The 246,596-nt window shown below is 41.9% G+C and overlaps 7 protein-coding genes, 1 long non-coding RNA gene and 1 other non-coding gene across 25 annotated transcripts in view; 4 read left to right on the top strand and 5 right to left on the bottom strand.

Annotated features, from left to right (window-relative positions):
• The first annotated feature begins 15,778 nt into the window (after positions 1-15,778).
• On the top strand, positions 15,779-31,404 carry pelo (pelota mRNA surveillance and ribosome rescue factor). Its single transcript, XM_029713397.1, has 13 exons — positions 15,779-16,002; positions 24,765-24,857; positions 25,460-25,610; positions 25,825-25,915; positions 26,413-26,576; positions 27,255-27,315; positions 27,502-27,663; positions 27,917-27,963; positions 28,079-28,152; positions 28,462-28,533; positions 29,334-29,408; positions 29,552-29,583; positions 30,846-31,404. Exons 1-13 carry the CDS (start codon positions 15,962-15,964, stop codon positions 30,938-30,940), a joined length of 1,158 nt encoding a protein of 385 aa, XP_029569257.1. The 5' UTR covers positions 15,779-15,961; the 3' UTR covers positions 30,941-31,404.
• On the top strand, positions 17,521-17,651 carry LOC115163520 (small Cajal body-specific RNA 14). The gene has a single exon (XR_003869759.1).
• A 54-nt stretch (positions 31,405-31,458) lies between the features above and the next one.
• Positions 31,459-35,048, bottom strand: LOC115162260 (progestin and adipoQ receptor family member 4). The gene is made up of 3 exons (XM_029713410.1): positions 34,679-35,048; positions 32,669-32,887; positions 31,459-32,535 (listed from the first exon to the last, which is right to left on the bottom strand). Exons 1-3 carry the CDS (start codon positions 34,842-34,844, stop codon positions 32,099-32,101), a joined length of 822 nt encoding a protein of 273 aa, XP_029569270.1. The 5' UTR covers positions 34,845-35,048; the 3' UTR covers positions 31,459-32,098.
• A 485-nt stretch (positions 35,049-35,533) lies between these two features.
• Positions 35,534-135,535, bottom strand: cmn (calymmin). Of its 6 annotated transcripts, XM_029713350.1 has the most exons (52): positions 135,300-135,535; positions 121,863-122,021; positions 111,176-111,223; positions 105,706-105,756; positions 103,848-103,898; positions 103,667-103,720; positions 103,521-103,571; positions 103,346-103,396; positions 103,195-103,245; positions 102,978-103,031; positions 102,807-102,860; positions 102,106-102,156; positions 101,930-101,998; positions 101,783-101,836; positions 101,572-101,673; positions 101,441-101,479; positions 98,060-98,113; positions 95,881-95,931; positions 95,734-95,784; positions 95,241-95,282; positions 95,074-95,115; positions 92,302-92,346; positions 92,092-92,199; positions 91,796-91,852; positions 90,468-91,277; positions 82,107-82,427; positions 80,361-80,426; positions 78,771-78,821; positions 77,751-77,804; positions 77,583-77,648; positions 77,414-77,452; positions 76,057-76,140; positions 70,810-70,839; positions 70,654-70,701; positions 70,483-70,533; positions 70,313-70,381; positions 68,836-68,904; positions 68,466-68,522; positions 60,627-60,686; positions 60,456-60,527; positions 60,082-60,129; positions 57,280-57,351; positions 56,393-56,467; positions 56,026-56,100; positions 55,694-55,771; positions 55,443-55,511; positions 55,196-55,255; positions 52,998-53,069; positions 52,763-52,801; positions 45,305-45,595; positions 36,202-36,261; positions 35,534-36,080 (listed from the first exon to the last, which is right to left on the bottom strand). In XM_029713350.1, the coding sequence occupies exons 3-51, from the start codon at positions 111,198-111,200 to the stop codon at positions 36,203-36,205; spliced, it is 4,092 nt and encodes a 1,363-aa protein (XP_029569210.1). In that variant the 5' UTR covers positions 111,201-111,223; positions 121,863-122,021; positions 135,300-135,535; the 3' UTR covers positions 35,534-36,080; position 36,202. The 6 variants fall into 6 exon arrangements, with proteins under 6 accessions (XP_029569210.1, XP_029569200.1, XP_029569218.1 ...); XM_029713340.1 differs by lacking the exons at positions 121,863-122,021; positions 135,300-135,535 and adding an exon at positions 115,589-115,735 and having other exon boundaries at positions 36,188-36,261; XM_029713358.1 differs by lacking the exons at positions 82,107-82,427; positions 121,863-122,021; positions 135,300-135,535 and adding an exon at positions 115,589-115,735.
• A 13,103-nt stretch (positions 135,536-148,638) lies between these two features.
• On the bottom strand, positions 148,639-173,354 carry patl2 (PAT1 homolog 2). 2 transcript variants are annotated; one of them, XM_029713288.1, is made up of 19 exons: positions 173,134-173,354; positions 172,747-172,903; positions 171,993-172,261; positions 171,752-171,817; positions 171,614-171,667; positions 171,306-171,461; positions 171,051-171,122; positions 170,753-170,895; positions 170,462-170,536; positions 168,449-168,572; positions 168,090-168,207; positions 167,857-167,954; positions 167,707-167,760; positions 154,458-154,594; positions 150,840-150,996; positions 150,438-150,584; positions 150,213-150,310; positions 149,916-150,056; positions 148,639-149,785 (listed from the first exon to the last, which is right to left on the bottom strand). In XM_029713288.1, the coding sequence occupies exons 1-19, from the start codon at positions 173,152-173,154 to the stop codon at positions 149,752-149,754; spliced, it is 2,121 nt and encodes a 706-aa protein (XP_029569148.1). In that variant the 5' UTR covers positions 173,155-173,354; the 3' UTR covers positions 148,639-149,751. The 2 variants fall into 2 exon arrangements, with proteins under 2 accessions (XP_029569148.1, XP_029569156.1); XM_029713296.1 differs by lacking the exon at positions 171,051-171,122.
• Positions 173,355-173,435: 81 nt separating this feature from the next.
• LOC115162217 (transforming growth factor beta-1-induced transcript 1 protein) lies at positions 173,436-198,260 on the bottom strand. Of its 3 annotated transcripts, XM_029713307.1 has the most exons (13): positions 197,968-198,260; positions 195,435-195,485; positions 194,904-195,061; positions 194,404-194,468; positions 182,726-182,865; positions 182,429-182,528; positions 178,592-178,676; positions 177,790-177,882; positions 177,031-177,213; positions 176,521-176,694; positions 176,164-176,245; positions 174,888-175,036; positions 173,436-174,695 (listed from the first exon to the last, which is right to left on the bottom strand). In XM_029713307.1, the coding sequence occupies exons 1-13, from the start codon at positions 197,978-197,980 to the stop codon at positions 174,429-174,431; spliced, it is 1,560 nt and encodes a 519-aa protein (XP_029569167.1). In that variant the 5' UTR covers positions 197,981-198,260; the 3' UTR covers positions 173,436-174,428. The 3 variants fall into 3 exon arrangements, with proteins under 3 accessions (XP_029569167.1, XP_029569187.1, XP_029569177.1); XM_029713327.1 differs by lacking the exon at positions 177,790-177,882 and having other exon boundaries at positions 197,968-198,259; XM_029713317.1 differs by lacking the exon at positions 195,435-195,485 and having other exon boundaries at positions 197,968-198,259.
• A 979-nt stretch (positions 198,261-199,239) lies between these two features.
• On the bottom strand, positions 199,240-218,767 carry LOC115162182 (elongin-B). Of its 8 annotated transcripts, none has more exons than XR_003869495.1 (8): positions 218,601-218,760; positions 217,091-217,226; positions 213,463-213,496; positions 213,134-213,236; positions 212,932-213,038; positions 212,637-212,678; positions 212,460-212,554; positions 211,074-211,712 (listed from the first exon to the last, which is right to left on the bottom strand). XR_003869495.1 is itself a non-coding variant. In XM_029713242.1 (4 exons), the coding sequence occupies exons 1-4, from the start codon at positions 218,601-218,603 to the stop codon at positions 201,412-201,414; spliced, it is 360 nt and encodes a 119-aa protein (XP_029569102.1). In that variant the 5' UTR covers positions 218,604-218,762; the 3' UTR covers positions 199,240-201,411. The 8 variants fall into 8 exon arrangements, 1 of the variants encoding a protein (XP_029569102.1); XR_003869493.1 differs by having other exon boundaries at positions 213,330-213,496; positions 218,601-218,758; XR_003869490.1 differs by having other exon boundaries at positions 213,134-213,496; positions 218,601-218,758.
• LOC115162200 (uncharacterized) lies at positions 217,176-228,702 on the top strand. The gene is made up of 3 exons (XR_003869498.1): positions 217,176-217,241; positions 228,217-228,305; positions 228,485-228,702. It is a non-coding gene; the product is annotated as an uncharacterized LOC115162200 (long non-coding RNA).
• A 17,812-nt stretch (positions 228,703-246,514) lies between these two features.
• The window catches only part of pkmyt1 (protein kinase, membrane associated tyrosine/threonine 1), a 12,134-nt gene continuing 12,052 nt past the window's right edge, over positions 246,515-246,596 (top strand). Inside the window, exon 1 of one of the 2 annotated variants that reach the window (XM_029713228.1) lies at positions 246,515-246,596. This exon is cut by the window's right edge and continues 208 nt beyond it. The gene's annotated coding sequence lies outside the window, so the exon portion shown is untranslated. The other variant, XM_029713220.1, reaches the window with a different exon arrangement.

The raw sequence follows: 246,596 nt of genomic DNA, 5'->3' as shown, positions 1-246,596 counted from the left end.
GCTAAACCATAGATATGCTATTCAATTACTAGAAGGGAAATGTAAAAAACCCTCAAACTTCCAGAATGTGGTGAAAATTGATTGGTCAGGGAGAAATCCAAACCAGTCTAATTGGAATGAATGGCACTAGAGGCGTAATCTGTCAGGAATCCCGCTTCCTGAGTCTGTTTTCTGCCTGAGCTGACTGTTTTTTTTGATTGGAGTCTGCTGTTTGAGGTTCCTGAACGCACCCTGTCTGGTTGCCAGGCAACGAAGTTAGGCGGGAGAACTATTGATTGACCGCACCTGCATCTCATCAACCATCTGCACACCTGGTCCTGATCATCACCTTTTCATAAGCTCTGAGCTGACATCCATTCCCTGCCGGATCGTTAGCAACGAACAGTATGTTGTGCCAGCGTATCAGCCTCATGTTTCCTGAGTTTGTTGTGTTATTCTGTACTTGTTGCCGGTTACTCACAATTAAAAGAAGAAAATCCATCCAGGACAATAAATAGTTCAATCATCCAAAACCCTGACAACAGTCATTCTCCCGGAACATTCAACTCCCTTGCCTGGCCGTCGGTGGATTCAGTGACTTCATTGGATCAACTCATTCACTCTCATCAACTCGCTGCCGTTCCGTCTCCTGGATTATTCAATTTACACATCAAGACTACCAATAAATACTCACCTTCATTTTACTCACCTTGTTCTGCACTGCTTCTGGGTTCTGTTTTAGAGAATCGTGACATAATCCTGATTTTACTTATGCAGGAAAATAAAAGTAAGACATTTGATATATCACAAATTGTATAATACCTAAAATATTGTCATAGAATTATAAATACCATACAGGTTTTATACACATTTCATGTAATATATATGTAATCAGATCTCATTTTTTTGTTTTCTTGGAAAGCTGTGAGTGCTATTATGACACAATATCGGAACTTGTTGCATTTACAACTTGTCTAAGTCCTATCATCAACTGATTTCAGTCAGTCTATGGCTGTGGATTGACTGCATTGTTTGAATGGAATGTAGACATATTGGCAGTTCATTTTAAAACATTTATGGAATCATTCCTCTAAAACTGGCTAGTTAGCTAGCAAACATACAGTGCAGATAAATTCTTCAAAATCATTATTTTACACTATCTTATCACAGCACTGGCAAACCATGGACCTGACCAAAATGGCTGTACTTTATCACATAAGGTTCATGCCCTTTCTAGTATTCTAATTCCTAATTCTATGAGCTAAACTCATGTGCTGAATCACGTCATTGAGTCTAACGGTCATCTCGAGCCAAACTGCGCATGTGCAGGCTGTCAATTCAAAGGCACCTTAGATATAAAGTTGTTTTGATGAAAATGTAATGAATGAAAAAGTATGTGGACACCTGCTCATCAAACATCTCATTCCAAAATCATGGGCATTAATATGGAGTTGGTCCCCCTTTGCTGCTATAACAGCCTCCACTTTTCTGGGAAGGTTTTCCACTAGATGTTGGAACATTGCTGCGGGGACTTGCTTCCATTCAGCCACTAGAGCATTATTGAGTGTCATGCTGAAACAGGAAAGGGCCTTCCCAAACTGTTGCCACAAAGTTAGAAGCACAGAATTGTCTAGAATATAATTGTATGATGTAGCTTTAAGATTTCCTTTCACTGGAACAAAGGGGCCTAGTTCGAACCATGAAAATAAGCCCCAAACCATTATTCCTCCTGCTCCAAACTTTACAGTAGGACTATGCATTCGGGTAGGTAGCATTCTCCTGGCATCCGCCAAACCCAGATTTGTCTGTTGGACTGCCAGATGGTGAAGCGTGATTCATCACTCCAGCGAACGCGTTTCCACTGCTCCGTAGTCCAATGGCGGTGAGCTTTACACCACTCCAGTCGACGCTTGGCATTGCGCATAGTGATCTTAGACTTGTGTGCGGCTGCTTGGCCATGGAAACCCATTTCATGAAGCTCCAGACGAACAGTTCTTGTGCTGACGTTGCTTCCAGAGGCAGTTTGGAACTCGGTAGTGAGTGTTGCAACTGAGGACAGATGTCATTTCACGATGACATGGCTCTATACATAACTGAGTGACGCATTAAATCTGTTTTTGGTTTGGGTACCGTGAAGAAATCCACAGTGGCGTGTCTGGTGGGGTATGTATGTCTGTTTGAGGTGTATGCAAATAGATTAGTGGTTTGGCATTTTCAACACAGAAATGTTTCTTAAAAAGACTAGAAGAGAAGTAATCAATTTCTCCTCAACTCTCAACCATGAAAGACTCATGCATGTTGTTAATGTTCGTTTTGTGTGTGCACTTAAGGGTAAGGCGTGCTGCTTTGTTTTGAGCCAGCTACAGCTTTGCTAGGTCTTTCTTTGCTGCACCTGGCCATACTACCGGACAGTAATGAAGATGGGACAAGAACAAAGCCTGAACAACTAGTACAGTTAATCTTTGTGTCAAAAACGCAGAATATCTTTTTATAACAGACATACCTCTCGCCATCTTCACCACAACTTTGTCAATATGACTTAACCATGATAACTGACCATCCAATGTTACTCCTAGGAGTTCAGCTTCTTCAACTTGATAAATGGTCACACCCTTTATGCACAACTCGTGTTTAGGTTGAGGTCTAAGAGAATGCTTTGAACCAAATAGAATGCTTAGATGTATTTAAGACCAGTTTATTGTTAACCACCCATTCTGACATTGACTGTAACTCCTTGCTAAGAGTCTCAGTGAGCTCACTGGCTGTAGGTGCTGATGTATAGTGTGCAATCATCAACATATATAGTCATTTTAGCTTCTTGTAAGACAAGTGGCAAATCATTTGTAAAAATTGAGAAGAGTAACGGCCCAAGGAAAATGCTCGGAGGGATATCGCACTGTAAATATCTGATGTTACAGAAGCTTCCATTGAAAAATACTCACAGAGTTCGATTGGATAAGTAACTTCCCAACAATCTGATGGCAGGTGATGTAAAGACATAACAAGTGAGTTGTAGTGAGCTTGTTCAACATTGCAGCCGACAGTGCAGGTAACTGCCGACTGACTGATCTACAAAGAATCTTGCATCATAAATACAGTGGCTTGCGAAAGTATTCACCCCCCCTTGGAATTTTTAATATTTGGTTGCCTTACAACCTGGAATTAAAATAGATTTTTTGCGGGGGTTGTATCATTTGATTTACACAACATGCCTAACACTTTGAAGATGCAAAAAAAAAATTCTTGTGAAACAAACAAGAAATAAGACATATAACAGAAAACTTGAGTGTGCATAACTATTCAGCCCCACAAAAGTCAATACTTTGTGGAGCAACCTTTTGCAGAAATTACAGCTGCAAGTCTCTTCGGGTACGTCTCTATAAGCTTGGCACATCTAGCCACTGGGATTTTTGCCCATTCTTCAAGGCAAAACGGCTCCAGCTCCTTGAAATTGGATGGGTTCCGCTGGTGTACAGCAAACTTTGTCATACCACAGACTCTCAATTGGATTGAGGTCTGGTCTTTGACTAGGCCATTCCAAGACATTTTAATGTTTCCCCTTAAACCACTCAAGTGTTGCTTTAGCAGTATGCTTAGGGTCATTGTCCTGCTGGAAGGGGGATGTGTCAGAAAACATAAATCGATTTAAGCAAGGTAATTAAAAAAATGGTCTTTAGTTTGGGTTATTTTCCTAAGCTATTCTTAAATACGGGTTGTCTCATCAATTATTCCATGCCTACAGTGGGGGAAAAAAGTGTTTGATCCCCTGCTGATTTTGTACGTTTGCCCACTGTGTAACAACCGTCGTTAGGAATGGAACAAGGCGCAGCGGGAATGTGGATACTCATGTTTATTGATGAGAAACAAGTAGAGCATCCACATGAAAACCAACAAAACAATACTCACGACGGCAACAGTGTGACAGGCTAAACAAGCAGTGATCACAAACAACTATCCACAACCCCAAAGAAAAACACACACTCATATATAGGACTCCCAATCAAAGGCAACTCAACACACCTGCCTTCAATTGGGAGTCCAATCACCCACACAACATTTAAAAAACACAAACCACCAGCCACATCCTGACCACAACTGATACAATACCTCCCTCTGCTGGTCAGGACGTGACAGTACCCCCCCTCAAGGTGCAGACCCCGGAATGCACCTAAAAAAAGGAAAACACAAAAAAAACTATCCCCAACAAAACCAATAAACAATAACCCCTAAACAATAAGGGAGGGAAGGGAGGGTGGCTGCCGTCACCGACGGCACTGTGCTACACCCTCCCTCCCCAACCCACCTATCCTGGAGGTGGCTCAGGTGCAGGACGTGGACCTCGCTCCACCTTCGGCGTCGCCCACTTCGGTGGCGCCGATAGCTGCGCCGGGCAGACGGGCCACTCGGGCTGACCCTGGCAGACGGACCACTCTGGCTGGGCCGGAAGACATGCGGGCCACTCTGGCTGGGTCGGAAGACACGCGGGCCACTCGGGCTGGGCCGGAGGACAGGCGGGCCACTCGGGCTGGACCGGAGGACAGGCGGGCCACTTGGGCTGGACCGGAGGACAGGCGGGCCACTCGGGCCACTCGGGCTGGGCCGGAGGACAGGCGGGCCACTCGGGCTGGGCCGGAGGACAGGCGGGCCACTCGGGCTGGGCCGGAGGACAGGCGGGCCACTCGGGCTGGGCCGGAGGACAGGCGGGCCACTCGGGCTGGGCCGGAGGACAGGCGGGCCACTCGGGCTGGGCCGGAGGACAGGCGGGCCACTCGGGCTGGGCCGGAGGACAGGCGGGCCACTCTGGCAGCTCCGGGCAGTTGGGCCACTCTAACTGATCCTGGCAGTCGGGCCGCTCTGGCAGCTCCGGGCAGTCGGGCCGCTCTGGCGGCTCCGGGCAGTCGGGCCGCTCTGGCGGCTCCGGGCAGTCGGGCGGCTGTGGCGGCTCCTGACTAGCGGGCGGCTCTGGCGGCTCCTGACTAGCGGGCGGCTGTGGCGGCTCCTGACTGGCGGGCGGCTCTGGCGGCTCCTGACTGGCGGGCGGCTCTGGCGACTCATGACTGGCGGGCTGCTCTGGCGACTCATGACTGGCGGGCAGCTCTGGCGACTCATCACTGGCGGGCAGCTCTGGCGACTCATGACTGGCGGGCAGCTCTGGCGACTCATGACTGGCGGGCAGCTCTGGCGACTCATGACTGGCGGGCAGCTCTGGCGACTCATGACTGGCGGGCAGCTCTGGCGACTCATGACTGGCGGGCAGCTCTGGCGACTCATGACTGGCGGGCAGCTCTGGCGACTCATGACTGGCGGGCAGCTCTGGCGACTCATGACTGGCGGGCAGCTCTGGCGACTCTTGACTGGCGGACAGCTCTGGCGACTCTTGACTGGCGGCCAGCTCTGGCGACTCTTGACTGGCGAGGCTGACGCACTAGATGCCTGATGCGTGGGGCTGGTACTGGACGTGCCAGCCTGGAGACACGCACCTCCATGCTAGTGCATATAGCGGGAAACACCGGACCTTCGAGGCGCACTGGCGGCCTTGAGCGCAGGGTTGGCATCACCCCTTCCGGCTTGATGCTCACCTCACCCTGGCACATGCGGGGCGCTGGTACAGGGCGGACTGGCCTGTGCGTCCGTATAGGCAGGATGGTGCGTACCTCAGCGTAACATGGCGCCCTCCACCTCATACGCCCCTCCCTGTAATCACGGGTAGCTGGCTTATGGCTCTTCCTTGGCCTGGCCAAGCTACCCGTGTGCCCCCCCAAAAAACTTTATTGGGGGTGCCTCTCGGGTTTCCTACCCAACCGTGTTCCAGCATAACGTTCCCGTTGGTTCCTCTGTCCAGCTGCCTCCACTCTCCTGAGTGCCTCCACCTGTTCCCATGGGAGGCAATCCCTTCCGGCCAGGATTTCCTCCCAGGTGTAGCATCCCTTGCCGTCCAGGACGTCCTCCCATGTCCATTCATCCACCCTGTTCTCCTGTGGCTTCCTCCTCTTCCGGAGGACCAAGGCGCAGCGGGAATGTGGATACTCATGTTTATTGCTGAGAAACAAGTAGATCATCCACACTCCTATATAGGACTCCCAATCAAAGGCAACTCAACACACCTGCCTTCAATTAGGAGTCCAATCACCCACACAACATTTAACAAACACAAACCACCTGCCACATCCTGACCACAACTGATACAATACCTCCCTCTGCTGGTCAGGACGTGACACACTGACAAAGAAAGGATCAGTCTATATTTTTAATGGTAGGTTTATTTGAACAGTGAGAGACAGAATAACAACAAAAATATCCAGAAAAACGCATGTCAGAAATGTTATAAATTGATTTGCATTTTAATTTTTAAAGATTTCTGGCTCTCAGGTGCCTTTTATACAGGTAACGAGCTGAGATTAGGAGCACACTCTTAACGGGAGTGCTCCTAACCACAGCGAAATCGTCCCACCTATGTAACAGCCAGTGGAATCCTGTGGCGCGTTATTCAAATACCTTAGAAATGCTATTACTTCAATTTCTCAAACATATGACTATTTTACACCATTTTAAAGACAAGACTCTCGTTAATCTAACCACACTGTCCGATTTCAAAAAGGCTTTACAACGAAAGCAAAACATTAGATTATGTCAGCAGAGTACACAGCCAGAAATAATCAGACACCCATTTTTCAAGCTAGCATATAATGTCACAAAAACCCAGAAGACAGCTAAATGCAGCACTAACCTTTGATGATCTTCATCAGATGACACACCTAGGACATTATGTTATACAATACATGCATGTTTTGTTCAATCAAGTTCATATTTATATCAAAAACCAGCTTTTTACATTAGCATGTGACGTTCAGAACTAGCATACCCCCCGCAAACTTCCGGTGAATTTACTAAAAATTTACTAAATTACTCACGATTAACGTTCACAAAAAGCATAACAATTATTTTAAGAATTATAGATACAGAACTCCTCTATGCACTCGATATGTCCGATTTTAAAATAGCTTTTCGGTGAAAGCACATTTTGCAATATTCTAAGTAGTATGCCCAGCATCACAGGGCTAGCTATTTAGACACCCAGCAAGTTTAGCACTCACCAAAGTCAGATTTACTATAAGAAAAATGTTATTACCTTTGGTGTTCTTCGTCAGAATGCACTCCCAGGACTTCTACTTCAATAACAAATGTTGGTTTGGTCCCAAATAATGCATAGTTATATCGAAACAGCGGCATTTTGTTAGTGCGTTCAAGACACTATCCGAAAGGGTAAAGAACGGTGACGAGCACGACGCATTTCGTGACAAAACATTTCTAAATATTCCATTACCGTACTTCGAAGCATGTCAACCGCTGTTTAAAATACATTTTTATGCCATTTTTCTCGTAAAAAAGCGATAATATTCCGACCGGGAATCTGCGTTTAGGTAAAAAGACGAAAGAAAATAAAGCATGGGGTCGACTCGTGCACACGCCTAAGCCCATTGTCCTCTGATCGGCCACTTGCCAAAAGCGCAAATGTGTTTCAGCCTGGGGCTGGAATGACATCATTCAGCTTTTTCCCGCCTTCTGAGAGCCTATGGGAGCCGTAGGAAGTGTCACGTTACAGCAAAGATCCTCAGTCTTCAATAAACAGAGGCAAGAAGCTCAAGGAATGGTCAGACAGGCCACTTCCTGTAAGGAATCTTCTCAGGTTTTTGCCTGCCATATGAGTTCTGTTATACTCACAGACACCATTCAAACAGTTTTAGAAACTTTAGGGTGTTTTCTATCCAAAGCCAATAATTATATGCATATTCTAGTTTCTGGGCAGTAGTAATAACCAGATTAAATCGGGTATGTTTTTTATCCGGCCGTGTAAATACTGCCCCCTACCCCCAACAGGTTAAGAAGCCATAAGAGATAATAGTTTTTTATAACTTTGCACAGCGAGTAGTCACCGTCCCTGAGTGAGGTCAGAAAGCGTGTCAGCCGGCCAGAACCGCCCCTTTCCTGCAAACTGTATAAATGATGTGTTAAGACATGAACATACCAGACCAGAAAGGCGTGAAGCTGCAGCTGCACGTTTAAAGTGGTTTGAACTTTGAATCTCAACACGAGGTGAAGACGATAAACCCCCCACCCCCCGGACAATCACTGGTACAGCTGATTAACTGTCCTAAGTAAAGTATCTTCAAAAGCAAATTTATGTTGGACCATCCTGTTAATCTGCTCAAACCATCGATACGGCTGGCTAGCCTATCTTTAAAGAAGCCTCTTCAAAAGTGGATGGAAGGAAAGCCAACTCTGTAGTTCTGTTCAGGACCACACGACATGTCACCGGATACCGGACAACTACAGAGGACAACAGTAGAAGATTTGTCGGAACCATTTCGGACAATCAGAGCCTTAGAAGTGTGCCGCAAAAAAAGGCCCAACTCCCTTTCCAAGGCTACCTTCTTCACCGAGAGAGATCCCCGGCGAACCCAGGCATTTCACGTAAATACATTAATGATTTCTTACTCAAAGCGGGCGGCAGTTTGTGTGCAAATATATGGCTACTGTAGGTGAGAGTAGTTTCTGAATGTACCAATGTTAAGTGTCTCTGTCCCTCTCTCACTCCCTCTCCATCTCTTCTTTAACAAGCAGCCATATTGTTGTCATTCCGCTAGGGACCTGTTTTCAGAGTATTAAGTCCCCAGTCAATAACCAGTGCAAAGTGTGTATGTTTATCCTGTGTTCCCATTTAATTAGCTAGTAAATAAATAATTAAATCAATTTGTGTAGTACTGAATCTTAAGTAAGGCTCTGGTTTTTGCAGAATGGTGATATGATACGAGGTTATGATTAATAAATTGGCTGTTTATACACGTGATAGTTAAAGACCTTTTAGAGTTTATTTCGGGAGATGGTAACTCTTTAAAGAACAGCTCTCGTGGTGCCCCAGATCCTAATGAGTTAATTGTTACATGAATAATTTGATCTGGTAACAATTAAACATAGTTAATTAGATAAATAGCAGTCTTCAAATGAATGTTAAAGTCACAACACAACACTTTGAAAGGTGGTGATCAACGATGGTCACCGACTGGGGGCAAGAGGAGGAGGGATTTCGGTGGGAGGGTTCAGTCAGATAAGAACGAGGAAGATGGATCCAGCATGGCCGGACGGAATGGAGACGCTATCAAGGTACAACAAGAGGACGAGAAGGATGATGGTTTCCAGGGTGGAGGAATATGGAAGGTGGATAGACAAACTTGAATCTGATGGCGCATTGAGCAAAAATTGTGAAAAAGAGTAGGAGACAGGGATAAAGGAAAATTAAACAAAAAGGGCTAAAATGAGCATAGGTTTTTGGTACTATTCACTAATATTTATGCTTTTTTGGGAGATCCGTTTGAAGTATTGAGGATGGTAAAGGATGAATTAGGAAAGATGAAGTCAGTCAGAGTGACCAGAAGTCAGGATCGAGGGAATGATGAACGGAGCAAAGTACAGAGAGATCCTTGATGAAAACCTGCTCCAGACAACGACCCTAAGAACACAGCCAAGACAACGCAGGAGTGGCATCGAGACAAGGCTCTGGATGTTCTTGAGTGGCCGAGCCAGAGCCCGGACATGAACCTGATCGAACATCTCTGGAAAGACCTGAAAATAGCTGTGCAGCGATGCTCCCTATACAACCTTACAGAGCTTGAGAGGATCTGCAGAGAAGAATGGGAGAAAATCGCCAAATACACGTATGCCAAGCTTGTAGCATCATACTGAAGAAGACTCGAGGCTGTAATCGCTGCCAAAGGCACTTCAACAAAGTACAGAGTAAAGCTTCTGAATACTTATGTAAATGTCATATTTCAGTTTTTTGTTTTTAATACATTTGCAAAAAATTCTAAAAACCTGTTTTTGCTTTGTCATTATTGTGTGTAGACTGATAAAAAAAAAACTAAACTAAATAATCAAGTGTAGAAAGAAATGTGGAAAAGTCAAGGGGTGTGAATACTTTCCTGAATGGACTGTGTATACAAAAGTATGTGGACACCCCTTCAAATTAGTGGATTTGGCTATTTCAGCCACACCCGTTGCTGACAGGTGTATAAAATCGAGCACACAGCCATGCAATCTACAAAGAAAAATAATGGCAGTAGAATTGCCCGCACTCAAACAAGGTTCAGAATGTCCACTGACTACCCTTGTATATTGCACACCCTTTAGTTTGTCCATTTTTACCTCACACGTTTTTACATGAATTTTGTCAACTTTTGTTGAATTTCAATAGCTCCTTGGTGATGAGACCTACTGGATTCAAACAAGGTTCAGAATGTCCAATGACTACCCTTCAATATTACTCACACTTTAGTTTGTCCATTTTCATCTCACATGATTTTTCATACATTTTGTAAACATTCTAATTTCAATAACTCCTTGGTCATGTGACCTACTGGACTCAAACAAGGTTCAGAATGTCCACTGACAACCCTTATATATTGCACACCCTTTAGCTTGTCCATTTTCATCTCACATGATTTTACATACATTTTTCAAAATGTACTGACCTCAAACTACTTTCAGAATGTCCACGGACTGGCGGAGAAGGGTGCCGCGAGGCATCAAGTGTGGTAACGCGACCAATCCCGAGGAAGCTGGCGGGAGCCCCGAGGAGAGTTCTCTTTTCTTTGTGAAGGGCAGGGCGCCCTGGAATGGGTTCGCCCTGAGAGAGGGGCCCAAGCCCTGGAATGCGTTGCGGTTTCGGCGGCGTCCGGTGAGCTCTGCCTGGCCCTTGAAAATCCGGGGGAGAGGGTGTAAATCTCACACTGGACCGTAACCATATCTGCAGCAGGTCTCCAAGGTGAACAGCCTATGGCATGTTATAACAATGTGGGTAAGTGAAGTTGGAAAAAAAGATTAATAACTTTGGGATAAGGATTGGCTCAAATGGCTGGGTTGGTCGGGCTGGGGTGCGAAACGGGGCTGGGCTCGAGCCGTGGCTGGGGGAGCAGTTGCTCTTTCGCCCTCATCTCGCCGCCATTGGAAATTTGATGTGCGGCCCATCTCGCGGTCTCTCGTGCGAGGTCTCGCAAGGGGCTATGTGTGAAGGTTCGCCAGGGTGGTGTCCGAAGGGGAACTGGTGGGGGGTTGGTCCGGCGGTTGGCGGCGGCAACTCTGGACGCGCGCCGGGCCCTTCTCTGGGATCTCCCCAGCTACAGCGCTCGCCGGACCCACACATTGTAGGTGGGGAGGTCTCCTCTACGCTCACTAGACTTGAGGCGGAGACTAAACCCATTGGCCCCGCAGTGATAGGGCATTGCATGGATCTGGCTCATGCCCTACGAAGTGGGGAGAGGTATCTCCAGCTTGTCTTGGGAGGGAGGCCTACGTCTGATGTGGGTAGTACCATCCACACCCATTGATTTGCTGTGGAACCATAAAACGGACAGAAGAAGCCTAGGTTCCCACTGGGCACAGATCACTGAATGTCAACTTGATAAAATTTAAAGGAGCGTACCCACCTTTTGCGGTCACACTCAAATCACCCATGGGGTGATGGTGACCCCTTCCTGTCAAAGTGAGGAATATCGATGAAGCGCTGGTAAAGGTGGTTCCTATGGCTCTGTCCCGGAGGGCTGACTGGGCAAGCAAATGATTGAAAGGGGATGATTATTTTCTGTTGCTTCTTCCGACACCCGGTCGATGGTGCTGCTAGATACTGCGAAGGGTATTTGTTTCTCAAGCCTATAAGTATTGCGCTGGTACTTGATGTCGATTGGGTGTAAAAACCCAGTTGAAGTCCGCTGAAAGTTAGTAGCGGTAACTGATGTCCAGTTTGTAAGACAGAAAAGCCTCTGATGATACCACGGGTGGCTGAGACCCCCTCATGTCAAAGTGAGGAAATTCGATGAAGCGGGGGTAAACGGCGGGACATAAGTAAGAGTCTCTTGAGGTAGCCAAATGCCTCGTTATCTAATCAGTGATGCGCATGAATGGATGAACGAGATTCCCACTGTCTCTACCTACTATCTTGCGAAACCACAGCCAAGGGAACGGGCTTGGCGGAATCAGCGGGGAAAGAAGACCCTGTTGAGCTTGACTCTAGTCTGGCACTGTGAAGAGACATGAGAGGTGTAGAATAAGTGGGAGACCCTGGCCGCCGGGGGAAATACCACTACTCTTATCGTTTTTTCACTTACCCGGGGAGGCGAGCCCTGGGCGCTCCGGGGACAGTGGCAGGTGGGGAGTTTGACTGGGGCGGTACACCTGTCAAACGGTAATGCAGGTGTCCTAAGGCGAGCTTAGGGAGGACACACTTCCCGTGGAGCAGAAGGGCAAAAGCTCACTTGATCTTGATTTTCAGTATGAATACAGACCATGAAAGCATGGCCTCACGATTGTGAGGGAAATTTTCTGTTAAATCCTACTAATGCTTCCGTACTAAAATATCCTTCTTTAAGCCTAGGCATTGGGCTTGAGAGTTTCTTTAACTAACTTATATTAGCTAAGTAACAAAGATAATTAAGATGTCTTATCTGCAGAATATGCTTATGCGATTGAACTGTTGAAACTCTTGTTATTAGAATGTCTTCTTTTGGACTCTGGTGTTGGCAGCTGCACTTCCTCCCTCAAATGGGCCTCAGTCACCTTGGGTCCAGAGGAGAGAAGTCAGGCTCTCCAACATGTCCCTGTTGATATGCAGAATATCAGCGGGATTATGGCAAAGGAGGTCAGAAGGTAACATTGTTTCCATATATGAACTGTGTGTCTTTATTGCAAACCATGTGAAGGGATGGCGTGAGTAATGGGGAACCAATCACTTGTCTCCACAGTGTCTGTGTGTCAGTCACCTCCTCCTAGGGGGAGAAAGTTTCCACCTTGAACTAGGGGAGAGATCAAAGTAACAACAAATGTCCTAAGTTCTTAGTACTGAACAAAACACGCAGAAGGGCCAGAGGCCAGACACAGAGTGTGAGAGAGCCCAGGCAGGTGGGTAGAAGGCATAAGACATTGACATTGGGCTCTGGATAGGTAGGGGGCTAGGTGGTGGTCGCCCATCTGCCCGGGCCCATCCTCTGGTGGAACTTGTGAGTCAGGTTGGGACTCGCTGTGGAAGTCAAAAGGTTACCAGGTGCACGAGGAGGCCTCCCCCAAGGCAAGGGGCACTTGGAGTCCGAGCAAGGGCGGCCGGACTCGGGGGCTGGGGGCAGCACTCAGGCCATGGAGGTTGGAGTGGGGACTTAGTTTGTGAGCAGAAAAAAACGGGCGGGTCAGCAGGAGCACAGAACCTGTTTCGGGTTACCAGGTACACAGAGCCGGTTTCGGATTACCAGGTGTACAGAACCTGTTTCGGGTTACCAGGTGCACATGGTTCCTGACAGCAGGACTATAGACATTTTAGTAATGGAGAGGTGTGTTGACCGGGTAGGGAAAGTAGGTGTGGAGGCCTGGAAGTCTGTAGTTCCAGGGCATAAGCTATACACTCTCAGGCCCAGGGAGAGGGCAGGCAGGTGGGCAGGGATTGTAGGCCTAGAGTCCAGGAGTCATAGGTCACCAGGTCAATGGGGTCACTGTCCTTCAGGGGGCAGAGCAGACATATTCATGTAAAATCGTGTGATGGAAATGGACCAAAAAAAATGGTGTGCAATGTGTAGGCCCACTGAGTGTACATTCTGAACCTTGTTTGAAGTCATTAGGTCACATGACCAAAGAGCTATTGAAATTCGAATGTAAAAAAAGTTTGTACTTTTACGCTCCCTAACTAATTAAACTAGGAATACAAAATGCTGCTTACATTTCCACATTTATTAGCTTTGCAAAGTGAATTATTGTCCAAATCTTGAAAATAAGACCTGTGCAATGTTGTGCGCAATATTTCCAACATCATGACACTTATTTGGAGTCTGTGGCTCAAGTGGTTTGAAAGCTATTGAGGTTTGAAAGCGCGAATATCCAACCTGAAACTGTCTTCATCTCGGCGTCAACATGACATTGCCGGGGATTTATATTGGAGAAGCATTTTGCCTAGCTTTATACTGTACTGTCTTTGGGTACATATAAACTGTGTGGTTAAACTGCAGTAACGAAGCAAAACTGTTTAAACCGAGCAGTTGAAACCGTGTTTCTATACCGGAAGCCTTGCCCCTTTATGACGTAATGTACAGGCCACCACCGATGTGAAACAGGCAAGAATAACTAAGCACTTCCGGGTCACGAATGCGCACCAGCACTGACGTTTGTGTTTGAGCCCAGCGCAATCCTTCAGAATAAGAGTCCCGTCCTGTATACTTATTAAATGAATAAGTAGGGCGGAAATTATGAAAAATGTGCACAATTAGAGATATATTTTACACTAGATACTATACAAAGAATATTTAAAAGTATTTCTATAATAAATATTTGTATTTATTTTAAGCTTAAATGGTCAACAAGGTTGTTTGTGCACTCCTATCATTTATAACAGCTGTACATTATTGCCTATACATTGTGTTGCAGTAATAGGGGTGTCCATTCTACTTAGGAGCACATTTACTATCCAAATCCACTGAGGGCCCTCACCTGTACGCTGTCTCGTCGTTGTTGGTAATCAGGCCTACCACTGTTGTGTCGTTTGCAAACTTGATGATTGAGTTGGAGGCGTGCGTGGGTAAACAGGGAGTGCAGGAGGGAGCTGAGCACGCACCCTTGTGGGGCCCCTGTGTTGAGGATCAGCGTAGTGGAGGTGTTGATGCCTACCTTCACCACCTGTAGGCAGCCCGTCAGAAAGTCCAGGACCCAGTTGCACAGGGCGGGGTTCAGACCCAGGGCCCCAAGCTTGATGATGAGCTTAGAGGGTACTATGATGTTTATGTTCGTGTTGTGGAGTAACTACAATGTTGTTGATCCATCCGCAGTTATCTCATATAACAGCTATTAAACCCTATAACTGTTTTAAAATCACCATTGGCCTCATGGTGAAATCCCTGAGTGGTTTCCTTCCTCTGGCAACTGAGTTAGGAAGGGCCTCTTTGTAGTGACTAGGTGAATTGATACATCATCCAAAGTGTAATGATTAACTGCACCATGCTCAAAGGGATTATTCAATGTCTGTTGTTTTTTACTCATCTACCAATGGTCTTTGTAATTGAATCTGTGCTTGATATTCTCTGCTCGACTGAGGACCTTACAGATAATTGTATGTGTGTAGTCATTCAAAAATCATGTTAAACACTATTATTGCACAAAGAGGGAGTCCAGGCAACTTATTATGTGACTTGTTAAGCACCTTTTAACTCCTGAACATATTTAGGCTTGCCATAACAGAAGGGTTGAATACTTATTGACTCAAGACATTTCAGCTTTTCATTTTTAATTAATTTAAAAAAAAGTCTATAAACATAATTCCACTTTGACATTATGGGGTATTGTGTTTAGATCAGTGACACAAAACCTCAATTTAATCCATTTTAAATTCAAGCTGTGATATAACAAAATGTGGAAAAAGTCAAGGGTGTGAATACTTTCTGAAGGCACGGTAAATAGTGATCGAACACTGGTCACAATGTTTACATACTGTTTTACCCACTTCGTATGTAGTCTGTATTCTAAGCTAGTCCTATATAACTACTTCTGTATGCACATTTTCTCTTAATATACTGTCCATACTGTCTATACACACCATTGTATATACATATATATATTTATATTCCGGACTGCTCTTTCTGATATTTCTTTGTTTTTTTAATTTATGTGTATCGTTTTGTATTGTTAGGTATTACTGCACGAATTTCGAAAGAACCAAAAAATCTACCGTCTTCACTGTGGGACTTTTATTTTGAACGGAAGTTTCCGCCTTATTCTTGCTAGGTATAACTTATTCTTGCTGGCGGAACGGAGGTCAGGCCACCAACCCTAATCTCTTGAGTGGTTCATTCTAAAGAAATAGACTCTTGAGAGGGAGTAAATATGACACTAGCTAAATGTAATAATAGCGCCTTCATATGCTAACAAATAGTACTGTTGTTTATAACAAAGCTATTACACCATGAAGTTGCTTCATAAAGATATCGAAAAAGACAATGCCGGGTAAGTAAACGTCAGCAGGCTAGCTAGCTGGCAAGCTAACGTACAATAACGCTAGCGCAAGTCTGTCGCTTTATTTTGTTGCTAGCTTGCACAAGTGTCCGACGTAGCAGTACATACATCTGGTGCAGTGCAACTATTCACAGTCACCACCAGTTTATTGTATGCATCTCGATACATCATTAAACAAGAACAATGTTGTACCCATGTGTTGTTGAATTTGACATGGAAATGGCCGTCCTGGTTTATCAGCTGCTGAGCACAACATATGGGCAGTTGTCCATACTCATAGTCATGCATACTAGCTAGCTTAGCTAGAATATCATCATAGGAATACCATTGCATTATAATATTGTTGTGCTGAGTGCTCTATACCAGGGGTTTTCAAACTTTTGTTGTTCAGGGACCCCCGCGCAGGCAAACCGGCGACCCTGGGCACCCATATTAGGCTGGACACTTTTTTCTGATAACTAGTTCATTGCATCCGTTGTGGAGCCCAGTATCATAATATTACCGTATGTCCCAGCTGCTTGCCGTAGTTTTGAAGTAATCACGAAAAAACTGGCTTTATTAGTTCAATTGAGCAACGTGGCACTAATTCGCCTTCTGAACGTTCTATTCCCAGTTTATTGTTCTATGTTACAATGCCTGCTTCGCTATTGATGGCAACGAGACCTGCCCACGTTTCTGGTAGTTAGAATGGAAACGACAACCAAAAAATAGTCATGGAACTCTGAGGTCGTCCCATTGTTTACTATAGGGAAATATAGGCATGTCTGTCTATTTTGCCAAAAATCTCGCAATGTTTATACTTTGATTTTTTTTCAAATTTGACACTATTTTAAACAGGATAATCTCCTCTTTCTAATTGTGTAAGGCTGGACATCGTACTCCGTTGTCATCAAACGCTAGCCCCGAAATACCTTTTGCCCTTGGAATGCTGAGTTCCCCCCATTGTTTTCCTATGGAGAGGCATGCTGGTATATTTCGCCATCTCGCAAGGTGTATATTTAGATTCTTTTCAAGTCGGACACCATTGTTAATCAAGATAATCTTCTCTTTCTAATCACACAAGGTTGGGCAGCGTACTCTCCTGTCATCGGTCGCCAGACCAGAAATAGTCAAAAGTTGCCATTTCCCCCCCTACATGTTATGCAGACATAAGCACACTTGGCACCATCGATGTTTACTTTCTACACTAGTAGTTATTTTTAAGTTTCGTCCTAAGAACATATTGTAGTGGTAAAATAAGAAAGGATACATTTTTTGGTGCCATTTAGGCATCTCTCCAGTCAAAACAGGCTCTGTGAACGTTAGATTCCATTCATTAGCTATGGGCTCACGCTAGTGTTCCAGTTTAGCCAACGTTCTTTTGCCATTTTTCAGCCTATTGTCCAGACTACCCATATGTTAGCAAAAATATATACAATCCCGTCATGTTTTATCATAAGGTGAATGTCAAGTAGAAGTCATCAACATTTTCAAATAAATAGATTTGGTAGAGAGTTTATTTTTTATCTTGTGGTTGATCAGTGTAATCTGCAGTACTGAATAAGTGTGCTGTTGTCCATGACCCCACAGAGAATGATACTGGTGCTCACCGACAGGACCTAACAAGTTATTGGGATCCCTGTGCGATGGTTCCATACAAACTATGTTTTCAGATTTGTATTTATTTTAGCTAAATAATCTCTCTCACAAAACACATCGTTTCCCACGGGGGACCAGTACGGAAAAAATTGAAATGTATGTATTCACTACTGTAAGTCGCTCTGGATAAGAGTGTCTGCTAAATGACTGGGCCACAGTTCATTGTAAGGGGAAGTGTAAACCCTTACATAGTCTTTTAACCAGAAATGTAAAGGTTTCTTGGCATACAGAAAATGTTACTGTTGGAAATCACATTTTCTGCAGTACACATTTTTTTGTTTTGAAGCTAATTTTCTTGAATTCTGTGCATTTTGCCATGGCTAATGCTGTGTTCCTCTGCGCAAACATTACAAAATCAATGAGCATGTGCCTTGAATGCCTGGTTTTTGGAATTTTCAATTCTCCTTGACATTTACATTTAACCTCTCTTGGGGAGGTGGGACGCTTCCCACCCACGGTTCACACTATTCAACAGCCAGTGAAAAATCAGAGCGCCAAATTCAAAGTTCTCAAACATACGACTATTTTACACCATTTTAAAGATACACGTCTCCTTAATGTAACCACATTGTCCGATTTCAAAAAGGCTTTACGGCGAAAGCATAAAGTTAAATTATGTTAGGACCGTTCCAACACAAGAAAAACCACACAGCCATTTTCCTAGCAAGGACAGGTGTCACAGAAAACCAGCTAAAATTATGCACTAACCTTTGACGATCTTCATCAGATGACACTCCTAGGACATCATGTTACACAATACATGCATTTTTTGGTCGATCAAGTTGATATTTATATCCAAAAACAGCATTTTACATTGGCGCGTGATGTTCAGAAAATATTTTGCCTCCAATACTGCCGGTGAATCAGCGCTACAATTTACAAATATACTCATCATAAACGTTAATAAAATATTAAACTGTTATTCAAAGAATTATAGATGAACATCTCCTTTATGCAACCGCTGTGACAGATTTTAAAAAAGCTTCACGGGGAAAGCACACTTTGCAATTATCTGAGTACTGCGCTCAGAAAAAGACATCAAGCAATACAGATACCCGCCATTTTGGAGTCATCTAAAATCCTAAATAGCATTAGAAATATTCACTTACCTTTGATGATCTTCATCAGAAGGCACTTCCAGGAATCCCAGGTCCACAATAAATGTTGTTTTCGATAAAGTCCATAATTTATGTCCAAATACCTCCTTGTTGTTTGCGCGTTCAGTAAGCTACTCCAAGTGTAGGAAGCGCGGCCAAAATGTCACGATGAAAAGTAAAAAAAAAGTTATATTTATGTTCGTTCAAACATGTCAAACGTTGTATAGCATCAATCTTTAGGGCCTTTTTAACTTAGAACTTCAATAATATTCCAACTGGACGATTCCAATGTCTTGAAAAACGTTTTGGAACACAGCTACCCCTCACGTGAATGCGCGCCAATGAACTCATGTGCTTTCCTGAGTCAACAAATTCCAACTTCCTTTGTTCGCTCTCTGTTCACCATAGACGCCTCAAACAACTTTCTAAAGACTGTTGACATCTAGTGGAAGCCTTAGGAAGTGCAAAATGAACCCTAAGTCACTGTGTGTTAGATAGGCAATGACTTGAAAAGACTACAAGAACCAGATTTCCCACTTCCTGGTTGGATTTTTCTCAGGTTTTTGCCTGCCATATGAGTTCTGTTATACTCACAGACATCATTCAAACAGTTTTAGAAACTTCAGAGTGTTTTCTATCCAAATCTACTAATAATATGCATATTCTAGTTCCTGGGCCCGAGTAGTAGGCCGTTTAATTTGGGTACGTTTTTCATCCGGCCGTGAAAATACTGCCCCCTACCCAAGAGAGGTTAAGGCCTTTTAGCAGATGCTCTTATCCAGAGCAACTTACAGTTAATTCTTCTTGCGTTCTTCTTAAAATAGCTAGGTGAGACAATCACTTATCACGGTTGTTGTAAGTACGCTATTATATACAATGCATTCGGGATTTATTCAGACCCCTTCACTTTTTTCTCTCATCAACCTATACACAATACCCCATAATGATGAAGCGAAAACAGGTTTTTAGAATTTTTTGCAAATATAGAAAATAAAAACGGAAATACCTTACTTATGTAAGTATTCAGACCGATTGCTATGAGACTCGAAATTGAGCTCAGGTGCATCCTGTTTCCTTTGATCATCCTTGAGATGTTTCTACAACTTGATTGTTTCTACTTTCCGAATTGTTTCTGTGGTAAATTCAATTGATTTGGAAAGGCACACACCTGTCTATATAAGGTCCCACAGTTAATAGTGCATTTCAGAGCAAAAACCAAGTCATGAGGTCGAAGGAATTGTCCATAGAGCTCCGAGACAGGATTGTGTCGAGGCACAGATCTGGGGAAGGGTACAAAAAAATTCTGCAGCATTGAAGGTCCACAAGAACATAGTGGCCTCCATCGTTCATAAATTTAAGGTATTTGGAACCACCAAGACTCTTCCTAGAGCTGGCCGCCCAGCCAAACTGAGAAATTGGGGGAGAAGAGCCTTGCTCAGGGAGGTGACCAAGAACCCGATGGTCACTCTGACAGAGCTCCAGAGTTTCTCTGTGGAGATGGGAGAACCTTCCTGCAGCACTCCACCAATCATGGCTTTATGGCAGAGTGGCCAGATGGAAACACTCTTCAGTAAAAGGCACATGACAGCCTTCTTGGAGTTTGCCAAAACACACCTAAAGGACTCTCAGACCACGAGAAACAAGATTCTCTGGTCTGATGAAACCAAGTTTGAACTCTTTGGCTTGATTACCAAGTTTCACGTCTGGAGGAAACCAAGCATCGCTCTTCACTTGGCCAATACCATCCCTACTGTGAAGCATGGTGGTGGCAGTATCATGCTGTGGGGATGTTTTTCAGCAGCAGGGACTGGGAGTCTAGTCAGGATTGAGGGAAAGATGAACTGAGCAAAGTACAGAGAGATCCTAGATGAAACCCTGCTCCAGTGCAGGAGTGGCTTTGGGACAAGTCTCTGAATGTCCTTGAGTGGCCCAGTCAGAGCCCGGACCTGAACCCGATCAAACATCTCTGGAGAGACCTACAATAGCTGTGCACCGACTCTCCCCATCCAACCTGACAGAGCTTAGGAGGACCTGGAGAGAAGAATGACAGAAACCCCCCAAATACAGGTGTGTAACGCTTGTAGCATCATACCCAAGAAGACTCGAAGCTGTAATCGCTGCCAAAGGTGCTTCAACAAAGTACTAAGTAAAGAGTCCGAATACTTACGTAAATGTGATGTTTTTGTTTTAAATGTGAAGAAAAAGAAACTGTTTTTGCTTTGTCGTTATGGGGTATTGTGTGTAGATTGATGAGGGGGAAAAAACAATTGAATCAATTTTAGAATAAGGCTGTAACGTAACAAAATGTGGAAAAACTGAAGGGGTCTGAATACTTTCCGAATACACTGTATACAGAAGTATGTGGCACCCCTTCAAATTAGTGGATTTCATTATTTCAGCCACACCCGTTGCTGACAGGTGTATAAAATCGAGCACACAGCCATGCAATCTCCATAAACAAACATTGTCAGTAGAATGGCCAAACTGAAGAGCTCAGTGGCTTTCAATGTGGCACCGTCATAGGATGCCACCTTTCCAAAAAGTCATTTCGTCACATTTATGCACTGGTAGAGCTGCCCTGGTCAACTGTAAGTGCTGTTTTTGTGAAGTGGAAACGTCTAGGAGCAACAATGGCTCAGCTGCGAAGTGGTAGGCCACACAAGCTCGCAGAACGGGACCGCCGAGTGCTGAAGCACGTGGCACCTAAAAATCATCTGTCCTCTTGTTGCAACACTTGGTACTGAGTTCCAAACTGCCTCTGTAAGCAACTTCAGCACAGGAACTGTTCGTCGGGCGCTTCATGAAATGCGTTTCCATGGCTGAGCAGCCACACACAAGCCTAAGATCACCATGTGCAATGCCAAGCGTCGGCTGGAATGGTGTAGAGCTTACCGCCATTGGACTCTGGGGGCAGTGGAAACGCGTTCTCTGGAATGATGAATCACGCTTCACCATCTGGCAGTCTGACGGACAAATCTGGGTTTGGTGGATGCCAGGAGAACGCTACCTGCCCGACAGCAATGTGCCAACTGTAAAGTTGGGTGGTGGAGAAATAATGGTCTGGGGCTGTTTTTTATTGTTTGTGCTTGGCCTGTTAGTTCCAGTGAAGAGAGATCTTAACACTACAGCATACAATGACATTCTAGACGAATCCGTGCTTCCAACTTTGTGGCAACAGTTTGGGGAATGCCCTTTCCTGTTTCAGCATGACAATGCCCCCGTGCACAAAGCAAGGTCCATACAGAAATGGTTTGTTGAGATCGGTGTTGGAGAACTTGACTGGCCTGCACAGAGCCCTGACGTCAACCCCATTGAACACCTTTGGGATGAATTGGAATGCCGACTGCGAGCCAGGCCTAATCACTCAACATCAGTGCCCAACCTCACTAATGCTCTTGTGGCTGAATGGAAGCAAGTCCCCGCAGCAATGTTCCAACATCTAGTGAAAAGTCTTCCCAGAAGAATGGAGGCTATTATAGCAGCAAAGGGGGGCAACTCATTATTAATGCCCATGATTTTGGAATGAGATGTTCGATGAACAGGTGTCCATATACTTTTCGTCATGTAGTGTACATTTTCTGTCAAAGTTATGATTTTATCAACAAAGTCAGTGCTAGTAGGAAAATACAAGTTGTATCATTTTTTTTAGCTTGTATTTGATTGTTAGTTCTCAACGATGGTATTATTGAGAAAAATATATATATAGTTCAGTATCTTTTCTGCATGCTTTCTATCTGGTTTTAGTTGTTTAACTTGACGCACACAGTTTTTCCATCCTGAAAATAACCACTTAGACGGCCCACCTAAGAATTTTCCACATAGAAAAGCCCTGTAATAAGCTCCAATGACTGTCATTTATTTATCTACTTCCTCAGAGTCAGGTGAACAGGAACAGGTAGCATGTTAACTGTTCCTGTAGACTTCGCCATTGTTCTAATGCTAGTTAGAATTGTCTCATGAAACTACCTCAAATTTCCTTCATACTGGACGCAGAGACATAAAAATGGTATCCACGGTGGTATTCTGTTGCAGCTAGTGATATTCATTAAATAATTATTTTTCACATAAAAAAATTAACTTGATGTCTTCACTATTATTCTACAATGTAGAAAATAGTAAAAATAAAGAAACCCTGGAATGAGTAGGTTTGTCCAAATCTTGACTGGCAATATATATATATATATACATTTTTTTTTAAATGTGAAAAATAATTATTTATTGAATGTCACTAGCTGCAACAGAATGCCACCCTGGATACCATTATTATGTCTCTGCGTCCAGTATGAAGGAAATTAGAAGTAGTTACCATTGGAATAAAATACTATTCCAATGGTACAAGATCTTTATTAAGCATTAAATTATGAAATAACACATATGGAATCATGTAGTAACCAAAAAAGTGTTAAACACATTAATCAAATTAGCCACCCTTTGCCTTGATGAAAGCTTTGCACACTCTTGGCATTCTCTCAACCAGCTTCATGAGGTAGACATGAAGCTTTTGACTGGTACTTGATGACAGCTTTGCACACTTGGCATTCTCTCAACCAGCTTCATGAGGAATGCTTTTCCAACAGTCTTCAAGGAGTTCCGACATATGCTGAGCACAGATCTGGCTGCTTTTCCTTCACTCTGCGGTCCAACTCATCCCAAACCATCTCAATTGGGTTGAGGTTGGGTGATTGTGGAGGCCAGGTCATCTGATGCAGCACTCCATCACTCCTTGGTCAAATTGCCCTTGCACAGCCCTGAGGTGTGTTTTGGGTCATTGTCCTGTTGAAAAATAAATTATAGTCCCACTGAGCGCAAACCAGATGGGATGGTGTATAGCTGCAGAATGCTATGGTAGCCATGCTGGTTAAGTGTGCCTTCATTTCTAAATAAATCACAGATCGTGTCACCAGCAAAGCACCATCACGTCTCCTCCTCCATGCTTCACGGTGGGAACCACACACACAGAGATCATCCGTTCACCTACTCAGCGTTTCACAAAGACACGGCGGTTGGAACCAAAAACCTCAAATTTGGCCTCATCAGACCAAAGGACAGATTTCCACCGGTCTAATGTCCATTGCTCATGTTTCTTGGCCCAATCAAGTCGCTTCTTCTTAATTGTGTCCAATCTGAGTTGCATTTAACTCTAATGAACTTATCCTCTGCAGCAGAGGTAACTCTGGGTTTTCCTTTCCTGTTGCGGTCCTTATGAGACCCAGTTTTATCATAGCGCTTGATGGTTTTTGTGACTGTAACTTGAAGAAAATGTCAAAGTTCTTGACATTTTCCTGTTTGACTGACCTTCATGTCTTAAAGTAATGATGGACTGTCGTTTCTCTTTGCTTATTTGAGCTGTTCTTGTTATAATAGGGACTTGGTCTTCTACCAAATAGGGCTATTTTCTGTATACCACTCTTACCTTCTCACAACACAACTTATTGGCTCAAACACATTAAGAAGGAAAGAAATTCCAGAAATGAACTTTTAACAAGGCATACCTGTTAATTGAAATTGCATTCCAGGTACTACCTTATGAAACTGCTTGAGAGAATGCCAAGAGTGTGCAAAACTGTCAAGGCAAAAAGGGTGGCTACTTTGAAGAATCTCAAGTATAACATATATTTTGGTTAGTTTAACACTTTGTTTGGGTTACTACATGATTCCGTATGTGTTATTTCATAGTTTTGATGTCTTCACTATTATTCTACAATGTAGAAAATAGTAAAAATAAAGAAAAACCCTTGAATGAGTAGGTATGTCCAAACTTTTGACTGGTACACCCCCTGCAGTACCTTGGGGGCAGCGGAACCCTGTTTGAAAACCCCTGCTCAATACATTTCCATCCTCGTTGCTACACAGAAACAGTTATTCTTGTCTTGATCAAATTGAATGACTAACCTTCCAACATTGACTTGAACCACTAATAGCAATTCCCATTACTGCTGATTTTGATTACTTTCAGTCTCACACAACCTGAACCGAGCTCTGTTATCAAGGTTGTGTGTGTGTGTGTTTCTCTCCCAGTCAGGTGACACTGATGCCGGAAGAGGCAGAGGACATGTGGCACACCTACAACTTGCTGCAGATCGGTGATAGTCTTATGGCCTCCACTATTAGGTAACTTGCTATTGTGACGGATTTCATTGTGCTTGCTTAACAGCATAACTTCCTTCCACTCGAGCCTGCACTGGTACTCAATCTCGGATCCTCTGTCTTGCAAACTCACTTGACTGCCCACTTGACAACATCATAGCCAACTGCGCTATAGAAAAGTTAGCGATTTGATCGTGTGGGTGGAAACATTTCAAGCTATGGAGTGAGGTTACAAATCTAACTCTGTTACACTATCACTATGGTACATAATCCTAATCTGGTCCCAGATGTATTTGTTCTGTGTAGCCAAATATGGTTGTTGTCATGTTTTGCACAAACAGATCTGGTACCAGGTTAATATAATCCTGCTGCGAACCATGATCGTACTACAGTTCTACCATCAGTGAGTGGTTGCCATTTGAGTGTTTCAGGAAGTCTTTGAAATCCGTGTGACATAGTATATTGCCATATTGACTATTTTATGGTAATTAAAAAAGAATTAACTTTTCTCACTTGAGCTGTAATGCTCTACCTCACTTTCTCTTTCACTCACACACACACACACACACCTTTACTAAAAAGCGCGGCCTTAGTGACCCATGATGCCTTTCTCCCTGATTCCTCAGAAAGGTGCAGACTGAGTCTTCCACGGGCAGCGTGGGGAGCTCGAGAGTGCGCACCACCCTGTGTGTGTGTGTGGATACTATTGACTTTGACTCACAGGCCTGCCAGCTGAGGGTGAAGGGAACCAACATCCAGGAGAATCAATATGTGAAGGTCCGAGATTAACAACGTTGAGGGCAAAAACAACGCACTTCCACTTTAGCCTGTAACTGTTTTTATGTCAGTTTGGCGTTGTCACATTACCAGTAGACAAATCATGATGCTAGGAAAGCTAATGCTAATGGTCTAAGTTGCGTGGAGTTTCCAATTTTATATTTTGTTGTTTTGTAGTAGCAAGTGAAGGAATTGCTTTTTCCTCTGTCCTTAGATGGGGGCTTACCACACCATTGAGTTGGAGTTAAACAGGAAGTTCACACTTGCCAAAAAGATCTGGGATAGTGTCGTCCTCGAAAGGATCGGTGAGTGTGTACTTGTAACCTGTGAGGTGATGGTGCTCCTCAAAGGCTTAAATCCCTGTTTTGTTGTTTTGTATGTAATCTGTCAATCAAAATCATTGAATTTCAAGGTATTCCACTCACTAAGTCTTTCATATGGTTTTCTGAGACCTGTTTTGTTTTGACATGGTTCCCACGGGTCGAGAAATGTCAGGAATATCATGGAATTTTCAAATACGCATTCCGGACAGGAAAAGTCAGGGAATTTAGTCAATACATTGATGCAATTATGGAAAATCAGGGAACGTTTCATATGGATCACAGTTTATACATTAAATAATCAAAAACATGTACATTGCATTGCCTAATGTGTGTGAAAGTTGTCACATGGAAATTCTTATCTGTAGACATGGAAAGTAATGGGAAAGTAAATGGATTTACCACAGAGTGGGAACCCTGTTTTGAGTACCTTGGCCTGTATGCAACCTGAACTCTTATTCTATTTCCTGTGGCCCTCTCAGAGCAGGCGTGTGACCCCACCCAGAAGGCAGACGTAGCGGCCGTGGTGATGCAGGAGGGTCTGGCCAACCTGGTGCTGGTGACCCCTGCTATGACCCTACTAAGGGCCAAGGTGGAGGTGACCATTCCTCGCAAGAGGAGAGGCAGCTGCACCCAGCACGAGAAGGTCAGTATAGGCTTCATGACCCCATCATTAAAGGGGCTTACAGACAGGGAGCTGCCAAAGTTGGCACGGGCGGCACACTGCAAATCTAACTCTGTTACACTATCACTATGCTACATAATCCTAGTCTGGTCCCAGATCTATTTGTGCTGTGTATCCAACTATGGTTGTTGTCATATTTGGAACAAACAGAACAATGTTCATATGCCATACTACAGTTCTACCATCAGTGGGTGGTTGCCATTTGAGTGTTTCCGGAAGTATTTGAAATCCGTGTGACATGGTATATTGCCATATTGACTATTCTATGGTAATACAAAAGTAATTAGCCTTGGTGATGCATGAGAGTCTGGCCAACCTGGTGCTGGTGACCCCCGCTATGACCCTACTAAGGGCCATGGTGGGGGTAACCATCCCTCGCAAGAGGAGAGGCAGCTGCACCCAGCACGAGAAGATGAAAGTGTTTAACTGGAGCGGCAGAGAAGAATGTACCTCGCGTGCCCTTGGCGGCAGCTGCCGTCCCTCCCTGTTCCGCTCTCGCCAGGGTGGGAGGCAAACCTGCCCCCAGCTTTACATAGAAACTAATAGAGGCGGCTGTATTTAATTTTCCTGAGTGTAAGCGTCTTAACGATCAGTATGTGCAAGGGTTTGGTTTCCTAATGGGTTCTTTCCCTCTCTCAGGCCCTGGATAGGTTCTATGAGGCAGTGATGCAGGGGATCCTCAGACATATCAACTTTGACGGTGGGTCCGCTAGTATATCCCCCTTCATGGTGAAACTCCCTACTGAACACAACTCAGGGCTGATTAAGCAGGCATCATCTGGCCTGTGAAATGGGGCAGATTTAGATCACGTGACGGTCGCTACACCTCACCTTTTACCTAATATCGCCTCTTTCTCACTCCGGTCCCCTGTCTTTAATGTGTCAGTGGTGAAGTGTATACTGGTGGCCAGTCCAGGGTTTGTGAAGGACCAGTTCATGGCCTACCTCTTCAGGGAGGCAGTCCGACAAGACTCCAAGATTCTGCTGGAGAATAGGCCCAAGTTCATGTTAGTCCACTCCTCCTCGGGACACAAATACTCCCTAAAAGGTAGGGAACATGTTTTGATAACGTTACAATGTATTATTACAATGCATTATTAATGTGGTTGTAATGCATTGTAAGAATTGCCATAAGGATCTGTAACCCCTTATATCTTATTATCGTGTGTATAAAATGTAATAATACATATACTTGTCAGCTTTAAGTAATGTGTTACTAATGTTTATTTTATTTCAGAATGTTTTGATATTAATTCCTTTTCTGTGGGGCGATGCTTACTGGGTTGTTTTTTTTCCTGTAGAGATTCTATGCGATCCAGCTGTCACGGCTAGATTGTCTGATACCAAGGTGAGTGTCCCATTTCGTCTATTAATCCTACTAATAGTCTATTAATCCAGCTGCGTGGTCCTTTCAATAGAGACACTGCAATTTATTCATGCTTTGTCTTCTCTGTGACTCACAGGCAGCAGGGGAGGTGAAAGCCCTGGAGGACTTCTACAAGATGCTACAACATGAGCCCGACAGAGCCTTCTATGGGTGAGAGAGAGAGACCGTGGCCGTGTTCATTAGGGCATACATCCAATTTTATTTTATTTTTTACCGTTTGTCGACAGAAAACAAAAATGTACGTTGTTGGACACATCTAGATAGTCCCTCCTTGTTTTGGTTTCTTTTCTTTCTTTGACGCTAAAATCTGAATTAGGCTAATAAGAACACGTTTTCCGTTGCAAAATGTTTCGCTACGGTGTCCCCTACTGAACCCCACCAATGACTGACTATGACATTGAGAGTCCTCATGTTCCACCACTACTAAACACTGACCTTTCTATTCACTTGATGTTGCAGGTTGGCTCACGTGGAGAAAGCTTCCGAAGCACTGGCTATTGACATCTTGTTGATTAGCGATAAGCTCTTCAGGTATGTAGTTTTATGGAATTATATCTGGATTTCTGTGGGGGGAAACATTGTGTTTTGTGTGTGTTTTATATAAATATTTGAGAAAGTGAGGATAGAGACGTACACATACAATGCATGTGTATCTGTCATGTGTGAATTGTGCTCCTATGTGTTTATAACCTAACTTGAATGCCACAACCAAAGTTCCCTCCAGAAAAAAAGAAAGTTATTCTATTCTCAAGATAAGTAGACTTACACTGAGTGTACAACACATTAGGACACCTTCCTAATATTGAATTAACCCCAGAACAGCCTCAATTCGTTGGGGAATGACTTCTACAAGGATGCTGGCCCATGTTGACGCCAATGCTTCCAACAGTTGTATCAAGTTGACTGGATGTCCTTTCAGTGGTGGACCATTCTTGATAGACACGGGAAACTGTTGAGCGTGAAAAACCCAGCAGCATTTCAGTTCTTGACCCACTCAAACCGGTGGGCCTGCACCTACTGCCATAACCTGTTCAAAGGCACTTAGATCTTTTGTCTTGTCCATTCACCCTCTGAATAGCACACATACACAATACATGTCTCAACTGTCTCAAAGCTTTAAAATGCTTCTTTTAACCTGTCTCCTCCCCTTCATCTACACAAATTGAAGTGGATTTAACAAGTGACATCAGTAAGGGATCATAGCTTCCACCTGGATTCACCTGGTCGGTCTATGTCATGGAAAGAGCAGGTGGCAAGAAGATGAGCTGTGAGGGGGTATCGTCGCTTATCTGTGCATGTTCTTCATTTCATTTGGATGTCTCTGTCCACAGGCACCAGGATGTGACCACACGGAGTAGATACGTACGGCTGGTGGACAACGTGAGAGACAATGGTGGAACCGTGAGGTAGGGATAGGCAGGGAAGAGAAATGCTGATTATGACGAGTAAAAAAATATGATAGGCTACTGTAGACAAGTTATACTGTAATTATGATGATTGTTTCTTATAGTGATCATGTCCTCGATCCTCTTTTTATTTTCTTCCACAGAATATTTTCAAGCCTTCATGTATCTGGAGAACGTAAGTTTTGTTCCTTCCATATTCAGTGACATGCCAATTTCACAGATGCGTTATTGGTAGTATACCATGGGTGTTTCTCAATGCATACGACCGTGCTCCGAGCATGCAAATTGGAGCACGGTAGGGTCGGAGTGCGAGTCCAAATGAAAGTATGTGAAACGGAGCACAGAGGGCACTTCTCATATGTGTACTCCGTTTGTACATGCATTGACGTAAACGTCAACGGAAAGTATTTTGTACGCAACTGCGTACAAAATGATGCAACATTATTTGAGCTGAAGCGTAAGAAAAAACACTCCGACTTCAGAATGAAATGTTGCCTATTCACATTTCATATGTTGCCTGACTACAATATTTGATCTTGATACGTTAATAAATACATGCTATGTTAATTTTGGCATGTTTACCTGCCTACGTACCGTAGATCGCATGCCCATAATAAGTCAATAGGGCTAGCTACTAGTACTATTAGCTAGCCAGGTAGCCACGAAGAATTTTTGCTAGCTACCCACAAACAATTGACATCTATCTTGCATAATATTAGTTTTAGGTAATTTTTGCCTGTTAAACTATTTGATTAGCTACATTATTACGATTCACATATAGCTAGCTGAGAGTTATGAAGTAAAACGGTTGCTTTGTGTATATCTTGTTTCGTCTCTATTGCCATTGTTGTCCTGGCTGGAAGACGGTTCAGTGAATGGATAAGTCCATAGTAAGTCAATAGGGCTAGCTAGCTAGCCACGAAGAATTGGTAGCTACCCACGAAAAATCTACATCTACCTTGCAGAACTTTTTTTCCCTGTTTAACTAGCTGGCTAGCTAGATTATTACGATTCACATATCTAGCTGAAAATGATGAAGTTTGCTTTGTATATATCTTGTTTTGTCTATTGTTGCCATTGGCAGGGCTAGAAGAAGGTTCAGGGAATGGGGAGGTGAAGCGTAAGGTAACAGTAGGGGGAGTGCGTGTGCTTCTCAAATGTGTTGTTTTATGCATTCCTCACAAGAACGTACTCACAAGAACGTACTCACAAGAACGTACTCAAGAGAACGTAGTCGGAGCATGAGAGTGTGGAGATACGGTAGTAAGCATATTGAGAAACACCCCATGTTTCTTCTCACCATAGGGGATTTCACTGATAGGGTTACTGAGTAGCATTGCATCATTGAGTGTGTGACATTTATTATATGTCAACCAAATATTGTATCATTTGCTTAAACAATTGAGCAGTCTCCTCCTCTGTCTCTCCCTTGTACAGAGTTGACCCAGCTCAGTGGAGTGGCGGCCATCTTGCGTTTCCCCATCGCTGATCTATCGGAGCCTGAGGATGACAGCAGCTCTGATGAAGAATAAATGACACACTGCAACAGAGAAATTAGACCTGGGGGTACTCTTAGTCTGCAGAACTGAGAGGAACACAGTGCAAAGTTGCAAGAAGAAATAGTGCATAAAGTGCAAAACCTGTCCATTATTGCTTTATCATCATACTCACAGAATTTGACATGCTGGTGCTTTTGGGTTTAAGGTGCAGTACAAGTAGAAGTGGTACCAATGCTAAGCCTGAAAGATAAACTCTGGTTTACATTAATGCTATGGTTAAGCCTGTAATTTGTTTGGTGCCAAGTCTGAATAAAACACAAATAATAATAAATACACAGAAAATGCAAACCTGATTGATCTGGATATAAAATGCTAGTACAGTGTATTAATATTGATAAAACATGTATAATTCATTTCTAATGAGAGTTTTGCATCTACATTTTTCTTTTTGAGTGTGTATATAAATCTCTTTCTTGCAGTAAAACCGCCAAAGCTTACGTTTTCTTGTCCTGCCATGTTCTTTTCATAGTAACTTTTGTACTTTTTGATGCCTCAGTAACAGTTGTTTCTGACAAGAAAATTATCATGATCAAACACTGAAAGGGAGTATAACGAAACAGGAGATAGAAATATATATTTATTTAATTTATTGCAATCCTTTTCATTGAAAATATTTATGTTGGTCACTGGAGGCAAAGGCCTACTGCATTTTAACTGCTACAGAATCATGTAGATGTGCGTCCATCTCATTGCAAAGTAATAACACTGAAATTTGGGTTCAAAAGCTATACAACAATTCCCTGATGTCCATCATTAATAGCACCAATCGATTTTTACCCCTACATTCTTCTGCTGTACAGGGGTGAATATTTCAAAATGGACAGTGAATCAATCGTAATCCTTAACAGTAATTTCAGCAGCTAGTCCTAAAGTGCATTTTAAAACTTTAATTTCACTCTCTCATCACCCATAGAAATTTAATTACGAAACGGTTCAAAGCCCCCCCCTGTGCACTTATCGGTAAGTACATTCAATATGGCCGCCAGTCTACCCATCACCGAACATAGACTTGAATGGGGCTGTCCATTCTGTTCATTCTATTTTTATGGTCACTCCTACCTACCCCTCCTTAAACCCTACGCCCCAGCCCTATTGTTTCCTGGCCTTGACTTGTCCATCCTTCTCTGTCCCTCACTCCAACACCGGACACTGGAACGTCTTAATCCAGACTAAATCCTCCAGCATCCCCCAGTGCATGTAGATAATGGAGCAGATCACCAGCACGTGCATTATCTGGTGGCTGTTGCACCAGTAGTCGAAGAGGCCTGGGCTAAAACGCTCGGGCACCCGGCTAAGGTTCACCAGGCCACCCATGATAGCCAGCATGTCCATGGTGAAGAAGAGGCGCAGCGAAGCTGGGCTGCCTACGCCGTCGCCCAGCCAACGGAACAGGAAGAGGAACACACGGAAGAGGGCCTGCCAGATGAAAGCGCGAAGGCGCCCATAGTTGCTACGCGCTGTGGTGGCACAGAGGATGCCCCAGGCTGAGATTAGGCTGTAGGTCAGGAGGGCCAGGATGCAAGTGACAGGGTAGCACATCAGGGTGATATAGATGATGGGCAGGCATCCTGGTTGACAGAAACAGGAGTCAATGAAGATGAATGTGTGAGTGACTGTGATGAGAATAGGAAGGAAGGATACGTTTTCAAACATATTTCAAACAGGACCTGAGAAACTGATCTGGAATCTGACTTTACCTACCCAAGGTGTTGACCAGGCAGACTCCGACCATGTCAAGGGAAAGGAGTGTGTCGTAGATGGGCTCCCCGCCCTCATGGTTCATGAAGGTGTGGTAAAGCACTGAGCCCACGGTGGGGGACAGGCAGGCAAGGTAGTGGAACACACACATCCACGTTTGCTCCACCTCAGACCAGGGGATGTTAAGTGGCAGCAGCACAAGGAAACAGAAGAATGGGATTCCTGGATGGATGGAGGGAGATGTCTCAGTATTGATAGACTTTTGATGTCTAGACTCTTATTTTGCCATGCTTTGCCAATTAGTGGTTCAAGCAGCAAAGCTGCAAGAAACCTTATTGTATTTGTTGGGGTTCATTATTATTATTATTATTCCGTAAGGGCAAATTCACACAAATTCAAATTCCTGTGAGATGGTAAGGCCTACAAGGTTGAGTCTTTGCAAAAAGGTAAAGGGCAACATCCTGTCAAGCAGTGCCATGTAAATTGGCCACATGGTGGTGCTATAACAAGCAATTGAAGATGCAAACGTTGAAAGGTCACGCCCTTCACCCCATGAGACCTAGCGAGAATCTCAATACTCATTGTGTCCTCTCTCCTTCTCTAAACCCACTGAATGAGAAAGCCAGAGGTCCTGTTTTGAGGAGGTGAGGAGAGAGGACGTGAGGAGTATGCAACTGAGATTCTCCCCTAGAGTCATAAAATGTTGTACATACGTCCCTCTCCTCACAAGAAATTATTTGCCTCTAGGACCCATAAGGTCCGCCATGATGGATGGCCCCGCCATTTTCAATTTTGTGAAAAACACTTAAAACGCTACTCCTCTCGCAACAAATGACCGATTTGCACTAAACCTAAAACATGGCATCTATGGACCAAAATATTTTTTAGGAGGAGTACCAAGATGGAGGCGCAGTGGATTCAACACAGTCTAGGCCAGGTGTATTGGTACCAGTACATGCAGGAGAGTACACCAGATAAAGGCTTAATCTGTATCCGTGAAATGGCCCTCATAGTATAATGGCCCTGCAGTTTGTTTTCTCCAACACCATTGTATTTCTCTGAAGTCTCTCTCACAGGTGTATTGCAGCCTGCTGAGCAACTCTCCTATGCTAATCCCCTCCTGAGTTAGAGTTAGTGTTAATGTGCTTAGCTATAGAGGATATCCAAGGAGGAGTCACATCATAGAGGATGCCACACTTAGTTCAAGGGTGCACAGCCGCACGTGCTTAAACTACTACTGTTATGCACATTATGCATTGCATAGCATTATGCACATCTTAGTTGCAGGGTTTCTGACAGAGTGGAAAATAATCATACAAACAAAATGTATCCTAAATGTATGATAATAATTCCTCTTTTTTTGGTGCATCTTTCAAGTTTCATGCATAGCCTATTGAGAGTTGTTGCCAAAGATAGAAAAGTGGTTTGAATATTTTTTACCACTTTAATGGGTCAATCATACAACTCCAAGGCCAATTACTAGTGCAATATATCCAGGACAAGGACAGATTACCAGTAATCCCCCATATCCTTGTCTCTTTACACATACTTGTCAAGTTCCGGTATGCTTGTAAATGGCCCATAAGTGAGAGTAGCCCAAAGTGGCCTCTTTTTCAAACTTGCAGCTGTTAACAGTTGAATTCCTTGTGTAGTAAGACATCTACTAGCCTACAAAGACTAAATACTCACTTAGACTATACATTAAATACATAATACACATGAGATGAGACAATTTAGTAAAAAAACAGGAGAACCATAGATAACACTTTATAATATTGAATTATTAATCGTGAATACACTTTGTGAATAGTATAAATAATACATAAATTTGTATTTCAAACATTTTTTGTAAACATGCAAATGTATAAGCGTTACAATAATCAGTTATATATGCATCATCATTTAGATTTATATAAACGCATTTATAATGAGACATTTATGAGTTATTCTGAAGTGTAAATTATCAATAAACTATGCCAGTTGATATTTCAATGGTAGGGTCCGTATACTTACCATGGGTATAAATGTTACCAAATTCATTGTGCAAGTAGAACAAGCTTCTGATGCACCCCTGAAAGGTTGAAATTGGCCGGTAGCCCGTCAGGATCAAGTCATTGAATTGAAGATGAGGAGGGGTTTTCTCCAAATTCAGTAGTCGTGGTCCATGTAAGCAAGCCATGGTGGCTTTCTCCAGCCAATGTCCCCCTGAGTTCACAGGACATCAGTTGATAGTGCAATATACATATATCCTGAAAGAGTCTCCAGTAAGTACTTTAGGCACATACATTGTCAAGTCAAGCAGGATAGTTGGCAGGATAATGTCGGCACGAGTCTCATCCTTGGAACAGGTACTGAACTTCTTAGCAAGCGACCTGTAGAGCTCACAGAGTGGCATGCTTTCTGTGTGACCAATCAGCAATCACTGTTATTCATAGGGTTAAATCTGGTGTAATCCTCACTGGAAAGCTGTGTGCGGTGTGCTCTGCTCACTATTTCAATGTCATATACCTGTTGCCACCAAGCCTCTACTCAACATTCTCCTCAATTTGTCTGTTTGTTGTGGAGTTTGTAGGCAGTATGCACAGTATATTCCAATGCTCTTGCTCTACAGTACTGTCATTTCAGCCTACAAAAACTAATCTAATCTAGGGACTGCACCACAATGAATATGAGGAATAGTTGGGATAAAGATGCTTTAAAGAAGCTATGGTAAATGTAGCACAGGCCATTTCAAGATGGGTAACCTACAGTACTGCTCAAACACACTACCACCTATTACACCAACAAGATATTGTTTGAAAGCAATGACATCACATCTTGAAAGATAAAAAATAAATACATGCATAAAATAAACTTTTGCCACACTGATGGTATTTCCAGTCTGTTTTTATTCCATCAAAACTGTCCAAAAATGTACAGGTGTTTGCCACAGGTAGTAAAAAAAAAAACTTTCCCATACAAAATGCATTTGTTTGAGTTTGAGTTTATAAAACTATGCAGACAAAAACTGGACTGATTCAATCAACACATTAAATATTTGTAGCACACAAACTCTCAAAACATGATTCACCGTATCCAGTAAGTGTAGTAAGACAGGTGGTTACGAAATGAAATAAGACAGACATGATCAAGATAAACTTGTAGAAAATATAAACTACAAAGAAGGTATGACCTAACAAGACTTAATAAATGTGTGTTTTCTTAGTTCTAGTGATATTACAGACATGGCATGAAAACTATAAAAAAAAATATGGCAGGCAGGACTGGTTTAGCATGGACAGGGAGATATGAATAATTATACAAAAACTAAGGATCATTTAAAAAGGGAATTAAAACAAATATAAAAACAACAACAGCTATGTAAAAAATCTAGTGAAGTTAAATGCTGTAAATGGCCACCGTCGCCCTGGTCAACCTAGCAGGAGAAAGACAAGAGGGAGAGAAAGTGGTCAACACAATTCATATTCATACTGCCCAATATTTAAAATCTATAGGATCATCTATAGGACAAGTTTAGTCTACCTTTAATGTTTTACCTTAGTATCCACTATTCCCAAAGAATCCTGTTAATTCATATTTGTTCTCCTTTGCACCTCCTGAAAATAAAAGGAAAAAATATAGAAAAAATAAGACCATTTTGTATCAATTTATCTCTTATCTGCCCAAGATAACCACTGAAAGACACAGACGTTTGTTTGCTTGATTACATAATAACACTGCTCTTTAAATATATCCAGAGAGGCAATGCAGACAGTGTCCCCCACAAAAGCTGGCATGGCAATGCCCACACTTCAACAGAATCTTTCAATAACTTAAATTCCTTGGTTGAACGTGTGCATGGCTGCAGGAAGATGTTTTGGGTTAGGGGTCCTGTCGATGGGGGTAATAAAGTCATGTAAGGAGTAATAAAGTAAGGAGTAATGAAGGCCAGTTCAAATTTTGTGGACATTCATTTTTAATAATAAAAAATATATATATTTATCGGGGGGTGCTGCAGTCAGCACGCCTACTTCCCGCGGCTATGCATGCGTGATCATGCATTTTAAGTTCTTCTACTAAAAATACCAATAGGAACTGAGACATGCATGTCAGACAAACAGGATAAAATTACTTATAAACTCAGCGAAAAAAGAAACATCCTCTCACTGCCAACGTGTAAATATTTGTATGAACATAACAAGATACAACAACTGAGACAAACTGAACAAGTTCCACAGACATGTGACTAACAGAAATGGAATAATGTGTCCCTGAACAAAGGGTGGGTCAAAATCAAAAGTAACGGTCAGTATCTGGTGTGGCCACCAGCTGCATTAAGTACTGCAGTGCATCTCCTCCTCATGGACTGCACCAGATTTGCCAGTTCTTGCTGTGAGATGTTACCCCACATTTCCACCAAGGCACCTGCAAGTTCCTGGACATTTCTAGGGGGAAATGGCCCTAGCCCTCACCCTCCAATCCAACAGGTCCCAGACGTGCTCAATAGGATTGAGATCCGGGCTCTTCGCTGGCCATGGCAGAACACTGACATTCCTGTCTTGCAGGAAATCACGCACAGAACGAGCAGTATGGCTGGTAGTATTGTCATGCTGGAGGGTCATGTCAGGATGAGCCTGCAGGAAGGGTACCACATGAGGGAGGAGAATGTCTTCCCTGTAACGCACAGCGTTGAGATTGCCTGCAATGACAACAAGCTCAGTCCGATGATGCTGTGACACACCGCCCCAGACCATGACGGACCCTCCACCTCCAAATCAATCTCGCTCCAGAGTACAGGCCTCGGTGTAACGGTCATTCCTTCGACGATAAACGTGAATCTGACCATTGTCAGAGAAGAGCACTTTTTGCCAGTCCTGTCTGGTCCAGCGACGGTGGGTTTGTGCCCATTGGCAACATTGTTCCCAGTGATGTCTGGTGAGGACCTGCCTTACAACAGGCGGACAAGCCCTCAGTCCAGCCTCTCTCAGCCTATTGCGGACAGTCTGAGCACTGATGGAGGGATTGGGCGTTCCTGGTGTAACTCGGGCAGTTGTTGTTGCCGTCCTGTACCTGTCCCGCAGGTGTGATGTTCGGATGTACCGATCATGTGCAGGTGCTGTTACATGTGGTCTGCCACTGCGAGGACGATCAGCTGTCCGTCCTGTCTCCCTGTAGCGCTGTCTTAGGTGTCTCACAGTACGGACATTGCAATTTATTGCCCTGGCCACATCTGCAGTCCTCATGCCTCCTTGCAGCATGCCTAAGGCACATTCACGCAGATGAGCAGGGACCCTGGGCATCTTTCTTTTGGTGTTTTTCAGAGTCAGTAGAAAGGCCTCTTTAGTGTCCTAAGTTTTCATAACTGTGACCTTAATTGCCTACTGTCTGTAAGCTGTTAGTGTCTTAACGACCGTTCCACAGGTGCATGTTCATTAATTGTTTATGGTTCATTGAAGAAGCATGGGAAACAGTTTTAAACCCTTTACAATGAAGATTTGTGAAATTATTTTTCTTTTTTCTTTTTTCTTTTTTTTTCTTTTTTTGCTGAGTTTACTTACAATGATGACAACAGTTCTATATTGGAATCCTGTATGATATGATGAATTTTATTATACTGTAGGAAGCAAGCTTATGTCCTATAAAGGCAGGTACTCTATGAGTTTATACTGCACAATTTGACAGAATCCACTCAATGGTTACAATAATGGGGCCCTCTATAACTTGTCCATTGAAAGTGCCATAAGTTTGCTTTATATTTGTCATTTCACGTACACTACCTGTCAAAAGTTTTACAACGCCTACTCATTCAAGGGTTTTTCTTTATTTTTACTATTTTCTACATTGCAGAACAATTGTCAAGACATCAAAACTATGAAATAACACATATGAAATAGATGTTATATTTGAGATTCTTCAAATAGCCACCCTTTGCCTTGATGACATCTTTGCACACTCTTGGCATTCGCTCAACCAGCTTCATGAGGTAGTCACTTGGAATGCATTTCAATTAACAGGTGTGCCTTGTTAAAAGTTAATATTTACTTTTCAGCCAATCATTGTGTTGTGACAAGATAGGGGTGGTATACAGAAGATAGCCCTATTTGGTAAAAGACCAAGTCCATAATATGGCAAGAACAGCTCAAATAAGCAAAGAGAAATGACAGTCCATCATTACTTTAAGACATGAAGGTCAGTCAATACAGAACATTAAGAACTTTGAAAGTTTCTTCAAGTGCAGTTGCAAAAACCATCAAGCACTATGATGAAACTGGCTCTCATGAGGACCGCCACAGGAATGGAAGACCCAGAGTTACCTCTGCTGCAGAGGATAAGTTCGTTAGAGTTAGCAGCGTCAGAAATTACAGCCCAAATAAATGCTTCACAGAGTTCAAGTAACAGACACATCAACATCAACTGTTCAGAGGAGACTGTGAGGCAGGCTTTCATGGTCGAATTGCTGCAAAGAAACCACTACTAAAAGGACATCAATAAGAGGAAGAATTGGTTGGGCCAAGAAACACGAGCAATGAACATTAGACCGGTGGGAATTTGTCCTTTGGTCTGGAGTCCAAATTGGAGATTTTTGGTTCCAACCACCGTGTCTTTGCGAGACGCGGTGTGGGTGAACGGATGATCTCCGCATGTGTATTTCCCACCGTAAAGTATGGAGGAGGAGGTGTTATGGTGTGGGGGTGCTTTGCTGGTGACACTGTCTGTGATTTATTTAGAATTCAAGGCATTCTGCCGTGATATGCCATCCCATCTGGTTTGGGCATAGTGGGACTATCATTTGCACTGAGATGCAGTGCCTTAACCACTGCGCCACTCAGGAGCCCTACTAAGGAGTGTGATGGAGTGCTGCATCAGATGACCTGGCCTCCACAATCCCCCGACCTCAACCATCAGGACTGCGATTACTTACCACAGACTAGCAGAACCCTTTTTCTTATTTCACGACTCTGACGAGCCCGAGGCGAAGGATATACGGCTCCCTCGGGAACAGGCCCCGACCCAAGTGATCTGCGTAAAGAGGAGGCGGAGAAAGAGAGGCCGGAGGGCGGGCTGCCTTCTGAGGAGTCAGAGGCGATCGAATAAACCCCCACTCCCCTCAATTCTGCTAGCAAACATGCAATCATTGGACAATAAAATGGACGCGTTATTGGGAAGATTAAACTACCCACGGGACATTAAAAACTGTAACATCTTACGCTTCACGGAGTCGTGGCTGAACGACGACAATATCAACATACAGCTGGCTGGTTATACGATGTATTGGCAGGATAGAACAGTGGCATCTGGTAAGACAAGGGGCGGCGGTCTATGTATTTTTGTAAACAACAGCTGGTGCATGATATCTAAGGAAGTCTTGAGCTATTGCTCGCCTGAGGTAGAGTTTCTCATGATAAGCTGCAGACCACATTACCTACCGAGAGAGTTTTCATCTATATTCTTTGTAGCTGTTTACATACCACCACAGTCAGAGGCTGGCACTAAGATAGCATTGAATGAGCTGTGTTCCGCCATAAGCAAACAAGAAAACGCTCACCCAGAGGCGGCGCTCCTAGTAGCCGGGGACTTTAATGCAGGGAAACTTAAATCAGTTTTACCAAATTTCTATCAGCGTGTTAAATGTGCAACCAGAAGGAAAAGAACTCTGGACCACTTATACTCCACACACAGAGATGCATACAAAGCTCTCCCTCACCCTCCATTTGGCAAATCTGACCATAATTCCATCCTCCTGATTCCTGCTTACGAGGAAAAATTAAAGCAGGAAGCACCAGTACTAGATCAATAAAAAAAAGTGGTCAGATAAAGCCGATGCTAAGCTACAAGACTGTTTTGCTAGCACAGGCTGGAATATGTTCCGGGATTCCTCCAATGGCATTGAGGAGTACACCACATCTGTCATTGGCTTCATCAATAAGTGCATCGATGACGTCGTCCCCACAGTGACCGTACGAACATGCCCCAACCAGAAGCCATGGATTACAGGCAGCATCCACACTGAGCTAAAGGCTAGAGCTGCCTCTTTCAAGGAGCGGGACTCTAACCCGGAAGCTTATAAGAAATCCTGCTATGCCCTCCGACGAACCATCAAACAGGCAAAGCGTCAATACAGGACTAAGATCGAGTCGTACTACACCGGCTCTGACGCATGTCGGATATGGCAGGGCCTGCAAAGCATTACAGACTACAAAGGGAAGCACAGCCGAGAGCTGCCCAGTGACACAAGCCTACCAGACGAGCTAAACTGCTTCTATGCTCTCCTCGAGGCAAATAACACTGAAACAGACATGAGAGCACCAGCTGTACTGGAAGACTGTGTGATCACACTCACCGCAGCCGATGTGAGTAAGACCTTCAGACAGGTCAACATTCACAAGGTCGCAGGGCCAGACGGATTACCAGGACGTGTACTGCGAACATGCGTTGACCAATTAGCAAGTGTCTTCACTGACATTTTCAACCTCTCCCTGTCCGAGTCAGTAATACCAACATGTTTTATGCAGACCACCATAGTGCCTGTGCCCACCATAGTGCCTGTGCCCAAGAACACTAAGCTAACTTGCCTAAATGACTACCGACCCATAGCACTCACGTCTGTAGCCATGAAGTGCTTTGAAAGGCTGGTCATGGCTCACAACACCATCAACACCATCACCCCAGAAACCCTAGACCCACTCCAATTTGCATACCACCCCAACAGATCCACAGATGATGCAGTCTCCATTGCACTCCACACTGTCCTTTCCCACCTGGACAAAAGGAACACCTATGTGAGAATGCTATTCATTGACTACAGCTCAGCGTTCAACACCATAGACACTAAGGACCCTGGGACTAAACACCTCCCTCTGCAACTGGATCCTGGACTTCCTGACGGGCCGCCCCCAGGTGGTAAGGGTAGGTAACAACACATCCGCCACGCTGATCCTCAACACAAGGACCCCTCAGGGGTGTGTGCTCAGCCCCCTCCTGTACTCCTTGTTCACCCATGAATGTATGGTCAAGCACGACTCCAACAGTATCATTAAATTTGCTGATGACACATCAGTGGTAGGCCTGATCACCGACAACAACGTGATCAAGACAAACGAGATGATTGTGGACTACAGGAAAAAGAGGACCGAGCACACCCCCATTCTCATCGACGGGGCTGTAGTGGAGCAGGTTGAGAGCTTCAAGTTCCTTGGTGTCCATATCACCAACACACTAACATGGTCCAAGCACACCAAGACAGTCGTGAAGCGGGCACGACAAAACCTATTCCCCCTCAGGAGACTGAAAAGATTTGGCATGGGTCCTCAGATCCTCAAAAGGTTCTACAGCTGCACCGTCGAGAGCATCCCGACTGGTTGCATCACTGCCTGGTATAGCAATTGCTCGGCCTCCTACCAAAGGCACTACATAGCCACCCTAGTTAGAGACTGTTCTCCCTGCTACCCCACGGCAAGCGGTACCGGAGCACCAAGACTAGGTACAAGAGGCTTCCAAACAGCTTCTACCCCCAACCCATAAGACTCCTAAACATCTAGTCAAATGAATATCCAGACTATTCGCATTGCCCCCCCCCTCCCCACCACTGCCACTCTCTGTTGTCATCTATGCATAGTCACTTTAATTAACTCTACCTACCGTAATTTCCAGACTATAAGCCGCAACTTTTTTCCCAGGCTTTGAACGTCGCGGCTTAAACAATGACGCGGCTAATATATGGATTTTTCCCGCTTTCAATTTTTTTCTCCCAAAAAAACACATTCTGTGACATGCTCAGTTTTTTGGCGGCATGAAGCTTTCATTAGACCAATGAAATTGCCGAACGGGTTAAGGTCAAACAACTATTTTTGTTTACTGTTTAGATTAAATCGAGTGCTCTCAAACTTCCCATCATTCTTATTACGGTAGTCATTTTGTCACCCTGATTCCTGGGGGCACAACAAAGTATTTGCAGCCACTCGACATCAGTGTAAATCGTGCATTTAAGGTGGTGCTCCGTGTTCAGCGGGAGGCTTGGATGACAAGTGGGGAGAAATCCTTCACTAAAACGGGCCGCATGCGAAGAGCAACTTATGGTCAAGTCTGCCAGTGGGTCCTGACAGCGTGGAGCATTGTCAAAAAATCCACTATCATCAACGGGTTTCGAAAGGCTGGACTGCTGCATGTTGAAGAGGGCTCAGCGGGGGATTTGCCTCCGGATGAAAGTGACGAGAGCGACAATGAAAACGATCCAATATCGGATGAAGCAATTCTGAGGCTATTCAACTCCGACTCCGAAGGAGATGGTTTCAGTGCACAGGAGAAGGAAGATGGTGACCAATTACTTTCTTGGTAGGCTACTGTTTACTGCAAATGTTTTATTTTTTGTTACAAGCCGTGTTTCGTTAAAGCCTATTTATTTTTGTTACAAGCCGTGTTTCGTTAAAGCCTATTTATTTTTGTTACAAGCCGTGTTTCGTTAAAGCCTATTTATTTTTGTTACAAGCCGTGCTTCGTTAAAGCCTGTGTAAAGTTCCTTTGTTGCAATGTACCGGTAGGCACCTGCGGCTTATAGACATGTGCGGCTTATTTATGTTCAAAATAATATATATATTTTTTTAATTCAGTGGGTGCGGCTTATATTCAGGTGTGCTTAATAGTCCGGAAATTACGGTACATGTACATACTACCTCAACTAACCGGTGCCCCTGCACATTGACTCTGTACCGGCACCCCCCTGTATATATCAATATTTTTACTGCTGCTCTTTAATTACTTGTTACTTTTATCCCTTATTCTTATCCATATTTTTTTAAACTGCACTAGGGGCTTGTAATTAAGCATTTCACTGTAAGGTCTACACCTGTTGTATTCGGCGCATGTGACTAATACGATTTGATATTGAGATGGTTTGGGATGAGTCGGACCACAGAGTGAAGGAAAAGCAGCCAACAAGTGCTCAGCATATGTGGGAACTCCTTCAAGACTGTTAGAAAAGCATTCCAGATGAAGCTGGTTGAAAGAATGCCAAGAGTGCAAAGCTGTCATCAAGGAAAAGGGTGGCTATTTGAAGAATCTCAAATATATTTTGATTTGTTTAACACTTATTTGGTTACTACATGATTCCCTATGTGTTATTTCATAGTTTTGATGTCTTCACTATCTACAATGTAGAAAATAGTAAAAATAAAGAAAAACCCTTGAATGAGTAGGTGTTCTAAAACTTTTGACCGGTAGTGTATATATTTTGTAAAGATTTGATTTGATATTTTATAAACAATAGACAACATACACATACAAATGACTACATCATACAAACATCACACCTGCCCAGACACACTAGCCCCCATCCCTATCACTTTCTGCCACATGGCCTCAAACTGCACAATTTTGTTTCTCTCCGTCGCCCACATTCTTTCAATTTTGAGATAATAAAACATTTGACCTTTCCATTGCGTGAACGACAGAGGATGTGCTGATTTCCAGTTTGAGTAGAATAAAAAAAATAATAATAATAATTGTTGAGAAGATTATTGTCCAACTCATTGGGTATCTCACTGAACCCTCATTTGTCGTCTTAAAATATACACAGATGAATTAAAAGCACATTTACATTTCAATACCTCTGAAATCATTAGTAGTTTACACTTCAGACATGACTCTATTGTACTGTAGAATTTGGGAATTGTCTCTTGTATAATACATTTTAAACATTAATTTATACTGGATTAAGCATACATTTTCATTAACTGTAATCCGGTTAGTTATGTTCCAACATTCCATCCATCTTGTGCCAATATCAACAACAACAAAAATATCTTGGTTCCAATAGTTTATATTTTTTTCTAAGAGATTGTCAGTTGTAAGGTGTGGTATAGATTGCCTATAATATGAATATCCTTTTCTGACTCAAATAAGACTCCCTCAAGATTGCTCTGATGTCCAGATTTCAAATCTACATTTTGTGACATAAAATATGTATTTGAAAATATCTACATTGGTCGACCCAAAATTGCTTTTTAAAGCTGTCATGGAAATAAATGTATTTCCTATTACCAAGTCATTTATGATTTCTATGCTTTTAGTTTTCCATGTGGGCCAATTTATCAATGAATTCTGAAAAGCTATCCAAGGATTGTTCCATAAGGTTGTATTTGTTATTTCTAAAGTTTGGCTGGCTACTTAAATCAGGATATATTGTATAAAAAAGGTAAAAACAAGTGAGTTTAGGGGTAGCAAAGCAAAGCACAAAGCAATAGCAATAGGTATGTGAAGCCAGCAGGTGTGCAAAGCTGTTCTATCTTAAATGCTACTCTACTTTCCAGGATCCAATCTCTCCAAATAGGAGATTTATCACTATCCACTCCTATCAATACAGTCTATTGTCTATTTGACTTCTGACTGGTTACCATAATCCCTTAGTCAAAATACAATCAAGCTCATGGTGTCTTGCTCGAGGTGGTGATGTGAACTCAACTTTGCTCCACTCTCCTTACTCCATTGGCACTAGGTCATGTTCAATAGGCATTTAACGGGAAAAAAACGGACTGAAACAGGGAGGGACTCTACCGGGACTTGTCCGATAAAGAAACTCTCATTTCCATTATCAATTGCCAACCGTTTTAAAGCGTTTTTGCATTGCGTGCCCTAATGAACATAAGCCTGGTCTGCACTTTTTACCTCGCCATGATTTGCCCTGCGGGTGAATGTGCAGCTTGAGGTGCTGCTGAATGTGTATCTGTTGCGGTGGCTGAAGCAACGCAGTGTCAGGCCCGTGTGGCGGGGCTTTCATTTGGGTGCTGGGCGCAGATGCAAGGGAGAGGCTGGCAGTGCCCACAGGCTTGGGTGGGGCCTCTGAAACAGCTGCGGCAGGGGCTTCGGGGGGGAAGAAGGACACTACGGGCACAAATGAGGGGATGGGGGGATAGGAGATGGAGGGCCAAGGAGTGGGAGCTGGGGGGAAGGAGACGACTGAGGAAAGAGGATGAAGGGATTTTATAGAAGAGAGAAGGAGTGGATGGCATGGCAGGTTGAAAGAGGGATGAAAGAAGGGGAGAAGAAGGGGAGGGTTTGTAAAGCACACAGAGATGCAACAGCTCAAAAGCACAATCAGATTAATACAAAGACAACAAGACAGAACAAACCAAAGCCAGACTGACATTGAACAAAATATGAAACACATGGAGATATGCTATATATACTAAAGTATGTGGACACCCCTTCAAATTAGTGGATTCGGCTATTTCAGCCACACCCGTTGCTGACAGGTGTATAAAATCGAGCACATAGCCATTCAATCTCCATAGACAAACATTGGCAGTAGAATGGTCTTACTTTAGAGTTCAGTGACTTTCAACGTGGCATTGTCATAGGATGCCACCTTTCCAACAAGTCAGTGCCCTGCTAGAGCTGCCCCGGTCAACTGTAAGTGCTGTTATTGTAAAGTGGAAATGTCTAGGAGCAACAATGGGTCAGCCGCGAAGTGATAGGCCACACAAGCTCACAGAATGGGACCGCCGGATGCTGAAGCGTGTAGCGCGTACAAAGTCTGTCCTCAATTTCAACACTTACTACCAAGTTCCAAACTGCCTCTGGAAGCATCGTCAGGACACAAACTGTAAAGTTTGGTGGAGGAGCAATAATGGTCTGGGGCTGTTTTTCATAGTTCGGGCTAGGCCCCTTTGTTCCAGTAAAGGGAAATCTTAACCCTACAGCATACAATGTCATTCTAGACGATTCTGTACTTCCAAATTTGTGGCAACAGTTTAGGGAAGGCCCTTTCCTGTTCAGCAAGACAATGCCCCAATGCACAAAGCGAGGTCCATACAGAAATGGTTTGTCGAGATAGGTGTGGAAGAACTTGACTGGCCTGCACAGAGCCCTGACCTCAACCCCATCGAACACCTTTGGGATGAATTGAAATGCTGACTGCGAGCCAGGCCTAATCGCCCAACATCAGTGCCTGACCTCACTAATGCTCTTGTGGCTAAATGGAAGTAAGTCCCTGCAGCAATGTTCCAACATCTAGTGCAGTGGTTCCCAAACTTTTTATAGTCCTGTACCCCTTCAAACATTCAACCTCCAGATGCGTACCCCATCTAGCACCAGGGTCAGCGCACTCTCAAATGTTTTTTGCCATCATTGTAAGCCTGCCACACACAAACTATACGATACATTTATTAAACATAAGAATGAGTGTGAGTTTGTCACAACCCGGCTCGTGGGAAGTGACAAAGAGCTCTTATAGGACCAGGGCACAAATAATAATATAATAATAATCAATAATTTTGCTCTTTATTTAACCATCTTACATATGAAACCTTATTTGTTAATCGAAAATTGTGAATAACTCACCACAGGTTAATGAGAAGGGTGTGCTTGAAAGGATGCTCATAACTCTGCAATGTTGATTTGTATTGGAGAGAGTCTCGGTCTTAAATCATTTTCCACACGCAGTCTGTGCCTGTATTTAGTTTTCATGCTAGTGAGGGCCGAGAATCCACTCTCACATAGGTACGTGGTTGCAAAGGGCATCAGTGTCTTAACAGCGCGATTTGCCAAGGCAGGATACTCTGAGCGCAGCCCAATCCAGAAATCTGTCAGTGGCTTCTGATTAAATTCAATTTTCACAGAACCGCTTGTTGCAATTTCGATGAGGCTCTCTTGTTCAGATATCAGTAAGTGGACTGGAGGCAGGACATGAAAGGGATAACGAATCCAGTTTGTGTCATCCATTTCAGGAAGGTACCTGCGTAATTGCGCACCCAACTCATTCAGGTGCTTCGCTATATCACATTTGACATTGTCCGTAAACTTAAGTTCATTTGCACACAAAAAAATCATACAGTGATGGAAAGACCTGGGTGTTGTCCTTGTTAATGTAGACAGAGAAGAGCTCCAACTTCTTAATCAAAGCCTCAATTTTGGCCCGCACATTGAATATAGTTGCGGAGAGTCCCTGTAATCCTAGATTCAGATCATTCAGGCGAGATAAAACATCACCTAGATACAGTGCCTTGCAAAAGAAACTTGGCGTTTTTCCTATTTTGTTGCATTACAACCTGTAATTTAAACTGATTTCTATTTGGATTTCATGTCATGGACATACACAAAATAGTCCAAATTGGTGTAGTGAAAAAAATAACTTCAAAAATAAAAAACAGAAAAGTGGTGTGTGCATATGTTTTCACCCCCTATGCTATGAAGCCCCTAAATAAGATCTGGTGCAAACAAGTACCTTCAGAAGTCACATAATTACTTCAATAAAGTCCACCTGTGTGCAATCTAAGTGTCACATGATCTGTCACATGACCTCAGTATATATACACCTGTTCTGAAAGGCCCCAGAGTCTGCAACACCACTAAGCAAGAGGTACCACCAAGCATGAAGACTAAGGAGCTCTCCAAACAGGTCAGAAACAAAGTTGTGGAGAAGTACAGATCAGGGTTGGGTTATAAAAAAATATCAGAAACTTTAAACATCCCATGGAGCACCGTTGAATCCATTATTAAAAAATTGAAAGAATATGGCACCACAACAAACCTGCCAAGAGAGGGCCACCCACCAAAACTCACGGATCAGGCCAGGAAGCATTAATCAGAGAGGCAGCACAGAGACCAAAGATGACCCTGAAGGAGCTGCAAAGCTCCACAGCAGAGATTGTAGTTTCTGTCCATAGAACCACTAAGCCGTACACTCCACAGAGCTTGACTTTACAGAAGTGGCCAGAAAAAAGCCATTGCTTAAAGACAAAAATAAGCAAACGCATTTGGTGTTCGCCTGAAGGCATGTGTGATACTCCCCAAACATATGGAAGAAGGTACTCTGGTCAGATGAGACAAAAATTTGGCTTTTTGGCCATCAAGGAAAACGCTAATCCTGGCGAAAACCCAACACCTCTCATCACTCCGAGAACACCAACCCCACAGTGAAGCATGGTGGTGGCAGCATCATGCGGTGGGGATGTTTTTCCTCGGCAGGGACTGGGAAACTGGTCAGAATTGAAGGAATGATAGATGGCGCTAAATACAGGGAAATTCTTGAGGGAAACCTGTTTCAGTCTTCCAGAGATTTGGGACTGGGACAGAGGGTCACCTTCCAGCAGGACAATGACCCTAAGCATACTGCTAAAGCATCACTCGAGTGGTTTAAGGGGAAACATTTAAATAGCTTGGAATGGCCTAGTCAAAGCCCAGACCTCAATCCAACTGAGAATCTGTGGTATGACTTAAAGATTTCTGTACACCAGCGGAACCCATCCAACTTGAAGGAGAAGAAGCAGTTTTGCCTTGAATAATGGGCAAAAATCCCAGTGACGAGATGTGCCAAGCTTATTGTCACGCCCTGACCTTAGAGAGCCGTTTTATTTCTCTATTTGGTTAGGTCAGGGTGTGATGTGGGGTGGGCATTCTATGTTGTTTATTTCTTTGTTTTTGGACAAGTATGGTTCCTAATCAGAGGCAGCCCTTTTCCCACCTGTGATTGTGGGATCTTGTTTTTGTGTAGCTGCCTGTGAGCAGCCCAGAATGTCACATTTCGTTTTTCTCCTGTTTTGTTGTTTGGTGAGTTTCATCTTCATTAAAAAATGTGGAATTCCATGCACGCTGCGCCTTGGTTTATTTATGATCGGGAGTTTGAAGATAGTGAACGTGACACTTATAGAGACATACCCCAAGAGACTTGCAGCTGTAATTGCTGCAAAAGGTGGCTCTACAAAGTATTGACTTTGGGGGGGTGAATAGTTATGCACGCTCAAAGTTTTCAATTCTTTTGTCTTATTTCTTGTTTGTTTCACAAGAAAAAATATTTAGCATCTTCAAAGTGGTAGGCCTGTTGTGCAAATGAAATGATACAACCCCCCCCCCCAAAAAAAATCAATTAATTCCAGGTTGTAAGGCAACAAAAAAGGAAAAATGCCAAGGGGGGTGAATACTTTCGCAAGCCACTGTAGGCCAGCCGTGTGAGAAACTCGTCATCAAGTGAAAAGACAAGTGAAAATTATGGTCAGTAAAGAAAACTATAAGCTAGTCTCTCAATTAAAAAAAAAGTATCAATACTTTGCCCCTTGATAACCAGCACACTTCTGTATGTTGTAAAAGCTTTACATGGTCGCTGCCCATTTCATTGCATAGTGCAGCAAATACACATTGAGTTCAGGTGCCTTGCTTTACAAAGTTAACCATTTTCACTGTAGTGTTCAAAACGTCTTGCAAGCTGTCAGGCATTCCCTTGGCAGTAAGAGCCTCTCGTGGATGCTGCAGTGTACCCAAGTGGTGTCGGAAGCAACTGCCTTGCACGCGCGTTACAACTCCACTATGTCTAACTGTCATGGCTTTTGTGCCATCAGTACAGATACCAACACATCTTGACCACCATTTGTCCATTTGATGTCACAAAGCTGTCCAGTACTTTATAAATATCCTCTCCTGTTATCCTCTCCTGTTATCCGGTTCCAGTGGTTTGCAGAAGAGGATGTCTTCCTTAATTGACCCCCCATAAACGTAACGGACATATACCAGGAGCTGTGCCAGGCCGGCCCCGTCTGTTGACTCATCCAGCTGTAACGCATAGAATTCACTGGCGTGTATACGAAGCAGTAATTGTTTCAAAACATCTCCTGCCATGTCACTGATGTGTCGTGAAACAGTGTTGTTTGATGAAGAGATTGTCTGTATAGTTTTTTGGGCCTTTTCCCCCAGCATTGTCCCATCCATATCCGCGGCAGCAGGAAGAATTAAGTCCTCCACAATAGTATGGGGCTTGCCTGTCCTAGCCACTCGGTAGCTCACCATATAAGACACTTCTAGCCCCTTCTTATTAATGTATCTGTTGCTTTTATACATGTCTTACTGCTCAGAAGTCACCTTAATTCTCGCTCAAAAAACTCATGTGGCATATCTTTCAAATTTGAATTTTTTGTTTCTATAAATGTCTGGCAAGAGTGAAGGTTTAATCGAGTTGTGAGATAATACTTTTGCACATATAACACACTGTGGCTGAGGATAGGCACTACTCCCCATATAAGTGAACCCCAAATCAATGTAGTTCTCATCACATTTGCAACGTCCCTGTCTGTTGTTCGGTGCTTTCCCGGGTAAGGGGGCAGTAGCTCTTCAGCTGCATCAGATTCACAACTGTTAGTGTCCATGCTAGCTTGGCTAACAACAAATGTAGAATTACTGATGCTAGCATTGGACATGCTCGTGGAAGCCTTCCCAGAAGAGTGGAAGGTGTTATAGCAGCAAAGGGGGGACCGATTCCATATTAATGCCCATGATTTTGGAATGAGATGTTGACGAGCAGGAGTCCACATACTTTTGGTCATATAGTGTACAAGAACTCGGACGAAGACACAAAATAAATGTATGGGATATGTCAAACAAAACATTGTTGCTATTGCAGATACCTAATACTGGGTTTGGGACTACTGATGTAAATATACTGCTCAAAAAAATAAAGGGAACACTTAAACAACACAATGTAACTCAAAGTCAATCACACTTCTGTGAACTCAAACTGTCCATTCAGGAAGCAACACTGATTGACAATAAATTTCACATGCTCTTGTGCAAATGGAATAGACAACAGGTGGAAATTATAGGCAATTAGCAAGACACCCCCAATAAAGGAGTGGTTCTGCAGGTGGTAACCACAGACCACTTCTCAGTTCCTATGCTTCCTGGCTGATGTTTTGGTCACTTTTGAATGCTGGCGGTGCTTTCACTCTAGTGGTAGCATGAGACGGAGTCTACAACCCACACAAGTGGCTCAGGTAGTGCAGCTCATCCAGGATGGCACATCAATGCGAGCTGTAGCAAGAAGGTTTGCTGTGTCTGTCAGCGTAGTGTCCAGAGCATGGAGGCGCTACCAGGAGACAGGCCAGTACATCAGGAGATGTGGAGGAGGCCGTAGGAGGGCAACAACCCAGCAGCAAGACCGCTACCTCCGCCTTTGTGCAAGGAGGAGCAGGAGGAGCACTGCCAGAGCCCTGCAAAATGACCTCCAGCAGGCCACAAATGTGCATGTGTCTGCTCAAACGGTCAGAAACAGACTCCATGAGGGTGGTATGAGGGCCCGACGTCCACAGGTGGGGGTTGTGCTTACAGCCCAACACCGTGCAGGACGTTTGGCATTTGCCAGAGAACACCAAGATTGGCAAATTCACCACTGGCGCCCTGTGCTCTTCACAGATGAAAGCAGGTTCACACTGAGCACATGTGACAGACGTGACAGTCTGGAGACGCCGTGGAGAACATTCTGCTGCCTGCAACATCCTCCAGCATGACCGGCTTGGCGGTGGGTCAGTCATGATGTGGGGTGACATTTCTTTGGGGGGCCGCACAGCCCTCCATGTGCTCGCCAGAGGTAGCCTGACTGCCATTAGGTACCGAGATGAGATCCTCAGACCCCTTGTGAGACCATATGCTGGTGCGGTTGGCCCTGGGTTCCTCCTAATGCAAGACAATGCTAGACCTCATGTGGCTGGAGTGTGTCAGCAGTTCCTGCAAGAGGAAAGCATTGATGCTATGGACTGGCCTGCCCGTTCCCCAGACCTGAATCCAATTGAGCACATCTGGGACATCATGTCTCGCTCCATCCACCAACGCCACGTTGCACCACAGACTGTCCAGGAGTTGGCGGATGCTTTAGTCCAGGTCTGGGAGGAGATCCCTCAGGAGACCATCCGCCACCTCATCAGGAGCATGCCCAGGCGTTGTAGGGAGGTCATACAGGCATGTGGAGGCCACACACACTACTGAGCCTCATTTTGACTTGTTTTAAGGACATTACATCAAAGTTGGATCAGCCTGTAGTGTGGTTTTCCACTTTAATTTTGAATGTGACTCCAAATCCAGACCTCCATGGGTTGATAAATTGGATTTCCATTGATTATTTTTGTGTGATTTTGTTGTCAGCACATTCAACTATGTAAAGAAAAAAGTATTTAATAAGATTATTTCATTCATTCAGATCTAGGATGTGTTATTTTATTGTTCCCTTTATTTTTTTGAGCAGTGTATAATTATGTTTCTGTAATGTATGAGCATAGACAAATGAAAGTTGAGATTATTGCAGTTGTATTACTATTTTACATGATTTGCAAGTGTAGTAACTAGACAACTGGGTGCTTTTATTACCTTCTGGCTGAACTTGTCCATTTATATAACCCCCATTGCCTGAAATGTAAAGAGTACATTGGGATTAAGTAAATACATTGGGAGACAGAAAACAAATAATATAAATTCACTTTGATGCATGTCCAGACAAACACAGAAAACAAACAAACAATATAAATTAATTTCGGTGCATGTCCAGACAGACACAGAAACAAACAATATAAATGAAGTCAATGTATGTCCAGACAATTCATACCATATTTGTCAGTAGATTTTCCCTCTTCTTCAAGTCTAGTAGGTTGTGCTGGTGCTATTTCTCCTATTCTCTCTGAGAAGGGGAGATTCAATCAAATCAAACTTTATTTGTCACATGCGCAGAATTCAACAAGTGTAGACCTTACCGTGAAACGCTTACTTACAAGCCCTTAACCAATAGCGCAATTCAACAAGAGTTAAGAAAAAATATATTTTTAAATCATAAAAAGTAACACAATAACATAACGAGGCTTTATATAAGGGGTACTGGTACCGAGTCAGTGTGCGGGGGTACAGGTTAGTTGAGGTAATTTGTACATGTAGGTAGGGGTGAAGTGACTATGTATAGATAATAAACAGCGAGTAGCAGCAGTGTACAAAACAAATGGAGGGGGTGGGGAGGTGTCAATGTAATAGTCCGGTGGCCATTTGATTAATTGTTCAGCAGGCTTGGGGGTAGAAGCTGTTAAGGAGCCTTTTGGTCCTAGACTTGGCGCTTCGGTACCGCTTGCCGTGTGGTAGCAGGGAGAACAGTCTATGACTAGGGTGGCTCTATAGTGTCTTCGGTCGGAGGTCGAGCAGTTGCCATACCAGGCAGTGATGCATCCGGTCAGGATGCTCTCAATGGTTCAGCTGTAAAACTTTGAGGATCTGGGGACCCATGCCAAAAATCTTTTCAGTCTCCTGAGGGGGAAAAGGTTTTGTTGTGCACTCTTCACAGCTGTCTTGGTGTGTTTGGACCATGATAGTTCGTTGGTGATGTGAACACCAAGGAACTTGAAACTCTCGACCCGCTCCACTAGAGCCCCGTTGATGTTAATGGGGGCCTGTTCGGTCCGCCTTTTCCTGTAGTCCACGATCAGCTCCTTTGTCTTGATCACGTTTAGGGAGAGGTTGTTGTCCTGGCACCACACTGCCAGTTCTCTGACCTCTTCCCTAAAGGCTGTCTCATCGTTGTCGGTGATCAGGCCTACCACTGTTGTGTCGTCACCAAACTTAATGATGGTGTTGGAGTCGTGCTTGACCATACAGTCATGGGTGAACAAGGAGTACAGGAGGGGCCTAAGTACACACCCCTGAGGGGCCCCAGTGTTGAGGATCAGCGTGTTGTTGTCTACCCTTACCACCTGGGGGCAGCCCGTCAGGAAGTCCAGGATCCAGTTGCAGAGGGAGGTGTTTTAGTTCCAGGGTCCTTAGCTTAGTGATGAGCTTCGTGGGCACTATGGTGTTGAATGCTGAGCTGTAGTCAATGAACAGCATTCTCACATAGGTGTTCCTTTTGTCCAGGTGGGAAAGGGCAGTGTGGAATGCGATTGCATCATCTGTGGATCTGTTGGGAAGGTATGTGAATTGGAGTGGGTCTAGGGTATCCGGGAGGATGCTGTTGATGTGTGCCATTACCACCCTTTCAAAGCACTTCATGGCTACCGACGTGAGTGCTACGGGGCGGTAATCATTTAGGCAGGTTACCTTCGCTTCCTTGGGCACAGGGACTATGGTGGTCTGCTTAAAACATGTAGGTATTACAGACTCAGTCAGGGAGAGGTTGAAAATGTCAGTGAAGACACTTGCCAGTTAGTCCAGGCATGCTTTGAGTACACGTCCTGGTAATCCATCTGGCCCTGCGGCTTTGTGAATGTTGACCTGTTTAAAGGTCTTGCTCACATCAGCTACCGAGAGTGTCATCACACAGTCATCCAGAACAGCTGGTGCTCTCGTGCATGCTTCAGTGTTGCTTGCCTCAAAGCGAGCCTAAAAAGGTATTTAGCTCGTCTGGTAGGCTCGCGTCACTGGGCAGCTCGCGTCTGGGATTCCCTTTGTAGTCCGTAATAGTTTTCAAGCCCTGCCACATCCAACGAGTGTCAGCGCCGGTGTAGTAGGATTCAATCTTAATCCTGTATTGACGCTTTGCTTGTTTGATGGTTCATCTGAGGGCATAGCGAGATTTCTTATAAGCGCCCGGATTAGTGTCCCGCTCCTTGAAAGCGGCAGATCTACTGGGAGATGCATGAGGTATGTTAGGCTGGTCCAACATTTTTTTGTGCTGTAGGCCTATAGCAAACTCCTATATTGTTGTCATTGCCAAACATGTCAATGAGTGACAGTTGACAAGACAGCACAAACAGATCTGGGACCAGGCTACTGTAGCTTTGAGCAAAAACAAATGTCTACCATTCACCACTAGACTCATATCGTTACCGTATGACTTTCCGACAGCCTCTGATTCGAGGGGCAAAGGCTCATAAGGCATAGGATTTTCTAATGACAGAGAAAAGAGAGGAGATAAGATTAAAAGGGGGTTCGGACAATGTAGCACTTATTGATTAATTTCATAGTTCAAGAGGCAGGATGGATGGATGTCAAATAATTTCAACCAAATGGTCACCCTTTCATTGAGCCTATACACAATTTGAAAAGTGTGGCTTTAAAGAAGAGATGTAACTACCGTATTGTCCGGTGGATTTGCCATCAGTGACTGATCCAAGGGTCTGTGGCTCGTATGGTCCAAGGTTACCTGTGGAGAAAAGCCAGGACAGATGAGGACTAGAGTACTGGTCAAATATTTGATACACAAAGAAAGTGCAGCTCTTTGCAAGAGGAGTATACAGAGAGTAACTTTAAGATGGGTAGGAAGAGATGACAGAATGAACAATAATGAAAAAACAATAGCAAGGTGAAATACAACAAAAATCTCACCATATTTCCCAGCCGATTTCTGCCCTTCACCACCAAGGCCAAGAGGTTCTGGTGCATAGGAGTCTGGTGCACCGCCCCCTAACATGCCAACCACAGAGAAAATAGACATGTCAGGCGGCAGAAAGACGGAAGGTGCAAGGAGTGTATTCACTAGGAACAAAATGGAACAAAATGGAACCAAACAGAAGCAAACAAAACGAAAAGGGACCTACATGAATTTATCAAATAGAAACTCTTGTTTTCGTTGCAAAACATTTTCCGTTGCAAAACGTGCAAAATGTTTTGCTAAGTTTTTGAAACAATTAATACACCCCAGATTTGCTGAGTCTCACCATATTTGCCTGCAGATTTTCCAACATCTGGACCGAGCCCAAGAGAGTGAGGCTCGTATGGCAACCCACCCTGTCCTGTAAAAAAACCACAGCAAAGTATGTTTGAGTGGGCATACACTATTAGCATACCTCTTGCAGTATGCATAGAAAAACATACGGCTCCTAATGAAGTCCGCGGAACCATACAAACACTAACACAGTATGTATGTAAACAAACTTCTATATTTGATCTTTAAACTTGACGCACAACAGTAATAGCAGACCACATGGTACATAAACACTAGTGCAATGCATACATTCATAAAGAAATGTATATGTAAAGAAAGCAGAGAAAGAACATGAAGTAAAAGCCAAAAGACAGCCATACCATATTTTCCATTCGATTTACCGGAATCGGGGCCAAGTCCAAGAGGCTGAGGCTCGTATGGCACCTCTCCATAGCCTGCATGAATAGGAGGGAGGAAGGGAGAGAAAGAGGGAGGGGGGAAGGCGGAGAGGTACTGAAATGAGGGAACCACGTAGCAAAATTTGGAAAAAGTCAAGGGCTCTGAATACCTTCCGAATGCACCGTAGTCAACAACAAAAAAGAGTATGGCAGCATAGGCCTATGAATGACAGATCCTAATTTCTAATTTACACATCTCGCTGTCTTCACTGTTCCCATCTTGAATAATTCATGCATCTCTGGATGACAACAGATCCACTGGCCTCTCTCTCTCTTCGCCTCTCCTCTTTCTATTCCTAATAGCTCTTGTAGGCCTACGAGTAGCCTAGCTCAATGCAAGTCCCAGGAATAGTAATATAGTTTTGGTCACTTATTTTGAGCAATTTTTTTTTTACTAATATTGAAGGTGAGAAGCAGTTTGCTCTTACTTGCTGAGCATAAAATAGGGCACGGCGTTGGCAATGAACTGGTAAGAAGAGCGTTGGTCTGGTTTGATGTGGTTGGATGGTGGTGATAAATAGCCTCAAATTGCTGCACTGATGCATTGCAAACAGAGGACAGACATTCATAAAATCATTCAGAAAATTCCTGCTGTAGACACTGGTGTGGGTGATGTGTTCTTCTAGCAATATATTGATGATAATATAATGCATTTTGAGAAAATGTAATTTTATTTAACTGTAAATAAAAAATGTTGGGGGGGGCACGGAAGTCAATTTAGGGAGGCATTGCCCCCCAATAGCGCCGGCACTAGGTAAAGAATCGGGACGCAACCTTACTGACAAAGGAGAAGTGAAAGAGGCATTTACCATACTTGCCAGCTGATTTCCCAGGATCACCCCCTAGGCCAAGACGTTGCCCATCATAGGGTGCACCATATCCTAGGGTGAGACAGAGATTACATTGCATTACACCATTGGAGGAAATGACCTGTAACTAGCATCAATCAACGGCATTTTGTAGATCCAAGTTGCCTGAAATGAATTATTTGTTGCATCCATTTCACGTTATTAAAGGCCCAGTGCAGTCAAAAACACCATGAAGTTGGAATAATACAGCTCTTTTAGTGTAAGAGCTGTTTGAAAAGACCGGCTGAAATTTCAGCCTCTTTTGTTGGGATGGCGTTTTGGCCTGCCTGGTGACATCACCAGGAGGTAAATTAGTTCATAGACCAATAAGAAAGAGTTCCAAACCTATGCCAATAACAGCAAATGTTCAGTTTTCCCCTCCCCACACTTAGGGAGTGAACATATTATATAATAAGGGTTACATGGAGAAAATCAGACCTCTCTGAAATGAAAATGGATGGCCCTCCCTTCAGCAAAATATTTTTGACCTAAACCCTCCCTGATCGCTTGAAAGAAAAACAGAGTGAACATCCCCTATACCTAAAATAATAATAAAAACTAAGTGGATAGCAGACACCATGTCTACTGTTAACCCTCACTTTTTGGGCAGACCAGAGCCTTAGATATGCAGTTTTAGAAACTGTTTTTCGACCTGTAAGCATTACATGGCAACGCTTGAATGTTGATAGCGCATAGGGCTGCAGGGCCAGAAGGTTGTGGGTACGCAGACCACCATGGACAAGAGTAGGGGTGGAAACATCTCCTTTATAATTAAAGCATTGCATGAATCTATCATTGTATTTCCAGGTCTGAGAAAAAAGTTGCCTTTTATATAAATGGCATGCAATTCTATGTAATTTTACATATTAGCAGAACCTTTTTTAATAGCACACAAATTACTGAAATTACAGGCTAAGAATGGACAGAGAGATAGGCCTTTCAGCACCATGAGCTGTCCATTTCCAATTGATTGTGTGGCGGCTGCTGCTTCAAGTGTCAGCACCACAATGTACGTTTCTTGAATCTGGCTTATTGTGACGTCAATAACTCTGATAAAACACTAGTGTACAAAACATTCGGAACACCTTCCTAATATTGAGTTGCACCTCTTTTCCCTCAGAACAGCCTCAATTATTCGGGGCATGGACTCTAACAAGGTGTCAAAAGCGATCCATGTTGACTCCAATGCTTCCCACAGTTGTATCAAGTTGGCTGGATGTTCTTTGGGTGGTGGACCATTCTTGATATGCACGGGAAATTGTTGAGTGTGAAAAACCCAGCAGCATTTCAGTTTTTGACACAAACCGGTGCGCCTGGCACCTCCTACCACAGCCCGTTCAAAGGCACTTAAATATTTGTGTCTTTCCCATTCACCCTCTAAATGGCACACATACACAATCCATGTCTCAACTGTCTCAAGGCTTCAAAATCCTTCTTTAACCTGTCTCCTCCCTTCATCTACACTGAAGTGGATTTAAAAGGTGTCATCAATAAGGGATAATGACTTTCACCTGGATTCGCATGGTCAGTCTATATCATGGAAAGAGTTCCTAATGTTTTGTACACTCAGTTTGATATAAAAAGCTATTATAGTAGTAGCAAGCTATCAAAGTTGATCTCCGGTCTTTCTGTGCCATGCAGCGGTCTAAGGCACTGCATCTCAGTGCAAGAGGCGTCACTACAGTCCCTGGTTCGAATCCAGGCTGTATCACTTCCGGCCATGATTGGGGGTCCCATAGGGCGATGCACAATTGGCCCAGCGTCGTCCGGGTTTGGCCAGGGTAGGCAGTCATTGTAAATAATAATTTATTCTTAACTGACTTGCCTAGTTAAATAAAGGTTAAATAAAAAATAAAAAAAATCTTTGCGACCTCCTCAAACTGAAAAGAACAAAGACTATAAGTTAGTCCGCGCGCAAGATTATTTGGACTAGGCCTAATAAATAAATCAAAATTGGAAGAAGCCTTTGACTCTCTTCCTGAACTGCCACAGTAGGCCTACACGTCACACCATTGGTTAGGCAGCACACAAAAAAGTTTTGGATCAGCAAGAGCAGAGCAGGCCGGGGCTCAGGGTTGGAATATCCATTGCAGTGTGTAATGCTGCCTAGTTTTATTTAGACCACCCCAGCAGATATCTTAGAAAGATAACTTTGCTCTGTGCTTCTCCGAGCACGCACTTCCTAGCCTATATGCTATGGATCCTTATTGAGACCACATTAAATAGCCTATAGACACACTTGAGAATCAGAGATGTAGGGCGGCATTGGGCACACATCGATATATATCCTAATAAGCAACTAATTCTAAAACAGAGAAATATTGAAATGTCATCAATTACAAATGACAGGACCCTAACCTGGACTACATTTTGAAAAAAACTCTAAACCCTCCCTTTGACTGAAATTAAAAAAGCATGACCCTCCCCTATTTTCCTTCAGGTACCAATTCTGTAAATTTCGATCATCCATCCCTTAGCAAAATTCTTTAAGAAATTGCTCTTTGCTAAGAAGCTATTTTTGTTTCTTGTTGACCACTTTAACAGAAAAACAATCACAGTAAGGGGCTTAATTGTTACACATAAATTATTTGATATTGAGATATAAACTGCTGCATTGGAACCTTAAGGAATTACCTTTTTTTATTTTATTTACTAGGCCTATAGCATGCATGAAAACATCCATTATTATAATTTTTCATCAGATATTGCATAGGTCTGTCTGTATTATAGAGGTCCTTTTCAGATAGAAATTAGGTAGCTCACCATATTTCCCAGGTGCAGGATCCCCTCCCATTCCAGTGCCTAGCCCGCCTGAAACAGAATTAAATAATTTGTTTAGGGTGCGGTTTCCTTAACACAGATGAAGCCTAGTCCTGGATTAAAAACCTATTAAAAAAAACTAGGCCTACTTGTTTAACAGATTGACCCCCTGCCCCCTTACAGACAGAAGAGAAGTGGACACCTCTTGGAGCCTGGTTCCTCTCTAGGTTTCTTCCTAGGTTCCAGCCTTCTAGGGAGGCTGGAACCTCTGCATTGCTTGATCTTTGGGGTTTTAGGCTGGTTATCTTTAAAGCAATTTGTAACAACTCCTGATGTAAAAAAGGGCTTCATTAAATACATTTGATTGATAAATTTACCGTATTTTCCAGAGGATTTGGAGTCAGCACCCAATCCGAGAGTCCGAGATCCATAGGGTAGGCCACCATTTCCTGTTTGTGTAAGCAGTGCAATGAATATATTAGAAAATAATAGTGATATAATTCAGATTTACAGATTCTCATTGATATAGAGAAATGTGTGGCACTCACCGTATTTACCAACTGACTTGCCAACATCAGGTCCAGGTGCGTTGGAGATTCCACCTTTTCCTGAGCGCGATTGAGACAAAGTTCAGAGAGAACAAAATGCAAACCCATAGAATACAGACATACTGGCACATACAGTACATGCATAAATACATACAGTAGATAGAGAAAAAAAAACATACTATACATACACTGAGTATACCAAACATTAGGAACACTTTCCTAATATTAGGTTGCAGAACAGCCTCAAGTTGATCGGGGCATGGACTCTACAAGGTGTTGAAAGCTCTCCACAAGGTGTTGAAAGCTCTCCACAGGGATGCTGGTCCATGTTGACTCCAATGCTTCCAAAAGTTGTGTCAAGGTGGCTGGATGTCCTTTGGGTGGTAGACCATTATTGATACGCATGGGAAACTTGAGTGTGAAAAACCCAGCAGTGTTTTGACACAAACCGGTGCACCTGGCACCTACTACCATACCCCGTTCAAAGGCACTTGAATATTTGGTCTTGCCCATTCACCATTTGAATGGCACAAGTACACAATCCATGTCGCAATTGTCTCAAGGCTTAGAAATCCTTCTTTAACCTGTCTCCTCCCCTTCATCTACACTGACTGAAGTGGATTTAACAAGTGACATAAATAAGGGATCATAGCTTTCACCTGGATTCACCTGGTCAGTATATGTCATGGAAAGAGCAGGTGTTCTTAATGTTTTGTATACTCAGTGTAAAGATGCAGAATATAGCATAGTCGCAGTGCATTTTCTTGTACGTGAAGAAAATATCTGTAAAAAAAAACAGACAAAGGAAATATCTAATAATTAACAGACAGTCGAAGTAGGAAGTTTACATACACTTAGGTTGGAGTCATTAAAACTCATTTTTCAACCACTCCACAAATTTCATGTTAACAAACTATAGTTTTGGCAAGTCGGTTAGGACATCTACTTTGTGCATGACACAAGTAATTTTTCCAACAATTGTTTGCAGACAGATTATTTCACAATTCCAGTGGGTCATAAGTTTACATACACCAAGTTCACTGTGCCTTTAAACAGCTTGGAAAATTCAGAAAATGATGTCATGGCTGTAGAAGCTTCTGATAGGCTAATTGACATAATTTGAGTCAATTGGAGTTGTACCTGTGGATGTATTTCAAGGCCTACCTTCAAATTTAGTGCCTCTCTGCTTGACATCACGGGGGAATCAAAAGAAATCAGCCAAGACCTCAGAAAAACAATTGTAGACCTCCACAAGTCTGGTTCATCCTTGGGAGCATTTTCCAAACGCCTGAAGGTACCACGTTCATCTGTACAAACAATAGTATGCAAGTATAAACACCATGGGACCACGGAGCCGCCATACCGCTCAGGAAGGAGACGCGTTCTGTGTCCTAGAGATGAACGTATTTTGGTGTCAATAGTGCAAATCAATCCCAGAACAACAGCAAAAGACCGTGTGAAGATGCTGCAGGAAACAGGTCCAAAAGTATCTATATCCACAGTAAAACGAGTCCTATATCGACATAACCTGAAAGGCCGCTCAGCAAGGAAGAAGCCACTGCTCCAAAACCGCCATAAAAAAGCCAGACTACGGTTTGCAACTGCACATGTGGACAAAGATCGTACTTTTTGGAGAAATGTCCTCTGGTCTGATGAAACAAAAATAGAACTGTTTGGCAATGATGAACATCGTTATGTTTGGAGGAAAAAGGGGGAGGCTTGCAAGTCAGAGAACACCATCCCAACCGTGAAGCACAGGGGTGGCAGCATCATGTTGTGGGGGTGCTTTGCGGCAGGAGGGACTGGAGCACTTCACAAAATAGATGGCATCATGAGGCAGGAAAATTATGTGGATATACTGAAGCAACATCTCAAGACATCAGTCAGGAAGTTAAAGCTTAGTCGCAAATGGGTCTTCCAAATGGACAATGACCCCAAGCGTACTTCCACAGTTGTGGCAAAATGGCTTAAGGACAACAAAGTCAAGGTATTGGAGTGGCCATTACAAAGCCCTGACCTCAATCCTATAGAACATTTGTGGACAGAACTGAAAAAGCGTGTGCGAGCAAGGAGGCCTACAAACAGTTACACCAACTCTGTCAGGAGGAATGGGACAAAATTCACCCAGCTTGTTGTGGGAAGCTTGTGGAAGGCTACCCGAAACATTTGACCCAAGTGAAACAATGTTAAAGGCAATGCTACCAAATACTAATTGAGTGTATGTAAACTTCAGACCCACTGGGAATGTGATGAAAGAAATAAAACCTGAAATAAATCACTCTCTCTACTATTATTCTGACATTTGACATTCTTAAAATAAAGTGGTGATTCTAACTGACATAAGACAGGGAATTTGTACTAGGATTAAATGTCAGGAATTGTGAAAAACTGGAGTTTAAATGTATTTGGCTAAGGTGTATGAAAACTTCCGACTTCAATTGTACATACTGGCACATACACTAAATGCATACGTGCATGATTACATAAATACATTGAGATAAATACATACATACCTGTAATCAACAGACATGCATACAACACATTATATAAACACATGCATTTACAATGTTAACATAAAAAGGTACACAGACATACAGGTAACTGCCAAAACGAAGGAAACACAAACACAAAGTGTTTTAATAGGGCGATGGGCCACCACGAGCCAGAACAGCTTCAATGTGCCTTGCTATAGATTCAATTTATTTTTTTTTATACAAAAAATATTTCACCTTTATTTAACTAGGCAAGTCAATAAAGAACAAATTCTTATTTACAATGACGGCCTACCGGAGAACCGTGGGTTAACTAGTTCAGGTTGCAGAATGACCGATTTTTGGTGGAATTCGACACCATTCTTCCAAGTGAAATTCCATAATTTGGTGTTTTGTTGATGGTGATGGAAAACGCTCTCAGGCGCCGCTCTAGAATCTCCAATAAGTGTTCAATTGGGTTGGGATCTGGTGACGGAGACGGCCATGGCATATGGTTTACATAATTTCCATGCTCATCAAACCATTCAGTTACCACTTGTACCCCTGTGGACAGGGGAATTGTCATCCTATAGAGGCAAAGCCATGGTAGCCAAAATAATGGCCTGCCCAGCATTTATATACATGACCCTATGAATGATGGGATGTTAATTTCTTAATTAACTCTGGAACCACACCTGTGTGGAAGCACCTGCTTTCAATATACTTTGTATCTCTAATTTACTCCATAATATCTGGCTGCACAGTCTGAAGTTTGCAAAAGAGCACCTGGATGTTCCATAGCGCTACTGTCAAAATATTCTGTGGACAGATGAAACTATATTTGAGTTGTTTGGAAGGAACACACAACAATATGTGTGGAGAAAAAAAAATGCCCAGCACACTAACATCATAACCTCATCCCAACTGTAAAGTATGGTGGAGGGAGCCTCATGGTTTGGGGCTGCTTTGCTGCCTCAGGAACTGGACAGCTTGCTATCATCGATGTAAAAATGTATTCCCAAGTTTATTAAGACATTTTGCAGGAGAATGTAAGGCTATCTGTCCTCCAACTGAAGTTCAGAAGTTGGGTGATGCAACAGGACAACGACCCAAAACACATGTCCATTAAGAAAATGGCTGTAAAAACTGTTCAATCCCCATGGATTGATGAGGAAATTAAAAATGTTATGTTTGAGAGGGATGAGGCATCAGGAATGGCAAATAAGTCTGGCTGCCAACCGATTGGTAAAAGTAGTGTAAATTGAGAAATCATGTGACTAAACTGAATAAAGAGAGGAAGAAACTAGGCTATGAAACAAAGGTAAATTATAGAAAAAGTGATAGAAAAAATCTTTGGAGCACCTTAAATGAAATGTTTTGGGAAAAGGCAAACTCAGCTCCATCATTCACTGAATCAGATGGATCATTCATCAAAGCCTACTGATATTGGCAACTACTGTAATCATTTTTTCATTGGCAAGATTAGCAAACTTAGCCATGACATGCCAGCAACAAACGCTGACACTACATATCCAAGTATAAATGATCAAATTATGAAAGACAAGCATTGTAATTTTGAATTCCGTAAAGTTAGTGTGGAAGAAGGGATTAATTTTTTGTCTATCAACAATGACAAACCACCCGGGTCTGACAACTTGGATGGAAAATTACTGAGGATAATAGAGGACGACATTGCCACTCCTATTTGCCATATCTTCAATCTAAGCCTATTAGAAAGTGTGTGCTCTCAGGCCTGGAGGGAAACAAAGTCATTCCACTAAGAATAGTAAAGCCCCCTTTACTGGCTCAAATAGCAGACCAATCAGCCTGTTACCAACACTTAGTAGACTTTGGGAAAAAATTATGTTTGTCCAGATGCAATGCTATTTTACTGTAAACAAATTGATAGACTTTCAGCACACTTATGTAGAGAAGGACATTCAAGCACGGCACAAAAAAAAGTCAGCGTAATTTGAAATGGGGCATTAATTAATGTTCACATTTATAACATACATGTGCATTTCATCATTAAGACATTTAGGAAATAATGTCTGGAGGGTGAAAATCCCCAAACATTCCCTTTTGTATTATTTATATCACCTCCCATGTCTGATATCTTAAAACTTTCTCTGTGACATAAAATCTAGAGGTAGAAATGTCTTTGGTCATTAAAATGTACTGTGACTGTCATTTCTCCTGATTGAATTTATGTTCGCTAATTCTCTGCTTGAGAGAACGAGAGGTTTACCTACATAACACAGCCCACATCGACATTTAATCATGTAGATGTAACGGGTGGTGGAGCACATAATAATGTCATTTATTTGGAACCTTTTTCCTGTATGTGGGTGGCAGAAATATTCACACTTCATGATATTGTTGCACTGTGCGCAACCTCTGCATTTATAGCTACCATTCCGAAGAGGGCGTAAACGCTTATTTTGTGGCTGGCAGTTGACATGGACCAATTTATCGCGTAAATTGAGACCTGTCCTATATACAATAAGTGGTGGATTCTTAAATTCAGCTGGCAAAGCTGGGTCTGATGATAAAACACGCCAGTGTTTCTTGTCGGCATCTCCCACATTGCGCAAATTCAACGTATATGTATGTGGTGGTGAACATTACAGTGTTCTTTAGCTTTAGTGCGTCTTTTTTTGTAGCATTTCATCTCGTGTTTTCCCCAATGCCAAATCAAGAGCTTCATCCACACATTGTGGAGTAGCCTCTTCTTAGAAACCTATTGCGCATCTCCGCTGCTTTTTCTAGATTGTGCCATATATGCCACTCCACATAGGACTATCTGGAAAAACTGTCTTCTTGGAAGTCCTCTTTTTAATTTCTCAGAGTGGAAGCTGTCCCCCTGTAATATACTATCTCAGTCTTTCTTTTCTATACAGAGTTGTAAACAAGGTTCCATTTGATTTCTCAATCCACATAGAAGTAATGAGTATCACATTCAATAGTGCATTTTAGATTGTGGTCAATGTCATTGAGTAATGCCATAAAGTCTGACAACTCTTCTCCCATTCCTCCCCATGTGGAAAAATAATGTTGTCAATATATCAATACCACTTCAGGACTTCATTCAAAATTGATGTTCGTTTTCATTGTTAACAAAACGTTCTTCAAATAGACCCACATAAAGGTTAGCATAGCTCGGAACGAATGTGGAGCCCATCGATGTTCCATTCGTTTGGAGGTAGCATTCATCATCAAACCTGACATAGTTATACGTCAAAACATATTCAGCCAGCTCTAGAATAAAGTTTGTTGGTGGGTATTTGTTAGTATCCCGGTCTCTCAAATAGTGAGCACAAAAGCTCTGACGAAGTCCTTGAGGCCGATACGTAAAGCTTATTAAAGAGCAGCGAGTGGGTTTCCTATTTTTTCTTAATTGAAATACAGTAAAAACGAAACGAAGTGCAGCTAGTTTGTAGTCTTTCCAGCTTGAGTTTGAAGTGAATGTGCTAACTGTTTGTTGGCTAGCTCTTCTGAACAACAGTGTCCTGACGAGTGAGCACATTTTCTAGGTCAGTGTCTTATTAGCTCATTGTTATGGACGTATCCAAAGAAATGTCTCTAGAAACCAGCTTAAACAAATGCAAATGCAGCTACTTTGGTGTGATTCTGAAAGCACTTTTTGACGTGACTGTAAGTTAGCCGTAGTTGGCTAGCTAGCAAGAAAGGTTTATAAGAACGTTGTCAGCCAGTATGGCAGTGGAACGTTTAGAACAAATTACTGGGTTGCCTCCATAGATACAGAACAAAAAGACTGAATGACTGGGTCCCATCTCTAGCAACCAAACCAATAGAACAAACTACCAGCCGGTTTGGGTAGCAACCCTAGATTAGTGTTGGGACTGTATCTGGTGGAAGGATCAAATAGTATGAATAAATGAATCGAAATAACGTTAATGAAAATATCAATCATTATTTGAATGTGTTGGTAACCCGTTGTATAAAAGTGATAATACCCTCGAAGCCGGTGTTTTGAGGATATATTGGCATGGTTTGCTGCTAACAACACCCATGCCAATATATCCTCCAAACACTGGCTTCTCGGGTATTATCACTTAAATGGAAGCCCCTCCAACATAATCCAGGTAGTTTCAGGAATTCCCCGGGGCAGCTGTCTAGGCCCCTTACTTTTTTCAATTGTTACTAATGACATGCCACTGGCTTTGAGTGAAGCCAGTGTGTATGTATGCAAATGATTCAACACTATACATGTCAGCGACTACAGTGAGTGAAATCACTGCAGCACTTAATAAAGAGCTGCAGTCAGTTTCAGAATGGGTGGCAAGGAATAAGTTAGTCCTAAATATTTCAAAAACTAAAAGCATTCTATTTGGGACAAATCATTCACTAAACCCTAAACCTCAACTAAATCTTGTAATAAATAATGTGAAAATTGAGTGGACGTGACTAAACTTCTTGGAGTAACCCTGGATTGTCATGGTCAAAACATGTTGTCATGGTCAAAACATGTTGATACAACAGTAGCTAAGATGGGGAGAAGTCTGTCCATAATAAAGCGCTACTCTGCCTTCTTAACAACACTATCAACAAGGCAGGTCCTACAGGCCTAGTTTTGTCACACCTGGACTACTGTACAGTCGTGTGGTCAGGTGCCACAAAGAGGGACCTCAGAAAATTGCATTTGGCTCAGAACAGTGCAGCACGGCTGGCCCTTGGATGTACACAGAGCTGACAATAATATGCATGCCAATCTCTCCGGGCTCAAAGTCGAGGAGAGATTGACTTGATCATTACTTGTTTTTGTAAGAAGTGTTGAAATGGTGAATGCACTGAGGTGTCTGTTTAAACTACAAGACATACCACCAAGACATACCACCAAAGGTCTCTTCACAATCCCCAAGTCAAAAACAGACTATGGGAGGTGCCCAGTAGTAGACCAAAGAGTGAAAATCATTTTATAACATTTTTGACATTTGCGTTTTTCTGGATTTTTTTGTTGTTATTCTGTCTCTCACTGTTCAAATAAACCTACTATTAAAATTATAAACTGATCATTTCTTTGTAAGTGGGCAAACATACAAAATCAGCAGGGGATCAAATACTTTTCCCCCCCACTGTACACATGGATTTTGTATTGTAGATACTTGTATGTGATGGTAGAGTAGTGGCATGAGTGAACACACTTAATGTGTTGTGAAAAGTGTTATGAAATGTAATGTAATATTTAAAATGCTATATAACTGCCTTATGTTGATGGAGCCCAGGAAGAATAGCTGCTGCCTTGAAAGCAGCTAATGGGGATCCTTAATAAATAAAATTACTCAAGTGTTTACATTATTTTGGCTGTTACCCGTAGATGCAGCAGGCATACATATACCATACTTGCCTGCACCATCAGTCCCCAACCCGAGGGGTTGACCACCAAATGGCAACCCCCCAATGCCTGAGTCAGAGCAAGATAACGTATTAGGACAAGAAGCAAGAGTGGGCATAAAAGCAAGAGTTGGCTAGTAGACTGTTGAAAACTACTGTTCATTGTGAGTCACTGCTGTGATGTTAATGTGAAGCCAAAGACAAATTTCCACATTATGTGGACAATTACGAATTTCTAAAGCTTGATGAGAAAAAGGTCCACAAAGCGAGGCAGCATCAGTTATACACTTATCTTCCTGTTTCTCATTATTTTCCTGTAAATATGTATCGTTGGAGAAATGCAACCCTGAGCCTAAATCTTGTAACTCAAGTAACTCACTCACCATATTTGGTCTGAGATGTTGCCTCTGGGCCCATTCCGAGGGGCTGACCACCATATGGCCCACCCAATCCTGTGATCGACAGAGCAAAAGGGCAAACTCCATTTAAATTTTACACATAAACTCAGCAAAAAAAGAAACGTCCTCGCACTGTCAACTGCGTTTATTTTCAGCAAACTTAACATGTGTAAATATTTGTATGAACATAACAAGATACAACAACTGAGACATAAACTGAACAAGTTCCACAGACATGTGTCTAACAGAAATGGAATAACGTGTCCCTGAACAAAGGGGAGGTCAAAATCAAAAGTTACAGACAGTATCTGGTGTGGCCACCAGCTGCATTAAGGACTGCAGTGCATCTCCTCCTCATGGATTGCACCATATTTGCCATTTCTTGATGTGAGATGTTACCCCAAACTTCCACCAAGGTACCTGCAAGTTCCCAGACATTTCTGGGCGGAATGGCCCTAGCCCTCACCCTCCGATCCAACAGGTCCCAGGCGTGCTCAATGGGATTGAGATCCGGTAGAACACTGACATTCCTGTCTTGCAGGAAATCACACACAGAACGAGCATTGTCATGCTGGAGGGTCATGTCAGGATGAGCCTGCAGGAAGGGTACCACATGAGGGAGGAGGATGTCTTCCCTGTAATGCACAGCGTTGCGATTGCCTGCAATGACAACAAGCTCAGTCCGGTGATGCTGTGACACACCACCCCAACTCTATCCCGCTCCAGAGTACAGGCCTCAGTGTAACGCTCATTCCTTCGACGATAAACTCAAATCCGACCATCACCCCTGGTGAGACAAAACCGCGACTCGTCAGTGAAGAGCACTTTTTGCCAGTCCTGTCTGGTCCAGCGACGGTGGATTTGTGCCCATAGGCGACATTGTTACCGGTGATGTCTGGTGAGGGCAGTTGTTGCCATCCTGTACCTGTCCCACAGGTGTGATGTTCGGATGTCCGATCCTGTGCAGGTGTTGTTACACGTGGTCTGCCACTGCGAGGACGACCAGCTGTCGGTCCGGTCTCCCTGTAGCTCTGTCTTAGGCGGCTCACAGTACGGACATTGCAATTTATTGCCCTGGCCACATCTGCAGTCCTCATGCCTCCTTGCAGCATGCCTAAGGCACGTTCACACAGATGAGCAGGGACCCTGGGCATCTTTCTTTTAGTGTTTTTCAAAGTCAGTAGAAAGGCCTCTTTAGTGTCCTAAGTTTTCATAACTGTGACCTTAATTGCCTACCGTCTGTAAGCTGTGTGTCTTAAAGACCGTTCCACAGGAGCATGTTCATTAATTGTTTAAAAGCATGGAAAACAGTGTTTAAACCCTTTATAATGAAGATCTGTGAAGTTATTTTGATTTTTACGAATTATCTTTGAAAGACAGGGTCCTGAAAAAGGGACGTTTACATATTATCTAGAAAAGGTACATTTCCTGAAGAAAATGTGTTTGTGTACAACCAACTCACCACCATACATTCCACCTGATTTTCCATCAGGACGTAGGCCAGCGGGTTGAGGTTCAAACTGACTTGTTCCTGTCAAGGAGGAGAGATGCATTTCAGCTACTGTGTATATGAGTGTACACCCACACTGTACATGAGATAAGCACTGTGTGTAGATATGAGTGTAATCTTACCATCCAGTCCAGCAGGAATGATTGGTGCTCCGCCATAAGGTCCGGAACCACCTGTAAAAGAAAATGAGGGGAATGCAGGCAATTCTGATTTTGTTTTTATAGTATTCTTCTGATCCATTCAGTGTTGTCATGCACTCATTTGTTCTTAAAATTTGAGGGGGCCCTTCTCACCATATTTGCCACCATTTGCAGGCTCTCCAAGTCCTGCACCAACCCCACCTGCATTAGGATGTATGGATTCATTCATTGGCATGGATTGATTGCTTGACATGGTGGGAGGCTAGGACTGATGTTGTATTTGTCTAGGACATATAGTAGCCTACATACCTGATTTTCCCTCCATACCAGCAGGCACACCTTGATAGAAAGATGAAACGTTTGACATTCACTGTTATTTTGAAAACTAGGGCACTCACTCTTGGACTCAACGTACTGGTTTTTAGTCAAATCAAAATGTTCTACTGTAAAAAAAAAAAAATATGAATGAATTGTCAAATCCAGTACTATAATCATTCGTAATTTTTCTCTGAATATCTAAAGGAACACAGGTCATTTTACACATTATAGTTAAATCTAGCACATACAGTGCCTTCGGAAAGAATTCAGATCCCTTGACTATTTTTCTAAAATGATTCTAAAATGATTTAAAAAAAGAATTACACCTCATCAATCGACATAAAATACCCGTAATGACAAAGCAAAAATAGGTAAAACCAGTTGTCGGTGACAAAAAATACACCATCAATCTAGACACAATACCCCATAATGACAAAGCAAAAACAGGTTTTACCTGTTATAAATACACCTCAATCTGTTAAATACACCTCATTCCTGTTATAAATACACCTCAATCTTTTATAAATACACCTCAATCTACACACAATACCTCATAATGACAAAGCAAAAACAGGTTTTACCTTTGCTTTGTCATTATGGGGTATTGTGTGTAGATTGATGAGGTGTATTTTAAAATAATCATTTTAGAATAAGGAATACTTTCCGAGGACAAAAGTTAACACCCGTTTTTGCTTTCTCATTATGGGGTATTGCAAAAATTTAAACAGGAAGCACCAGCGACTCAGTCAATAAAAAAGTGGTCAGATGAAGCAGATGCTAAACAACAGGACTGTTTTTCTAGCACAGACTGGAATATGTTCAAAGATTCTTCCGATGGCATTGAGAAGGACACCAAATAAGTCACTGGCTTCATCAATAATTGCATCGATGACGTCGTCCCCACAGTGACTGTACGTACATACCCCAACCAGAAGCCATGGATTACAGGCAACCACACTGAGATAAATGGTACGGCTTCCGCTTTCAAGGAGTGGGACTCTAACCCGGAGGCTTATAAGAAATCCTGCTATGCCCTCCGACGAACCATCAAACAGGCAAAGTGTCAATACAGGACTAAGATTGAATCGTACGACACCGGCTCCGACGCTCGTCGGATGTGGCAGGGCTTGCTAACTATTACAGACTACAGCGGGAAGAGCTGCCCTGTGACACGAGCCTATCAGGACCACCCCCAGGTGATAATGGTAGGTAACAACACATCCGCCACGCTGATCCTCAACACGGGGGCCCCTCAGGGGTGCGTGCTCAGTCCCCTACTGTACTCCCTGTTCACTCATGACTGCATGTCCAGGCAAGACTCCAACACCATCATTAAGTTTGCCGATAACACAACAGTGGTAGGCCTGATCACCGACAACAACGAGACAGCCTATAGGGAGGAGGTCAGAAGAGACCTGACCGTGTGGTGCAAGGACAACAACCTCTCCCTCAACGTGATCAAGACAAAGGAGATGATTGCGAACTACAGGTAAAGGAGGACCAAGCACGCCCCCATTCTCATCGACGGGGCTGTAGTGGAGCAGGTTGAGAGCTTCAAGTTCCTTGGCGTCCACATCACCAACAAACGAACATGGTTCAAGCACACCAAGACAGTCGTGAAGAGGGCACGACAAAACCTATTCTCCCTCAGGAGAATGAAGAGATTTGGCATGGGTCCTCAGATCCTCAAAAGGTTCTACAGCTGCACCATCGAGAGCACCCTGACGGGTTGCGTCACTAGCTGGTATGGCAACGGCTCGGCCTCTGACCGCAAGACGCTACAGGGGGTAGTGTGTACAGCCCAGTACATCACCAGGGCCAAGCTTCCTGCCATCCAGGACCTCTATACCAGGCGGTGTCAGAGGAAGGACCTAAAATTGTCAAAGACTCCAGCCACCCTAGTCATAGACTGTTCTATCTGCTACTGGAGCACCAAGTCTAGGTTGAAGAGGCTTCTAAACAGCTTCTACCCCCAAGCCATAAGACTCCTAAACATCTAATCAAATGGCTACCCAGACTATTTGCATTTCCTGCCCCCACCCCCACTGCTGCTACTTTCTGTTATTATCTATGCATAGTCACTTTAATAACTCTACCTACATGTACATATTACCTCGACTAACCGGTGCCCCCACACATTCACTCTGTACCGGTACCCTCTGTATATAGCCCCGCTATTGTTATTCTACTGCTGCTCTTTAATTATTTCTTACTTTTTTTTTAGGTATTTTCTTAAAACTGCATTGTTGGTTAAGGGCTTGTAAGCAAGCATTTGACTGTACCTGTTGTATTCGGCGCATGTGACAAATACATTTTTTATTTTATGAAGGAAAATAACTCTTTCATCAATTTTAGAATGAGGCTGTAACCTAACAAAATGTGGAAAAAGTAAATGGGTCTGAATACTTTCCGAAGGCACTGTATGTGCTGGATTTAACTATAATGTGTAATGATCTGTGATCCTTTAGATATTCACAGAAAATTGTGGCTTGATTATAGTACCTGATTTGACATTCTTTTTTGAAATATTTTTTTATAACATTTTGATTTGACAAAAAACAGTATACAGAGTCCAAGAATGATCATCCTTGACTAGTCTCACAGTCCCTGCCGCTGAAAAACAATCCCAAAGCGTGATGCTGCCACCACCATGCTTCACCGTAAGGATGGTGCCAGGTTTCCTATAGACGTGATGCTTGGCATTCAGGCCAAAGACTTCAATCTTGGTTTCATCAGACCAGAGACTCCTGCTTCTCATGGTCTGAGAGTCTTTAGGTGCTTTTTGACAAACTCCAAGCGGGCTGTCATGTGCCTTCTACTGAGGAGTGGCTCCGTCTGGCCACTACCATAAAGGCCTGATTGGTGAAGTGCCGCAGATATGGTTGTCTTTCTGGAAGGTTCTCTTATCTCCACAGAGGAACCCTGAAGCTCTGTCAGAGTGACCATCGGGTACTTGGTCACCTCCCTGACCAAGGCCCTTTTCCCCCGAATTGCTCAATTTGGCCGGGGCGGCCAGCTCTAGGAAGAGTCTTGGTGGTTCCAAACTTCTTCCATTTAAGAATGATGGAGACCACTGTGTTCTTGGGGACCTTCAATGCTCCAGACATTTTGGTACCCTTTCTCAGATCTATGCCTCAACACAATCCTGTCTCGGAGCTCTATGGACAATTCCTCCGACCTCATGGCTTGGTTTTTGCTCTGACATGCACTGTCAACTGTGGGACCTTACATAGACAGGTGTGTGCCTTTCAAAAGCATGTCCAATCAATTCAATTTACCACAGGTGGACTCCAATCAAGTTGTAGAAACATCTCAAGGATGATCAACGGATGCACCTGAGTCTCATAGCAGGGTCTGAATACTTATGTAAATAAGTTAACTGTTTTTTGTTTTTAATACATTTGCAAAAAAAAATTAAAACCTGTTTTAATTTTGTCATTATGGGGTATTGTGTGTAGATTGATGAGGATTTTTTTTTATTTAATCCATTTTAGAATAAGGTTGTAACGTAACAATGTGGAAAAAGGGAACGGGTCTGAATACTTTGCGAATGTGCTGTGTCATGACTATCATTAATGCAATGACTTATTAAATTAATTAACTGTTTGTGATTAAATTAATCAATCATGGGCACCACAATTTTTTTAATAAGTTACCGTTTCCCGAATTAACTCAAGAATATTAGAATATATCGTTATCATATTAGTCATGCATGAATTATTATTACCTCATATCAGTTTCATTCTGAACGTCGTAATATTCTATTAATCTGCATAAACCCTAGTCTACATGACTCAGGCCTAATCATTTATTTACTAACTACCAAATAATCACACAGAATTACATAAACACACACACACACACACACACACACACACACACACACACACACACACACACACACACACACACACACACACACACACACACACACGATAGATTATACATTGATTACTAACAATGAAAAGTCCCTAGTGGACTAACTCGATATGACGGCAGGTTACATATTGAAAGGGGTGGGGAAAGAAATAGCAGGAGAAGGAGAGACAAAGTTATTCAACTATCGTACATACAGTTGAATAATACGCTCATCGTAAATATGGATATTTAGCACCCTAACAACCGCTAATTCGGATTTAGAAATGCAATGTAAATATTTACGCTTGTATGTCTTTGTTGTCTCTCTGTTGAAATTGCCCGATTCGTCTGACGAATAGTTTGACAGAAGGTCTCTGGTTGTGTAAGTCTCTGGTGGTCCACCAGAGATCACTATGTCCTTAGTAGTTGTAGTAGTAGCTTTCTTTGTTCTGGAAGTGTCCGTTAGACTGGATACATCAGACGTTCCATTGATCGTTTGTAAAGATCTTCCTCGTGCATTTGGTTAAAGTTCTAGACTACTTTACATGCAAAGCTGCAGGCAGTGCATGTCTAGTCTTCTTCTCTATTTAGTTTCAGAGGGTTTTGTATTTTTAGACCATTTGTCACGTATTCAGCTCGCGCTGCACATATACTGGTCTAGTAGTTTTAAACTATTTGTCAGCCGTATAGCCACCGCTCCACGCTGTCTGGTCGAGTAGAGTCTAACCATTCGTGATGTCCGGCTTACACTGTCCGCCTGCTTGGTCTAATGTAAAATTTTGTCACGAGTCCTTTTAAAGCGCTCTGGTCAAAGGGGGCGTTCCATCACGGCGGCATAATGTCTGTTCTCACGTGGGCGTGGTTAATGACTGGATAAAACTTGATATGAAATACAATTTCTCATTTAGAAGGTTAAAATCACATTGCTATCTTTTCACAACTAGTTTCATATTTAATCATATAAGTTTTACAACATTTAGATGTAACTCTGACATATACATTGTGAAATCTCTTAAAGTTTTGGGGCAGAGTCTCTCTCTACACACAAATGTGTGGGATTTTTGACTTCTCCATATTGCAGTGCCCAAGAGAGGAAGTTGACAACCAGTCGTTAAAGTCCTAGAACCCCCCTATCTCCCCCCCCTCTGGTGGGAGAGAGGGGGGGCTCTCTACGATTCTCACCCAGGAGGTAAAGTCATGACAACTGTGATATTGAAAAATTCTTCTACACGTGGCCGTGTCGCATAGAAACGATTAGTTCAAGGGGTCTGAATACTTTCCAAATGCATTGTATGGTAAGAAAAAAAAGTTACCACATGAGGGCAAGACCGGTGTCCCTTCAATGTCCAAACATGCAGTAGCCTGCAATGCTAAACTTACCAATTGCAGGTGCACCGTAGCCATTTCCATTTGCAGCTGCGCCATATCCATAACCACCTCCAGGGTAGACACCTTGACCATAACCTACAATAGTAAAACACATTTTTAAATAGAACCATATGAGAACTTGTATGAAATGTTCTGTTGAAGTAATGACATTGTCCAAAAATATAGGTTTGGAACATCCGTAATGTCACAACATTTTGGAGAACGTTCCCAGAATATAGTCAGATGTTTTTAAATAGAACCTTTGGGAACCTCTAGGAAACATTACGTTGAAGTACTGAAATTCCTATAAAAGAATGACATTTCTTAAAGTTCTCTGAACAATTGGATAAAATTAAAGTATTCAGCTCCTTGAGACAATACATGCTTGAAACACCTTTGGCAGCGAGGAGTGGGACAACATTATACAGGCCACAATCAACATCCTGATCAACTCTGTGAAGGAGACGTGTTGCGCTGCATGAAGCAAATGGTGGTCACACCAGATACTGACTGGTTTTCTGATCCACACCCCTACCTTTTTGTTGCAATTTATCTGTGACCAACAGATGAATATCTTTGTTCCCAGTCATGTGAAATCCATAGATTAGGGCCTAATGAATTTATTTCAGTTGACTGATTTCTTTATATGAACTGTAACTCAGTAAAATCTTTGAAATTGTTGCATGTTATATTTTTGTTCAGCATAATTTAGGCTTGCCTAAACAAAGGTTCTGAATGCTTATGCAACAACTATACTTTAGTTATCACATTTTTATTAATCAAACTTTTTTTCTTCCTCTTTGACATGAGTATTTTGAGTTCATTGTTGACAACAAATGACAAATCAATTTTAACACAATAAAGTGTGAAGAAATACAAGGTGTATGAATACTTTTGCAAGGCACTGTGTAGTTGATCACTCACAAGCAGAGTTTCCTTTTGAAAGAAATATATGCTTCAAAAGTGTATTTAGAATTAATATACTAAATTACAATTAAAGCGTTTGAATTTTTAGTACAGTTTTAATGAGTGTGTTTAAGTTTAATGATAGGGAACATATAGTATACTTTAAGACTGAAAAACAATGAATTTGAAGTACACTTTTAATAAGTGTATTGAAGGTTGATAATAGTATATTCATAGTATATGAAAAAACAGAAAAAACAGAATTTAAAGTAAACTTTTGTGTGTTGAAGTGTAATTATATTATATTTATAGTATACGTAAGATATACTAGAAGTACATCTCATATTTAAAGTATATTATTTTAATGTTTTGTATATTTAAGTATACTTGTAATATAATACAATTAATTGTTTTTCGCTTGGGCATGATCTCTTAGAATGTTGTGTGCTAGCTGGGTACTCACCACTATGTTGTTTGGGTTTCCCTGCAAAAGGATTTTCACCTGCACAAAGAAAATCCATTGAGGAATTTATATTAGGACATTTAGTAGCCTATATTGAACATGTTTTCTTCAGTACAAAAATGGAAATGGTTCACACTCACAATCATTCTACAGTGAGTATTGATATTACCTGCTCCAGGTCCATATCCATAGCCGGCAGCAACAGGGTTATAGCTCCCTGCAACAGCACCATTACCTATGGATCACAAGACAACATTTACTACACACTTTAGAAAAAACACTGCCAGGTGTTAGAAAGGTTGCAAGGCTCATAACTTATTTAAAACAAGGCGTTTACCTGGTTTGGGTGCATTAGCTCCCCCTCCATTTGGATATACTCCAGCTCCATATCCTACAACAAATATATCACAGTCTGAATATCTTTTACCTAATATCTGAAAAAGCAGAACTTAGTTACTGAGTGCAATAGAAAATGGTGCTTGAACCATGGACAAACACTTACATTAAATTGAGCAAAATCGGAGACGCATATGGAGCTAAATTGTGGCCAATGACACTAGTAAAATGCATTTATTCAGTCAGGGCACACAGATTTACTTGAAATGAAGCCTCTAAAAAGACAATCCGTAAAGGCATTTCCAAAACAGAGCCAATGAGTGCATTGCACACAGTCAATAAATGGGTTAGAAACAAATACATCACACACACACACACACACACACACACACACACACACACACACACACACACACACACACACACACGTTTAAAACATGCAAATTGACAACACCAACACCCCATCAAAAAATATGAAACCTGGTGCCATCATAAAATAGTAAAAGACAGACAAGAACGTATGATGAAAACTGTAATTTAAAATATAAAAGAGAACTCCTGCACACTTTATTACCTTTGCACATGTCAACATTTAGGTATGTGACCAAAGACTGAAACATCAACAATAAATCATTTTGATAATTAATTCAACACTGGGGGTTTTATTCCAAGAACCACATATGACTTCTTCAAAACAGTAGCAATTTACCATTTGGTTTAGCAACATGGCCATTGGGGACACCAACTCTATTTAGTACACCAGCTCCTGCACCGTAACCTAATGACCATTAACCAAAATCTTAGTGTGTGGAAGACCTCATTAATGGCATGCACAAGAATGTATGATGAAAACTAAACTTAATATAAAAAGTCAACTCCCACAAACCATTAAAATCGACAAAGACAACAGCTCAAAAAAAATATGAACCTTCATCCTAATTGCACTGGAAAACCTGATGCCACCATGAAATGACAAACGTTTTGTTTAGGCTTAAAAGCACACAAGACAGAGTAGATTTACCATTGGGGTTTGCTCCACGTCCGTTTGGTGCACCGGCTCCGACACCGTAACCTATTCACCATTAACAGAAATCCAAGTGTGTAGAAGATCTCATTGATAGCATGCACAATAATGTAAAATTTTTTACAAAACCCCCCACTAAAAACACTTATAAAAGACAACTCCTGCACACGATTATCTCTGCCAAAGTTCTTCTATAATGAATTCAGCATTGGGTATTATATTGCCGGCACCACATACAGTGCACTCGGAAAGTATTCAGACCCCTTGACCTTTTCCACATTGTGTTACGTTACAGCCTTATTCTAAAATGGATGACATTTTCCCCCCTCATCAATCTACACACAATACCCAATAATGACAAAGCAAAAACAGGTTTTTAGAAATTTTTGCAAATGTACAAAAATTATTATATGAAATATCACATTTACATAAGTATTCAGACCCTTCACTCAGTACTTTATTGAAGCATCTTTGGCAGCGATTACAGCCTTGAGTCTTCTTGGGTATGACGCTTCAAGCTTGGCAAACCTGTATTTGGGGAGTTTCTCCCATTCTTCTCCGCAGATCCTCTCAAGCTCTGTCAGGTTGGATGGGGAGCGTTGTCCGGGCTCTGTTTCCTCCAGACGTGATGCTTGGCATTCAGGTCAAAGAGTTCAATCTTGGTTTCGTCAGACCAGAGCATCTTGTTTCTCATGGTCTGAGAGTCCTTTAGGTGCCTTTTGGCAACTCCAAGCCGGCTGTCATGTGCCTTTTACGGAGGAGGGGCTTCCCCCTGGCCACTCTACCATAAAGGCCTGATTGGTGGAGTGCTGCAGAGATGGTTGTCATTCTGGAAGATTCTCCTATTTCCACAGAGGAACTCTGGATCTCTGTCAGACTGACCATCGGGTTCACCTCCCTGACCAATGCCCTTTTCCCCCCGATTGCTCAGTTTGGCCGGACAGCTAGCTCTAGGATAGTCTTGGTGGTTCCAAACTTCTTCCATTTAAGAATGATGGAGGACACTGTGTTCTTGGGGACCTTCAATGCTGCAGACATTTTTTATTACCCTTCCCCAGATCTGTGCCTCAACACACCTGTCTCGGGCTCTACAGACAATTCCTTCGACCTCATGTCTTGGTTTTTGCTCTGACAACTGTGGGACCTTATATAGATAGGTGTGTGCCTTTCCAAATCATGTCCAAGCAATTAAATTTACCACAGGTGAACACCAATCAAGTTGTAGAAGAATCAAGGATGATCAATGGAAACAGGATGCACCTGAGTTCAATTTCGAGTCTCATCGCAAAGGGTCTGAATACTTCTGTAGATAAGGTATTGCTGTTTTTGCAAACATTTCTAAAAACCTGTTTTCACCTTGTCATTGTAGGGTATTGTGTGTAGATTGATGAGGAAAACTATTTAATCAATTTTAGAATAAGGCTGTAATGTAACAACATTTGGAAAAAGGGAAGGGGTTTGAATACTTTCCGAATGCACTGTATAAGAGTGACTGTTATGTTGTGGGCCTACGTGGTAACGTTCATCTTTAAATAATCTATAATAAATAGCTACTATTACTGCTTCGATTAACCAGTAACAATTTACCATTGGGTTTTGCGCCATAGCCATTGGGGGCACCACCTCCATTTACACCAGTTCCTCCTCCGTAACCTAATCATCATACACAGAAAGCTGAGTGTGTTGAAGACCTCATTCATGGCATGCACAATAATGTATGATATTAGGCTCTAGGGCAAATTTACCATTGGGTTTAGCACCCAAGCCAATGGGGACACCAGCCCCTGGACCATAACCTTAAATAACATGTGAAGTGAAATCAGGTACGAGTTAACTGTTCTACAAATGGGTAACTCCTATACATGTCGTATATTATTATCATTGTGTTCAAGTTAGGTTTAGCACTATAAATGAACAATTCCTCCACCAGCACAGGTCAACAAAGTAGGACACATCGTAGGTTCTCAACGTGAACAATCTAGGGAAGAGGGGTCACAAGCAGCATGAGTCAAAGGTCATGCACTCAGAGTGAGACTCAACATTCACCGTACAATAACAAAGACATTCCAACAGTTGTTACCATGTCAGATCAAACAACAATATCCATGCAAAAACATGAACTGCACAAATAGACAAAAACAGAAAACAGCATGTACTTTAAACCATTTAGGTTGAGGTGATCATGGCACATTGTTTAACAAATGCCATTCAGATCGCCTGTGAATAACACATACTACTCTTGGTTTACTGGGTATTCTCACCCATTGTCCATTTGGCACTCCTGATGGTCCAAAGTCTAGAATATCCATGTCAGAAAAATGCAATATAAATAGAATGCCATGTATTCAAGTTAACAAATGAATAAAATGACAAAACCTAACTATAATTATACTAATAGCACAATTAAATTGCGGTGCTGGGGTAGCAAACTATTTCTACATTAGTTATACTTGTATTTATCTATGGGTGTAATGGTACTGTATATTTTACTTGATATTACTAGTAACTGATGTTTACCAGGTTTGGCTGGTTTAGCTCCCTGCCCATTGCCATTGGGGTTCCCAGCTCCTTCACCATCTACTAGGGGTCACAACGGTATCAATAAAACAAGACTGGCAAGGCCGACCTCAACATATATCCCTCAACTTACTCGCAGAGAAATATTAGGCTACACCACAGATTTATCAAGACAAATAACCGCCAGTAATCATACTTAAAACGTTGATTGAAACTGATCTCAAACTAGGGAAACACAAAGAGATGTCTTGTAACAACCAATGACTACATAGACAGACAGACCACAGGCTTCATACTCAACATCAAACAAATACTTGAACCTACAATCTCTATGGTATCATTTAGATTATTCATGTCCAGTAACATTGGATGCAGCAGTGCACCAGTGGAAGTTGCAAGAGACCAACACATGAGAAGTGCAATAAGAAAAAACATATGACATTAATAAACCTACATTTTCTTAAAGTATTTGGCGACAAGCCAACACCACAAGAAAGCATGCAACAAAAACATACAATTAATATGACAACCAACACACTAAAACAATTCAAAATAAATAATGTGACACACTCAAACAGACCTGACAGGGGCATAAATGATACCATATGGATGCCAGCAACATGTGATGAACTATGAACTTGTTGACAAGACAAACAGAAGACTTGACATGTACATACACATGCACTACACATTACACAGGTGCGGGGCAGGTGTAGACATATGCAAGGACCAGTGATTATGTGACAAACATACACTGTGTTTATATGACAGCACTTACACATCCAAAGACACAAACAATATCAAGTTTTAGTTTACCAGGTGGACTCCCAACTTTAGATTCCAGCACCTCATGTTCCACTGCTGATTTTTCAGGTACAACTGCAGGCTCACTTTTATTGCTCACTTCTTCCGGTGCCACCCCTGGTGCACTTTTAGTCAGGGTTTCTCCAGGGACAATGGGACCAGTGTTTTTAGCTGCCATCGTTTCAGGTACCAACGCAGGCACAACCTTTGTAACCATGGGTCCAGTACTTTTAGGCACCTGAGGTTCAGGGTCTACGCCCCAATCACCTTTCCCAGGAGGTGTGCCCGACCCACCATTTTTTTTCTCAGGGACCTCACTTCCAGTGACATAACCTAAGGGCCACAAGGTCATCACCACTTACAGCCACTGGTCATTTTAGTTTGAAATTGTAAACAGATATAATGTCAACGGTCATCTGGTTTTAGTTATTTGCCTAAAATTAAACATTCCCAGTGAAGTTCCCACATAAGGCTCTTCTTTTTAGAACATCAACATTTTGGTGGACACAAAAAACTATGACAGTCCCCTAGTGAACAACAACCATGGTATGCAAAAAAATTGCACATTGTAAACACTGAAAACACACAGGGTGGAAACCCAACATGAAATCCGCACCCCTATCTTGAAACTTTGTACAAATTTCTCATTGACATCATTTCAATGTATGATCTATGCAAAAGTCTGACTTGGTTGCATGGATCTCAAGTTAGGATTCAGCCCAAAATGTGTAAATACAGGCACTGTCAAAGCTTTCATTGTCTAAACTTAAGCAAACACCACCAACTAAAGCAGACAATGTTAAACACGGTAATAAAACATGTCAACAGATTTAGACATACATTTTGTTTTGTTACAGCCTGAATTTAAAATATATTAAATTGATATTTGTTTGTCAATGGCCTACACACAATACCCAATAATATCAAAGTGGGATTACATTTTTCAAAATATTAAATTATAAAAAATGAGAAACTGAAATGTCTTGAGTCAGTAAGTATTCAACCCCTTTGTTATGGCAAGCCTACATTAATTCAGGAGTAAAAATGTGCTTAGTAAGTCACATAATAAGTTGCATGGATTCACACTGTGCGCTATAATACTGTTTAACATCATTTTTGAATGACTACCTCATCTCTGGACCCCACACATACAATTATTATTATTATTATTATTATTTAGCTTTTTCCATCTGTGTAATATTGCAAAAATCAGGAACCTTGTCCAAAAATGATACAGAAAAATGTATCCTTGCTTTTGTCACTTCTAGATTAGACTATTGCAATGCTCTACTTTCCAGCTACCCGGATAAAGCACTAAATAAACTTCAGTTAGTGTCACGCCCTGACCTTAGAGACGTTTATTTTCCTCTAGTTTGGTTAGGTCAGGGTGTGATGTGGGGTGGGCAATCTAGTTTTTCTATTTCTTTGTTTTGGCTGAGTGTGGTTTCCAATCAGAGGCAGCTGTCCATCATTGTCTCTGATTGGGAACCATACTTAGGCAGCCCTTTTTTCCTCCTTGAGTTGTGGGATCTTGTTTTTGCACAGCTCTGTAAAGCCTGCAGAACGTGAAGTTCGTTTTTTCTTTGTTTATTATTTTGTATAGTGTTCTGAGTATTATAATACATATCATGAGCACTCAACACGCTGCACTTTGGTCTACTCCTTACGACGATCGTCACAGTTAGTGCTAAACACGGCTGCTAAAATCTTGACTGGAACCAAAACATTTGATCACATTACTCCAGTGCTAGCCTCTCTACACTGGCTTCCTGTTAAGTCTAGGGCTGTTTTCAAGGTTCTACTGCCAACCTACAAAGCATTACATGGGCTTGCTCCTACCTATCTTTCCGATTTGGTCCTGCCGTACATACCTACACATACACTGCGGTCACAAGACGCAGGCCTCCTTACTGTCCCTAGAATTTCTAAGCAAACAGCTGGAGGCAGGGCTTTCTCCTACAGAGCTCCATTTTTATGGAATGGTTTGCCTATCCATGTGAGAGACGCAGACTTGGTCTCGACCTTTAAGTCTTTATTGAAGACTCATCTCTTCAGTAGGTCATATGACTGAATGTAGTCTGGCCCAGGAGTGTGAAGGTGAACGGAAAGGCACTGGAGCAACGAACTGCCCTTGCTGTCTCTGCCTGGCAGGTTCCCCTCTCTCCACTGGGATTCTCTGCCTCAAACCTTATTACAGGGGATGAGTCACTGGCTTACTGGTGCTCTTCCATGTAATTCCCTAGGAGGGGTGCGTCACATGAGTGGGTTGAGTCACTGACGTGATCTTCCTGTCCAGGTTGGCGCCCCCCCTTGGGTGGGGGAGATCTTCGTGGGCTATACTCGGCCTTGTCTCAGGATGGTAAGTTGGTCGTTGAAGATATCCCTCTAGTGGTGTGGGGGCTGTGCTTTGGCAAAGTGGGTGGGGTTATATCCTGCCTGTTTGGCCCTGTCCGGGGGTATCGTTGGACGGGGCCACAGTGTCTCCCAACCTCTCCTGTCTCAGCCTCCAGTATTTATGCTGCAATAGTTTGTGTCGGGGGGCTAGGGTCAGTCTGTTATATCTGGAGTATTTCTCCTGTCTTATCTGGTGTCCTGTGTGAATTTAAGTATGCTCTGTCTAATTCTCTCTCGCTTTCTCTCTCTCTTTCTCTCAGGACCTAAGCCCTAGGACCATGCCTCAGGACTACCTGTCCTGATGACTCCTTGCTGTACCCAGTCCACCTGGTCGTGCTGCTGCTCCAGTTATAACTGTTCTGTCTGCGGCTATGGAACCCTGACCTGTTCACCGAACGTGCTACCTTGTCCTATACCTGCTGTTTTCAACTCTCTAAAGACAGCAGGTGCGGTAGAGATACTCTGAATGATCGGCTATGAAAAGCCAACTGACATTTACTGCTGAGGTGCTGACCTGTAGCACCCTCGACAACCACTGTGATTATTATTATTATTATTATTATTATTATTATTATCTGACCCTGCTGGTCATCTATGAACATTTGAACATCTTGGCCATGTTCTGTTATAATCTCCACCCAGCACAGCCAGAAGAGGACTGGCCACCCCTCATAGCCTGGTTCCTCTCTAGGTTTCGGCCTTTCTAGGGAGTTTTTCCTAGCCACCGTGCTTCTACACCAGCATTGCTTGCTGTTGGGGTTTTAGGCTGGGTTTCTGTACAGCACTTTGTGACATCAGCTAATGTAAGAAGGGCTTTATCAATACATTTTATTGATTGATTGATTGATTTTCTATAAAGGTCCCTCAGTGGAGCAGTGAATTTTAAACAGATTAAACTACAAAGAGCAGGGAGGTTTTCCAATGCCTCGCAAAGGGCGGCACCTATTGTTAGATGGTAAAAAATACGACATTGAATATCCCTTTGGGCATGGTGAAGTTATTAATTACACTTTGGATGGTGTATCAATGCACCCAGTCACTCAGTTGCCGGAGAGGAAGGAAACCGCTCTGGGATTTCACCATGAGGCCAATGGTGACTTTAAAACAGTTACAGAGTTGAATGGCTTTGATAAGAGAAAACTGAGGATGGAACAACAACATTGTAGTAACTCCACAATACTAACCTAATTGACAGAGGGAAAAGAAGGATGCCTATACAGAAAGAAAAATCCATTCCAAAACATGCATCCTGTTTGCAACAAGGCACTAAAGTAATACTGCAAAAAATGTGGCAAAGCAATACACTTTTTGTCCTGAATAAAAAGTATTATGTTTGGGGAAAATCCAATACAAGACATTACTGAGGACCACTCTTCATAATTTCAAGCATAGTGGTGGCTACATTTTTATGGGTATGCTTGTAATCGTTAAGGACTGAGCAGTTTCAGGATAAAAAATAAGCTGAATGAAGCTAAGCACAGGCAAAATCCTAGAGGAAAACCAGGTTGTCTGCTTTCCACCAGACGCTGGGAGATGAATTCACCTTTCAGCAGGTCAATAACCTAAAACACAAGGCCAAATCTACACTGGAATTGCTTATCAAGAAGACAGTGAATGTTCCTGAGTGGCCGAATTACAGTCTGACTTACATCTGCTTGAAAATCTATAGCAAGACTTAAATGGCTGTCTAGCAATCATCAACAACCAACTTGACAGAGCTTGAAGAATAAAAAAAATAAAAATAAGGTGCAAATGTTGTACAAATATTGTGCAAAGCTCTTAAAGACATACCCATAAAAACTCACAGCTCTAATCACTGCCAAAGCTTTTTCTAACATGTATTGACTCAGGGGCATGAATACTTATGTAAATGAGATATTTTCAATAAATGTGCAAACATTTCTAAAACCATGTTTTCATTATGGTGTAGTTAATTCAGGCTGTAACACAACAAAATGTGGAATAAGTCAAGGGGTATGAATACTTTCTGAAGCCACTGTAATGAATACTTTCTGAAGCCATGGGGGGGGAAAAAAACATTTGAAATGACATTTCATAGGAAAAACAGCTGATCCTAGAATAAGAAAGATGAATAGAGTAATCCATTGAACGATACTTAAATAACTCAATAGACTGACATTGAGTGCCAATTTCTAGACTAGCAAATTAGAAACAAGTGATGCAGATTGACCATACATGTAGTATAACATAGCACATGTTAGAATGCATTAAAACATGAGTACCATAGTAGTAGACTATATTCCGATCATGGGAAAAGGGGTGTAAAAAACTTCAGACTAGAGTGCTTGACTGTGGTCGGGGTACCTGTCCACAGGATATTGCTGACCAGTCAGTGCTTTCTAAAAAGAGAAGGATCATAGATATCCAGTCCCTAGTACAGAAAATGATCACTGGCTAGACCTTTGCTGATAGAAAATTATATTTGGGAATCTACAATGTGTCAGCTTTTGCACCCATATATGATGCTACTTACAGTATACCAGATTTGAGTGGTGAAGCTACTCACTACCTATGGAAATAACCAGTAACGTGATGGATTATCCTCCCATGAACAGCCGTTATGGTTTGGGATGTTCAATCCAAGGGAGATAATTTTTCAACCAACCTTAACTTGGCGATACTTCCTTAATTCTCAACTTGGAAGGCACATTTGTGCTTTCGAAAAGATGGTGGCATACATTATACAGTGGGGTCCGAAATGATTGAAACTCTTGATAAAGATTAGCAAAAATGACTGTATAAAATAACAAATTAAAAAACTGAGCTATATTGTATACTAATACAATTGCTCAGAGAAAAGGTAGAAGTAAAAATGATTGACACCCCTGTTCTCAATAGCTCACCTGCGAGGATAACGGCATGGAGCCTTTTTCTAGAATGTTTTATGACTTGGAAAACACATTAGGGGGGGATCTTAGGCCATTCCTCCATACAGAATCCTTCCATATCCTTGATATATTTCATCTGCGCTTATGGACTGCCCTCTTCATTTCAAACCACAGGCTTTCAATGGGTTTTAAGTCCGGAGACCGAGATGGCCATTGCAAAATGTTGATTTTATGGCCAATTAACCATTTATTTGTGGATTTTGATGTGTGCTTGGGGTTGTCTTGCTGGAAGAGCCACTTGGAAGCAAAATAGCCCCACAACATCAAAGATCCACCACCATGCTTGGATTGGAACAGGGGCTTTGGTCAGATGACATGAAAATAGAGCTCTTTGGTCACGCACACCAGTGGTGGGTTTGGCGTCTAAATTAGAATGCATGAGCAGAAAATAACCACATAATGGTTCTTCCTTTAAAAGTTGCGGCATACTGCAGCACAGCTTGCGGGGTGCCGCAAAATTCTATGGCATGTTATTTAAGTGTCAGCCATTGTTGCCAGAATGACGAAATTTACCACAATCTGTCACCATCTACCACAAACGGTAACGGCATCAGCTCAAAACTATTAAAGGAAGAACCACTACTGTACCTACTGTAAAATATGGTGGTGGATCTTTGATGTTATGGGGCTATTTTGCTTCCACTGATCCTGGGGCCCTTGTTAAGGTCAATGGCATCATGAACTTTACCCAGTACCAGGATATTTTTGCCAAAAACCTGGTTGCCTCTGCCAGGAGACTGAAACTTGGCTGCAAGTGGATCTTCCAGCAAGACAACAACCCCAAGCACACATCAAAATCAACAAAGAAGTGGTTAATTGGCCACAAAATCTAAATTTTGCAATGGCCATCTCAGTCTCCGGACTTGAAACCCATTGAAAACCTGTGGTTTGAATTGAAGAGTGTAGTTCATAAGCGCAGACGAAGGATATCAAGGATCTGGAAGGATTCTGTATGGAGGAATGGTCTAAGATCCCTCCCAATGTGTTCTCCAAACCATAAAACATTTTAGAAAAAGTCTGTGTCGTTATCCTCGCAAGGTGTGGTATTGAAAGTTATTGAAAACAGGGGTGTCAATTTTGACCCCTATATTTTGTATGAGTACACAATGAGCAATTGTATGAGTATACAATAATAGTTTCCCTATTTTTTTTGCCTACAATATAGCTCAGTATTTGAATTATTTTAGAGTAATTTTTGCAAATTTTTATCAAGGGTGTCAATAATTGCAAACCCCACTGTCCATTGTTGGATTACTTCATAGCACAAACATTTATTTCATTTAAAACCTGTTGGGGATACCCCTTCCCGTTCGGATCCCGTTAACGGGATTTCTTGACAAGATACAACGCGCGAAATTCAAAACAGAATAAATCGAATAATTTAAATTTCTCAAACAATAAACTATCTTACACCCTTTGAAAGATAAACATCTCCTTAATCTAACCACGTTGTCCGATTTCAAAAAGGCTTTACGGCGAAAGCATAAAGTTAGATTATGTTAGGACAGTACATTGAAAATAGCTGTGTGTAATGTTTTGTCAATGCAAAGACAGGCGTCACCAAAAGCAGAAAACCAGCTAAAATGATGCACTAACCTTTGACAATCTTCATCAGATGACACTCCTAGGACATTATGTTAGACAATACATGCATTTTTTGTTCTATCAAGTTCATATTTATATCCAAAAACAGCATTTTGCAGTGGCGGTGAAATTCAGAAAATATTTTCCTTCAAATGCTGCCGGTGAATCAGCGTTACAATTTACAAAATTACTATTCGAAAACATTGGTAAATTATAATATTGTCATTCAAAGAATAATAGATTAACATCTCGTGAATGCAACCGCATTGCCAGATTTCAAAATAACTTTACTGGGAAATCACACTTTGCAATAAACGAGGTGCTATGCTCAGAAAAATAGGCTAGGCGATACAGGTTAGCGCCATCGTGGAACCATCTAAAATCAAATATACTATTGTAAATATTCACTTACTTTTGATTATCTTCATCAGAAGGCACTTCCAGGAATCCCAGGTCCACAACAAATGTAGTTTTGTTCGAAAAAGTTTATCATTTATGTCCCAATAGCTCCTTCTTGTTAGCGCGTTCTGTAGGCTACTCAAAATGTACCGAAGCCCGCGGGACTTGTCGCCACAAAAGAGCAAAAAAAAATGTATTTACGTTCGTTCAAACATGTCAAACGTTGTATAGCATAAGTCTTTAGGGCCTTTTTCAATCAGAACTTCAATAATATTCTAGGCGGACGATTGCATTGTCTTATAAAACGTTTCGGAAAGAAAGGGTCCCCACACGCATGCGCGTCATAGTAGACATGGCCATCCGCCTGTGACCTAGTTTACAGCCTTCTCGTTCGGTCAGTTTTTACAGGAGAACACTCAAACCACTTTGTAAAGACTGTTGACATCTAGTGGAAGCCTTGGGAAGTGAAAAATGAATCCTAACTCACTGTGTGTTTCAATGGCAAAGGTTTGAAGTGATTCCACACATCAGAATTCCACTTCCTGTTAGGATTTGTCTCAGTGTTTTGACTGCCATATGAGTTATGTTATACTCACAGACACCATTCAAACAGTTTTAGAAACTTTAGAGTGTTTTCTATCCAAATCTACTAATTATATGCATATTCTCGGGCAAGAGTAGTAAACAGTTTAAATCGGGTACGGTTTTTATCCGGCCGTGCAAATACTGCCCCTATCCCCAACAGGTTTTAACAGAGCATATCCTAAATTCCTAAATACACCTGCAACTAGCCATGGGAATTCAGAAGACAACGGTTCCTTCCAAGTCGAGAAGGAAGAATCGGCAAGTAAAGGTTGGTTTAAAAATATTCTTCCATTGATTGAACATCCCAAACCATTATCCTGTTTGTGTGAGGATATTCCATTTCAATACAGGTTATTTCCATAGCTAGCTACTCACATGCTTTAAGAAAATCTGATGCTTTTACACCCCTTGGCCAGTGTGATACAAATTCTAACTACACATGAAGCATGCAATTAACATGGCACACCACCTCATGGACATACAGAGAATAGTAGAGTTTTACCCATGTTTGGTATTTTGGGACGCTTTCCTTGAGGCACGGCTGATGCCACTGGCTTTGGACTTTTTGCCTGTGATGCTGGCACTGGTGCTAGTTTAGGGTACATCTTTCCTTGTGGAACCACAGGTGCTGGCATAAGGTACGGCTTCCATTGTGAAACGACAGGTGCTGGCTCTGGGTACGGCTTCCATTGTGAAACGACAGGTGCTGGCTCAGGGTACGGCTTCCCTTGTGGAATTGGCGCTGGCTTTGGACTCTTTGCCTGTGGTACTACAGCTGCTGGCTTTGGGGCTGGCTTCGGGTATGTCTTCCCATGTGGAACTGGTGCTGCCTCCGGTGCTTTGTTAGGGCACGGCTTTCCTTGTGGAATGACAGGTGCAAGCTTTGGTGCTGGCTTAGCGTATGTCTTCCCTTGTGGAACCATTGCTGGCTCTAGTGCGGGCTTAGAGTATGTCTTCCCTTGTGGAACCATTGCTGGCTCTAGTGCGGGCTTAGCGTATGTCTTCCCTTGTGGAAGCATTGCTGGCTCTAGTGCGGGCTTAGAGTATGTCTTTCCTTGTGGAACCGGTACTGGCTTAGGGAAAAGCTTCCCTTGTGGAACTGGTGCTGGCTTAGGGTATGTCTTCCCTTGTGGAACGATTAGAGCTACACCCTTTGTTGGCTCAGGTACTACAAGTCCTGGCTCGGGTGCTGGTGCAAGGCTTAGTGCTTCAGGAGTAAGAACTTCACCTTTGGGGCCCTTTCCATTCGGTGCACCAACACCTTTAGTACCCTGACCATTTGACATGCTGTATCCATTTGGCATGCCATAACCTGGGAACCAAAACACAGTAACTTTGTACCAACTAAAAAGATAACTAAATCAGTGAAAAAGTGCAACAGTGAAACATGCAGTATGACAGTATCTTGACACAATAATTTAGGAGATAAAACAAACAGGGGACGTCTTACCGATTAACACAAACCACGATAGACATATAGCACATGCATAAGTAGAACAGGAAGACATGCTTGAAATCTGAAACGCAATACTGCTCAATTATTGCTTATAAAATGAAACACATGCACCATAATACCTTAGTACAGTTACTCTGAGACAAACTGTACAGTACAGACCGATTGACACAAATTACAACATGCAAGAAGAACATGAAAACATGCTTTAAACACCATACTACTAGTTTCACCCACATTAGATTAGAAGACACATATTGTAAGACATGCTGAGACAAACCACATACAAGATAAACTCAACCATACAGAACAAAATGGACTCAAACTGGTTAAGACGGAAAAGCTGAGGCCACAATCAGACAACATGGAGCATTTACCAGTATTGACTACTTTAGCCAAATGTCCATTGGGTACACCAGCAGGAACACCATACCCTAGGAACCACAAGAGTTAAAAATACTGACTCACAAATCCAGTGTGCATTACAATATACATTGCTTATGACTAACATAATAACCAACAAGATCAAAGTGGCAATTGACAAAACATTGGAAAATGACAAACATCGGATAGAGTGAGCAAATGTTTTATTTTAAATAATACAAATGTTCAAACATACAGTGCGCAGTTCTTAACATTTACACAATCTCAGTTTTTAATAGTGAATGCTTACCACCATTTGGTGCTTTAGCTCCTCCATTTGACACTTTAGTTCCTCCAATGGGTGCACCTGCTCCGACACCTTTAGTATTTTGAGGTTGAGGTGATCCATTTCCATAACCTACAACATTTACCAGTAACATATCAATTTGCTACAGCACAATGAAGAAGATACATGTATTACCTGGGATGGAATCTAAACAAACTTCCAGGGTAGACTTACCATTAGCTCCTTGTCCATTGGACACACCAGCTCCAGCACCATAACCTGGAAATAACAACAAAACAATTACGATTTAGACCTACTGAAAATTCCTAAATCGACCTAGTGCAAATTCACCATAATAGTTATAATGTAGACACTTCCTATTCAACAGATCAGATAGTGCCTTCAGAAAGTATTCACACCCATTTACTTTTTACACATTTTGTGTTACAACCTGAATTTTAAATAGATTACATTTAGATTTTTGTCACTGGCCTATACACAATACCCCCTAAAATTAAAGCGGAATTTGGTTTTTTGAATTCTTTACAAATTAATTCAAATTAAAAGCTGAAAAGTGTGCAACCCAACAACTTACATGGACTGTGTGCAATAATAGTGTTTAACATGATTTTTTAATGACTACCTCATCTCTGTACCCCACACATACAGATAATTGTAAGGTTCCTCAGTCGAGCAGTGAGTTTCAAACACAGATTCAACCATAAACACGAGGTATGTTTTCCAATACCTCACAAAGGGTAACTATTGGTAGATGGATAATTTTTTGTTTTTTAAAAAAATGATGAGGTCAATGGTGACTTTAAAACGGTTGCAGAGTTTAATGGCTGTGATAGGAGAAAACTGAGGATGGATCAACAACATTGTAGTTACTCCACAATATTAACCTAATTGACAGAGTGAAGAGAAGGAAGACTGTACAGATACAAATATTCTAAAACATGCATCCTGTTTGCAACAAAGCACTAAAGAAATACTGCAAAAAATGTGGCAAAGCAATTCACTTTTTGTCCTGAATACAAAGTGTTACGTTTGGGGAAAATCCAATTACAACACATTATGGAGTACCACTCTCCATATTTTCAAGCATAGTGGTGGCTGCATCACGTTATGGCTATGCTTGTAATCATTAAGGACTGGGCAGTTTCAGGATAAAAAAGAAGCAGAATGGAGTTAAGTACAGGCAAAATCCTAGAGGAAAACCTGGTTCAGTCTGTTTTCCACCAGACACTGGGAGATGAATTCACCCTTCAGCAGGACAATAACCTAAAACACAAGGCCAAATCTACACTGGAGTTGCTTACCAAGAAGACCGTGAATGTTCACGAATGGCCAAGTTACAGTTTTGACATAAATCTACATGTCGAGACCTGAAAATGGTTGTCTAGCAATGATAAACAACCAATTTCACAGAGCTGGAATATTATTTTAAATAATTGTTGCACAATCTGGGTTTGGAAAACTCTGAGACTTAACCAGAAAGACTCACAGCCGTAATCGCTGCTAAAGGTGCTTCTACAAAGTATTGATTCAGGGGTGTGAATACTTAGGTAAATTAGATATTTCTGTATTTCCTTTTTTAAAAATTTTTTTTTTAAAAATGGGGTATTATGTGTAGAAAAAATAAATATTGGATACACTTTTCAGGACTTTCAAACACTTTAGCAGGAATTTACCATTAGGTTTAGCTCCATATCTATTGGGTACACCAGCTGAGATCAAATATAGCATTAATATGTCAACAGTTTAGAGGCGACTCCGGGATGCTGGCCTTCTAGGCAGAGTTCCTCTGTCCAATGTCTGTGTTATTTTGCCCATCTTAATCTTTTCTTTTTATTAGCCAGTCTGAGATATGGCTCAAGGCCAGCATCCCGGAGTCGCCTCTTCACTGTTGATGTTGAGACTGGTGTTTTGCGGGTACTATTTAATGAAGCTGCCAGTTGAGGACTTGTGAGCCGTCTGTTTGTCAAACTAGACTCTCTAATGTACTTTTCCTCTTGCTCAGTTGTGCACCGGGCACTCCCACTCTTTCTATTCTGGTTAGAGCCAGTTTGCGCTGTTCTGTGAAGGGAGTAGTACACAGCGTTGTACAAGATCTTCAGTTTCTTGGCAATTTCTCGCATGGAATAGCCTTCATTTCTCAGAACAAGAACAGACTGACGAGTTTCAGAAGAAAGTTCTTTGTTTCTGGTCATTTTGAGCCTGTAATCGAACCCAAAAATGCTGATGCTCCAGATACTCAACTAGTCTGAAGGCGGACAGTTTTATTGCTTCTTTAAATCAGAACAACAGTTTTCAGCTGTGCTAACATAATCGCAAAAGGGTTTTCTAATGATCAATTAGCCTTTTAAAATGACAAACTTGGATTAGCTAACACAATGTGCCATTGGAACACAGGAGTGATGGTTGCTGATAATGGGGCTCTGTTCGCATATGTAGATATTCCATAAAGAAAATAGTTTTTAAAATCAGCCGTTTCCAGCTACAATAGTCATTTACAACATTAACAATGTCTACACTATTTCTGATCAATTTGATGTTATTTTAATGGACACTTTTTTTCTTGTCTTTCAAAAACAAGGGCATTTCTAAGTAACCCCAAACTTTTGAACGGAAGTGTATATCATAATATATAATACAATTTTATAATATATGCCATTTAGCAGACACTATTATCCAAAGCGACTTACAGTAATGTGTGCATATATTTTCTTATGGGTGGCTCAAGATTGTTCCATCTAAAACTCTGAAATATCTTTACAATAACCAAAAATATCATATTTTCAGCAGTATGAAGCAGATGTACAAAACAAAGTAAAAAAAACAAAAAACAGAACTTACAGAAAGGGAAGCATAGAAGTATCACTCATAAAAAAGATCTACCACTTATCAGACTTGCATTAAAGGAGAATGACAGGTCTATAACTCGCATTTCTATCTGAAATCAGTCGGGTCGTACACGGGTTGGGACGTGTTGTTGATATTTACCTGGTTTGGGTGCCTTTGCCCCACCATTGGGATATCCATACCCTAGGCATCAGAAACAGACAAATGCTTATGTTCTTAGACGGTCATTACAACTGGTTTGATATCAAATGACCATAACTATAGAACAAAAAAGGAATGAATACAACTGAGTAACATTGCAGTCTTACCACTGGGTCTGGGACCATATCCATTGGGTACACCACCATAACCTGAAGTTATCCCCACAGGAAGAATCAATTCAAAACTTTTTACTTAAAGATGATTGTGACAGATTTCAAACAAAATTGGGTCCTTGAATGACATGGTTCAACAACAACAATCATAAGATTTAGGAAACTCCGCAAACAGAATTCTAGGGGGGACTTACTATTGGGTTTGGATATTTGTATTAAATATTGGAATAATCTAATATTAGCATGAAACAATCAAGGTCTTTAAACACTTTTTTGTAATTGCCTTTTATGGTGTCTGATGGAGTATATTTACAATGTTGTTAATATTTTTTTTATTTATTGGGATTGTCCCGTCTTTCAAGAATCCCTGGACTACATGCAGTTATAAAAACCAGTTCTCATGGTGAACAGTCTCAACAGAAATTTCACTTGGCAATGGCATCTTTAATAGCTGTGATTGTAGCACAAGTGTAGGGGTTTACATTACCATTGGGTTTAGCTCCTTGTCCATTGGGTACACCAGCTCCAGCACTATAACCTAGAAACCACACAAATGTTAACTCAAACCAAATGGTAGTTGTGTCACGTAACCTCTGAAAACATAATACTGATATATGCTAAAACACTGACTTACCATTGGGTTTGGCACCTTGTCCATTTGGCACATCAGCTCCAGCACCATATCCTATAAATAACACAGTTGTCACAAAAACAACTAGAAAATGACATTTCCTAAAGAAAATGTGTGTGCTTGCATTGTTGTGAAATAGTAGTAGTGGTAGTGACTGCAGTAGTAATGTTAGTAGTAGCAATGGTAGTAATAGGGCTGTTATAGGCCTATGGGTTAGTTGTGTGGTGAGCTGTAGTGTGGAGTCACTATAGTGAGTTAGTATAGTAGGCTAGAGGGAGTACTATGGGTGTGTTCGTAAATTCACTCTGGAGTGCCAGAGTGTGCTCAGAGTGCGCTCTGGGCATTCATAAATTCAGAGCGTTGTCAGATTGTCCGTTTGTAAATTCAGAGCGTTTAGAGCGCACACTGGACACTCTGGCCGAGGAGTAGGATTGATTCGAGCGTTGTGACCTCACAACGGCAGTCAAGCAGCCAAGCTAACTGGCTAACGTTGGCTAGCTTGCAAGCTACTTCCAGACACAAATTAGAGAACACTTCACTCTGACCATTTTACTTGCCCTAGCAGAGCTGGTTGGGCTGTTTTCATGTTATCCAGCGCGTTGGTGACTAACTGTGCTGCTGGCAACAATTTAATGACAATTTTTTGCCACCATTTACTGACACCGGCCATATTCAGCGGGTGTTGAGCATTCGTAAATTAATCAGTCATTCTGCACTCTGGCACACTCAGGTGAGAGCGCTCTGAAATCGGAATAGATAGCCAGAGTGAATTTACAAACGCACCCTATAGCATCATAAGCCTTGAAATGTGTTTTTCAACATTTTGAAAGTTCTGTAGCAGTGATCTCAGTTTAGAATGTCGAAGCCTGCATTCTGCCATTGAAGTGGGAATACAACAAGCTTTATAGATGATAAAATTATGAATGGAAGCAAAAAGATGTGTTAAAGCAATCTAAGTTGGGTCAGTCTGCATATTTCAACGTCGGTTCGGTGTTTGTAGCTTAAATGGATCAAGAGCAGTGGCGAATTCAAAATGTGCTTTTCTGTAGACTATGGACGCAAATTTAAAATGGTGCAATTTTAAAATAGTTCTAGTACAAAAAGTACAAATAGTATCAACAATCTTTTGACAAGCAGTTGAGTCAGTCAGCACGTCAGCTTTGGTTTGGTGTTTGTAGCATAAATGGTTCAAGAAAGGTGTCGGATCCAATTTGACCATTGAAGTCTACGGAGCATTTATTGAAAATATATAATGGTTAGGGTTAAAAGTACAAATAGTATCAACAATATATTTTACAAGCAATCTAAGTTCAGTCAATCTGTACACGTCAACGTTTGGTGTTTTGTTACTTTAACGGTTCAAGAGCAGTGAGGAAAAGCAAAATGTACCAATCATAGCTTACGGAGCTTTTATGTAAATGTAGAATGTTAGTGCAAAAAGTATAAATATATTCAAAAAGCTTTTTAAAACCAATGTTAGTTGAGTTAGTCTACACATTTCAATGTTAGTGTGGTGTTTGTAGAATAAACGGTTGAGCAGTGGCGAATCCAAATACTTCCCATTAAAGCCTTTAGACCTTTTATGCAAATGTAAAATTGTTATAGTTCAAATTATAAATAGTAACAAAAAGCTGTATATAAGCAATCTATGTTTAGTCAGTCTGCACATTTCAACATTGGTTTGATGTTGATAGCTTAAACAGTTCAATCAGAGATGTCTCCATTTTTGTATTTTCTTTTTTACCATTCAAGTCTATGGCCATTGAAATGCATTGGGATTTATGCAAATATGGTTGTAGTGTGAAAAGTATCATAAGTATCAAGAAGTTTATTTCTAGCAACCTGAAGACAATCAGCTTGTACATTTTGTAGTTGTTTTGGTATTAGTAGCTTTGATGGTTTTGGTTCTATAGGTGGCAGCGGAAGGCGACTAATAAATGTCAGATTTCAGCTGTTGTTCTTGCTTTCAGCAAGCACACCTAATTATAATATACTGCTAATTCAACATGAATTATCTAGAATGAACTGAAACAGAGCCAAGGTGGTTTACCATTGGCTTAGCACCATTTCCATTGTACACAGCAGCACCATGTTTCCCTTACTGAACCTCCAAGCATAAGATAATCCTAAAATACTTGGTAAAACACAAAATTAGCTTATAAAGAAAAAAAGGGAGATTTACCTTTGTTTTTTTTAGCACCATTTCCATTTGGCACAGCTGCAGGAGCACCATAACCTAGAGATCAGACAGATTCAAACCAACGCACATGGTTGTACCACTTAGGCCAGGGGTTCTCAAAGTGCCCTCAGAACAGCCCACAGAGATGCTGGCCCATGTTGACTCCAATGCGTCCCACAGTTGTGTCAAGTTGGCTGGATGTCCTTTGGGTGGTGGACCATTTTTTATACACACGGGAAACTGTTGAGCGTGAAAACCCAGCAGCGTTGCAGTTCTTGACGCCTGGCACCTACTACCACACCCCGTTCAAAAGCACTTAAATCTTTGGTCTTGCCCATTCACCCTCTGAATGGCATACACATATAATCCATGTCTCAAGGCTTAAAAATCTTTAAACCTGTCTCCTCCCCTTCATCTACACTGATTGAAGTGGATTTAACAAGTGACATCAATAAGGGATCATAGCTTTCACCTGGTCAGTCTATGTCATGGAAAGAGCAGGTGTCCGTAATGTTTTGTACACTCAGTGTATATTTTTTACATGTAATGTTTTTAATGAATATTACTAAGAACAGATTAAACACATTTTGGCACAGGGGTTCTTGGAATACATTTAGAGGGTATAATACAATGTAATATTATTAATCTACAATTTGTGTTCTTAACCTGGGGCAACATGGGTCTGGGAGGCTCACAGGGATATTGGCATCCATAGTACTCCACCAATTATAACTTTTTTAACTCAACGCTTCTTGTATTCACCAATATATATATATATATATATATATATATATATATATATATATATATATATATATATATATATATATATATATATATATAATTATTATAAAACATTTTTTTTACATAAATGCACTGTAATTTAAGCTTTAAAAAGGCAAAGTTCTCTCTCTGCCTCATGTCACAATTGAATTGCGGGATGTAACTTTCAAAATACAGAAATTATCCCTGTATGATGCATAGTTTTGATGTCTCCACTATTATTCTAAAATGTAGAAAATAGTAAAAATTAAAAAAAACCCTGGAATGAGCAGGTGTGTCCAAACTTGACTGGAACTGTATGTATATACTGTATTTTAGTCAAGGCCATCCTATTAAAATATTGCTGCACATTTACTATTCTAACCATGTATTCTTCATATATAGTACATATTCTATCCACATTCTGTCCATAATGTCTATACATCCCATATATCTAAAAGTATGTGGACACCCATTTAAATTACTGGATTCGGCTACTTCAGCCACACCCGATGATAACAGATGTATAAAATCAAGCACAGCCATGCAATCTCCATAGACAAACATTGGCAATAGAATGGCCTTACTGAAGAGCTCAGTGACTTTTCATGTGGCACCATCCCTATGGTGAAGCATGGTGGTGGCAGCATGGTGGAGGCTAGTCAGGATCGAGGGAAAGATGAACGTAGCAAAGTACAGAGATCATTGATGAAAACCTGCTCCAGAGTGCTCAGCACCTCAGACTGGAGTGAAGGTTCACCTTCGAACAGGAAAACGACCCTAAGCACACAGCCAAGACAACGCAGGAGTGGCTTCTGCGAATGTCCTTGAGTGGCCAAGCCAGAGCCCAGACTTGAACCCGATCAAACATCTCTGGAGAGACCTGAAAATAGCTGTGCAGGGACGCTCCCGATCCTACCTGACAGAGCTTGAGAGGATCTGCAGAGACGAATGGGAGAAACTTCCCAAATACAGGTGTGCCATGCTTATACCATCATACCCAAGAAGAGTCGAGGCAGTAATCGCCGCCAAAGGTGCTTCAACAAAGTACTGAGTAAAGGGTCTGAATACTTACGTAAATGTGTTATGTTTTTTACACACATTTTACAAAAAAAAGTCTAAAAACATGTTTATGCTTTGTCTATATGGGGTATTGTGTGTAGATTGATGAGGGGGAAAAAAGTATTTAAACCATTTTTGAATAAGGCTGTAACGTAACAAAATGTGGAAAAAGTAAAGCGGTCTGAATACTTTCCAAATGCACTATATATATATATATATATATATATATATAGTAACAGTCAAAAGTTTGGACACACCTACTCATTCAAGTTTTTTTTTTATTTTTGTTACTATTTCCTACATTGTAGAATAATAGTGAAGACACCAAAACTATGAAATAATGTAATAACCAAAAAAGTGTTAAACAAATCAAAATATATTTTATATATTTCAGATTCCTCAAAGTAGCCACCCTTTGCAGCTTTGCACACTCTTGGCATTCTCTCAACCAGTCGGGAGCTTCATGAAATGGGTTTCCATGGCCAAGCAGCCGCAAACAAGCCTAAGATCACCATGTGCAATGCCAAGGGTCGGCTGGAGTGGTGTAAAGCTCGCCGCCATTGGACTTTGGAGCAGTCGAAATGCGATCCAACGGACAAATCTGGGTTTGGCGGATTCCAGGAGAATGCTACCTAGTGCCAACTATAAAGTTTGGTGGAGGAGGAACAATGGTTCGGGCTGTTTTTCATGGTTCTGGCTAGTCCCCTTAGTTCCAGTGAAGGGAAATATTAACGCTACAGCATACAATGGCATTCTAGACTATTCTGTGCTTCCAACTTTTGTGGCAACAGTTTGGGAAAGACCCTTTCCTGTTTCAGCAAGACAATGCCGCCGTGCACAAAGCGAGGTCCATACAGAAATGGTTTGTTGAGATCGATAAGGAAGAACATGACTGGCCTGCACAGAGCCCTGAACTCAACCCCATCAAACACCTTTGGGATGAATTGGAACACCGACTACGAGCCAGACGTAATCGCCCAACTTCAGTGCCTGACCTCACTAATGCTCTTTTGGCTGAATGGAAGCAAGTCCCCGCAGCTATGTTCCAACATCTAGTGGAAATCCTTCCCAGAAGAGTGGAGGCTGTTATAGCAGCAAAGGGGGGACCAACGCCATATTAATGTCCATGATTTTGGAATAAGATGTTCGACGAGCAGGTGTCCACATACTTTTGGTCATGTAATGTATTTAACTTACCTTAGAAGGGTTTCATTTGCAGGCTGACTAGCATCTATTTTGTTGCAATGTCCCATAAATGTAATGCCCAAATCAAGTTTAAGTATGTACAATACATGTGTCACAGAGACATAATTCAAATGAAAGGCTACAGCTAATCTTTTTTCCTTTTACCATGATTGACAAATTATTATTTTGATTCCCATGATTCGATTTACTGCGATTGATCCAAACCCAAACTTCCACACTACGGCGAAGTGAGAAATGTGAAGTGCGGCATCCTTCAAACAGTACACAATTATGTGTATAGCCTTACTGAATATCTTAAAACATTCAAACTTGGTAAAACACAACATGTGCATATAAAGAAAAAGGGAGATTTACCATTGGGTTTAACACCTTGTCCATTGGGACCACCATAACCTACAGAGAGAATCACAAATGGTGTAAATAAACGAAACACTTTTCATATCAACAGCTGAGGAAGACTTCTTCAAACACAATGCTAAGCTTACCCTGCGTGGGTCTTTTTTGGCCTCCTCCATTAGAGTATCCAGCCGAGAGGCCACCACCCAGGCCAAGACCAGCCCTGGCATAGGCACCATTTGGCCTGTAGCCTGGTTAGACAATGGACAAGGGTCAAAAGTATACAAGGATATACTATAATATTCAAAATGATTAGGAAAAAAATGTAAATTGCTCAGATAGAGTTTTGCATTGACTCACCATTCATTGGCTGTGCGCCATATCCATTACCACCATACCCATTACTGCCATACACTAGAAACACAAATTACAACATTAATAGTTAAAACAAGCATCTATAAAAAGTGAATTCATATACCCATACACAATTTTCTGTTTCTCACTTACCCCCCCTCCTGTTTGCAGCTAGTTGAGGTACCCCCTGACCATTTCGAGTCCCCATTCCAAGAGAAGCACCTGATACCAAAACAAGAACAAAGGAGCAAATATGCGGTCATTGTGATAAATGATAGATTATTATGCTATAAAGAAATGGTGGGTGGTTAGAGAACACAGTACTTTACCTGCACCAAAAGGTGGTCGGCCGTATCCTTTCATGGGTCCTTTCATGCCAGCTGTGAAACACATACAATACACAAAACAACATGATGTGACCCAACTCAAACTCCTCCACCATTAAACACACACAGAAATGCAGAAGTTATCTTGGAAAAGATGAGGAAAGCTACTTAATCATGTAACAAAACTAGCATCCAGTGCTAGTGTAAACGTATTCATTTAGTCATGCTGAATGAATATTGGCAATGTATAGGCGGGTTGACAACGTCACGAAAACGATGCACTCGCTTCGATGGGGCAAAAGGCCGTGTGTTGCTGTGATTCCGATGGCCAGATAGTTAGCAACATTGACAAGAAACTGCCATGTAGGGGAATCGTAAGTGGCTCGTTTCATATAGTTTAACGTTGTTCTTGATACGATGTCTTGTTTTGAGGTGTTTCGACTCATTTCATGTCAATGCTAATATTACTTAAATTCGCTAGCTAACCAACAACTAACAATGTATTTGAGAGACATTGTGCAAATGTATTTATGCTTTCCATAAACATTGGGGACAAAATATAGTTGACCTGTTGTCAACAATCTAAGCCAACCCAGTCTGTTTTTCTGCAAGTTTCGGTTTTGTTGCTAAACAACCAACCCATCTATATGCCAATTTTAGTTGTACAGACTCTGAAGTACAACACATAAGTACAACACACACACCATTTGGATTTGGCGCACCACGTCCATTGGGTGCACCAGCCGCAGCTCCTTGACCTAGAGGTTTCAGGTAAATGACACCAAATAGCTTATTTTTTATAAATTGATATTTAAACAATATTATAAAATTCTATTCATATTTAAGCACACTTTACAAAATTAATTTAGGCGTACCATTGCGCTTAGCTCCTTGTCCGTTGGGCACAGCAGCTGGAGCAGCACCGTAACCTATAAATAAATTATTAAACGTAACAGAACCTGAAACAATCGTTCACAGACGGTTTGGGAACAAGTAATCATTTGTCATTGTGAACAGTCTCAATGAAAATTTACTTGGCAAAGGCATCATTATGAGCTATGATTGTGGCACCAATATAAGAGTTTACGATACCATTGGGTTTAACTCCTTGTCCATTGCCATTAGGCACACCGGCACCATAACCTAGAAATAAAACAGTTGTCACAACAAAACAATTATCATATACTGCAAATTCACCATGAATGATCTATATATGGACAGAAACAAAGCCAAGGAGGTTTACCATTGGCCTTAGCACCATTTCCATTAGGCACAGCTGCAGGAGCACCATAACCTAGAGATAAGACAGATGTTAATTCAAATAAACCAAATGGTACTTGTGCCACTTACTGAACCTCTGAATACCAATATAATTACTAAAACACTAAATTGATACTCAAAGAAAAAAAATGATTTACCTTTTGATTTTTGACCATTTCCATTGGGTACAGCAGCTGGAGCACTATAGCCTGCAACAGGGACGTCAGTGTTACAGAAAAGCATGATTGTACCAGATAAACAAATAAATCCGATATGACATAGTACAGATAAGTGGGTAATTTACCATTGGGTTTAGCACCATTTCCATTGGACACAGCTGCAGGAGCACCATAATAACCTAGCGATAAAACAGATTAAAACCAATGGTCAAAGTTGTATCACTTACTGAATCCCTGAAAAAGTACTAATGCAGACTACTTGCTTTAACACAAATAATTGGCATGAAAGAAAAAAGGGAGATTAACCATTGAGTTTAGCACCATTTCCATTGGACACAGCTGCAGGAGCACCGTAACCTATATAAATCATACAAACATTGCATGTAGATTAAATCGCTGCACTCCACAGGTGTAAACCCTCCATATGTAATTTAGCTATTGAATAAACTCAACTCTCATGGAGCAACGTGTCACACCCCACCAACCCTGCTGTACATACAGTGGGGGAAAAAAGTATTTAGTCAGCCACCAATTGTGCAAGTTCTCCCACTTAAAAAGATGAGAGAGGCCTGTAATTTTCATCATAGGTACACTTCAACTATGACAGACAAAATGAGAAGAAAAAAAATCCAGAAAATCACATTGTAGGATTTTTAATGAATTTATTTGCAAATTATGGTAGAAAATAAGTATTTGGTCAATAACAAAAGTTTATCTCAATACTTTGTTATATACCCTTTGTTGGCAATGACACAGGTCAAATGTTTTCTGTAAGTCTTCACAAGGTTTTCACACACTGTTGCTGGTATTTTGGCCCATTCCTCCATGCAGATCTCCTCTAGAGCAGTGATGTTTTGGGGCTGTCGCTGGGCAACACAGACTTTCAACTCCCTGCAAAGATTTTCTATGGGGTTGAGATCTGCAGACTGGCTAGGCCACTCCAGGACCTTGAAATGCTTCTTACAAAGCCACTCCTTCGTTGCCCGGGCGGTGTGTTTGGGATCATTGTCATGCTGAAAGACCCAGCCACGTTTCATCTTCAATGCCCTTGCTGATGGAAGGAGGTTTTCACTCAAAATCTTACGATACATGGCCCCATTCATTCTTTCCTTTACACGGATCAGTCGTCCTGGTCCCTTTGCAGAAAAACAGCCTCAAAGCATGATGTTTCCACCCCCATGCTTCACAGTAGGTATGGTGTTCTTTGGATGCAACTCAGCATTCTTTGTCCTCCAAACACGACGAGTTGAGTTTTTACCAAAAAGTTATATTTTGGTTTCATCTGAACATATGACATTCTCCCAATCCTCTTCTGGATCATCCAAATGTTCTCTAGCAAACTTCAGACGGGCCTGGACATGTACTGGCTTAAGCAGGGGGACACGTCTGGAACTGCAGGATTTGAGTCCCTGGCGGCGTAGTGTGTTACTGATGGTAGGCTTTGTTACTTTGGTCCCAGCTCTCTGCAGGTCATTCACTAGGTCCCCCCGTGGGGTTCTGGGATTTTTGCTCACCGTTCTTGTGATCATTTTTACCCCACGGGGTGAGATCTTGCGTGGAGCCCCAGATCGAGGGACTTCTTCAAACCAGGCTGCTTACCTATTGCAGATTCAGTCTTCCCAGCCTGGTGCAGGTCTACAATTTTGTTTCTGGTGTCCTTTGACAGCTCTTTGGTCTTGGCCATAGTGGAGTTTGTAGTGTGACTGTTTGAGGTTGTGGACAGGTGTCTTTTATACTGATAACAAGTTCAAACCGGTGCCATTAATACAGGTAACGAGTGGAGGACAGAGGAGCCTCTTAAAGAAGAAGTTACAGGTCTGTGAGAGCCAGAAATCTTGCTTGTTTGTAGGTGACCAAATACTTATTTTCCACCATCATTTGCAAATAAATTCATAAAAAATCCTACAATGTGATTTTCTGGATTTTATTTCCAAATTTTGTCTGTCATAGTTGACGTGTACTTATGATGAAAATTACAGGCCTCTCTCATCTTTTTAAGTGGGAGAACTTGCACAATTGGTGGCTCACTAAATACTTTTTTGCCCCACTGTACACTGATGAGAGGTCATCAATTCAACACCAACCAAAACATGTTTTCCCGACTGTAGTATTGTGCAAGAAACATAATGTAAATAGAGAAACACAGTGCAAAGTGAGTATTTACCATTGGGTTTGGCAGTGTTTCCATTGGGCACCCCAGCTCCAGCACTGTAACCTAAAGAACACCCAGGTGTTACCAACATATACTGTGTAACATATGAAAATTACGAACACACAAAATGTTAGCATTGGCATTACAGGTATAAAAGTTATATATCGCGTTATGGTTCGTTCCACCAAATGAGTATTTTTGGGGTAGTGTAACCTAAAAAAAGGTTTTATTTCACCTAATTTTGACATTATCATAAAGATCACATGTACAACTTAATAAAAAACATGTGGTCCCATTTCAAGAGGTTAAATAAAAACATGACTATTGTAACAGGGTTGACCGTAACAGGGTTGACTGTAACAGGGTTGACTGTAACTGTCACGGTTGTCGTCGGTGAATGAGGACCAAAATGCAGCAGGTACGTGTATGCTCATTTTGACTTTTATTTAACTATCAAAAGAACACTCCAAAAGAACAAAACACGAAAACGAACGAACGAACAACAAAACAGTCTGGCAAAGCCTAGGGCTGAACACAGAACAATCACCCACAAATCACAACCACAAACACACCCTCATATATGAGACTCTCAATCAAAGGCAGATAGACAACACCTGCCTTCAACTGAGAGTCCCAACCCCAATTCACCAGACATAGAAACAGACATACTAGACTCCACATAGAAATACCTAAACATAAACCAACACCCGGAATTACTAAAACCAACACCCTTAAATCAAATACACCACCCTGAACCACATAAAACAAATACCCTCTGTCACGCCCTGACCAAACTACAAAACAATTATCCTTATATACTGGCCAGGACGTGACAGTACCCCCCCCTTAAAGGTGCTACCCCAGAAGCACCTTAACAAAAAAAAAAAAATACCCCCAAACAATACCCAAAAGAAAAATTCCCCCTTACTAAAGTGAGGGAAGGGAGGGTGGCTGCCGTCAACGACGGCACTGTGCTACACCCCCCCTCCCCAACCCACCTATATTGGAGGCGGCTCAGGTTCTGGCCGTTCCAGGCAGTCTGGGCAGTCTGGCAGTTCGGGGCAGTCTGGTAGCTCGGGGCAGTCTGGCAGCTCGGGGCAGTCTGGGCAGTCTGGCAACTCGGGGCAGTCTGGGCAGTCTGGCAACTCGGGGCAGTCTGGGCAGTCTGGCAACTCGGGGCAGTCTGGGCAGTCTGGCAACTCGGGGCAGTCTGGGCAGTCTGGGCAGTCTGGCCACTCCGGCAGTTCAGGGCAGTCTGGACACTCCGGCAGTTCAGGGCAGTCTGGCCACTCCGGCAGTTCAGGGCAGTCTGGCCACTCCGGCAGTTCAGGGCAGTCTGGCCACTCCGGCAGTTCAGCGCAGTCTGGCCACTCCGGCAGTTCAGCGCAGTCTGGCCACTCCGGCAGTTCAGCGCAGTCTGACCACTCCGGCAGTTCAGCGCAGTCTGACCACTCCGGCGACTGTTGACTGGCGGGCAGCTCCGACGACTGTTGACTGACGGGCAGCTCCGACGACTGTTGACTGACGGGCACCTCCGACGACTGTTGACTGACGGGCACCTCCGACGACTGTTGACTGACGGGCACCTCCGACGACTGTTGACTGACGGGCACCTCCGACGACTGTTGACTGACGGGCAGCTCCGACGACTGTTGACTGACGGGCAGCTCCGACGACTGTTGACTGACGGGCAGCTCCGACGACTGTTGACTGGCGGGCAGCTCCGACGACTGTTGACTGGCGGGCAGCTCCGACGACTGTTGACTGGCGGGCAGCTCCGACGACTGTTGACTGGCGAGGCTGGGTTTACGCACTTTCAGTTTAGTGCGGGGAGCGGGAACAGGACGAGTCGGACTGGGTGGACGTACTTCCGGGTCCGCACGAGAGACAGGAGCTGGAAACCCAGGGCTATGGAGGCGCACAGCCGGTCTAGATCTTACCTCCTGCACAACCCGCCTTGGCTCGATGGAACTAGTAGCCCTGCACGAGCGGAGTGCTCGTACAGGGCAGACTGGGCTGTGCAGGGGCCTGATGGTAGCTGTGCGTAGAGCGGGAGTTGGGTAGCCTGGTCCTCGGAGGCGTATCGGCGACCAGATGCGCTGCGCAGGCATCCTCCTACCAGGCTGGATGCCCGCTCTAGCACGGCACCTGCGAGGGGCTGGAATAACTCGCACCGGACTGTGCGTGCGTATGGGTGAGATAGCGCGCTTCTCAGCAAAACATGGCGCTCCCCACCTCATACGCTCCTCCATATAACCACGGGTAGCTGGCTTCCGGCTCTTCCCTCACCTAGCCAAACTACCCGTGTGCCCCCCCCAAAAAAATTATTGGGGGTGCCTCTCGTGCTTCTCCCTCAGCGCGTCTCTGGCCTCGTACCACCGCCTCTCTGCCTTGGCTGCTTCTATTTCCCACTGCGGGCGCTGATAATCCCCAGCCTGATGCCAAGGTCCGGCCCCGTCCAGAATTTCTTCCCAAGTCCACTTCTCCCGCCAGTCCAACTCGAACGCCGTCTGCTCCTTCCTCTGCTGCTTGGTCCTTGAGTGGTGGGTGATTCTGTCACGGTTGTCGTCGGTGAATGAGGACCAAAATGCAGCAGGTACGTGTATGCTCATTTTGACTTTTATTTAACTATCAAAAGAACACTCCAAAACAACAAAACACGAAAACGAACGAACGAACGAACGAACGAACGAACGACAAAACAGTCTGGCAAAGCCTAGGGCTGAACACAGAACAATCACCCACAAATCACAACCACAAACACACCCTCATATATGAGACTCTCAATCAAAGGCAGATAGACAACACCTGCCTTCAACTGAGAGTCCCAACCCCAATTCACCAGACATAGAAACAGACATACTAGACTCCACATAGAAATACCTAAACATAAACCAACACCCGGAATTACTAAAACCAACACCCTTAAATCAAATACACCACCCTGAACCACATAAAACAAATACCCTCTGTCACGCCCTGACCAAACTACAAAACAATTATCCTTATATACTGGCCAGGACGTGACAGTAACAGGGTTGACTGTAACAGGGTTGACTGTAACAGGGTTGACGATTTCATCTTAAAATCAGCCATAAATCCCCTTGTGACAGGGGGAATGGAAGCTTGTTGGGTGCAACAGGGAGGGGCAACTGAATGCAAGCTTCACAAAAAATAAATCATTATAAAACATTTGTAGCCTATATATGGTTAACACCTTATGCTCGACCCGCTCAGTTTTCCACCACAAAACGTCAGAAAATGGCCCAAAAGAGTAGAACCAGCTCATCTGCTTTTACACTATGATTTGACTATTAGATGTACAATATTTCTTTTTTTATATATATTTAAAAAGGAAGAGTTTCACCATATCCTGAGGGGGAATTGTCATGCCCTCTTCACAACTGTGTTGGTGTGATTGGACCATGATAGGTCCTTAGTGATGTGGACACCGAGGAACTTGACGCTCTTGACCCGCTCCACTACAGCCCCGTAGATGTAAATGGGGGTTGTTCGGCACTCCGTTTCCTGTAGTCCAAGATAAGCTATTTTGTATTGCCCATATTGAGGGTGAGGTTGTTGTCCTGGCACCACACTGCCAGATCTCTGACCACCTCCCTATAGGCTGTCTCATCGTCGGTGATCAGCCCTACCACCGCCGAGTCGTCGGCAAACTTAATGATGGTGTTGTAGTCGTGTGCGGCCACACAGTCGTGGGTGAACAGGGAGTCCAAGAGGAGACTGAGCACGCACCACTGAGAGGCCCCACGTGTTGAGGATCAGCATGGCAGATGTGTTATTGCCTTACCTCACCACCTGGGGGCGGCTCGTCAGGAAGTCCAGGATCCAGTTGCAGAGGGAGGTGTTCAGTCCCAGGGTCCTTAGCTTAGTGATGACCTTGGAGGGCACTATGGTGTTGAACGTGGAGCTGTAGTCAATGAACAACATTCTCACAGAGGTGTTCCTTTTGTACAGGTGGGAAAGAGCAGTGTGGAGTGCAATAGAGATTGAGTCATCTATGGATCTGTTGGGGAGGTATGCGAATTGGAGTGGGTCCAGGGTGTCTAGGATGATGGTGTTAATGTGAGCCATGAGCAGCCTTTCAAAGCACTCCATGGCTACAGATGTGAGTGCTACGAGTCGGCAGTCATTTAGGCAGGTTACGTTGGTGTTCTTAGGCACTTAAAATGAGGGACAGACATTTCATGTGATTAGATGAATAACTAATCACATTAAATAAATAATCATCTTCAGAAATGACTGTCAAAGCAACAAAATAACGAAGGCTTTACAATGAGAATTGGGAGAAATGTTGGGGTTAAGCGGGTTCAAATCTTCAGAGAAATAACAGGGTAAACAGTGGAACATGTCAAAATGCAGAATTTTGGCACTTTAGCAAGTCTTCATTCATATGCAAAATCTGATTTATTTAATGTTTCCATGTGGTATACAGTATATTAAAGGGAACTTCCTTTAATATTCAATATTGGTGCACAATTTCTACTTAAAATTTCAAAGGGACACAAAGGGTATTCATTTGGTGGAATGACCCTTATGCTGATTTGACAATGTTTACAAGACAATGATTAGGACATGACACCTACTGGTCAATAGTCAAGCATTCAAGTTGTTGATATGCAGTAGGATGTAAACTCTTAGGCTGCGTTTACACAAGCAGCCCATTCTGATCTTTTGCCCAATTATTGGCAAAACACTGATCTGATTGGTCAAAAGAGCAGTAAAAAGTAGTAGTAAAAATATATCAGAAAAGGGCGGCCTGTGTGCCTTAAAAAAACACACACAAAATAGGGTGGATTTACCATTGGGTTTAGCCCCCTTGTCCATTGGGCAGTCCACCTCAAGCACCATAAACTTCAATTGGGATCATACAGTGTTATACCAAGCATGATTATACAACGTTGTTTATATAATGTTGTCCGACAAAATAAAGCAGATTCACAATGTCAAAAAAATCATATCCCCCCTCCCGAGTGACGCAGCGGTCTAAGGCACTGCATCTCAGTGCTAGAAGTGTCACTACAGGTTCGATTCCAGGCTGGATCACAACCAGCCGTGATTGAAAGTCCCATAGGGTGGAACACAATCGGCCCAGCGTCGTCCGTGTTAGGATTTGGCCGGAGAAGGCCGTCGTTGTAAATAAGAATTTGTTCTTAACTGACTTGCCTAGTTAAATATCCTACAATTAATATCCTACTAGTTACTAATATCCTACTATCCTAATTAGTATGGCAACTGTTTTTACCATTAGACCTAGGTTTCAAACACTTTGTTTGAGCTTGTCTGGCTTAATGCACCAATAGAAATGTCCAAAAATTGCAAACCCTGCACTCCAGGGAGACTCAAGAAAATGTTTAAAGTATTTGAAATGATTTGACCTAGGTCAGACTACCATACCAGTTATCACATATTTACCCTAAATCACAGACCAAGTAGCCCACAGCAACCTCTTCACACAACTTACCATATCCATTGGATGGCATCAACATCCTTCCAACACCCCCACCATTTCCTGAAATGGGAAAATAAAAGGTTTTAAGATAAAGCATAAAGATCTCAAATAGCCTAAGTTGAATTGAGTTGGGTTCAGGGCCACGTCCATCGGGCACAACAGCTGCCAGTGCCAGTCTATATCCTACAATTGGGAATCACAAATTACATCAGCAAAAATGTAAAAGGTGTCACATTTTGACAGTGATGTAATCTCACATTAACTAATCAACATGACATTTGGAGAAACTGATTGGCTACTTTTTCATGATGAAAATGTATGTTAAATATAAAAACTATGACATTCCTGTGTGAGTCTGCATTTTGCAGATCATTTAAGGGAAATGAGTTCCATTGACACTAGAGGGAAATCCCTCAATACAGGGACTGTGTACAAGTAGTAAAATCTATTTTCTCACAGTGAGATGTCAAATTTAGACTGTCGCTGCCACCAAAGCTTAGCTGCCTTTGATTTCACGAAAGATAACCAGTGGAAAAGGAATATATGGTTGTTACGCACGATCACAAGAGACCTTGAGGGCCACAGCAATGCACTTAAGAGTTGCATAGCAAGGATCACTCAGATGTTTGTCTTTCTTCAATTTGACATGATCCTTTGAAATGTGACAGGTAAACACCAGCATTTGCTAGAGATTTCTCTCTTCTTTGCCTTCTCCGTCTTCTTCATTCAGGCATGTGGACTGGACCGTTTCATGAAGTAATACCAGCTCCATCTTTCAACAAAACGACATTTAATTGTGTAGAAAATACTTTTAGTAATACTAATTGTAATTACTATTTCGATACCACTTTACACACAGCAGTTCAAAGTGCTTTGCACACACAATTTTTATTTTTTTAATATTACAATTTGTAAATGTACAATAAACACTTAAATGGGCAATCTGTCCAACAATAACAATGTCACCCTGCCACTGATTTGGTAAATAGCTGAGGGATCGGGCTGGAGAAATTGAACCACTCTCAAACTCATGGCCAGAGCTATGGATATAGGGTCTAACCATCCATGATAAAGATGATAGTTTTAACCATGTTTTAAGGCTATACAGTGTTTGTTTACGTTTACAATGTTCAAACAAAAGGAGTAAAACAAGCTCATATATTGAGTTCTGATGGGGAATGACAGTTGAACATAGTTATATTCTTCAAGAATCAATGGGTATATATATATATATATATATATATATAAACAGGTGAAGACAACATACAGTGAAACTATCAATGAGTAAAATATAAAGATAAAAGGTTAGATAAAACCAACGCCAAGTAATCAATACTGTATACTATATTCACTGTGTACATGCCAATCAATTAAAGGCCATCTATTAAAAGTTTCCAAATAGATTTAAAAGACAGACTTTGCCCGGTTAACACCCTTCTTGCAATCATAGGGAATAATGAATAAATGAAAGAAGGCCTATGCAAACGCCACCATCTCAAACTTAATTCATACTTTTGAACAGAGCTACAGTATCTGGCATCATTAAAAAAAAATCCTTACATTGAATGTTGTCTTGACTTTCAGAATAATATATTGCATAGAAACATGCACTGCATGTGCCCAGCATAATATTTTCAAAATTCATCTCCAGCGCCAAAAGGAACACCTATGTGAGAATGCTATTCATTGACTACAGCTCAGCGTTAAACACCATAGTGCCCTCAAAGCTCATCAATAAGCTAAGGACCCTGGGACTAAACACCGGCCCCCAGATGGTAAGGGTAGGTAACAACACATCCGCCACGCTGATCCTCAACACAGGGGCCCTTCAGGGGTGCGTGCTCAGTCCCCTCCTGTACTCCCTGTTCACTCAAGACTGCACGGCTAGGCATGATTCCAACACCATCATTAAGTTTGCCAATGACAACAGTGGTAGGCCTGATCACCGACAATGACGTGACAGCCTATAGGGAGGAGGTTGGAGACCTGGCTGTGTGGTGCCAGGACAACAACCTCTCCCTCAACGTGATCAAGACAAAAGGAGATGATTGTGGACTACAGGAAAAAGAGGACCGAGCACACCCCCATTCTCATCGACGGGGCTGCAGTGGAGCAGGTTGAGAGCTTCAAGTTCCTTGGTGTGCACATCAGAAACAAACTAACATGGTCCAAGCACACCATGACAGTCGTGAAGAGGGCACGACAAAACCTATTCCCCCTCAGGAGACTGAAAAGACTTGGCATGGGTCCTCAGATCCTCAAAAGGTTCTACAGCTGCACCATCGAGAGCATCCTGACTGGTTGCATCACTGCCTGGTATAGCAACTGCTCGGCCTCCGATCGCAAGACACTACAGAGGGTAGTCCGAACCGCCCAGTACATCACTGGGGCCAAGCTTCCTGCCATCCAGGACCTCTATACCAGGCGGTGTCAGAGGAAGGCCGTTAAAATTGTCAAAGACTCCAGCCACCCTAGTCATAGACTGTTCTCTAAGCTACCGCACGGCAAGTGGTACCGGAGCACCAGGTCTAGGTCCAAGAGGCTTCTAAACAGCTTCTACCCCCAAGCCATAAGTCTCCTGAACACCTAATCAAAAGGCTACCCTGGCTATTTGCATTGCCCCCCCCCCCTCTTTTACACCGCTGCTACGCTGTTGTCATCTATGCATAGTCGCTTAAATAACTCTACATGTACATATTACCTCAACTAACCGGTGCCCCCGCACATTGACTCTGTACCGGTACCCCCCTGTATATAGTCTCGCTATTGCTATTTTACTGCTGCTCTTTAATTACTTGTTACTTTTATTTCTTATTCTTATCCATATTTTTTTAAATTGCATTGTTGATTAGGGTCTCATCAGTAAGCATTTCACTGTAAGGTCTACATCTGTTGTATTCGGCACATGTGATTTGATATTGTTTGCAGACTCAAGCCGTATTTGAATCCCCATGCAGGATACCACCCATCTCCAAGTGTTTCAATACGCATGCCTAGTTTTGTATGGTAATCTAAACAATGGTGCATCTCACATCAGATCTTAGACGGCACACATCCAGAATGTTTTATACATGTACTGTAGGTGTCTGGCTCCTTAAAAAAAATCTACGTTTTTTTTAAATGGTACAAATGGTAATTAACTGCTCCAAGTGAAACTGACATGTTTGCCTTCAAACAAATGGAAAAGACCTTTACAACAGGCTAGGTTGAAGATCGTATTTCGACCTAGATAACAAGTGTAATGCCTTATAATATGGTCATAACACATAAAAAGACTTGTCAAGTATCTATAAACTCCTTGTGTTATCATCATCTTGATCCTCTAATGATCCTGAGTTTTATTATCAACCATTTTGAGTCTGTTGGAAAACTGCCTCATAGAAAGACATTATATATTTTTCAAATTTGCTTTTTAAAAGTTGATGTGTGAGGGTAATACAAGTAGTACTGTATACCGAGTTTAATGTTGCATAAACGTGTACAGTATAATTCCCTATGAATGAGCAATGAGTAGCAACAGGTAGATTTACTTTACAGCTGTTTACTTGAACTGAACCACAGAAACCAATATGTCCACATCTTAAGAATTGTATTGGAGTGACAAGTATACCCACACTGCAAATAGCCAAAAGGTAGCTATGGGGGTCTTACACAAACATAAAACCGAGACAACCACCTCAGCGCCAACTGCTACTGAGCCACAGCATCATAACTGCTGGCCACATGTCTCGACGCTCATAACTCAAAAGCTGTGGGTCATGGAGCACCTTCTCATAGCAGACATACCACTGACAAACTACTGACTTCATGAAATTCTTCAAAGAAAGATTTTATTCCAGTAAATGTTTACAATGTAACTATCAGCAACTATATACTAATCTAAATGATCAAAATGCCACCATAAAAATGTAAGACTAGCTACACCATTTCCCCTGCATACTGACATCCAAGGTAACAAATCAATATTACGCCAAATACAATATTTGCAAATGAAGGTGCAATTCAAGACCCAAAGAATAGCCTCTGTGCAAGAATGTTCAATAAATAAATAAAAAGGAATGTCTAAGAATCAAAAAGATTGAAGAAAGATTAGTAACCAATTACATTTCCTTAAGGTCTTCAACTACAGCTATTCCCGGTGCCAGTGCATTCTAAACTCAAGGGTAGCACTTACATATTGCCATCTGTGAGTATCTCTCAGAGGATTGTCAGTAGGTTGGCATCATGTAGATGCTTTCATCCAAAGCAACTTACAGACCTGGCAACATTAACAGTGTCACATACTGTATGTGGCCCCTCCGGGAATTGAACCCACAATCCTGGTGTTACCAGCACTATGCTCCAATCTACTTAGCCATCAAAACCACTGATACTTCTGAGAAATATGTGACAGACCCTTTCTCTTTCCACAACTCTTCCACTTACCATTGTTCTTCAGGTGTGCACTATGCGCCAGCCAAAGGACCAGCAAAGTCCGTAGAAGTAGCCATCCCAACATGGTGGAGACCCAACAGAATAAAAAAAGCCAAAAGAGAGAGAGACACCAGCAGAAAAGGGAATGCAGCTGCTCTACTGTTGGCATATCCTGTGCATGTGAGGGCTTCATATACACTCTTGTTTCAGGTGCCCCTCCTCTCATCAGCTCTCTGGCTTTGGACGTTCCCATTTGAGATGCTCCTCCCTTTTCTAGGAAACACGACAGCCCCACAACCCAATTCCCTGGCCATGGTGTACACACTTGGACACTTAAAGTACATTAACACTTAGACTAAGAGAAGGGGGTTCACCAAACAGGACAGTGACTGATGGGCTCCACATGGTGAATCTCCAAGGTTGGATACATGGGAAAAAGAAGCCAACACAGTGCACTTAAACCAAAGCAGTTGCTTAGCACTGACATGCGGGCAATCAGCCTTAGTAAGCTTGTCTTAACAATGTTTACAATTGGACAAAAAAAGCAAGCCAAATTGGTAAACTGTACCTTTCTAAAAATGATATGCTGCCTTGCACCAATGAAAGACTTGCATCCCTTCAGTACAGCTACTGGGAATATAACTTGTTACAATAAGGAGCAATATCTCCCAACTACACACTCTACAACAAAGTTTAGTAATTAATATATCACAGACAAAGGGTTGACTATACACCACTTTAAAAAAATATATATTTTCAACATGGATCAGTCTAGACTCTAGTCTACAGGTAGGGACCTGAGGCGAAGACGTTATTTTCACCTCTTAATGTAACCCAGTGAAAGACAAACTTCCAAACAGTTTACACTTTAAATAATTTAAAATCGACTGAAACAAAACATTCAGACAACAAGACAAGAATTACACTCAAGTAAATAAAATATACATATTAAATATAGTATAAACACAGTCAGGTAAATCAATCAACTATGAAGGCATAAAAGTCACAGACGAGGTAAATAAGAAAATAACACTCACACTCAGGCATCAATGACTCAGAAAACTGCACCCACATATTAGGAAAACACAAATATGAAACAGGAGTTATTTCACAGTACACAGGAAGAATCGCCTTTTGAGGACATGAAAAAGACTTGAAAGAGACAGCATCTGATAGCATGATGATACATTTCATATAAGACGCATGACAGGAGAAAAAAAACGTGGAAAGACAAGACATTTGATGGGAACTGTCAAATTACCGAAGAACTGTAAAAGCCTGACACACTTGCCTCTCCCTTTCAGGAGAATAATAAAGAGTCACTGACAACAACCAAAACAAAACAGGGGGGGATTTAGGTGGTGTCCACTGAAACAACAACAACTGGGACCTAAAAGACAATCAGCATGAGTACCCACAAAAATTGCCCAAGAAGAGGTAAACAAAAGAAAAACCCACACCAAACTTAAAGACAGGAAGAAAACCAAAAAGTGGAGCAAAACAAAAACAGGGAAGATCAGATAATGGATTGTTTTTCTAAAAATCATATAGGGATAGCCGACTCAAGACAACTGGAGCACTGGGCCAGCCGCTGTTAAATATCACCTGGGCTAGCACAGGTGAAACACCTTCTGACTAACGAGATGACAAAATGGAAATGGAAAAACAAAAGCCTGGAACACAATTATGGACCTACGTGTTCTAAACAAGAGTGTAGCCAAAAGGCCTTTTCGAATGTTTACGACAAAACGTCTGCCGTTGGTCACATACACATGGTTAGCAGATGTTAATACAAGTGTAGCGAAATGCTTGTGCTTCTAGTTCCGACCATGCAGAAATAAAAACAAGTAATCTAACAATTTCACAACAACTACCTTCTACACACAAGTGTAAAGGAATGAATAAGAATATGTACATATAAATATATGGATGAGCGATGGCCGAACGGCATAGGCAAGATGCAGTAGATGGTATAGAGTACCATATATACATATGAGATGAGTAATGTAGGGTATGTAAACACTATATAAAGTGCCATTGTTAAAAGTGACTAGTGATACATTTATTACATCCAATTTTGAATTATTAAAGTGGCTAGAGATTTGAGTCAGTATGTTGGCAGCAGCCACTCAATGTTAGTGATGGCTGTTTAACAGTCTGATGGCCTTGAGATAGAAGCTGTTTTTCAGTCTCTCGGTCCCAGCTTTGATGCACCTGTACTGACCTCGCCTTCTGGATGATAGCGGGGTGAACAGGCAGTGGCTCGGGTGGTTGTTGTTCTTCATGATCTTTTTGGCCTTCCTGTGATTTTGGGTGGTGTAGGTGTCCTGGAGGGCAGGTAGTTTTCCAACAGGATGCTCTCTGTTGGGCTGTAAAAGTTTGTGAGTGTTTTTGGTGACAAGCCAAATTTCTTCAGCCTCCTGAGGTTGAAGAGGCGCTGCTGCGCCTTCTTCACCACACTGTTTGTGTGGGTGGACCATTTCAGTTTGTCAGTGATGTGTACGCCGAGGAACTTAAAACTTTCCACCTTCTCCACTACTGTCCTGTTGATGTTGATAGTGGGGTGCTCCCTCTGCTGTTTCCTGAAGTCCACGATCATCTCTTTTGTTTTGTTGACGTTGAGTGTGAGGTTAATTTCCTGACACCACACTCCGAGGGCCCTCACCTCCTCCCTGTAGGCCGTCTCATCGTTGTTGGTAATCAAGCCTACCACTGTAGTGTCGTCTGCAAACTTGATGATTGAGTTGGAGGCGGGCATGGCCACGCAGACATGGGTGAACAGGGAGTACAGGAGAGGGCTGAGACCGCACCCTTGTGGGGCCCCAGTGTTGAGGATCAGTGGGTGGAGATGTTGTTTCGTACTCTCACCACCTGGGGGTGGCCCATCAGAAAGTCCAGGATCCAGTTGCACAGGGCGGGGTCGAGACCCAGGGTCTCGAGCTTAATGACGAGTTTGGAGGGTACTATGGTGTTAAATGCTGAGCTGTAGTCGATGAACAGCATTCTCACATAGGTATTCCTCTTGTCCAGATGGGTTAGGGCAGTGTGCAATGTGATTGCGATTGTGTCGTCTGTGGACCTATTGGGGCGGTAAGCAAATTGGAGTGGCTCTAGAGTATCAGGTAGGGTGGAGGTGATATGATCCTTGACTAGTCTCTCAAAGCACTTCATGATGACGGAAGTGAGTACTACTGGGCGATAGTCATTTAGCTCAGTTATCTTAGCTTTCTTGGGAACAGGAACTATGGTGGCCCTCTTGAAACATGTGGGGACAGCAGACTGGGATAGGGATTGATTGAATATGTCCATAAACACACCAGCCAGCTGGTCTGAACATGCTCTGAGGGCGCGGCTAGGGATGGCATCTGGGCCAGCAGCCTTGCAAGGGTTAACACGTTTAAATGTTTTACTCACATTGGCTGCGGTGAAGGAGACTCCGCAGGTTTTGGTAGCGGGCCGTGTCGGTGGCACTGTATTGTCCTCAAAGCGAGCAAAGAGGTTGTTTAGTTTGTCTGGGAGCAAGACATCATGGTCCGCGACGGGGCTGGTATTCTTTTTGTAGTCCGTGATCGACTGTAGACCCTGCCACATACCTCTCGTGGTTGAGCCGTTGAATTGCAACTCTACTTTGTCTATATACTGACGCTTAGCTTGTTTGATTGCCTTGCGGAGGGAATAGCTACACTGTTTGTATTCGGTCATGTTTCCGGTCACCTTGCCCTGATTAAAAGCAGTGGTTCGCGCTTTCAGTTTTGCGCGAGTGCTGCTATCAATCCACGGTTTCTAGTTCGGGAAGGTTTTTATTGTTGCCGTGGGTACAACATCCCCGATGCACTTGCTAATAAACTCGCTCACCGAATCAGCGTATACATTAATGTTGTTGTTCGACACTATCCGGAACATATCCCAGTCCACGTGATCGAAGCAATCTTGAAGCATAGAATCAGATTGGTCGGACCAGCGTTGAACAGACCTGAGCACGGGCGTTTCCCATTTTAGTTTCTGTCTATAGGCTGGGTGTCACGACTTCCGCCGAAGTCGGTTCCTCTCCTTGTTCGGGCGTCGTTCGGCGGTCGACATCACCGGCCTTCTAGCCATCGCCGATCCACTTTTCATTTTCCATTTGTTCTGTCTTTGTCTTACACACCTGGTTTCAATCCCCCAATTACTTGTTCATTATTTAACCCTCTGTTCCCCCATGTTTGTTTGTAAGTGATTGTTTATTGTATTGCAGTCCATATTTGTGGCCTTGGTATTATTGACGTGTATTGTATTTATTATTGAGTAAAATTGCGACATTACTCATATCTGCTGTCCTGCGCCTGACCCTTCTACACCAGCTACACACAGACGCATTACACTGGGAGCAACAAAATGGAGTCATGGTCAGATTTGCCAAAAGGAGGGTGAGGGAAGGCTTTGTATGTGTCGCGGAAGTTAGAGTAACAATGATCCAGAATTTTTCCAGTCCAGGTCCAGGTCGCGCATTCGATATGCTGATAACATTTAGGGAGCCTTGTTAAAATCCCTAGCTACAATAAATGCAGCCTCAGGATATGTGGTTTCCAGTTTACATAGAGTCCAATGAAATTCTTTCAGGGCCGTCGAGGTGTCTTGGTAGATAATGCAGTAGGCATTTGATTGTAAGGAATTCTAGATCAGGTGAACAAAAGGACTTGAGTTCCTGTATGTTGTTATGAACACACCACGACTCGTTAATCATGAGGCATACACACTTCTTACTAGAGAGATGTTTGTTTCTGTCGGCGCGATGCGTGAAGAAACCCGGTGGCTGTACCGAGATTCCTCTAAACATGTAGTCTGTGAAGATGGCATTGTTACTTGCCCTGATCTCTGTTAAGCGTGTCAGTGACTTATGCACTCTGTCCACGCGACCCGACTGTCTCGCCTCAATGGCGATCCGAACGGGGCGGTGTTGCATCCTAATCCGGCCTTTATGCCTAAAATTATCAAGAGTTCGTACAGATCGCAGATCATTGAGCTATGGGCTTTCTCCCCTCCTTCACATGGGGAGGAGACAGAGGAACGGCTTCATTGCCTGTGTCAAGTGCACGCTTTGTCCCGTTATGTGGAATGCACGGCAACGATTAGGTCATCGCCTCGGCTGTTTGTGTGCTATGGCGCTGCGGTGCTTGGACGGCCACTTTCCCTTTTGGATATGTCCTCGAGCTCTCTTACACAGTCTGCACTTGGCTTTGCTGCTCGGGCTATGTGGTGGGCTGTCAAGTGTTTTTCCGGTCAACCCCCCTTTTTGTGAGGGAAATGTGGGGGGGTTCATGATTACTGTCTGCAAGGTTCAGTTCCAGCTCATTACCTTTTTTTGCCCATCAGTCTTTGCCTGGGTGTGGCGGACTGAATGAGGACACAGTAAGCTGTAGCACTTTGTGTTACATTTCTGTTGAACATGGGCCTAACTTTTCATTATGTGGGAAGTGTTGGGACCGGCAGGGAGTATATTCCGGTGCGCTTGCTCCGCCCTAAACCAATAGGAGCGAAGCCCCCTTATAGGGTGGAGCTCCACGATATAGAACGATAGTTACTGGGTATGTAACTCCAGTTCTATGAGTGGTGCGGAGCCCCATTGGGCTTCAGGCCCTGACCAACCCCCGGGGTCTCGCTGAAGACTTTTCGGGAGGCTGATGTGTAGGGCCAGCTGGGCTCCCATTGGCTGAAGCGCGTGCATAATTATATTTTCAGGCTGTGCTGCTTAGGAAGCGGGATAAACCAATAGGAGCGAAACCCCCTATGGGGCTCCGCTCCACTCATAGAACTGGAGTTGCATACCCAGTCGTACACATCAGGTACTATATAATCCAGTCCAGACTTTTCCTCGAGATACTTTTAATACTTTTCTGAGCTGTGCATCTCATTGATTACTAGGGAGGAAATGACAAACTTGTGACAAATTGGTAGATCACACAACATGACAGCAAGAGCGAAAATATGAAATGAGATTAACTCCTCTGTCCTCTGCCTTCTTAGCTCCTTTCGCATGTGAAAGAATTTCCATGATCTCACTTTATATACACACACACAGACAGAGGATGAGTGACTCTTTGTATGCTTCCAAAAAAAGGGCCGCAAAAAGAAAGATGTCTCACCTCCAACTTACATTCCACACTGCTTGCCCAAATCCGCATCTTATGGGGTCACGGGAAAGTTAATGTTTGACTTCTTAACCCCCAGCCCAGACCTCTCACCCGCTTGGCTTCCCACCAAGCCCAGTGCTCACCTCTACACACCTCAAGATGGTACAAAAACTCACCAATATCTTGGTAAGGACCAGTTAAGGTTGGATTTGTGGATTCCACCCTGCTTCTTTGCCTTCCCACAGCCTCATTCTTCCAAACCAATGGAATAACTGCCAACAGTCAGTGGTTTCTCTTGGCTCTGGATTGATGCCATCTGGGCTCTGTGGTTTCAACTGGTAACAATATGAGAAATTATTTCAGGTTTATTTTTATTACAGGGCACATATGAGAATGCCAGGACATGGTCAAGATTTTAAATATGTTTTATATTTTTGTAATCGTGTAAACATTTTTACTATATCTATTGCCAGAAGTTACTCAATCAACCATCATAAATACATCCAGCAATTTAAAAACATGTCAGTCAAGTACATATGGTCCATTATAAACTGCGTGGTTTGAGCCCTGAATTCTGATTGGCTGAAAGACATGGTATATCAGACCGTATACCACGGGCATGACAAAACATTTCATTTTACTGCTCTAATTACATTGGTAACCAGTTTCTAATAGCAATAAGGCTCTTCGGGGGTTTGTGATATATGGCCAATAAACCGCAGCTAAGGCGTTGTGTTGTGCTTAAGAACAGCCCTTAGCCATGGTATATTGGCCATGTACCACACCTCCTCGGGCCTTATTGCTTAAAATAGCACAAACTAAAAGCAGTGTCTTACGCCATTTCCAAAAATCATAAATTATAGTTTTATTAAATATTGCAGAAAAGGCATGTCTGTGGAAGATGCAGCAGCACAGAGTGTGAGCTGTGAAGTGGTGTTTGGCCGAGCACTAGAATGACTACAACAATATTTACTGCTGAATTTAAAGTTAGAGGTGTTGTGTTTAAGGTGGGCATTTGGTTTGTTTGTGCCCAATTTTAGTATGCTCGTTAAGAAGGAAGAAAAGTGACACTTAAACAGCCAAAGTAAAACAAAGTCGTCAAAGACGAGATGTTTTGGTTGCAGTAGCTAGATTTCCATCCAATTGGCGACAGATTTTCATGTGACTATTATACAATCTGCATAAAAACAATGTGCATTTTCGTTTCTATCAAACTGACTTGTTGCGGATAAAAGGCTGTGGTTGAAGACAGTACACAGAAAGAATTTGAGGTTAAATTGTCATGTACTGAATAAAAAGCAAATTTCAACTCTACCGACGGTTTTGTCACAAAAACTGTTGCATTATATAGCAAATGTGCCCACTCTGGTCTTGGCACGTGCACTCTAGCCAACAGCTTGCAAATACAATGCAGCTAGGCTAGCCTACATGATGAGATTATTATGGATAAGAGCAAGATTATTTCTATTTATCAAAGGGCAGCCAGGCATCGATCGTCATGTCACCAGAATAAGACCCCTGATATTTATTGTAAAGGAGCATCAAGCTCATCAACGTGCACTTTAATGACGCTGTGAAGTTCATCATAATGTATTTAATCTGTAGCCTAATAAACTGCACGCTCCCCGGGAGGACCACACAACATACAGTATCAGAGTGACTCCAAGTTTACTTCGAATATGATGGTTTTTATATCAATATTTGCAAAAAAAGGGGGGCAAACCCCCCCTTCAGCGCCAGTCTGCCCTAACTGTAATTTTTATTCAGACATTTGGAACAACACAAAGAAATAATCATTACATTCAAAACTATCGAAATATAAAAATATATACAAAAATTTGACTAATAAATATCAAAAAGAAATAACAAAGACAAATAGAAACAAATGTGTTGATTTGGCACATTACCCATCCCCCAACACTGTCAACCAAGAGTCAAGACTAAACCAATTCACCTTGGTGGTGTGCAGACTGGTTTTAAACTCACCAAAAAAAGAAACGTCCTCGCACTGTCAAGTGCATTTATTTTCAGCAAACTTAACATGTGTAAATATTTGTATGAACATAACAAGATTCAACAACTGAGACATAAACTGAACAAGTTCCACAGACATGTGACTTACATAAATGGAATCATGTGTCCCTGAACAAAGGGGGGGGGGGTCAAAATCAAAAGTAACAGTCAGTATCTGGTGTGGCCACCAGTTGCATTAAGTACTGCAGTGAATCTCCTCCTCATGGACTGCACCATATTTGCCAGTTCTTGCTGTGAGATGTTACCCCACTCTTCCACCAAAGTACCTGCAAGTTCCCGGACATTTCTGGGGGGGAATGGCCCTAGCACTCACACTCCGATCCAACAGGTCCCAGACGTGCTCAATGGGATTGAGATCCAGGCTCTTAGCTGGAGTGGCAGAACACTGACATTCCTGTCTTGCAGGATATCACGCACAGAACGAGCAGTATGGCTGGTGGCCTTGTCATGCTGGAGGGTCATGTCAGGATGAGCCTGCAGGAAGGGTACCACATGAGGGAGGAGGATGTCTTCCCTGTAACGCACAGCGTTGAGATTGCCTGCAATGACAACAAGCTCAGTCCGATGATGCTGTGACACACCGCCCCAGACCTTGATGGACCCTCCACCTCCAAATCGATCCCGCTCCAGAACACAGGCCTTGTGTAACGCTCATTCCTTCGACGATAAGCGCCAATACAACCATCACCCCTGGTGAGACAAAACCGCGATTCATCAGTGAAGAGCACTTTTTGCCAGTCCTGTCTGGTCCAGCGACGGTGGGTTTGTGCCCATAGGCGACGTTGTTGCCGGTGATGTCTGGTGAGGCCCTGCCTTACAACAGGCCTACAAGCCCTCAGTCCAGCCTCTCTCAGCCTATTGCGGACAGTCTGAGCACTGATGGATGGATTTTGCAATTTCGCACAAACCAGAAAAAATGCAACAATATGTCTGTGAAACTATATATTCACAGTATTATGAATGAATTGTGATTTATTTGGTAGCATTTCATAGTGTGACTGATTTTACTAATTGCATTAGTACTGTACAAAATTAGAGGTGCGCTATTTGATAGATTCCCCCGCTCCCCCTACCTCGGGCTTCCAGTGGGGACCTGAGGTCAACCTACCCCCGCCCCCCTCCCCATCTCGTACTTATGAGTGGGAGACCTTCCCAGGCAGTAGCCTGCCTAGCTCACAAACAAGAATCAGGACACCCACTCCGACAAGGTTAATTGACCCACAGTCCAACACGGTGACATATCATTGACGTGAAGTGCAAATGAGCGATAGAAAAACGATTTTGCTGGGGGCGGCACCTTGGCGGCTGCCTATGTCGCCTATACCTAAATCCACCACTGCATCAGGTAATTCAGCCACATGAATTACGATTGGATGGAAACCTGGTTACTGAGACGGGAGAGGCTATATGGACACACTTGGTGCCTAAATTGATGATTATGTGGTGCAGCTGAGAGTCGAGTTTGGAGATGAATGGATTTGGTTGACTTCAGTCAATCATCCTGATGTATGGGATAAATATCATGCCAAATGTATTCGCAAATGTAAATCACCAATCCACAAATGTAAATCACTTTCCACAAATGTAAATCCCCAACCCACAAATGTAAATCACTTTCCACAAATGTAAATAGGTATTCCACAAATGCAATTCACTATCCACAAACAAACACCTTTTGGTTTGTATTTGTAAATCGATATATTGCATTGTCATTTTTTTATAACTGCAGATATGCAGGTCATTTCCAAGGGCCTTAAGTAAAATGACTGCCATAAAGATTTGCACATATTAGAGATATGCGCAAACATTACAGATATGGCAAACCTGCCACTCAATATTTGGAAGCGCTTAGGTCAACTGACTTTTGGCAGGGATTTGACGACAAGAAAAAGACAAGAAATTCTCACAAATAGAAAAAAGTTATCACGCGTAGAAAGCAATTTGTAGTCGTAGAAAAAAAGTTGATCTCATTGATACTGCTGACCCGGATCACTGGTTGTTGCGGAAAAGGAGGAGGTCAAAGGGGGTAAGTGTAACGAGTGTGAATTGACTAGCTAGTTAGTGGTACCGAGTAACAGCGTTTCAATCGGTTACGTCACTCGCTCTGAGACCTTGAAGTAGTTGTTTGTGGCTTTTGTGGAGTGATGGGTGACTGTTTTCGATGTGTGCAGAGGGTCCCTGGTTCAAGCCCAGTTTGAGGCGAGGAGAATTACGGAAGCAATACTGTTACAAAGTCTGATCCCATATCCTACACCTCCCCTCTACCTTTTGCATGCCTCTCCTGAGGAAACAGTTAGAGGCCTCAGGAATATTTATGTCTCCTTAATGCTCATCGTCTGTGCAACATGAGACAGCGGATGGATTATAATAATGTACAATGTATGACATATCCTTAACATTTAATGGTATCACACTGGCCAGCTAATTCAACTATTTGGGTGATGAACGGGTGTACACCGCAATAGTGTTGCAAATATAGAGTAATCTATGGCTAGGGTTTCGAATATTGATGTTGGACATACTATGGTTACACAGAGGTCGACCGATTATGATTTTTCACCACCGATACCGATTATTGGAGGGCCAAAAAGCCGATACCGATTAATCGGCCGATTATTATTCTGATTTATTTTGTATGTATATACACACACACACACACACACACACACACACACACACACACACAGCTCTGAAGTGACAACGATACTGAAGAGTCTGCTTAGGAGACAAATACTCTCAACTGTTTGAATAATAAAAAGTTTAAGTTACCTGTGATGAATGCTGAAAACAAAAACTGTAATTTCTATATGCAGGAAATCCTATTTTAATAATGGGAATGGTAAGAATTGACTACCAAAGTGCGACACCTAGCAAAATCTGAAAAACGGTTCCTTCATTTATTCCATAGGATATTTTTAGATTAACTTAAAATAAGGTCTGTGTTTGGTTTAGGCTTGCACCACCTTGACAATTTTATAACTGTGTAGATATCCATAGGATATAACTCTGATCAATATAAGCGAAGATCATTTTTTTTGTAGAGTGGATTTATGAAAATATGTTGACAAACGTTACCTAGTGAGATTTACACGGGTATCAAAACGCCGAGGCGGTTTAAGCACAAAACACAGACCTTATTTGAAGTAGATCAAGACATTCTTTATGGAAGACATGAACGGTAAAATAACGAAGGAACCCCTTTCAAGTTCAGCCGCAAGTTATTACAGGAATTATGACGTGTCGACTATTTCTCTCTAAACCATATACCTTTGACTATTACGAGCCTGCTGCTGCCTATCACCGCTCAGTCAGACTGCTCTATCAAATATCAAATCATAGACTTAACTATAATATAATAAACCTTAGGTCATTAATATGGTCAAATCCGGAAACTATCATCTCGAAAACATTATTCTTTCAGTGACATACGGAACCGTTCCGTATTTTATCTAATGGGTGGCATCCATAAGTCTAAATATTCCTGTTACATCGCACAACCTACAATGTTATTTCATAGTTCCATAAAATTCTGGCAAATTAGTTCGCAACGAGCCAGATTCTGTATACCCTGATTCTGCGTGCAACGAACGCAAGAGAACTGACACAATTTCACCTGGTTAATATTGCCTGCTAACCTGGATTTCTTTTAGCTAAATATGCAGGTTTAAAAATATATACTTCTGTGTATTGATTTTAAGAAAGGCATTGATGTTTATGGTTAGGTACAGTCGTGCAACGATTGTGCTTTTTTTCGCAAATGCGCTTTTGTTAAATCATCCCCGTTTGGCGAAGTCGGCTGTCTTTGTTAGGAAGAAATAGTCTTCACAGTTCGCAACAAGCCAGGCGGCCCAAACTGCTGCATATACCCTGACTCTGTTTGCAAGAGAAGTGACACATTTTCCCTAGTTAAAAAAAATGTATGTTAGCAGGCAATGTTAACTAAATATGCAGGTTTAAAAATATATACTTGTGTATTGATTTTAAGAAAGACATTGATGTTTATGGTTAGGTAAACGTCGGAGCAAAGACAGTCCTTTTTCGCGAATGCGCACCACATCGATTATATGCAAAGCAGGACAGGCTAGATAAACTAGTAATATCATCAACCATGTGTAGTTAACTAGTGTTTATGATTAATTGATTGTTTTTTTATAAGATAAGTTTAATGCTAGCTAGCAACTTACCTTGGCAACGTAAAGCAGGTGGTTAGAGCGTTGGGCTAGTTAACATAAGGTTGCATCCCCAAGTTGACAAGGTAAAAATCTGTCGTTCTGCCCCTGAACAAGGCAGTTAACCCACCGTTCCTAGGCCGTCATTGAAAATAAGAATGTGTTCTTTAACTGACTTGCCTAGTTAATTAAAGGTTTTAAAAGAATAAAAAATAAATAATAATAATTTTTAAAAAATTAAAAAGCCAAAAATACCGATTACCGATTGTTATGAAAACTTGAAATCGGCCATTCCGATTAATCGGTCGACCTCTATTACACATATGGTTAACATATTATGGTTACCATTCTATAATTAAAAGGCAGGCATGGCCGAACGAGAGGCTGCCAGCGATTTACAGAAATCACTTTCTACGCGTGAGAACTTGTTTTATACTACTACAAATCACTTTCTACCAGTGAGAACTTTTTTTCTGATTGTGAGAACTTTTTTTCTACGCGTGAGAACTTCTTATTTGTGTTCGAATACTCATACAACATTTTTCGTCAAAACAAAACTGCTAAAGGGGGCGGAATTGCAATCCACTGTATAGACAGCCTGTAGGGTTCTGTCATACTATCCAGGTCTATGCCCAAACAGTTCGAGCTTCTTCTTTTAAAGATCCATCTCTCCATAAATAAGTCCCTCACTGTTGCCGCTTGTTATAAACCCCCCTCAGCTCCCAGCTGTGTCCTGGACATGATATGTGAATTGATTGTCCCCCATCTATCATCAGAGTTCGTACTGTTAGGTGACCTAAATTGGGATATGCTTAACACCCCGGCCGTCCTACAATCTAAGCAAGATTCCCTCAATCTCACACAAATTATTAAAGAACCTACCAGGTACAACCCCAAATCCGAAACATGGGCGCCCTCATAGATATCATCCTGACCAACTTGCCCTCTAAATACACCTCTACTGTTTTCAACCAGGATCTCAGGGATCACTGCCTCATTGCCTGCGTCCGTTATGGGTCCGTTATGGGTCCGCGGTCAAACGACCACCCCTCATCACTGTCAAACACTCCCTAAAACACTTCTGCGAGCAGGCCTTTCTAATCGACCTGGCTCGGGTATCTTGGAAGGATATTGACCTCATCCCGTCAGTAGAGGATGCCTGGTTGTTCTTTAAAAGTGCTTTCCTCACCATCTTAAAAAGCATGCCCCTTTCAAAAAATGTTGAACTAAGAACAGATATAGCCCTCGGTTCACTCCAGACTTGACTGCCCTTGACCAGCACAAAAACACCCTGTGGCGTACTGCACTAGCATCGAATAGTCCCTGAGATATGCAACTTTCAGGGAAGTCAAGAACCAATACACACACAGTCAGTTAGGAAAGCAAAGGCTAGCTTATTCAAACAGAAATTTGCATCCTGCAGCACTAATTCCAAAAAGTTTTTGGACACTGTAAAGTCTATGGAGAATAAGAGTACCTCCTCCCAGCTGCCCACTGCACTGAGACTAGGAAACACTGTCACCACTGATAAATCCACGATAATCGAGAATTTCAATAAGCATTTCTCTACGGCTGGCCATGCTTTCCACCTGGCTACCCCAACCCCGGCCAACAGCTCTGCACCCCCCCCGCCGCATCATTCCCCTCTTCAAAAGGGGCGACACTCCAGACCCAAACTGTTACAGACATATATCCATCCTACCCTGCCTTTCTAAAGTCTTCAAAAGCCAAGTGAACGAACAGATCACCGACCATTTCGAATCCCACCGTACCGTCTCCGCTATGCAATCTGGTTTCCGAGCTGGTCACGGGTGCACCTCAGCGACGCTCAAGGTCCTAAACGATATCATAACCGTCATCGATAAAAGACAGTACTGTGCAGCCGTCTTCATCGACCTGGCCAAAGCTTTCGACTCTGTCAATCACTGTATTCTTATCGGCAGACTCAACAGCCTTGGTTTCTCTAATGACTGCCTCGCCTGGTTCACTAACTACTTCTCAGATAGAGTTCAGTGTGTCAAATCGTAGGGCCTGTTGTCCGGACCTCTGGCAGTCTCTATAGGGGTTAAAAAAACATGAGCTGGCGCACACCCAGAATAATAGTTTACATTTTAGTCATTTAGCAAACGCTCTTATCCAGAGCGACTTGCAGTAGTGAATGCATACATTTCATTTCCTACATTTTTTTTTTCTTTTTGTACTGGCCCCCCGTGGGAAATGAACCCACAACCCTGGCGTTGCAAACACCATGCTCTACCAACTGAGCTACAGGGAAGGCTAAGTTTGTGTGGAGGTGCTGACTAACGGCGAATAAACTATACTTCGGCATGCCGAAACATTGGTAAATACCCATTAAATTGCTGGTAGATTATACATGGAGTGTGCGACTTTCTTTATTTTGATCGTTTATAGTCTCTATGGGGGTGCCACAGGGTTCAATTCTCGTTCAATTCTCTTTTCTCTGTATATATCAATGATGTCGCTCTTTCTGCGGGTGATTCTTTGATCCACCTCTACGCAGACGACACCATTCTGTATACATCTGGCCCTTCTTTGGACACTGTGCTAACAAACCTCCAAACGAGCTTCAACGCCATACAACACTCCTTCCGTGGCCTCCAACTGCTCTTAAATGCTAGTAAAACTAAGTGCATGCTCTTCAACCGATTGCTGCCTGCACCCGCCCGCCCGACCAGCATCACTACTCTGGACGGTTCTGACTTAGAATATGTGGACAACTATAAATACCTAGGTGTCTGGCTAGACTGTAAACTCTCCTTCCAGGCTCACATTAAGCATCTCCAATCCAAAGTTAAATCAACAATCGGCTTCCTATTTCGCAACAAAGCCTCCTTCACTCATGCTGCCAAACTTACCCTTGTAAAACTGACAATCCTACCGCTCCTTGACTTTGGCAATGTCATTTACAAATTAGCCTCTAACACTCTACTCAGCAAATTGGATGCAGTCTATCCCAGTGCCATCCATTTTGTCACCAAAGCCCCATATACTACCCACCACTGCGACCTGTATGCTCTCGTTGGCTGGTCCTCGCGACATATTCGTCGCCAAACCCACTGGCTCCAGGTCATCTATAAGTCTTTGCTAGGTATAGCTCCGCCTTATCTCAGCTCACTGGTCACCATAGCAACACCCACCCGTAGCACGCGCTCCAGCGAGTATATTTCACTGGCCATCCCCAAAGCCAACACCTCATTTGGCCACCTTTCCTTCCAGTTCTCTGCTGCCAATGACTGGAACAAATTGCAAAAATCACTGAAGTTGGAGACTTATATCTCCCTCACTAACTATAAGCATCAGCTGTCAGAGCAGCTTACCGGTCGCTGCAGCTGTACACAGCCCATCTGTAAATAGCCCATCCAACCAACTACCTACCTCATCCCCATATTTGTTTTTGTGCTCTTTTGCACACCAGTATTTCTACTTGCACATCCTCATATGCACATATATCACTCCAGTATAAATTGCAAAATTTTATTTACTTTACCACTATTGGCCTATTTATTGCCTTACCTCCTTTCTTCATTTGCACACACTGTATACAGATTTCTCTATTGTGTTATTGACTGTAACGTTTGTTTATCCCATGTGTAACTCTGTGTTGTTGTTTTTGTTGCACTGTTTTGCTTTATCTTGGCCAGGTCGCAGTTGTAAATGAGAACTTGTTCTCAACTGGCCTACCTGGTTAATTAACACTGCTTTGCTTTAACTTGGCCAGGTCGCTGTTGTAAATGAGAACTTGTTCTCAACTGTTCTACCTGGTTAAATAAAGGTGAAATAAAAAAAATTAAAATAGCAACAGCATTAACTTCCGGTAGACCGGCGAAGAGCTAGCATGCTCAACTGAAAGGATACTGTTCCATTTACAGTACAGTCGTGGCCAACAGTTTTGAGAATGACACAAATATTAATTTCCACAAAGTTTGCTGCTTCAGTGTCTTTAGATATTTTTGTCAGATGTTACTATAGAATACTGAAGTATAATTACAAGCATTTCATACGTGTCAAAGGCTTTTATTGACAATTACATGAAGTTGATGCAAAGAGTCAATATTTGCAGTGCTGACCCTTCTTTTTCAAGACCTCTGCAATCCGCCCTGGCATGCTGTCAATTAACTTCTGGGCCACATTCTGACTGATGGCAGCCCATTCTTGCATAATGAATGCTTGGAGTTTGTCAGAATGTGTGGGTTTTTGTTTGTCCACCCGCCTCTTGAGGATTGACCACACGTTCTCAATGGGATTAAGGCCTGGGGAGTTTCCTGGCCATGGACCCAAAATATCGATGTTTTGTTCCCCAAGCCACTTAGTTATCACTTTTGACTTATGGCAAGGTGCTCCATCATGCTGGAAAAGGCATTGTTTGTCACCAAACTGTTCCTGGATGGTTGGGAGAAGTTGCTCTCGGAGGATGTGTTGGTACCATTCTTTATTCATGGCTGTGTTCTTAGGCAAAATTGTGAGTGAGCCCACTCCCTTGACTGAGAAGCAACCCCACACATGAATGGTCTCAGGATGCTTTACTGTTGGCATGACACAGGACTGATGGTAGCGCTCACCTTATCTTCTCCGGACAAGCTTTTTTCCGGATGCCCCAAACAATCGGAAAGGGGATTCATCAGAGAAAATGACTTTACCCCAGTCCTCAGCAGTCTAATCTCTGTACCTTTTGCAGAATATCAGTCTGTCCCTGATGTTTTTCCTGGAGAGAAGTGCCTTCTTTGCTGCCCTTCTTGACACTAGGCCATCCTCCAAAAGTCTTCGCCTCACTGTGCGTGCAGATGCACTCACACCTGCCTGCTGCCATTCCTGAGCAAGCTCTGTACTGGTGGTGCCCCGATCCCGCAGCTGAATCAAGTTTAGGAGATGGTCCTGGCGCTTGCTGGACTTTCTTGGGCGCCCTGAAGCCTTCTTCACAACAATTGAACCGCACTCCTTGCAGTTCTTGATGATCCGATAAATGGTTAATTTAGGTGCAATCTTACTGGCAGCAATATCCTTGCCTGTGAAGCCTTTATCTGCAAAGCAATGATGACGGCACGTGTTTCCTTGCAGGTAACCATGGTTGACAGAGGAAGAACAATGATTCCAAGCACCACCCTCCTTTTGAAGCTTCCAGTCTGTTATTCGAACTCAATCAGCATGACAGAGTGATCTCCAGCCTTGTCCTCGTCAACACTCACACCTGTGTTAACGAGAGAATCACTGACATGATGTCAGCTGGTTCTTTTGTGGCAGGGCTGAAATGCAGTAGAAATGATTTTTGGGGATTCAGTTCATTTGCATGGCAAAGAGGGACTTTGCAATAAATCGCAATTCATCTGATCACTCTTCATAACATTCTGGAGCATATGCAAATTGCCATCATACAAACTGAGGCAGCAGACTTTGTGAAAATTAATATTTGTGTAATTCTCAAAACTTTTGGCCACGACTGTATACTAAAATGAACTAATAGTATATAGTATGTAGTATGTACTCATTAAGTATGCAGTATACAGTATGTTAGTGTGGGTATTCGAACACAGGTCTTGTCTTTTTCTTGTCATCAAATCACTGCCAAAAGTCAGGTGACCTAAGCGCTTCCAAATATGGAGTTGCAGGTTTGCCATATCTCTCCTATATGCAAATCTTTATGGCAGTCATTTTACTTAAGGCCCTTGGAAATGACCGGCATATGTGCAGTTATAAAAACGAATGCAATATATCGATTTACAAATACAAATCAAAGGGTGTTTGTTTGTGGATAGCGATTTACATTTGTGGATTGGTGATTTACATTTGTGGATTGGTGATTTAAATGTGTGGATAGGTGATTTACATTTGTGGAAAGTGATTGACATGTGTGGATTTGGGAAACGCATCAACAACAGCATAGCGCTAGTTAAAACTTTTAAAAGAAAGTAATGTTCATATTTCGACGGGCGTGGGAGAAATAACTTAGTATTGGTCACCATCGAGATGTCACCGTGACATGCCAATTTTAGCTAACATAACAAGCTGGTGCTAGGTACTTGCCGATGTTGTGTCTCGCTTCCCACTGCGCAGCTGGAAGCTATCCCGTCGCCGGCTGTAGCTAACGTGGCCAATTTGATGTGTGTGGAATCGGCGGTGTGCCTTCAAAATAAAAGTTCCCAATTGAAACATGCAAACGGATAAAAAAAATAGTGGAATCATGCCACAATTGGAATATATAATGCTAAACAAGTTTAGAATGCTATATAAATTCAACAAAATGCAATAATTTGTTAATTTGACACAAAAAGGTACAAATCAGCTGAAATCACACTGTGGATGTACTAGACTTCAGAATTGCATTGGGGGCATACTGAAATGCACTGTACAGCCATACCTACGGATATTGGGTCCATGAAATGTGGGTGTCACTTAGTAGGCTGATACCTATGGATCTTGGGTCCATGAAATGGGGTAAGGCTGACTGCCAAATTCATTTTAATTTTATCTGAATAGTTAGGCGATTTCCCACAGTTGAAGTCCTGCAATAAGAGCTACGACGGTAATATTTGTGTAAACTCTTCAGAATTGTAATCAGGGGGTGTCACAAAGTAGGCTTATACCCCATTTTGTGGACCCAAGATCCATAAGTAAGGCGGTACAGTGAATACAGGTATGCCCCCAATGCAATTCTGAAGTCTAATATAGCCACAGTGCGATTTCAGCTTTGTTTTTGTCAAATTAACTAAAGTGTCTTCTGTTGAACATTCCAAACTTGTTTAGCATTATATAGTCCAATTGTGGCATGATTCGACAATTTCTATCCTTTTGAATCGGTTTCAAATTGGGGACTTTTATTTTGAAGGAGAACTGCCGATTCCACTATTGTTGCTTACACTGTTGTTATTCAAGACACAGTGGTACCAATGTAATTTTGTTATATCCCAGTTGAGTAGGATAGAAGCCTACACGATAAATAATTTGTAATATTGGTAGTAACCACCTGGATGTCACCGTGATACAGTCTACTGCTCAATGGAGAGTGTTTGCGCTGCAAGTCGGCAACACAACACCGGGCACAGTGTCCTTCGCTCCCAGAGTAATAAGGAGAGGGAAGTAACTAGATAGGCAATATCAGGCCAGGGTGACCGCTAATGCACATTTATTATAGTTATTTTCACCGAAAATGTACAACTACGACATTAACGTCTCCATATTTTTTTTTTTAACAATTCCAACTGAATGATCCTAAACAATCTCCCATGTCCCAGCATCGGCAGACAAGTTAAAAATTCTCAATAAAGTTTCTAGCCACATGCATAAACAAGTTAGCTGGGAAGTGCTCATCAGGACGACTGACTGAACTGAATCAGTTGGTCTCCACTCGACTCTCGAAATACTGTATGTCCGACAAAAAACAAGTCTGTCACATACCTGCTGCTTGGAGTGTCGGTCCTTTTTTATTGGTGTCCTGGAGAAGGCCTGTCTGGCTTTTCCTGGCTCTGTGTATCTGACAATCTTGTCTTTCACAGCCCAACTCTTAAGACTACTGTACTGTGTATCTAATACCATTTTCACCTTGAAGACATTAAAGTTAATCCTATGTACAGTTAAATTAAAGATTCACATAACAAATAGGATTTTTAGACAAAGTAATCCTACAATGACAGTTTGGTCAAGTCAATATATGCCAAAATGTTGAGGGTTTGAAAAAACATTGTCCTTCAAACTAAGAGTCATTCACATGTTCATATATCAGCCTTGTCTCAAAGACTAGACGTAACATTATTATTATATTTAACCATTATTTAACTAGGCAAGTCAGTTAAGAACAAATTCTTATTTATAATGACGGCCTACCCCAGCCAAACCTGGACGACGCTGGGCCAATTGTGCACCGTCCTATGGGACTCACATTCACAGCCGGATGTGATTCAGCCTGGATTCGAACCACAGACTGTAGTGATGCCTCTTGCGCTGAGATGCAGTGTCTTAGACCACTGCGCGACTCCGGAGCCCCTCATAGTAAATGTAAATCCAGGACACTTAAATTAGTCTGTTACGTTTGGTATGGTTACATGAGTTGAATCTCATCATGGACAACTTTAGCATTTTAGCTAATGAGCAACTTTGCAACTACTTAGCATGTTACCTAACCCTTTAACCTAACTCCTAACCCTAGCCCAGCTAATGTTAGCCACCTAGCGAATTTTAGCTTTAGCCACCTAGCTAACGTTAGTCACATTGGAATTCCCAACATAAGCTTCCTGCGATCCAGGACCTCTATACCAGGCGGTGTCAGAGGAAGGCCCTAAAAATTGTCAAAGACTCCAGCCACACTAGTCATAGACTGTTCTCTCTGCTACCGCACGGCAAGCGGTACCGGAGCGCCAAGTCTAGGTCCAAGAGGCTTCTAAAAGGCTTCTACCCCCAAGCCATAAGACTCCTGAACATCTAATCAAAGGGCTACCCCTTTTACGCTGCTACTACTATCTGTTATTAGCTATGCATAGTCACTTTAATAACAATTACCTCAACTCTGTACAGGTACCCCCTGTATATAGCATCTCTATTGTTATTTTACTGCTGCTCTTTAATTATTTGTTACTTTTCTTTCTTTTCAGGTATTTTTCTTAACTGCATTGTTGGTTAAGGGCTTGTAAGTAAGCATTTCACTGTCAGGTCTACACCTGTTTTGTTCAGCGCATGTGACAAATAAAATTTGATTTGGAATTGGGTTGAGGTTGGGTGATTGTGGAGGCCAGGTCATCTGATGAAGCACTCCATCACTCTCCTTCTTGGTCAAATAGCCCTTACACAGCCTGGAGGTGTGATAGTCCCCCTAAGCGCAAACCAGATGGAATGGCGTATCGCTGCAGAATGCTGTGGTAGCCATGCTGTTTAAAAGTTTGCCTTGAATTCTAAATAAATCACGTCACCAGCAAAGCACCCCCACCCCATCACACCTCCTTCATGCTTCACGGTGGGAACCACACACTCTGAGATCATCCGTTCACGTACTCTGTGTCTCACAAAGACACGGCAGTTGGAAGAAAAACTCTCAAATTTGGACTCATCAGACCAAAAGACAGATTTACACCGGTCTAATATCCATTGCTCGTGTTTCTTGGCCCAAGCAAGTCTCTTATTATTGGTGTCCTTTAGTAGTGGTTTCTTTGCAGCAATTCGACCATGAAGACCCGATTCACGCAAAACCCTCTGAACAGTTAATGTTGAGATGTGTCTGTTACTTGAACTCTGTGAAGTATTTATTTGGGCTGCAATCCGAGGTGCAGTTAACTCCAATGAACTTATCCTCTGCAGCAGAGGTAACTCTGGGTCTTCCTTTCCTGTGGCGGTCCTCATGAGAGCCAGTTTCATCATTGCGCTTGATGGTTTTTGCGACTGCACTTGAAGAAACTTTCAAAGTTATTGAAGTTTTCCCGATTGACTGGCCTTCATGTGTTAAAGTAATGATGGACTGTCGTTTCTCTTTGCTTATTTGAGCTGTTCTTGCTATAATATGGACTTGGTATTTGACCAAATAAGGCTATCTTCTGTATATCACAACACAACTGATTAGCTCAAACGCTTTAAGAAGAAAATAAATTCCACAAGTTAACTTTCAATAAGGCACACCTGTTAATTGAAATGCATTCCAGATGACTACCTCATGAAGCTGGTTGAGAGAATGCCAAGAGTGTGCAAGCTGTCATCAAGGCAAAGGGTGGCTACTTTGAAGAATCTCAAATATAAAATATATTTTGATTTGTTTAATACTTTTCTGCTTACTACATGATTCCATATGTGTTATTTCATAGTTTCGATGTCTTCACTATTATTCTACAATGTAAAAATGTAAGAAAAACCGTTGCATGAGTAGGTGTGTCCTAACATTTGATTGGTACAGTGTGTGTGTATATATATATATATATATATAATCCTAAATAACAACGTTGACACAATATTCTAACATTGGCTGATAAACTGTTAAGTACTTACCTTCCCAAAGAGCCATGGACCTCCGGCCGAGAGGCAAGAAGGATGACCAAAACTTTGTTGAATCCCAAGATAATGATAACGCCACAGCTAGCAAGATTAGCATTAGCCCTGATAACTCAGATGACAGTTCCACACTGTTCCTCTCAGCAGCCTCTTCCGAGTCATGCTTGTTACTCTCCTCCTAGAAATTCAAGATGTAAAAAGGTCTTTCACTGAAAATTGACAAGAAATTGGCTGAACTTCATTCTTCCATTGACGGCCTGAAATCCTCCCTGAATTATCTCCTTTTGAGAATTGCAATTCGTAACACATCATACAAAATAAATTAACACACCATACGAAACGTAACATATCATACTAATTGGAGTATCCCGGATTTACCGTTACTATGTTACGTCTACCACTGAATACAGGTTGCATACATACATCTCCAATAAGGTATGCATATACATAAACATATCATGGACATTTATGCAGACCTCAGACACACGTGTTGTCAGTATGGAAACTTTTCAGGCACAGTAAAGACAAATAATCATAGCCAAATTCCTTCTCCCTGACATACCCTCTCTGCACTGAACTACAGTGTGTGGTGGGTTGAGGCTGTGGGTGACAGGATGTTAATGTATCGCTCTGTGTATCGTACCCAAAAAATTGGTCCAGAGAACACAATGTTACCATAGTTTGGAAAGGGATTCGCCAACTCACCACTTCGGTCTCTTCGCTCTGTATATAAAGCCAGGTGTAGGGCTTGTATGGCACTGGTGGTGGGGCTGCCGACTAAGCTCTGATGCCGGAACCCTTTGGTTCTGGGCCAGTCCAGTCTGCCAGCTCTTTGAGACTGACGCTAAATGGCATTGCAGAATCAGTTGAACTAGCCTGAGATCCTTTAAAATTCATTGCAAACAAGCCTGCAGGAATGGCTTTGAAAGCGCCATAGGAGATTTGGCAAGCATTTGGAAACAAAGTCAGTACGGCTTCCATGGTATTTCCCCTAAAAGTGAACCTTGGTGGGGTTAAGATGGTCATACCATGGATCATTTAGCATTTTTATTTTTAATTTAGGTATTTTATTTTTAATTTAGGTATATTTAGGTATACATTAAAAAAAAATAGGGGATAAAATATTGAATACAACACATTCATAAATGCAAAAAAAATAAACAGTCAAACAGTTCATTATAAGGAATAATGTTTGAAGTGTCTGTCCTATATCTAAGAGATGCTGTATAAGAAAGCTCAGGATTATACATATTTTTGGACACATTTAACCCCTTATTTTTGTTAGCGCAAAACTACCTCCATATGTCCATTCATTTTTATGGGTTACCTTCAGACAAGTCCCGTAACACTTGTGGGGGTCCTAGAGCAATGGAGAACACTATCGTGTTCGTGAGAGTCTCCCCTTTCCCCAATGGGGTCATATTAGTTTGTCGTTCAAACGGTTTGGAAGCTACAGACATAAATTGGCACATCAGCTTTACCGACTTCAGACGAGTCCATGGGGCTTGTAGGGGTCATAGAGAAAATCGGAGAACACCATCATGTTCGCAAGAATCTCATCATTCCATAGCGTGGTATTAGTTTTTAGACCAAACCGTACAGACATTTTCGTGAGATGACCGATTTTCCGGATGTGTCATGGTCTGACAAACACTGCTGTAGCTCGTATATCGTCCACCGCAGATGCGGAAGGCTGACATAGAGGGATGCAGTAGATGAAGACGCAGCCCATGCAAAAAAAAACATTTCTAGCTTAAACTGACAGATTTTGATGGGGATTTTCTTATTATGTTACTTAAATTGTAGAACGGGTGCGTCAATAGACAAACAACGACTCAGCGTTATGACATTGGCGCAAGCAGCAGGATGAACAGCAGATATTGCAGATGAGCACGATGCAAGACGTTGCAATCGTTAACAAATATCACTGCATGTGCACGGGTGTGTGTCACGCAGCTACAATGTGATAGCTGCAGGCCCAAAAACGGCAGAGAAGTTTAGCCTGGCGATTCATTTTTAGTTGTTGCAGAAGTCAAGCCCAATATTGTTGTTTATGCATCGCTGACTATACCTTTAAGTTCTGTTACACAGAAGATGATCTGAGGACGTGCTTTGAGAAGTACAAAAGAAGTTCAGATCATGTTATCCCTGCAACTTACTTGCTCAACAAATCATGTAAAGGAATCCTTTTTCTTGTACAAACTTTACATTTCGTCGTCCCTTACGCAGATTCACATATCATATTTTAAAAGACATTTGTTCATTTTGTCTAAACCTTGCTTAAAAAAGACCAGAGCTTGGGTATCTCGATCCATTACAGTACAGTCATGTCACATTATAGTCATGTCAAGTTGGTGATATAGGGCCAACTATTTGTCTGGAAGGCCACAAAACCGCTATCCATTGTCACTCACCCAGAGTGCCCTTTTCAGTGAAGGGTCATATTTGGGGCCAGAGGGCCTCCGTGAACAAACAATCCTATAGAATCGTCCAGACAGGGTGGTGTGAGATGATGGGATAGCTAGCTAAAACACAGAGATCCAGGGGTGAGAGCAGCCATGATTGATAGCTCTGGTCAATAAATACAATAGATTGATAGGGAAATTCTTACATCAAAGACCAGTGACCGCAATGCCATGAAGGCCAAGCATACTGTACATATGACATTTTAACCATTTAGCAGATGCTAAATGTGGCTGTCTCATCTAGCTACCTTATGATGAAGTCACTGTGTAACTTTAGATAAGTGTCTGCTAAATGACAAAAATGTAAATGGCAAATGCTCGAACCCAGAGCAACTTGTGTTTGTGAGCGTGTCAACCGCTAGCACCTCAACCCTCACGCTATACATCTGTCAAACATTTTGGTATGAACACGATTTGTTCCCATGATAACTGTCAGAGGAGACTTTGTGCATCTACAAGAGAAATCTGGACAACAGCAAACACACAATACTTTTCAATCACGGCAGAGCAGGGATTAAGAGAATATCAAAAATGTGATATCTTGAAATGGACTGCAGGATGTGTCATGTTCATTGACACTCTGCTGTACCTGCCTATCCCCCATCATTCCAGTTTCTCCCATCTGTTCAATTTAAACATTCCACACAGATACCCACACAGTTTGTCCCCCGGTCCCACATTCCAACTCATTTCCAGACAATGGGACAATATTGTCTCTGTCTGCCAACTGATCTAGACTGTCTGTAGATGTAACACACACACACCAAAATGGGAGAGACACTATGTACATTCTTATGTCCTGAGCAATCTCAACGAGTATATCTTACAAGAAAAGCTAGGAGTGTGTTAACACAGTAGCCTACTTCACTGATCAGGCATGGCTCAACCATGTGGCCGATAAAAAAACTGCCATGTACCTACTTCAGTCTACACATCTTTCCCATGGATTACCCTGGCCCTTTCATATCCCATCCTAGGGCAACATCATGTCCTGCCAATCACCGCTTCCCCCAGTAGGAATTTCACACCGTGGCGTTTCTGCACAGTGCAGGCTTATCATATTGGTTAGACACCCTCCCCCCAGTGACCCTCTCTGCCAAAAGCAAGAGAAAGAGTGACTGAGGACTTGTAGGGCACAAGACAGCATTGAGTCGATGAGATTCACTCCAAGCATGAGATTATTCTGTCGCTAATGGTTTACAGAAAAACTGTTTGCGGACCAAGTTAAAGAGGGGTACAAGTTGAGCTTTCGTTGTAAAGATGGGAAGAAGGTTAATGACTGACCGCGCGTTATACATGACCTAACCACGTCAATGTGTTACAGTGGTGATAGAAGACTAGCGCGTCATGCCAAAACAAACTGAATGTTATAGTTCGAACATGAGCATAGAGGGGATATTTTACCTAGCGCCATACATAGCCTTTAACTCCTCTCTCGCTTCCCCTCAAAAACAAACAATTCATTTTATAGGGGTCAGGGGAGTCAAGCGGAGCCCTGTTTAAAATGATGTTCTTGACAGAAGACACAAGCAGTATTTTCATGGCGGTAGTGGTCCAAATGGTCTGATGTACAAAACACTCATGTGCACTGTGTAGATATATATATATATATATACACACACACACACTGAACAAAAATATAAATGCAACTTTTATAGTGTTGGTCCCATTTTCATTATCTGAAATCCCAGAAATGTTCCATTCGCACAAAAAGCTAATGGCACAAATTTGTTTACATCTCTGATAGTGAGCATTCCTCCTTATCAAGATAATCCATCCACCTGACTGGTGTGGTATATCAAGAAGCTGATTAAACAGCATGATCATTAAGCAGGTGGACCTTGTGCTGGGGACAATAAAAGGCCACTCTAAAATGTTGATGAAACTGTTGGTTTGCACAACCGAAGAATTTCTGCACAAACTGTCAGAAACCGCCCCAGGGAAGCTCAAACTGTGTGCTTGACCCAAGTTAAATAATTTAAAGGCAATGCTAACAAATACTCATTGAGTGCATGTAAACGTCTGTCCAACTGAGAATGTGATGAAAGAAATAAAAGCTGAAATAAATCATTCTCTCAACTATTATTCTGATATTTCACAATCTTAAAATAAAGTGGTGATCCTAACTGACCTAAAACAGGGAATTTTTACTGGGATTAAATGTCAGGAATTGTGAAACACCTTAGCCAAATACATTTAAACTCAGTTTCTCACAATTCCTGACATGTAATCCTAGTAAAAATGTACAGTTTTCAGAAGTTTACATACACTTAAATTGTTTAACTTGGGTCAAACGTTTCAGGTAGCCTTCCACAAGCTTCCCACAATAAATTGGGTGAATTTTGGCCCATTCCTCCTGATAGAGCTGGTGTAACTGAGTCAGGTTTGAAGGCCTCCTTGCTCGCACATGCTTTTTCAGTTCTGCCCACACATTTTCTATAGGATTGAGGTCAGGGCTTTGTGATGGCTGCTCCAATACCTTGACTGTTGTCCTTAAGCCATTTTGCCACAACTTTGGAAGTATGCTTGGGGCCATTGTCCATTTGGAAGACCCATTTATGACCAAGTTTTAACTTCCTGACTGATGTCTTGAGATGTTGCTTCAATATATCCACCTACTTTTCCATCCTCATGATGCCATCTATTTTGTGAAGTGCACTAGTCCCTCCTGCAGCAAAGCACCTCCACAACATGATGCTGCCACCCCCGTGATTCACGGTTGGGATGGTGTTCTTCGGCTTGCAAGCCCCCCCCTTTTCCTCCAGACATAACGATGGTCATTATGGCAAAATAGTTCTATTTTTGTTTCATCAGACCAGAGGACATTTCTACAAAAAGTACGATCTTTGTCCCCATGTGCAGTTGCAAACCATAGTCTGGCTTTTTTATGACGGGTTTGGAGCAGTGGCTTCTTCCTTGCTGAGCGGCCTTTCAGGTTATGTCGATATAGGACTAATTTTACTGTGGATACAGAGACTTTTGGACCTGTTTCCTCCAGCATCTTCACAAGGTGGCATTGATTTGCACTTTTCGCACCAAAGTACGTTCATCTCTAGGAGACACAACGCGTCTCCTTCCTGAGCGGTATGACTTCTGTGTGGTCCCATGGTGTTTATACTTGTGTTCTATTGTTTGTACAGATGAACGTGTTACCGTCAGGCATTTGTAAATTGCTCCCAAGGATGAACAAGACTTGTAGAGGTCTACAATTTTTTTCCTGAGGTCTCGGCTGATTTCTTTTGATTTTCCCATGATGTCAAACAAAGAGGCACTGAGTTTGAAGGTAGGCCTTGAAATACATCCACAGGTACACTCCAATTGACTCAAATGATCACAATTAGCCTATCAGAAGCTTTTAAAGCCATGACATCCTTTTCTGGAATTTTCCAAGCTGTTTAAAGGCACAGTCAAATTAGTGTATGTAAACCTCTGACCCACTGGAATTGTGAAACAGTGAATTAAGTGAAATAATCTGTCTAAACAATTGTTGGAAAAATTACTTGTGTCATGCACAAAGTAGATGTCCTAACCGACTTGCCAAAACTATAGTTTGTTATCAAGAAATTTGTGGAGTGGCTATAAAACAAGTTTTAATGACGCCAACCTAAGTGTATGTAACTTCCGACTTCAACTGTGTGTGTGTGTATATATACACTGCTCAAAAAAATAAAGGGAACACTAAAATAACACATCCTAGATCTAAATGAATGAAATAATCTTATTAAATACTTTTTTCTTTACATAGTTGAATGTGCTGACAACAAAATCACACAAAAATAATCAATGGAAATCCAATTTATCAACCCATGGAGGTCTGGATTTGGAGTCACACTCAAAATTAAAGTGGTAAACCACACTACAGGCTGATCCAACTTTGATGTAATGTCCTTGAAACAAGTCAAAATGAGGCTCAGTAGTGTGTGTGGCCTCCACGTGCCTGTATGACCTCCCAACAACGCCTGGGCATGCTCCTGATGAGGTGGCGGATGGTCTCCTGAGGGATCTCCTCCCAGACCTGGACTAAAGCATCCGCCAACTCCTGGACAGTCTGTGGTGCAACGTGGCGTTGGTGGATGGAGCGAGACATGATGTCCCAGATGTGCTCAATTGGATTCAGGTCTGGGGAACGGGCGGGCCAGTCCATAGCATCAATGCCTTCCTCTTGCAGGAACTGCTGACACACTCCAGCCACATGAGGTCTAGCATTGTCTTGCATTAGGAGGAACCCAGGGCCAACCGCACCAGCATATGGTTTCACAAGGGGTCCGAGGATCTCATCTCGGTACCTAATGGCAGTCAGGCTACCTCTGGCGAGCACATGGAGGGCTGTGCGGCCCCCCAAAGAAATGCCACCCAACATCATGACTGAACCACCGCCAAACCGGTCATGCTGGAGGATGTTGCAGGCAGCAGAACATTCTCCACGGCGCCTCCAGACTCTGTCACGTCTGTCACATGTGCTCAGTGTGAACCTGCTTTCATCTGTGAAGAGCACAGGGCGCCAGTGGCGAATTTGCCACACTTGGTGTTCTCTGGCAAATGCCAAACGTCCTGCACGGTGTTGGGCTGTAAGCACAACCCCCACCTGTGGACGTCGGGCCCTCATGGAGTCTGTTTCTGACCATTTGAGCAGACACATGCACATTTGTGGCCTGCTGGAGGTCATTTTGCAGGGCTCTGGCAGTGCTCCTCCTGCTCCTCCTTGCACAAAGGCGGAGGTAGCGGTCCTGCTGCTGGGTTGTTGCCCTCCTACGGCCTCCTCCACGTCTCCTGATGTGCTGGCCTGTCTCCTGGTAGCGCCTCCATGCTCTGGACACTACGCTGACAGACACAGCAAACCTTCTTGCCACAGCTCGCATTGATGTGCCATCCTGGATGAGCTGCACTACCTGAGCCACTTGTGTGGGTTGTAGACTCCGTCTCATGCTACCACTAGAGTGAAAGCACCGCCAGCATTCAAAAGTAACCAAAACATCAGCCAGGAAGCATAGGAACTGAGAAGTGGTCTGTGGTCACCACCTGCAGAACCACTCCTTTATTGGGGGTGTCTTGCTAATTGCCTATAATTTCCACCTGTTGTCTATTCCATTTGCACAACAGCATGTGAAATTTATTATCAATCAGTGTTGCTTCCTAAGTGGACAGTTTGATTTCACAGAAGTGTGATTGACTTGGAGTTACATTGTGTTGTTTAAGTGTTCCCTTAATTTTTTTGAGCAGTGTATATATAATAACTCAGCAAAAAAAGACATGTCCTCTCACTGTCAACTGCGTTTATTTTCAGCAAACTTAACATATGTAAATATTTGTATGAACATAACAAGATTCAACAACAGACAGGAAGTGAACAGGTTTCACAGACATGTGACTAACAGAAATGGAATAATGTGTCCCTGAACAAAGGGGGGGTCAAAATCAAAAGTAACTGTCAGTATCTGGTGTGGCCACCAGCTGAATTAAGTACTGCAGTGCATTTCCTCCTCATGGACTGCACCAGATATGCAAGTTCTCGCTGTGAGATGTTACCCCACTCTTCCACCAAGGCACCTGCAAGTTCCCGGACATTTCTGGAGGGTAATGGCCCTAGCTCTCACCCTCCGATCCAACAGGTCCCAGATGTGCTCAATGGGATTGATATCCGGGCTCTTCGCTGGCCATGGCAGAACACTGACATTCCTGTCTTGCAGGAAATCACACTCAGAACGAGCAGTATGGCTGCTGGCATTGTCATGCTGGAGGGTCATGTCAGGATGAGCCTGCAGGAAGGGTACCACATGAGGGAGGAGGATGTCTTCCCTGTAACACGCAGCATTGAGATTGCCAGCAATGACAACAAGCTCAGTCCGATGATGCTGTGACACACCGCCCCAGACCATGACGGACCCTCCACCTCCAAATCGATCCCGCTCCAGAGTACAGGCCTCGGTGTAACGCTCATTCCTTCGACGATAAACGCATATCCGACCATCACCCCTGGTGAAACAAAACCGCGACTCGTCAGTGAAGAGCACTTTTTGCCAGTCCTGTCTGATCCAGCAACGGTGGGTTTGTGCCCATAGGCGACGTTGTTGCTGGTGATGTCTGGTGAGGACCTACCTTACAACAGGCCTACAAGCCCTCAGTCCAGCCTCTCTCAGCCTATTGCGGACAGTCTGAGCACTGATGGAAGGATTGTGCGTTCCTGGTGTAACTCGGGCAGTTGTTGTTGCCATCCTGTACCTGTCCCGCTGGTGTGATGTTCGGATGTACCGATCCTGTGCAGGTGTTGTAACACGTGGTCTGCCACTGCTAGGACGATCAGCTGTCTGTCCTGTCTTAGGCGTCTCACAGTACGGACATTGCAATTTATTGCCCTGGCCACATCTGCAGTCCTCATGTCTCCTTGCAGCATACCTAAGGCATGTTCACACAGATGAGCAGGGACCCTGGGCATCCTTCTTGTGGTGTTTTTCAGAGTCAGTAGAAAGGCCTCTTTAGTGTCCTAAGTTTTCATAACTGTGACCTTAATTGCCTACCCTCTGTAAGCTGTTAATGTCTTAATGACCGTTCCACAGGTGCATGTTCATTAATTGTTTATGGTTCATTGAACAAGCATGGGAAACAGTGTTTAAACACTTTACAATGAAGATCTGTTTAGTTATTTGGATTTTTACAAATTATCTTTGAAAGACAGGGTCCTTCAAAGGTTTCTTTTTTTGCTGAGTTTATATATAAAAAATCTTCACAAGGAATTTATCAAGAACTACAGGTTTATTTTTTTGCTGAGTTTATATATAAAAAAATCTTCACAAGGAATTTACCAAGAACTACACAGAAGGGAAGTATGCAATGGGTTATTTCTCAAATTAATACTTTGAAGGGCTTAACAGATTGAAATGTCCTCATGTAAAGTCTTCGCTTTCACTGTATATCTAGTCTTGAATATTGTCATAACTTGCCAATGTGTCCTTCAACATCCATCAGCAGACATTCCTGAAAGTAGCTTTGTGATACTTGTCAACTCCTCATTGCACTGGTTCAACACCAATATGGTGTCAGTGAAAGTACCTAAGAGTATGTGTCCATGATGTTCACCTGAGGGGCGTGAGAAAACAGTAAAAAGGTTGTGCTTGTCAAAAGCAACCAGAGGACCTGGCAGTTTGACTGTGTTCAATGGAGTTAAAGTCAGGGCTCTGTGCAGGCCAGTCAAGTTCTTCCACACCAATCTCAACAAACCATTTCTGTATGGACCTCGCTTTGTGCATGGGGGCATTGTCACACTGAAACAAGGGCGGGCCTTCCCCAAACTGTTGCCGCAAAGTTGGAACAGTCTAGATTGTAACAGCCTTCCCTGTAGCTCAGTTGGTAGAGCATGGTGTTTACAACACCAGGGTTGTGGGTTCGATTCCCACGGGGGGCCAGCACAGAAAAAAAATGTATGATATGTATGAAATTGTATGAAATGTATGCATTCACTACTGTAAGTCGCTCTGGATAAGAGCGTCTGCTAAAATGTAAATGTAAATGTAATTTTATGCTGTAGCATTAATATTCCCTTCACTGGAGCTAAGGGGACTAGCCAGAACCATGATAACAGCTCCAGACAATTATTCCTTCAAACTATGCAGGTAGCGTTCTCCTGGCATCTGCCAAACGGTGAAGCGTGATTCATCACGCTAGAGAACCCATTTCTACTGCTTTACACCACTCCAGCTGACGCTTGGCATTGCACATGATATTTGGCTGCTCGACCACGGAAACTCATTTCATGAAGCTCCCGATGAACAGTTTGAGCCGATGTTGCTTCCAGATGCAGTTTGGAACTGTATGAGTGTTGCAACTGAGAACAGACCATTTTTACACGCAACAGCATTCTGTGGTCCCGCTCTGAGCTTGTGTGGCCTACCCCTTCACGGCTGAGCAGTTGTTGCTCCTAGAGGTTTCCTTTCACACTAACATCACTTAGTTGAGAGGCAGCTCTAGCAGGGCAGAAATTTGACACTGACTTGTTGGAAAGTTGGCATCTTATGACAGTGCCACCTGGAAAGAGCTCTTCAGTACGGCCATTCTACTGCCAGTGTCTGTCTATGGAGATTGCATGGCTGTGTGCTCGATTTTACACACCTGTCAGCAATAGGTGTGGCTGAAATAGCCAAAGCCACTCATTTGATGGGGTATACACACACACACGTTGAAAATATATTTACAGAAAATTGTCCAGTATCCTACACAAAGAGATCCATACCTAACAGACAACACAAGGATCATCAACCGAAGTCTACTCTTGCAGAGCAGGTTTTGGGGTGTGTACACTGTTCAAACTAAAGACAAATTATTTTTAAAGAATTTTATTTCTTATGTTGCAAGTGCTATACAAGAGTGATTATTCTGTTTCCAACTAAACTGATTAAATTTGATCAAGTTACAACTTAAATATTCAAATAAATATTGAAGAAAGCATATGGCACATATGCATAGAGGGTACACTTTGGAAAACCATATACATTTATCTTTTAGAAAGAAACCAAACTTCCAAATCGTTTTTTGAAGTCAATTTGATTTTCCGAAAACACATTTTTCCATGACAAAATGTAACCTACACACCTACTAACAAAGTGCAACTGCACAATCCTCCATGATTCAGACACCAATTTCTTTGGAGAAGACCGTTTAAATCATGAAAATGATAAATGACAGCTTACTCTTCCCGAAATGATATTACACATCGATTGATATTTTCATTTTGACTTGAATATTAGGCAGGTTAGCTGGAGAGAGAGCTGACGTATCAATCGCTCAGCCCCATCTACTGGCTGTGTTACATCATAGGACTAACTTATGTCCATTACACCACATTGTGGTACTATGGTACTGTAGCAGTTAAAACTATGGACTGGATTATAGAGGTTAAAAATTAAGAGAATTTTGGTGACTAGAGAGCAAATCTGAGTTGCTGGACTGGAGACTAAGGAGGAAAGTAGGAAATAAAAAGGAGCAGATAAAGGAAACAGATCGAGACAACAGAATGGTGCAAAGAAAGTGAGGGAATGAGGGAAGAAAAAAAGGAAGGAATAAGAATGGCATTCATGTGTTCTAAGACAACACATTTTGCATACAAGGAGAACAATGCATGGGTAGCATAGGCTGCGTTTACTCAGGCAGGCCAATTCTGATATTTTTTCTCACTAATTGGTCTTTTGACAAGTCACAGATCTTTTCACATCAAATATTTTTCAGTGCTGTTCTGATTAGTCAAAAGACCAATTATTGAAAAAAAGAGTCAGAATTGGGCTGTCTGTGTAAACGCAGCCATACTGTGGTACGTCTAGGCCGAGGGAATACCTCAGGGTATGCATGCCCACTCGTTTTCATTTTGGTGCTCATTACATTCTGTACATCAGCCAAAACACAGTCTCTGCTTCAGATGTCCTTGCCTACTATGATGGAAGAGCCAGGTATCCAGTCGCAGATCTAGATGAGAGATAATGTTTTTGATTGAACACACCTTGGGATTGGTTACGATGAACTATTGTTTTTGCAATGTATGCATAGAACATCAATTTAAAAAAACTAAGTAAGTGCTGTCAATTCTGACACTCACTCCATATTGCTCTTGAGCTGGTGGATGGTACGCTTGTCCAGGTAGCGGCAGAAGAGTGTGAGAAGGTTCGAGGGTAGGATAAGGGGCTCCACCAGAGCACTCTGGGATAGCTGCGATGCCACCAGGAAGACTGTGTCTGTCCTGGAGATAAGGATGACAAAATGGTCAATATGAACAACAAGGGGCAAGGACCATGTACAGACACGCTTAACTGTAGCCTACGAGTATGTCTATTTACAACTTAGGGACAGTGTTGCATGTGGACAAAGACATTGCTAGGAATGAAGGCAGTTGTACCAGGTTTCAAAGTCACCAATGCTGGGCTCCAGAGGAACATCAGAGGACAGTAGCTTCTCTCCTTGGGACAGCAGGGCGTAGAGTAAGGAGAGCCCAAACTGAAAGGTAAAACAGGAGAATGACGAACAGGGCAGCGCAACACACAATAGTAAAATATTAGATAGTCAAATATTGTAGCCTAGCATACCATTCTTTGTATGTGAGAAAGTGAAAAGTGTAACAAACCTTGCTTTGGCAGACAAGTGAGAGGCACATGCTGCCATCGCTGGAGTCGGGAAGTGATGCCGTAAAGTCTTTAAGGACCCCAATAAGCTGACTGAAGGTCATGCCTCCGATCACAATTCGAAGAGATGGGTACAAAACCGGAAGAGACTGCAGGGATGTGTGGAACGCCACGGTTGTGTGGAAGTGAGAGTATGGATTATTCTTCAGTCAAGCAGGCAGCATTTCATACAAATCAACAGTGCCATGTTCAGTAGGCAAAACTAAAATAACTGACTTGATTCCTTACTCTACAAGTCAGAGGCATGTTTGTTCTACACAATATATATTTAAACGTTCCACAACACTAAGTAACACGGTGCCATACACCAGAACATTACTTTTACATTTTATTTTTTAACTGACCTCATCTGCGTCTCTGCTCATGAGTACAGGCAGGTGAGATGTCACCATGCTTAAGACTTTCAATGCGGCGTCATGGGACAGGAAGGGGAGGAGTCGAGCAAGTAGCTGCTTTCCTTTGGACACCAGGAGACATGGCAGAAATTCTTCCCCTGCCTCTCTAGGGTGAAATATGACAAGTGCTGAATCACTGTACAACATAAGAATAATGTGAGAAAATCTGAAAGTTAAGAATCTCTAAATGGATGCAGGGATTGTTGAATTTGGTGTTTAAAGTAGACCAGTGCCTTCAGAAAGTGTTCATACACCTGGACTTATTCCACATTTTGTTGTGTTCCAGCATGAATTCAAAACAGATTAAAATAGATGGGTGTGGGTAAAAAAACTCAATGGAAAAGTTCTCAGAAGGGGGAGGTGGGGTGCAACTCAATATTAAGATGTTCTTAATGTTTTGTACACTGTATAGACAGGTGTTTCTAAATCATGTCCAAACAACTGGCCACAGTTGGACTCCCTGCCATCAGAACAGCCTAAATTCATCAGGGCATGGAGTCTACAAGGACGCTGGCTCATGTTGACGCCAACGCTTCCCACAGTTGAATCAAGTCGGCTGGATGTCCTTTAGGTGGTGGACCACTCTGTTGAGCGTGAAAATCCCAGCAGCGTTGCAGTTCTAGACAAACTGCCTGGCACCTACTACCATACCACGTTCAAAGGCACTTGAACGGACAATCTTTTGTCTTGCCCATTCACCCTCTGAATGGCACACATACAAGCCATGTCTAAAGGCTTAAAACATCCTTCAACTTGTCTCCTCCCCTTCATCTAAACTGATTGAAGTGGATTTAACAAGTGACAATAAAGGATTATACTGTACCTTTCACCTGGTCAGTCTAGGTCATAAAGAGAGCAGGTGTTCTATACAATCAGTGTATAAGGTCACAGTTGACAGTGCATGTTAGATCAGAAACATTACCATAACTATATCGCCGTAGATCTCCGAGAAGTGACGAGGCATATACTATCGTTCTAAAACTTTTGAACACCTACTCATTCAACGGTTTATTTTTTACTATTTTCTACATTGTAAAATAGAAGACATCAAAACTATGAAATAACAGATGGAATGTAGTAACCAAAAAAAGCTTTAAACAAAACATATTTTATATTTGAGATTCTTCAAAATAGCCACCCTTTACCTTGACAGCTTTGCACTCTCTCAACCAGCTTCATGAGGTAGTCACCTGGAATGCATTTCAATTAACAGGTGTGCATTGTTAAGTTAATTTGTGGAATTTTTCCTTCTTAATGCGTTTGAGCCAATCATTTGTTTTGTGAGAAGGTAGGGGTGATATACAGAAGATAGCCTTATTTGGTAAAAGACCAAGTCATATTATGGGAAGAACAGCTCAAATAAGCAAAGAGAAACAGTCCATTACTTTAATGCATGAAGGTCAGTCAATCCAGAAAAATAAACTTTCAAAGTTCTTGAAGTTAAGTGCAGTCGCAAAAACCAAGCGCTATTATAAAACTGGCTCTCATGCATGAGGACTGCCACAGGAATGGAAGACCCAGAGTTACCTCTGCTGCAGAGTTCATTAGAGTAACCAGGCTCAGAATTTGCATTCCAAATAAATGCTTCAGAGTTCAAGTAACAGACACATCTCAACATCAACTGTTCAGAGACTGCGTGAAATCAGGCCTTCATAGTCAAATAGCTGCAAAGAAACCACTTCTAAAAGGACACCAATAAGAAGACTTGCCCGGGCCAAGAAACACAAGCAATGGACATTAGACCTGTGGAAATGTGTCCTTTGATCTGGAGTCCAAATTTGATTTTTGGTTCCAACCGCCGTGTCTTTGAGACGCGGTGTGGGTGAACGGATGATCGCCACATGTGTATTTCACACAGTAAAGCATGGAGGTGTTATGGCATGGGGGTACTTTGCTGGTGACACTGATTTATTTAGAATTCAAGGCACACTTAACCAGCATGGCTACCACAGCATTCTACAGCGATACACCATCCCATCTGGTTTGCGATTAGTGGGACTATCCTTCGTTTTTCAACAGGACAATGACCCAACACAGCTCCAGGCTGTGTAAGGGGTATTTGACCAAGAAGTGGAGTGCGGCATCAGATGACCTGGCCTCCACAATCACCCGACCTCAACCAAATTGAGATGGTTTGGGATGAGTTGGACCGCAGAGTGAAGGAAAAGCAGCCAACAAGCGCACAGCATATGTGGGAACTCCTTCAAGATTGTTGGAAAAGCATTCTTGGTGAAGCTGGTTGAGAGAATGCCAAGAGTGTACAAAGCTATCAAGGCAAAGGGTGGCTACTTTGAATCTCAAATATATTTTTATTTGTTTAACACTTTGTTTACTATACGATTCCATGTGTGTTATTTCATAGTTGATGTCTTCACTATTATTCTACAATGTAGAAAAGGGTAAAAAGAAAAACCCTTGAATGAGTAGGTGTTCTAAAACTTCTGACCTGTTAGTGTATACCTGGGGAAGGGTATAAAACAATTTCTTGAGTGTTGAAAGTTTCCAAGAGCACAGTGGTCACCAGCAAAGGGAAATTGAAAAAAAGTGGAACTACCCAGACTCTGCCTAGAGCTGGCTGTCCGACCAAACTGAGCAACCAGGCAAGGACCTTGGTCAAGAAGGTGACCAAGAACACAATGACAGAACAGAGTTCCTTGGCTGAGATCAGAAAACCTGCCAGAAGGGCAGCAGTCTCTACAGCACTTCACCAATCTGGGCTTTACGGGAGAGTGGCCAGACTGAAGCCAATCCTGAGAAAAAAGGCACATGCCAATTCACCTGGAGTTCACAAAAGGCACGTGAGAGACATAAGTCAAACGACTGTGGTCTGATGAGACAAAACTTACTCTTTGGCCTGACTGCAAAGCGCCATGTCTGGAGAGAAATCAGGCACAGCTCATCACCCATCTAACACCATCCATACCATGAAGCATGGTGGCGGCAGCATCATGCTACGGGGATGCTTTTCAGCAGCAGGGACAGAGCCTTGTAAGGATAGAAGGAACAATGAATGGAACCAAATCCTTGATGAGAACCTGCTTCAGAGTGCAAATGACAGACTAGGGCAAAGATTTACAGTCCAACAGCACAATGACCCCAAGCATACAGCCAAATCAACAGTGGATTGGCTTTAGAAAAAGAACATGATAGTCCTTGAGTGGCACAGCCAAAGCCCAGACTTGAATCCCATTGAAAATCTGTGGAAAGACTTGATTGCTGTTCAAGGAAGAATGATAAAATACACAAATCCAGATGTGCAAAGCTGAAAGACACATACCCAAGACAACTCAAATCTGTACTCTTCCAAAGGTGATTCTACAAAGTACTCACCCAGGGGTGTAAACACTTATGGAAATGAGATTTATGGAAAATTAAATGCTGAAAACATTTCTAAAAACATGTTTTTTTTCACTTTGTCATTATGGGGTATTGTGTGTAGATGGGGGAGAATTCTATTTAATCCATAATTCAGGCTGTAACAAAATGTGGAATAAGTCAAGAGGTATGAATACTTTGAATGAACTTTCGCTCAAGGTGACTTGATACAACCGGCAGAGCAGGACTCACAGGTCAGGATGCTGTAGCTGGGAGTAGATGTACTCCACTTTTATCTCAGTTCTCTCCATCAGCCCCTTCTCCTCCTCCCCCAGCACCTGTGCCTTCATCCTCTGCTGCTCTTCTACCTCCAGCAGCACCATGAACAACTACAGGAGACGGGGGGGTAATATCCCACAAATGAACAGTCACTTTCTCCCCCCCCCCCCCCATTTCAAAATGATACACTTTGGGAACCACCATATCCAACAAGATGGCATATTGAAATTAAATGAGTGGTTCACTTTTTTTTTTAACCTTTATGTAAAAGGGTGTTATAGAAGTTATGGAGAAAATTGCACAACTATGTTATAATACTGGAATTGCATCAAATGATTGTTTTATGCAACAGAATAGAGGGTTCTTCACTCTGTGTGAATAAAAGTGGGCCTCGGAGATTTAGCACAAATAAATTGAGAACCTTTTGTTTGTTTAAGGGTGAATTCGTTTGTGAGAGATATATATCACGTATAACCTACCTAAAAAGAGATCACTATGTGCACAGGTAAGATCAGGGATTATTGCGTATTGAAACAGGTCGGTATTGTGGTGAAACGGAATGATGTAATTATGACTGAAGAAATAGAGAACGAAACTCATTTAATCCTACATTGCTTTTTCTACCACGATAAACGCTTGCTCTTATTCCAGAAAACACACCAGATATACCCTGGCATTATGTGGCTGAGTGATGAGAAATTGAAATGGTTTTTGTCCATTGTGTATTTCCATTTGCGGAATATTTAGATAAAAGAAAAAAGGGCTACCTATAATAGTAAAACAATTGTAGCTTCTATGTGGTTAATGGTGTGTATATGCTTGTCTACCATATGAATCTGTCAGACTGGGTTCAAGTGACTATTTCTTTCTGCGCACACACAGTGCATGTAAACTCAGCAAAAAAAGAAACCTCTCTTTTTCAGGTAATTCGTAAAAATCCAAATAACTTCACAGATCTTCATTGTAAAGGGTTTAAACACTGTTTCCCATGCTTGTTCAATGAACCATAAACAATTAATGAACATGCACCTGTGGAACGGTCGTTAAGACACTAACAGCTTACAGACGGTAGGCAATTAAGGTCACAGTTATGAAAACCAGGACACTAGAGGCCTTTCAACTGACTCTGAAAAACACCAAAAGAAATGGGCCCAGGGTCCCTGCTCATCTGTATGAACCTGCCTTAGGCATGCTACAAGGAGGCATGACGCCTGAAGATGTGGACAGGGAAATAAATTGCAACGTCCGTACTGTGAGAGATCAGCGGCAACAACGTCGCCTATGGGCACAAACCCACCGTCGCTGGACCAGACAGGACTGGCAAGAAAGTGCTCTTCACAGACGAGTCGCGGTTTTGTCTCACCAGGTGTGATGGTCGGATTTGCGTTTATCGTCGAAGGAATGTGCGTTACACCCGAGGCCTGTACTCTGGAGCATGATCGATTTGGAGGTGGAGGGTCCGTCATGGTCTGGGGCAGTGTGTCACAGCATCATCGGACTGAGCTGGTCATTGCAAGCAATCGCAATGCTGTGCATTACAGGGAAGACATCCTCCTCCCTCATGTGGGACCCTTCCTGCAGGCTCATCCTGACATGACCCTCCAGCATGACAATGTCACCAGCCATTCTGTGCGGGATTTCCTGCAAGACATGAATGTCAGTGTTCTGCCACGGCCAGCGAAGAGCCCGGATCTCAATCCCATTGAGCACATCTGGGACCTGCTGGGGTCGGAGGGTGAGGGCTAGGGCCATTCCCCCCAGAAATGTCCGGGAACTTGCAGGTGCCTTGGTGGAAGAGTGGGGTAACATCTCACAGCAAGAACTGGCAAATCTGGTGCAGTCCAGGAGATGCACTGCAGTACTTAATGCAGCTGGTGGCCACACCAGATACTGACTGTTACTTTTGATTTTGACCCCCCCTTTTGTTCAGGGACACATTCCATTTCTGTTAGTCACATGTCTGTGGAACTTGTTGTTGAATCTTATGTTCATCCAAATATTTACACGTTAAGTTTGCTGAAAATAAACGCAGTTGACAGCGAGAGAACATCTTTTTTTGCTGAGTTTATATACATATATCATTTTACTGCTCCAGGGATGAATTATTGTTTGGATAACCTTATTTACTATTATGTATAATTTTGTATTTATTTTTTTCCACTCTTTATGTGATGCGCAATGCAGCGAACGCATAATGTTTGTTTATGTGTCAATTAAATCCCATAAGGGATGGGTTGCCAATTTGACACGAAAATAAAATGTTGCTTCATTCTGACAGGAGATTTACGATGTCTGTTGTGATAAGCCTAAAAAGACCGCATTCCATAGCATGAGTTAATGTTTCTGTACTGGGGTACCAGGGGGAGATGGCTCCAGTATAGAGTTGAGGACCAGACCCTGGTCTCTACACAACGAGAACAGTCTTTACACAACATACTGTTTAGTGTGAATTATTAGCATCCTTCATACGAATCCTAACCTTGTGACCCATTCCATACATCCGTTTGTCATGAACATCCACTTTGCTATGAAATGCTGTGGCTCAAATCCACTCCTTGGGCTCTCAATGAATCACCTATGGGAGAGTCGTTGACCAGCTCTATTACTGCAGTAATTAAATAAAGTTTGATTGTTTTGAAGAAATTTAAAAAATGTATTTTGATTACAATAATTCCACGACAATTTTGACAACGAGGATGGGATAATGAACTTCATTTGTGATTGTTCCCAGTGAAATTCAGGTTAACAGTGCACGGGGAGTTGCATTAGATGCAGCTGGAGAAAGCCACACTCCCCTATTCGGAGATGATCGGATCCCCATCTGGCTGAGAGCGTCAGCTGAATGGATTAATCATTTCTAACAGAATTGGATTAAGGGTGAGACTGGTTTCTTTCAATAATTGAACTTGAAAGTGCACAGTATTGATAGTACTAATTGGACATTGATGTCAGAATGGACAATCAATAAGTGATAAGAAAAAAAACAAAAGCCATAAATGCCCCTGTTGAGGGTATGCTCAGAGCGAGGTCTTCCTGAAGAGGGCCACAGCTGGGGTAACTAGCAGGACTGAGTTGAGTTGATAAGAGTGTTCTTAAGTGAGGTATCCTTGGACATGATTGTTAATTAGCCAGTTGCGGGCTACCAAAAGTCCAGATCCGTGGTACTGGGTTGACCACAGTAGGACTGGTGAGGTTGACGTATTGAACGAGGAACGAGAGTGCAGGTGACGCCTTGCGAGGGCATTTGGCTTAGTGAAGTTCAAATAACGTAATGTTTTGATAAATGAAGTAAACAGGTATGACCTGGGTTACTATTAGGAGTTGTTTTGGGACCACTAATTAGGTCATATTTTGATAAAATGTTATGGGTTTCCCTGTTCATATAGACAGGGTTTGAAATCCTGTGGGTAATCTTTGTAGAAGCTTTGTGTGGGAGCGGTAGGTTGACCTTTCAATGATGTTCTGTGTGGACATCTGACCAATTCTGTGTGAGCATTTGATCAATTCTGTGTGGGTGATCATTAAGGTTCTGTGTGATCCTGAGAAATAATAATTAGTAGATAAGTTAATGATATGCAGTGGTTAAAAATAGTTAGGTACATATGTGAAAGCTATAAACAAAATCCACCCATGTAAGAAAATATTCCTGCAGGTGATAAAATTATTGATTGAAGTGTGTTTGGGAACAGTACTGTGTGAATGTGATGAGAGTTGTGCGAGTGTGGAAATAAGATGGATATTTGCATAATAAAATGATTGAAATTTGGATGATAAGTGTTGATATGTTCTCTTGGGGTTCCGTAACTACCCATCATAGAATATCTCAGGGTGGTATTGAGAGCGGGACGTTATCAGCAAGTCTAGTTTCTGGGAGGATAGAGAACCATTTAGGATCCTATGACCCGCAGGGCAGTGTCTGGGAAACTTCAGTTTTCTGCTGGGAGAATGTTTGCTGAGCCGATGGATTTGGTTGCTGTGAATACCTAACGCTCTATATGGATTCTGTGACGATATGAAAATGATGAATTGTGTGTGTGTGTGTGTGTGTGTGTGTGTGTGTGATAGATATCTAAATTGATTACTAGAGATTTGATAAAGTAATACTGGGAATATAATGAGATGTAACTTAAACAACCCATATGTAGACGTACTAGATTTTGAGTTGGTCCCTTTAATGGATCATTTGATAAAGATGAGGTTTAAGCATTATTAAACTGTCGACTAAGTCTGGGAAATTGACTCAAACTGATTGGTGTGTGTCCACTTTTGGTTAACTTACCATAACGATGTAACGCTTATTGGATTTCCTCAGTCCGGGTACAACATTTTAAATAAAACTGCCCTTAAGGCCTTTTTTTCCGTATGAGAGGAGTTTTTCCATCAAGTTAGAGCGAATTAAGGTGTTCTCTACATAATGTAACATCGTGCAATGCCAAATTAGGGTCGCCATCAAACTACTCAACATTACGGAGCTAATGTGACGTAGTAAAATAATTTAAATAGGTCACTTTTATTACAAGGCGCAAGATCTGGTTTTAAATCAATGAATGTCGATTTAAATCTATTCCTTTTGCGCATGGGAGAATCTCTGCGGCGAAACGCGTGGAACTAAGGCTATTTTCTGGGAATTGTCATTATGTGCCAGATGTTAAGATTACAAACCATTGTAATTGGGTTAATAGCAGGATTTCTTCGTCATTTCAGTAGCATTGGGTCTATAGTATTGACTAAAATATGGGTTTCTGATTGTTATTCAAGTATTGGTATGTTTTGCCTAGACAGATACTGCCGACAGTTTTGTTTAAGATATAAACTCAACATTTTAGCAGCTTGCTTAGTTTGAATTAAAAAGGCTAAGTTATTCAACATGAATGGCGGGGATATTTTGAGGTAATACGCTTTGTTGCCAAAATGGTCTGCTGGAATAACAGAATGGTGTCGTATTTAAATAACTCAATCAAATATGAATTGAATATGCTTGTCAACAACAAGTATTGTTTAATTACCTGTAGTGTGATCAGATGAGACAGTTACCTAAATCTAATAAGTGGATAGGTAATTGTGATTGTCACAGCTCTATGATCATAATTGATAACTAAACATGGTTATTAATTATTGCATGAATAAACTTGGCTATAATCGAAGTCGTGGGTAGTAAATGGCTGTAGTATTGTGCCCACAAATGTATTTTAAGAATTGGCTGTGTTGTCTAGATGTGGCGCATTACAGGTTAATCTTAAAATAGACAGTTGCCTATTAATTCTGAAGGAAAGCTATATTCATGGTTAAAAGAAAGTATCAATAAGGAGAGAGGTTGGTTTATGCCCTATTGGGGATTATATGGATATAGGAAGACAAGTGTGAATAATTTTGGCAACGTGTGTCAGTGATATTTCCAGGAGCAACACTGGAATAAGATTAGGTCATCCGTATTCTCCAGTAAAACATTTGCAGATGCTATAGTATTGGTTCTAATACAAGGTGACCAATTACTGGGCACAAATACCATAACTATTCTCCGGGGAAGTGGTAGCTCCACCTTGGAAAATAGTTAACTTTAACGGTAGCGTCCCACCTGACCAACATCCAGTGAAATTGCAGAGCGCGAAATTCAAACTACAAAATTATAAATATTTAACTTTCAGAAAATCACAAGTGTAATACATCAAAATAAAGCTTAACTTCTTGTTAATCCAGTCAGATTTCAAAAAGGCTTTACGGCGAAAGCACACCATGCGATTATCTGAGGACAGCGCCCTGCATACAAAACATATTTCAACCAGGCAGGTGCGACACAAAAGTCAGAAATAGCGATATAATAAATGCCTTACCTTTGATGATCTTCTTCTTGGCACTCCAAAAGGTCCCAGTTACATCACAAATAGTCCTTTTGTTCGATAATGTCCTTCTTTATATCCATAAAAACTCAGTTGAGCTAGCACGCTTCAGTCAATAATCCACCCCATTTCCCTCCATCAAAATGCATACAAAATGAATCCCAAAAGTTACTAAAACTTTTCCAAACAACGTTTATAATCAAAACTTTAGGTACCCTAATAAGTAAATAAACAAAATTTAAGACGGAGAATCGTTATTGTCTTTACCGGAGGAAAATACCAAAGAACGCGCTCTCATTCACACGCTTGGAAACACTACAGCCAAAATGGGAGCCACCTAGAAAAACAATTTCTGGCTCATTTTTCCAAAAACCAGCCTGAAACTCTTCCTAAGGAATGTTGACATCTAGTGGAAGCCCTAGGAACTGCAATCTGGGAGGACTTCGCCTTATAATAAAAGTGAGCTATTAAATAGTGGTAGGCTGAATTGTTTTTGGCGGGGGAGATGGTTTGTCCTCGGGGTTTCGCCTGCCATATCAGCTCTGTTATACTCACATTATTTTAACAGTTTTAGAAACTTGTGTTTTCTATCCAAATCTACCAATTATATGCATATCCTAGCTTCTGGGCTTGAGTAACAGGCCCACTTTGGGCACGCTTTTCATCCGGGTGTGAAAATACTGCCCCCTACCCAAGAGAGGTTAATAGGTGTGCATTAGAGACGGGAGGAAAGGGAAAATCAACAGAGTCCTGTTTTAGGTGTGGGGGCTATTGGAAGATTGAGTGTATAGTGATAATGGAGACTACCGCACCCGATGCAGTCGGGGGGGGAGGGGGGGAGGCAATGGAATGCAGCGACGCAAGCATTTGCATCTTTGTCAAAACAACAGTAGCATACACTCCTGAAAGTAGCGGGAAAGGAAACGTTCACAGTCTCTGAACCACTATTGATCTAACCAAGACTATGTGAACGTTTCCTTTCCCACTACTTTCAGGAGTGTATGCTACTGTTGTTTTGACAAAGATGCAAATGCTTGTGGTCTTTATGTGAATGGAGAAGTAGGAGACCACGTTTTACACAACTTTTTAATAGATGCCAGGGATCAAATATCACTGATTTCTTATGAGAAATTGGCTAAATTTGCCACAGGAAAAGGTATTTTGGCTTGGAGAATCTATGCGAAATGCTAGGGGAATGGATTCTAAAGAGGTAACAAATTAGAATAATTTGACCAAACACTCCTCGCAAACTCAGAAAACAGTGGGATTTACCATTATCATGGATTGCTGATTAAGATGTAGCATAGTGAATGCTAACGAAATGTACACTTTCTTTTCCAGAATAGGTTACATTATCCCTTTGGAATGTTTCCCCGAGACTGGTGTTGGGGAGAGCAGTGAGTGAGATTGAGGCCGTAAACTACCAAATTAAATAAAGCCTGGCCATTTTGGGTTTTACCTTAAGGTTTGCAAATACCCCCCCCCCACACACACACACACACACACTTGTTATGACCATTTGTTGGAGTTTTAAAATACTGTTTGATTTATTGTGAGTGTTCTATTTCATTTGGGTTTAGTGATTTTTCCATTTGTCTTCATGCATGGAATTTTCTGGAGTTGTTTTGTTCCGAGTTAAACACGTGTAAATTATTTTGTTAAGACATGTAGTGGAAGCCTAGGATACGAAAATGTATGAAATGTTTGACTTTTACATTAATTTGTCTAATATAGTAAGAAACACTTCTTTGAAGGGTTTGTATGACCTCTGACCTGACTTTCCAGTGTGGTTTGATCACCCTCACTGGAAAGCCATTTGGATAATGTAGGTCATTTGTAATATTGATAATTATGATGAAGTTCATAGCCATATTTGTGATTTGGACCAACAGAAAGAAGGATAGGGTGTTGCCTTTGACTAAGGGTAGGCTGTCTTAAGTCTATTTTCCTATGACCATATGGGTATAAATATATACACGTTGAAGTCGGAAGTTTACATACACATTAGCCAAATACATTTAAAACGCAGTGTCACAATTCCTGACATTTAATCCTAGTAAAAATTCCCTGTCTTAGGTCAGTTAGGATCACCACTAAATCTTAATGTGAAATGTCAGAATAATAGTAGAGAGAATAATGTATTTCAGCTTTTATTTCTTTCATCACATTCCCAGTGGGTAAGAAGTTTAAATACACTCAATTAGTATTTGGTAGCATTGCCTTTAAATTGTTTAACTTGGATCAAACGTTGCGGGTAGCCTTCCACAAGCTTCCCACAATAAGTTGGGTGAATTTTGGCCCATTCCTCCTGACAGAGCTGGTGTAACTGAGTCACGTTTGTAGGCCTCCTTGCTCGCACAAGCCCTTTCAGTTCTGCCCACACATTTTCTATAGGATTGAGGTCAGGGCTTTGATGGCCACTCCAATACCTTCACTTTGTTATCCTTAAGCCATTTTGCCACAACTTTGGAAGTATGCTTGGGGCCATTGTCCATTTGGAAGACCCATTTGCGACAAAGCTTTAACTTCCTGACCGTCGTCTTGCGATGTTGCTTCAATATAGCCACCTACATTTCCATCCTCAGGATGCCATCCAGTTTGTAAAGTGCACCAGTCCCTCCTGCAGAAAAGCACCCCCACAACATGGTGCTGCCACCCCTGTGCTTCACGGTTGGGATGGTGTTCTTTGGCTTCAAGCCTCCCCTTTTATCCTCCAAACATAACGATGGTCATTATGGCCAAACAGTTCCATTTTTGTTTCATCAGACCAGAGGACATTTCTCCAAAAAGTACGATCTTCGTCCCCGTGCGCAGTTGCAAACCGTGGTCTGGCTTTTTTATGGCGGTTTTGGAGCAGCGGATTCTTCCTTGCCGAGCGGCCTTTCAGGTCATGTCGATATAGGACTCGTTTTACTGTGGATATAGATACTTTTGTACCCGTTTCCTCCAGCATCTACACAAGGTCCTTTGCTGTTGTTCTGGGATTGATTTGCACTTTTCGCACCAAAGTACGTTCATCTCTAGGAGACAATTATAACCAATGAACACGTCTCCTTCATGAGCGGTATGACGACTGCATGGTCCCATGGTGTTCATACTTGCGTACTATTGTTTGTACAGATGAATGTGGTACCTTCAGGCGTTTGTAAACGGGGGGGGGGGGGGGGGTCTACAATTGTTTTCCCTGAGGTCTTGTAAACTTCACTCACTGGAATTGTGAAAAAGTGAAATAATCTGTCTGTAAACAATTGTTGGCAAAAATGACTTGTGTCATGCAAAGTAGATATCCTAACCGACTTGCCAAAACTATAGTTTGTTAATTAACCTGTCTGGGATAGGGGGCAGTATTTTCACGGCCGGATGAAAAAACGTACCCGATTTAAACTGGTTACTACTCTTGCCCAGAATATGCATATTATTAGTAGATTTGGATAGAAAACACTAAAGTTTCTAAAACTGTTTGAATGGTGTCTGTGAGTATAACAGAAGTCATATGGCAGGCAAAAACCTGAGAAGATTCCAAGCAGGAAGTGGCCCTTCTGCAAATTTGTAGTCCTTCTGTTACTTGTCTATCGAAACTACAGTATCTGAGCTGTTACGTGACACTTTAAGGCTTCCATTGGCTCTCTAAAGCCTTCAGAAACCGGATTGACGCGTCTCCTGTCTCTGGGCAGATAACAGCAGCACAGTTTGTCAGTGGACTGCCTGGTGACAGAGATTGGAGATGCGCGTTCACAAGAATTCGCCATTTCTCTTCCTCTTCCATATGACTATTTTACACCATTTTAAAGACAAGACTCTCCTTTATCTAACCACACTGTCCGATTTCAAGAAGGCTTTACAGCGAAAGCAAAACATTAGATTATGTCAGCAGAGTACCCAGCCAGAAATAATCAGACACCCATTTTTCAAGCTAGCATATAATGTCACAAAAACCAAAACCACAGCTAAATGCAGCACTAACCTTTGATGATCTTCATCAGATGACACTCCTAGGACATTATGTTATACAATACATGCATGTTTTGTTCAATCAAGTTCATATTTATATCAAAAAACAGCTTTTTACATTAGCATGTGACGTTCAGAACTAGCATTCCCACCGAACACTTCCGGTGAATTTACTAAATTACTCACGATAAACGTTCACAAAAAACAATTATTTTAAGAATTATAGATACAGAACTCCTTTATGCAATAGCTATGTCCGATTTTAAAATAGCTTTTCGGTGAAAGTACATTTTGCAATATTCTGAGTAGATAGCCTGGCGATCATGGCTAGCTATTTTGACACCCACCAAGTGTGGTACTCACCAAACTCAGATTTACTATAAGAAAAATTGGATTACCTTTGCTGTTCTTCGTCAGAATGCACTCCCAGGACTTCTACTTCAATAACAAATGTTAGTTTGGTTCCAAATAATCCAGTTCTATCCAAATAGCGGTGTTTTGTTCGTGCGTTCAAGACACTATCCGAAGGGTGACGCGCCCGGCGCGTTTCGTGACAAAAATTCAAAATATTCCATTACCGTACATTACCGTACTTCGAAGCATGTCAAACGCTGTTTAAAATAAATTTTTATGCGATTTTTCTCGTAAAAAAACGATAATATTCCGACCGGGAAACCCTGTTTTTGTTCAAAGACGAAACAATAAAAACATGGAGTCGTCTCGTGCACGCGCCCCCAGTCTCATTGTTCTCAGATCGACCACTATCCAAATGCGCTACTGTTTTTCAGCCATGGCCTGCAAAGTCATCATTCAACGTTCTGGCGCCTTCTATGGGAGCGTTAGAAAATGTCACGTTACAGCAGAGATCCTGTTTTGGATAGAGATGATCAAGAAGGCCAAGAAATAGTCAGAGAGGGCGCTTCCTGTTTGGAATCTTCTCAGGTTTTGGCCTGCCAAATGAGTTCTGTTATACTCACAGACACCATTCAAACAGTTTCAGAAACTTTGGAGTGTTTTCTATCCAAAGCTAATTATATGCATATTCTAGTTTCTGGGCAGGAGTAATAATCAGATTAAATCGGGTACGTTTTTTATCCGGCCGTGAAAATACTGCCCCCTATCCATAACAAGTTAATGACTCCAACCTAAGTGGATGTATATTTTGCAACTGTATATATTTTTTTTTTTATGGAATTATTGAGGGTAGTGTTTATTGTTCTATTTTGACGAGTAGTCGATTTTTCCCCATATTTTCTTTATACATTACTCACATTGGGAGTCATGTGTCAAATGGGGGAGGTACAAGTTTTGGATTGAAGTTCACATACCTTGTGTGAAATGTAAGGAATGTACTGAGTGATATGTGAAGGAGTGTATTGTGTTGCTTATTCTGTTTTTATACAAATCCTACCAGATTAGGACTGCTGGATTGTTGGGATTTCTCCCGACGGGTTAGAGGTCTAACTTCCTGATCCTGTGGCTCTGTGATGAAGTTAACAGTGTGATGGTGAGGATAAGCCCATTTGAAAAAAAAATTGTTTCAATAGCATGTGTTATTCTCTTTGACATATGTTTAGACATTGGTATTAAGAATAATTGGTAAACGTAATCATTTAAAGTCAATGCTTGTCTGGATTTCCTGAATCGGAACTGAACTGTTATTCTGATCTTTCCTCTTGAGGTCACAGTTGGTGTCTTAATGCATGGAAGGGATCATTTGACCACGAGAACAGTGCGTGAACCGCAAAACCTCGTGTAACTTGCTGAAGAAAAGCGGCAAAGGCGTTCAATATGGCCCTGTCCGCACCACTTCTACCGAGACCCGAGTCCGAGCCAGCAACCGTTTACAGCATCCAATCTAAGCTATCAACAGTTTCTTCTCTCATGTCTTCTCTCCCCATGCTCACTCCACATGGACTCCTGTCACACTCCTGAGAGAGATGTTGCTGGTATACTGGTTGATGAATGGAGAAGACAACCGGTGGCACATTATCATGGGCCATCCACTTTGAACTGTAAAGCTATCTGAAGAAGACAATGAAGACGCCAGGACAATCAGTGCCTGAAAGGGGGAGGGGGGGTTCAACTGTGCCCAAAATTGATTGCCTTTTTCATTTTGGGGTATCAGGTTGATTGTAGAGGTCTACACTGTGACATTTATAGTAATTTAGATTAAGAGTTCATTGAGAAACTGATCTGCAATTATAATCAATCATTATAAGTTAATACTGGAATTATAGGATAAGTATACTGTAAGTTAATATACATGTACACTGCCAATGTATGAATGATTGGTGAATGAGGAGAGTGAAATTTATCCTAATCTACTTGATTTATTTCCATTACGAAATTAAGTTTTTGGATGATAGTGATAATACTCAGGAACTATAGCAGGTATGGTGTTAACGACACATATAGGAGTTACCTTATAAATAGTGGAATCATAATGACGCTTGTCTTGGGTGATGTTCATTAGGCACCAACGGAATACATTTTACTTAAACCGGGAGTGACTACCTGGATTGAGAAACAGATGCTTTAAGTCCTCAACTGGCAGCTTCATTAAATAGTACCCGCAAAACACCAGTCTCAACGTCAACAGTGAAGAGGCTCAAGGCCAGCATCCCAGAGTCACCTCTTCACAGTTGACGTTGAGACTGTTTTGCGGGTACTATTTAATGAAGGTGCCAGTTGAGGACTTGTGAGGCGTTTGTTTCTCAAACTAGACACTAATGTACTTGTCCTCTTGCTCAGTTGTGCACCGGAGACTCCCACTCTTCTTCTATTCTGGGAAGAGTCAGTTTGCGCAGTTCTGTCAAGGGAGTAGTACACAGCATTGTACAAGATCTTCAGTTTCTTGGCAATTTCTCGCATGGAATAGCCTTCAATTCTTAGAACAAGAATAGACAGACGAGTTTCAAAAGAAAGAGATTTGTTTCTGGTCATTTTGACCCTGTAATCAAACCCACAAATGCTGATGCTCCAGATACTCAACTAGTCTGAAGGCGGCCAGTTTCATTGCTTCTTTAATCAGAACAACAGTTATCAGCTGTGCTAACATAATTGCAAAAGGGTTTTCTAATGATCAAGTAGCCTTTTAAAAATGATAAACTTGGATTAGCTAACACAAAGTGCCATTGGAACACAGGAATGATGGTTAGTGATAATGGGCCTCTGTACGCCTATGTAGATACTCCATTAAAATAAACCTGCCTTTTCCAGCTACAATAGTCAGTTACAACATTAATGTCTACACTGTATTTCAGGTTATTTTAAAATGGACAAAAAAAAAAAAAAAAAAAAGAAGTGCTTTTCTTTCAAAAACAAGGACATTTCTAAGTGACCGCAAACTTTTGAACAGTAGTGTATACATACATTTTTGGGATGAAAATAAAGTGGAACACTCCTTTAACATGCCATTTTCTGTATTTTACCTTTTCTATTTTCTTTAGGACGTCCAATCGCTGTTGCCTGATGTCTTTTAGTTCCTGCGGGAAGAGACCATTCAGAGAACGTACAGTTCAGTTTAACTGTTATACATTCTTCAAAAAGGGTTTCAAAAAGTGCCCAAAGCATGTCCTCACCTCGTGTGGACAGTGGGCTGCAACTGCATTGATCGCTCGTCGAGGAGAGAAACACGTCGACACGGCAACCTGGCCTAGGGAACCCTCGATGTGCACCACTGAAATAGCAACAACATCACTCGGGTTAAAGAAAATGCAAACATTCAGCCGTATACAAACAATGACCCCTTCCAAAGTACACTTCAGCACCATGCACAGATAAGGACAAGTGCATGTGGGATATATGGAGAAACCTGGGGTGTAAGAGTCCATCTTGGTGACGTAGGGGGTGGTGAGTTTGGGTGGCTCCCTCTTGCCTCGCATGCCCAACTCCTCCTCTGCCAGCTTGGCCTCCATTCGCCGATAGTACTCCTACAGCACAATGTGAAAGGAGAGCCATCATGCAACAGCCCTTTCTGGAAATTATTCCAAAAGTAAACTGTGGTTATGGTATAAAAGAAAGAACATGCAGAAAGATTGCTGTGGGGGTTTTAGTAGAGAATTGGGTACCAAGTTATTGGAGGAGAATGTGGAACTAAAATCCTATTTCGGAGGATTGAAGGTTAAAGACAACAAAGAATGAGAGTGAGAAGTGCCAGCCAACCTACAGTACCTGGTAGTAGTAGTCGTCCAGGTGGGGATTCTCGCTCTGGAGCTGAATCATCTGTAGTCTAATGATCCACTCTTTCTCTTTTGCCGACATGAGGTTACAGTAGGGGTCCCAGCTGTCTGGTTTTCTAGAGGGAGATCAACAAGTCATAAGCTTCAATTATCAAAGCAAAGCTTTTATATATAAAAAAAAATAGAGTACCTTCAAATTCCTTTGGGGCAGGTTTATGGGAGCGAGCAGGGTTTAGGCCAATTATGAATTAAAGTAGCAAATAGCTCTAATTCGGATTCAATTCTTGAATTTACCACACCCCACAGGAAGCAGAATTGGAATTAAAGGAGGTAGAATTTAATTCAATGAAATTCAAACAGGCTAATTTATTCAATACATCACTAAAAACATTTGTATTGACATTTGGTGACCAATACTATGTAATACATTTTATTTATGGGCATTCTTAAATGAAATCATTACAGTAGTCTGGAAATATTCTAAGATCTCTATAATGATAAATAATTCACTTACATGTTAAATATGAAGGAAAAAACTATTCCCAGAATGCATCAAACCTAATATCATGACAAAAATACAAACAAATACAGTGACATCCGAGTTGCAATCAAGATAATATATTTGAAGTGCTATCTGTATTCTTTGCATTAAGGGACAGATACTTTTGGTAAAATAATTGTCAAAGGAATGAGACTTTCATGAATCATGTCTCAGTTTAATTAAATTCTACATCATTCAAATTAAATTCTGCTTCCTGTGGGGTGTGTCCAATTCGAATTTCAATTCAATCATGGAATTTAATTAAGTTCCGAATTGACCGCAATCCTGACAGACTAAAGCCCCATTTGGACAGGACTAGTATTGTTACTCCAGCATGCGCATTATTCCAGAGGACGATTCACACAGGACTTGTTTTTCCCAAACTTCCCCCTGTAATTTTTTTTCCCGAATAAAGACGGAAGCCTGGAGGTTCTTATTCTAGCTGTGTCTAGACGATAATGGGCTACACTGATAACTTGTGCTTGGCTGTCAAATGTAAAGGTGTCCGTAATATTTACATTTTGTGATCATAATCATTAGGGCCATTTTAGCGATCCATGGTAGTCCCTCATAATAAAAAAGCCCTCCATCCTGCTGATGTGCAAATTCACTGTTCAGAAGCACATGAGACGCATTTAAGGATGAAAGAGAAATTGCTATTTCCAAAATGTTTCTCAGTGGTGAGTCAGGGATGCCCTGCTTTGCGATCCATTGCCTACATCAACAGCCAGGGTTTCATTAAATAGGCATGGGCACAATACTTACTAAACTGACGCATTTGGCGATGTTGAATTTCAATACATTGGCGCAAAACATATAAACAAAAGTATTCACTGTGCAAGTTGATAATGCATGCCATTCATATGAAATATATGCGCAGCACTTTGTTTTAATAATCAATTTATCAAATCAGTTCTTATTTTCTTGCTCAAACTGCTAGCAGAACCTGTCAAACTCAAATGCCTCAGAAAACACAGGGATGTTAATGCGCACAGGCCTAGTATTATCAGAGGACTTGAGTTCAACGAAAAACAGTAGGTTATTCTGGCTGGACTTGTTTCTATTCCGCCATGTAAAAATGACTGACATGGCAGATTTGCACGGGATTGAAATTAAAATGTGCCGTTTTATGCTCATGCACATAATTACCCGACCTCTCCCAGTAAAACACATTCCGAATAGGGCTCAAGCATATCCTGTCCTAAAAAGCTAGTACAATAGAGAATCTCCATTGAAAGCGCTTTATTCCAGGAATAGGGTCTGGGAAATAGGTTAGTGTTTAAACTAATGCATCCAAGAAGCAACACATTTGCAGAAATATTAAGCGCAACCATGTTGAATATGATAAGAGTTTCTTTGATCTCTGGACATAACTCACTCTAGGAATGGTCAAGCAACCACATTGTAGACATAGGGTAATAATATCAAATATAAGTCAACTTAAAGTAGAAGCACGTGCCAAACCTTTGGGATCTCTGTTGCCTTTGACTCAACAGCCGTCTGTGTTGGGGATGAAGCTGTGTCACTGGACCAGGGAACCTGTGGGGGAGAGATAAGTGACAACTATAGGTCAAACCCTATTCATCTCTAAGAATATGCAGTACAATTATAAGCCATTTTATAGAATAGTGAGATACATTCTCTCATCAGATTGTGGTCAGAGACAAAAGAACCAGAGCAGGTGTCCAACTCTTGTCCTTGTAGGTTCTTCACTCAGAAAGATACGGGGGGAAAAAATCTAATTACTACACAGACCTGAATCGCTGCACACGATTTGACGAAGGGCTGTAGAAGGGAGAGGGTCTTGGGGAGTTTGCACCAAAGCGAAGCTGCATCATTTTCGAGGTCAGAGGTTGAGGGGTGGAGGGGCAGGGACGTGGCGAGGGGAAGCCCCCCGCCTGAGTGAACAGAACATCTCCATTACAACTCACACCAACAGAACTAGAGAATTACATCTCCCTACATGCTTCTGGTATGCAGATACATTAACAAATTCATACAAATTGTGAGCAGATGACTTCTAAATGTACACAATTGATGGGAAGGCAGGAACCTGGTTATATGGCTGTTGTGTGGTGAAAGGTCGCCGGGAGACGATGGGAGAGCTGGGCAACATGGTATTAATCTGCCAGAGAAGTTAAACAAATACAAGTAAATTTGCCATCGGCCATAGACTGGGTAGTGTGTTACATAGTCTTTCAAAAAATATTTACCAAAGATTCAGGTCAACTACCCAGCAATAGACCATCTTTGGCCATCTCTCCCTTGTGCCCTAGTCCTTCAGACAACTACTCCACCAGTCAATTACCTGAGATGGGCATCTTTGCCCAAATGGTCTATTTGAGTATGACCCTCTTAGGCCCCCTCTCCTCCCACTTGAGTTGGAGAATGGGTAGTGAGAGTCCAGGTAGTTCGGTCCTCTGCCAGGGGCATGACTGTCCATCACACACACAATGGCCGGGTCCTGTCGAAAGAGAACACCCAAATGTGCCAAACCAACCATTAGGGTCTAACGCTACTAAACATGGCATAATCTCCTTCATTTTCAGTATCAGATTCTTTTGAAAAAGTGATATTATCGTGTGTTGGTAGTCTTCCACATGTAACACCCACTACCTGCAATACTGATCCAGAGGCGTGTCTGATTCTCTCATAAGATGATAACATCCACTGTGAGAGAAAAGAGGAGCAGAGTAGGTCAAATGACAGTAACTATATTTTGTCATCAGAACGGGGTTGTGACAAATGACTCACAGCATCTGGATCTAGATCATCCCAGTAGGAGACGCTCCCAACGTCCACTATAGCGCTGTCCAAGCTCTGAGGAAATAACAAATGGTAATGTGTAAACTAGAGACGGTAGAATAAAATGGTTGAATGAGGATATGTTTTGCAATAGAAAACGTGTTTTATTAGACAAGTTCAGGTATTACATCCAGTTTCAAAACATTTTCTTCCTACTGGATACAACTGACCTCTCAAGAGTAGTAATCACCTGCAAACTTGGTCGCCCCTCCACAGTCCTCACCACAGCTGGGTCTTCAAACATCTGCGCCATGGCCTGACCTCCCCTCTGTCCCCTTCCTCGTCGGCCCTGAGGGCCCTGGACCCGGAGTTGTGGCCGGGCCCTGGGAGAGAAGGAGGGGGAGCTGGGGGAAAGGGATGGCAAGGCAGGCAAGGCAGGTGGGGCAGGTGGTTTCTCTCCAAATTGGAACAGAGGGTTGGTGGGATCCCCTTCCGTGTCCCCCACTTCTGTATCCATATCTAGAGGCCCATTGTAAAACATTTAAATATAATAATTTACGTCATAACTCAACCCATTTAGTTTTATTCTTGGCAATATCAGGAAATGTATTTGGCCACATATTTAACCCATTTGTTGGCACAAATCTAGCTCCATACTTCCATTCATTTGTATGGGTAACTTTCAGAGGAGTCCCGTGACACTTGTGGGGGTCATAGAGCACCGTGTTCGTGAGAGTCTCCCCTTTGGACGCTACAGACGTTTTCGTGAGAAGATAGATTTTCAAGATGTCTCATGGTCTGACAAACACAGCCACCGCACATGCAGAAGGCCGACATGGGCTGATGCGGAGGATTGAGACGCAGCCCATAAAAAAATAATATATATCTATCTAGCTTAAATTGACAGATTTTGATGGGGATTCTTTGTGACTTATAATGATGCATGGGTGCATCATTAAACAATAATAAAAAATATACTACTAATCATTTTTTTTAAAACATACCCATTCCAAACGTCTCATTGTTGTAGATATCTATTTCCTCATCCTCCTCTGCCATCTCTGCCAATCCACACTCGTCCATGCCTGCCCCCCCTTCTTCATCGCTCCATTGGCCTCCGTTCTCTGGCCACTGAGGTTGAGAGACTGCGGTTTCAGTCTCCTGAAAGAAAGTACGGAGGGAGGAAAATACAACGGTGACATCTGCTGTCGATGCTACCGCCATTGAATAACTTGACATACAATTCAGAATGAACTAGACTCGGCGGCTACTACAACTTCGACGCATGTGATGCAGAAACGTGTAGGCGAGTTGTTTTGAGAATGTACTTAAAACAATACATGTGTATCTCAGCTTTGCACACGAAGAAGGTGCAAAAACGGTCAACTTACTTGTTGTTCTGAGTCACTCATTTGAATATTTTTTTCGGACAATATTACACTTCTATACGTCGGTTTACCTTTCTGCTACCTTTCTCTTTTTGGACATCTTTGTATGGTCATTAGCGTTTTAAATGACCACACCTGTCGGGGGCGGGGGCCTCTTGAAAAAAAACTATACATGCGCATTCCCTCTGTGGATTAGAAAATGCATGTTTGCATGCAAGATCCATAATTATGGTGCAGTCTAAAATATTACTGATAATAAGGATGTTAAACAACAGTCAGAACAAAATGACAATCACGTCCATTGCTTGTTTATACGTGCAAATTAGAATGGATGTTTATTTCTTGAAACAGAATAAATTCCCTCAACACCAAAGTCAGGGCAGAACAAAATTGTGTTTATTTTACTCTTTGGTATTCTTTATACATAATTGCATAGCACAATGGTGAAAAAACATTGTAAAATCTTTGGCTCTACAACTGCGATACATGGTAGCCTCAAATTTAAAATAGACAATATATCAATATAGAAATGCAATAGCAGTGATAATTATACTTTGCAATGTAAAGCAAATATATTAAATGGGTTTTTATTAAAAATCCTTCATCAAAATGTTCATAAAAAGGTTCCATTCGATACCATCAAAAATGTAAATTTCAAATAATTCAGTGGTCAATATTCCATTTGATAGGTCATGGATTTACATACACCATGTGATAACAACTTTCAATTATTTTCTCTTTGGAAAACTTCCTCAAACGTTTAGCTATGGCTTCTGCATTGGTCATCTATGTGTCTTGGAGATCTATGCTCCCTTCTCACTCAAATATTTTTGTTGGCCTCTGTCACGCTTAGATTTCTGTGTACCTTGCGGACAAAACTAGTTGAAATGTTCATTATGACATAATTTCAACCAGTTTTGCCTGCATAGTACAAGTCTAATAGAGAATTGGATTGTCTTAGCCTTTTCTCTCTCTCCCTTTCTCTTTCTAGTCGCCAATGTTGTCTTATAACCCAGAAAGAGTCCAGCTCTGATCTCTCTCTCATTCTCTGCGACAAAACAAAATGGCTGACAGATATTTGTTCAACTTCGCAACTAGAAAAGAGCTGGGTCGTATTCATTAGGCACCAAACGCATTGAAACAGGGACGGACTTGGACTTGTCCAATAAGAAATGCTCATTTCCGTTTTCTGTTGCAAAACATTTTAAATTGTTATGTGCCCTAATGAACACGACCTACACCTGGTATGGGAGTTATGGAAGAAGAAAACATAGGATGGGCAGCATCCTTCTCGGTGCTCAGCCAAAGAGTTTGATGAAGCAGGGGTGGCAGTAGGGCTTGTTCTCCTGCTCTTTGAAACAGCCCTTGCTGAGGGGCTTGAGGCAGAAGTGGCACACCAGGTGGTGCGGGTGGAATTTGGCACCCATGGCGGTGACGCAGCGGCCCAGGATGGGCTGTTGGCATGCCTGGCACATGCTGCCGCGCGACTGGTGGTAGTGGGCCTCGCACAGCGGCTGGCCCTCGTGCTCGAAGAAGCTGCCGTTGACGAAGGGGCAGTAGCACTCCTGCAGACACGACAAAAGGCAAAGGGAGTTGAGTTGGAGATGAACATGTGATAAAAAAAAAAGTGTGGTGCGTGGTTTGTGTGGTGTTCAATTCACATTCGTAACAAGTGTCCTTGTTAGGCCAATCTTTGTCCTTATTGACATAAAGACACAGACCCCACCCCCGACACACACACACACACACACACTTACCCTGCACACAAAGCACTGCGGGTGCCACAGGGAGTTGAGGGCAGAGATGTAGTTCTCCAGGATTGGCTGGGTGCATCCTTGGCAACGGGAGGCGAAGAGGGACAAGAAGCACTGCTGGCAGTACTGCTGACCCTCGCGGTCATGGAAACCTACAGAGAGGGGAGGAGACACAGGCGGTTAAGTATTATGTAAAACAAATCAAGAAACATATAGAAAATGTATTCCAAATACATGGTAGTACATTTACATTCACTCATTGAAATATATGCCAAAATACATGCCAAATTGGAAGTAATGAAGTAATACGTGTGCGTAAGCCTCAGTAGTAGGGTCATTCCATGAAAAGAGGGCCTTTAGCGTAGTGTAATCTGTGTAATATTTTTTTTATTTCACGTAATTTTTACATATTGTTATAAAAATGGTAAACTTCATAAAAAACACGAACCAAATACCCAAACACATAATTTTAGAAACGGCAACGCTCTCAGTATAGTGATGCAGGTCTTTAGATGTACACATGAAATTCCGAACTTTATGTTATATTCCATTTTTTTTTACTTGAGCGATAGTTTTCCGTATGGGAGCATGCACATGCTTTCTCGTTCCCATTATAGTGATAGAAAGCAAGCTTAACAAAAAGACAAAAGTTGTTCAAACATTTCTATCCCATCTATCTATGGGTAATAGGTTTGACGTGTTATGCTCAACGCAAATGGCCAAAAAGAGTAGAACCAGCTCACCTGCTTTAACACTATGATTTGACTCTTACCTGTTCAAAGTTTCTTTTTAATATTTATTTTAAAAGGAATGGTTTCCCAATATTAAAATGAGAGTTCAGTTCACGAAACAGGATTGACCTTAAAATGAGGGACAAATGTAAATGAATCACATAAATAATAATCTTAAAAAATTACTTTGTCAAAGCAACAAAAGAACTAGGGCAAAAAAAAGATGAGAACAAAAGAAGATGGTGAATACTTGGGGAAATATAGGGGTTAAGTGGGTTAAAATCTTCCTTGAAGTCAGAAAAACAGGAAAATATATTTATATTATTAAAAGACACTTCATTTAATACAACAGGCTTTTAAAATTCAATATTGGTGCACAATTTCTTTTTCAAATATCAAAGGGCTGCAAAAGGCACTCTATTCTTGGAACATCAAAGTAATTGTATTTTCTGGTGTTGTATTGCTGAGGACCATGGAACAAAACAACCGATAGTTCATTATTGTCTACATCCCAGTGTGGCCCTTGGCAGGAAGCGTGGGTTTATTACCTTCCTCTCCGAATGCCCGGCTGCACTTGACGCAACAGAAACACTCCGGGTGCCAATTCTTGTCCAGGGCGGTGACCATTTTCTACACAGGCAACACAGAAAACGTTTTTTTATGGCTTCAGGTGGCATACACACGTTGTAAGGGCTGTATAACTAAGGCTAATATCACTGGACATGTTAATGAAAACGAGAAGGAGTGTAATGGAGGAAATTAGATATATACAGTAGGTAAACGCAATGTATTAATTGTGACACCGTTTTATGTAAGTACATAGACATTTGTGGTGAAGTAGACAGTATACACACTCCTGCATACACACAAACAAACACACACACAGTGTCAGGTGGAGATTTTACATTGAGTATGGGCTTGTTGCAGTGTGCGCAGTGGGGAGAGTAGAGGGTAAAGTAGTCCGACTCGCAGTACGGCTGACCGTCCTTTTCGAAGAAGTTCCGGCTGCCCAGTTCTGTCTCACACTCCGAGCACACAAAGTGTTCTGGGTGCCATACCCGCCCCAGAGCAGTCACCACCTGGAGGGTCAAAGGTGAAAGGTCAGTCATTTAATGGCTTTTCGCACTACTGAACCGAATCGAGCCAGGCCAAACTGTACTGAGCTGGCCTGGTTACGCATCCACCATAGTTACTGGAACCATGTTGCACAGTATTAAAAGAAAACATTCGAGCCAGCACAGTGGGGTTTGGGTTGGCACAAGTGTGAAAAGGGTACTGGCTTGCCCATAGATTAAGCACAAATGTGGTGCATTTCATGTGAAACAGAACAAAGTTAAGAACGTTCTTAGCAAAAATGGTTATGTTCTACAAGGTACACGAAGAATCTCCACAATGGGACAGTGTTGAGCGATCACCTGTCCTACAACCGGTTTCTGACAAGCCGAGCAGCTACCCTTGGAGGACGTGGGGACTCCCTGCCTGGTTAAATCCGATTGGAGGAGCCCCAGCATGCTGTCCAATGAGCCGCCGGAAGAGGCTTGTGGGGGCGGGACCGAATGCTGTGGTACTGTGATCACTGGTGTGACAGCTGGAGCTGGCTAATAAGAGAGAAGGAGAGTTAGATACCATACCAATGATCACCTGTGACACAAATGTCAATGTGATTAGGATGCATTAGGACCAGAGAGTGCACGGTGATTCTTGTCATGCTTTTGAATTAGTTGAACTGAACGGGCGTTCCGAGTCGTCTATGTTGCAGTCGCACTGCACTGATTATTAGATCTCACAATACCTGGTGAAGTCATCAGGCATTGTGAGATCTGAACCCATATTCACATAGCATCTCAGAGTATGAGTGCTGATCTCTGATCGGTTTTGCCTTTTAAATAAGAGGGGGGGATCTGATCCTAGATCAGCACTCCTACTCTGGGAAGCTTTGTGAATACTGCCCTGAGACCAGTAACATCTCAGGGAACTAAATCAATATGATATGGCAATGAGTCATTCCGACTCATCGACTGCAATAAAGAGGACCTGGAACACAACCGTTGACACTGGCAAGCAGACAGGGAAGGACAGAGACAGACAAGCATATACTTGTAAACAGAGAGTAAAGCTCAATTCAGAGTGCACAGCCGCAGAGACGCGACAGTCCGCGCGGCCCATTTACGAACCTCATTTAACTGGCTGTTATCAAGTGGCGGGCGACGTACGTCACAATAGACCGCATGGCTCTGCGGCTCCACAGTTTTGAACTCTGTAGCGTTCTTAATGCGTAGAGCATGAGTGGATAACGATAGACAAGCAGAGAGAGAAAGAGGACTATATATAAATGCAATGCATCAAGAACATTGTACTGTATATACAGTATTATAAGATGATCTGCAATATTTTCGTGGTGCAAAAGAGCATAGATCTATGAAAAAAAAATACAGTAAACATCATTATAATCTGGCAGCGGGATTTCATTTTTTACAACAATGTGTGTTCAGCAAACTGAGCGATAGCCTAGTGGTTAGCGTTGGGACAGTAACCGAAAGGTTGCTGGATCGAATCCCCGAGCAAACAAGGTAAAAATCTGTCGTTCTGCCCCTGAGCAAGGCAGTTAACCCACTGTCCCCCGGGCGCCGAAGATGTGGATGTCGATTAAGGCAGCCCCCCGCACCTCTCTGATTCAGAGGGGTTGGGTTAAATGCGGAAGACATATTTCAGTTGAAGGTATTCAGTTGTATAACTGACTAGGTACCCCCCTTTCCCCCCAATGCATAAAGAGATGTCCCCTTATCACACACTTTGTTGAAGGAAAGTTTAAAGTTCAATTACACTGCCAGATTATAATGAGGTTTAAAGTATTTTTGCACAAATCTGTACTCTTTTGCGTCACAAAAATGTTGCCCGTAGTGAACTAAACTGTGCAGTAGCGTACAGGCTGTAGTGGTTAATGTGAAGTGTACAGGTTGGTAGTGGGACTCTTACTGTGCTCTGGACTCTGAAGTCAGACAGAGAGGCCATGAGTTTGTCCAGCTCAAGTGTAGCTGAGGTGGCTGACGGCTTCACCGAACTGAATGAATTAATACATTTATTTTATCATTTAAAACACAGGTTAAGCTTTTCCAGTTGGAGAGACAACATTTCAGACATAAAAAAGGATAAAGGATGAGCACAACTAGAGTACAGGATCGTGTTCATTAGTCAAATGGAAAAAAAATTGACTGAAACAGGGAGAGACTACCTTGACTTAAGAAAATAATAAACATTCATTTTTCATTGCAAAACATTTGTAAAAGCATTCCCTAATGAACACAACTTTGGGAGGAGTTAAAGGGGCAATCGGCAGTTGCTACATCCATATTTGGACTTATACATTAATCATATATACCCATTGATTCTTGAAGAGAATCTAATTTATAAATGCCTCATGAGCTTATTTCAACTGTTGTACCCCATTAGTACCCACAATATAAGCTTGTGTTACTCCAATGTTTGAAAACATTGTAAATGTAAACAAATACTATAGAGCTTCAAAACATGCTTAAAACTATCATTTTTATATCTTGGATGGTCAGTGATTGCATCTATAGCTCAGTCTAAGAATTTGAGAGTGATTACATTTCTCCAGGCCCATCCTTCAGCTTTTTACCAAAACTTTGTTATTGCTTCAACTGCTGATTGGTCGTTTAACTGAACACATAGCACTAAACACACTTCAACTATAGTAGGAGCATTAAAAAGACAGTATTCTGGAACAAAATAGGATGCATTCCAAATGGCACCCTATTCCCTATATAGTGCACTACTTTTTACAAGAGCCCTAGGGTCCCTGGTCAAAAGCAATGTACTATAAAGGGAATAGAGTGTCATTTGGGACACAAGCCAGTGTTTATGCCTTTAGGGCAGGGGAGATTTTATTTGGTCCCCCAAGTTTTATGAACACTTTTATATATATACAGTGGCGTGCGAAAGTATTCACCCTCCTTGGCATTTTTCCTATTTTGTTGCCTTACAAACTGTAATTCATTTTTGGGGGGTTTGTATCATTGGATTTACACAACACAACACTTTGAAGATGCAAAATATATTTTATTGTGAAACAAACAAAAAATAAGACAAATAAACAGAAAACTTGAGTGTGCATTACTATTCACCCCTCCAAAGTCAATACTTTGTAGAGCCACCTTTTGCAGCAATTACAGCTGCAAGTCTCTTGGGGTATGTCTCTATAAGCTTGGCACATCTAGCCACTGGGATTTTGCCCATTCTTCAAGGCAAAACTGCTCCAGTTGGATGGGTTCCGCTGGTGTACAGCAATCTTTAAGTCATACCACAGATTCTCAATTGGATTGAGGTCTGGCCTTTGACTAGGTCATTCCAAGACATTTAAATGTTTCCTCTTAAACCACTCAAGTGTTGCTTTAGCAGTATGCTTAGGGTCATTGTCTTGCTGGAAGGTGAACCTCCGTCCCAGTCTCTAATCTCTGGAAGACTGAAACAGGTTTCCCTCAAGAATTTACATATTTAGCGCCATCCATCATTCCTTCAATTCTGACCAGTTTCCCAGTCCCTGTCGATGGGATGGCGTTCTCGGGGTGATGAGAGGTGTTGGGTTTGCGCCAGACATAGCGTTTTTCTTAATGGCCAAAAAGCTAAATTTTAGTCTCATCTGATCAGAGTACCTTCTTCCATATGTTTGTGGAGGCTCCCACATGCCTTTTGGACGAACACCAAACGTGTTTGATTCTTTCTTTCTTTATGCAATGGCTTTTTCCTGGCCACTCTTCCATAAAGCCCAGCTCTGTGGAGTGTATGGCTTAAAGGGGTCCTATGGACAGATACTCCAATCTCTGCTGTGGAGCTTTCAAGCTCCTTCAGGGTTATCTTTGGTCTCTTTGTTGCCTCTCTGATTAATGCCCTCCTTGCCTCTGATTAATGCTCTCCTTGCACACAATTTTTTGAAAAAACTAATTTTTTTCATTTCACTTGGACTATTTTCATTTCACCTATTTTGTGTATGTCCATTACATGAAATCCAAATAATAATCCATTTAAATTACAGGTTGTAATGCAACAAAATAGAAAAAACACCAAGGGGGATGAATACTTCTGCAAGGCACTGTATACAGTACCAGTCAAAAGTTTGGACAAACCTACTTATTCAAGGGTTTTTCTTTATTTTTACTATTTTCTACATTGTAGGATAATAGTGAAGACATCAAAACTATGAAATAACACATATGGAATAACGTAGTAACCAAATCAAAATATATTTTATATTTTAGATTGTTCAAAGTAGCCACCCTTTGCCTTGATGACAGCATTCTCTCAACCAGCATCATGAAGAATGCTTTTCCAACAGTCTTGAAGGAGTTCCCACATATGCTGAGCACTTGTTGGCTGCTTTTCCTTCACTTTGAGGTCCAACTCATTCCAAACCATCTCAATTGAGTTGAGGTCGGGTGATTGTGGAGGCCATTTCATCTGATGTAGCACTCCATCACTCTCTTTCTTGGTCAAATAGCCCCTACACAGCCTGGGGGTAAGTTGGGTCACTGTCCCATTGAAAAACAAATTATATTCCCACTAAGCACAAACCAGATGGGATGGTGTATCGATGCAGAATACTGTGGTAGCCATGCTGGTTAAGTGTGCCTTGAATTCTAAAAAAATCACAGACATTGTCACCAGCAAAGTACCCCCACACCATCATACCTGCCCCTCCATGCTTCACAGTGGGAACCACACATGTGGAGATCATCCGTTCACCTACTGTGCATCTCATAAAGACCAAAAACCTCAAATTTGGACTCATCAGACCAAAGGACAGATTTCCACCGGTCTAATGTACATTGCTCGTGTTTCTTGGCCCAAGCAAGTCTCTTCTTCTTATTTGTGTCCTTTAGTAGTGGTTTCTTTGCAGCAATTCGACCACGAAGGCCTGATTCACGCAGTCTCCTCTGAACAGTTGATGTTGAGAGCTAGTTTCATCAAAGCACTTGATGGCTTTTGGGACTGCACTTGAAGAAACCGACCTTCATGTCTTAAAGTAATAATGGACTGTCATTTCTATTTTCTTATTTGAGCTGTTCTTGCCATAATATGGACTTGGTCTTTTACAAAATAGGACTATCTTCTGTATACCACCCCTACCTTGTCACAACACAACTGATTGGCTCAAATGCATTAATAAGGAAAGAAATTCCACAAATTCACTTTTAACAAGGCACACATGTTAATTGAAATGCATTCCAGGTGACTACCTCATGAAGCTGGTTGAGAAAATGCCAAGAGTGTGCAAAGCTGTCATCAAAACAAAGGGTGGCTACTTTGAAGAATCTCAAATATAAAATATATTTTGATTTGTTTAACACTTTTTTGGTTACTACATGATTCCATATGTGTTATTTCATAGTTTTGATGTCTTCACTATTATTCTACATTGTAGAAAATCATAAAAACAAAAAAATGCCCTAGAATGAGTAGGTGTGTGCAAACGTTTGACTGGTACTGTATATTTTTTCAATCTCATAAAATACTCTAAAAACACCAGAAAATCAGCTACCAGTAATTTTAATTATGAAAATCTGTTCTCAAGTATTGAATGCATAATAGAGAGACATTATCATATACAAATGGTAGCAAGGTCCGAAATTATCGTTTTAGTCAAACATTATATCTGTTTGAGAATCTTGCGGTCAATTTGCAGTCTACAAATTATATTCCGGCCCCCCGACCATCCGTTCAGGAAAAAAATTGACCTGTGGCTGAATCTAGTTGATGATCACTGCTTTAGGGTATATGGAGGGTGTATATGAGTACCTGGGGTAGGGTGTTGTGACCTTGTCCTTGGACCCCTGGAACTCTTTTATCTTGTCCCTCTCATCCTTTTTAGTGGTGGGAAACTGGGCCAGAATCTCATCTACCAACCAAAGACAAAGATGAGCACACAAAGCATGAATACCACATGTTGAGAAAATGTTGCTCGCACACACACACACACACACACACACACACACACACACACACACACACACACACACACACACACAACAGTATGAAGATGACCTTTAGCAAACACTGTCCAGTGGAGGCTTGTGAGGGCAAGCCTATACTGACCTGTGATGTTGAACTGGGTGGCGTTGAGCTCCTGCAGAAGGTGGTCCAGTTCGCTGAGACCCCCTCCTAACACAGAGGAGGAGGAGAAGGCCGGAGGGGGAGGGTCCGCCGTGCGGGGGGAGCGAGGCTTATTCACTGTGCTGGAGGGGAGATAGGGAGAGAGAGGGTGAGAGAAAGAGAGAGTGAAAAGGAGAGAGAGAGAGATGGGGAAAGAATGTTATAACTCAAAATAATAATTGTGTCCTTCAAACTTTGCTTTGGTCAAAGAATCCTCCATTTGCAGAAATTACAGCCTTGCAGACCTTTGGCATTCTAGTTGTCAATTTGTTGAGGTAATCTGAAGAGATTTCACCCCATGCTTGCTAAAGCACCTCCCACAAATTGGATTGGCTTGATGGGCACTTCTTACATACCATACGGTCAAGCTGCTCCCACAACAGCTCAATAGGGTTGAGATCCGGTGACTGTGCTGGCCACTCCATTATAGACAGAATACCAGCTGACTGCTTCTTGCCTAAATAGTTCTTGCATAGTTTGGAGCTGTGCTTTGGGTCATTGTCCTGTTATAGGAAGAAATTGGCATACAGGGTATGGCATGGCGTTGCAAAATGGAGTGATAGCCTTCCAAGATCGCTTTACCCTGTACAAATCTCCCACTTTACCACCCCCAATGCACCCCCAGACCATCACATTGCCTCCACCATGCTTGACAGAGGGTGTCAAGCACTCCTCAAGCATTTTTTCATTTCTTCTGTCTCACAAATGTTCTTCTTTGTGATCCGAACACCTCAAACTTAGATTTCTCTGTCCATAACACTTTTTTCCAATCTTCCTCTGTCCAGTGTCTGTGTTCTTTTGCCCATCTTAATCTTTTCTTTTTATTGGCCAGTCTGACATATGGCTTTTTCTTTGCAACTCTGCCTAGAAGGCCAGCATCCCGCAGTTGCCTCTTCATTGTTGACGTTGAGACTGGTGTTTTGCATGTACTATTTAATGAAGCTGCCAGTTGAGGACTTGTGAGGCATCTGTTTCTCAAACTAGACACTCTAATGTACTTGTCCTCTTGCTCAGTTGTGCACTGGGGCCTCCCACTCCTCTTCTATTCTGGTTAGAGCCAGTTTGCGCTGTTCTGTGAAGGGAGTAGTACACAGTGTTGTACGAGATCTTCAGTTTCTTGGCAATTTCTCGCATGGAATAGCCTTCATTTCTCAGAACAAGAATAGACTGATGAGTTTCAGAAGAAAGTTCTTTGTTTCTGGCCATTTTAAGTCTGTAATCGAACCCACAAATGCTGATGCTCCAGATACTCAACTAGTCTAAAGAAGGCCAGTTTTATTGCTTCCTTAATCAGAACAACAGTTTTCAGCTATGCTAACATAATTGGAAAAGGGTTTTCTAATGATCAATTAGCCTTTTAAAATGATACACTTGGATTAGCTAACACAACGTGCCATTGGAACACAGGAGTGATGGTTGCTGATAATGGGCCTCTGTACGCCTATGTAGATATTCCATAAAAAATCGTCCGTTTTCAGCTACAATAGTCATTTACAACATTAACAATGTCTACACTGTATTTCTGATGTTATTTTAATGGACCAAAATGTGCTTTTCTTTCAAAAACAAGGACATTTCTTAGTGACCCCAAACTAACATTTATAAATATAGTGTATATAAAAATGTACCTGATGCCCTGCTGGTTTGTTACAGGAATGCACATTCTTGGCACCCGAATAATCCGGACCCTGTTTGCAAACCCTCTTAGGGTAAAACTACTGAAAAATAACCCTATCATGTATAAAGTGTAAACTCCACAATGTATTTACATTGGGACACCGCAAAACCAATATTCGGAAGCAAGTCTTTGGCTGGTTTTTTCACATCAACAAAAGACCATCAATCCAAGTAATTCAATCAAGTTCGGGGGAAATCATGCAATGTTGTCCATCTAATCTGATATCATACCCATGTGAACCTAAATGGATTATTATAATTTGTGGATAACATGGGTTCATGCAAGGCCTATCGAAGCAAATACATTTTCAAGAGAGATAGGGTTGGCAGGATCCCAAATGATCCAGATTTGAGAATATTAGCAGCATATCCAGAGACCAAAAAACTGAAGGGACTTGTTTTATTTGCAAGGGCTATTGAGTTGAGGATTGTGTGTTGGTTGCTTCATTGCATGCTTCTATCCAACTGTTGCCAATCGTAGGTTATGTATCCTACTGCGTCAGACAGGGCAGACCACCAAAAGGCCAAAGCTTACCAAAAGTAACATTTGAAGAAAGCGGCAGTAGCCCAATGATAATAGTAAAATTATGCTTTGTTACATGTAACCACACAGTTTGGCAATTTTGGACTGACAGTGAAGCAACCACCACAGAATCATCAACTCAATACCCCCTGCAAATAAAAAATGTGTCCAGCTGGTCACCCTTCCTCCGACCAACAGCGAGGTGGAGCTCCGGCTGGAGGCCCTTGCACCAGCGATGAATGAGGTGGAGCTCTGCCTGGAGGCCCTTCCACCAGCGAAGAACGAGGTGGACCACCAGCTAGAGACCCTTCCAACAACAAACAATGAGGTGGAGCTACGTCTGGAGGCCCTTTGACCAGTTAAGAATGCACATTTTTACAGTAATATACTGTTAAACCAAGTTTCTTTGGAATTTACAGCAACATACTGTAACGTTTTTACAGTAACCTACAGGTAACGGCTGCCAGTAAGTTACAGTAAAAACAAGTTACGGTTTAAACAGGGTAATGTACTATTATGATGACGACTATTATGATTTTATTTCACATTAAGTTTAAAAAAAATCTGATATTGACAAGATTAGAGATGTATGTCACAAAGGCAAACCCCATTACAGTAAACATGTATCCAAAATGAAGTTACCAGCATCTTTTTGATGGGGAGGGGTTCCACACTGATGTACTAAAATTGCGTTGGGCAACGCAGTACTCAAATACAATAATATGTGCCATTTACGTAACAGGCGCTTTTATCCAGTGACAACAGTGAATCCATACATTTTTGTATGTGACCCCAGTGGGAATCGAAACCACAACTCTGGTGTTGCTAGTGCCACGCTCCTACTAACTGAGCCACACAGGACCACTACAATACGTAAGTACAATACAATACTCTAAAATACAATACAGGTAGAAGGTCCCCATGAGTGTGCCAACCTCCTTCAGGCCATGGATGAGGCATGCAATGACATCAATCCCGACCTACTGTGTCAGGCTTGGATTCTCCATGCCAAAAGTTTTTTCTCCAGATGCATGAACAATGAGGACATTTACTGTGACGTCGATGAGAACCTACGCCCAAATGCTCAAGACAGGCTTGAACCAAACTAGTGCCTGCTAATAAACATTATTTATTTATTTTAAACCTTGTTTCTTTCAATTATTTAATTTGTTTCATTTGATTACAGTGCACCTACAGTGCCTTCAGAAAGAACACTGAACAAAAATATAAACAAAACATGTAGTGTTGGTCCCATGTTTCATGAGCTGAAATAAAAAAAACTAGAAATGTTTCTTATGCACAAAAAGCTTATTTCTCTCAAATCTTGTGCACAAATGTTTTATATCCCTATTAGTGGGCATTTCTCCTTTGCCAAGATAATCTATCCACCTGACAGGTGTGGCATATCAAGAAACAGCATGATCATTACACAGGTGCACTTTATGCTGGGGACAATAAAAGACCACTTTTTGTAACAAAACAGCCACAGTGCAATTGTTTTGAGTTTTGAGGGAGCGTGCAATTGTCATGCGCACTACAGGAATGTCCACCAGAGCTGTTGCCAGAGAATTTAATGTTCATTTCTCAACCATAAGCTGGCTCTAACGTAATTTTATAGAATTTGGCTGTACGTCCAACCGGCCTCACAACCGCAGACCACGTGTAACCACGCCAGCCCAGGACCTCCACATTCAGCTTCTTCACCTGTGGGATTGTCTGAGAGAGTATTTCTGTCTGTAATGAAGCCCTTTTGTGGGGAAAAACTCATTCTGATTGGCTGGGCCTGGCTCACCCATGGCTACACCAGTGCCCAGTCATGTGGAATCCATAGATTAGGGCCTCATTTATTTATTTAATGATTTCCGTATATGAACTGTAACTCACTATAATATTTGAGTGTTGAATCTTGAGTTTATATTTTTTCTCACCCATCAACACACAATACCCCAGAGATCATCAACTAGATTCAGCCGCCAGAAGATTTTTTCTTGAGTGGATGGTCAAGGGCTGGAACATAATTAGAAATCATTTGTAGACTGCAAATTGACCTCAAGAAGCACAAACAGATATAATGTTTGACTAAAATATAATCATTTCAAAACTTACTTACATTTGTATACGATCGTGTGTCTCTATATTACGTGTGGGAATACTTGGTAACAGTTGTCTTAAATTAAAATCACTTGGACCTGATTTCCTGGTGTTTTTACACTCTTTTATGCCCAACAACAAAATTTGACAAAAATACAAAAAATATATACAGTACCAGTCAAAGGTTTGGACACACCTACTCATTCAAGGGTTTTTCTTTATTTATTGTAGAATAATAGTGAAGACATCAAAACTATGAAACAACACATATGGAATCATGTAATAACCAAAAAAGTGTTAAACAAATCATAATATATTCTTCAAAGAAGTCACCCTTTGCCTTGATAACAGCTTTAAATACTCTTGGTATTCTCTCAACAAGCTTCAACTGGAATGCTTTACAACTGTCTTGAAGGAGTTCCCACATATGCTGAGCACTTGTAGGCTGCTTTTTCTTCACTCTGCAGTCCAACTCATCCCAAACCATCTCAATTGGGTTGAGGTCGGGTGATTGTGGAGGCCAGGTCATCTGATGCAGCACTCCATCACTCTCCTTCTTGATCAAATAGCCCTTACACAGCCTGGAGGTGTGTTGTGTCATTGTCCTGTTGAAAAACAAATGATAGTCCCACTAAGCGCAAACCAGATGGGGTGGCGTATCGCTGCAGAATGCTGTGTGCCTTGAATTCTAAATAAATCACAGACAGTCTCACCAGCAAACCATCTCCACACCATCAACTCCTCCTTCTCCATGCTTCCTGGTGGGAACCACACATGCGGAGCTCATCCGTTCACCTACTCTGCGTCTCACAAAGACATGGCGGTTGGAACCAAAAATCTCAAATTTTGACTCTTCAGAACAAAGGACAGATTTCCACCAGTCTAATGTCCATTGCTTGTATTTCTTGGCCTAAGCAAGTCTCTTCTTCTCATTGGTGTCCTTTAGTAGTGGTTTCTTCGACCATGAAGGCCTGATTCATGCAGTCTCCTCTGAAAAGTTGATGTTGAGATGTGTCTGTTACTTGAATTCTGTGAAGCATTTATTTGGGCTACAATTTCTGAGGCTGGTAACTCTAACTTTTCCTCTGCAGCAGAGGTAACTCTGGGTCTTCCTTTCCTGTGGTGGTCCTCATGATAGCCAGTTTCATCATAGCGCTTGATGGCTTTGCGACTGCACTTGAAGAAACTTTCAAAGTTCTTGAAATTTTCCTGATTGACTGACCTTCATGTCTTAAAGTAATGATGGACTGTCGTTTCTCTTTGCTTATTTGAGCTGTTCTTGACATAACATGGACTTGGTCTTTTACCAAATAGGGCTATCTCTGTATACCAACCCTACCTTGTCACAACACAACTGATTGGCACACCCGTTAATTGAAATGCATTCCAGGTGACTACCTCATGAAGCTGGTTAAAACAATGCCAAGAGTGTGCAAAGCTGTCTACAAGGCAAATTGTGGATACTTTGAAGAATCTTAAATACAAAATATACTACATGATTCCATATGTGCTATTTCATAGTTTTGATGTCTTCACAAAATAGTAAAAAATAAAGAAAAACCCTGGAATGAGTAGGCGTGTCCAAACTTTTGACTGGTACTGCCCTGCCATACCCCATAATGACAAAAGTGAAACCATGTTTTTGAGAAATGTTTGCAAAGTGATTGAAAATGAAATACAGAAACAAGTCATTTACATAAGTATTCACCCCCCTGAGTCAATACTTTGTTGAAGTATAAGGGTTAAATAAAATAAAAATAAATTAAATCTACTTGAAAATCTATGGCAAGACCTGAAAATTATCAGCAACAGAATTTTGAAAAGAATAATGGGCAAATGTTGCAAAATCTAGGTGTGGAAAGCTCTTAGAGACTTACCCAGAAGACTCACAGCTATAATCGCTGCCAAAGGTGATTATAATATGTATTGACTCACGGGGTTGAATACTTATCTAATTAAGCTATATTCCTGTTTTATTTGTCATCTTTTAAATTTTTTATTTTTTTTACAAATGTTAGAATCTTTCTTCCACTTTGACATTACAGTATTTTGTGTAGTTTGTTGACAATGAAAGAACCAATGGGATGCTCGAGGGGGAGCGGAGGGCGTTCCTGCAGGAATGCCTACACGAAGGAACGCCCACACGAAGGAACGCCCACACGAAGGAACGCCCACACGAAGGAACGCCCACACGAAGGAACGCCCACAAGAAGGAACGCCCACACGAAGGAACGCCCCGAATTGCAGGCTGCAGCTGCACACTATTGGTGAAAATAGCACCAAAGCAAATAAAAAAAATTTGAACATAGTGGGCTGTTGAGCTAAGGAAAGCTCCCACTTTTTTTAACACATATTTATTGGTAACGTTCAGACTCCCATCTGTGCTTTAGCTGTGGCACACGCTCAGTATGTCACCAAAAGTTTGGTCGCAGCCTTTTTGACAACAATCTACAGAAGTAAATTCATTAAGATTTAAGCTGTGGTGTAAGACAGATAAGGATGTTTTTAATAGACAGTAAGGGAGGGATAGTTGGATATTTCTTTACAGTAAAGTATGGCTGAAACTAATAGCAGTGTTTTCTCTCAAAGACCAAGAGTACTGAAGAAAGAATACTGATTCTACAGACCAAAACAAATCTAAAAGTAGTATGCACTGCAAGCATATCTCTCTCCTATTCCTTCATTACTTACTTACAAGTCAGACTTTTCTGGTATATTATGTGTTTTATTTAATATCGTTCACTCAATTCTTGACTGTTACAACTTGGACTCTGAGAGAGCAACAATTTATCACCAATATTACTGTCAATCTTTCTTGTAAAATCATTCTGCCACGCCCTGACCTGAGAGAGCCGTTTTTCTCTGTTTAGTTAGGTCAGGGTGTGATATGGGGTGGGCATTCTATGTATTTTATTTCTATGTTTTGGCCAGGTATGTTTTCCAATCAGAGGCAGCTGTCTATCGTTGTCTCTGATTGGGAGCCATACTTAGGCAGCCTTTTCCCACCTGTGTTTGTGGGTAGTTGTTTTCTGTTTTACCTGACAGAACTGTGCGCTTTCGTTTCCATTGTTTATTATTTTGTTTAAGTGTTCTGATTTAAATAAATAATCATGAACACGTGCCACGCTGCATCTTGGTCCCCTCATTGCGACGGTCGTTACACATCCAGTGTTTCCGCTGCACTCAAGGTGTGCCATGGCAAAATCATTGACCCTACGCAACAACAAAAAATATGGAACATGAATAAATATTTCTGCTGAGGCGCATTTTGAAGATGCTAGAACATTCCACGTGTATTTTTCCTCTGCAAACAAAACAAGTAATTATAATAGAAAAATCGAACAACCCCATAGTAGGATAGTTTGGATGTTCTTCCGGCGCCGACAAAGATGGCCGCCTCGCTTCGCGTTCCTAGGAAACTATGCAGTATTTTGCTTTTTTATGTGTTATTTCTTACATTGTTACCCCAGGTAATCTTAGGTTTTACTACATACAGTCGGGAGGAACTATTGGATATAAGAGCAACGTCAACTCACCAACATTACGACCAGAAATACAACTTTCCCGAAGCGGATCCTCTGTTTGGCCTACCACCCAGGACAATGGATCAGATCCCAGCAGGCGACCAAAAACAACGACGCCATAGAAGAAGGGGCAGACGGAGCGGTCTTCTGGTCAGGCTCCGTAGACGGGCACATCGCGCACCGCTCCCGAGCATACTACTTGCCAATGTCCAGTCTCTCGACAACAAGGTAGACGAAATCCGAGCAAGGGTAACATTCCAGAGAGACATCCGAGACTGTAACGTTCTTTGTTTCACGGAAACATGGCTCACTCGAGACACGCTATCTGAGTCGGTACAGCCACCTGGTTTCTTCACGCATCGCACCAACAGAAACAAGCATCTCTCTGGTAAGAAGAAGGGTGGGGGTGTATACCTTATGATTAACGAGACGTGGTGTGATCATAACAACATACAGGAACTCAAGTCATTTTGTTCACCTGACTTAAAATTCCTCACAATCAAATGCCGACCGCATTATCTACCAAGAGAATTCTCTTCAATTATAATCACAGTCGTGTATATCCCCCCCCCCCCCCCCCCCCCCCCCCCCCCCCCCCAAGCAGACACATCGACGGCCCTGAAAGAACTTCATTGGACTCTATGTAAACTGGAAACCACATATCCTGAGGCTGCTTTTATTGTAGCCGGTGATTTTAACAAGGCTAATCTGAAAACAAGGCTCCCCAAATTCTGTCAGCATATCGGTTGTGCTACCAGGGCGGGCAAAACCCTAGACCACTGTTATTCTAACTTCCGCGACGCATATAAGGCCCTCCCCCGCCTTCCCTTTGGAAAAGCTGACCACGACTCCATTTTGTTGCTCCCAGCCTATAGACAGAAACTAAAACAGGAAGCTCCCGCCCTCAGGTCTGTTCAACGCTGGTCCGACCAATCGGATTCCACGCTTCAAGATTGCTTCGATCACGTGGACTGGGATATGTTCCGCATTGCTGCGAACAACAACATTGACGAATACGCTGACTCGGTGTGCGAGTTCATTAATAAGTGCATCGGTGATGTCGTACCAACAGCGTATATTAAAACATTCCCCAACCAGAAACCGTGGATTGATGGCAGCATTCGCGCAAAACTGAACGTGCAAACCGCTGCTTTTAATCAGGGCAAAGTGACCGGAAACATGACCGAATACAAACAGTGTAGCTATTCCCTCCAAAAGGCAATCAAACAAGCTAAGCGTCAATACAGAGACAAAGTGGAGTCGCAATTCAACGGCTCAGACACGAGAGGTATGTGGCAGGGTCTACAGTCAATCACGGACTACAAAAGAAAAATCAGCCTCGTCGCGGATCACAATGCCTTGCTCCCAGACAGACTAAACAACTTTTTTGCTCGCTTTGAGGACAATACAGTGCCACTAACACAGCCCGCTACCAAAACCTGCGGGCTCTCCTTCACTGCAGCCAACGTGAGTAAAACATTTAAACGTGTTAGTGCAGGCCCAGACGGCATCCCCGGCCGCGTCCTCAGAGCATGTGCAGACCAGCTGGCTGGTGTGTTTATGGACATATTCAATCAATCCCTATCCCAGTCTGCTGTTCCCACATGCTTCAAGAGGGCCACCATTGTTCCTGTTCCCAAGAAAGCTAAGGTAACTGAGCTAAATGACTACCGCCCTGTAGCACTCACTTCCGTCATCATGAAGTGCTTTGAGAGACTAGTCAAGGACCATATCACCTCCACGCTACCTGACACCCTAGACCCACTCCAATTTGCTTACCGACCCAATAGGTCCACAGACGACGCAATCGCCATCACACTGCACACTGCCCTAACCCATCTGGACAAGAGGAATACCTATGTAAGAATGCTGTTCATCGATTACACCTCAGCATTTAACACCATAGTACCCTCCAAACTCGTCATTAAGCTCGAGACCCTGGGTCTCGACCCCGCCCTGTGCTACTGGGTCTTGGACTTCCTGACGGGCCGCCCCCAGGTGGTGAGGGTAGGTAACAACATCTCCACCCCGCTGATCCTCAACACTGGGTCCCTACAAGGTGCGTTCTCAGCCCTCTCCTGTACTCCCTGTTCACCCACGACTGTGTGGCCATGCATGCATCCAACTCAATCATCAAGTTTGCAGACGACACTACAGTGGTAGGCTTGATTACCAACAACGACGAGACGGCCTACAGGGAGGAGGTGAGGGCCCTCGGAGTGTGGTGTCAGGAAAATAACCTCGCACTCAATGTCAACAAAACAAAAGAGATGATCGTGGACTTCAGGAAACAGCAGAGGGAGCAGCCCCCTATCTACATTGACGGAACAGTAGTGGAGAGGGTGGAGAGTTTTAAGTTCCTTGGCATACACATCACGGACAAACTGAAATGGTCCACCCACACAGACAGCGTGGTGAAGAAGGCGCAGCAGCGCCTCTTCAACCTCAGGAGGCTGAAGAAATTCGGCTTGTCACCAAAAACACTCACAAACTTTTACAGATGCACAATCGAGAGCATCCTGTCGGGCTGTTTCAAATCAATTTATAACATTTTTGACATGCGTTTTTCTGGATTTTGTTGTTGTTATTCTGTCTCTCACTGTTCAAATAAACCTACCATTAAAATTATAGACTGATCATTTCTTTCTCAGTGGGCAAACGTACAAAATCAGCAGGGGATCAAATACTTTTTTCCCTCACTGTATTCCTCTCGTGGCGCATTCATGTTATAAGTGCCATAGGGAGGGAAACATGCATTGTGAGCAGGACAATGCACAACAATTCTTGCAATCGCGAAAACAGCAGTTTTAATTGCTTTTGTTGAAAAGAGGGGAATCCCAGCTTTCCATTCCTACTTTATTTATTTCTCAACTCCTAAATATGCGCAAACTGCACCATTTTAAACCCGGGATTTTAGCAGAAGCATGTTTTAAAGCACATTACCGCTCCGCAATTTACAGTGAGTGTATAGGGGAGAGTGGGACTAAATGTAACACCGGTCAATTGTAGGGTGACTTGGGGTACAACGCCTTTCTACCTCAAAATAGTTTATTTTGAATGATTTAAAAAATTGTGATGAGACAGATAAACAGGGAAAGTGTTGGGGGAAAAATTGTGACAAAGTGGTTTCTGTGAGAACCCGGGTGGCGAGTTACCCCAAGTTACCCTAACAGGTAGGCCTACATTATATTCAGCGTTTATGCAAGTGTTTTTGGGACATAAAATTCATTGATATGAAAATATATAGTTAAAAGATCACATTTGAGATCTGGCTAATGATTAGCCCAATAGGGTAAATGCAGATAGGCAACCCCATGCTTCAGCTTATTTAATTGCACTTTGCTGCATCAGTTGGGCTAAAGGTGATCATGTTTATTGCTAATAGCATACCTGATAATATAGACCATGCATAGGCTATATACTGTACATGGCCCAATATGTTAAAATCATTTTAGCAAATGATTTTACCAATGTGTTATTGGGCTAATTTCTGGAGGAGGAAATTCTATTTTAGATGCTGTCAGCATACTTATTTTCATTCATTTTGGAGTAGAATTTCCTTTTTGTCCAGAACTGAGCTCCTAAGTCCTTCTACATAAGAATGTAGAACTGAGACCCCCCCCCCCAGCCTCGACCATATCCCCCCACTGCATAAGAATGTAGAATTCACAAAAAAAGCCAGGGCCATAAACATTATTTCATATAGGGCAGGTAAAATAATAGCCTGGTGGAACCAGCTTAATCGCTGCTGCTTTGACCACTCTGTTTTACATAGTAAAGTAACTAATAATAAAGGAAAATAGTACCTGTATAGTTGTTTGTCTGGGTTTGGGTTCTGAGAACCATTGGACTTCATTGCAGCAGACACCGTCTAAAAGAAAAGTTTGGCACATTATAAAAATAATTCACTTGTTTTTCAACCAGAAAGTCAATCTTCACTTTTGCTCTGAACTCAATGCTCACCCATCAACACAATACGAGTTATGGTACTTCATAACTATTCTATAAAAACATTTAACTTTGACAAGTTGAGTTTCTAAGCAGGGTCTGATCCCTCCTTACTACCTATCCTCTTTTAGCATTTTATAATTTTCTACAGTATGAGACACTTCCAACAGCCTGTTCTATGTTGACTTCTTTCTTTTACCTCACCTAGAGTAGGTAGAAGTTGGCCCTCACCACTGATTCAGGCTCAGATATATTTCCAACCCTCCTAATGGTTAAGGTTTGGGGCTAAGGTAATCTGATCCAAGTTGTTAAGTCTACCTCAAAACTCTTAAAATGTTTCCTATCTCAAACCTCTTACCTGCTGGGGTGTGTAAGCTGGAGGCGGTGGCCTGGTCTGGGCGTTGTCCTGAGGGCTGGCAGGCGCGGGGTCAGATGCCGCCGGGGGATCAGAGGTAAGCAGGACTGGGCACCTGGCCAGGGGAGAGCTGGTGCTCTCTAGGTCAGCGAGGAGGGCGTCTACAGAGTCAGAGAGGATGGGAGTGTGCATAGAAATATAATCTATCGATTTTTTGAGATTCTATTTCAATGGGAGTCTTTGTAGAGGAATTCAAGATGTTGTCATTCATACTGTGCAGTCATTCATTTTGCCTCGGAGGGTGGTTAGCACACAGGTATTGGCTGATACCTATGTTGATGGTTAATGCTGGTTAAATACAAGAAATTGGAGAAATGGGAATGGGAATGGAAATTATAGAAGGAAAGTAGGAGCAAATAACAAAGGGACACATGGAGGAGGTGAGGACATAGAAGCAAAGTATTTTGACACACTGAGATACTACAGAAAGAGGGTGAAACACACAAACAAACATACATACAGACAGTTACGTACCAAACACAACAATACGAGGACTGAGAGGGTAGTTAGGTGAGTCAGGATCTCCTGAGGGTAGACAGACGGACTCAGTGACCAATCAGAGAGATGCAAATCAGACGCAGGCAGCAGAGAGGACACAGAGAGGCGGGCCAATTAGAGCGAGAATAACACATTGACCAATCAAAGCAAGGGACATCAAATGAGCAAACAAGCTAAAGTCACATGAAAAATATAACATTTCTGTAGACCTTTCTGGACATGCCAAAGTGATAAGGAAGCAGTGGAGGAAGGGTGTTCGTCAACTGATATCGAACTCAAACTTCATTTTCACGAGAAGTACATGCCATTTTAGTATTCCTCCATGGCATACTGCATTTTACAACACTTGATTGACATCATGGATGTATCCCTTTTATGGCCAATACCAGGACAATGTGTCTTATTGGATTATTAGACAAGCTTTTCTCCTAACTTACATGGTTTACTTTTGCAAACCATGCAGAATCTGAAACAATACATTAATTATCAAACCATATTTCCAGGAAAATCTATTTTGACAATAATATTTGTGGAAGCTGCACAGAGCATCACTTCATGCAACTTTTGAGCAACTTTGAAGCAATTTCAGAGCAAAATAAGGATATTTTGGAAAATGGCTGCTTTACATTCTCAAAATGTAATATTTAGTTGAGGTCAGTGTATTTATTTTAGAGTTTATATGTACGCCACATTCATAATTTCTTGGTAAGTGTTAGACATATTAAACCTACATAAGACTGGGGATGGTGAGACTGCCTTTTATCATCACTGTCTGTGGTCATTTCTCCCACTGATGATTCACACTGGTACAAACATGTGGAGAGAATGTTGTTCACTCGCGCACACACACACACACACACACACACACATACACACACACACACACACACACACACACACACACATTCTTTCTCACTCTCTCCCTCTCTTACACACACACTTACAGACTGGACTGCTCATATAAGGAGTTGAAATTCTCTCAATGTGAAATATGACCATATTTAGAGCTCTGCCTGCCGACTGTTTGACTTGGCCATAGCCTCTCTTAACAAGTGGTCTCGCTGAAAAACCCCACAAGTCACACCGACCAAAGAGATCAACTTACAACATAACACACAACACTACAGCATAAACACACTGACATAAACAGTGTCCCCCTATTTGAGAAACACGTCGCCAGTCACCCGGCAACAACTGAACCTTGAAGTGAAATCCTATCCAGATGTGCTGAACCAGATGCAGACATTCTTCCTCGTGCTTGCTAAGCATAAAATCCCTCCGTTTTGAAATATGTTGCACACACTACTCTTCGAGCGAGTAGGCCACAAGAGCAAATGCTTTGTTCTCTGGTCTGGTGCAGCACACAACCCTCCTATTTTCACTTAACTTCATGCGTCTTGGTGAGCCATCGAGGCCCTAGGCTATTTCGGTGCTAGATGAAGAGGGCTGGGACATCGCTTTCCATTCTGAAAGTTGCCACCATTTTTAAGAAAAGAGGGATATATGTATTCCTCAACTTCTGTATCAATAGTCATTCGAAAGGGGCTCTTCTAACTATTAAATCCGCCCAGTAGTTCACTAACACTAATGATAGTCACACTCTTTCCCCCTGATGGCTGAATGAATTACATTGAGATCTTTATTATGTTATGAAGCTCACTAAAGTCCATCTCTGACTCATCGATAGCATTATAGACATCCTCCTACAGAGGATGTCCAAGATCTAATTTTGATTGAATTTGTGGTTAGAGCTAGAAGCACTGCATGTTGACATAGGACACAGTTACATTAGTATACTCCTTGTTTTCCTGGCTTAGAGTTAAGGGAGCATGCTGTTTTACATTGCTGGAGTGGTAAAACAAAAATGTCACAAAATGAAGCTTTTCCCGATCTTCTTCCCTCCCTTAAAAAAGAGGAGCACAATGTAGAGAAAGCAAGATTTGAGTTGGAAGATAATGTTTGAGTTGTTCTATGGTTAAAAATGTTATTCAATTGAGACCAGCAGATTTTCACTAGATAACGATCTCTCATAAACATGGATTATAAGAGACCACCCATTCAGTAGCTACTAGCTAGGCCTACATCTAATGTAGTCGATATACTGATAAGTTCAAAAGCTAACTCTATAGGCACAATAACAAAGACTTGAGGATAAGGGCTGTTTCTTTCAAGTCTAAAATGACCTGCTATAAGTACAATATTGCTTGTTTAATAGGAATAGGACCCCAGATGCATTTTCAAACATCGAACTATTTATAGGTAATATCTTATGCCTAATCATGTTCCTATCTATTATCATAGATTATGAGAAAACATTGTTTTCTAAACTATTCCATTTCAATGTCCTTTTACTTTTGCTCCAAATTCCAGCAAAGATGGATCTCTTTCAAGAAAACAAAATTTTTACTTTTTTCAATGCCTCAGTACTCCAACCATCGTTCTTCAATTCCATTAGATAGCGAAGCACGTAGCTACAATGTTTCAAAGAGGGTCAATTTGCAATACATACCCAAATCATCCATGGTAAATTCTAAAATTAGCTTTTTTTCCCCTTGATGTGAGAAAAGATTAATATGATCAGCATCGGCTTGTAGTGGATGGTTTATTCTATTGAACCTAGGTCGTCAAACGTCCATGTATGGCTGGATATATTATCTCTGTAACAGGGCTATTGTCTGCGTTGGCCCCGAATAACTTTTTGGATTCCGTTATCTACTAACTATGCGAGTATAAAAAAAAGGGCGTCCCGTTTCTTTTCCTCCACGACTCTCTTCCTGTATTATGCCTACTGGTACCACAGACTGGAGAAGGCGTAGTTAAATTACTGCGGTTACAACCAACACGTTATATATACACACTAGATGACAAACAGAGGGCGATGCTTTGAAGCCACCGCGCCTCCATCTTGGCACTCCCCTAATGGGGTTAAACATATTTTGGAAGCAATAAAAAGGCATTAATTAAAGTGAACATTTGTTTTTGACACGTTTATTATATTATAGACACCTTAATGCATACTTTCAAAGTATATTCTGTGAGCTAAACATATAAATAAAAAATGAACAAATATAAAAACAATTTCCTTAAAGTATACTTTTTTTAAAGTTACGTTATTGTCCCCACTACAATTATTATTAATTTTACTTAAATACATGTTATTTTGTCCATTTAATTGAAATAATGGAGAATTCCTTCTTCTGGGGAGTGCCAATATGGCCGACCGGTACCTTAAAAACCTCTCACTGGCAAATACATAGTATTTGTAATCCAGGTTTTATATACACCACTTGTTACAACCCCCCATTTACCCGACAAATGAGGTCACCTTTTACATTCCTAGTCCATATTTGGGATAGAACATTTTAGATTTTTGGCAAGCGCCAAACTAACGGTAATGATGTAGCTGTGAAATGGTGTTGTTGCGCATTTGCACTATCTATTTCCAATTGGGGTCCTTCACATCGTGTCTGCCAGGATACAAATTGTGACAGTTAATCTAATCTAGAAAACACATTTGGTTAGAGATGTCAAGCTTCATTCACAAGGAATAAGTACGGGAATTGTTGCTACAGAACTGAGAATGTCACTCCTCTCCTCAATAGTGGATGTGACCAAAAACATTGAAAAAGCAATATTTCAATTCTGAATTGACTAAGCAATGAGCATGACTGACTATGGTTTACAATGACATTCCTCAACTAAATGTTAGTCATGTATTAGGTATGCCACTAATAAGTTATAAACACTGAAATACTGTCAATTGAATAGAGCAACCAACATGTTTTAAAAAAGAAACAAATATTTATTTAAGCTCACAGTTACAGTCTATGTTTTTTTCATTTGGGGGGAAACTGATGTCACACCGGTTTTTTGTTGTCACATGACCTGATGTATGGCATACCCACCCCAAAGACCAGTCCAATGCTGATACAATCTTTTGCCAAGTTTTGTTTTAAATGTCACAAAAAGATGTCCTCAACCAACCGGTTCTCCTGCTTAGTCCAGGAGTTCCAAGCCTTTGGTCTCAGTACCAAACAAAAAAGAGTGAAGGGGCTGAAAATGGAAGAATTTCCACATTACATCAAATAAAAATAAGCTAGAACGATGCTATAATGAAGGAGAACAGCATTTACCTTACAGTGTAAAGGAGTTTTCCTTCCAGGTCGAAGTGTGGAAAGAAATCTATTCAGAAATGCACACTGGAACTGGCTTAACCTGAGCTGCATTTAGCGGCACACAACATTGTGGAGTGTTCAGATAAGAATATATGATGTGGAACAAACATGCTGCTCTTTGTGTAAAATAAGCAATCCCGTCAGATCTATTCATGACATTTCTATCTGCAACCGTTCCACAACATTTGACTATTTTGAATGTGGCCCAGAGAAGAGAACTGGGGAACATGAAGATCATTTATGATGAAAGGCTATCCGATGGTGGAGATTTTAGCGTTAAGTCTTTTTTCTTGTTCTTTACAATGGGATTCTCTCATGCATGTTTGCACGTTTTAACGTTTGACTCCTAACCCATGCATTTTGTTTCCAGTACATTGTTTGTTACACACAAATGCCACTTTGCCATTTTAAAGGAAAGTTTCACCCATTTTGAATGTTATAATGTTTTTGTGCATCCAGCACATTTCTCATATTTGTCTGCCTCTTCAGTCCAGGGAGCATTGCATGGTGCCGTTGCGAATGTGAGACCTCTGCGAGGCACATCGATCTGCATGTTGAACATGGTGAGATTGTAGACTCCTAAATTAATAGTGCAATTTCTTTCGGCGAATTTACAGATAACTAGCTACTTCACATGCTGATATTGACTTTGGTATTATTGTGTGTAGCTACGTTTGCTTGCTTGCTTGCTAGCTACCTAGCTACCTACCTACCTAGCTACTGTAGCCAGCCCATAGAGACCATTCCATTGGGGGTTTTGTAGTCGACTTGAGCTGCAACAGATTTCCACAACGATTTTCACATGTTGCTACCAACCTTATTATAACGACAAAATGAAAAATATTGTTCTCACATAGTGTTCTTTTAACACTGTAAATTATAGGAATTTGCGGTTTTGGGTAGGTTTTTCCTTTAAGAATAATAATAGTAAGAACAATAATTATCTAACACTTATACAGGGTGGTAAATTAACACCAACCACATGCTGGTAGTTTGGCATTGCCTCAAATAATGTCTATTCTTACCAGACACATTTGCGGGTGGTCATACAGAGCATTTGAGTGCATTTTTCTTTTCTAAATCCAAAGCCCACATGTAAAAAAAAACATTTAAGTGTGAATATGCGTGTCAACTCTGGAAAATAGAATCAGTGGTGAAAGCAGTGGTGAAAGCATGATGGGGTACAGTCTTTTCGGTGATTTATATTTTTTTCAGGGGGAAATGTGGCTGGTGAAAAATGTGAGTGGCTGGTAAAATTCGGGCATCCACCAGCCACTACGGCTAATTTCACACCCTGCACACACACACACACACACACACACACACACACACACACACACACACACACACACACACACACACACACACACACACACACACACACACACACACACACACACACACACACACACACACACACACACAGAGAGTCACACTCAAAACCAACCGAGTCACTCATTCAAATGAGAGCATTTGAGCCTGACACTCATGTGTCAGACTCGTTCCCAATGTGTTTGAACAGAATGGTGCACCTGACAAGAAGGCTGGGGAGCAAGGAAGGGGGGTTCTTATCATAAAGTAACTGCTGTTTGCAAAGAATTCACAGGGATCCAGGAGTGTCCGGTTAAGGTGAAGGTGGTTGGTAGTAACCTGGTTTGGTTACACATGCCCCATCCCATCTTAACCCAAAATTATGGTACATATCCTCTACCCTGCCACCTATACCTCCTTGGCTGTTTTTGTAGACAGCCATTTCCCATCCCCGATCCCTCCCTTCATCACTGCACAGTCTGTTCGTTGGCAGTGCTGCCAGAGTCTTGGGGCTTCATGACGTCAGGGAGCTCTGGAGGGCTGGAGAATTCCTCCACCTGCAGCTGCTCAAACATCTCATCTGAAGAGGGGAGGGGAGAAAGAAAGGGGGCTCAATAACACAGCGTACTAACATTACAGCCTACTGAGAACAACAGACTGAAACGGTGGTCAGTAGTAGCTGCAAATTCATTCACTGGTCAACTGACGAATCAAACAGTCATAGCACACCTGTCTGTATCTAATCTTCGTTTTCAATTGGAAGACCCTTAACGTCCCCAACTTTCCTGAAGGACAGCACAACACAATCCTAGGCCCTCCCCAAATGCGCTGCTCTCATTGAAAACAATCGAGTTGCTGTTTTTTTAAAACGCATTTTGTTCGGAAGCACCCTGTAAGCCTGTACCTTGTTAGATAAGAATATTTAAAAACCAGAGGAGCCTGAAGCTCTCAAATCTTGCATAACTAATCCAAATCCAATAGAGGGGGACTACACTGGGACTGGTGACAGTAAAGTAGCTGGAGGAGTAGTTAGTGTAAATGGATGTACCGCCCATTCGGAAAGCCAGTCCAACAGTGCCTGGGGCCTGAGGTCTTGCAGTCTGGTTGGTGAAGCCGCAATCGCCAAGAGTTTTACTGTCTTCTAGCAACTGGTCATCCTGGGGGAAGAAAGAGATGATTACATTTGCTAATGATACTGAAAGTCGTGAGACACTAAATTATGTTTTTAAAGTGACGACTAAATCTGACACTGTTGGTGGTGGACCCAAATGCAGAATTATAATGTTTTTAAACATTTACTTGACTGTTTAAACTGAGGCTAGCTCACATGTGATATAAGTCAGAGAAGTTAACTTTCTGGTGAGATGGAGATCCCTCTTGAAAAATAATATAGCTAACAAAAACACACTACATGGCCAAAATTAGTGGATTTGACTATTTCAGCCACACCCATTGCTGACATGTGTATAAAATCAAGCACACATCCATGCAATCTCCACAGACAAACATTGGCAGTAGAATGGCCCATACTGAAGAGCTCAGTGACTTTCAACGTAGCACCATCATAGGATGCCACCTTTCCAACAAATCAGTTCGTCAAATTTCTGCCCTGCTGGAGCTGCCCTGGTCAAATGTAAGTGCTGTTATTGTGAAGTGGAAACGTCTAGGAGCAACAAAGGCTCAGCCACGAAGTGGTAGGCCACACAAGCTCACAGAACGGGACCGCCGAGTGCTGTAACGTGTAGAGCATAAAAATCGTCTTTCCTTGGTTGCAACACTGACTACCGTGTTCCAAACTGCCTCTGGAAGCAACGTCAGTACAATAATTGTTTGTCGGGAGCTTTGTTACGTTCCACAGTTTCTGTGTTGTGGTTTTGTTTGTATGTGTGTGTTTCAGGATGGCTTCCTGAAATTCCCCCCCAAGCAGCTGATTGGTCGGCCACATCGATGATTGGAGAGCTGACCCCTCCCCCTCGTCAGGATACAGCTGTATCCCATTAGACTCCTTCTCCAGCTATATAAGCCAGTGTTCTGTTGCTCAGAAGGGAGCTGAGGGTGATAGCCTGTATTGGTTGTTTCTTAGAAAGAGCTGTGGATGATTTCTGTGTTGGTTGTTGTTAAGAGAGTTAAGGATGATTGATATGTCCTGTGTTGGTTGTTTCTGAGAGAGATGATGGTTATGTCCTGGGTTAGTTGTTTCTCAGAGTTTTTTTTGTGAAGTATTTTGTAGCGGTCCTGCGGAGGTATGTTTAAGTCCAAAGGACTGTTTTGATTATTGAACTTGTTTGTACTTTTCTGTATCATTTGTTCCCAGGGGGAAGGGGAAGGCACCTAGGGAGTGCTTAGGCAAGATGCCCGCGGGCATACATTACCCGTAGTGATTTATTGTCTATGCACACTAGGTAAGACCTGGGCGGACCACCCCTTTGTATTTTGGTTAGTGCACCAGGTGGTGCTAAGTTAGGTAAGTAGTGGGTAGGCAGATAAGGTATGAGGGGGGGGGGCTTTGACATTTACTTTCTTTGCTTTGGTTCCTTTCAGCCCCTTTTCCCCAAATTTACTGTGGGAAGGAATAAATTCCCAGTAAACGGTAATTCTCTGCCTTTGTCATCCTTACTCGCACCTACAGTCCCATACCTCTTTCACTCCACGGGGAGTTGAGTTGTAGCAGGGTGTTGCGTTCCCTCTTCCTAGAGGCGTACGTAACAAGCTTCATGAAATGGAAATCCATTTCATGAAGCTCCCGACAAACAATTAGTGCGCAATGCCAGATCAGAGGCAATAGGGATGGCCAGGGATGTTCTCTTGATAAGTGTATGAATCTGACAATTTTCCTGTCCTGCTAGCCATTCAAAATGTAATGAGTACTTTTGGGTGTCAGGAAAAATGTATGGAGTATAAAGTACATTATTTTCTTTAGGAATGTAGTGAAGTAAAAGTAGTCAAAAATATAGTGAACTAAAGTACAAATACCCCAAAAAACTACTTGAGTAGTACTTTAAAGTATTTTTACTTAAGTACTTTACGCCACTGCCTGCAGAGCCCTGACCTCAACCCCATTGAACACCTTTGGGATAAATTGGAATGCCGACTGCGAGCCAGGCCTAATCGCCCAACATCAGTGTCCAACCTCACTAATGCTCAAGAGGTTCGATGGAAGCAAGTCCTTGCAGCAATGTTCCAACATCTAGTGGAAAGCCTTCCCAGAAGAGTGGAGGCTGTTATAGCAGCAAAGGGGACCAACTCCATATTAATGCTGATGATTTTGGAATGAGATGTTGGACGAGCAGGTGTAGTGTATTAACAATCGCATAACTCAACCCAACTCACTACTAAGGTAGAACCTGTGATACCTTGAAGAGCCTCTGTTCCTCAGGCTCTCTCTTGAGAATTCCCTCGACAATGCGCTTCAGCTCGTAGACGGTGGTGGACTCTTTGGCGTCTGTGAAAATGGTGGTCTTCTGACGCCGGATCATAAGGAACACATCCTGAGAGAGGAAAGAATAGGGGTGTATAAATTGTCTTGCAATGCAAACCGTTTACCATTGATGAGCCAAACGGAAGCAAACAGAGCAAACGGAACAAAACTGAGGGACCTACCTGAATTTTTCCAATTAAAAAAAAAAATTGTTTGGAGTAAACGGTTTCTGTTGCAAAACGTTTTGCAACAGACAATGTTTTGCAACAGAATCTGCGTAATGAATACACCACAGGAGAAGGTGTTAAGTATACACACAAATACAGTGCACATCAACAAGTTAGCATTTAGTAAGCCTGGAGAGTTATTTCAGAATTATGAGTGACCCAATTATGGCTCATGATACAGCCCATAAAATACAATTTTAGGCTGACAAACACAGTATTGTCTTATGTCTACTGTTATTGACTAACTACACTCAGTAGGGATGTAAAATGTTCAGGCTGCTGCACAGAAACTATGGAGGCTCTAGACTACTTTGAAGAATCTAAAGGGCATATCTAAACTTCTGTACTTTTTCAATACTACACTGAACAGAAATGAGTGTTTTCCCCATGTTTCATGAGCTAAAATAAAAGATCCCAGAAATGTTCCATATGCACAAAAAATGTATTTATCTCAAATTTTGTGCAAACATTTTTTTACATCCTTGTTAGTGAGCATTTCTCCTTTGCCAAGATAATCCATCCAGCTGACAGGTGTGGCATATCAAGAAGCTGATTAAACAGGAGCAAATGATGCCTCGGAGTTGAGCAGATGTTAACAAACCGAGCTCTTCAAAGTTATCCTATATTTTGTATATATATCATATATATATATATATATATATACAGTACCAGTCAAAAGTTTGGACACACCTACTCATTCAAGGGTTTTATTTATTATTATTATTATTATTATGTATTTATTTTTACTATTTTCTACATTGTAAGTCAAATGCGCCGAATACAACTGGTATAGACCTTACAGTGATATTGTCACGTCCTGACCAGTAAAGGGGTATTTGTTATATTAGTTTGGTCAGGACGTGGCAGGGGGTATTTGTTTAGTGTTTCGGGGTTTGTTGGGCTATGTGTTTTGTAGAGGGGTGTTTGATTAGTGTTCTGGGGTTTTGGTTTATGTTCTATGTTAGTAGATTTCTATGTTCTAGTCTTTCTAGTTCTATGTTTAGTTTATTGATTTGGCCTTCAATTGGAGGCAGCTGTTCCTCGTTGCCTCTGATTGAAGGTCCTATGTATAGGGGTGTTTTGGTAATGGGAATTGTGGGTAGTTATTTCCTGTTTAGTGTATGTAGCACCTGACGGGAATGTTTAGTGGCGTTCGTTTTTGTATATGTGTTTCTTTTGGTTTTTCCTTCTTTTATAATAAATAAGATGAGCATATATTTTCCCGCTGCACCTTGGTCTACTCATTACGACGGCCGTTACAGATATGCTCACATACAAGCTCTTAACAATGCATTTAAAAAAAAAAGTGTTTAGTAAAAAATAAATAAGTAAAAAGTAAGTGTTAAACAAATAGATTCTTCAAAGTGGTCACCCTTTGCCTTGACAGCATTGCACACTCTTTGCAATCTCTCAACAAGCTTCACCTGGAATGCTTCTTCAACAGTCTTGAAAGAGTTCCCACATATGCTGAGCACTTGTAGGTTACTCATTCAAGGGTTTTTCTTTATTTATTATAGAATAATAGTGAAGACATCAAAACTATGAAACAACACATATGGAATCATGTAATAACCAAAAAAGTGTTAAACAAATAATGTATTCTTCAAAGAAGCCACCATTTGCCTTGATAACAGCTTTAAATACTCTTGGCATTCTCTCAACAAGCTTCACCTGGAATGCTTCTTCAACAGTCTTGAAAGAGTTCCCACATATGCTGAGCACTTGTAGGCTGCTTTTCCTTCACTCTGCGGTCCAACTCATCCCAAACCATCTCAATTGGTTGAGGTCGGGTAATTGTACAGGCCAGGTCATCTGATACAGCACTCCACTCACCTTCTTGGTCAAATAGCGCTTACACAGCCTGGAGGTGTGTTGGGTCATTGTCCTGTTGAAAAACGAATGATACTCCCACTAAGCGCAAACCAGATGGGATGGTGTATCGCTGCAGGATGCTGTGATAGCCAAGATGGTTAACAGTGTGCCTTGAATTCTAAATAAATCACACAGTGTCACCAGCAAAGCACCTCCACCCCATCACACCTCCTCCTCCATGCTTAATGGTGGGAACTACACATGCGAAGATCATCCATTCACCTACTCTGCGTCTCACAAAGACACGGCGGTTGGAACCAAAAATCTAACATTTGGACTCATCAGACCAAAGGACAGTCCACTGGTATAATGTCCATTGCTCGTGTTTCTTTGCCCAAGCAAGTCGCTTCTTATTATTGGTTGTCCTTTAGTAGTGGTTTCTTTGCAGCAATTTTACTATGAAGGCCTGATTCACACAGTCTCCTCTGAACAATTGATGTTGAGATGTGTCTGTTACTTGAACTCTGTGAAGTATTTATTTGGGCTGCAATCCGAGGTGCAGTTAACTCCAATGAACTTATCCTCTGCAGCAGAGGTAACTCTGGGTCTTCCTTTCTTGTGGCAGTCCTCGTGAGAGCCAGTTTCATCATTGCGCTTGATGGTTTTTTGTGACTGCACTTGAAGAAACCTTTAAAGTTCTTGAAGTTTTCTGGATTGACTGACCTTCATGTCTTAAAGTAATGATGGACTGTCGTTTCTCTTTGCTTATTTGAGCTGTTCTTCCCATAATATGGACTTGGTCTTTTACCAAATACGGCTATCTTCTGTATACCACCCCTACCTTGTCACAACACAACTGATTGGCTCAAATGCATTAATAAGGAAAGAAATTCCACAAATTCACTTTTAACAAGGCACACATGTTAATTGAAATGCATTCCAGGTGACTACCTCATGAAGCTGGTTGAGAGAATGCCAAGTGTGCAAAGCTGTCATCAACACAAAGGGTGGCTACTTTGATGAATCTGTTTAACACTTTTTTGGTTACTACATGATTCCATGTGTTATTTCATTTTTTATTTCAGTTTTGATGTCTTCACTATTATTCTACAATGTAGAAAATAGTAAAAAATACGAAAAACCCTTGAATGAGTAGGTGTGTCCAAACTTTTGACTGGTACTGTATATACATTACGGTTCAAAGGTTTGGGTCACTTAGACATTTCCTTGTTTTTGAAAGAAATTTTTATTTTTGGTCCTTTAAAATAACATCAAATTGGTCAGAAATACAGTGTAGACATTGTTAATGTTATAAATGACTATTGTAGCTGGAAACTGATCATTCTTTATGGAATATCTACATAGGCGTACAGAGGGCCATTATCAGCAACCATCACTCCTGTGTTCCAATGGCACGTTGTGTTAGCTAATCCAAGTGTTTAAAAGGCTAATTGATCATTAGAAAATCCTTTTGCAATTATGTTAGCACAGCTGAAAACTGTTGTCCTGAGTATGTGGAGGATAAGCATTTGTGTGTTCGATTACAGGCTCAAAATGGCCAGAAACAAAGAACTTTCTTCTGAAACTTGTCAGTCTATTCTTGTTCTGAGAAATTAAGGCTATTCCATGCAAGAAATTGCCAAGAAACTGAAGATCTCGTACAACGCTGTGTACTACCCCCTTCACAGAACAGCACAAACTGTATCTAACCAGAAAAGAAAGAGGAGTGGGAGGCCCCAGTGCACAACTGAGCAAGAGGACAAGTACATTAGAGTGCCTAGTTTGAGAAACAAACGCCTCACAAGTCCTCAACTGGCAGCTTCCTTAAATAGTACCCGCAAAACACAAGTCTCAAAGTCAACAGTGAAGAGGCGACTCCGGGATGCACACACACAGCGCATTCGGAAAGTATTCATACCCCTTGACTTTTTCCACATTTTGTTACGTTACAACTGTATTCTAAAATGGATTTAATAAAAAAATCCTCATCAATCTACACACAATACCCCATAATGACAAAGAGAAAACAGGTTTTTCGAATTTTTTGCTAGTTTATTAAAAATAAATAACATATATACAAAAGTATTCAGACCCTTTGCTATGAGATTCGAAATTGAGCTCAGGTGCATCCTGTTTTCATTGATCATCCTAAAGTTATTTCTCCAACGTGATTGGAGTCCACCTGGGGTAAATTCAATTGATTGGATATGATATGGAAAGGCACACACCTGTCTTTATAATTGTCCGTAGAGCTCCGAAGGTCCCCCACTGTGTTCTTGGGGACCTTCAATGCTGCAGAAATGTTTTGGTACCCTTCCTCAGATCTGTGCCTCGACACAATCCTGTCTCGGAGCTCTACAGACAATTCCTTTGAGCTCATGGTTTGGTTTTTGCTCTGATATGCACTGTCAACTGTGGAACCTTATAAAGTGGGACCTTTTATAGACAGGTGTGTGCCTTTCCAAATAATTTTAAAATAAGGCTGTAACGTAACAAAATGTGGAAAAGGTCAAGGGGTCTGAATACTTTCCGAATGCACTATATGTGTAGATAGCACATTTTGTGTTTAGGTTTACAATACTTCAAACTATTCCTGCATATTAGTTAATGATTTGTACACTTAAAACTGTGTTTTGACGTTGGGCTATTTTTCGTAATTTCTTGCCAACAGGAAGTAGAAACAGCATAATTTTCAACCTAAGTTTCTGAAATATAAATTGAACTTTCAACATTAATTTCCAATGGTATTGTACAGGTGAAAACAGCTGTATCAGTCCAAAAACATGCAGTGATTGATATATTTTAATGATATACCAGAAATCACCAAAACAGGTTTGCCCTGCCTACACTCAAGATGTTTGATCATTATTTAATAATTGGCAATACTAGCCAAGTGTCAAGTCTATCAAGCTGGTTAGCTTGTCACTTAACTCTGTAAAATAATATGGACGAAGCCATTGATGACATCACTCCATTGTTTCCGATGATAATTCTCAGTGGTGCATTTGAAGATCAGGAAGTGTCATTTCAGCACGTCACCATCTTGCTACATGGCAGAGCTTTCAAGTATGGGTAGCTGTAGCCCAATATTGCGACCACAGTATTGGCATGTCGAAAGGAGTGGGTGTATGGAAAGCTTATCAGCTAACTGGGCAGATTTGTAACCACTCAATGTTTTGCGTGGCTGGTTGAGTTGCACGACAAGTAGATACGGCGGCGACCAGTGCTGTATCGGCCTGCCTGCCGACTTGAAGTGCTTCCTTACCTGTAGGGACCTCTGCGGCATTTCCCGTATGATCAGTGAGAATTTCCATATGGCAAATGGACAGCCCCTTACTACTTGGTATCACGGTCGTGTCGACGGCAGTAGCTAATGTGGCGATTTTGTTCTCTCACGCGATTTGATTTCAAGTAGGATAGCAGCCTACACAAGAAACAACTAATATTGATAACTATCTAGATTTCACCTTGATAAATAGCCAACATACAGTCTACTACTCAATGGGGAGGTTATGAATAGCAACACCGGGACACATTGCCCTTCACTCCCACTTGACAAGCACTACTGTCCTGCAATGGTGTGATCCCAAGTAACCAATATCAGGGTTACAGTCATAGTAAGCACACACACACACACACAACGCATGAAACAAGAGTACACCAAACATAAATACAAAATAAACAATTGTCAGTTTTATAACTGACTCTTTACAAATTTGGGTAAAACAGTGAAATATGACTCAGACATCCGCTGGTTTAAAAGGCCAAACTCTCGTGGTACGGTAGCTCAATGTACTGTAGTTGCGTGGTAAGAAACGGAATAATAGAAAACCATCTAACCTATTGCAGCAAAGTGCTTCGACACACCCACACTTTCCACACGCCAACTACTTTCTTTGACACCCATACTCTGGTTGCAATATAGTCCAGCACACACATAAAACCTAGCGTTAAAACCCGGTAATGGTTCCAATCGTTTATGCGTTTGGGATTTTAGAACTACTTCATTTAAAAAGGTCTATATTTCGTGTAGGCTTACCCAAGTGTGACATTTTGATAACCATTAACATCTCTCTCAGACAAGGTGAGTTGTATCAATATATTTGCCTCAATTTAAAAAAAAGTGAAAAGCTAATTTCCAAGAGAAGACCTGAGCAAGACTACAAATTCCTGCAGGAAGCTCCTGCACGTCATCTCTAGCCGACACTGTCAGCTACCGTTCACCAGCAAGATCAGAGACCTGTGTCCAACCCACTACCTTCTTATTTATTTGCCTTTATTTAGCCACGGACTACACTTTAGCTAGCTAGTTAGCAGAGCAGTAAATTAAACAATTGTTTTACTTAGCCTAGATAATTGTTTATACAGTATGTCGACTTTGGTGTCTATTTCAGACCTTATAGCATTTTTCAAGGATGAGCATAAGAACATTAAAAGGGGAGAAGACCACTATAAAGGGTTGCCATGTGGGGAAGTGCATCTTAGCAATACAATGTGTTCTATACAGCTGTCAACATTCAAGGAAAGAGCCATTTAATTATATAATCATTAACCAGATTACCTCAGATATCAGACTGTAATAACTCAATATAAATATCTAAAATCCTATTGCCATTCAAAATTAACTTTGTTTAGACATCTAGCCTGTATTTTCATGACCAGAGACAAATCTACAAACAGGCACAGTATTGATTTATTCGGAGTGGTACATGTATTAAATCAATCTTGATTTATAGGATCCTTCCTACTATATGACCGATATGTCAAGTGATAAAATCCCAAGTTATCAATTAAGTTTTTCCATAAGCTTTTTAACTTGTCCTCATGTGAAAGTTACAATTTATTAAATATTCTACAGCTGTAATGTCATCAATCAAATCATACTTTATTTATAAAGCACATTCCTTACAACGAATGCATTTCAAGGTGTTCACAGTCATTGGATGGGGTGGTCTACAGTGGGCCACAGATAACGAAGAGCACATCAATGCATTAAAAATGGCCACAGGGATGGATGTGCAGGAGTCAGGGCTATAGGTCACAGGGTCTGGGATCCTCACCAGATGGTCTAGTGTGCGCCACAGCAGTGGTGGAGGTAGTGTCCCAATGGTGTAAGGGACCTTACCATTGAGGAGGCAGTGAAGTCGAAGGATTTCTATATCAAGGGGGATCTTAGAGCCTCTGAACACCATCCTTGCTGGCACCAGGTCCAAGGTCAGCTCCACATCACTGGAAGGGACACCTGCTTCATTGTGTGGACCACCAAAGCCTCCATAACATGCCAAACTCATATTGCTCCTCCTGTCAGTACCTGTTTAGAGCAAAAATATTTCACATAGTTCATACACACACAGCTCACAAAAGAAGTTACATTACATACAAGTTTTGCTCAAAGCAGCCAATGAAAGTAATGTAAAATAAAATGTTATTGGTCACATACACATGGTTAGCAGATGTTATTGCGAGTGTAGCGAAATGCTTCTAGATCTGACAGTACAGCAGTATCTAACAGGTTATATCTGACAAATTCTACAACAAAACCTAATACACAATCTAGTAAAGTAATGGGATGAGGATATATAAGTATAAAATATATGGATGAGCAGTGAGAGCAGCTAAGATGCAATAAATAGATGCTGAAGGATACAGTATATACATATGAGATGAGTAATCATATATATTGTTTTAACCTTTATTTAACTAGACAGGTCAGTTAAGAACAATTCTTATTTTCAATGACGGCCTAGGAACAGTGGGTTAACTGCCTTGTTCAGGGGCAGAACGACAGATTTTTACCTTGTCAGCTCGGGGATTCGATCTTGCAACTTTTCAGTTACTAGTCCAGCGCTCTAACCACTAGGCTACCTGTCACATTCTTAAAGTGGCATTATTAAAGTGACTAGTCTTCCATTTATTAAAGTGGCCAATGATATCAAGTCTGTAGGTAGGCAGCTGACCCTCTCTGTGATAGTGGCTGTTTAACAATCTGATGGCCTTGAGATTGAAAAACAGCTTCTATCGCTCTGTCCCAGCTCTGATGCACCTGTACTGACCTCACCTTCTGGATGGAAGCGGGGTGAACAGGTCATGGCTCGGGTGGTTATTGTCCTTGATCTTTTTTGCCTTCCTGTGACATCAGGCGTTGTAGGTGTCCTGGAGGGCAGGTAGTGGTTAACTTTATCATGGGCACAGTGGGAATTTATACTGTTTCTGTGACGTTCAAATGATTTCTTACCCCGTGTCTTACTTGCTGAAGGCCCCGGTCATCCCTGACTATCTGATATTGTTGAAAAAGAAGTGAACAATGAATAAAGATCATTCACAAACAATAGGCAACTAGAATAGTTTATATTACATTCAAGTTCTCCTCAAAGCAGCAAACTAAAGTAATGTAGTTAACATAAGTTCAAATCACAAGTTCAAATCACAAAGGCTGGTCTGAATGCATCTCCACAGTTTCACAACACACATTACATTTTATCATGGGCACAGTCGGAATTTATATCTGTGATGTTTAAATTACGTCTTACACCCAGAGTGAGAGAGTACATCACTTCTAGCAGATCCCCTTGCCGAGGGTGGCGTTGATCATGCAACTGCTTCTCGTGGGGTGAGTCTGACGTTCTGCATGCCACGCCTTATGTTTAAAAATGGGTACAACATTAACATTCTGATGCGTCTACAAATTCAATGTTTTACACAATATTGTATCATATTTGATGCGTTACAGACCTGTCCGGCACACAGGCTCGATTTACTGGAGTCTCCACAACCGGATCACACTGGCACAGGATGTCCATGCACCGGATGGCCTGAGGGATGCAATCCTGTTAGACTGAAAAACAAAGAGACATTTTGTCAGTGGTAGGTCTTTTTCAATGCTGTATCACCATCTTTATCTGGACAGAAAACGTATTGTTTATAATACTCATTCATCATCGTTTGTTCTTGTTTCCCAATCAACAGTCTGGATCTTCCTCTTCTGCCATGGTGGATATGCTACCCTTTCTGGTAAATACAGGGCCATTTCTCTTTCCCACCAGAAAATGGCAGCTACATACCGGAGTATTGTCACTGGGTTTCCAGTCCGTCCATCTGAAAGACAAAAATGATACAAGTTAACTTACTTCTACTAGCTAGGTTGATTACTAAAATGATATCTACACTATATATACAAAAGTATGTGGATACCCCTTCAAATGAGTGGATTCAGCTATTTCAGCCAAACTTGTTGCTGACAGGTGTATAAAATTGAGCACACAGCCATGCAATCACCATAGACAACATTGGCAGTAGAATGGCCTTACTGAAGAGCTCAGTGACTTTCAACGTGGCACCGTCATAAGCAGCAAAGTAGTAGGCCACACAAGCTCACAGAACGGGACCGCCGAGTGCTGAAGCGCGTAACAATCTGTCCTTGGTTGCAACACTCACTACCAAGTTCCAAACTGCCTCTGGAAGCAACCTTGAGAGCTTCATGAAATGTGTTTCCATGGCCGAACAGCAGCCCCCAAGCCTAAGATCACCATGTGCAATGCCAAGCATCAGCTGGAGTGCTGTAAAGCTCTCCGCCATTGGACACGCCTTCTCTGAAGTGATAAATCACGCTTCTCCATCTGGCAGTCTGACGGACGAATCTGGAGAACACTACCTGCCCCAATGCATAGTGCCAACTGTAAAGTTTAGTGGAGGGGGAATAAAGGCCTGGGACTGTTTTTCATGGGTCGGGCTTGGCCACTTAATTCCAGTGAAGGGAAATATTAACGCTAGAGCATACAATGACATTCTATATGATTCTGTCCTTCCAACCCCCCCCCCCAATTTCCGCCTAAAACGACATACCCAAATCTAACTGCCTGTAGCGCAGAACCTGAAGCAAGGATATGCATATTCTTGATACCATTTGAAAGGAAACACTGAAGTTTGTGGAAATGTGAAATAAATGTAGGCGAATATAACCGATATGGTAAAGGTAATACAAAAGGAAAAAAAACATGCAGTTTTTTTCTCTTGATTCCATCATCTTTGAAATGCAAGAGGAAGGCCAATATGACTTAGGAATCTAGGGGCAATTTAGATTTTGGCCACTAGGTGGAAGCAGTGTATGTGCAAAGTTTTAGACTGATCCAATGAACCATTGCATTTCTGTTCAAAGTGTATCAAGACTGCCCAAATGTGCCTAATTGTTTTATTAATACATTTAATAACTATGCACTCTCAAACAATAGCATGGCATTCTTTCACTGTATTAGCTACTACCAATTGGACTTTAAGCTTTCTGCCGATATCAGCTATGTCTGTGTCCTGGGAAATTCTCTTGGTACTTACAACCTCATGCTAATCACATTAGATCAACTGTCCTGCGGGGGGGGGGGGGGGGGGGGGGGAAAGACACCGATCCTGTAGAGGTTAAGAAAGGCCCGTTCCTGTTTCAGCATGACAATACCCCCGTGCACAAAACGAGGTCCATACAGAAATGGTTTGTTGAGATTGATATGGAAGAACTTAACTGGCCTGCAGAGCCCTTACCTCAACCCTATCGAAGGCCTTTGGAATGAATTGGAACGCTGAATGCGAGCCAGGCCTAATCGTCCAACATCAGTGCCTGACTGCACTAATGCTCATGGCTGAATGGAAGCAAATCCCTGCAGCAATGTTCTAACATCTAGGGGAAATCCTTCCCAGAAGAGGTGAGGCTGTTATAGCAGCAAAGGGGGGGGGACCAACTCCATATTAATGCTGATGACTTTGGAATGAGATGTTCAATGAGAAGGTGTCCACATACTTTTGGTGATGTGGTGTATATTAAAATACCATAACCCAGACTTGACTATAGTTACAGTAAAATAGACTGGGCTTTGGTCTATCTGCACATCTAAAATCCTACTATGTGGATGGGACATTTCTACTGGGATGGAGGAATTATCTGGAATGCTCAACTAGATGATCAGGACAGTCTATGGTACTATTTGCCCGAAGAGGTGAAGTATTGCGATGAGTTATACAGCTGTATGCCTGATTCTAATTCTCAAGAGGCAAGTTAAAACCCTCAGCCGTACAGTCACTAAGGAGGACTAACAGTGATAGGGGGATCGTCTAAAAGGTACTGACATTCAGGGATGGAACATAAGGATTTTGGGCACTGGCCAGCTGTGATTTCTACATTCAGGGCCTAAATCTGTGGCATGTGATGTTTGTAAAGGAAAAATGGCACTGCTGTGTCAGGCTAGTTTGGCACATTGTCTACTACCCAGTCTGAAAAGTAATAGCATCGGGCTAGCTTAATTTCCATCCCTGCTGACATTTAACTGACTTCACAGGCAATATGATTAGTCATGTACAGCAGATGCACTCGTTGAACAAAACCGTTTGTGCTTCGTATGTGGAAAACATTTGAGGTCACAAGTAATTTGTGAGCCAGCCAGCCAACGTTAGCTAATGGTGCTAACTAGCCTACTAGAGCGTAAAAAAACTTTAAAAAACTGTCCACCCACCAAATGAGGGTAAAGTTAAGTATTGGCAGGTAAGAATGTCTATTTCACTATCCACGTTGGCGGGTGTTCAATTTGCAGGGCTCTACAGTGAAAACGTTACATTAGCGAATAAAGAAAATGGTCAAGTATGAGCACGTGTGAGTTTTAGGGTTAGAAAAACGCGGCAGTAGCTGTTTTAAGTATTTCTGCTGTTTTCTTTAATAGCTGCAAATTGCACAAATAATCCTAAATAATTGCCGGGCAGGGCAGCTGTGCGCAATGAGTGAAGTACTGATTGATTCATTTTTGGGAGGCGCTGCACACAGAGAAAAAGTTGGTCTAATTTACTCAAAAGTCTACAAAGTGAGACTGTCATCGTGTTTCTCGGCTAATTACATTATTTTGTTCACAAGCTTGGTCGTTTTTCAACATTAGTTTGAATCTGCTGCTTCAACAAAGTGTAGATCCCAAAAACTCACGTGACAGGTTGAGTGGCCTCGTTCCCACGGTAACCTCCCGCCCTTAAAATGGCCAGCATAACGTTGTCTGCTATTTTGATTAAAAGACTCAGGTGAAGAAAAAAAATGAAATTGAGCTATATACACACACCACATTACTTCTTACTATTATATATATTGTTTTAGAAACTTTAAATAGCATGGTCATTCGTTTTTATGTAATTATGGCAACAAAATCATTATTTTTAATCTACCTGCCACAGTGGCTGGGGGACCAAAAAGTTACGTTTAGGCCCTGTAGCCAACTAACTAACTAGCCCACCAGGCGATATTTAGCTAGATAGCTAACAGTTTACTGTTCATGTAGGCAGTGTTTTAAGTGGTGACATGCTAGCTAAGCAACTATTCTTGCCACGGTGCCGGACTACCGTTAACTAGAAAGTCTGACTACATGAACCGTGAATTCAAGACTCAGCTAGCTAAATATCCCTTCCCTTGTGGACTAACGCTAGCTAGCATGTCACCACGTGAAAAAAGTAGCTGGCTAGCTCACTAAAGACATGTCAATAAAAAGGTCACAACAGTCATTATGCTAGCCTATGCTGGTTTTATTTTTAACTTGTAATGAAGGTAACGTGCATTGTACAAGTAACTAACGTTACAGTCGGTTATCTAGCAAATTTTCATAAGCACCTAGCTAAACACAGATCTTTGATTTAACCAAAATTGCTTGTTTGCAGCTAGCAAACAGGGCTTACCTTATCACATGGCTCCAGCGACTCCTTTCACTTAGAGGTCGGAAAACGATGTAAAAAAAAATGCATGTATGCTTATTGGAATAGTGGTTACAATCCTGTACAGATGCTTCTGATCGACCGAGAGACCAAAGGTTCGCTACAAAAGCAGAGGGTAAAATGAAAGAAATTATAGTAATTTTTAAATGCTAAGGTAGTTAGCTAGGTAATTTAAAAAATAAAGAATACGCACAATATCAATTATTTACACGAGAAACTAAAAAGGCTACGATATCTACGTTATTTGCTAGGTTACTTGCTACTTAATGAGTATGTATGGAGAAATGTTCCTTGGTTGACGTCAAAGCTTGCGACAAGATGTGTAGTAGGATAGCCACACTAGCATTTCGTTTTTTGTGGGGTAATTACAGGCATATATATATATATATTTAAAAAAAAATGTGACCTTGTCCGATAGAGATTTGCACGGTTATCAAAGAGTCACGCCAAGGTAAGCTTACACGAAACACACCTTAAGTATTTCTAAAAACCCTTAACGAAAAAAACTAATCGGAACCATTTCCCGGTTATGACTCATACTGTGGTATTCAATTAGGATGCAGCCCCTCAGAGTTCTTGGAAACATCACATGCAATGTTTGAACTATTCTAGGAAGTGATGTTGCAAGCTAGCCCAGTGCTGCCCCCTCATTGAGTCACTTTACCCCTACCTACATGCACATTGACTCGGTACCCCCTGTATATAAACATTCTTATTTAGTAAATATTTTCTTAACTGCATTGTTGGTTAAGGGTTTGTAAGTAAATATTTAACGGTAAGGTATTCGGAGCATGTGACAACATTGATTTGATCTCGTTGAAGGCCGAACAAGGTACTACAGGCTGCAATTAGCAACTAAATTATACTTAACTGTGTGATTTGAAAGTAATCGTTGCAATGACATACATCTGGTGAAATACAAACATTTTTTGGAAAAATGATCATGTTAGATGTTTTTTGATATATCCACGAATATTGACCACGAAGATCGTCATTTCTCCATTCACTATAATGGGGATTCTGTTTTAGGAAAGAATGTGTGCAGTTCAAACGTCGGCCTTCAACTTAATCCTCAATGCGAGGGGGCAGTCGTTCTCTAGTTGATACCCCTGCCTTGGTTTGTTTGGTCAAAAGCCTTGATTCCCGTCATCTAAAAGCCTGAGCCCGATACAACTACCTAGCTAGCATCTCGCCTAGCCACACAGACTTGTCATGATCAAGACCACTTAATAAAGTAGTTAACTATGCATTTGTAATGTTACGTTGTTTGCCACAATAAACTGACTTAATTTTAGCTAGCTTTAGCTAAAAGCGTTGCCCTAGCAAAAGCTATCTAGCTAGCTAGCAAGTTATTCGGTAAACTAAACCAAAAATAAGGCTGCTGATTCAATAATACCACATTCCCCAAAACGTCCGTCTCCTTTATATAAAAAATATTCCTAGAAACTACATGCAAGCTTTCTTGAAAACTGACCATTTCAAGTAGATGGTTGCGACAGTCGCCTCACGGTCAGTGCTATGCAGAATCCTTAAGTCGTCCCTAACCTTACCCAAACCCTTACATTAACCATTTGAAATGTCAACATCAATTAGGTAGGGACGTACCGAGGATCCCAGATAGCACCGCCCGTAGCCCCAGACTGCACTGCGCGGCCGGGGCGTATTCAAACCTTAAAACATAACAAAGATTTTGGATATACTGACAAGATACTTGTCTCCCCGCCCTAACAGTGGGAGTCGTTGTCCACAAAGCGGCATGGTGGGCTCCGCCTATTTCTCTCTTTGGATTGGTGGTTACGTCTAATGATTTTAATATTCAATGAGGGTTGTTGACGTCAACCCCCTGTATAGAATGGCGAGAGATGCTATGCTACTAGCTTTCATATCATGGATATGCATAGCTATCTCGAGACAACTCCGATATTAAGTGTTCTTTCAAAGTTGCCGGTATGTCACGTGTCCTACTTAAGTATTACGAAACTTATATTAGATAAAATAAACCTCACTAGCAAATAAGCCATTCCATTTTTTTGTTGACCATATTCGACACTCAATGACCTCCATACAAAAACTACTCGTTTGGTGAGTCAAAAAATAACGCTACCAACTGGAAGGCCTCTCTCTTTGCCTCTTCCTCTTTGGGTATACTTAGAACTGGAGACTGTGTCCAGCATCTCCACCTGTTGTTTTAAAGGTAATCTACTCGCGTTCGCATACGCCAATTTATGAACCGTCTAAAAGCCAATTTATGCTTCATCCAAAAATGTGGTCTGGGGCGCCGTATGGATGGTGTGACGCAATTGCGGTGCCTCCAGAGGTATGCAGAGGCCACATTGAGCTCTGTACCGCATCGCCGTATCCAGAGGGCTCTATATAGCTCCGCATTAACATGATTGGTTGACGGTAAGTGAGGGCGGGAGGTCCTGTATACAGCTCTGCACTGCTCTACGAAGCGCAAGAAGTATGAATGCCTGACTTCTACTGAGGCCATACCACCATAAATGCTGCATGGCCAATGCAGACTTCTGATTGACCATGCGCCCAGATTCACATCTCACTTCCTTGACAACTTCCTTCACAACAGTTCTGCACTGCGCCGTTTGCTCAGACTTCTGCGTAGGCCGCATGGCAGTAAATGCTACATGGCCAATGCAGCTACCAGATTGACCATGTAGCGCCTTTAAGGGGCAAGGGTTCCAGTCTAGAAGCACGGTTTCAACTGCTCCTACAGTTTTGCTTCGGTACTGCAGTTTAACTGACGCTTGGCCCAGAAAGACAACTTCCATACACAGTCACATTGAGAAGACACATTTGAAAATTCCTAATAAGACACTTTATTCATCACCTTTGTGCACAAAACATCCATTGAATTCTTAAAATAATTGTCGCTGAGGACGATTTATTTTTCATCACTCACAGCTGAAGATATTAACATTTTATATTCATCCAATGCCAGCCATGTTTTTGGATGATATGATGACTTCGCTGCTACTGAGTGCTAGTGCGCATGTGATGTTGGGCGGTATATACCAGATGCAACTCGGATATAGACGGTCCATGAATCGGCGTATGTGAACATTCGTTTTTTTGTTTGTTAATTTTTGTTGCTGTTATTGTATTTTATTTTTTTATTAAACTTTTCAAATTGTACAAACATATACGAAACTTGAATTATACATTCAAAATGCATATTTAGCAAAGAACATAACCAAGCACACGGTTTAAAAAAGGAAAGGTAAAAAAAGAGACAAATAATGATTATATATATATATATATATATATATATATTGTCACGGCTCCTCCTCTGCAGTGCAGGGGCGGTTCCTCCTGCAGGCAGAGGAGGGTCGTTAGTGATTGGAGCTGGTGTGATTGGAGCCACCTGGGCTCAGGGTATTTAGAAAACTGCTCCACTAACCTCTCTCTCTCTCTCTCTCTCTCTCCCTGCTCCTCCGGGTATGATCCTGTTTTGTTTGTTCCTTTGTTGGTTTATTTAGTTTCCACTCAGTCATGTTTACACACACATATTCACGCATCCATGCACCCTACATACACCCTACATTATGACATTTCCACACCTCATTCCTTTTTCTTTGTTTAGAATTAATAGTTTTGTTTTATAATAAAGAACTTTTTGAATTGGCCTATACCGGTTGTTGATGTCCTCTCATTTTTGCCACAGGCTATGAGCCGGCCTGTGACAATATAAACACTTAAATGTCACAGGTCTTATACTGTACATTCAATTATACATATCATATCAGCTTGTATGTATCAAAGGCAACAATGAGTTTCGGGGCACATTTCTTTTTAACAAATCTTTATGATTGCACAAAAATATCAAGCTCTCTTTCAAAAATCTGTAATAAAGAGGTAGTTTTCAAAAATCTACATTTGTATATAAAGAATTTGTCTAATATTACATTATTGACCATGAAATTGAAATTATTATCTTGGAATAAACCAAATTTGATGACATTGTATGTGAAATTGGCAATATTAATTAATATTCTTTGAAAGTAATAAATCATGTAACTACCCAGGAAGTGGTAATATAATCACAGCAAAATAAAACATGTTCAGTAGTGTCAATGTCATTCTGACAAAATGTACAGTAATTACGCTCTACATTGAATTTCAATCTTAAAAATGTATTTGATGAATAAATATTATTTATCATTTTAAAATGGTTCTCTTTGGCCTTGGGTGGTATAGGGAAAGACAGATATTTTTTTCTTATTTTCTTGGTTACAGATACATCATTTTTTAACTGTTCTGGGGAGATTTCTTTGGAAATAACATGTCTGACATGTTTATTGTTACACTTCTTATACCGCAAACAACAGCCATTGATGTATAAAGATGGTAGGCAAGGAGGCACATCTGAATATAATAGGGCTGTCCCCAACTAAATAAAATCTCTGTCGACCGAAAGTTATGTTCTTTCGACCACTCGATTACTCTACATTTTTAAATGTGTACTTTTCCACATATAGACACACCCTATGTGTTTTAATAAAATCAGCTATTAACATTGGGCTTGTCTGATGCTTTAAGCTTATGGTTTGATGCCAGAGATCTAGATAACCAGAATAAAAAAACCTTAACCTGACCCAACTGTTCTCCTCCTGCTCCTGCTGGCTTTCAGAGATTCTGCCATTACTCTCCTGAAGTTGCCGGTAATAGGCTACACGAGGAGTCAACAACCTTTCTCATGTGGAATGTCAATTTATCTTACAATTTCTACCAATCTGTGTGCCAGTTATGGTTTTCAAATACACATTTTTGTGAAACAGTTTCATTTAATTTATAATAACGTCTTCATATCTCAAAATCATTGTCATGACGTTAATCAAAATTCTATCCAAATCTACATGAAAATGATAGAAACCTAAAAAGTAACTTTTATTGCCAACTATGTAAAGATAGCCTACATAAAGCCAACAAATAAAAACATTGCAGCTTGCAGGTAGAAAACATCCTGATAAAAATAAATATCCTATTAATCACATTGGCTACACATGGCCTGTCTGCAACGAACTTGAAACATTGTATCAACTATTAACTTGGGTCCAGCTTGCTCTAGGAAGAGTCTTGGTGGTTCAAAACTTCTTCCATTTCAGAATGATGGAGGCCACTGTGTTCTTGTGGACCTTCAATGTAGCAGACATTTTTTGGTACCCTTCCCCAGATCTGTGCCTCAACATAATCCATTCTCGGAGCTCTAAAGACAATTCCTTTGACCTCCTGGCTTGGTTTTTGCTCTGACATGCACTGTCAACTGTGGGACCTTATATAGACAGGTGTGTGTCTTTCCAAATCATGTCCAATCAATTGAATTTACCACAGGTGTACTCCAATCAAGTTGTAGAAACATCTCAAGGATGATCAATGGGAACAGGATGCACTTGAGCTCAATTTCGAGTCTCATAGCAAAGGGTCTGAATACTTTTTTATTTTATATAAATGTGCAAAAATGTCTAAAAACCTGTTTTTGCTTTGTCATTGTGAAGTATTGTGTGTAGATTGCTGAGGAAAATGTTTTATTTAAACAATTTTAGAATAAAGCTGTAACATTACAAAATGTGGAAAAAGTCAAGGGGTCTGAATACTTTCCGAAGGCACTGTATATGCCTACATTTGCACGCAGGCCAGGTAGCCTATACGCTCGTCCTTTCTCAACATTGACAGGAGCTCTCCAAACAAAAGATAATGACTAAATTGACAGAACTCCTAAATGGAATTAAATAAAACAAAAGTTGTTTCTCCCAAGTGTAGCATAGGTTGTGCACTCTGCAAACAATGTGTCCACTCCGATAATGAGAACAGGAAGACTGGAATAATAATATTGACTGCATTAAAATAAATGACCGTAACCAAAGTAACAAACATTGTAGATTAGAAATTAAAAGAAATTAACAATAAATGTACAGTCGTGGCCAAAAGTTTTGAGAATGACACAAATATTAATTTCCACAAAGTTTTCCGCTTCAGTGTCTTTAGATATTTTTGTCAGATGTTACTATGGAATACTGAAGTATAATTACAAGCATTTCTTGTAATTATGTGTCAAAGGCTTTTATTGACAATTACATGAAGTTGATGCAAAGAGTCAATATTTGCAGTGGTGACCCTTCTTTTTCAAGACCTCTGCAATCCTCCCTGGCATGCTATCAATTAACTTCTGGGCCACATCCTGACTCATGGCAGCCCGTTCTTGCATAATCAATGCTTGGAGTTTGTCAGAATTTGTGGGTTTTTGTTTGTCCACCCGCCTCTTGAGGATTGACCAAGTTCTCAATGGGATTAAGGTCTGGGGAGTTTCCTGGCCATGGACCCAAAATATCGATGTTTTGTTCCCTGAGCCGCTTCGTTATCACTTTTGCCTTATAGCAAGGTGTTCCATCATGCTGGAAAAGGCATTGTTCGTCACAACTCTTCCTGGATGGTTGGGAGAAGTTGCTCTCGGAGGATGTGTTGGTACCATTCTTTATTCATGGCTGTGTTCTTAGGCAAAATTGTGAGTGAGCCCACTCCCTTGGCTGAGAAGCAACCCCACACATGAATGGTCTCAGGATGCTTTACTGTTGGCATGACACAGGACTGATGGTAGCGCTCACCTTATCTTCTCCGGACAAGCTTTTTTCCGGATGCCCCAAACAATCGGAAAGGGGATTCATCAGAGAAAATGACTTTACCCCAGTCCTCAGCAGTACAATCCCTGTACCTTTTGCAGAATATCAATCTCTCCCTGATGTTTTCCTGGAGAGAAGTGGCTTCTTTGCTGCCCTTCTTGACACCAGGCCATCCTCCAAAAGTGTTCGCCTCACTGTGCATGCAGACGCACTCACACCTGCCTGCTGCCATTCCTGAGCAAGCTCTGTACTGGTGGTTCCCCGATCCTGCAGCTGAATCAACTTTAGGAGACGATCCTGGCGCTTGCTGGACTTTCTTGAAGCCTTCTTCACAACAATTGAACCGCTCTCCTTGAAGTTCTTGATGATCCAATAAATGGTTGATTTAGGTGTAATCTTACTGGCAGCAATATCCTTGCCTGTGAAGCCCTTTTTGTGCAAAGCAATGATGACGGCATGTGTTTCCTTGCAGGTAACCATCATTGACAGAGGAAGAACAATGATTCCAAGCACCACCCTCCTTTTGAAGCTTCCAGCCTGTTATTCAAACTCAATCAGCATGACAGAGTGATCTCCAGCCTTGTCCTCGTCAACACTCAAACCTGTGTTAACGAGAGAATCACTGACATGATATCAGCTGGTCCTTTTGTGGCAGGGCTGAAATGCAGTGGACATGTTTATTGGGGATTCAGTTCATTTGCATGGCAAAGAGGGACTTTGCAATTAATTGCAATTCATCTGATCACTCTTCATAACATTCTGGAGTATATGCAAATTGCCATCATACAAACTGAGGCAGCAGACTTTGTGAAAATTAACATTTGTGTCATTCTCAAAACTTTTGGCCACGACTGTACTACTGGTGATATACAGTGGGGCAAAAAAAGTATTTAGTCAGCCACCAATTGTGCAAGTTCTCCCACTTAAAAAGATGAGAGAGGCCTGTAATTGTCATCATAGGTACACGTCAACTATGACAGACAAAATGAGAAAAAAAATCCAGAAAATCACATTGTAGGATTTTTAATGAATTTATTTGCAAATTATGTTGTAAAATAAGTATTTGGTCAATAATTAAAGTTTATCTCAATACTTTGTTATATACCCTTTGTTGGCAATGACACAGGTCAAACATTTTCTGTAAGTCTTCACAAGGTTCACACACTGTTGCTGGTATTTTGGCCCATTCCTCCATGCAGATCTCCTCTAGAGCAGTGATGTTTTGGGGCTGTCGCTGGGCAACACGGACTTTCAACTCCCTCCAAAGATTTTCTATGGGGTTGAGATCTGGAGACTGGCTAGGCCACTCCAGGACCTTGAAATGCTTCTTACGAAGCCACTCCTTCGTTACCCGGGCGGTGTATTTGGGATCATTGTCATGCTGAAAGACCCAGCCACGTTTCATCTTCAATGCCCTTGCTGATGGAAGGAGGTTTTCACTCAAAATCTCACGATACATGGCCCCATTCATTCTTTCCTTTACACGGATCAGTCGTCCTGGTCCCTTTGCAGAAAAACAGACCCAAAGCATGATGTTTCCAACCCCATGCTTCACAGTAGGTATGGTGTTCTTTGGATGCAACTCAGCATTCTTTGTCCTCCAAACACGACGAGTTGAGTTTTTACCAAAAAGTTCTATTTTGGTTTCATCTGACCATATGACATTCTCCCAATCCTCTTCTGGATCATCGAAATGCTCTCTAGCAAACTTCAGACGGGCCTGGACATGTACTGGCTTAAGTAGGGGGACACGTCTGGCACTGCAGGATTTGAGTCCCTGGCGGAATAGTGTGTTACTTTGGTCCCAGCTCTCTGCAGGTCATTCACTAGGTCCCCCCGTGTGGTTCTGGGATTTTTGCTCACCGTTCTTGTGATCATTTTGACCCCACGGGGTGAGATCTTGCGTGGAGCCCCAGATCGAGGGAGATTATCAGTGGTCTTGTATGTCTTCCATTTCCTAATAATTGCTCCCACAGTTGATTTCTTCAAACCAAGCTGCTTACCTATTGCAGATTCAGTCTTCCCAGCCTGGTGCAGGTCTACAATTTTGTTTCTGGTGTCCTTTGACAGCTCTTTGGTCTTGGCCATAGTGGAGTTTGGAGTGTGACTGTTTGAGGTTGTGGACAGGTGTCTTTTATACTGATAACAAGTTCAAACAGGTGCCATTAATATAGGTAACGAGTGGAGGACAGAGGAGCCTCTTAAAGAAGAAGTTACAGGTCTGTGAGAGCCAGAAATCTTGCTTGTTTGTAGGTGACCAAATACTTATTTTCCACCATAATTTGCAAATAAATTCATTAAAAATCCTACAATGTGATTTTCAGGAATTTTTTTTCTCATTTTGTCTGTCATAGTTGACGTGTACCTATGATGAAAATTACAGGGCTCTCTCATCTTTTTAAGTGGGAGAACTTGCACAATTGGTGGCTGACTAAACACTTTTTTGCCCCACTGTATGTAATGGGGAATTGATATACACTAACAAACACAAATAATTTACACAATAAAGTTATGAAATAATGAATGTGCACAAATTGGGGGGAGAGAGCACATTCTGGAGAGAGATGTGCATTGTGCATCTGGGCGCATGGTCAATCAGAAGTCAACATTGGCCATGCAACATTTACGGTGGTATGGCCTCAGTAGAAGTCGGGGCATTCATACTTCTTGCGCTTCGCGAAGCAGTGCAGAGCTGTATACAGGATGTACCGCCCCCACCTACCATTAACCAATCATGTCAATGCAGAGCTATACAGAGCATGGCAATGCGGTACAGAGCTGGATTTGGCCTCTTCATGCATCTGGAGGCTCCGCAATTGTGTCACACCCTCCATATGGAGCCTCCCACCACATTTTAGAATCAAGCTTAAATTGGCTTTTAGTCTAGGCCTCCGCAATGGATTAGTTCACCGAGATGGGCGCAAATAGCGCAAATTTATATGCAGTTGAAGTCGGAAGTTTACATACACTTAGGTTGGAGTCATTAAAACTCGTTTTTCAACCACTCTACAAATTTCATGTTAACAAACGATAGTTTTGGCAAGTCGGTCAGGACATCTACTTTGCGCATGACACAAGTAATTTTTTCCAACAATTGTTTACAGACAGATTATTTCACTTATAATTCACTGTATCACAATTCCAGTGGGTCAGAAGTTTACATACACTAAGTTGACTGTGCCTTTAAGCAGCTTGGAAAATTCCAGATAATGATGTCATGGCTTTAGAAGCTTCTGATAGGCTAATTGACATCATTTAAGTCAATTGGAGGTGTACCTGTGGATGTATTTCAAGGCCTGCCTTCAAACTCAGTGCCTCTCAGAGACGAGTTCTGTCTCCTAGAGATGAATGTACTTTGGTGCGAAAAGTGCAAATCAATCCCAGAACAACAGCAAAGGACCTTGTGAAGATGCTCTTGGAAACAGGTACAAAAGTATCTATATCCACATTAAAACGAGTCCTATATCGACATAACCTGAAAGGCCACTCAGCAAGGAAGATGCCACTGCTCCAAAACCGCCATAAAAAAGCCAGACTACGGTTTGCAACTGCACATGGGGACAAAGATCATACTTTTTCGAGAAATGTCCTCTAGCCTGATGAAACAAAAATAGAACTGTTGGCCATAATGGCCATCGTTATGTTTGGAGGAAAAAGGGGGAGACTTGCAAGCCGAAGAACACCATCCCAACCGTGAAGCACAGGGGTGGCAGCATGTTGTGGGGGTGCTTTGCTGCAGGAGGGACTGGTGCACTTCACAAAATAGATGGCATAATGAGGTAGGAAAAGTATGTGGATATATTGAGGCAACATCTCAAGACATCAGTCAGGAAGTTAAAGCTTGGTCGCAAATGGGTCTTTCAAATGGACAATGACCCCAAGCATACTTCCAAAGTTGTGGCAAAATGGCTTAAGGACAACAAAGTCAATGTATTGGAGTGGCCATCACAAAGCCTTGACCTCAATCCCATAGAACATTTGTGGGCAGAACTGAAAAAGTGTGTGCAAGCAAGGAGGCCTAAAAACCTGACTCAGTTACACCAGCTGGAGGTTAGGAGGAATGGGTCAAAATTCACCCAACTTATTGTGGGAAGCTTGTGGAAGGCTACCTGAAACGTTTGACCCAAGTTAAACAATTTAAAGGCAATGCTACCGAATACAAATTGACTGTATGTAAACTTCTGACCCACTGGGAATGTGATGAAAGGAATAAAAGTACAAATATATATATATATATATGTATCATTCTCTATACTATTATACTGACATTTCACATTCTTAAAATAAAGTAGTGATCCTAACTGACCTAAGACAGGGAATTTTACTATGATTAAATGTCAGGAATTGTGAAAAACTGAGTTTAAATGTATTTGGCTAAAGTGTATATAATCTTCCGACTTCAACTGTATTTATATATATATATATATAATTATTATATATATTTTTTCTTCTGAATAGCACACCCCAAGGCTACCTACTAAGAGGTAGATGACAAAATAGCAGACGCTGTCAAACATGCACCAGCTCGGCTCAAGAGTAAGAGAAAGGTATGTTTAAAAAGAGCACTTTATTATTTATTTTTTACTTCACTTTAATCCAGTCGGTCAGTATAGCTAAATTATTGTGCTAGTACATAAGGAATGTAGTAGGGAGTCGACGTTAAACCGGCGTTTAGATCATTTGTTTTCTGAAAATAATGACCAATTTGTGTTGTTGTGACTTCCAGGAGCGGGTCGAGGAAGCGACAATAGATGAGGATGGAGCAGCAGCACCTGAATAAACATAACATAGTTATTCACTTTTAGCTTAAAGCAGATTTACAGTTCTTGATTGAGTGCAGTGCTCATGTTTTTACTGACTTGTTATTTTGTGAGCTTATTGCTGTGATTTTGTTTCCGAATCTATTGTGATAGAGTTTAAGTAAAAAAGAAAAATGTATGAAGACTTATTTTCTGGATTTTACATATTTCGTCAGTGGACACCTACCGACAGGATACTGTGTATATGTTCAGGGTAGATTCAATTACGTGTCTTATAATGTCATTAGATATTCAGGGGTCCCCTCATTTCAACGCCCTGAAGTGACTTGAGACGAAACTTGTGTCAACTGACACCACAGGTACATCTAGGAGACGTTATATGAAAACATTATTTTTAGGGTCAACCTCATAATGTTGCTAAATGTCAGAATGTACATTGAGAGCCCCACAAAATACAGTTTCTGGTAACTACTGGGAACGTAACTTTCGTCAGTGGGTACCTACAGTACCAACAGGGCACGTAAGTGTGCACGTTCAAGGAAGATTCAGGGACGTCTCTTATAACGTTACTGAATAACATTATTTAGCTGTTTAAAATCCCCCACATTTCTACGTCCTGAAAAGACTTAGGTCGGACGTAAGTTTTGTCAGCGGACAACACAGCTACGTAGAAGGCACATTTCACAATAACGTTATTATGACTTATGTGGGGAATAAAATAACTTTGTGGTCAAGTCCTGGAACGTAATTTTGTTAGCTGGGCTATTAGGCTATTTCTTCACCTATAAGTCGAGCAATGCGCACACAGCAGCAGACTATAAGCGCGAATGTTCCATTAGCAGGAAAACACCATTCTCAGAAGTGACCACAAATGTGATTATGTATGTAATGCTTTTATTATAAAGGTGCATTTTTAAGGTGAAAATGATCTTCCCCAAACTTGAAACTCAAATTATCAAATATCAAAGTATCAAATTAAATTTTATTTGTCACATCTGCCAAAGATAACCTTACAGTGAAATGCTTACTTATAAGCCCTTAACCAACAATGCAGTTTTAAGAAAATCCCCCCAAAAAGTAAGCGATAAGAATAACAAATAATTAAAGAGCAGCAGTAAATAACAATAGCGAGGCTATATACAGGGGGTACAGGTACAGAGTCAATGTGTCAATGTGCGGGGGTACCGGTGTTGAGGTAATTATGTTCATGTAGGTAGAGTTATTAAAGTGGTAATGCATAGATAATAACAGAGTAGCAGCAGCGTGGGGGGGGGGGGGGCAATGCAAATTGTCTAGGTAGCCTTTGATTAGCTGTTCAGGAGTCTTATGGCTTGGGGGCAGAAGCTGTTTAGAAGCCTCTTGGACCTAGTCTTGGCGCTCCGGTACTGCTTGCCGTGCGGTTGCAGAGAGAACAGTCTATGACTAGGGTGGCTGGAGTCTTTGACAATTTTTAGGGCCTTCGTCTGACACCGCCTGGTATAGAGGTCCTGGATGGCAGGAAGCTTGGCCCCGGTGATGTACTGGGCCGTATGCACTACCCTCTCTAGTGCCTTGCGGTCGAAGGCCGGGCAGTAGCCATACCAGGTAGTGATGCAACTCGTCAGACTGCTCTCGATGGTGCAGCTGTAAAACCTTTTGAGGATCTGAGGACCCATGCCAAATCTTTTTAGTCTCCTGAGGGGGAATAGGTTTTGTCGTGCCCTCTTCACGACTGTCTTGATGTGCTTGGACCATGTTAGTTTGTTGATGACGTGGACGCCAAGGAACTTGAAGCTCTCAACCTGCTCCACTACAGCCCCGTCGATGAGAATGGGGGCGTGCTTGGTCCTCCTTTTCCTGTAGTCCACAATGATCTCTTTTGTCTTGATCACATTGAGGGAGAGGTTGTTGTCCTTGCACCACACGGTCAGGTCTCTGATCTCCTCCCTATAGGCTGTCTCATCGTTGTCGGTGATCATTGTTGTGTCATCAGTGAACTTAATGATGGTGTTGGAGTCATGTCTGGCCGTGCAGTCATGAGTGAACAGGGAGTACAGGAGGAGATTGCGCACGCACCCCTGAGGGGCCCTTGTGTTGAGGATCAGCGTGGCGGATGTGTTGTTACCTACCTTTAACACATGGGCCTGGCCTGTCAGGAAGTCCAGGATCCAGTTGCAGAGGGAGGTGTTTAGTCCCAGGGTCCTTAGCTTAGTGATGAGCTTAGAGGGCACTATGGTGTTGAACGCTGAGCTTTAGTCAATGAATAGCATTCTCACATAAGTGTTCCTTTTTTCCAGGTGGGAAAGGGCAGTGTGGAGTGCAATAGTGATTGCATCATCTGTGGATCTGTTGGTGCGGTACGCAAATTGGAGTGGTTCTAGGGTTTCTGGGATAATGGTGTTGATGTGAGCTATGACCAGCCTTTCAAAGCATTTCATGGCTACAGATGTGAGTGCTACGGGTCGGTAGTCATTTAGGCAGGTTACCTTAGGGTTCTTGGGCACAGGGAGTATGGTGGTCTGCTTGAAACATGTTGGTATTAGACTCAGACAGGGAGAGGTTGAAAATGTCAGTGAAGACACTTGCCAGTTGGTTAGCGCATGTTCGGAGTACAAGTCCTGGTAATCCGTCTGGCCCAGCGGCCTTGTGAATGTTGACTTGTTTAAAGGTCTTACACACATATGCTGCGGAGAGCGTGATCACGCAGTTGTCTGGAACAGCTGATGCTCTCATGCATGTTTCAGTGTTACTTGCCTCGAAGCGAGCTTAGAAGTTATTTAGCTCGTCTGGTAGGCTCGTGTCACTGGGCAGCTCTCGGCTGTGCTTGCCTTTGTAGTCTGTAATAGTTTGCAAGCCCTGCTACATCCGACGCGCGTCGGAGCCGGTGTAGTACGATTCCATCTTGGTCCTGTATTGATGCTTTGCCTGTTTGATGGTTCGTCGGAGGGCATAGCGGGATTTCTTATAAGCTTCCGGTTTAGAGTCCCACTCCTTGGAAGCGGCAGCTCTACCCTCTAGCTCAGTGCAAATGTTGCCTGTAATCCTTGGCTTCTGGTTGGGGTATGTATGTACAGTCACTGTGGGGACGACGTCCTCGATGCACTTATTGATAAAGCCAGTGACTGATGTGGTGTACTCCTCAATGCCATCGGAAGAATCCCGGAACATGTTCCAGTCTGTGCTAGCAAAACAGTCCTGTAGTTTAGCATCTGCTTCATCTGACCACTTTTTTTATAGACCGAGTCACTGGTGCTTCCTGCTTTAATTTTTGCTTGTAAGCAGGAATCAGGAGGATAGAGTTATGGTCAGATTTGCTAAATGGAGGGCGAGGGAGAGCTTTGTAAGCGTCTCTGTGTGTGGAGGAAACTGATTTCAGTTTCCCTGCATTAAACTCCCCGGCCACTAGGAGCGCCACCTCTGGATGAGCATTTTCCTGTTTCCGCTTATGGCGGAATACAGCTCATTGAGTTTGGTTTTAGTGCCAGCCTTGTCACATCTGCTCCCAGTACACCCTCTGGTGTCCATCCGGTGTTGTCATAACAGACAGACAGACAGACAGACAGACAGACAGACAGACAGACAGACAGACAGACAGACAGACAGACAGACAGACAGACAGACAGACAGACAGACAGACAGACAGTCAGTCAGTCAGTCAGTCAGTCTTCTCCTTGAAGTACCGCTCTGTCTCTGTCTCCTATCTCACCACCCACCACCTTGCTCTGGATATACTCACCACCATTACCTTGGATTCCCCCAGGACCTGTTCCCCTGTTCCATGCTGCCAACTCCAACCTCACTCTACACCCCTGGTTATTGCTACTCATCTGAGTTGCCCCGGTTCTGCACTCCCCATTCACTGTGTTCAATAAACATTTTGTACATTCATCCTGGCTTCCTCTGCTGAGTCCGCTCTTGGGTTCCCCCCATTCGTTCATCGTAACAAGCCTCGGTCTGTGGTGGTATGTAGACAGCCACGAAAAATACATATGAAAACTCTCTAGGTAGATAGTGTGGTCTAAAGCTTATCATGAGATACTCTAACTCAGGCGAGCAAAACCTTGAGACTTCCTTAGATATCGTGCACCAGCTATTGTTTACAAATATGCATAGGCCCCCTCCCCGTGTCTTACCAGAGGCAGCTGTCCTGCCGATAGTGTATAACCCGCCAGCTGTATGCTCTTAATGTCGTCGTTCAGCCACGACTCGGTGAAACATAATATATTACAGTTTTTAATGTCCCGTTGGTAGGATATACATGCTTTCAGTTCATCACGAAAAACAAACAAAATAGCATGGTTGGTTAAGAGCCGATAAGTTAGGCTCTACACCCATTGTAAAGAAAATTATAGTGCTTCATTTCAATAATTTCTTTGGCCACTTTAGTTGTGATACAAAACATATAGGCCTATGCGCTAGGCTACATGAGGTGTGTGTCTATGATTTGAAAAAGTCGCAAAAAAAGCATGGGCTATTCATTTCCTTAAGCTGGGCATTATTCACAAGTGATAATATATAATTCACAAGTGATAGGCTAATATTGTCACACATCACACTATTCTTGATTTAATCTTGTCTTTACATATACTAAATAATGTGTGAAATTTGTTTTGATTTAAAAATGGACCATTATCATGCACCTGTCTCTAAACAGGGGCAGCAGGAAAAAAATACATGTCATCTATGCACTTAAATAGCGAATGGAGGACGCTTTTCCCGTGGTTCATTTTCATGTCAGTCAGGTAGGCTATACTCCTGTTGTAAAGATAAGCAATGTGCTTAATATTAGGAAAGTTGAGAAATAAATATAGTAGACCTAGCCTATAGAAAGCTGATGGGATCCTCTTTTTAATAGAGGCCATCATCTCAGTTTTCTCACACAATCGCATAGCCTATAGAAATGTTGCACAACATGAGCTCATGGGCTCAAATGAAGTGTTTGACTAGATTTTTGATTACATTTGCATTGATGTCAGAGTGATTAGAGGGACAATGAAGTGCTGAGTACCAGGCAGTTAGCAAGTTTGGTAGGCTACTAATGACCATCTGCAGAATCAGAGCTTGGAGATGCTTAATTACCATGACTAAACAATCATGTGGAATTTGACTTCCATCATGAGTCGTGACCGCTGGTGTGACAGTAATATGGCCACGGTAACTGCCCTACCTAAGACCCTCACAAAGTTCTACAGATACACCATTGAGAGCGTCCTGTCAGGCTGTATCACCGCCTGGTATGGCAACTGCACCATCTGCAACTCAATATTAGGAATATGTTCGTCATATTTTGTACAGTCAGTGTGTGTATATACGTATATAGCTAGCTACCTCCCCTTCTGTGGGGTTTAACGGCGGCTGGCATCCAACGTTATTGTGCATTAACGCCACCTACTGTACTGGAGTGATCCAGTCTCCCGCCTGTACTAGCTTAAAAATGTACCAACAGAAGTATAAAAAGGGCTTTCTGCAGATGCAGGAATGCCCACATGGAGGAACTCCCCGAATTGCAGGCCGCAATTGCACCCTTCTCACCTAAACAGGAAACTGCATCATCACGTAGCCAAAATCAACAAAGCTGGCTTTTATGCTTGCTAGCTACGTCTGTTTGCGTTGTACTCAATGTAGCAGCATGATCAACTAGTGCTAGCAATTCAGTGAACAACTATCCCAGACAGGGGCGAAAATCTGATATCAACTTTGGAGGGGACAATTACATTACATTTTCTCAAGAGCAATTCCTGAGGGGGACACCAAAAGTAGTGCTGAAACACATAGCCTACATTGTAATATGGTAAATGTATATTGAGGAACCAAAGAAATAAGGTGTTTGCCGTACTCCTAACTACCGGTACCCAAAACTACACAACTAATCACAACAGCAATACCATTGCCTTTAACAAATCTTAGTTCAGTCACCAGTTTAAGTTGAGAGTGGGGGTATCTATGGCATTTTCCAATTATGTTCCTATTTTACAAGTCCAAAAAATGGAGAACCTTTCATAATGTTGCCAAACAAAGACTCAACAAACTTACCTGAGACTCCCTGTCTCTGCCAGTCTGTCCCTGCATATCTGTCCCCAACTCTGCTGTCTGTGTGCCATCTGTTGCCTGCTCTGCCTAATGACATCATTGTGAAACATTTCCATTAGAATTTCATTTCTTTCTTATGAACATTTTATCAACTAGTCTTTGAGATATTAGGCTACTAGGGTTCTTACTTTGCGTTTTGGTGTACTGAAAAATACTCTGATGTCCGTCTTTTATTTTTCTGCCATTTTTCTACCTGGCTGGCTGGCTGGCTACACACACACACCGTGTGTAGGTTATTTACAGTAGGAGATGGGCTTCTATCATCTCATCTTTTATCATTCTATTTGGGCTTCGATCTAAAAGGTAGCTAGCAAATGTGAAACGGATTAAAATGACAAGAGTTGACAGCTGTATGAGTTCACCATTAACACAACATATGCTGCAACCTTTTGTAATTTTAATAGTTTGTTTCATATTGGCTGGCTTCCAACAATAGCTGAATTTGCAAAGCTAGCGAGCACCAATTCCGTTTCAGTGGTGTTTGCTATAATCTTTGCTACCCGGGTTAAATAAAGGTGAAATAAAATAAATAAATAAAAGTTCCCTTGCGACAATTTAGCTTTTGCAACGAGACCATTAAATATATTTAAGACAATGGTAGAAGAGAGTGTAGTTCTGTTCAGTTTGGACTTCAGTTTATCGCTAACCTTATTGCAGGGACTTTGAAGCACTAACTTACATCATCTGCATGCTGATCTTGGAATAAATTGACGATAGCAAAGATTCCATCTTTGACGAGGCCACATAAATGGAATAGGTACTAGCTAGCTTAATAGTTAATATTTGCGCGCTAGCTCTGCATATTCAGCTAGTGTGTGTGCGCAACTGACTGGATTAACCTCACTTCAGTTACGTTCATTGAGTGCCTTTCAGACAGTAGATACGACCCCTCTGTTACCTTGCCAACTAAGGAACTGGCAGTGGATCAAAACATTGTGAGGCAAAGGGTGGGGGGGTTGCAATCTTTTGAAACTTAAAAATGCGCTATTAAGTGACTATAATCAGCACAATTGCTTTCATTGCGTATTATTAATATTATTTAAATTACATAGTTATGTTTCAGTGATATATTGGGGGGGACAAATCATATTTTTCCAAGGATGGGGGGTCGTGTCCCCCCCGTCCCCCCGGGATTTCCGCCCTTGGTCCCAGAATGTGAATATTTAACACAAATAATAAATAAGTAACAGAATTGATTTTCTCAGTACCTGTTAGTGAATTAAGCTGACACCGACAGAATAATTTTATGTGGGGTCCTCTCGCAAATTGCTTGTCTGCTGCTACATCGTTGTGGACGTATGACAGGTAAGCTTTCATGCATTGTACAGAGGCTGAAGCAAAAAAGAATAATGAAAATACGAAATAATTTTGCTTACAGCTGAAGAATGATAAATAGCCTAAATAGTGGTGTTTCAATGTGAAGCTAATATTGCATTGCAATAGGACTGCTAGTGTTTAATTTCCAATGAGCAGGCTTGCATTGTGATAAATTCATACAACTATAACACCCATGCATATTATTAAATGACACTGATGTTCAAGATAGCTTGGTTTTATATTCACCTTATGCATTGATAACTAATATTGATAGACAAAATGATGCAATACAACTAGATTAGAAGAATACTTAATCCTAATGTAAGCTAAATGCATTGTATACAAAACAAACACTGGCACATTATAAAGGAGAACATGTCCTATTTAATTATTGTATATTCATGCATATCAAACAGGAATATACACTGTAAAGTGTTGGTCCCATGTTTCATGAGCTGAAATAAAAGATCCCAAAAATGTACCATATGCACAAAAAGCTTATTTTTGTACAATTTTGTGCAGAAATGTTTTTACATCCTTGTTAGTGTGCTTTTTTCCTTTGCCAAGCTATTGCATCCACCTGACAGGTGTGGCATATAAAGAAGCTAATTAAACAGCATGATCATTACACAGGTGCACCTTGTGCTGGGGGCAATAAAAGGCCACTCTAAAATGTGCCGTTTTGTCACACAACACAATGTCACAGACGTCTCAAGTTTTGAGGGAGTGTGCAATTCTCTGTTGCCAGTGAATTGAAAGTGAATTTCACTACCATAAGCCGCCTCTAACGTTGTTTTAGGGAATTTGGCAGTAGGTCCAACCGGCCTTAGAACCACAGATCACGTGTAACCATGCAAGCCCAGGACCTCCACATTTAGTTTCTTCACCAGCGGGATCGTCTGAGACCAGCCACCGGACAGCTGATGAAACTCTAGTTTTGCACAACTGAAGAATTTCTGCACTAACTGTCAGAAACTGTCTCAGGGAAGCTCATCTGTGCTCGTCGTCCTCACCAGGTCTCGATCTGACTGAGGTTGGGCCGACGTAACCGACTTCATTGGGCATATGCTCACCGTCAATGGCCACTGGCACGCTGGAGAAGTGTGCTCTTCATGGATGAATCCTGGTTTCAACTGTACCGGGCAGATAGCAGACAACGTGTATGGCGTTGTGTGGGCGAGCGGTTTGCTGATGTCAACATCGTGAACAGAGTGCCCCATGGTGACGGTGAGGTTATGGTATGGGCAGGCATAAGCTACGGACAACGAATACAATTGCATTTTATCGAGATCCCGAGGCCCATTGTCGGGCCATTCATCTGCCGCCATCACCTCATGTTTCAGCATGATAATGCACGGCCCCGTGTACACAATTTCTGGAAGCTGAAAATGTCCCAGTTCTTCCATGGCCTGCATATTTACCAGACATGTCAGCCATTGAGCTTATTTGAGATGCTCTGAATCGACAGCGTTTTCCAGTTCCCGCCAATATCCAGCAACTTCGCACAGCCATTGAAGAGGAGTAGGACAACATTCCACAGGCCACAATAAACAACCTGATGAACTCTATGCAAAAGAGATGTCGTGCTGCATGAGGCAAATGGTGGTCACAACAGATACTGATACGGTTTTCTGATCCACGGCCCTACCTTTTTATTTTTAAGGTATTTCCAGTTATGTGAAATCCATAGATTAGGGCCTAATGAATTTATTTAAATTGACCGATTTCCTTATATGAACTCTAACTCAGTAAAATCTTTGAAATGTTCCTTTTATATTTGTGTTCAGTGTGTATTAAGTTAAATGAATACACCATTGTAATATTATTAATGCCTTTCTCTCTCCTTGCAGGGGATAAGACAGATGAACTGCAGCCCCCAGATGCCCAAGCCTCAAAACCAGGACCTTGGGGAGACATCAACACTTATCTTTTTTAATACATATTAACCCTTTTATTGGTTTTCCTGTATCTGTGCATGAATCCTTAGAACCAGTTATTGTACAAAATAAGTAACGTTTCAAGTTCTTTTTGTAGTTTGTCCAAGATACACATGGTGCAACAACATTTTTACTTGCAGGTTTCTTCTCGACAATGCAACAACAATAAGAAATATTCAAAGATGAGAATACAATTAAAAAGTAAACGGAATTACAATAGAAGAAACATTTTAGCATCCTCAAGTGAGGGACATCAAGGAGATTAACATTCAAAAGCTTGTTCAGTACATGAGGGCAAATTTGGTTATGATCGTCACAGATTTTTTATTCACAGGACAGGAGTTTACAGGTTCTTGTTCCAGCCTTTCACTCACACCTCACTCAACTAATTGTGGTCTAAATTGTAGACGAGGAATAGTTGATCATGGTGTTAGTGCAGGGCAGGAATAAAAACTTGCACACCGTGCTGTCCCTGGGGAAGAAATCACCCACATCTGTATTTTAAAATGAGCTTCATATGTTACAATGAGCTGACAATTCTGCATGATAGAGAATAACATGTGTGGATCTACTTCCAACATAGTGATGTGGCACACTGCTAAAGAAACTCCTGACTAAACTCCTGGGATAAGGTGATTTTCCTGGTGGATGGGTGGTTCCCAAGTTCTTTACATGTCTGGGTGATTGGGTGGGATGTGCTTCAACCTGAGGAGAACAGAGCGTAAACATAAGGCCAAGGGAGGAGAAGTTATCTTCCCTGCTCACATTTCAGTGCTGGTTTAAGTTCCTGAGAACCACAACTACCTTTATTAATGTGCAATGGTTTTGTAAGCAGTTTCATATGGGGTGGCAGCGTAGCCTAGTGGTTAGAGTGTTGGACTAGTAACCGAAAGGTTGCAAGATCAAATCCCTGAGCTGACAAGGTAAAAATCTGTCGTTCTGCCCCTGAACAAGGCAGTTAACCCACTGTTCCTAGGCCGTCATTGAAAATAAGAATTTGTTCTTAACTGACTTGCCTAGTTAAATAAAGGTAAAGTAACTATGCATAAGCTTGATCAAGTTGTCATTGATTATTTTATTATTCAAAGCATTTTATTTATATGCAATGGTGAAACACAAAGGGAGGGGAAAGTGACAAGAAGAAAGTTAGCTGACGTTAGGTAAACATGCATGTATTGACTGACACCTCTTACATCCAAACCAGAATGCCATGGAGTGAAATGGACACATCAGTTGCTATCTCTCCCTGAATACAAATATTTTAAAAAGAAAAAAAGTATTTGCTACATTCGTCAATAGCTGGCTAGCGGGTTGATAAACAGCAGTGACTCAACATCTGAATTCAGATTTCATATGAAAGTCATTTGTTGAATAATTTAACATCATTTGGTGAATAAATCAATGTAATGTTTACATTTTACAAAGTTATTCCTTATTCCTCTGGAACATTTTCTTCCATGTAGGGACTGTTCACTGCATTGCAAGGTGTTATGGAATAGCCTCCCCGGCGAAGGGAACGGAAAAGTACAAGTATGTATAACTCATAGACCGTACCACACTTGAACTGTGAGTACTGCCAAGAGTAAATTTACCGTTCGAACTACAAAAAAAAGGGTTTGTTACACTGTTGAGCGTAGTTTTCCGTCGGAGTAACCCTCTCTTCAGAACTCATTTGTGTGAAAATGACTTGACATTTTGGAAGTCACTATGGGGAGACATGGCCTAACTCAGTCATGGATCAAACCATTCTGCTGGTGTTTTGATGTTTATCCAGAAGTTTAAAGGCGACATTCTAGAATCCACATCTTCACAGGATTTGAGATGGGTCATAGTAACTGTTACACTTGACAATGCTATTTTCATAATCTGTAATGTGTATGGACAAAGCTCACTTGCTCCAAAAAATACCCTTTTTGCCCAACTTACCAGAAAATTACAGGATTTACGCAAACAAATACTCAGACGCTTTTCTAATTCTCTCGGGGGATTTTAACGAAACCCCTGTATGGGATCAATATCATGCCAAATGTATTCGCAAATGTAAATCACTAATCCACAAATGTAAATCACCAATCCACAAATGTAAATAATTTGTGGATTGGTGATTTACATTTGCGAATACATTTGGCATGATATTGATTCCATACACCTGATGACTGCTGATCGTTTTCCTCCTCGAATGAGTCAAAGCTCTCAAAATAGCAATATAATCACAACATTATGCAAGGATCTCTCTGTTGATGATGGCTGGCGTTATTTCAGTCCAGATGCAAAGGGTTATTCCTGGACCAACAAAACTATGTCACAAAAATCTAGAATAGATTTATTCCTAATTTCCCCCTTTTTGTTACAATTTGTTGTAGATGTAGATAATCAGTTGGCTCCCTTTTCTGATCATCATTTGATTTCCCTGAATTTACAAACTGCAAAAAAAAAATCTAAAGGTATTCGAGGATATTGGAAATTAAACAACACACTTCTTAAAGATCCTATTTTCATTGGAAACATCAAATCGTTAGCCAGATATATTTCTGCAAGAAAATACTTGGGTCAGGGGAATTCTTCCATTATAAAGTCAGAGCTGTAGCCATTAAATGTGCCAAAGAGCTGAAGCACCTGAAGAACCTTAGAGAAAAAAAATTGATGAGCAACCTTGACAGATTATCTTTCTTTAGAAAACTATCTCTTAAATCTTTACAACTAGATTTAGAACAGCTTTACACTGATCTGGCACAGGGTGCCTTTGTCAGATCAAGAGCAAAATGGATTGAAGAGGGGGAAAGAAACACCAGTTATTTATTTTCACTTGAAAAGACAAACTACAAAAGAAAATCTGTAATGGCACTCAAAGTGAATTATGTATTATGCAACGAATCATTACAATTTCAACATTTGTTAATTCCTTTTATGAATACCTTTATAACTCACAATTTCAGGAAGATGGTTGTGAGAGCTACGTTTGCCACATTCAGAATTATGTCCCTGTAATTGCGGATCATTTCCACTCAGTTTGCAAATCACCTGTCAATCGAAGAAATTAGGGAGGCTCTGAATTTAATTAAAAAGGGAAATCATCTGGCCCTGATGGCCTGCCAGTTGAATTCTATAGAGAGTTTTGGGAGTTGCCAGAAGACCCATTTTATTTTTTTAAATTTTTTTATGTTTCAAGCTTAAATTGAAAATTGTGAAATGGTCTCCGCTATGAAACAGGCCATTATTTCACGGATTCCGAGCCTGATAAAGACCCTTCTCTCATTGACAGTTGGAGACCAATTACTTTATTAAATATTGATTACAAATCGATTGCTCTGGTTTGTGCCAAAAGATTAAAGAAAGGAATGGATACCATTTTATAAATGAGACTCAAACAGGATATGTGAAGGGCTGTCACATAAGTTCCAACATTTGTTTAGTCTTGGACCTTTTAGATTATTCAGATGCAATTGACTCAGATGCTGTTATTGTAATTTTTTTACTTCTGTAAACTTGTTCAAATTTGTTGATATTGATGATATCTGTGTTTTCCGCGAAAAAAGTGAACTGCCTTTGAGACAATTGAACATTAATTTATTTTTTCGGTCTCTAACTTTTTGGTTTCGGTGAAAATTGTATCAAAGTCATTCACATGTTTTACAAAGATATCAATAGTTCTGTGATACTAAACCTTAATACTTCCAAAATATTCAGTATCAACAGAAGTGTACTGTAATGAGTACGATGGGAAACAGAGTGCTGTTTTCAAGTGCAGGGCACAGCAGGTGTTTATTAGTAAAGGACCACAGGAGGAGGCAGGTAGCTGGGTCCAGGGGCAGGCAGAAGGTCATTCACAGGGACTCCAAAAAGGTAACAGTACAGGCAGGGAAAAGGCTAATAACATAGTCCAGGAGATCAGGCAAGAGGTTGATGACAGGAGATCTGATAGGCAAAAGTATAGCCCGGGAATAGGCAAAAAGGCGTTGTTAGTGAGGATGGCCAAAAACTACGATACACTGGAGGACTAATACGGAAATAAACAGGGCTCCAAATAGAATGTGTATCAAAACAAACAATACCTCGCAAAGAGCTGAACTAAATAGTGTGTGTAAATGACATCCAGGTGTGTGAACAGGTGATTGGGATCTGGAGAGATAGCTGGGTTCAGGGGATCAATGTGTTTGATAGTGTGAGTTGGACGCAGATGTTACATGTACGACAGGGATACCCTTTTTTATTCATTCTGGTAGTGGAACCTCTATCTCTAGATATTCTGAATAATGCAATTCTGCATGGCTTATCCATTTTTAACAGAGAAATAAAAATGTCCCAACTGGCTGACGATACTACTGAGCGTTTCTAAATCTGAAATATTATGTTTATATGACTCTGATGATAAAGAAAAAGAAAATATTCCTGTAAAGGACTGTGTTAAATATTTAGGAATATATCTATGAAAAAAACACTTAGTTAGACAACGTATGAATTTCTTTCCTGAAATTAAGAAAACCAAGAATATATTTAATAATTGGCTACAGAGGGGTCTATCTATACTTGGGAGAGTGCTTCTGTTCAAGGCAGAGGGACTGTCTTGCTTTTTGTACCCCTCATTATCTTTATTTGTAAATCCCTCTACCTGTAAAGAGATCAACAAGACCCTTCTTGACTTCATCTGGAAAAATACATCTCACAAACTGAAAAAGTCAGTCCTCTCAAATAAAAGATCTGAAGGAGGTCTGGAAGTGTTGGATTTTGTTGACATAAATAACATTTTCAAGATCAATTGGTTGAAAAGATGTTTGGTAAATAGAGAATCAATTTAGTATTTAATTCCAAACAATGTGTAATAAATTGGGATGTCTTTAATTTGTACTGAAATGTAATTATATTCCTGAAAGATTACCTGCTAAATTGGCTAGGTTTCACCAACAAGCTTTAATGTCCTGGAAAATGTGTTTCCTGCACAACTTTTCCTCACATAAAGCTATTTTATGGAATAATTTAGACATAACTGTAAGGAATAAGTCATTGTTCTACTCTACCTGGCATGAGAGGAATATTGACTTTGTTATTGATGTTTTCGACAACGGGTAATTTTCTTTCATATGAACAATTTATAACAATGAATGAGTTTACAATACCTTTCAGAGAAATTATTTCTGTGATCAAAGCCATTCCCAGTGGTCTAACTACACTAATGAAAACTCATTTTAGCTTTGGTGATGATCACAGAACTTATCCAGAACTCAGCTTGGAAAGCGTGGGCTTAATTGAGAATTCTTGTAACAAATACATAAGACACATTTTCCATTCACGGAACCAACTTACACCTAGAGGAAAAATGTTTCTGGAACATGCTTATTCCTGACAATGTCTGGAAAATCTTGGTTGTGTCTGGAAAAAAGCTTGGTTGATGCCTTACAAATATTGTATACCAAACAAATGTAAGGTAGTCCACTTTAAGATTCTAAATAAGATATATCTATGTAATTCTATGTTGTTCAAATTTGTTGATATTGATGATATCTGTGTTTTCCGCGAAAAAAGTGAAAATCTTGCACACTTGTTCTATGAATTTAAATCTGTGATAGATTTTGGGGAAAACCTTGCAGAATACTTATTTACCTTTTCGAACACTACCCATGTTTTTGACAGTAAGGATATATGTTACTATTGCAAAAATAACAAGACCATTGAAATGATTGTACTTTTTTTTATTCTTGTTGCAAAATACTTTATACACAAACAAAAATTCCAGAATTCTCTACCAATTAAAAAAAAAAAAATAGATTGAATTTAATCATCTTGTTAAGAGATTATCCATAGTGAATAACAAAAAGAATAACATCTTCCTGAATCATTATAATGAGATTTTGTTCTGAGTGAATACAATTGCACTTGAATTTTCTCTTTTTTTTGTATGTATTTAGTCATTTCTTGTTTATACCTGTGTTTTGTTTTGTTAGACATGTTTGATGCAGGGATGTAAGTTGTTGTTTGTTGATGATTTTTTATAATGAAAAAAACAACAAAACAACAAACGTGGCCAAATTGAGCTCCAAATGTTGTAACAATGTGGAGGGCTCCGTATAGCTGTCATGACTTCTACCGAAGTCGGTTCCTCTCCTTGTTCTGGCGGTGTTCGGCAGTCGACGTCACCGGTCTTCTAGCCATCGCCGATCCATTTTTCATTTTCCATTTGTTTTGTCTTGTTTTCCCACACACCTGGTTTTCATTCCCTCATTACGTGTTGTGTATTTAACCCTCTGTTTCTCCCATGTCTTTGTGTGGTATTGTTTGTTGTAAGTGCTTGTGCACATTGTTGTCTGGTGCGCGACGGGTTTTGTACCCATTCTTTATTATTCTGGATGCCGGAGCAGTTTAAAATATATATATATATAAAAACTGCTCCGGTTATTACCTAGTTCTGCTCTCCTGCGTCTGACTTCGCTGCCACCAGTTACGCACCCCTTACAATAGCTCCGTATATTACCGCATTGATATGATTGGTTGATGGTAGGTGGGGGCGGGAGGTACTGTATAAACACAAACTCACTTCCTTGACAACTTCTCTCTAAAAGAAATGTGTAGCTTTGGGGAAAGTAGTGGTATGTGCTAATTGTAGGGGTGCCCATGGAGCTGGGGATAAGAAATGTCCCGTGCGAGAGAGGCAGGTTGAGGTTTCCAGGGTTAGAGTAGTGCAGATTTTGTCATATGCTGAGGCAGTGAAGAAAGTAGAGGAAGATGGATCAAGGGGGAGGGATCCTGAGATGAGGGGCGTGAGTAGTAGATCGGTACCAGTACAGAGGGATAGGCCAACAAGTGATATATGTTTCAGTAAGATTGAATTTTTAGCATTTTATAGCAATGGTTATCAACTTTACTGCAGGGAAGGAACGTCAGTCCAAGAAAATTGAGGCTCTCCGCGAAGCGCAAGTAGGATGAATGCCCTGACTTCTGCATAGGCCGTATCACTGTAAATACTGCACGGCCAATTCAGACATCAGATTGACCATGCAATGCCTTAAATGCCATTCTGCAGCTATACTCCAGTCGCCGATCCTGAGGGGTTTGTGCTGATTGTACGGTGATTGTGACAGCCGGTTAAATGGCGTCCCTTGAGAAAGCAAGAACAAGATGTATGTCAGGAGAAGTGCAGTATTATCATAAGGAGACATATACTGGAATACGGAGGAGGAATGGAGAGAAAAAGAAAGGCAGAGAAGGTCTAAGAGAGAGAGGGAGGAAGACAGTGAGCTTGAGTCGGTTAAAAATTGTATAAAAAAGAGATGGTTTGTTTAAGAAGAATGGTAGAAAGTGTAAGCAGAGTGAGCTGGAGGCAGGAGGAGAAATGGAAGTGAATGAGGTCAAAGTATCAGAGGTGGTAGGTGTGGTGAACTTCTCGGAGCCTAAGACTTGCACCGACGGTCCGGATAAAGACAGTAGGAGTGAAGTTTTTGGAGAAAGTGTACCCTTGCCTTTTGGCTGATCCATTTGTGGTTTCAGGGTGAGTGAAAACAGTGTTGGGTACTGTTTAATCAGTGAGGGTAAGCAGAAGTGGTCTTGTGATAATTGTTTGTTTCTGCTGGTCAAATGGAGAAGGCGCTCCGCATTAAACAAAATGGGGCAAGAAATGTTAATTGTTTTGCTCTCGAGGGCGCCATTGAAAGGAGTGATTACTGGTGTAGCAGTAAATGTAACAGTTGACCAACTGAAGGTGAAGATTCCCAGTGTTTGTGATGCTCGTCATTTGGTGCGACGCAGACAGGGTAGCATGAGTGGTGAAACAGAAGAGTCATTGTCTGTTCTTTTGAGTTTTGATGTTGAGTCTTTGCCCGACAAAGTGATGTTAGGGTATATAAGTTATCGTCTACAAGCTTTTGTGCCGAATACATTACGTTGTTACAGGTGCCAAGCTTCTGGACATCTGGCAGCAGTCTGTAGGAGGGAGGTTCCTAGGTGTGAGAAGTGTGCAGAAGGGCATGAGACTAAGGAATGTGTAGCATTGAAGAAAGTAGTGGTATGTGTTAAATGTAGGGGTGCCCATGGGGCTGGGGATCAGAAATGTCCCATGCGAGAGAGGCAGGTTGAGGTTTCCAAGGTTAGAGTAATGCAGAAGTTGTCATATGCTGAGGCAGTGAAGAAAGTAGAGGAAGATGGGTCAAGGGGGAGGGATCCTGAGAGGGGTGTGAGTAGTAGATCTGTACCAGTACAGAGGGATAGGCCGACAAGTGACATGTTTCAGTAAAATTTGATTTTTTAGCATTTTATAGCAATGGTTATCAACTGTACTGCAGGGATGGAACGTGAGTCGCAGAAAATTGATGTGGTGGCAGCTGCATATTCTACGGAGTATGGGTGCAGAATTGCGTTAAAGGCGTTGCATGGTCAATCTGATGTCTGAATTGGCCGTGCAGTATTTACAGTGCGAGACTTGACATCAGAAGAGTTACAGGGTGTGTTACGTGATGGTGTCACATCCTTTCAAGTTGTCGGCATGAGGTAGGACTAAATAGTGGAGTAGGGTGTGTTTTTTTTAAAATGTATTTATTTATTTTTAAAAATGTGTGAGTGTAGTGTTAGATGGTAGGGTATTCGTTTTTTTGTTTTTTTCAAGCATAAGGTAGTTGTACTCCAGTCTAGTAGGTGGCGGTAATGCAACATATGTTGGATGCCAACCGCCGTTAAACCTCATCGAAGAAGAAGTCCTCCGGTCGCCATATTGGGCTGCAGCTAACCGTTCTTGATTGAGGCGGGGAAAGTAGTTCTCCTCTGGTTCAGA

This window comes from Salmo trutta, chromosome 2 (genome assembly GCF_901001165.1).
Source record: "Salmo trutta chromosome 2, fSalTru1.1, whole genome shotgun sequence".
NCBI classification, from domain to species: Eukaryota; Metazoa; Chordata; class Actinopteri; order Salmoniformes; family Salmonidae; genus Salmo; species Salmo trutta.
The sequence above is the reverse complement of the archived record's forward strand: the minus strand, read 5'-3'. Positions and strand labels throughout refer to the sequence as shown.

Coding starts and splice junctions, on each gene's coding strand:
- LOC115162217 (XM_029713307.1), bottom strand. Junction 194,469..194,903: donor CAGCTTACACACCCCAGCAG/GTAAGAGGTTTG, acceptor CTTTTCTTTTAG/ACGGTGTCTGCTGCAATGAA. Junction 182,529..182,725: donor CACCCAGTTCAACATCACAG/GTCAGTATAGGC, acceptor TTTGGTTGGTAG/ATGAGATTCTGGCCCAGTTT.
- cmn (XM_029713340.1), bottom strand. CDS start 115,661: ATGTTGGGATGGCTACTTCTACGGACTTTGCTGGTCCTTTGGCTGGCG. Junction 68,905..70,312: donor ATCAGGTGGAATGTATGGTG/GTGAGTTGGTTG, acceptor TGTCGATCACAG/GATTGGGTGGGCCATATGGT. Junction 56,101..56,392: donor TAAATCGAATGGAAAATATG/GTATGGCTGTCT, acceptor GTTTTTTTACAG/GACAGGGTGGGTTGCCATAC.
- pelo (XM_029713397.1), top strand. CDS start 15,962: ATGAAGTTGCTTCATAAAGATATCGAAAAAGACAATGCCGG. Junction 27,964..28,078: donor CTAGATTGTCTGATACCAAG/GTGAGTGTCCCA, acceptor TGTGACTCACAG/GCAGCAGGGGAGGTGAAAGC. Junction 29,584..30,845: donor CCTTCATGTATCTGGAGAAC/GTAAGTTTTGTT, acceptor TCCCTTGTACAG/AGTTGACCCAGCTCAGTGGA.
- LOC115162182 (XM_029713242.1), bottom strand. Junction 202,102..204,297: donor AGGAACAGAGGCTCTTCAAG/GTATCACAGGTT, acceptor TTCTTCCCCCAG/GATGACCAGTTGCTAGAAGA. Junction 201,525..201,992: donor ACTGGCTTTCCGAATGGGCG/GTACATCCATTT, acceptor TCCCCTCTTCAG/ATGAGATGTTTGAGCAGCTG.
- patl2 (XM_029713288.1), bottom strand. CDS start 173,154: ATGAGTGACTCAGAACAACAA. Junction 167,761..167,856: donor CAGCCCACTGTCCACACGAG/GTGAGGACATGC, acceptor CTCTTCCCGCAG/GAACTAAAAGACATCAGGCA. Junction 150,057..150,212: donor ATTGGTGACTTTGAAACCTG/GTACAACTGCCT, acceptor CCTTATCTCCAG/GACAGACACAGTCTTCCTGG.
- LOC115162260 (XM_029713410.1), bottom strand. CDS start 34,844: ATGGCTTGCTTACATGGACCACGACTACTGAATTTGGAGAAAACCCCT. Junction 32,888..34,678: donor TGGTAACATTTATACCCATG/GTAAGTATACGG, acceptor CCATCCATCCAG/GAATCCCATTCTTCTGTTTC. Junction 32,536..32,668: donor CTGCCTGGTCAACACCTTGG/GTAGGTAAAGTC, acceptor TCTGTCAACCAG/GATGCCTGCCCATCATCTAT.